A 258,446-nucleotide genomic window follows, 5' to 3' on the forward strand; every position below is an offset into this window, starting at 1 on the left:
TAAATAGTAGATAATGTGGTCAATTAGTGATTTGGGGGGAAAAAAAAACTGTGGTAATTGTGGGATATTATTTTAGCATAATTTAAAATTCAATTTGGTGGTTAACTGCATTAGAAGTAGCCTTGCAATTTTTGACGTCTACAAATTTTAGCTTTTTGCAGAGATTCTCTGTTGGAAGGTGTTTGCTCAAGTGCACCATTGTGAATCCAGACCTCACTCCTGAAACTGTTCTTGCAAGTTCAGATGGATGAGAACAGGGGTGTAATGGAAAAAACAGCAGATGAAAAGTTCGTTGCTTCCTTGGACACAGTTCAGTCTAGGTATCATTCTTATAATTATTGCCACTTTCTTAGTAGAGTAAAGAGAGAGGATGCAGAATGTCATACGTTAGTAGAAGCAGTTTTTATTTTAAATCCATGAGAACTTGAGCAAAATTCACATAACATAATTCACAACAAACTTTGAATGCTCAGTAGTATTTCATCACCTCTAGAAATAGAATTAAGGGTATCTGTAAGGTAATTTTGCTGTCCTTTTTCATCCAAGGTTTACAAACATTGCCCCAAAGAAGACAAAGTAACACCCAAAATAAACATCCTTTAAAACATTATGTACACACTTCTTCCAGTTTCTAGATCAAAGTTTGATGTAGGATGCTAAGGATCATACAACTCTTGCAGGATACTTTTCTGTGATTTGTGACAGCAGTGCCAAAAGTAGGCGAGGTTTTTCAGTAACAGACTCTATGCAACCTACTGTTCAACAGTATTGTGTATGTGCACACAGAACCAATGTGCTTATAGACCAAAGACTTAAATATATGTATTAGAAAAAAAAAAAAAAAAACAAGGGAGGAAAAAAAAAAAGGGGGAAGGAACAAACCAGGAAAAAAAAATGTAAGAGTGTCTTCTATATACAAAGGGATTGGAATGCTATGTTCAGCTGGAACTCTAAGCCAGGAAATCTTTCTGATTCCTTCCACCTATGCAAATAGCAAAATATAGATGTTTTCTGATGCCACAAAACATGTTTAAATGCTCTATTTTATACAGCCTCTATTGAAGAAAGTTGTGTTGCCACTTCTTTCTTTTGAAAAACCCGATTTGTCCTATTCTACTGGTCACTCTTGAAAACTTTTGAAACCTTTATTATCCATAGGAACCCTTCTGTGTTAGGAAAAAATGTGCTAAAAGTAAGGGCAGAAAGGCATGAATGAAAGTAGTACCTCCACTTAGTAGACAATAAAGGTAAGTAAACTGAAAAATTGTAAATCATGGAAGAACAGCTGACAGTTTTACTACCCACAGAGCATCTTTTGAAAAAGCCAGGTAACCTTGTAATTCAGCAGCTGCATAGTTTATATGTCCATGAGTATATATAAGGGAACAAGGGAGTCTTATTTAAATCTCCTTCTCCAAAAGTTGATCTGCCTCAAATTTTTCTCATCTGTCTCTTGTGCCTCTGATTTCATACAGTCATCTGCAGGGCAGGTTATGTATGTGAAAATACACTGATTGCAATAGAAAGTATCCCATCCACAGTATTCGAGGTGGTTGTTATTTAATAATTACTGTCAAGATGATACCAAAATTTTAAAACAAAACCATCCTGGGATATATTGAATTAACATTTTAATTTCTGAAATCTGACCTGCTGAGATGGTAATTGAGAATAACAGTTTAAACACACCTCTTTCATGGTGTTGATTACTACCTCCACTGGACCATTTCCCTTCTGCAAAGATGGTTACAAAAATGGCACTCTGGTGAAATATTTTGTCTTACATGGGGACAGAATGTTGCTCTGAACTGTCAACCTACACAACGTAGATAACATACAATAGTACTGCAATGTTGTTGGTAGCAGGACAGACAGCAGTTCCCCAAAATAATCCCCGTGCAAGAGGCAGGAGGTCTTTAACCCCTGTTGGTCCTCCCCAGCTGTGCTCTGTGGTGTTGATTCAGATGTACAGTCAAAGGCTACAACCCTTGAGGTGATTTATCATCGCTGGCTACGTATGCTCTTACTGTACCCCCACTGTTATATAATGCAACTTGGACTGAAACTCTTCCTTTGAGGTTCAGTTGCATCTATGATACGCTAAAGCATGTACACAGTTACCATGGTTCAGCAGACTCCCAGTGACTTATCTCCTATACACCTCGCTTTTTGGAGTCCATTCTTAGCAGCCTAGAATAAACTTAATACAGGTATGTCTGGAAAATAGTTGAGATGAGAGGTTCACATGACACATTTGTGGAAATGGGATAAGGAAGGAAGCATTGAGAACTTCACTAAACTTTGCTGCACAATCACTAAATTTTCAAGCAACAATTTTTTTACTGAAATAAAAAAATTCATACAATTTGTTCTGTCTTCAGTGGGATGGACCAAGTATTTTAGTGGTCATACTTGGCAGTGTGTTTTGATTCATTGCCTTAAACAGTGGATGTCAAAACTTTGGCTTCATCTTCCAGTCTGCAGAGAGGATGTCATGCAACTATTTCCTTTTTCATTTGAATTTGTTTGCTTCTCTGCCGAAGAGCTTTGCAAGGTGTTTTAGGAGGCCATCAAGTATTTAGAAGATAACCACACATATTCCAGAAAATTGATAGAAATTATTCACATGGCTCATGGTAAATGCGAGATCTTAAAAGGTTCTGTATATTCATACCTTTTGTAGAATTGTCATTTTAGAAATGAGGGTTTGTACTCTATAACCTATTTATCTTCAACTTCTATGCTCCCTTTTTATAGTACAGTACACGACACAGTGGTTGAGATGTTGAAGTAGAAAAATGAGGAAATTATATGTAGAGTGTATTAGTAAATAGTAAGAATTTGTCTTCTTTGCCTAGCCAGCTGAGAGTATAGTAAAATAAGATTCAGGTCTCCCTTTGTTTACTGTTTCCCATATTGGCATATTTTGTACCAAAAGAGGAATGAGGGAGAGTGGGCAGAGGTCATAAAAAACTAAAAACAATCATTGCAGAAAATGGTAGAAATATCTGATAAAACAACAAGGGTGGACGTTGGAGTCTTTTGGATCTTGATCAATATTCAGTAGTGCTAGTTCTAAAATACCAAAGTGTCCCATGCTCTTTCCTTGTTGCCATTTTGTAGTTTTTTCTATGTGTTATTTATTTAATGATTCCAGCAGAATTGGAACAGGTGTCACAGCTTCATATGCTCCTGTCTCAGCCTGTGACCATTCTGTGTGATTGCCAATGCCAAATCCTTTTTTGAAGACCCAAGTACATGCACTAAAGCTTTGCTTACAGTGAAGTGATTCTTGTCTTAAATCTGTATCATCTGCTTCAAGTGAAAATCACTTTCTGGTTCTGAATGGGACATGGTGGTGAAAGCCATTACCCTGCAGCATATGTCAATGATGATGTGTTGAACCATGTGTTGATTTAGACACCACATGGTTTACACAAAGTATTCTAGCAGGAAGCCTAATGCCTGTTTCGTTCATCTTCTCGTTACTGCAGCCTTCCATATTCACAGAGAAATATGGACTACCATTGGTTTTCTACAGTTGATGCTTTGGTATTTTTTTAATCTCTTTGCTATGACTCATTTTTGTATGTCTCCTTTTGTCTACTTCTTGTGACATTTGTGTGAGAGGAGCTATCTAATAGTTTTTACCCTTCCTGTAATGTAGACCTTATTAGGCCTAACTTCAGTGTTCTGCAAACTACAGTTGCCTTTAAACCATAAAGCAAAACCAGTTTGTATTACTTGTTTTAGCTGGTTTTCATTTGGAACAGGGACCTAATGGGAACTTTAGTAAAACAACCTTATTATTTTTTTTTCCTTTTCCTTTTAAAAAGCACTAGTGGAAGTTTGGAAAAGTGGTGTGTATGTGTAGCCTTTAAATTGTAAAGATTTCTGACTGTAGTTGCAATGAAAACACAGTGTTTAAGTGTGTCTGTACAGAATTCTCAGTCTTTGAAATTGCTTTTGATTAAAAAACTGGAGGAAATACTGTGAAATGATGTTTTAGAGCCGTGTCAATGATCACGCACGTCAGGCAGAAATAATTGTCTTACATGACCTAAAATGATCTGTGCAACAAAACACATTTTTGGCTTGTGTTGCTCTTCAACTTATTGCAGTTCTGGAGTTTAACTTCTGTACACGAGCTCTCATACCATACCGTGCATGTTGACTATCTGTTGCAAGTCAGGATGAGGCAGATGACACTATTTCACCTGTGTTTTCATGACAATCCTGTGCTTGAGCAACTCTTTCAGAAATGCAGTGATGTATAGGAACTCCACTGTCCCAGACACAGTGATGTGCTAGCTAGAAGTCCTTTCATGTATAGCTGTTTTGTAGAACTTTGGGAGTTATTTTGTGTTTTACTCAGTTGGTTTGGGTTTTTTTTAATATGGAAAATAATTATTCCTCATAAAATCTCTGGAACCAATCAGTATTGTGGGCTATTTTGATTTGGAGACACTTTCATAATAAACATAAGTATTAGAAATGTGGTGTCAATTTTCTTCTCTTTTCTATGAAATGCAAACAATGTTTTCCTTTGTTTTAGCTCAAAAGATTGTTATGCACACTGCAGACTCCAGCATTTTTAGAACGGGTTCAAGTATGTCTTTGCTGAGCTTGTCACTACAGTATTTTATGTTATTTCTTTTGTGAAATTGTAACAGTAAGTATTAGAAGGACAAGTACTCTCTATAGAAATGAAAATATTTTTATTAAAAAAGCCATTTTGCTAGGATTTCAAAAGTAAAAATTTGCATGTTTACCATTTCTATATGTCCAGCTGCATCTTCTTCAGAAGAACTGTCTTTTTTCAATCTAGGTGGTCAGAGTTGCTTAGAAATAGATGTTTATTCACATTTTTCATGCTAAACTGTCAGTCAGCAAAGGAGCAGCTACTAGTCGCTTCTGAACGTGAGGGAAGAGGGCCACTCTTGTACAGTGGCAGTCCTGAGAAAAAGCTGCAGCTCTTGATTTTGCAAAGGAAGCTGCATCTTTCAGACCTCTACCATTAAAGCAGACCAAATCCGCTTGCTTATTTATGATAGGATTCTATGCTTTTTCACTACTGTTAAAGCTGTTAAAGGGAACAGGAGTAAAGGGGTTTGCTTTTCAAAAAAAAAAAAAAATGAGGAGCTATCTATGTGTAGCAATGCACGGAGCTGGAATTGCTTCCATAGTCCCACCAAAGGGAAGCCTACAAAATACCATTTGCAGGCAGGCTCTGGTGCAACATTAAAAGATGATGTGGAAGTGCTTAGAAATGGGATGCATGAAAACGTTACAACTTCAGCATAAAATTGAGACAACAGTTCTTGTAACACAAATACCAATTCTATAGGAACCTCCACACATCAGCTGAAGTTTTGCCTCCGGAAGAGAACTACACTTGCAGATTTGCATTGTGTTTAAAGAACTAGTTAGTGTAGTTGTTAGTATGTCTCCATTATAATATATAGAGAGAATGTTGTAGTGCATTTAATATGTCATTTAAATTCTTGTTTACTGAAGAGATTAGTGAAGAGATTTAATTATGTGGAAACTTGTCCAGTTGTGTGTCTAATGTCCTTTGCTTCCTATTCCACATATACCTCTCAACTTACTTAGCACAAGGGAGAGACACTGTGTACAGAAAATGGCTCAGGATAATGTGAAAAAGAGCAAGATTTTTTTATGTACTGCCTTTAAGTCTGCAAGGGTCCTTCTGTACAAGAAGCACAGTGGTTCTCAGAAGAGGAAGACGGGAGGTCTGTGCTGCTTTAGAAGAGCTTAACAGCAGTGACATAGTCTCCTGCGGCACAAAAGGTGAGTGGAAGGAATCCAAATGTGTTACTGTGCTGGATGGGCAGATTGCCACATGACTCAGTAGCTCATCATGCCGTGATGGACGGAGGCTGGGAGCTTGTGTGGAGGGTTTCCTTCTCCACACTATTAGTCCCAGCTCTGCTAGTGTGGGTAGAGGGTTGCTGTTTCCATAATTTATGTTGGTTTTTTTGTCCTCTTTGTGCCTCTGTTCTGCAGGACGCTAGTCCTGCCCCTTGACAGTTTTTACACTGCCTACCCTTGTCAGTGGGTTACCTTAAGGGGATTTCACAGAGCAGGATGCCAATTTGTGCTCAGGTAATAGAGGAGTCCAGAATGGTTATCCTATGGTCATCATGGGCTGTTTTCCACAGAGTTCCCATGCTGCAGAATTTTAAAATGTGAACACAGTCAATATTAAAATGTATGAGATACCAAATGAACACTGGTATGAATAGGTATGAAGCTGGAATCCAGGCTGGGCAACTTGCTTATGCAGACTTGTCACCGGTGACTGCTCTCCTCCCTGGACTGTAAAATCCAGAGATCGCAGCTCTGTGAAAAGTTAATTCCAGTAATCTAAAACCTATTTGTGCAAAGCAAATGAATAAAACAGGAACTATGTATTAACTAGGCAGAATAATGGTGTGCCTAAGGTGCCTCCTGTGCAGGCCTAACTGCAGAGCTCTGCCAGTAGAAGACAACAGTGCCCACTGGAGGCCTCTCCGTCATGCAGTGGAGCAGGGAGCAAGGGTAAGGCTCACATGCCTTCCATCTTGTACCTTAGAAGTCGGCTTTATTGCTATAGGATAAAACACACTTGAGGAAAGTGTTTCATACCGATCTTCTTCAGCCCTGCATGTACAAAGCCACTGATGATTCTTGTAGAGGAGGGGTAGCTTGAATGCAGAGTTGTGTGCAACAGTGAGGTGTTTGTAAGGTTCTGACTTTCAAATTTAATTGTTTAGATGTGACACTGGGAAGTGCAATGTAAAATCAAGTATTACAATATAGTTGAGTATTGTGGTTTTTATCTGTAAGAACAGCATGACCAACTTGTAATGTTAGTGCTGTAGTTCACTAATTAGATGAAAAGATAATGTGCCTTTAAAAGCTACTAGCTGGCAACATGTACTTACGTGCCCAAATTAATATCCTTTCCTAAACATCTGAAAAACACTATTGTACCTCTGATATTTTTTAAACACTAGGGTCATCTCCCTAGAAAATAGTATGCAGCTTATTTTTACTCACTTCAAATAAAGACTGAGTCAGGCTGCCATACAACTACGTGACAGTAGCATTTATTGCCATATTTTGGAAACTTTTTGCAATCTCCCCACATGAAAAAATAATCCTGAAATTCAGAGGTGGAATGTGATCCTTCCTTAATTAAAATTGCATCAGCTCCCTCTAGCATTTACCTAAATAGCAACTTTCTGTCCTGTTTCTGCGCTTATTTTAAAGATAACCTCCCCTTTTAGCTCCCAGTAATAGTAATTTTAATTACTGTTGCTCTCCTAAGGTATCTTTGAAAGAACTGCTCCCTACCGGAAAGGCTTGCTGTTTCACAGTTGTATTTGTGTAGTTCCTCATCTGATTTTAATTTAAACTTAATTTAGCCAAAACATTTAGATGTTCCTGTATCTCATTTTTACATATGGTTTCTCACTGAACAATCTCCTAGTGAGATCAGAGCCCATAGCTATTATTTTATGGGACAATCTACTCCATATGCCAGCTCCAGAAAAGGATTTACACATTAGTAGGCTAGGCCACTTAAAATGTAGGTCCAACATTCGATCCTTCAGCAATGTTGAGGAAGTGATGGCCTGACTTGTGGTACCTGCTGAACCAGGTGGATGTAAAAAGCGGCTGGGACTGCTGTCCAGTCTAGAGGCAGCTTCTGCTTCACATTAAGTTCTTTAAATAGCTGGTCCTCTTTCATAGCGATTCCCTGCTAATTGAATCAATTTTTAAAAAATAAATTAATTTTGTCAAATAAAGAGCATGTGAACCATTGAGTTTGCTTATAGTTAAACTATGATGGTCTGTGCCACTCTTGCAACTAGTCCAAGCATCCAGCACAAACCGAGCTGTTTTGCATGGAAGAATTCTTATGTAAGAACTCATCTGTAAGATTTGATGGGTAACTACTCTAAAAGGCTAACTGTATCATTTGAAAGAGGAAAAGTGGGTTGCTAACAGTGACATCAGCTGCCGTCTGGATAGGATTAATGCACAACCAAAAGCAAGAATGGATGCAAATTGTTAACGCTTGTTCTACACCAAACAATATAGTTGAGAAATGATAGTTCAGGGAAATTTCAGCAGGAGCAGCTGAGGAAAGTGAACTGGCTTTCTCATGTAAATTGCATGAACATTGACTCTAAATTTGGTATTTTGATTCATTGTGACGCCATTAGCCGAGCACTTCGGGGTGCCTACTGCAATACTGTCCCAAGGAGACTGTCAGAATTGCAGCCTAGCCTTAGAGAAGGCTGGAGCCTAAAATGACAGGTAATTGCTGCAGAGTTGCAGTTGATAGTGTTGAGAATTGCATGTCAGAAGAGGTTTTCACTCTTTCCTTCAGAAACATGATTTTATCAGATGGCTTGTCTGCCTTTGCGCAAACTATAGGAAAATACAAGCCAATAAGTCCTGCTGATACTGACTATTGATGTTGAAAGGATACAATTACCAGTTTGCTGTGTTGTCTTTCCATTAATGGCGTTTTATCAGACATGGAGTTAGACAAGCAAGTTTATCTCATTAGGTTCATTTGGAAAGTTAAGTATTAGCTGTTTGCCTCTTTTTGTTTTTAACCTATGAGGTAAGCATGTACATGAATGTATTGTGCTTTAACTTAGGTAGCTAGTACACCACCCACAAGGTCACCCGTCTGTCACTTCCACCTACTCCTCACTTAGCCAGAAAGTTAATGTATGCAGTCTGTTCTTAAATGCCTGGATCCTTTACGGTAATTGCCATCAGTGTAAAGCAAGTGTAGCATGCTTCTAAATCAGAACAATAATGACGTATAGTTGGTGTTTGCAACAGACCTGTTTCTTTGCCAAGCCAGTTATTCCAGCTGAAGCTCTGGTGCAGAAGATACTGGATAGTGAAGAACTGAGCCCATGATCCAGTAGCCAGTGCAAAAGAATCCATTGAGCCAAGTCAGTCAAAGAGCATGTTTCCATGTAGAGAACTGTCCGTCAAACAGTCACAAAACAGGTGAGTCAATAGCAATTAGCATTGTTCAACATGCTGTGACTGCAGAGGAAGGAAATCAAATTAACACTAATTGTATCTTATTTCAATTTGTCATTTCAGTGCATGGCCACTTGAAAATATGTGTGAGGTCATATTAAAAAACAGTACACACTTGCATGATTAACCACTATTTTTAGGATTGTCTGTCAGTCTCCCTAACAAGTTTTGAACACATTGCTCAGTTAGCCCAAATTTGAATAAGAGATTGTGTTGCAGCTGTCACTGTTCTTACAGTGTACTAAAAGTCAGCAACCATGTAAAGGGGAAAACCACAAATCAGTGCTTCGCACTGGGGGAAGGGTGAGCAGCGTGCAACCGATGTCCTGCAACTCTAAGCAGCAGCCAAGCAGAGGCTTAACCAGCATAACTCAGGAGTGGCACTGGCTCACATCCATGGGGGAGGCTGTAAAGGAGAGCTGGGATGTTGCAGTGAAGAGAAATGGCACCATTTAAGGACAAAACTACACATTCTATCTGTAGGAAATCAGGCTTCATTACCTCTGCTTCTGCTGGAACAACTAGTTTATAAGCTCAAGATTCTAACATGTTCTTTGTGTATAATTGTTAGAGTGATTAGGGATAAGAAGAAGGACAAAAACAATAGTCTCACTGTCTGGCAATGAGAGCCATTCCCCCCAACCTTTCAGGCGTACAATCCTATTCAGCTGTAAAGCCTGATGTAATTGGATCGCAACTGTTGCTTTCAAAAAGGTAAGAGTATTACCATAATTATTGAGTGTGGTTTATTCATATAGTTTAAAAATTTACTGTAATCTGTCTGTGGGACTAAGTGATTTATGTGTGCATATGTTTGTTATATCAAGTTTGGCAGGGCTTTCAAAAAGTTACAAATCACTCACAAATGAGTTCACAGTGATTTTAGGGTATTATAATGACAGGACTAATTTAGACAATATGAAGGCACGGAGTAGATTCACAAAGTTTATTGACTCATTAAAGAGGACAGTAAGTAATATAACACAACTGGAATATGGCAGAAGCACAGCCTAACTTCCATGTCTGTCTTAATTTCCAAAAGTGTAGCCATTACTTGTTTGTTTACTTTTAAAATATGTCTAGCAACACCCAAGAGAGTTTGTGAAAAATACCAGCAAACTCAGTTTAACCACCTCCACTCTTGGTTGAGTAGGTGTGTAATGAAACTGTTGTTAGCCAGAAGTTCTCTTACAGTAATTCAGTTTCTTTTCAAATCAGACCTCCAGCTAGCATACAAAACCAATTGTGATTAAATGCACTTAGTACATGTGTTATTACACATATTCCAAGCAGTCCAGTGTATTTCCAATAACACCTTTTTTTTCCAGATTTTTACATTATATTACGAGATAAATTTGATGAAGTGCAGAGCACCAGTATGTCAGTCATTTTCTGTATGGTCAGCATTAGTTGATGAACCGTGCATTTCAGGCTTGACCCTTGGTAGCTACATACAGGTCAGCAGTTTGAAAGGGAAAGCAGCGTTCAGGGTTGGCCAAACTGATTTATGAAAAAAGAAAAGCCTTTACTGATTTTCAGTAAAATCTATGTCTGCCTTAAGATAAACCTGCTAATAGATGGAGCACTAGCACCAACTGGAGGAGGCTGGTTGATTGTCTGCCATAGTCCCTAAGCTGCAGATTGCTTTTGAGCTCAAGAGTTTTCCCATATGCTCTTTGGGACATTTCAGCTGTATTTGTATGCTGTCCAGTACACTAGAGTCCCAATTATTGTATCTGTTGGGTCAGTATATAATATTATCCTAGCTGTCATTATTATTATTGGATATCACTGTATTGTGCAGCTGCATAACAAATACAAAATACCAAATTGCCACAGATCCAGGTGTGTGAAATTCTATAAGCATTAAGTGCATTTGATAAAAGCACAAAGGTTTTAAGATTTTAAGACGAATCTTCAGCTAGCTTAAAGGCTGTTTTAGGGATGTCACAAGCCAATTTTACTTCATATTTTATAATAAGCAAGGAAACAAATCTATTGTGTACGCTTTCCTAGCTTTTACCCGCTTTTGGAATGGCTGGCCCTGTTTTAGAGGAACTGAGATCTGCATCTGATTTGCCTTGACAAACAAAAGCAGGTCCATTATTCAAACTCCAAAAGGAGCTGTAAAGGTTTAAATTACACACAATAAACATTTCGAACTTTACTTCTTGCTTTAGGCGTATGCATAGAACATTTACAACCAAGCACATCATCTTTTCTAGCAAATAATTCCTAGGAATGTAAATTCCGGTGCAGTAGTTGTCATATATTTTATGTTCTGTGCATAGCAATCTTGGCAAAGTAATTTTGCTAGAAGCAATAAACCAACTACTCATGCCTGGGATGAACATGAAAAGAAAATGGCAGCAAGTCTGAACATGTGTCTGTCTTTGTTACTCAGGGAGTGTTTCCATTTTTTTCTCCTGTGAAGATGGTGATCAAATCGGATATGCTACAGAGTGCATCTGAGCCTATGTACACCCTTAATGAATAAACAGCTCCATTTGAAAACATAGAAATGAGGTGGCTGCATACTGCCTTTTTTTTTGCTTCCATACAACATCTGTATAATACTTGGTTGATCATCCTGAAGTTCTTAATTTCCAGAGCAACTAAGACTTGCTTGGCTGTGCCTGGCAGGTGGAGAAGGGAAGGAGTATGCTTCAAAATTAATTCAGTCATCCTGGATACAGGGGTGCTGCCAAAGGGATAGGCTTGCTAACATGGAAGGTGAGGGCTTCTGAGCAAGAAAGGAAGAGAAAAAGAGCTACTAGCAAAGCAGGGTAGTAACAGCAGTTGTAGCTCCTGGGAGAGAAGATAGAAGTGGGAAATGCAGAGCTGGCTGAATGCATTTTTTGAAACTACTGGCCAGTCTATTGACCTACATAAAAGTGCTCACAGCATTCTTTTGGCAGTAGAAGCAGTTAATTGAAAGAAATACCTGCTATTTAAATATTCCCGTTAAGATGTTTGAAAAGGAGGCAAAATCTGCTAATGAACAACTAGACCCAATACTTGAAGGCAGTCTCCCAGCCTATACTTGTGTTTGTCCTATTGTCTGTTACAAAATTCTCAGAGTTCATGGGGTTTATGGACAGGGCAGAAATTGATTATGTATTTCATTTTAGATGTCATTATAGAAATGCCTAGTAATCTCTGCTGCCAGTCAGTTCTAAAATTGTAATATAAAAAAAATCAATAGGGCATACCAAGGAAAATTATGCATTATTTAGAAAATAGCAAATTATGCCCTAAAGGGAAGAAGAAATGGAAGGTTATGTCCTTTTTGGAGCCAACATGTGCAAACACAGGTTACTGGGTTTTGTTAAGATGCACTTCAGCTATGTCATAGAAGATTGAGTGCATGATCTGTGCTGTATCCAGCAAGTTGTACTGTTATGTTCAGACAAATCAAGTGATTTAAAGTATGGTTCACATCAGACTAGGCAATATTCTCACCTGTAGTAAGAGTATCTCATCAGCATCACCAGATTTAAACACGCCTAAATGGCCAGGTTTACGTACTAAGAGGCTGATGAAGGCATAGGAATAAAGGGGGAGCGGATGGAGGCATTTGCGTTGGTTTTTTTTGCCCAAGGATAAGATTATAGGTTGGGGCAAGAACAGTGAGTGCTGCTACAGTCACACTAGTAAATGGGAAGACCAACGTCTGCAGCAAGTGCTGGTTTGCACCAGCTCTGGTCTGTCCTATGGACTACACGGTATTAACAGGAGGAACACATTATGTGTGCATCTCCCAGTATTCCAGAGGCAATGCAGTTTCCATTTGGGGTGTGAAGCAAAGTGGTGAGGATCAAGAAATTAACTTCAAAAGTCCATGCCTGATAAAAAATTAAATGCTAATGCAGGTACATGCTGTATAAATTCAAAGAAGTTAACAGCCCACAGGAAAGATAGAGCCCTCTCTTTACAGGTCCTTTGAGACAGAGTTATTTTAAATTAAGAATTTTCACTTCACAGAAAATATTCTGAACTTTTGTTTTTATTGAAAAACAATTTGGAACATTCTCCAAAAAGATATTTTAAAGGCTTATTTTCATTATTTAGGAAGTGCTAGAATTCTAAGTACTTTTTCACAGGCTTTTCAGATTGTTGGATACTTTTACTCTTTAGACTGTATTTCATTTTTACGTACTTAAATATTTGTGTTTTGAGGGAGATCATAATTAGTTTTTGATTCAAGTGGCCTTTTATTTCACTAAACTTCCAGGACCAAATTTACTAAGGTTTCATTTGAACTGTTATATTATCAAATGAAGAGTTTCCTTTCTTATTGCAGCTGTCCTTTTAAATATTTTGTGAAGAGGAAAGAGCCTTTACAAATAAGATAGAAAAATAATAGTTTAATCAGCACTGAGTACTGTAGCAATAATAGTCATCCTGATAAGCTGCAAGATACACAGATGATTTATCTGTAACTACTGTATTTTATACTTTAATATATTATACTTCAGGCTTTGCTGTGTCTTAAGATTTCCAACGACAGTGATAAATAGTCCTTCACTGCAACATGCTTTATGTAATATAGCAAAATGACTACTCCGTTCTAAAACACACCCAATAAAACACTAAGGCTGGTAATCTTGAGTGTTACTCATTCACCACTGCAGTTCAAGTTTCAGGCCAGCTTTTCTGCCCAGCTGGCTGTTGTGGGAGCCAGGAACCTTTGGGCTAAAGCAGGGTTCTATTTCAGGTCTCTAGGATTTCTGATCAAATTAATACAAAATTCCCACTTTCTCCTGTTAAGACCTTTATTCAAGAACAGCATGCACATAAAAAGGTTTTGTTACTAACAACAGACAGAAACAGGCAGTAAAATACATAGTTTAACAGACCAAAATAAAAAGAATTATTTAGCTGTATGATACTGAGTTGTAACACTGGAGAGTACAAGACAGGGTAAAAATTAAGATAGTGATCTGTAACACAGGTAACTGAAGTAATTGCTAAGCTCCAGTGCATTATTTTGGTAGGTTTCAGGTCTATTCCAATCACATGTAAACCTGAAAGACACTTCTGTGCTTTTGCAAGAGAGACATAAATTAGAGAAATTACTTTAGTTTTAATATCTTCCTGGAGCAGCTAAACAGAGATCATTAAGCTACTTGCTACTGGATCAAAATTTACATGTCTGGAGACATTCAGTTAAGGAAAAAGTTGATTATACTGTTGTTCAAAGAATCATCCAAAATGTCTGCAGATGACAGTGGACTAAAATCCTGTTTTCATTATTTTTCTTTATTTGGAAATTAGAGTAAGACATAGATAAATACATTACTTTCACAATACAGGAAGGAAAGAAAAAAGTGCTCTACAGCTAGAAAGAGAGGTGTAAGCTAGTTTTAAGCAGACTGTTTATAAGATAAAGCAGTGAAAGCTTTTCTGATGTTGGCAACAAATGCGGAGAAATTGTTAGTTTCTCTCACTTTGAGCTGGAACTCTGCTATGCAGTCCAGAGGAGGAGTACAGGAAGTCACTAAAATGACAGAAATTTCCAAAAGATTAGACTATTTAAAAAAATCAATATTAGTTTTTCATAAGCATGAAAAAGCAATGTCGTTTATCTTCGTATGTTTTAGCTTCATCCAGCATTATTTTTGAGTAACCAATTAAATAATTTTCTTTCAGCAAAGACAAAGCCTCAAAGAGCACACAGTTTTTCTTTATTTGGAGACCTCCCACTCAGTGCAGTGCTCCTGCTTGAATTGTTACAGCAATTTCCAGTAATCCATAGCCTGCTCAAAAATTGAAATACATTCCTAAATATTTTTGTTGCTCGGCAGGCAGTCTGAAAACTGCTGTAGCCCAGCATGTGATAAAAACTTTTAACTTCAGCACAGTTTAGATTTGAATTAGTAAAACCAGAAATCTATTCAGTCCATACCTAGAGCCATAGCAGAGCAACAGTAGCACCCATCTAGAAGCTACTCAGCACGGTACACAAATTACTGCTCCTTCGTTACATAGATGAAGTAAGATCCACATTGCAAAACCAGCTTTAAGATCTGAAAGTTGTACACCCTTGCAGAAGAGAAATGCTGGATTTCAAGTTTTAATCTTTCTCCTTTGTCACATAACTGTAAGAGTTCCTCACAATAGTGGGGAACCTAGTTTTCTTCTGCCCTCTAGGTTTCTCAAAACAGGTTGAAATATGCCTGTCAGCATAAACACTCATCTAGCATAAAGGGAAGAAGCAACAAGCTACAAACTGAAGCATCTATCTGTCCCTGTATCTCTTCTCTCTCCTGCTGATACAGAGTAAGAGCAACTCCACAAATGGAGGGAAATAAAGATAAGCAGTTGTATTTTCATATAAATTAACAAGAGAAATTTAATTAAAAAAACAAACATATTACCATTGCAAGATTTTTCATTCAGAAATTGGAAGATAAAGGTTACAGCTAAACTTCTCTTTACTCCTCTCACCCTTTTTTTCAAAAAGGGGCATCAGATTCTGTCCTTTTGCTTAAGTATTTAAAATTCACATACCTTCATAATCTCCCTGTTCATTTATGGAAAGGGTAAACACATATGGCTTGTCAGGATCTTTGTGGTCAATGTGTCTGAATATAAACTGTAATTGTTCATCTAAAGCAAACACAAACAGAATTAATTAATACTATTCACCTCTGCAGGAGAGTCACAATGATGACTAAAAATAACAATATTAAGCTACAGTTTCGCTTAATATTCTTAGAATACTTATAGGTTAGGCAAACCTGGTCTCTTTGAAAGACAAGTGCATTTTAACATACCATATTTTGCCATTTGAGAGGCAAAGGTAGTACCTGCGCTGGGAAAATTTTTCAGCTGTGTAAGCTAGTATGTTCTTCACTGCACAATCCAACATTAACCACATTGTATCACTGCATATGGAAACTATAGAAAACACAAAACTTACTGTGAATTTTGCGTATCTCCAGTCCAAGCCGCTCTTCAAACAATACTTTAGACTTGCATAGTTGTTCCACTCTCTCCTTTGTGGCTTTGTTTTTAGAAGATATTACTAGAATTTTAAAAGCCACCATAAATATCAAAGTAAAGGTAAAACAGCACATAAAAATATTTAGAATAGTAGAAAAGCCCATCAGGAGCAAGTGTTGAAAACAAGAAAATTAAGAAAATCTACTTCTCATCCTTTGCTTACTTTCTTTTTTCTTTATCAACTCTTCTTTAAGCTCTTGGATGCTGTTAATCAAGTCCTTCTTTTGTTCCTCTTCTTGATTTAGGTTAGATTTTATTTCTGTAAAATGCTCTTGATTTTCTGATATGCGTTGGCTCTGCTGTTGAATCTCTGCCAGGAAGCAAGAGAATAGGAACTTATATAGTTGATTAATTAGGTCCCTGCTATTTGGTACTTATCTATATAGTTTGATATGACTCATTTGAATAAAATCTAGTGAAATGCATGCTATCTCAGCTGGAGAGAAAAGTCAGCATAAATATACTAAGAGCATAAAAGCTTGAAGTTATTAAAAACCAAGCTACTAAGTAGGAAGCAGCTCCTGTGATACTTCAATCAGATGCAATTTGTTTCTGGTGCCAGCACTATATACATATTCAAAGCATGAGGATGGTGGATCCTGTCCACAGACAAATAATTTGACAGAAAGCGAGGAATGGAAACACTGACTGATACTGGATTTGCAATTACTTTTGTCTGATATTCTGGTGCTTACCTACAAAATTCTGAGTAGTTAATCCTGAACTGATAGGCTGACTGTATTTTATTACTAATATGGAAGAGGCATAAGTAACCTGACAATATTTAGTTTACTAAGTAATTTAATTTACTTTTCCTATTCCAGTCAGCAAGATCTGGTACTGCGTTGTTTTAAATACTTAAGCACCAAAACCACTATACAAAAAACTTTTTTAGCTGATCTCTATATTTGCATCATCAATGAAGTTTTCCAACAAATTGCTTTTGACTTGCAATTTATATCCTGTAACCAAACAAATGTTTGGTTTTATCTATCTTCATTCTGTTGTTGTTATTTACCTTTTAAAATGCAAAGTTAAACATATTATTTATCTGTATTAAGTTAATTTTAGAAGTCTTACACACGATAAATGAAACACCATACTGTACCGTTGCTATACTCCTGAATTTTATCAATCATCAGGTCCCCTTCTTTCAGCTTTTTGGACCATTTCTCTGTAATGGAAAGTTATTTCAGTTATCCAAAAAAGTTTGACGATAACTTGGAAAAAGTAGTGGTAACAGAAATGTAGAGCCTTTTTACCTGAAAGCGCTTTTATGGACTCCTTGCATGAATCTCTCAGTGCTGAAGTCTGGTTGATCTGTTCAGTACCATAAATGCTTTTTAATTTTGTCCAAAACTCTTTCATTTCTCTTTCAAAGAGGATTATTTCATCTTCTGTCTTTATATTAGCCATTGTGCTGCAACAAACATGTAAGGGAATAAACACAGTGTCAAGACACACAAGACAATCGCAGCAGTTTTAACTCACAGTTACAGGATAAACCTTCAGGGCAGGTTTTATCCCTCTGGCTTGTTATTAAAACCTCCTCCCCTACGCGCTTTTTGTTGTTACTGTTACTACAACAAACAGTAACAGCGGGAGCTACGTTTCTTTTGCTACTCCGCCAGCGCTGGGTTATCTGCGCCAGGAAGAGGCCCCGCACTGCGCTCGGGACCGCCACGCTACCGACAGCTGTTTGCTGCGTCCCGGCAGCCGCCGGGGCGCTCCCACCTCTTCGCCGTCATCCCGCGGGGCTCGCAGCGGGCCGGGGCCCCCTCCCCACACTTACAACCCGGGCTGAGGGGCGGATGGGGAGCTTCCCCCCTCCTCCGCCCGGCACAGATGTTAACGGCCAGCGGCGCTCCGCAGCGCGGTGGTCCTACCGAGCCCCGGGGCAGCGGGACAGGACGAGCGGAACGCCGCGAAGCTGCTCGCACCCACCCGCTTTCAAACCGCCGGCGCCTTCCCGCCTCCCCAACGGCTACTTTCGAATTGGGCATTGCCTCTCCCCCGCCTCGCAACAAGCGCACTGCTGATTGGCTTAGCTGTCCTTCCGGCTGCGGTTAGAGCCGCAGGGTGTGCTGGGAGCTGCCGGCGCTGTTGCCACGGTAACGGTCCCCGGGGCGGGGCGGAGCCGCCATGACGGGTAAAGACGGCGGCTGCGGCCGTGCAGCCCCTCGGGGCCGGTGCTGGCGCTGCGAGGGAGAGGCAGCTGAGTCCCGGTGCTTCCCCCGGGAAGTGCCGGTTGGGATTAAGACGCTTTCTCAGGGCCCGCTGAGGGGGCAGCGGCGGGGTCGTCCGCAGCGCCGGGGAGCGTGGCCGCTGGGAAAAGCCTGGCGCGGTTTGTGCGATTTGCTGCTCCCTGCTGAATGAAACCAGGCTCGGCCTGGGGAGCGGGCTGGCTCCTTACGCTGCTCTGAAGCCAGAACATCTTTCCAAGGTCTGGTTTATTCACAGAACATACTTGGGGTAACCTAGTCGCAAGTTCTGTGGCGCTTCTGAATTGCCTTTTAATTCCCCGAGCCTGAATTCTCTCATGAGTATGGAGCTATTTACCTATCTTTATGGCAATCTGTAAGGTAGATCTTTATGATAGGAGACTGACATGGAGCGGTAATTCAGTCCTTTTTGGTATGAACAAAACCTCAGTACAGCAGCCGTGTCTGTGCCCAGTCAAACACTGCTCATGAGCCTCTGTCATTGTGACTGTTCTCTCTATGACACCACACCTGATTTTTCTCCAGTTGGCTATATTTGGTTTTGGCTCTGGATGAGCACTAGTTTGTGAACCCAGGTACCAGCCTTCAGTTTATCATGGGCACTACTTACTGATAATTTTGTTACCATAGCTAATGAATTTCTCTTAGCTTTAGTTTACTTTGGTGCTATTTAAATGATCTCAGAATAATGTAAACTTGGTAAAGTTTTGGGGATTGCTGTCCGAAACAGTTAATTACGCTTCCCTCCACACCAGACCCAAACTAAAGTCGAGCTGAGACCACCAACTATTAGTTGCATTATTCTTGTATAAACTGTTATTGCTGGTGGATAGCACTTCTACCCAACTGTATTTCTCTCTCATTTGACTCGGACACGTGTTCTCCAGATTTCACAGTTTCCTCAGCATTCATCCTAAAACTAGTTATTAGACCACTGTTTCTTATCAGCCTCAGACTTAAATGTGCTGAAGTTGGGCTGCTTCAAAGATTATTACTTAGCCACATATAAATTTGGGCATTATGGAGCCTAAACCTTGTGGCTTTTTTTAACTGGGACCATTTCTCTCTTCTTCCAAGTCAGACCTTAAACCTAACCAACTGAACGCTGCCAGTATAGAGTTTAAATGTTGCCCCTAACATTGCTAGCCTTTGGTATTTGAGCTCATAACTTTCTGAATACACACTTTTCCCAGCCCCTGCCATTTAGTAAATACAAGTTCAACTAATCTAAACAAATCCTGAATTCTAATAATCCAATCCATAATCTTTTGGTAGGTTCTTCAGTCTGGTCTCTTCTGAATCCTTTAATTAACGTGGATAATAGGTTCACTCGACCGTAGCTGGCACTAGCTTCGAAATGTTAGGTATCTTTTTTCATCAGTGAAGTTTTTCTAGGTTTCATTAGTCCTATTCCTTTGTTTTAGACTTTCAGCAGCCAAAGACTATAGCCTTGTAATTGATCTAAATATACCTTAATCGATATTTTTTTACTGATTTCTAAGTCCTTTCTTGGAGTTTTCTAGAGACACGAACTTACGGTGTAACCTGTCCTCAACCATACTTCCCCACTACAAACTCTCTCCACAATCAGCTTACCCACTGCATGTCTAAATGAAGCATGGTGATTTTAGCAGGTACTAATTTTCTGTTCAGACTGACATCTCTTACCAACCACAAACAGAAATGTGGCCTCATGACCCAAACTGGCAGAGGTCATTTGCTTCCTAAATCAGGACATCCATGCATTGTTTGTATCATTTACGTTGTTAGGCGTACAAACACACACAAATATAAACAAGTGTTAAGGTCTGTCAGTTATTGTTATATTGCAAACACAAGGTTTGTTAGTTTCCTGTATGTGCATAGCTAACTTCATATCAAGGAATAATGACAGTGTAGTAACTAGGAAAGGTTTCATTAATAAGGTGGCAAAACCAAAAGAAAGGAATTGGTTCATGTCGTGTTCATGTTCATGGACTAGTCAGTCCAGCCTTAACGAAGCCTGACCTTAACAAGAGCTGTCTGAGTCCAATGAGGAATGCTTGTGGGAATTAAATATGGAAAGAAAGAGCTTGAAAGATTCTTCTCTTCCTAAATCTAATATTAAGATGTATTTTTTTCAGTGTTCCATTTGGAAAATATTCGTATCTTAAGAAAATAGCTGTCAGTTGTTACACACAGTGTCTACCTGTGAACTTACTAAACTGCTAGTTAATCCTTGTAGCTGGTCCAGTGCCAATGAAAACACTGATGTGGAAATTAATGTTATTGTTCAATTAACTAAGCATAATGTACCAGAAAGTTAAGCCCAGTACATAGGCCTCCATTAACAGTGTTTTAGAAAATGTTTGCTTTGATGGCTTTTTCTTCCCTTGCAAACATTTGCTTAACAACATCTGATATCTGTTATGTAATATTTGCTCTGATGTATAGGTGTAAAGTAGCTGTAAACATTTTATCCTCCCTTCAGTGGATCATCAACATGATTCTTGTTTCTGCGTTATGACCAAGAATATATAAAGTTTTGGATAGTCTCTGGTTTTACATGGCCTGGAAAATAATATATGAACAGATAATATTTTAAAGGTTTTTGCTTCACACTAAGAACTCATTTGATCATGTGAAGGCCAAACCTTTGTTCTGTTAATATGAAAGCAGGGCAAAGCTTTGATTTAAAAACTTAATTGCGTACACATTCTGACCATTTTGTACAGTTTGCTAGTTTTCCGCGCAATTCCATGTACTAAAATACAGCAAATAGTTTTATTTCATATATTATCCAAAGTGACTTTGAAATACTAAGTGCATTGCAGAAGCAGTGCTTTGTGTAGAAAAGGAGGGGAAAAAAGCTTATTGAGGAAGTACTTCTCCTTTGTTAGTTTAAGCAAATTCTAAAATAGAGTATTTCAAGATATGTTTTGCCATCTTTTCTCTGCTGGTTACTAGAGCTAGGGAAGTCTTTAGTGTCTCAGACTTTCATAGGTTGCCAAATATCACAGGCAGGACAAGAGATGACTTGTGTGTCAGCTGTTGATTGCCTCTTGGATGAAGGAGGATCATGAGTGCTTCCAGGTGCAATGAGAACATCACCTGAACTGCCTCTCTCACAGAAATCTGCTTACCTGCTCCAAAACCTTCCCGCTTTCATTTTTGTAGATTTGGGGGTATTTTAACCATCTTTTATAAACATGACTCCTCTGGTATGTCTAAGATGTGGATGTAGGAGCTTCTGAAACAGTCCAAAAGAACGTAGGAGAAAATTAAAGCTTATTTATGTTTGCTATTAGCTGTTAGTCTTCATTATGTCTAAGGTGCTTATCTTTCTAGCTAAGTAGAAAGATAGCTAGCAGCATCTAGGAATCAGCAGCAAAATCTTTAAAATGAAAATTAATATCAGGAGGAAGAGGTTACTTTACTGGAATGTCGCCAAGACATACCTTCAAACATTGTGTTAACAAAGTTCCTGGAGAACCAAAGTGTGCTTGAGCAGTTCTTTCTGAAGAAGAGTTCAGCCTGAGCAGATGCAGCACTATCCCAGTGGGTAACATGAGTGGGTGTTTTTATATTTATAAATTAAAAAAACATGCAAAACGTTATTGCAATAGCCCTGCACACCCTGTGTCAGAGACACAATTTTGAATAACAATGGTGGCATTAAAGAGACACTGGAAGCTGATCTATTTTATTACTTGGTAGACTCTCATGAGGACATTAAATTGTGCCTTGGTGGAAACTTACTTGTTGCAAAATATTTTTCCTAATAAAACAACAGGTTTTTAAACTTAACCTCATTACAGTTGCTATTTCAACTAAGTACTAGAAGCAAAATGACTGTTACTCAGCCACCAACTTGACATTTACACTCATGTTTAAAGTAATTATTCTTTATAAACTAGAGTGAAAACCAGAAGAAAACCTCAGATTCTCTGCATTTTTTGCATACTAAACCCAGATATGTATTCAAGTGATTTTTATTGTTGTTGTTATTGTAAGTCCTACTTATCTTTAAAGGACGAATACTTTTGCAACAAAAAAAAAAAATAGAAGAAGAAGCAAAAGGACATTTTCTCTAGTAATTGAGAGAGATGCTTCTAAGTTCTTGGGAAAGAACTGGGAGAGGGAAAATAGTTCCATCGGCTAATTTATATGACAATTCCCTTGCTGGACACCCTGAAAAGCTATAAGCTATACAACTTAGCAAGAAACAAACCTCCCCAAATATTTGCAGCTAAAAAGCTAGGAAATATTTATTGTTGAAATATCCTGAAATTTTGGTTTTGAAATTGGGTGATACCAATTGAAGTGAATAATTCAGCTCAACGTACAGAAAAGTATTGTAGTAGTTACTCAGAAACAGTGCATAGAATTTTAAATCTCTTTTTAACTTTAAGGTTTTATACATGGCTCAATGCATCTGGTCCCATAAACATATAGGATTTAAATCTGCTTAAAAGTTTCTAAAAACAGACTATTAATAGCTAAAGTAAATGTGAGTAGCTAAAGTAAATGTGAGATTGTGTCAGGAAGAGAGGTCTTCTAAGTCCATTTAATTGTCACGCCTTATTTGTTGAATCTACTTAGTGTTTCCATGTGACTTCCCTGACCACACATCATAAAGTCCTGTTAAGCCGTTAAGTCTCTCTTCAGCAAAACCAGTTAAGTAGTTCATATCTTTGCCTCCACAGCTTGTATAGTTTAGCTCTAAGTGCCGTGGAGAAAGCAGTAAGGAAGTGCACAGTACATATGTACAGCTGCTTTTATTTTCTGATTTTAGTTGTTTCAGATGCATAGATAATTTTTAATAGAAGACATGAATATGAGATCCTGATAAAGAACTGAAGTTTTCCTCTTGCTGCTCTGATAATATCAGATGAACAGAGTTTTGATATCCATTTAGTCTCTCATGGAAAAAAGTTTCTCATGTCGCCGCCTCACAAATGAACATAATCTTTTCCAGTGCTACAGTCATTAGTGCTAATATTGATAAAGCCGATGTGCTATCTGGCAGAATCTCAGTCTCCTCTTGGTTAGATGCCCTGGACAGCCCAAATGCTTCGCTTGGGAATACTTCAGGGACACAAAATGATCTCCCAGTACCTAAAGCGGGCCTACAAGAAAGATTCTTCAGTAGGGCCTGTTGTGACAGGACGAGGGGTAGTGGTTTCAAAATAGAGGGAGGTAGATTTAGATTAAATATTAGGAAAATTTTTTTTACAATGAGGGTGGTAAACACTGGAACAGGTTGCCCAGAGAGGTGGCGGAGGCCCCATCCCTGGAAACATTCAAGGCCGTGTTGGATGAAGCTCTGAGCAACCTGATCTGGTTGGAGATGTCCCTGCTCCTTGCAGGGGGGTTGGACTATAGATGACCTTTGAAGGTCCCTTCCAGCCCAAACCATTCTATGATTCTATGATCTGTGCCCAGCCTTGCTCTGGTTTGTGAAGCAGGTCTCATTTCTGCTAGGCTGGGCAGCAAGAATGGGGCTGCAGTAAGTGAGGCTTCAGCTCCTTCTGGCAGAGGTGTGTAGAGCTTGCATCATGTAAACAATGTGCGAGAATGGCAATGCTGAATGAGATGACTCAGAGGCTCAGCTTCATTTGCATTATGGTCTGCATTAACATGGCCTCTTGCATGAAGGAAACAATTGTTTTTCAGTGCTTTGAGAATATTGCTGCTTTAAAAATGAGCCTAGAGCTCAACAGCATTGTTGGTGTATGGATGCAGATTGTATGACTGAAAATGTGTTGTACAAAGTATTAGACACAGCATGGTAGCCAAATTCTATTTCAAAATGAAATGTACAGCTTTAATGACAGTTCTGCAAAGACCAGTTATGTGTGTGTTCTTTCTGTCCTTTATACAGGCAACACTTAATGAAGGATACACATTACTAATGTCCATCCTGCAGAGAAATGAACTGTGAAAAAATTCAAGCAAACATGTTCCAACTGTTCATACAAAGGATTGCATAAGTCACGCATTGTGTTTCCACAAAACTTTCCCCACAATTTGCTGCTGCTCAGCATGTACTTCACTTAGTTTCCTCCAATTAAAATTTGCAAACAGAAAAGCTTTCCAGAGCTAACAGACTCATGTGCTTTCCTGGAGATCTGGAGCCACGTGTTCCAGGAATGGCTGGGTATGCCACGCCGATACAATATAAAGGCAACGTCAATCACCTTCTCTCACTTTTTAATAGCTCCCTTCCATGATTCTCATTCTCCATCAGTAGAAACTTAAGATTAAAGTAACTTTACTAAATTTCAACTACAGTTTAATCCATTAAGATGGATCTCCTTCATAGCAATGGCGTGCTTATCATTCAGCATTTACAGAGGGACTACAGGGCTTATCAGGATTTCCTTAACTTTATGTCACATGTTGGAGATCCCCGGAATATATTCTCAATTTATTTTCCTCTTTGGTTTCAGCTCAACCAAGTGGTTGGTACTAAAATGATATGGGTGGCAGTCATTGGTGATTGGTTCAACCTCATATTTAAATGGTAAGAAGTTGAATTTCTTTTAAAATTTGGTATTTTTAATGATGGTTACTATATGTGCCTCAAGTTTAGAAAACTTTCTGTGAATAATGTCCTAGTAGACTTTCCCCTATAATTATAAAACAGGAATTCACAATGAAGATATTTAAAATATGTTTGAAATGACATGTTGATAAGACAAGAAGAAGCTACAGAGCTATTATAGAATAGTTTTGGCAATATAACTCTTCATACTCCTTTTAAGATTATTTATTGTGCTTTGCTGATGCCTTCTTACATAAAAACCTTTTTTATTTCATTTCTGCTTCTTTTTTTTTTTTTTTTTTTGTCAGGATTTTATTTGGCCATCGCCCATACTGGTGGGTGCAAGAAACAATGATTTATCCCAATCAGTCAAGCCCATGCCTTCAACAGTTTCCTATAACCTGTGAAACTGGACCAGGTAAGAAGTGTTGGAGATTACATTGGTACATTTAATAGAGATAGTGGCTTTTTGTGGGGAGAGGATGTGACTCATGAAGATCTTACATGATATACAAATCTCAGAGCTCACGTTTAAAATAGCACCAAAACACAGGAAGAGAAAAAGGAAGACATAGAATGTGATAGGTATTTGCTGTATGACAAGAATTTGTTTACTTCATTGCGTTTAAACATAAGGGAGGGGGGATTTGCTTTAAAAATAACTCTGACCACTGTATTGGAAAGGAATTTTCACAAAACTTGTATCATAGTTTCAGAAAGAGCGATATTCCTGTTTTGTGAGGTCACTTTTAGGAACAGTTGTACTGCCAGTGACATCAGCTTGTGGGGAGAAATCTCACGTTGTTTAAGAGTGTTCCAGAAACAGAGCAGGGGGGTGTTGAGTTTGAAGGCTTGTGCACTATTGAAAGAATTATTAAAACCACAAAAACTGGTAGGTGGTTCAGTGTAAATACCAATAGTATCAGTAATCGATCATGTGATGTATCACAAGTGGAAAATTGAACCACTCTTTGGAGAACCAGACACTGGCACTGAATGTGTGTGTATGTGGGTATGTGTACAAATGTATGGAAAAAAAAACTTTCCGTGAAAAAAAAAGTACCTTTTCAATGTATTTTCACTTTTTTATATCTCATTGTCTTCTCTGTGGAACTCAAATGCAATACTGCTGAAGTTAAATGAGCTTACGCAGTCCTAATATGTGAGATAAGGTAAACTTGCTTGGAGCTAACTGACTGAATTTAGTTTCATTCATTGCACACAAAAATATAGACTGTGGAAATGAATGTGCTTTGCGCCTCATCAATGCTACTGCAAGCTTTTATATGGTTTGCAGAGCTGTATTTTGTTATATCATGTTGATATCCTGTATTATATCCCATTGGAATTTTGAACAAGAAGCTTAAGCCCTTGTATCAGGCAGGGTTTAATAATACCTGGTCTGTATGTGATCTGCAGTCTATTGCAAGTGAATTTATTTGTGACCTAACCCAAAGTATTAAGGTCCCTCAGGTCTTTTCAAGAGACTTCAGAACTAAGCCCATTCAGGACCATGTAATGCCAAGCCCTGGCTAAGGAACCAGAGTGTTTAATTTTGATTCATTGAACCAGAAGGCCTTTCTTCCTGTTACTTTTTTCCTAAAGTAAAAAGTCATTCCTATTTCTGTCCAGTGGGTACCACTGCCTTGTCGATTTCTTATTTGCACTTATAATGACTGCATTTTCTTCTACCTCCAGATTTGCCCTTGACCATTGACAGTATCTGTCACTCACCTGTTGCAGTCTGTGCAGCTGTTAAGTGCACACAGTCACTGCGTGAGATTACACGGTACTTCGCACACTTTTTAAATAGGCAATTTATATTAAAAGATTAGAGGAGCAGCCACAGATGTGAGAAGGGCATATCCAAATATTGCTAGGATAGCCTGAACCCCAAACTCTGCGTCTCAACAAAAGGGAAAGCTGAGGAAAGTTTTTATATGACTATATGGCAAGCAATCTAGGACCTGAATTTGGTTTGTACTTCTGGAGTGAACTGAACTGAAACCCTGCAGCCATCTTTTCTTTGATATTTGTAAGGTTTTAAGAGCATAAACCTTAAGCTGGACTTTATGCTGTTTCTAGTAGGTAATTTGTAGATGCACTATGAAACAGATGACATTCTCTTAGATGACAACTAAGAGAAGCTTTCCCAATGCTGATATACAAAATTACACTTTCCTTATCAGTGACATTTGTTCTGTGGTGAGGTTTAGAAGTGTACATCTGTTACAAAATTAACCAAAGAGTTGGTAGTGTGACTGCCAAAGATACTGCCAAGCAGAATAGCAAAAATGAGTGCAGGCAGCCAAAAGTCACTGTGCTTGTCCTCCCTAGACATGCCTGCTTTGCTGCTTCACTGAAATATTATTTTGCATTGCAAACCACAATATAGTGCTGGGTCATAACACATTCTTCAACCAAAATTATTTCATCTGCCAATGAAGTAACCCTGTCCCTTTTATTCCTCTTTTGTCTCAGCAGAAAGCTAAGCTGTGAAAGTCTGATGTAGACAGATTCCAGTTATCTAATTTTCTTTCCCTTCCTATTTCAATTTGTTGAATGTAAACCTGGTGAACAGGGGAAAATAAGTGACAGAGTAATTTTGGGAATCAATTCCCTTGCATCACGCCAGCATACTTTTGTTTTGGGTGATTTTCACTGTTGCAAGATCTCCCCTGTGGCTTTATATTGTTTCCAGTAAAATTAAAATTTGATTCATTAAATTCAATGAAATTACATGTATATTATTATATCTGAACTAAAAAGAAATCACGACTGATGTCTGTATGAGAGTGTGTTCCCTGTTACAGACTACTGTGGGTGCAGCAATTAGTCCATTATGTTACAGAGTCCTTTCATGTGCCAGTTACACTGATAATCTGTTTCCAAACTAGTGGACATTGTACAACACCTTAAAATTTATAAAATAAACCAAAGTAAAGCATAAAGATACATCATACTTCAGATACATTTCTAAATTTATTACAAAACTAACTAAAATGTGAATTACCTTGACTGTAATATTGTTAATGAGACACAGATCACAACGGCTAATGCCATGTTAATTGGAGAAATGGATAAAAGGTGATTTGGAAGGGCCATCTAAAAAGTTATACTGATACTTTAATTTAGTATGTTACAAAGAGCTAAATCTCTTTTGCTTCGCTTAATTATGAGGTAGCCCATTCAAAACCTCATCGAACTCAAAATCTCATCTGATCCTCATATATCACTATTTTGTACGCTGCAGCCCTAAGAGAGCCCTAGATGCTGTGTGTTTTAAATCGCAGTCCAGATCTAAGTAATGGAAAAATACTATGCTTTCCAGTCGATACCAGCTCACACCAGTATAAGATGGTTAAGCTGTTACCTACTTAATTTCAGACAAATATTCTGTATTCCATATAGATGAGTCTTCTGAAAAATTAATATTGAGAAAATGAACTTTTGAGAAGCAGTTGACATTCTTTCAGCCTTTGTTAACCATTTTCTTTCTAAATGATTATGTTCCTGAGTGACTGCCAGTAGACATTTTCTATATGACAACTTTTACAGTCGTGATTTTTAAGGTTGATCTTTCCTTTCTGTTTTCACTAGGAAGCCCATCTGGACATGCCATGGGGTCTTCCTGCGTATGGTATGTAATGGTCACAGCAGCACTTAGCTACACAGTTAGATGGAAAGACAAATCAGCAGTTACCCTCCACAGGTCAGTGTCGTTCCATTATTCTAATGCACAGAGATATTTATTTATATACAAAACCAACCCTTTATTATTATCTACTTCAGCTGAAGAAAAACAATATTAAAAGGATTTAGCCATTTATATAGGTTGGTATTTATTAACTTACAGTCATTGCATGTAACATCTCTGAATCAGCTCCTGTTAGAGGTCATGTCACATCTTCAGTGTTGGAAATTTTGAATTCTAATAATTGTCTTTACGTGTTGGATCTTTTGGTTAGTATATAAATTTACTGCTTTGCTAGTAGTCCTTCTTACCCAATTTTAAAACGAATGTGCATGATGTTGGCAAAGTTCAGTGTAACGTGTTAGCTCTGTAGGAAAGGCTTATACTTGCTTTGATGGCTGTTCTTTCCAAGGCTGACAAGGTTGTTCCCATACTATGTGAATTTTGTCATCAAATAATTGAAGTTTTGCATTTAAGTATGACTTCATGATGAGAAATATGTTTGAGGTACTAGCACTAATTTAACTTGCCATTGATGACTTTCATCACTAAAACCACAGCGGTGTCTTGGACCTGAAACTACTGAGGTCTGTTCCTGCAGCCCTCGATGTGGCTGCAAGAACAACCGGTTTTGATAATGTTTTAGTACTGACTTCTAATTTTTAATCATCTGATTCTAAACTTCTCTACTTGTAAACCTCTGCTTGGTGAAAATATGAGTCTGACACGAAGGGGCCTGATGTAAATTACTGGGAGAAATATCTTGTCTTAATTTTTAAGCATCTTCCTTTTTCCTCTTAGACTGACATGGTCATTCCTCTGGAGTATTTTTTGGATTATCCAGATCAGTGTGTGCATCTCAAGAGTATTCATAGCAACACATTTCCCCCATCAAGTGATTATTGGAGTATTTGCTGGTAATGCTGCTATTTTTCCCTTTCTTTTCAACATATATGCAAAATCCAAAAGAGTAAAAGTATGAGAAAAGGCAAGAGATTTCTAGTAAGGCTACTCAGCTTGCAGCTGTAGTGGTGCTCTCCGCTCTCTGCAAGATCAAGGATTTGATGGTAGTCTAAAGGCAAAATTTGCAAGGTAGTATGTATCTGCTGTCTTTGTAATTCACACAAGGAGCGAGCCCTTGTCCATGTGCCAGTTGATGCTGACTGCATTGTGTCCGCACTGCCACAGATTAGTGCTCCCTGGTCTGTACTGGCTGCACCTGATCTTCATCTGTGCTGCCTGTGCGGAAGGGATCGGAGAGCAGGTTGCTCCATATGTCCCTGACCTTTCCCTTCAGGAGGAAGCTATTTGGTTCACTTCAAATGGTGGCCAGGCACAAACTAGCATGTGTGCAGTGTGGACAAGCACAAGGCCAGAGACCTGAGACAAAATGGAGAAACAGGCAAATCAGCAGTGCAAACTCCCGAGGGTAATTTTAGAATCTAAAGTATGTTTTTCAGAGTTACTTAAACATGTTTGAAATATGTATTTAGGGAGTTCAGACTGTAAACAATCTCTCTAGTGTCTATCTGATTTTAAGGATGGTGACCAGAGCATTGAGTGGGAGCTGCCTGCTCCCATTCTCTTTCATGGATGCAGAGCAGCCTGGGCAGCACTGGCTAACAGCTTGAAGTCCAGCTCTCCCTTTTCACAACCAGGATAAAATGAGTAAGAAAGAAGATAAGTGTGTTCTGTGTCTTTTCCTTCAACACTCAAAGTCCGTATGGGAACTGGTATTGAATTCTGCATTGCTGGGGCCAGTCTTTTGAGTGGAGGACTCTTGTGGAAAAGGAATGTTCTAGTTTACATCTAATATTTGATAGGTTGTCATCTGGGAGATGCAGTCAGGGCTAAGGCAGGCCTCCTAGCAAAAACATGTAGTGCTTGGTGTTGAGTTCTTTTTTTCCAAATTAGCAGTTTTGAGTGGGAGAAAAGGTTTTGTAATGTACTAAAGAAGTGGTAAATTGTATGTGCGTATGTGAATATGTACATATATATCTACATAATCTTCTGTCTTCAGAAGTCAGATTCTACAGGGGCACTGTAAAAAGTGCGTCTTCAAAGTAACGAGTGTGTTATTCCCTGTAACACTGAGTTTCTAATCCGCAGGCATTCTTGTGGCAGAAGCATTTGAGCATACCCCTGCTATTCAGACAGCAAGCTTGAGGATGTACATCAAGACAAACTTGTTTCTTTTCATCTTTGCCCTTGGCTTTTATCTAGTCCTCAAGCTTCTTGATATTGACTTGCTATGGTCTGTTCCAAAGGCCAAGAAGTGGTGTGCCAACCCAGACTGGATAAACATTGACACAACTCCATTTGCGGGACTGGTGAGGAATTTAGGTGCACTTTTTGGCTTAGGTCTCGGAATTAATTCTGAAATGTTCATCACAAGCTGCAAAGGTAAAAACAGCTGTAAGTTAAATTTCCGCATATTGTGTATAGCTGCTTCTTTAACTACACTGCAGCTGTATAATTTAATTAAGATACCTACTCATACTGAGTATTTGTTCTACATTCTCTCTTTCTGTAAGAGCGCAGCTGTGCCTCTGACTGTAGTTGCCTTGGTTCCGTACTGTGTCCACTCATTAATGAGGACAACTGAAAAGAAACTTAATTAGATAAAGTTTCCAAATGGTTAGCAATGTGGGGATGGATATGAACTGTTCAAGAACCCTCCGCAAAGGCAGTTTTGCTAACTCATTTTAACCAAGGGGGATGCCACTGCATCTTTGGTATGTTCCTGGTAAGTAACCAGTACATCTGAAATCAGTACATTCAAGAATTACTTTGGCAGCTCAGAAATACAAATTGGCGATTTTATTCCTAGAAATATTGCAACCACACTGCAGTATGGTTAGAAATGACCCAATACTCTGGGTCATACTCAAGTTTTAAAGTATAATCAACTAGTTTTATTTAGCTACTTGGTTGGCTCTTAGTTCTGTCCATCTCCAGCTAGATGGTGCTTCAAGCCTTGGATGTATATAGTGATACTCAATATTTAATTTTTTTATATATAGATGTTGTGTGTTAGACTGCTAGGTAATGGTGTACAGTATCAGACCACCTTCAACTGTACAGGTGTACCCAGGCACTGTGAAAAAGGCCAGCATACAGCATAGTTATAAACAAGGCTTTAGATTTAACTTATTGAGCTTCCTGAGCAAAACAGCTTCTGATTAAGCCAGATGAGAAAAAAATAAAAGTTTATTTCAATTAAACTCTATAGAATATATTTTTGCATTACTGTGTGATTTTTGTCATAAATTGTGATTTTTGTGAAAAGCCATGAAAATGACTTTTTGGAAGTGGTCACATATATGCTGAATGATACAGATTACACCTTTGATACGCAAAATGCATAAATATGTTATGTGTTACAAATCTTTGGGTTCTGTACATCTACACAGAGCAACAAATGATGAAAGTTGTCAATAATGAGATTATCTCAGCATATCAGCTCAAGGATGTTGTTCATGCTCCTGTACTGCAAAGGTAAATTAGTCTAATTCTCTATTTCAAGAGTCACAAGCCTGTATCACTGTTCGTAGCTGTGTAAATTATGCAGCTGTAATTGTAGACTAAGTCAGTGTGAGTTCATATTCTTGTCAGTTTGGTTTACCTAAGCACACAAGTAACTATTATGTTAAATGTATGTTTGCTGTGTAAAATGGATGCTCTAAATAGACAAAGGCAGGTACTTTAGTTTTTTATTCATTATTTAGCACCTACTGTTGCATAGTCCCTTTCAGTGCACAATCTTTAACCAAGATTTTGCTGATATTGTTTCATAATACTTAGTATACAAGCAGCATAAAGCTATAATATGGGTAATGAGGGCTGTGGTGTGTGATCTGATAGCAGTAAGGCTTAGAAGATGTAAACATTTTATTGCGTCTAGATTTGCAATTAGTTCTGGGATAATTGAAATTGAACTACTCGTATTTAATTGGGGAAAACAAGGTGAATAGTTTGAGTTGGCCCTTGGGAATGAATGTCATGGAAATTACAGAAGCAAATCTGAAACAAGCATCCTTATTTAAGAGCCTTAAGACCACCTTGACTTAAAAAAAAATTATCTATTTTTAGCAGTCTGAGGAGTATTCTGCTTTATGCTTCTCCTGATATCTTCTGTAATGATCCTCTGAACACTTTTTCCTGCAGCAGCTGGCCTGAAACCAGTCTTTTCAATAATTGTGACTCCATAAGCAAAATGCCTAAGCTAATGGGACTAGAAACAAATAATGAAGAACAAAGACAGCTATGACAAAGATTTCTCCTGTGTTCAAGATGCTCTGTGGTTTGTTATTCCCTACCAGTGAGGTGACCTACAGAGGCATCTCAAAAGGCTGGAAGGTTGGTCTGCTGTCCTGCTGTTCCTTGCTCCTTCTGGCCAACAGCAGGCAATTCTTTATTTGCAGCCATCTGCGGCTCTTGCAGCAGTTTGGGCCTACTGGCAATGTTGGCTATTTTAAGCTGGGAGTTATGGGCAGACATCACATTTCTAAGCTCCTACCACATCAGGGGCTGGGCTTCCCGGTACTGACAAAGTGCTGCCTCCGTTGGAGTAGACACAACCGTTAATGTAGAATGACAACTGGCACTGCTGCAGTGTTCTAAGTACTGTACCGACGTAAGAAGAGATGGGCTCTCACTGGCTTTCCTGGAGTGTCCTATTAGTGCAGCCTGCAACTTCAGTGCTTCAGGGAAAGGGACAAAGACCAGCTTCCTGTCTGAACCACCTCTTACTCTTTCTGCAACTGTTAAAATATCAGTTAAAACCAAGAATCATGGGAAAACTGAATAGATTGTTAGTTTAATTTTACCAGTACCTTCAGAGGATAAGACACTTCCTGAGCAACTGAGTGTATAGCGTTCTGTGCAACTGCCTGAAGAATCTCCAGAGAGGGCTCCTGAAACATCAGATGGCATTAGCCTTTTCCAGAGTAGTGGAATGAACAAGTAGCAAAATATAATCTTGATATTTTGATAGAATTAGGATTGTAAATCAGGAGCCAGCCATCTAGTTGATAGAGTGAAATAGGCCTACATGTCCCTTAGTCAGGCTTTAGTGAATTTATCGCAGTTGAAAAGAATTATGGAATATGTACACATAATAATCGTAGTTTTTAATAAGACGTTGTTATTTTTTGTATGGCCTTAAATACCAATATGAATTAAATATCCTGTAGGTATGTCAATAGGTTATTGATAGTCATTCTGCCAGTAATTTCAATCCTGAGCCACCCAAACTAGTTACTGTTCTGAAACATAAAAAGGCTAAAACGATTAAAATAGAAGCCAAATAATGCAGCTTCCTTCTTCATTTTCAGTTAAGGATTAAAATACAGACTTCCTTGGGAAAATAGCATTTTAGTGTCAACTATGTGATTTCAGTAGGGTCTGTTGAAGTAATTCTAATAATGAAGTTGTGCAAAAGTTGAAATTGTCTTTTGCTGCCTGGAATTAAGGGATGTATCCTAATAAGGTTTTTCACCCTACAGCTCTATTCAAGTTTCAGCAGTTGGTCCTATTGTGTAGTTTTATAAGAAACTCCATTATGGTGTAATTTGTTATAAAGTGGGTGAACCCCTCCCACTCCCAGCTGCAGATTTTAGGACATCAGGAATGGCTTTTCCAGTTAATGCTCTGTTATTCGAAATCAAGATTTAAATGTTAAAACTAATTTAAACTTTTTGTCTCTCTCATTTGTCTCCAACATCCCAGTCACTACAGGGAAGAGTCCTGTTGTCCTGCAGACAATAACCAATAACCTATTTCAGAGAAACATGCAGTAGACCTTATAATAAACTGTTACAGATACAGGCTTCTGCCGGAAGAAGATACTTCCTGACCTTTGTCATTCCTGAATGAATTGTTGCTCTATTTATCAACTCCACTTAATACAAACAAAGACCTAATTATGGCTATTTTTTTCCACCTTTACTGAATATATTTATGATTTCTGTAAAAATACTCATCGTCTTGCCTTCTGAAAAAGAAAAGAGAACATGTTATCCATCATGATCTCAACAGAAGTGATTTAAATAACTTGTGGTGATTAACTGTAGGATTTTGCATTAATTTAACTAAAGCATTTATTCCTGTTCAAAATCTATTTGACAGCTTTGATCAGAGCAGTGAGTGTAGGGGAAATTATCCTCACCAGCTTCTGTTTGTCTTCTTGATTACTTTCCTTTTGTGGAGCTGCCTTCTTTGTGAGTACGTGGTGGTTCTGGCGAAGGGGCTCCGCTGTGTCAGGCTCGGGGCACCGATGTGTGAGGGCTGAGGCTGCACACAGTGGGAGCCCAGCCTCCCCTGGCAGCACAGCTGGGTCTATGCTGTGACAGGGTGGCGGGGTGGGGGTTCGGTACCCACAGGAAGGGTATCTGTTGTAATCCTCTGCAGACCAAACGTTAGGAGAGATTTGATCCCTTCAGATACGCAGCATCGTTCTTGGGATTGTCTTTTATTCATAGAGCTTATCTGGACCGGGGCAGTTTCTAGAACACCAAAGTGAAGGCTCCCTTGATTGCTAGTTGAGCAATGACAGGACTGTGCAGTCTGACTGCAGGCAGTGGCAATTCCCCAGCTCACCAGCAAAGAACTTTCCCATTTTCAGTCTTTCTTTCCCTTAGCAGTGCACTAAACTACTTCTTGAAAGCTTCAGCATATGCTTAGTCCCCTGCACGTGCCTGACAAGTGTGCTTGATGCAGAAAGCTACATACGTTTGGGGTACCACCGAACTTACAGTATTGTACAGCACTTTGCAGCACAGTGGGGTACCAACATACACATACCTACTGCAGAGCATTTGCTTACTGAAAAGAAACCTTTCAAATATAGAATCACAGTAATTCAGCTAATGGGAGCTCCAGTGGTAACAAGCTTATAATAAGCTCCTTTCATGGCCATCAGTTCATCATGAGTGCCCCTTTCAATGATAAGTCCTTGTGACATCACAGCAATGATGTCGGCGTTCTGGATCGTGGACAAGCGGTGGGCAATGACGATGCAGGTACGCCCTTCTCTGGCCTTATCCAGCGCTGCTTGCACAGTCTAAAGGCAACAGAAAAAGTGTCAGTGAAAATATGCAAACCAAATGGGGGCTCTGAGCTGGAGGAATCTGGTTGCTTCAGATGAATTAAGCCTGTGGTGCAACACTTGTGACTGTGAGGCTGAGTGAACAGTGATGTTACTGATGCGCTTAGCTGGGTCAGGAACGCAGTTGAAGGGACAAGCAAACATGGACAGCAGTAGAAATTAAGGCAGGCCTTTATTCAGCCAACATGCCGAATGTCAGCTCAGTGTGGATATGTTTTTATACTTCCACCCATTCCCTAATCTCTGAGTGTAATCAAGCTACACAAATTATTGCCAAAGTTCTCAGGCCTCTCATTGCTGTTTTTATTGGATATTTGAGCTCATCGTTCATATGCTTGAGTACATTTTTGCTTGGTTGGTTGGTTTTTAATGTGCAGAAACTCTATTTATAAAACAGTCCCACTGAATGCTTTGAAACCCAGGGAATCATTAGTATGCACATTTCTGGAAAGGTGTCTCATTGGCAGTGTGAGGGCCCTTGTATCCGGCTGGTTTTTATTTAAACCTGTGCTTTCTGGATCTTTCGAAAAGATCATTAAAGGTCTAAGTGCTGGACTGACAATAGCATGGCCGTTATGCAGTGGAGTACGTCGGATGTCTCCCTAGAACAGAAGGCGGTGCCGTACATTGTAAGCCATTGTATTAATGCTCCATTATTGCTCATGCCTGCACATTTACCTTTTCACTTTCTGTGTCTAAGGCAGATGTAGCTTCATCCAGTAATAAAATTTTAGGATCTCGGATGATGGCCCTCGCTATAGCAATACGTTGTTTTTGCCCACGAGACAGCTGGGATCCTTGAGCCCCAACATTAGTTTCATATTTCTGAAAAATATACAAAAAGAAGATTTTATTCAGGTGTGAGTACCCGACCTGAAGGAAAAGCAGGAGGAGAGAGGCGAGAGTGCTGATAATTGCTGCCTCCTCCTTAAAAAACCCAGCAACGCGGAAGCACTGCACGAGTGATACACACGCTTGGGGAGACCTTGCCGAGCCATGCTTTGCAGTGCACATGGCCCCAGGGCCCAGGCAGTATGGTGATGGGCCTGGAATTAAAATTTGATAGCAAGATGTTGGCTGATTTGTCTGAGGCAAAATAAATCTAGGGTGGAGACCCTAGATTTGTGAGAAGAGGATAAAGTGATTTAACAGCTTTCTGGACAAGTGTTTTGTTTGGGTGCCTAAATTGTATCCATAACTTTTCTGTTCTTCTGATTATTATTTATATTATTTCAGTGCATTTAAATACTTCTTAAGTGCAAGTAAGCAGCCAGCTTCAAATATTTTTGTCTAACGGTTATGCCCTAGTCACAATGCAAATCTCCCACAGCTGGGAACAGGATTTATATTTCCTGACTCCGTGTAACACTTTGCTGAACTGAGCTGCTTCTTTTCCGTCCATGACTTTGAAAAAAAATCTTCCCTTTTCTCCAAGTTGAGTTGTAACTGCTCGTTTCAGTTTTATAAAGATTTGCCCACTGTGTAAAAATCCAGTAGGAACTCATGCCCAAACTCTCAGGAACGTATGAGGCATGGTCATGATACCCTCGTTGCTCCTACTGTTGTAGCTGTAGATGTGAATAGAAGGTATACGTGTGTAGCAGCCTTAACTGGGCTTGGAGCAACTCCCGCTGCAACGACCAGCGAGCAGCCTAGCTGTAGTTCCACAGCCAAGGCCTCGCAAGTACTTACATCAGGCAGTGACATGACAAAATCATGCAGCTGAGCCTTCTGGGCTGCTTCTATGACTTTTTCCATCGTCGCCTCTTTGGTGTTACTGCCGTATTTAATGTTATCAGCAATGCTGCAGTCAAATAGCACAGGCTCCTGGGACACTATTCCAATTTTTGATCTAAGAAACTGTATATTTATTTTCTTGGTGTCGTGTCCATCTATTAACTAGAAGAAAATAGGAGAAAACTTGAAACATCATTATTCCAAAACAACAGCCTGCAAAACTCAAATAGCTTACAGCAAAAGTAAATTATTTAGCCATATTACTAAAATGCAAACACAACTGATTTAAAGTAATTTGAAGAATCTGCTTGTATTTGACTCCTTTGTGCATGATTTGTATTTTCTGCCTATGTCTGTGATCCAGCCAAACACTAGACCGTCTGCTTAATCCTAAGTCCAAGTGAACTATTTAATTGCTTAAGGTTAGGCATATGCTTTGTTGCCTTCCTGGCATAGTGATCACCACACTTGCTTTTTCCAAAGAAAGAGGAATCAGACTAGGTGGCTAAGTATTTACATAAGGAAAAGATATAAAAGCTTTTTAAACTATCAGTAATTTAATAACTGAAAGTGAAATACAGACAAATCAACCTGCAAAGAAGCTGTGTGTGGAAACTATATATTTAGGGGTGTTCCAGGCTCTTTGTTGCTCCATTCAGGCTTGGTTTTTGCTTGTGCTCCCACAACATACACCACACATTGTGTGTTTTATATAGGAGCTTCCGAGGTGAATGCCTATGGCCTACATAATGCACAAGGGCACACCTGAGCCTTGTGGTACTCTGATCTTGCCTGGATACATCCGAGATGATACTCGGGAATTGTCGGAACAGTCTGTATCTGTTTGAGAAGGAGCTGAAGCCCCAGGCTGCCCCAATACATGCCACCACTGCCAGGCTGTACAGCTGGACACATTGAGAAGAGTCCTTGTAGCATTGCTGAAAACAAGAGCACACAAACCACATTTCCTCTGCTTACCACACTTCCTTTCTCGGGGTCGTAGAAACGCTCCAGAAGCTGGACACTGGTGCTCTTACCACAGCCGCTACTTCCAACAAATGCCAAAGTCTGTCCAGTCTTAACAGCTACAGAGAGTCCTTTCAGGACCTGAATGTCAGGTCGAGAAGGGTATGTGAATTCACAGTTACAAAATTCAATGCTTCCCTGGAAATCATCCTGGTGAAAAAAAATGAGAAGGATGATACAGTGAGCTCAAGGTGAAAACTGAGTTATAAAGTACAAAGTAACTCTTCCACAGATTGCATCTCTTATTTAAAATATGACACTACTGCTCATGAAATTAGCCCAGGAAGAGGGACAAAAGCCATACTGGAGCAGCTGTCCCAGAGATGAAGCCATCAGTTGTAACACTATTGCTTTGCTTATACTTCCCCGGATTGCCCTGGCAGAGGCATCAATTGGAAATATGATTGCCCTACAAATGGATAATTTTTTTTTTATTTTAATACAGACACTGTGTAAGTGTAAATTTGGTGATAGTCCAAATACATTTGTGTAAAAATCTGGATTTGGTAAAAAAAAAATAAAATTAATTTAACTTCACAACATTAAAACAATATATGAATTCAGGTTCATTTTCCCAGAACTCTTAAAAAACTCTTTTACAAAACTCTGAAGGGAATTAAGATGCCTTATTTTCATGGTTTGAAGCAGGATACTTAATGTATTTCGTTCATAACAATTATTTCAAGTTTTTGTTTAATTCTGAAAAAAAAATGTTAAATAAAAAATAACTGTTTGGATTTTCAGGGTCTGACTTTTCAGTTCACTAAAAATGGAGCATTTGCATTTTGTCTGACTCAGAGATGATTTGCCCTCTGATGAATACCTCCAACATTTTGATGTGAATGGAAAAAAAGCCTCCATTATAGCTAGCGATAGCCAGGTTTCTGTGCGAACCGTAGAGCAGAAAGAAAAAGCCTGCTATTCTGTGAGTCATCCAAACCACTCCTGTTCCAATTTACCAGAGTTTTACACTGACACATTCCTAATAGCCACACTTTATGTTACTCTTCCTGTCTAGTACAGAGCTTGCTGCTTCCAAAAGAGCAAAGACAAGTAACACTCATACAATCAGCATAACCTTGCTGTAAAGCAGTGATCCTCATTGACTTATAAATCATTAGCGCAACTTCAGTGCTTATATTGAGCTGATGACATCACAAATTACTCATCTCCGCTCTTACCCATTTTTCCCCCTTTTCACTGTAAACACTGATTATGGGAAGCCGATCAACCAGTTGGAAAAAGCGTGCAGCAGATGTTTTGGCTTTGGCATAGTTTGGGGTATAGGAAGAAGCTCTTCCCAAAGCAGTTCCACTGGTCACAATGGCGGAGATCACCCTGCGGGGAAGGGGGACATGGTCATTCTGGAGAAGCCACCAGGAAACAATGCTACACCAAGACCAGTGCTTCTGGAGAGGAGCCTGCTTCTGGCTCCGGGCAGGCTCTCACCTGAACACAAAGCTGTAATGGAGTCCTTCAGTGTCAACCAGAAACCCCCCATATCTGTAAGAGACAGCGTTGGCAATGAACACTATGCTCTGGGCAAAGCCAAAGCAGAGTCCGTAAACATGTGCTTTTTTGATTGCAGCTTTATAGGGCATATCCAGGTTCTTCTCAAAATTGTTGATAAACATTTTCTCTTTCCCTATCCCAGCTACAGTCCTGATGTTAGAGAGGGCTTCACTGGAAATCTGGAGGAGGAAAAAAAAAAATGGGTAAAAGCTCCTAATATTTAGTTGGAAAAGTAAAGTGTGCTCTTTCACAAATGTGTGATTCTTTCAAGAACACGGGGCACTAATGCCACATATAAATTGATTCACATATGATAGACTGCCCCAAATATCAGCCAACCTGAAGAGAAACTGTCCTACAAGCAATTATCTACTACCATCCTCCGTAGTAATGCTCTGTCCGCTCCACTAGAGCCAAGTTACTGTAAGTACACTTAGGAAATTGGGCACATACTCTCACCTCAACTTCTGTTTCATAAATTAAATTAAAACCACGTGAATTTACTATGTTTCCTCATCTGCTTACCCTTCCTCTTTCTCTTGTTTATGTCCAAAAAGCCTGCTGAGACAGAACCTATAAATGGAGGCTGAAACCTTGATTCCTCTAACATCCGTGACACAATTTCCAGGATTTTTACCTTGTACGTAGGCTAAGAGAAAGTAAAAACTTGCCTATGTTCATAGAAAAATGCAACACAGGAAATTATGAGATAATCCCCATGGAAACCTCTCTGGAGCTTTAATTAATTGAAGGCTTTATATTGTACTTGGTTGCTAGTCAGAATTTAGGTTTCTGTCCCCAAAAAATAGCACTCCAATTTCATCTATAGAAGTAAATTGACAGTTTGTTTGATCCTAATTTCACCCCACTTATGTCGAGTAATATTATTAAGAAATTAGTTTAAAATGCTGTAGTTTGCCTGGACTTTGGTAGTAGCTTCAGAGTGTGACACTTTCTTTTGGGAAGCAATAGTCTGGTATATGGCTTAGGAATGTTTTCAACATGTAGGAAGAGAACTGAATATAAATAATTAAAAATACTCCATCCAATTTCAGGGTTTTTTTCCTGGCCAAAATTAAGAGTCAGCTCTCTTACATTATCATACAATATGAAGGAGCGGATAAGTAGGTACTGTGAATTGGATTGTTTGGACTGTTCCTTTCCATGTTTAGCATGGCTAATGAGCAGTCGCTGTGGAAGAACTCTGAGTATTTAGCATTTGGATGCAGTGCTGGCAAATAAATTAGAAAAGAACACCAGACAGAATCAGTCATTGCCAAAACTGCTGAAGCATTGAGTACCCTTTTCACCTCAGCCTCTGGGTCACTCTGTTGAATGAAAGCTGATGCCTTGACTCATAAGTGAAGTTTCTCTCCTTGTCAAGACAGTATTTTGATTTAACACATTTTGTAAATAATTAAACCATTCTGAATGGCTTTCTGGAATTGAAGATTGTTCCTAACGGCACTCAGTACTGCCTGTAAATGTATGAGTTTGATTAGTGATGCCAAAGTCAAGATAGCATTTCATGTAATGCCTTTTGTGCATTAAAAAAAAAAAAAAAAAATTCCAGGAGTCTGCATGTGTAGGTAGTCAGCATGATTTTTTTTTCCAAGTTCTGTACCTCTAGTTGTTACATGCTTCTTTATATCACACCCAGAAATGGGAATTGGGAGCTGAAGATTTGTTTCTTCAGAAGTCAGAACAGGGAGTGGCAGGCTGAGTGAGGTGCAGCAGGCAATGGGAAAGAAATAGCCAGTAGATGCAGAGCTGAACAGGGCAAAGGGCTCCAGTCCATGTGCATGCTGCACGGACTAAGGTCAAGAAGAGGCTGAAGATGGTTGGTTGAGAGCTCAGCTGGGTAGAGGGAAGGTTCAGATGGGGCAGGGTGGAAGGTGGGATGAGTAAAAGATGGTTGGTGGTCATGACTTCAATGCAGGAAGAAGGATTGGGAGGAGTAGGAACTCTGCAAGAGTCATTTTAGGATGGGCGGCATTAGCCCTGCCGAAGGAAAATCCCTGAGGCGCCGAGAGGGCCTGCAACACACGCTTTTTCTGATGCTAGACATATGGCAGCCTGAAGCTGGGGAGAAGGCTCAGGCATTACTCAGAGTGGGGTAACCTGAGGTAGTCTTCCTCATGTTGCCTGTCTTCTAAATCCCCTGTGTTTCTGATGCAGTTCAGTTTCTGCACACTTGAGCTAGGTATATTTAAAATCTATCAGGTTCTGGGCCATGTGCCAGAACTTAGTGACCCAGAACTAAAATCAATGGAGTTTGAGTGTTTCAAAGGCAGCAGACCTGCCTGCTCCAATGTGCACAGGAGTGAACTCGTGAGGAAATGACATTCCTTTCTCGGGTCCCTACATTTTCCTTGTTTGGTACATGGACTGGAAGTCTGCTTAGCCTTCATAAAGCCTCAAACTTCATAAAGCTGTTCTCAGCCTTGTGGGAACTACATAAACCTACTCTCAGCCTTGGAGGTGAGGCAGTTCGCAGGGTCTTGCAGCCAACAGAGCACGAGATGCTGCTAACCATGATAGTGGAGTCAGAGTAACAAGGAGGGCAGCTTTAACCAGGAGTCACTGAACACTGAATTCCCTTTCCCAGGAAAGGGAGTTCCTTCCTCAAGACCCATGCTGATTGGTTTAATACCCACACAGGTGTGTTTTCACCATGGAGCAAAATTTAAAGTATTATGGGAGAGTGCTATGTCTCCTGTTACAAGTTAACAGAAAAGGGGTTAATGCTTATCTGAATTTAAAAAAATAAGAGATTTATATACTACCTGGGAAATTAGAACTGATAGAGTTTTGACCCTTAAAATCCATACATAAAGTTATGCCTGTGATCTAGCAGCACACATTGGTGGAGAAGCTGGTAAGGTAGTAGAGTCCACTGAAGGAACAATTCGGCTCTCTCTAAAACTCACATACTGATCTGTGGTTCAGTGCAGAATTCTCAGATGTGGGGATTTCTAAGTGAACAAGTATCACTGCTTTCTGAGGACAGCATAATCACAGGACATCAACAAATCGGTATTTAAATAAAACCCGACAAAGGTGAAACAGGCTGCTGAGGTATCTATTCTACCAATTAAGTCCAATAGCTTTTGAAAAATCAGTCACATTTCATGCAGCAAACGCTTTTTCAGTTAGGGAGTTCGCAATGGTGTTCAGTGGTTTGACAAGCTGAAATATTACAACTTAGTTGCAAAACGCTGTCAGTTTCCTTACATTTGAATTACTGATGGTCCCAAATGCCTGATCTTTCAACTGCCCATGACTGCAAATATAAATTAGTTTTTAAATAACGTTACCCGTCCAGTAGCTTCCAGTGCTTTCTTGTCCTGAGAGGCAAATCCTGTCAGCATTTTAGCCTGCACAGCTCCAGATAAGGCCAAAAAGGGCAGGAAACACATTATAACTAAACTCAGTTTCCAGCTGAAGTAGAAAGCAATGATCATGGCCACCCCAATGTTGGTACAGGAATTTACAATCATTCCTATTTGTGAACCAGTTGCCTTTAAAGACAAGAAACAGAGATGATTGACTTGTACTCCAATAGTAACTTCAATAAATTTTCCTGTAAAACTTTAGAAAACTCTAAATTATATTAAAATATCATAAGGCACCAAGAGCTGCCAACTGCACTGGCAATTAGTCAGTTTGGATATACTGGTTCCAATTAATTGTATCAAAAAAAGAACTGCAAATGTCCAATATTCCTTTCACCCACCAAAATTTCCACTGAGAACTCAGGAAATTGTTTCTAATGATTGTGAAAAAGATAATCTAACTATTGAAATTAGTTCCCATGGTTCCCTGGGGAATCACTCGTCTGAATGCTCTGCTTAGCCCCTACCTTTATCATCTAGATTTAAATAATAAACAGAACTTTGCAATTTTACCATTAACAACAAAGTCTCAGCTGTCCTACAATCACTAAGAAACATCATTGAGAAAGAATAAATTAAAGTTGCATTTCTGCCTGTCTCTTTATTAAGGAAAAATTTTAAATATGCCTTTGACATAATCGTTATTGAATGCATTTGTCTTCTCCATATATACTTCAAGAACACTATTCTTTGTAACACACTTGATGTATTTACTCAGACGTTATTTTCTTTCCTAGCAGTAAACAGCAGCCCTAGACAGGAACTAGGATGCTATGCATTAGGAAAAAAAAAAAAAAAAACCCACATTTCATATCCTTGACCATTTTCAGCCAAATTCATTTGCAGGATGTGAAGTTGCAGCACAAAAGGCTCATAATCTACTCCTCCTCTGGCCTGCAGCAACAGGGCAAGGTGCCTCGGGCCTGGCCACGGTGGAAGGTATACCTCCCAGCTCCGCAGAGGCTGCCAAAAGGAGCAGCCATAGGGCTGCTCTTACCTGGATCTTGCAGCTCTAACGCTCCCTGCCACACTCTAGAGTCCAGTTCTCACTCCTGGTGCAGATGTGGACATTTTCAGACCCCAGACACCCACGTGCATCTTCTCGCCTTCAGCTCACTCTGCAATAACAGCTGCTGGCTAAGCTCTGTGTCATGCAGTGAAAGGTGGAGGACACTGCTGCGCAAGTAGCTCTGGTTTTGTTTCCCCTGGAGCTGTGGGTTGAATGGCTGTGCCCCACTGCTCTACATGTGCTTAGAACAAAGATGTCCCTTAGGAGGCTATGAAATGGTTCAGTCAGTGTTTTACAAGGTTTTTTATTTCAATGAAAATATGCCCTGTGTCTGTAAGGGCGTAAGAAGTTTGCAGCTGGTTTCTCTGATTCTGTAGAAATTGCTGCTGGCAGGGGTCTTGGGAACCTCTTCCCTTATTTGTCTTTTAAATTCTTAAAATCTCCATGAATAGTTTTTAAAAACTAACCTACCATCTTCAGTCAAGCTGAAACAGGACAATTTTTGTAACAAAGAAATCCATATGTTTCCTTCTTTGTTTTGAGAAAATTACTTGCATTGAAGACAAGTAAAATGGCATCTGACTCACTTCTACCAAAGCATCAGTTCAGATAGGTAACATTTATAGCTCAGCATGATTTAACCCTCACCCACTAAGAAACACAACACATGGAGTTAGCGGTGCACTTTCCCAAACAGTAAGTCACACTAAAACTGGCTGCGTGATCCCCCAGCTGCAGAACCAGCCAGTGCTGTAAACTCGTTCAAGTGGACTGTCAGTTTAAATCAAAACTGTCACTGCAAGCACAAAACCATGCTGGAAACTTGAAAACACGATTAGTGATGAGTGTCACTCAAATACTAGTCTGACATGTGTTTAAAGTAAACACTTAAGCATTGTGTCCAAAAAGCTAATTGATCTCCAGAAAAAAGAAATTAAACCTTTGCACTGGATGCTCCTTCTGGTTCCATTGATGGTGGGTATTTAATTGATTTTTGTGTTCTTCTTCTAGTAATACAGGCAGTAAATTGTGACTCTATTTGTGCTTTTAGGTAAATACAGCAATAATAGTTCCACATTTACAGTCTATAATAAATAGAAATATCTTAATTGACTGACCAAAGACTGATCTACACTGTCCCCTGTAACTAATTCCTGTGACAATGTGCTAAAATAGGCCTTCAGTGAGTGCTTACAGGGAAATGATTGTTAAGCTACCAGGTCTTACCCCTTGGACCTGGGAGGCATCTGTTGCAAGTCTTGTAGTCAAAGCACCGGGGCTGTTCTTCCGGTCATCAAACCAACCAATGTCTTGCCCTAGCATGGCCTGGAAACCAATTTTCCTTAACCGTCTTGTAAGCAGCTCACCAGATTTGGCAAAGGTGTATCCCTGGGGTGCATAAGAATAAATACAAATATTGTGCAGAGTAACATCACAAACAAAACATACCCACAGTGGACAGCTATTACCTGTAGAAACTGTGTGCAAAATGAAATAATTCCAACAAAGACAAAGAGCAGGCAGACACCATTGATCTGGATTCTTTGTTCTTCTTCATCAAGAATGGAGAAGGTCTTTGGAAAAAAAAAAAAAAAAGGTGGCATCATATTAGTAGTGTCAGTTTTGCTATGTGTGAAGTTTATTCATTACTCTATTGCCAAGTGCAGCCTAGAATCAAAGCCAGAACTCAGCTCTCCCTCACCCCTTCCAAATGCCCAATCATTTATTTTCCTTAAGGTGAGCCTGGGTACAACATAATGGTTTTTCCTCCTGTTAAACAACAAGTTTATTGTACTGCACATACTGCTATAACTCGTTGCCCATCCCTACTTATAATTAATCAGTCATCCCCCTACTCTAAACAAGATCCAGTGTGATGACCAGAGAATAGCAATGAAATAAATAGCATAGCGACAAAGCGACGGGGCAGCAGCTCCCTTACCTCCTGTGTTTTAACTTTGTACACCAGTACCTTGGCAGCAAAATAAATTCTGCAAAATCCAAACCAATAATATCAAAATGGCACCAAGCTAAGAGCTGTTCCAGTGCCATGCTGTCTTATCAGAGGCAAGGCGTATTACTTTCTCAGATTAATCTTTTTTTAAAAAAAAAAACAAACACCAGGTATGTTTTAATCTGTTGTAGTAAGAACAAAAGATATAATGGTCTGCTGGTGTTCCTGTTCTCTTAATGAAATCCACTGTGCATTCAGTAATTCATGTTGATCCTGAACTGACCAGGCTGTGAGCAGATTTCATCTATCTTTGTAACTTACTTATCTAGAAAAGATATCTACTGATCTTTGTTCATGGTTTTTTTTTGTTTTTGTTTTTGTTTTTTTTCTGTAGGAAATAATCCAGTTAAACACTTGGACTGAATGAGATACAAGGTGAACTCAGTGCACACATAAACTGTGTCCTACAAGGATTCTGGATTTTAGAGTTGCTGTGATGGTATTTTCTGTGTCATCATAGTATGCAGTATCTAGATATGAATGGGGAAATGCACTTCATAGTAGTGGCCACGCCAGATGCATAGCTAGCCTAGAACATAACCGGGGGAATAACTAACTACTCATCATTTTGAATATCTATGTTTTGTTAATGACAGTGCTGTGATACTTCTTCATATGAATAAACACCAGCAAAATCTCTGTTGAAATGAATACAAACTCTAATGAGCAAAACTAATAAACAGTATGAGTGCAAGTTTGCAGACAACACCAAGCTGAGTGGTGCGATCGACACGCCTGGGGGATAGAATGCCATCCACAGGGACCTGGACAAGCTCAAGAAGTGGACTCATGTGAACCTCATGAGGCTCAGAAAGACCAAGTGCAAGGTTCTGCACCTGGGCTGGGGCACCCTCCGATAACAATACAGGCTGGGATGAAAAACACTGCTCTCCAGAGATGCTGAGGGCTTTTTCACAGGTGATTTGCATGCTGTCTCTGCACAGGCATCCAGAAACACTGGGATGGCCCCATACGGGGGTTGAACGTAACAGTTTTTCTTTTCACACTTTGAAATTGTTCTCTCTAGTTGAATAAATAAATATCAAATACAAGACTGAGCATTGAAAAAAGAGAAAAACACTTCCCGTAGGGCACTACTGTGAGTATTTATGCTTGTTATAAATGAACTTTTGCTCATTGCTTCTGTATGGCTAGGTGGTAGGCAAGATTAAGTAGGAGTCTTCATTTCAAGAAAGTCAAAGGCAACACAGTTCCTGATTTCAGGGAGGCTGGATCCATATCCATGCTTATGAAAAGTGCTTATGAAAAGGGAGAGTGCTGTGAGCCTTTGCTTTCATATTCTATCCATGTCACTCACATTCAAAGTGGTTCCCCTGCTTACTCTTGTGCAATAAATACGTTGTGAAAGGCCTTCCCTGTTCCTGTGGCCAGGCTCTCCATTGCTCCCAAATAAAGGCTGAGAGAACTGCAATGTCTGCAAACACCTTGAGGATTTCCGGTGAAGCCAGTTATTGATCAGTCTGGGATTCCTATTGCTAGATTCCTAGCTCTAAATTCAAAGCAGCATCCTAGCTGAAGAAAAGCAATGGGCTGAAAGTACGTGTTTACACTCTCCCTAAACTGAAAGCAATAGCATTTTGTAATTCTACAGAAGGAAATATGGATAACATTTGTTGGGAAGAGATCTCTGTATTGCAAACAGAGGATTTTTTTTTTTCCCATTGCAAATCTGTCCTGTAAAATTGAATTTTCCCATTCTGCAGCTATCCTAACACGCTTGGCTATGGTTTTGACCTATGTTATTGATTTAAAAAATAACACTCATTACAGTAACATGTAGCACAGACAATAGCACCAGGTCTATAAAAAGAAAGAGGTGAGGTGTCCATGTTCAGATTATACAAGTTTCAATAGTTTTAGCATGGACTATCTTTTATCTGGGGACACAGGCTACATACCAAATAGGAGTCAGTCATCTTCCAGTTGAGTTTCACTGGAAAGGATCCATTTCTCATACTCTGAGACAGTTCCACAGTGGGAACCAATGCATAGTAAGAAGAAACTACTAAGAAATTTGTTCCAAAGGTACATTTCTGATCTGAACTGATCAGAAGACATATCCAGTATTATCCAGTTCTTCATTCACTTTTTGAGATTAATTTCTGAGAACCTTCAAGGCAGACTTTGCTAAATTTATCCTTTCATTTCATAGCTGTGGGGATTTTTCCCCTCACTTCCCCAGCATATTGGTCCCAGAGTACAAGCCCACGTGTCTGTCACAACATCACTGCAGATATTCAGGCAGCTTGGAAAGCAGATGCATACTCCATCTGCCTGACTGCCTTGGCACCAGGCAGAAATGTTTTAAATTTATGAATAATGAAACACAGATGTTGGACTTTGCTCATGTTCATTATGGCTTGGTTTTTTTTCCTGCATCCTCTCTCCTTTTATGGACTGAGACCTTCAACAGAAGCAATTCATCCTTGGCAATGCAGGCAAGATGATGTCAGCCTTAGATCCCCGCAGTGTCTAGAAAACCTCTCTCAAAAGGAATAAAAGGTTAGATTCATTGCAGAATGCACACAGCAGTGTCTCACCTGCTGTCTAGTGAAAGCCACAGTCCTTGGCATGAGGTCTAGACACTGAAAAAGTGTTTGGAGGTGGCACACCTACGGCAAAAAGGCCAAGCACATTGGCCAGGAGGCCCTAAGTGGATCAACAGGGATTGGAACGTCTTTTGCTCTGAACCTCCCTGGGCCTTAGCTAGCAAACACCAGGCTGTGAGTAAATGTGATTCAAAGTCCTGAGTAACTTCCCAGAGACAAACAATACCCCAAGAAAACCAAACCGCGTAAGGTCAATCTTTCCTTTGAGAGATTGCTAGCACTGCTATTAGGAACATTTTCTCAGCTCTTATAATCAGTAGCTCAGATGCTGGGGCATTCATTCATTCATTCATTCACTCTTTCCTGCCTGAAAGGTTTCAGACCTCCCATTTTTAGAAGAGTGTCTGCCCTTTAAGTCATATATTCTTTGCACACATGTGTACCTACCATGACCTAAACGAGTAAGTGGGAATCACGACACAAGTTTTATCATATCTCAGGTGGGTACCCAAACTGCAAAACCATAGTGGCATTCCCATTTTCTTCCCAGTGAATGTGTCATTACTCTTTATTTAATAAGAAACAGCATCAACAAAGGGGTTTTCTCTGTCCTCCTAATTCTTGAAAATTTAGGATACTTTCCTAGGCTCTATCTAGAGCAGCACTGAATTTCTTCAGGCAGCCCTTCATCTTCCACTAACCTGGCAAATGTTTCCACAAAAAGCTGGTTTACAAAAGGGGAAGCATCCTCTATTACAGCAAGTTTTTGAAGGAAAAAACAGTAATGGCTGAACTCTTTAAAAGTTTCAAGCTAGGCTGTGGACTTTGATGATAATGCATCCTTTAGTGAATGCCAAAGTTTAAAGCATATTCCTATTTCCTGCTTGTCTTCCAAACTTGTTGATGCAAGTCTACTTTTTGCTGGCAGCTATGAACCTTGTTGCAATTATTTACCTCTCCCAGGGCATTCTGCAGGGAGCAGGCAGCAAAGAGCCGCCTGAAATATATGAAAAAAAAAGTGAAGTATTTTTTGGACCTGATCCAAATCCTTCTCAAAGGCTTGGCCAAGTCTGTAGAATAAAATTCTGCAGGGAAGGACCTATGCATGTCACTCTCTCCACTGTACCTGCACGTCAGGTACATCTTGTCTCATCTGAAATAAGCTGTATGGAATTATAGAAACCCTCTCCCAACAGTTCCTGGAAAGTGACAAGAGAGATAACGAAGAACACATGATGAACGCTAATGAGTCTACCTCTTCAAAGAGCTCAAATGATAGTGTGATGACAGTGATATAAATATCTCTACTGAATAATTGTTTATAGGCAAGAAGGCTAACCCCATTTACTTGAGTGAGCTAAATACTTCAGAATTAAATACACTTCAGAGCTAAAATACACTTTAAAATGTCAGCATAACATACCCCAAGAATCTGACTGAATAACAAAGCATAGAGTGGACTGACTGCTCCATTCACAGCTGCTGCCAGAGATCCAAGCACCATGTATGGCCATTCGGTGGCATTGTATTTCAAAATTCTGGTAAATGGTACAGGCTTGACATCTTCCTCCACAATAACAGATTCCTAAAAAAAAAAAAAAAAAAAAAGAAAAAAAAAAGTTGGATTTTTGAAGCAAATGCATTCCCCCAGTGATCATCTCCCTTTAACAGTGAGATAAAATAGTTAGCATAATCTGTTAAATGGCCATCTAGTGCCCAAACAGCTGCTCTAGCTTTGGAGGGAAGGGGCAGTAATGGCTCTTGGTTGCTGTCTGGAGCTCTTTTGTAGGGCTAGGGAGTCACAAGAGCGTTACAGAAATGACTACCTTTACTGTCCCTGGAGAAAAAGAGAGAGATTCATGCCTTGTGCAGCTCCACTCATTCCAATTTAAGAGGTTAATTACAACCAGTTTAAGATTTTCTGCCACTGAAACTAAACTCAGGCTGTTTCCTTTTTGCTGCCTCCAGGTGAGGTGTGATGCAATACTCAGTGCCAAAAATTAAACTTCTTCCTCATAAGCAGCTTTTTGAGTCACTCATGGAATCTCCTTCTTAAATATTTTTTTTAAAGTATTGTGGGTGAACACACTGACCTGCATCAAATTAAAAGGTATGCTCTGTAACTCAAACAAGGGAGATCTCAGTGATAGCTGGATTCAGGCTTTATACATGCTAATTATGCCTCCTGTCTGTAAAACATCCTTAGACTATATGCTGAATTCTCATAATTATTCCCAGTAAGTGCAGAATGTTAATCATCAAATTATAACTTACCCTGTAGTTTGATTTTTGCAGAATTTTTGTAATACTCAGTGTGCTGAGCCCTGCTCAGCTCCCTCAGTTTATATGGCAGGAAGGGCCCAGACAAAACAGACACTGTGAAGACCTATCTGCTGGAAATGTGCAAGGATGAATGGGTGGAAGCACCTTGTATTTTCTCTTCCTTCTGAGCTAGTGCCAGAGTGACAGCACTAAAGCCCTCTCTTTATGCACAGAACAGGCTTAGCAATTGCAAGAACAGCAACTTCTAACTTCTGCTCTCTGCACTGGACATCCATAGCCATGCAAATTGCTGCAGGGAGCTTCATAAGCACTTTGGAAACCCACTGTTTACATTCCTACATATTCTGCATAATTTTAAGGCATGCTGTCTTTATTTTCTCTGCTAGTTGATTCCACAAGGACACTGTCAGTGAAAGGACTCTGGGTTAGGTTGCAGTGAGGATCTCTGATTACTCAAGTCTCCAGATGATTTTGAGATGAAAGTGAATTTATTCTTTCTTGAACAAGAAGCAGTGTCATTTGTATCACTGAGTGGCTACTACATTTCACAGACTGAGCTTTTTGTAGGTTAATTCAGCATTAATTCAGCATTTATGAATATGTCTTTTTCAACTTAATCTACAACATATATCAATTTACCAACAGGTCATAATACTCTGCTAGAAATTTTCTATGAATCAGTAAGCAGAACAGCCATCAAAATGCAGCCTATTTTTTACACAGAGGATAAGAACCAAAGCTGTAGTTTTGCTTAAGTAAAGGATCAATCCAAGAAAACATATCTGCCAACAACTCCTATAACGGAGGCACATATCTACAGGTTATCATTACCAAATAACATGGTTAAAAATGTAATAAAGAAACTATTGGACCTGACCTTTTTGGCTTGTCCATCATCTTCTCCATAAGAAGGCGTAAGATACATAGACTCTGTATGATCTCTTGTAATGGATAATGGAGGGTCAGGGACGACGTTAGAGAGCTGAGATCTGCTGCGCTGTCGAAGTGAAGCTCTGTAAAGAGGACAGAAATGGTCTGTTCTTCACAGCTCAGTAACACCATACTTGCTTGAAAAGCAGGTGCAGTTTTCATACCAACTAAATCGGGATTCACTGAAAGAAGTCATAGGAATCCCACAGACTTTCTTTCTTTTTCTATGCTCTCTCAACTTCTTGAGAAGAAAATATCCCACAACAGTGACAAATACTTTTCAAAATCATATTCCGCTCCCACCACTGAGACACTGTCTTATATGCACCCTGCACTGAGTATGTTAAGCAAAAGTGTAGTGTATGCTATTATACTTGCACAAGCCATTAAGACACCAAGTCAATTCACCGTTATCACTATCAAGTAATTCAGTCCAGCAAAACAGGATGCTGAAACAATCCACTTCTATCCCTGAGAAAATACAACCCTATAATGTAGGAGATGTACTCACTTGCATGTCTGACACGGGCTTGCCTGAAAGAAATAATAAATGTCTAGCTACAAGACAGTCTGGTTTGTAAAATGCTTTAACCTTCATCAAGTAGAAGCCCTAATAAAAATGTCCTTGTACATTGCATTGATTTCTCAAGTAATTGCACAGCAGGTCATTTTTCAAGTGACTGCACTGAAAGCACATTAGGTAATACAAATATATGGCTGTATGGTAGTAATATTAAAAGTGGAACATTAACACAGTAGATCAGAATTGGAGAGAAGGCACTATGGATAGAAAAGGGAGTAAAATTAAAAGTCTTGCTATTTATCCATGGGCCTTCAATCAGTAACGTATTACCCAGGCTATTTCTTTTACAAGCAAATTCTGTCTTAGTAAAATGCTTGCATCCCTTCCACCCGCTTTTACACAACATACAGAGAAGTGATTCATTACGACTGTTGAGATTTTGGAATAGTGGGACAAAGTATAGCGATTAGGAAACATACTGAGATTAACAATCATTTTTAAGACTCACCGCAAACTGGCCCGATAGCTTCCTCTGCTGAATGACTGGACTTTCTCAAGATTTGGCTCAACCACATTATTTTCTGCTGCTGTAAAATATAGTATATAGAGCTCTTCAGTTCGTGCTAAAATTGAACACAACCCAAGTCCACTGTGGCTCTGCAAAAAGTGCAGTGTCTCCAAGTCATAACTGGAATACTTTGTAGAAGGCAAGGGATGTAATACAACCTTGCTACTCAGCCTACATGCACTGCAAGTTTTACATTTGTATTTGACATGATGAAGTTAACTGAATATTAACCCAAGGACCACCTCACTTGGGATGTGACTGTTAAAGGCTGTTTCCCTATTTTGGCACTGTAATTGCTCTCTTAAGAGAATCAAATCCAAGGTATGATGTTTCACAAAAACAGAATAGATCATTCTATTAGACCTCCATTTCCAGAAGCTTTGATTCAAATTCGCCTCTAGTAAAAAAATAGGGTGCTTTCAGCATACTCTGTAATTTGCTTGCACTTCAATTGCAGCAGGACTGGACTGTCAGCACTAAATGGAGCTATAAAATGATGAGTATTGCAGGTCAGGATTAATGATTCAAGACAGATCTATATTAGGAAGGTCATTCAGTGCATATGCAGTAAAAACACTTTGGACAGAGCTACGAATGCTAAAATGCAGTCATAAAAGTGGAAGAAAAAAAAAGCAACTATCTCTCATTAAAAAATAAATCTACATTCTGTGGAATTTTATATCATTTTATAAAAGAAAACAAAACACTTACTTTCCATTGTTTTTCTATTAAGTGCAGTGTCTCCTTTGCTTTGCAAGGTCACCAACATGAAATAAACCCCTTTCCTCTTAATGAGTTCCTCGTGAGTTCCTCTCTCCACAGCCCTTCCATGTTCAAACCCAACGATGACATCGGCAGCTTTGATGGTTGACAGGCGGTGAGCTATCGAGATTGCTGTGCGGCCAAGGCGAGCCTGATAGTGAACAACAACAGCCCCATTCCCAGAACAGTAAACAGAAATGTGTGGAACCAGCGCCAGGTCATCTAAAGTTTGGTCTAATCTACAGGAGTCTTTCTAGCAGTTCCAGCTGACTGACTGAAACTCCATCCATAACCCATAGATGAGCATCTGTTTCTAAGCAAAGAGAGCTATAGATTTCTGTTAAAGTACCAATGTAAGAAAAAAAATATTTTCTGCCAATAATATGAAGGCTTTGCTTGTGCATATGAAACAGCTATTAACAAAAGCTTCTCACTGCTATGTTGCAGTTCAGCAGCACCCTCTGCAGTGTGCATTAAAAATAATTTCTGCCCTTTTAAGTCTGATATATGTTAGGCTATAGCAAACCTTATGAAGTGCTTCTTGGACAGTAGCTTCACTTTCATTATCAAGTGCTGACGTAGCCATATCCAGTAGCAGGATTTTTGGGTTTCGCACAAGAGCTCGAGCAATAGCTATCCTCTGTTTTTGACCTCCACTCATCTGGCTTCCACCCTCTCCAACATGAGTGTCAAATTGCTGTGTGAAGGAAAAAAAAGAAAATGAAACAGATAAGCATAAGGGGCTGTTAAGTTTCTGGTGAAGACATTGGTAAAATGTCTCTCAGATTTGTCCTGGGAGAAGACTTTAAAAATTATTGTATTTGAAAGACAAAATCATTGTTAGTGCACCAGATTCAAAGGAGAGCTGATGAAATAACTTCCTTCATAATGAACAACATCATTTTGCCTGTACTGGGGTTCCAACTCTAAGCCAAAAGTATGTACTGATAAAAAGGTGAAATGTTCTGGTTTGGCTCAAAACGACTGTATCAGCAAAAGCTGAAATGGAGAGGAAACACTTGCCCACTCTCCATCGGATAACTCACCAGCAAACTTCCTACAGAGCTGGACTTGTCTGCTGATGGCCTGTGACTCATGAACACCGTTTCTGTGATTCATGGACATCATACTCTGGTGGCATTTGTTTCAGGCAGAGAATTAAATAAACACATAAAGCCTAGCATCTAGAGAGCCAGTATAATTACATTGACCTTAAAGTTTTGTTTATTCCTCCATTTCCAGGAAATAAACAGGGGCCTTTACACAGTCTTTCTGTGAATAGTTTCCTGGAAGCCTGGAAATGCATAGATGGAGGATAAAAAGTACATACTGACATTAGTTAATGGTACTTGAATCCTGTCTATCAGGTTCACTGTTGTAACACGTCCCTTTAAGAAGGTACTCGGCAAAATAACATTCTAGAAAAGTAAACAGCCCAGTGCTATCAAATATGGGCTTTGTAAGGAGGATACCGTAGGACTGATCAAAGCCCCGTCATCATAAGAGAAGGAACCAGGGAACAGGGAACATCCAGCTGACTTACAGAGCTCATACAAGGAGATGAGCTTGTGAGGATCAGTACACACTGCTCAAAAACATATGCTGGCTAGTGAGAGCCTGGACTCTAAATTGCTTTTGGCCTGAGCAGAAACAGATCTCTATAGAATGAAAAATGCATATTTTACAATCATGACTATTACCATGATATTGAATGTTGTGCATATGATTCCTGAAGAACTGATTTTTCTTGTTTTGTGGAGTTTTTTTTTAACTTGGTGACATATATGTAGTAGACCTAATTAACTCTAGTCATAAGAAAGGTTGCTGCCTACTATCTATATTCATGTTCTGCCCTTCCACCTGAGCACAAGTGGCTGCATGGGAGGAGGGACAAAAGGATTCTCTATTTTTCCATCAAATTCTGCCAAACATTTTACAAGGCATAGCATACCTGTGGCAAGTCCATGATGAAATTGTAAGCATTGGCCTGTTTGGCTGCTTTGATTATGTCTTCCATGGTAGCGTCATCCCGACCATAGCGAATGTTCTCTGCGATCGTGGTAGCAAACAGCACTGGCTCTTGTTCAACAATACCAATCTGTGAGCGTAGCCACTGGATATTAAGGGAACGAATGTCATGGCCATCCAGGGTAACCTACAGAAGCCAATTCAAACATGGACAAAAAAGAGAAAAAAAACCCAAAAGGTCAGGGACATCATCCCCTCCAGTTCAGAGACAAAGAAAGACACAATGGAAAAGAGCCTGTCATGCTGTGTTTCCATGACCAGTGTAAGAAACAGCTTTCATACATAAAAGAATGCAATGCAGTGGTACACGCTAGTTCTTGGGCCTAGGACTTGTGCTCTTTGATTTAATTTCCCAATATCTTTTTGCTTGGCCCAGAAATATAACCAGGTCAAAAGTAATCATCAAAATTCTGATTATATGTTTATAATAAATTGGTTCTTTGTCTTCTATATGTGCAAATACAGGTCACTATGTATGTGATTTGTGCCAACTAGGAACACATAAATAGAATGAGACTGTTAATAAATGTAATTCACGTTCTTAGCCAATGCATTACTAAGTGGTATTTGCATATAGTAAAGCAATATTATGGGATAATGATTCAATGTTCAATAGTGTGTTTTACAGAATGGAAAATGATTTTTCACTCCTGAATTATTGTCTCTATAGGTGTGGTTTTTTACTCAGATTTAGCACAGAATTTTTATTTTCTCCTGACAGTTTTTCTCTTTCACATAATTATTTTTTGTAAGACTGTTCAGCATTCCGCTAAAATGCACAAGAGGATATTTGGCTTATTTAAAAAAAAATAAAATTAGGGTTCTTCCTTCTTACCTTGGAGAAGAAACCATATCATTCTTTCAAGTCCATAAAGCTAAAGAAACACATTCTAGACTAGTGCACTCACCATGCCATCAGTGGGGTCATAGAAACGCTGGATGAGCTGTATTGCTGTACTTTTTCCAGCTCCACTAGCTCCAACAAAAGCTGTTGTCTCCCCTGCTTTAATAACCATATTAACGTTATCCAAAATCTGGAGAGGAAAAAAAAAGAAACAAAATCTATCCATTCTAATTCTCTCACAGTCATACAACCAAGTGGGTATATTCTGTATCTTAAAATGCAGATTCAAAGTAATTTTACAAAACTCAGAAAAATGTTATGAAGAAAAAGGAAAAAGAAAGTCAAATATTTGTACATTGTTTGAAGAGTTCACAAATGCAGAGCATTGTTTTCCATGACAAGCAGGCAGATTTCGATCTTTATTCCTTTTGTTCGTCATTAAGAACTAGTCAAGTTAATACCATTGGAGACCTTGGCAATAAATGCCCTTTAAAGAACACTGTACGTGTATTAAGAATGTCTGTTAAAGCATAAATATTAAGAATGTAACATTGAAATTATGTAGAAAAATCTGACTTCATCTGCTTCTGTCTTTAGAAGCAATAACACTCATTGGCTTGTGCAATAATTGGCTTTGCCAAGGAGAATTTGTCAATTCAAACACAGTAGTAGAGAAATAATGGGGTATAGAGCCAATGCTCCTGTACCTTTACCTAGCATTTCAATGGGCCGTATGGTGCATCCCCAATGTAATGGAAGAGTTTTATAACATCTCCTTGCACCATTCAGCTTATTATTTTGTGTCCTATCCTAGCACATGTTGATACAAGTGCATAATTGATTGTAAAAGAAGCTGTATGCAAGTGAATTTGTCTGAAATTACGACGAGTTTATGTTCAGCAGCGAGGAATATGCATGGCAACAGATATGTCAGAAATGGATATGTAGTAAAATGAGTGGAATGGTAAGTAGAAGAACCCTTTAAGAGAAGAATTATTTAGTCTACTTTTAAACAGTGGGTCTAGGCTTCTGAAAAACAAACTCTACTGAAAATCTAGAAAGTGCTGTCAGAACTGGGATACTTTGATTGTTTACAGGAATTGTGTTCACTGGATGGAGGACAAATAATTACCTTTACATCTGGTCTGGAGGGATAATGGAACGTTACATTATGAAATTCAATTTCACCTCGTACTTTATCCAGCTTGTAGCCATCTTCTGACATGCAGTCAATGGTGGGTTTCTAGGATAGAATTTATTGTATTATTTATTTGCTGTTAAACAGCCAGCACTGCTGCAATAGATATACATTGCCAATACTGTACAAAGCCATGGCACTTCTCTTTGAACAGCATTTGGCTGCACTGAGTCAGCAGCAGGCTCTGCCCCAGGGCTAGCAGGCAAGAAACATGAAATTGAAGGCCAGAGTGATGGGGGAGGAGTTGTCACCAGTGGTAGTATGGGCAAGACGAATGCACCCTCTTCTCATTTTAGGCTTACTGCAGTTACCACAGTCAACCACTCAGCTAGTTTTGGCTGGAACAGAATAGTTGAGTGAGGCATTTTGGCTAAGTTAATTTAGCTAGCTCTTCAGGAATAAAATGGCACAACTTTGCTCATATAAACATTGTCCTACAGTATGGAACAATCAATTCATTGCTGAAAATCTGCATGCTTCACCACTTTGCATTTAAAACATCCATCCTTGCAGACCCAGTCCTAAGAGCTGGAATCCTGATTCGAAGTTTTCCCGTGAAGTGCTTTGTGTCTCATGTACTTTTGGCCAGGCCTTGGGTATTGTGGACTGCTAGACATCAGTAGAGAACTAAGAGAAATTTGAGGAATCCCAAAGAAATCAATTTTTCTAAAGATAGATTTTTGAAGCATGGATTACAGAGAATGAATTAAAACTATAGCAACACCAATATTTGATAACTGAAAAGTACATGATTTTTTTAATGTAGCCTAACAGATTGAAGGGAATTTTAATACAACAAATGTGTATGTTCTAAGATGTGAAGAAAAGCTAAAAGATTAGTTCCTCTTTAGGAATATATTTTTCTTAAATTCAGATACTAAGCTATGAAGAAAAGTTTCACTGATCCTGCAAATGGGAACCTCAGCATGGCTATAAGTTTATCTGTATCAAGGCAGAGCTGTACTTTTGCTGCCTAATCACAAATCTACCAATGTGGCAAGCAGATGGATTTAATTTTGTCACCCTTTCTCTAGACAGATGAAATCTCACTTTAGTTTGCTTTTTTTACCCTAAGGTTATCTGACTCAGCCTTATCTTGAATTTTGTGATTAATTCTTACTGTTGCAAGTCTTCTGTGCTTTTAAAATTTTTCTTTAAAAAATACTTCCCTTATTCATCTCTTTTCAGTTTATCCTAGAGCTTTAGCTTATGAAGTGCGTTTATAAGGCATGTGTCATTGTTATTATAAAACATTGAAGGGTTACCAAAAAGTCCATTAGCATTACCACAGCCCCTCTAGCCTTCTTTATATACCCTTATGTGCTCTGGAAAAGATATGCAGCATTTTAATGTGTTTACACAGCTTTTAGCACAATAAAGCTTGTCAATAAGCAGAGATACTACATACTGCTAAGAAATCAGCAGTATTTTGCCAGCCACTAAATTTATACGGATATAGAAAGGAATCCTCGTCAATAAATGCCAGTGGCTCTCAGACTTTCTCATACAACCTTATTTCAAATATCTATCTGTCCAGATAATATCATGATTAACATTTATGACTGCGGCAGGACCAGTGCCTGTGCTCCTATGGTCTCATTTTAACTTGAGGTAGCTCCAGGACAGGTGACAGATGCCACCTTTGCCACTAATGCCAACAGAGTCACATCTTTTGATGCCACTTGGAGGCTGGGGGCTAGATGCTAACTGCAAGTTTGGCTGCAAGGTGACTATTACTGTCTGTCTGCACACTTTCCATGGGTGACCACTGATGAGTAATTGTACATAAGAAGAAATGGGAGTAACAAACAGCAGTAGTTGAGGTAAAACTTCATTATTCAGAAACAGGGCACTTAAGAAATCTTTTCAACATCCTCTCTGAACCCGTGTGCACGCTGCTAGACCTTTCTGTTGCACAGTCAATTTTTCTTTAATTGCACTCATTTTTCTTCATTTACACAGTAGATAAAACTACTACTGCTTGAGGCTTATTTAATTATTTTTCCACTACAAAGTGACAGCGCTTAGAAATTCATTACTTACTCTATCTATTGTCTCAAAAATGTTTGCTGCAGCCCCACGACCAGTGGCAAAGGCTTCCAGACAGGGAGATGCCTGGCCAAGATTTAAAGCTCCTACTAAAACACCAAAGAAAACCTGAAGAAGTGGAAAAAGAACAAAATATGACATTACATTATTATTACAGTTCAGAGCTAGGACAGGGAAATCAAACTACAGTGGCTTAATGACTTCTTGTGCACCAGCTGAGGCACAGTGATTCACTATATGAGCATAATTAGCCCACAAGAAAGCAAATAAATGCATCTTAGAAGGGATTTTCACCATCTTTCACAACTTTGCTTCCAGGCTGAAGTAAATCAACTTATCTCATATTTGCCCAGGGCTAAAAAATGTGTGCACCCAGATATTTACTGAGGTGCCACTGAGGTATTTTTAAGCCACCTCAATTTGGCTGGGTGCCTGTGCCTTGAAAGAAGGGCTGGAACTGAACACTGGTGGCAAGTAGATTCTTTGGAGATGTCTTTTACCAGAAGCAGATGAGAGGCTACAACCATTCAAAAACAGAAAGAAGCTTAAAACACTGTATTACAACCTTTGTATATTGCAGTTCCTGTCTCATCCAATACCCATAAAACTTACTTCTGGAGCAGGTATCAGCTACAAAGAATATTTTTTCTCCATCTCACACAGAAATTAACTGTCAGGGTTGCTACCAACACTGTTGTCTACTAGCCACTACTTCAGGTGAGATTATTCCATCAGTGCAGGTGGATAGTTTCTGCAGGTAGCACATACCCAACGTGCTCACTGTTTTCAAGTCCTTTTCCAAGAACCAAAGGGAAGTGTTACTCACTAGTGACCCTTTTCTGAAAGCCCCAGGATCCCCTTTTGGTCTAAGCCGAAGATAACATGAGAGAAAATGAGCCACAGCATCCACTCTTCCTGGAAGGACCAAGAGACAATAAAGGCAGCTGGACAGAGTATCGAGTATCAGAGGACACATCACTCCAAGAATTCAGCCTTGGAGTCTGGCCTTGTGGATCAGAAGCAAGTGAAGCTGGAGCACATCAACCAAAATGCCAAAAGCATTTGTTCAGAATTTCCTAACAGCTGCTAATGCTTCATTTTCTATGAAGGGGTTTTTATTAAGGTTCTTAAGTGTAGGCAGGAACCATCTAAGGCTGAAAATGTTGGCAATTCTGGTAAAAGACAAGGGCTTCAAAGAACAGGACACTGGAACATGGTGAGCATCAAAAGATAAAGGCTTATTTACCGCTTGCATACCACACACATGCAAATGCATTAATTGTCCATTTATACAACAAGGAGAGAGCTGCATTGGATTGTAAATATGGCTTATTCATCTCAGTGCTAATATACTAAGGTGCGCTTGTCAGAATGAACATTTTTTCAGACAACTTACTCTGTTTCATTCCTCCTTAGTTTTTCAGTTACAGAGGTGGTTTGGCAGAGCGGATTATAAAGGTCTGGATAATGTCTTTGGAGATGTGTATCTCTATGCAGTATGGCAGGTGCATGGCAGTTTTTCAGGGATGGGGAAAAGCATATTTAAATGTTTTTTATCTAAAAATCCTCCCCTCCTCCCCCCGCCAGACTAGGAGTGTATGGTAGAAAACATGAAATACAAGAAAGATGACTGGAAATTGAGAGAGAAAGGGGAGCATAAGGGAGAGTTTCTCCATTGACAGCTGCAATTTTTCAGCGACAGGGTAGCTCCCCACTGTTTGCCATTTGTCATTTGGAAGCACTGAACTATAGTTATGTGCAAGGCAAGGAAATTGCACTTTGTTTTTCACAGGACTACCTTGTATCAACTACTGGTGTCAAGAGCAGTTGCAAATTATTTTTTGTGAGGGGCATCCTCCTTGAGCAGAACGACTGAATTAACAGGAAGTTTTGCACTGGATGCTGCTGGTGGTTGAGAGCTCACACGGAGTGCAACAGGAAGAGGAGGATCAGAAACAGATGTCTCATTAAAACACCCAGGACTTATCAAGGTTCAGGAGAAATTTACTCTGGGTCTGGAGTGGAGCCTGCTGTTTGTGCAGTCCTGGCTGAAAACAAATAACCAAAATATCTGTACATATTGGGTTTATTGCATTTAGGTCATCAGTGTCTAAAGCATCTACTGTGCAGCAGTGGATGCATGAGTGCCAGGCAGGTTAGTATGTTTTTATATAGACTGCAGGAGCCACAGCCATGTGTGTTTTTATCAGCATATATGTTCACAGGTTCTTTGGCATCTATAGAGCTGGGTGGGCAATTAGCAGCAGAAAAGAGTAATTCAAAGGAACAGAAACTGTGTGTGTGGGAGAGGTTAGATTTGCTAAAACTTCCTTTGGTCAGGTTTCTCTTTAACACAACAGGGTTTTTCATCACCCAGTAAGTTCTTCAGAGAAGCCAATATCCCAGAAGCCGCATGCTCACCCACAAAATGGGAAAGCTAGTTTCAGGCCTCTGCCAATTGTGTAGCAGGCTCTCAAACAAAAGCATTATTTTGATCACAGTAGGCAGCATATAAATCTTTAAAATAAACATGGATTTTTTTTTAATCTTATCCAATTGTGTCATACACTTTCATATATATCACATAGTAAGTAATGATCTTTAAAAGACATATATAGTGTTTCTTACCACTGAGCCACCAGATACCAGAACACTACAAGTATTTGTTCCAGAATTAATGTTTTAAGAAACAGTCCAGAAAAGCTGGATCAAGCTAAAATGGGTACCTGCAGAAGAGTGCCAGGTGAATACTCTTCTTCTTCAAGGACAAGTTTAGAGCCATACCAAAAAGCTAATGCATAACACAAGAAAATTATAAGCCACATGTAACCGGTGAATAATCCCATTATTATTCCTTTTCGAATTCCCCAGTGCTGAGCAAACACCAGATTCTTATCATATCTGTAGAAAGAGAGAAAAATAAGAGAGGATGAAATGAATTAGATAGAAAATTAAAAATTAGTAAAGACTAAGACAATCATAGAATCATGGAATCTTTAAGGTTGGAAAAGACCTCCAAGATCATCAAGTCCAACTATCAACCTAACACTACCATGCCTACTAAACTATGTCCTGGAGGGCCACATCTACCTGTTCTTTGAACACCTCCAGGGATGGTGACTCCACCACTTCCCTCGGCAGCCTGTTCCAATGCTTGACCACTCTTTCAGTAAAGAATTTTTTCCTAATATTCAATCTAAACCTCCCCTGCAACTTGAGGCCATTTCTTCTCATCCTATTGCTAGTTACTTGGGAGAAGAGACCAACACCCACCTCACTAAAACCTCCTTTCAGGTAGTTGTAGAGAGCAATGAAGTCTCCCCTCAGCCTTTTCTCCAGACTAAACAATACCAGTTCCCTCAGCTGCTCCTCATCAGACTTGTGCTCCAGACCCCTCACCAGCTCTGTTGGCTTTCTCTGGACGTGCTCCAGCAACTGAACATCTTTCTTGTACTGAGGGGCCCAAAACCACACACAGTATTCAAGATGCAGCCTCGCCAGTACTGAGTACAGGGGCACAATCACTTCCTTATTCCTGCTGGCCACACTGTTCCTGATCAAGCCAGGATGCTGTTGGCCTTCTTGGCCACCTGGGCATACTGCTGGCTCGTGTTCAGCTGGATTTCTACCAGCACCCGCAGGTCCCTTTCCACTGGGCAGCTTTCCAGCCACTCTTCCCCAAGCCTGTAGTGTTGCACAGGGCTGGCTGTTGTGACCGAAGTGCAGGACCCAGCACTTGGCCTTGTTGAACCTCATACAGTTCACCTCAGCCGATCAGTCCAGCCTGTCCAGCTCCCTCTGCAGAGCCTTCTTACCCTTGAGCAGTTCAGCAGTCCCACACTGTTTGGTGTCACCTACAAACTTACTGAGTGAGTACTCAACCCCCTCATCCAGATCATTGGCAAAGATATTAAACAGAACTGGCCTCAGCACTGAGCCCTGGGAACACCACTTGTGACTGCCACCAATTGGATTTAGCTTAGAGAGTTCACCACAACTCTCTCGGATCGGCCATCTAGCCAGCTTTTAATCCACCGCAGGGTACATGTGTCCAAGCCATGAGCCACTAGCTTCTCTAGGAGAATGCTGTGGGAGATGGTATCAAAGGCTTTGCTAAAGTCCAGGCAGATAACATCCACAGCCCTCCTGTCATCCACTAGGTGGGTCACCTGGTTGTAGAAGGAGATCAGGTTGGTCAAGCAGGACCTGCCCTTCATGAACCCATGCTGGCTGGGCCTGATCCCCTGGTTGTCCTGCAATGAGGCACCTTCCATGATTGGCTGTACTACAGTTAACTGAGGGTCCACAGAAGGTTGATATCTCTCACTCTGAAGTGAGAGACCACAGCTGAAACTAGCAGTGCTTCCAGATCATGAAATCTTTGTATGTTCTAACGTAATAAGCACAAGCCACACTCCCTGCAGATATCTCACCATGGGGTTTGGAGTTTCAGCAGATTGGACAGGATTTGAGAATCTGGCCAATGCCTCAGAATATGTCCTACAGCCATGTTATGTTTTCAGAGAAATTTGCAACTTAACATGATCAAATTATTATGTCTTGAGGGAACTAGTTCTCTTACTTAGCTTCAAAGTACCCAAAGTTTTCAGATGTGCTGCACAAGTGATATGTCAATGTTTAGGGGAAAACTTGACAGTATGTTCCTACAAGCGGGAATGACTTGAAGATACTACTGCTGATGTTTTATTTCACTGATGGACTGGATTATGAAACTGTTTTTTCATATGTAATGTTATTTGAAACCTACACATGCAGATAATTCTCAAAGCTAACAGATGGCCATTGTTGCAGAATTGCCATAACTCTGAAGCACATTGCAGCGTTACATTGGTACAGGAAAAATAAATTAGAGACCTTACAATCTGTCCAAACAAACCTTTCAACTTCTTTCTTCTCCCCACCAAAAGCAGCCACTGTTCTGATGGATGAGAGCACTTCATCAGCCACAGCTCCAGCTTTTGCATAAGCCTTTAATTCTCGGCCTGTTAGTTTTGCCACAGCCTGCAAAAGCATAAGAAGTGCTGGTTACACCTGAACTGTAGGTGCAGACAAGGACAGCGGTAAGCAGTGCTGGTTGTCACACTGCACCATCTGCTCTGCCTGAGATCACCTCCTCTGCTACGAGCAGGCTTTTATTAGGCACGCTGCAAACTCAAAGACTTCTGTCTTCTGGTGTTAGGGCATATACCTCTCCAGCATATGTTTTACACAACAGTTATTCCCTTGGCCAACAGCTCCACTCCAGGTAGCTAAAAAGAGCAGCTGACAGCACCTACTTTCCTTCCCTCCCTCTCTGCTGCTGACTGGGCTTAAGCAGACTGCAGACTGGGAAGAAGGGGGAGCTTAAGTGGCAAAAACAGCCCTTTAGCCACTGCAGCAGAGCCCAGCTTCAGGAAAAAGAGGTAATGGTACTGGTGGAGGAGGATAGAAACAGATATTGCCCACTACTAAGCTTTGTTTCTGGGTCTGACAGCAAACAGGTCCCTACACAGCAGCCCAATGCACACTGGATGCCAAAAGCTTTCTTAGTATCATAAGAATGCTCAAATTAATAGAAGAAAATGTAGTCATGTACAATTCTACACAAGGATACCACATTGGCTTGGGAATGGCGTATCACTAGAAATTGTATAGTGTCATTATTTGCTTTCTCTCTTCAAATACCCTGCCCCAGGCATCTATTAGCCACTTTTGGAGACAGGAAACTAGGCTAGATTGACCTTGGGTCTGTTTTCTTTACGGTAAAAAATAAAGACTTGGGCTGGAAAGGCTCATAAATAGGAAACACTTAGCAGTGAGTAGGTGAAAGCAAAGAGATGAGGACAGAGAAATAAGAATGGAAAGGGGAAAAATAACAAATATAAAGGGCAAAGAGCTCAAAGAATTTACAAATGAAGGAAAGGGACATTTTGGGGTTTATTTCATCCCCTGCCTGGATTCTGTTCTTCCCTCTTTACACTGAGTCATTATTCATGTAATCTACTTGCAGTCAGCACAAGGTGCTAAAGGAGAGCCAGAAGATGATAAATTAGTTAGGGTCACATTAGAGGCTTGATAGCAAAATGATAGCAAACTGTTCTTGACGTGGAAGAAGTGAGATAGCCAGAGGGCTGAACCCAACCAAAGAGCAGAGTCTGAGAGAATGCAGAGGAGGAGCAGGAACTGCCCAGCCCTGCTGGGTGTGGGAGAGGAGGTGAGAGGGCAGAGGATCCTGCGGTTTCCCTCTTCACTGTCCTTCCTATGCACAGTAACAGGGAGTTTGTAGGGAGTGGGTAGAGGAGTAGAACAGGAACAACTGGGAGAGGATGCAGCAGCTGCAAGGAGTAGGGACAGCTTGAGGTTAGTTTGAGCAGTTGTTTTCAACTATTTTATAGCTCCAAAAGTCAATCATCACTAAAAGTCCCTAATCTACATAGAGAAATCAAGCCCCGTGTTTAGTAACCACCTCAACCAGGTGTGTAGTGATAGTGAGAAGGTGTAAGCCAGGTTCTGATCTCAGCAACCATAATCCACAGGACCCAATAGAAGGTATGTTTACACTCCCATCTTAGAAGCAGGATATATTATCTGGGAATCAGAGCCTGCCTCCCCCCACCCTGAGTGCTGCTATGACATAATCTGCCTCCCTTGACTTTATAGGGATGTAACAGCCTACTCTTCCACCAGTCCTCCCAACCCTACAGCATGACCTTCCCTGCTCATCACACCTCAACAGGAACTTCTTACAATTCACTTACCAAGCCATAGACAGCTGCTCCAACCCCAAGCAGAGGGCTGGCTGCAATGATAACCAAGGTCAATTTCCAGCCACTGACAAATCCCAGTAGGAATCCACTCACAAAGGTGGTTAAGCGCTGGATAAAGATTGCTACTTGGTCAGCAATAGCCTCGTTAATTTTGTTAACATCACTGGAAAAAAAAAAACAAAAACAACAACAAAAACCATCAGAAGACTGGTGAGCATATCTTGTTTGTGTGGTAGGTCTTAGCTACATTTGATTTAGTTGCTTTCCCTTGGAGAGGGCCCTTCCTCACCCCTATTCTTTCCACCATCATCCCTTCAAAAACCCTGGGCTACAGTGAGAAAACCTGGTGCCTCTGCAATGGCCGAAAGTTTTTATGCATGAATACTGCAGAGAAGATACTGTACTTTCCCAGGAAAAGTCATACTGCCAGCAGACTCATTCACTAGCTGGTTCTTACTACCATGCCTCAGCTGCTTCAAAGGTGGGGGCAGAGACATCCCAGCTGGATGCAGCTATCTGATAATGGAAAAAGAATATAGCTGAGATGGCATTCCTCCCATCACAGAGCACTGAGAATGTACCATACGCCTTGCCGAGGGGGCAGGAAAAGGGAGGAGGGCTGTAACTCTCTTCTAGTTCCACCTTCCACCACCTCCTGCTTCCTCTCTCCACTCTATCTGGTAGTTCTCTAAATGAGAGGGAGAATCGGAAAACTGAGGAGGGATACTTTGTCACTGGAGGCAGTGGGAAAACATGACAGCTCTATCACATGGGGGACAGTGGTGCAGCGGTTAACATCATTTGACCTCTAGGCAGCTGCAGAGTTCATTTGTTCTCCCTTATGCATTGCCAACACAGAAAAAATGGCTTAAAGCAGAACAGTTATTACACTTCTGCCACTCTTGGCTACTACCTCACCCCTGAGATTAGAGGAACTGAGAACTCCTGCAATAAATAGGAGCAAGTGGCACTGAGTTGTGCAAAGTTATTAGCTCATTGATATATCAAGTGAAATTACAGTTCTCTATTGAAAAACTTAAGAGTGTTGAGTTGAAGCACATATTTATATTTTTTCTGGAGAATGTTCGTTGCAGTCAGCAAGCTTTTTGTAGGCACAGGACAATGTTTTTTGAAAAAAACAGGGCACAAAGTGTTTTTTATTAGACAAATACATGCTAAGTTCCTGTTCTTTGCCAGAGAAATTCGTCACAGTGACTTACACTTGGCATTTATTCTTCATAAAAAGAACACCACAGAAAGCCATAGATACTACTGGGCAGTGAGTAAAGGCAATTAAAATCCCCTACAACTACAGAAAAATCTTCCGTAGATGTGACTACTATGATGCAGGCACGACTGAGAACAGGGAGCCATCTAGAGTCAGCATATTCCCCTCACAGCTGCCTTCTGTAAACAGGAACCACTAAAAGAAGCAAGCTTTAAACTCCACTTTTCTCAGAGCTAAATGGTTACCCAGGATATGAAGGTTTCTCCATCTACCTTCAGTCCCTTCCTAAAGGTAGGTGCTTGTACCTTCTTTAGCAGACGATTAAGCAAGGCCCACTCTTCTCTTTTAAAAGCCAACAAAAGCAAAGTGTGCCCCTAATGTAATTTTGTTTTCTGGGAAGTTCAAACCCACATCTCCAGCCTCAAGGGAGTGTGCAGTGGCAGCCAAATTATGGATTACTCTGAAAGGAGTGGGCACAGGAGGAAAAGGGAAGAATAGGACAAGTTGGCAAAAAAAGCCACCACCCCAAACCTACCCCACATGTACCAACTGACAAGGCATGAAAAGGAAATAATTGTGGCTTAACAGTTCATGGCACTCAGTACGAAGACAGGGGAGATAATCAGCCTAGTCCCTGCTCCCAGGAACACAGCTGTATTTTATATTAGAAGGTGTTTGTCAAATGCCTAATTACTGGCACTCTATTGTCTTTGGAAGGAAGTGCAAAATGTTCTCTGTAGCATATGTTTTTTTCTAGATTACTTACTCAGAAATTCGGGTGTTCAGTTCTCCTACAGATGTACAGTCAAACCAGCCTATATCCATTCGCATTACTTTCCTGAAATAAGCTTTTCTGATCTTCTGTATCTGACGAGCTGCAGCCATAACCCAAAGACAGATCTGGGAAGAGCATAATGTGGCTGATAAATTGCAGTAAAAAGTCTTTCTACTCCCAACAAATGGGAAAAAGCAATTTGGCTAAAATGGGAAAGAACCATTTGGCTATTGATAAAATTGCTATTGCGGTAAAATATATTCTAGCTACACAGACATGATAGTTGGTTTATGCCTCTGATCTTTAAATAATCCAACAATTTTATAAAGCCTCCGGATCAAGCATTTGATAGGCTGAGAGGAGATGCAAATTACTTGTGCTGTTACATGAATGTCCTAAGAGCAAAAAATTTTCCATCTACAGCTGTAAGTAATATAGGGATGACTGCCATCCTACCTCAGCAAAACTCTGGGATAGTTATCAGGAAGGAGAATGACAAGTGATTTTTGTGATTATAAAAAGCTTCAAAAGCAGTGGACCCTTCAGCAAATTATGCAAGAATTGTCCAAGCCTGTGGCTCATCTCAGCCATAAGGATTAAAGCATTAGTACAGAATATGTAGGGTGTGATTCTTCTTCAACACTAGTTTTACAGTAATCTGCAATATCTCTAGAATAGAAACACGGGGCTCAGTGCAGTTGAGATGCCTACTGGGAATCTGCATGCCCTTCAGCTGTTATTTTGGGAGGGCATGCAGGTACCATAGTAACCACACTTGGAGTAAGTAGTTCTTGTGGTGTGAAAAGAGCAGCATTCATTCATCTCACTGGGTAAAACTGTCCTTGTATAAAGGCATGCATGCACAAACCTAAGGAGGCCTCAGATTGCCAGAGGTAACCTGTTTCAGCTGACAGAATGAGAACTGAAAGCATCTGCTCTGCTCAAACAGGCAGCTAAGTGGCTAAAGGGAACATCATTATTATAAACTTAATTATTTAGTAATTTAAAATTTGAAATCAAAATAGGGAACAAAGTACTGACTTGAAGGTATCCTAACACAAGTACGGCACAACCAATTCCTGCATAGTAACCTGCAAACTTGGTCATTTCTTGTTCAATGTCCAGCAGCCTGAAAAAAAAAGAGGGGGAAAGAAAAAAAGAAAGAGTTAGCAATACTATTTCTCACAGATTTCTAATCTGGTGTGTCTTCAAGTTAGAGTCACATCAGCTGGCAAGTCAGCTTGTTTTGCTAACAGGGGCATTGTTTCCCAATACTGAGCCTATGGCTAGCAGTGGCTGGTTTGCTTGCTGTGCCTGTTGCACAGGGTAGGGTTTCCTGGCAGTTTCAGGAAATGCTCTGCGTCCTGGAGCAGCCCTGCAGTCTTTGAGAAACCCCACCAGACTGCATGCTCGGAAACAGCACAGGGGAGAGGGTGTTCCAGGGAAGAGCTGCCCAACAAGTTTTCATTAGGTGTTGAATGCACTTGCTTTGTGCCATTTTACCAACTAATAACACTCAGATTTAAACAGTGCTTAAAAGAGAGAAATGAGGGCTGCTAAAGTCAATTTAAGTATTACTTTGCAACATAATCTTGCTAATCTGAAATGATCATTTCTTTTAGCTCAAGTAGGAGTATTAAATTACTCCTAATACCAGTGAAGGGCATTGAGTTGCTGCTGTTGCATTTAGATTACTTTGAAATAGGCGTTTCAGGTCGTTACCGATTATGTTTTCAGATAACTTTTTAAAAAACATTCTGCAGAGGGCAAATTTTATTCTGTTTACCCAGAATTTGGTACACTGAAATTTTAAGCCAAAAGGGAACACTATGCACCTGACCCGATCTCTTGCAAAAAACAATCACTGAAACAACTCAAGTGCCTGACACAGATATCCAGTACCACTTTTAATGCTTTAATGTATCCTGCCTGGTCTGGAACAGAGGTTTGTAGCAAATCCTATATTCTATCTGCCAGCCCTGTCTCGCAGTCCTGGCTTGGACAGCCTGGAGCAAATAATTTGGCCCCAGTCACATACATCTAGGAATGTGAATCACTTCCCATGTGCTCTCAATTAGAGAGACCTTTAGAAAAGTAAGTTTTAATTCTAATTAAATATCTAATTAAATGTCACTCTGAGACTCTTAGAATGATGCACTGAAAAATGAGCCTTAGGAAAGGTTACCAGTTCAAATATGACTTTGACAGATATCTGTATGTGAATGAATCATCTAGACTCCATTTATTACAGTTAATGGTAAGAAACAGGCCCTCTTATAGGGCAGTTCATCTGACCTGCCTTAGACATATCCCACAAGCTAAGATGAATTGCATCCTGGAAGTGGTCGTTTCTCTCCAATGACTAAAGTTTAGCTAACTTGCGTGGAAGTCAGCAGGTACCTATAGGTACCTAAGTCCTAACGAGAATGACCAGAAGTCATTATTACCTGCAGTGTCATCAGAGAAAACAGATTAGTGAACTCAGATGTAGTAGTATTTCTAGCTCAGAAACAGGACTCTAAAAAGAACTATGTCCCCTTTCTGCTTTATGGGTAGAAAATGCGAGGTTTAAAGGCTGAAGCGGATTTTCACTAGCAATACATTCTCTGACAAGCCATAATAACAAAGGAAAAGAAACAAACTTACCCACATCTTATTGTGGCGTTCTTTTCATTCTGATGAATAGTACCATTAATCCAGACTATGGTGTTATTTACACATGTCTTGCCTGGGTCTTTAAGCTCTTGCATTTCAACATCATATTCAATAAATGTGTCTGCCATTGCACCAAACACAAGCAACACAGCTGGCTGGGCTACTCCATGAACAATTGCACAGAAACTACCAACAGCCATCATTAAAATTTCCATAGATGATGAAAATCGAAACTAGAGAGACAGGAAAAAAATATGGTCTCTTCTGAGAGGCAGTCTTCATGCTGGTTGTATCCTGATAAATCACTAATCAGGTGGATCAGATACAAAATCATTCTCTTTAAATTTCAGAATTATCTTCAATACAGAAAGAAGACAAATCTCTCTCTCCAATCTAATCTAATTGCACCTGTGATTACAGCCTCATAAATTATTATGAGCTCCTTTTAGTTGACAGTGGAGTCTGACCATGTGAATGAATGTATTACTGTATAACATTAATAGCTCAATACTATTCCACATTATCATAATTCCAGAAACTAGCTAAAAGATCAAGAATAGTAATTATAATTCATAGATATAGTCTGCTTTGCAGATTTCCTGTGGGAACAGAGGGAGAGGAAAGGGAGGAAAAAGCCTTAGGGTATTATTCAGAGCCTCTGAATAGAGTTAGACAATTTCTCAAAAATCTGGGGTGCTATGGTAGAATGCCAACTAAGCATCTCAGAGCAAGTTTTCATAACTAATATTGTAAGATATGTTGGCTGAGCCAGGCAATTCTGCTTCGGCTCTTTATCTGGGAGAAATGTATAGAAATAGGACATAGTATGCAGTAAAAAAAGCATTGAGCTAAGCCCTGTTACCTTACATTTGCCATGGGCCAAGAGCATGCACACGTGCAGCTGGTAACTCAGCTAAGATACAGCAACTTAAGTTACTTTTGCCGTGATTGTGTGAAGTCTGATTCTCAGGTTGAAGTCATGCGTAAATATATAGATCTAACTGTCCATATAGAATATGAGTCTCAAGTGCTCTATATTTTGGAATAGGATTGTAAAGAGGAATCACAGCCTGCTGAAGAACCTGTCCAGGTTCTGTAGGTGCTATAATGTGTCTAAGAGAAGAAAGGGTGGGAATTTGGAGCACATATGGAAAAGAGGCATTAGGGCAGAGACAAGATAAAGGGAAAAACAAATCAGTTAACATAAAAGAGAAATAAATAAGGCTCTTTCTACAAAAAAAAAAAAAAAATCAGAAGAAAATCGTAGCACCCCCAATGTTTTGCAAACCTTGCTCATAAGAAGTCTAGGAATCTCCTTGATTTAAAAAAAAAAATAAATAAATACCCAGAAAATGCACAGATGTGAGATTTAATCTCTCAGCATATCTGATGCAAACATACTGTGTTTACCAGCTGCACTTTAGGAGTTAAACATCTGTGCAAAGCAGGCTACAGAATTCAAACCCCTCTGCTTGACAGACATAGCCCTCTGTGTGGGCAGACTGTTCTCTCCACCCAACAAAGAGCTGAGATACTTAGCCAGGCAGAGTACAAGCTACACAGATGTAACGGCACTAGCCCAGTACTACAGTCAGGGCCATATTAGTTTGGTCACATTACAGGCTAATTGCTTAGGCTACATGCCAAACAGAAGCAGTAAAACCTCTTTGCTGCATGCTGCTGTGTCAGATATCTCTCTACTACATTAATTTTAAAATTTAGATGCACCCTATGGGATTCCAAGACCCACCAAAGACTAGACATACCATATGGTATTGTGCATTCCCAATACGCATGGAGCAATCACAAGGGAGCTAAATTATCTGCCAGATATCACAGAGGAAATTTTTGGCAGAAATAAGAATGAACCAAGGTCACCTAGATCCCTGCTGTGAATCTTGACTCTTTTCCCCAAATCTACCTGTAGGTTCAATATAATGTTCTTAATAGACAATGATGACACAAATATCGATAATCAATACCAAGCTGACAAAATGACAAAGGGTTCTAGTAAATTCTCATTGACTTTAATATCAGGATTTCATGCCAAATGGTTTAATCCTTAAAAGTTCGGCTTAGTCACATCTATTCCCCCAAGGAATTGTATAGATTATTGTCATTTATTCTGCAGCACAACACACATAAAATATTTATAGCCATTGCTTTCATTACCAGCTGAAAGAAGCCAACATGAATACTGTTTTCTTTCTTTCCTGATGACCTTCAAGAACAGAAAACATAAAATTAAAAACTCATGTTTTAGTACATATTTTGTTCTATATGCAAAGATAGTACACCGAATTGAACTTAACTCACTTTTCACTTTTCTTCTCTATAAAAGGTTCTTCATGTGCATAGAAATTCCTAGTAAAAGGATAAGATTTTACATTAATTCTTTTATTCTCCAGGTTACTTCTGTGAAATTACATTTTATTTGAGGTATTTTGCCCAGAATTTTAAGAGACAAGCTGTTTCTTTCAGATTTCTTTGGAACCAGTGATTTGATCGTTCTTTTAAATTTTAGACAGGGACTAGAACGCGGGTTAGATTAAAATAATCTGAAGGTTTATGCTTTGTTTTATAAGCAGCTCCTCAAAATAGTGTTGATATAATACGGATTGTGGGTTCTTGGAGGTCAGTTAGAGAAAAACCTACTATCCAAATTGTTGGCTAGTCCTTTCTTTAAGACAGAGAAAGGTCTTGTTCCCGTTCCCTCTTATATTGCCTGTATGTTCATATGTCCATAGTAGCAGTAGAATCTCCTACCCTACCATACAGGGTTTTTCCAGTGCTCACATTACGTGTTGCTACGCTGTATGATCAGCTAACATCTAAAGGACTAGCTGTACCGTTGGGGATGGGATCCATACTATAGCAAGTAATCATCAGCTGTGTACATTCAGTGATGAATTAGTAGGGATTTTGAATTTGGATATTTTTTCAAATGAAACAAATGAATTCAAGCTATATTTTTAATTAACAGTTTTCAGAAACCAGATCCTAGAAAGCCTGTAGGAAACTTCATAAGTGTAGTAGGTAGTACCATATGTGTGTTACATGTGAAAGTCCAACAGAACCTGGGTTTCAAGATACGTGCGAGGACCGTGGTAGACCCTGAATACTGGGCTGGTGCTCTCTGAGATGGGCAACCTGACCAAGACAATTATTAAGAGGTGCTCTTGCTTCCTCATCCTAGGAGTAGTTCTTAGACTGTGTACACTGTGTCAGAAAGAGCAAGCACAAATTACAGCACCCATTAGGATGTCCAGTCTGCTACAGAGTTTTCCCAAGATCTAGAAAGAGAGAGGCTCTTAACCCCATTCAAATCTCGTATTATAGCTGAAGGTCAAGATCTCTAAGTAATTTCAGCTTTTAACTATCCAGAATTTTATGTTTGAATCTTAATATTTGAGCTCAAATAATGTGAGCTAATTCCTTTTAAAGTCTCACAGTTAAGCTTTAAGAAAAATTAATCAAGATTGATTAAAATTTCTGAAAAACTATTTTCTCAAACTAAAAGCACTGAAGAAAGACAAATTTGAATATCAAAAACATTTTCAGAATAAAGACTATATTTTTTTTTCTGCCATTATTCTATGTTTTTAAAGGTTTCTAGGATTGTTTTGGTCTACCTGTGTTAGTTGTATCAAACAAGGCTGTTCAACTCCCAGAGAACAGCTTTTCATTAAATAACATATATTCTGTAAATCTGTCAATTTGATCCGATGACATTAACTTCTTTGAATATTCCTAGAAATAACGGTTGTTCCATTTGTGTACATGACTTACTCTGATTTCTTGAAGCTGTTACCTGTTAGGGAAAATAAATGCACAGTCTAGTTAACAATTATTGTTAAAGTACATAATCTTCTGCAGACATGTGAAACAAACCCTAGAACCCCATGAGATCTGATCATCACAAGATATAATTATGCTGTAGGGGAACTCCTTAGTCCCCAGAATTGGTCTGGATTTAACTCCCTTTCAACAGATGTTGTTAAGGATATCACACAGCTTATGTTTGCAGGGGCCTCAAAGAAGTGTCATCATAAGGGCTGATGGAGAAAATATTTGCTATGCATCACATGACAATGAATAAAGAGCTAGATTGGATAATCTAAGGGCACTAGGCATAGGCACCTAGCTCATTTACAATGCACTTGGCAGCTCAGCATGAGGTTCAGAACCACGGTACGCTTTTCAAGTAGTGTCTGCTTTCCTTGTATTTAGTGACACAACATCGAGCATGCACAGGCCTGTCTCACAGAGCAAACACAGAGAAGCTTTGCATCACAATTCACAGAGGGTGCAAAGAAGTCACTGCAACCACAAATTTTGCCTCCCATCATTTTCCTACCCAACAGAAGAAGGCTTTTCTGCTATCTCCAGGGTTTTTCATTTCCCAAGGCAACAATGTTGGATGGAAATGGTCTGAATTTGAGACTGAGGGAACAGCTTATTACATCTCCTTTTGGAGGTTAATAAGATAACTTTATTTGGCTGTAGCTAACAATGACTCTATTGTTTTTATTCTGCTCTGTTTGCTACCCAGGGCTGGTAAAAGATTCTTTCAATAAGGACATATGTCTGTCCCAGGAATCCCAGACATTTTCCAGCAAGGTTTTAATTTGTAAAATTACTATTAGAAAGATTCTTTTGGTGTTAGAAAAGAGCTGGTTGTGAAGGAAAAAGAAACATCTGTTTGCAGTTTTTTAAAGTTTGGTAGCTGGTAACAGCTGTAATGATTTGAAACCATTCCTAGAAGATTCTCTAGGGTTTATCAGAAAATATAAGGTTTAATGAGAGCTTCCTTTGCAGGCTGGTAATGCAAAATGTTTTGCAAAAAAAAAAAATTAAGGAATTGGCTACTGGGAGGAAAATTGGTGGAACAAAAGAGTCTGATGAAATAGCTTTCTGAGTCATATCAATTTAGTGTGCAAAATAAGCATTCTCTGAAGGTGAAGAAACCCTAATCTATGAACTTGAAGAGGGAAACAAGTATATCAATGGTATTCAAGAGTGTGAGATACTGTGGGCCAGCTCTTGCAGGCCAGTAGTTTTTAAGCAGGAGGAGAATTTGGAATGACGTTACTTATGCTTAATTTGAAAGAAAGAAACAGATGAGTAACAGTTCACACTGCTACAATTGAAAAAAAAAATAGAAAAAGAGGACAGAACATGATTTTTATATTGAAAAGGAAAGAATTTAGGGAAGATGAAAGAATTTATTAACCCTAAAGGAAAAAGCTATAGTAAGCTTTGAATAATCAAAAAATTCTGAAAAAGGAATTAAGGCATTTTAAAAAAAAAATTTAAATCTGAAAAAAGCACAGAATTAAGGAAAAGCTGAAGAACATTGCCAAGAATTTCAGTTTTTACTGGTATTGTGAGAACACAGTAGAAGTTAAGCCTGAGGAAACCTGATACTTGATTCAAGTAATGAAAAATTCTACTAAAAAATCTCCCAACTAAAGCTGGCTCTTAACTACACCCACAGATGTGGTGTTCAAGGGTTGATCCAGAGAGGGATAATTCTTACTAATTTGTACAAAAGATGGTTATTGAAACAAACCTCACTGGAGATTACAGACCAGGAGAGATCAATCAGCAGAATGTCAGTAGGGTTTTAAAGCAATGATGTTTGCTTTGGGAAAGGTGCTCTAGTAGCTCAACAAACTGCTCACTAAATTAAGCAGAAAACACAGTGCATTTCCAAGGAAACTGAGAAAACAGGGGCAAGCTCATTTGGATAGGCCAAAAAAAAAACCTTAACTGTGAAAAGAGGAATAGCTTTGGTCCCAATACAAAGTGTTTTGCCAAAATCCCATAACAAATAAAAGCGACAAGAGCATGAGACAAACTAATAGACAAAAAACAAACCCTCAAATTAGCTAGATAAATCTAGGCAATCTGGGAGAGGTTCTAAGTAAATGGCTGGAAGAGACAAACAGTTTTCTGTCCCAGCAGTAAAAGGACATACCCCTTTACCTATTCACTCCCTTTTTTCGCCATTCCTTCCCACCTCTCCGCCAGAGAGGGCAGACTTTCAGAAAACGTTCACATTGGTTTCTTTCACAGTCATAGAGCTGAGGCTGCTGATGCTGTGTTGCAGACTTTAAAATCAGTTACAGAATCTAGCATGATAGCTTTGATTTTAACAACGCATTCAAGTTACTCGGAGAATATTTTCCTACACTGTCATCTTACCAGCCGTAACAACAGATTTGAAGTTCCTAACAAAAACAGACCTTTGAATCTGTTGAGCAGGAGATTATCAAGTCTTTGAGAATAATCTCAGCAAACTGAAAGAGATTTGATGAGGATGGTTAAAACCTAAAGAAATTACCTGGCTAACCATGAGACAGAAGGTGTGAACATAACACCTTCTGCATATGAAGCTCTTGTTCAGTTTCTAATGTCAGACCAAAAAAACCCACATGTACTGTCTTCTAATGGAACAGCTGCTTTTGTGTTTGCAGATATCAGTCAGTCTCTACAAAGATAACCACAATCAAGACTTAGGTCAGCCTCAGACTGAATACTCCAAATGCATTCAAACTCTATTGTTATGCCAACAGTCCTATGAGGCATCCTATTACAGATAAAGATTGGAAGGAAATGCAAAACCCAAACAATGAATTATACTAGATTTGAAATACAGACTTAACATAAATCAGCAACTATTAAGTTTTAAAAATAACAGCAGACATGACAGATCAAGTTATAGCTGGGACACTGTGCTGTTATAGAGCAGAGAGAGAGGCTTGAAGAGGGCTCTCATTAAAAATCAGTTGAAAGGTCTTGAAAAAGTTTGATTATTGTCTGAAATTCCATTATATACATGGTTACATGAAGGATTTTGCTGCATGCCACAAATTTTAACAAAAGGGAGATGTACGGTTCCCATGGAATGAAAGAGGCTGAGGCTGGACCACCTTAAACCTTATCTGTTGTCTAGTGCCGTAGTTGAGCCCTGATCGGGACCAGACTACGCAGTCTCTCTCTCACTGCCCCCACTCTCCAAGAGAATAGGGGGAGATGATATAAGAAAAACAGCTCGAGGTTTGAGATAAGGACAGGGAGAGATCCTTAAAGTTACTGTTACGGGCAAAACAGACTCGACTTGGGGAAAACTATTCATTTATTTCTAAAACTAGCAGAAGAATGAGACAGGGAACAAGATAACCTCCCCCCAGATGAAGTGCTACCACCTTAGCTCCCCCCCCCTCCCCCCCCCCCCCCCAAAACAAAACCAGAACATCTAGGCAGGAGAAAAAATTCACTGTAACTCAGTCCAGTATAGTTTGCTTTATTTCTTTTTGTTGTTCTTTATTTCTTTTTTTTTTTCTTGAAAAATAGTTCCAAGAGAAAGGGACAAAAGTGCGTATGCTTAGGGAATCTGGTGTTATCTGAGTGGTGGAAGCATTTTGTGAACCCTTTTTACTCTATGTGAGAAACATGTACATTGCATTGTATTGCAATTTATCTTCCATTATGTGCTACCATTTTGCTTTCTTTTGTACTTATATTTAACACCTCCCTCTTTGTCTGCTTTTCTCAAGTCTTATAAATAGAACTCAAAATGTTTAGCAGTTTCTCTTCATGTTTCTCCTTGACTCGTGCTGCATTTGGATTGGTGAAATGGAAAAGTACACATTGCAAAGGAAAAATGGAAGAAAAGAGGAAAAGCTCTGATGAGAAGGATGCAGATCTTCGCATAGCAATAGCTTATAAGAATTCTGACTAATATATGTATGAATACAGATATATGTGTTTGTTGAAAGCAGCTCTAGAAACTATGGAAGACAGAACTCCCCCATGCCCCCCCCACCCCCCAAATAAAGGCCCTTTACTTATACACCAAGGTGCTGAGTATAAAAACCTAGGTACATACGCTGAACTTGTAGGCTGTTAAGTAAAGAATGTCTGTAAGTAGGGATTGTTATATGTAGTTTTTATAGAAAAGTTGTTTTGCAGACAGCGTAGCCATAACAGTAGGTACCACATAACTCTCAACTTATTCCAGAGAATATTTGCTTTATATTCTGTAGACTAGTCGCTCTACTTAGGCCACCCACCACCTATTTTACATGCTTTATAAAATAAGCTGACTGAAGAATAAACTTCTTACATTTGCCATCCAGGTCAAAAGCATAGTTATCCTCTCCGAATCTCTTGATGCTACGCAGAACAACAGGGTTGGACATGATGATTAGTTACTTAGATCAGAAGTCCTGAAGCAAGGCGGGAGGGGAAAAAAAAAAAAAGATACTGTCAGCATACGTTTGTCTGTGAACATTCAACAATATTACGTTAAACTCCTGCTTACCTCAGTTTTGCCCTCATTACCCCAGGGCAATGCCACTGATGACAGCGCAAGTTGTAACAGAATAGATGTCCCAGACACAGTGAAATTACAGAGCAGAAAAACACCTCAGAGAAGCAAGGCCAACTCACCCCTAAGTGCAAGGCCTCTGAAAGGCTTCAGTGCCTCCTGCCTCAAGTGAGGGCTGCTCTGCAGGGCTTTACAGCCCACTGCAAACATCCCTGTATAAAATAAACTACCACTTTTGTGCAAGTGCCACCCGTAGGTTATAGACTGAGATATTAGCACAACAGATCCTGCTTCAGCTATGAGGGAGTGGCGAGCAGGAAAACTGCCCCTGCCTTGTCCCATCCTGGCTGGCAACAGCCAGCAGGACCATGACTGGGGGACAATTAGGGGGCAGCAGGGGTGACCGGGGGGAACCCCAGGGCCACACTGACATCTCCAGCATCATCACAACCAGCTGCGCTCCCACAGCTCTCGGCTGGGATAAGTCACCTGGCAGATCTGCTCCTCTGGACAGGTTTATTCCTAACTAGTCACACTGACAAGCTGAGCAGATGTCATACATGAGAAAAAATAAGAAGACAAAGTTAACGCTTTTTTGTTAAAGAAGCACTTTTGTGAGGCAAAATCTGCTGGTAGTCCTAGTTTTGGCCAGGCAGGCCTGGCATCCAGGATGGCACCTTGGGAAAAGTGCTGCAGAAGCCCTCCCCAAAACAGGCCCTTTCGTAACCAAAGTCATTTCATCCACACCTTTGTTGAATGTAATCTATCCCAAAGCATAGTTACAGTACCTTATTCCGGTCACTAAATATCAACATTTGTATGTTAATACTTTTGTGTAAACCCCTCACAAGCTCTCATTTTAAGCGTATTACAACACATTCAGATATCAAAGCCTTAACACCTTTTACCCAAATAACACAAGTCTTCTGTGTAAAAGACACATTTCCAGGCCTATTTGGGTTACACCACCTGACTTTCCAGCCAGCTGTGTTTTTATCTATTTAGCCCTCTGAAGGAACCGCTTACTTTCTGCTAATAGTACTAAGACTACAAAAATCCTTCATATTGGCAACAGCTGTGTGATTAGCCACAGCCCGCTGTTCCTTACAAGTGGGAGGAGCTGAGAAGCAGCTTGGCTCTGAAATTACCAGACAATGAAGGAAATGCACCCATTCCTAGATCCAAATGGAGCAACATAGCAGAAGCCAGTCCAGTGGATCAGGATGCATGTGTGACTTTTGATAATTTCACTTCCCATAAAGTCCCAGCTTTTAATTTTTGTTACTTTTCCCTCCAAACTGGCTTTCAAGACTGCTGACTCTCAACCAAGCCCTTCTCTTTTTTTATCCTCTTCTCCTGAACTTTATGTGTACATCTCTTGGCACATCACTGAGTCATCAGTAAGTCAGACTGGAAAGACCAAAGTCTCTTGATTAATTCTAAGCATCCAAGGCAAAGTTCGATTTTTCTTGTGTCATTTTAACTGATTTTTATTAAAGATGCCTGAATAACTCTCCAGGCAATTAGTGGTTCACTGTCCTTATTGCAAAATTATTTTTTTCCTAATGACTAATCTGATTTCTACCTGTCATAATTTAAACCCCTTACTTCTTGTGCAATCCACCAAAATAATAGTTAATTTCCACTTTGTAAGTAGGCTATATTCATTTGAATAATACTAGAAAGTCTCCCTTTTCAGATGAAGAAAGCAAATAATTCAGTTTTCCTTGGCAGAGTGTATTTCCTAAACCTCTGATAATTTCCAATGGTCTCCTCCAGATTCCAGCATATCTTTCTTGAAGTGATGAGTACATACCAGCACTACGGCACCAGTCTTAGCAACACTGAGCAAAGGAGGAGGATTATTTCACATTTCACAAATTATATTCCCGTTTATGCAACCCAATGTGACACTTGGTTTTTTTTTAACAGAAGATCACGTTGTTGATTCACATTCTGTTTGTAATCCACCAAAGCCACTCATTTTTCGCAATTTGCTACAGAGCCAGTTGCTTTCCAAACTATATTTTCACATTTGATTAATGCTGCCTGCTACTGTCCATATTTAAAAGCATCTTACATTCTTCAGTCCATTTTACCTGTTTGTTAAGGAGATTTGACTTTTAATCTTATCTGCAGTCTGACCTCCCTTTATGTCATGATTAAATTTAATAAGGGCATTCTCCATCGTTTCATCCACATCATTATCAATATTACTGGATTATACCAGAAGCAAGACAGATCTCTGCAGAACTTCATTCAGTACATCCATTCATTTGGACATTGTTTCATTGATTGCTACTCTATGGATGTAGTATTTCCTGCCTAGAAGTTTCTGATGAGCAGAGACAATTTATTCATCCAGTAGTCAGTAAATTCTGACCCCCTCACATTCTGTGACCCCCTAAACTGTTACCCAAATCCTCTCCTTAAGTAAACGTGTAAAGCCAAATCACCACTGCAACAGTAAAATGTCTGGCCAGGACTAGAATTGTCACTTACAACATAAAATCACAGGAGCTTTTAATTCATCCCCACATACAGTGAAAAAAAATTTACAATTGTAATCATAATTTTTTCCATTCTCTGAGACAGACGGCAAATAGGCTGAACAAGCTACTTCCTTTGTTAAAGTCTCTACTGTGTGCGCATTTCTAGATTCTCTTTCTGCACTTTTATATAACAAAGAAAGCATGTAACACCTGCTTCTGACCAGAAAGAAAGAAAAGCATCATATACGTATCACTGTTTCACAGGGGACCCATCTACATATCATTACATTTCACTTCAGCTGGATTTGCATCAAGCATAAGGAAGAGGATTTAACAAGGGCTTAATTTCCAGATGACATTATTCCGTTTGTATTGAAATAAACGTGACTTTCCAAAAAGAGCAAGCATATATTGCTGGCAGCTTTAAGTATCTTGAGATTATGTTTTCACTGAAGATGAGAGTGACAATTTTCCCCAAGTGGGGAAAAAAAATTCAATCACTTCTTCAGTGAAAACACAGAGGAGTTCTGCTCCCTCCTGCCTTTTGCTGTGTCTGATTGAAATAGTCTCAAATAGAAGAACTCCAAAAACTGCTTGTTCAAATCATTCTAAAGTTCCAGAAGTTTCTGAAAACAAAAACAAAAACAAACAAACAAAAAAAAACCAAACCCAAAAAAAACAACCCCAAAAACTTCTCAGCCAGCTCATTTTTGGCATTTTGTCAGTGGTCACATTCTCAAGACAATTTTTTTCTATGTCAATTCAGTTGTGAAGTTAGAGCTAGAGATCTGAAAACACAGAATTTTTGCTCCATTTACAAAGTTTGACAGTGGTAGCACAGACTGGGGAGCTGTTCACAGTGATGTGATTCTAAGGAAAATACAGCTTACATATGCAGTTGGCCTAAGGCTGGCCAGTTTTTTCACCCTAAGTATATGTTTTCAGGAAGCACCAAAAAAAACGATGAATGAATAAATTTCTAAGAAAGCCATCAGTGTGAGAAAAATAATCATGTCACAATGTTTGTATCTTTATTAAAGCTTTTCAGATTTTTGGTTCAAATGGTTAAAGCCTCATTGGCTGAATTAATAATACCCAGAAGATACCAATTGCAACCATACATTCATGTTTTCTTCTGCAAAAGTTAGTTTGCCACAATGGTAATTTTACTAGCAATTTGTCCTTAAACATGAAGCCATCATTTTCTTCTAGATCTAGTACTGACTGCTTTGCAGTGTTCAGCACACGAGTAATGGAACTGTATCAAGAAAGCTGAGCTAATAGACAAACTGCTGATTTTACACTGAAATTAGTATAATTGGAAATGTCACCTAGATTATGAAAATGTGTTCTGCTGGAGTAAAGAAGCGATGTTCCTACTGGTTCTGCTATTAAAATAAATATAAACTTTAAGGGTAGTATTTACACACACATTCCAGCAGCTTTAAAATACTTTACAACTTCACAGAAGTATAAACATATTTAAATTAAGAGATATAAGCCATTTGAACCATACTACTGAATGTCACTCCCAGTGAAAAGCTATGAAGTGGTTAAAAAAAACCCCACTGTATTTCTGCTTCAGAAAGTTAATGGATAATGTCATACTATAAATTGATGAAGGCAAAAGTAAAGCAAAGCAAAGTCACTCTCTGCCTGTCCTCTTTCAGCTACTTATTATTTGACTTTGCAATCATAACATCTATAAAAAATTTTGCAATGGAACACTAAAAATCAATCTGTCCTTTAAATGCCAGTATAGAATATCATGCTGGGAAGTCTCATTTCAGTGCTTGCTCTGACACTGTATTTTAATACTATTAAATGTATTTTGCAACTGATTTTTTTTAAGCCTGAATGCTAATGCAGTTTTAAATAATAGGAAAAGTGGAAAAAACCCCAAATGACTGATAGACTTGAATAAGGATTCTAGATACAAACACTTGCTAGAGCTAAACTTTTGGAATGATGTCACTTTTCCAATAAAATTGTGACTGTCCCACATTTTTGAAAGGAAATACATTTTTTCCTGTCTTTTCTAAAGCTCAACACATCAAATACTATCCACATTCTGTCCTGTCCGGCAGGAATCATTCATTAGCTGATTTAAACAGATTAGTATAGCAGATTAGCATGCTGTACTACAGTATTAAAATAACCTTTCTCAGGGTCTGAATGTTTAACTGCGCATCATCTGCGCATACAACATCTTGAGAAACACTGTTGCTGATATCTGCATTAAAAATTATTTAGATAATAGAAATCAGAAATAATAGAAGGCATTAGATCATCCCACCCACCCTTGTGTGTGCAAAATACAAACTAGGAGCAAAGAATACCTCAGAAACTGCACTAAAATGAAGTAGCATTTTACTCTAGACAGTTAAGTTATGGCTGCTAGAATTTTTTTATAAACAAAAGCCTTTAAGGAATTCCAAATCAGATTTAAACAAAAAATGCTAATTTTGCTAATGCTTGGAAAATGCTAACAAAGGAACATATTGTATAGAATGAAGTAACATTAGGATCTGATCCAAAGCCCTATGAAATCTTTTTCAAATCACATCTTTATTCAGATCAGAGCTTTATTAACATAAAGGAGGGAAAAGAACCCAATGAAAATTGTCCCTTAATTTTTCTTTAAAACTAGGTTCCTCAGACATTAATGATAGCATGCAGAAAGTCATTTTGCTTCAAAATAGAACTTGAATGTCTTGTTCTTCAAACAGTTACATTCAAGAAAAGAAAAAAACAAACAAACCACTAATTATGCAAAGGGAATTTAGCATTTATCTTCAATTGTTCTGAAGGAAAAATACAGATACCTTTCAGTTCCGGAAGTTTTCATCAGTTCACTCTGAAACATTAAACATGATAGATTTGTTACTCACCTGTGGCTGTGAAAAATCATCTATTATAGAACAAATTGCAAGGATCCTGTTCAATTAGTCAGTGAAACACCCAACCATTTCCCATCATGTTTTCATTATTCTAACCCATTTGTCAGAACTGAATCTTTAAATTGGGCATCGGCTATTTGCACCTGGGTCAATAACCATGCGGTCACAATGGTTACAGTTCATTGACATCTAATGGAGGGTTTAAATTTGACTAATGTAATCTCACAACATAAAGTCAGGGCACTTGGAAAGCAATTATACATGTGGAGATCATATGGTTCTCTGGGAAGAAAAAAAAGCTTACAATGAACATACAGGAAGAGATTATTATAGCATTATTTTATCAGCATTAGTACAAAATTACTTTATTAGCCTTGCAATAATTCAGTGTACACTACCACCTCTGCAGTAAACCGCAACATCAGCTGAATGATATGAAAATTGTTTCAGAGATTAAGATAAATCCAGATTTAAAACTTGTTCAAAAGCGTTTTTTTTTCCTAACCCATAGCTTGTCCCTCTCCCCATGGCTTCTAATATTTTGCCATTCTTTATTTAAAATGAAGATTTTAAAACCTGGAAGCTCCTGAGTAGTAGAGAATTTTCATTGGACATGAGCCCTCCATGGCTTTTTCAATAAGGGACATAGGTGAGGACAGTACTATGACCTCAGCCAATGTCACCAGAGTTTAGAGGGAAATGGCAAACATGGTTTAGTTCCCTTCTGAAATCACTTCTCACTACAGAGAGCCCTGGCTGATAGAAGATAGAAAGGCAACGCCTTAATCTTAGTGATTGTCAACTCTACTCAAGTTGTCTGTGCACTCAAATTTTCCATGATAAAGCCTCGTGCACGAAAGTGCATCATGATTACATGTAGCTAGCCAGAACTCCACTTTCCTTGTTTAGGATCATTATCATGTTCACAATGACAGCGTAACCAAACACAAACCTGGTGTCTTCTCCCATTTTCTTAACATAAAGAAGTCTACATCTACACAGCACAGCACAGCTTTGAGCATAACACTGTCTGAGATAATGCCACAGTGCTAATCATATTCTCCACCATGTCATAGAGCTACAGAAAAAAAAAAATAGTTACTTGCAGTGCAGGGCACAGGAGTGGAAAGGCTGGAAGAAAAATTGTATGGTGGAGCAGAACTCTGCTTTGCTTCATTCTCCCCTGACAGACTCTTCAGGAGCAACATGACCAAAGGTCATGCAATGTCTTTGCTTTTCAAGGTATTCAAGCAGAGCTCACACTTAGCATGCAAGGAAGTCCAGCATCTCCAGACAAGGCTTAACTTGCCAGAGTCAGAATATAATTTTAGCTTTACACAAATTACTTCAGTCTTTTCACGTAAAGACTTTGCTCATCTAGGAATTTGGAAACTGTGCGCAGAGTGTGTTTCACACTGCTAATGAAGTAGATTAAGGCAGTGATGAATTGGAGCTGAGACCACAGACTACCCCAACCTTTTTGAAGGGCTCTGCTCCCATCTAAACCTCCATTTCTCTCAACTCATCCTTACAAAAAGTCCTGAAGATTAATAAGTTCTGACCTGACTTTATGACGTGGGCCATAAAAATCAATCTGTGCTGAAAAATCATCTGTCTGTATAGAGCAAAGCAGAGAACATACAGCACTCAGTTTTGGTCCCGCTCTCACAGAGTCACCTTCCACTTTTACAGCTGCTAGTGGAAAAACTAGCCAAATCCACTCTATCTCCTCAAGCTCTCTTGTACTTTTGTTTCCTTCTGATGCTCTGGGAAGCAAAAACTCTTTTTTTTTTTTTTTGTTGCTAGAGTCAGCTCTTCAATGAATTAGCCACTGAACTAAAGCAATAGAGAGCAGGACTTCAGTAAATTGAGGAGACTCAGGACAGATACTCCAATCCCTTGTAGGGGACACATGCAAAATCTCTGAATTTTGGTAGGTTATAGATACTATTTAGTTAATGAAAGATGAGGAATACTGTCAGGGTAATTCCTGTCAGTCATGGTCTGAGCGGAAGGAAAACATTTTGCTTACAGCTCATGTCATTTGCACAGGAAGAAAAATAACACAATTCATTGTGCCAAACGCAGCAAAATAACTGCTTCTTCCCTCAAATTGAGTATCTGTTTATTCCAGCATATTACCACTCCAAATGAAGTTATCTTCTCTTCTCTGGATTTTTTCCAACAGTTCATAAGAACAAATGAATAAAAATGAATCCTCGTTACTGGCATACAGATAATTTCTCAGTAAGAAATGAAAGCCCATGTGCTCTTTTGGCACAGGACTCCTCGGCTCTAATCTGTAGTCTATAACCTCTTGATCTTTATTTCAGTATTGACAACTGCTCGTAGCAGCAATCAAATAAAATGCTTCCAAAGCTTCCTAAAGACAGCCAGAAATTTAGTACCAAGTGCTCACAGCTACGGAGAAGTCGGTGGCCACAGTTTCCGACCAGGTGAATAGTCTCTGTGTGCCGCTGCAGGCTGAGACTCCAGATGAGCAGCTCATTTTTGTGTTCTGCGCCCAAGTCCATATGCAAGTACAGCAGTCTGGACGCTCTTGCCTGACAGAAGGCATTGAGCAGACAGCTCTTATGCATCATTAATTTATTTTTTAACCATTCATAGCCAGATTTGTTTCTGTAGCTAGCATACAGTGGTTCCAGCACAAAGAAGCCAGACACTGTTTTTTTCACTTGAGTATAATCCCCATCTTAATTGTGCCACTTACAGTGATAGCACCTCAAAGTGTCAGAAGTGGGAGGCAGATCTCGGTATTGTAGTACATTTCTGCTTCTGCATTATGCTTTATCTTCCTGTCCTCTGATCCTTTCAAAAATAAAGGAAAACACTTTGTTCACTTCTTTATTTCTCCTGGGTTTTGAAAATACTTTTTGTTATTCTACTGCACATGCTATCATAATTTTTTCAACTAAAGAGTATGAAAGTGAAAGTAAAGTGAACTCTAAATAAAAGCGAGTTACAGTTCTCTTTTGGTACCCTGATTTAAGGTAAGAGACAGCTGAAATAAAGTAGATACAGTTTGTAGCTTAAATTATTAGGCAGATGACTTCCACATCTGTTCTTCGAGTGTCACTTTTAAAATACTATTTATTAAATTCACCTAAAAAATTATCACAGTTATAAGGGTATCTAGAGGACAAACCCAACAAAATTGAGCTGAAAGAGAACAAGCTTCTCTGCAGGACTCTGATCAGGGCAGAGACTGGAGGAGTGGGAAGCTGCAGGAAAGGTCAGTACCCACACACAGCTGGTCAGGTTGGCAAGTACCCCACATGCTGCGTCTTCATTCTTTTCTTGGCACCACAGCAGTTCTACAAATATGAGTTAGTATTCATGTTGTACAATGCAAAATGAATTTTACACTGAGCTTACTGATTTGTGATTTATGCTATTAAAACTGGAATTAAGTCTATCCCATGAAGTGTATATGTACATTATTTAATTCAATGCAGCGTGACTTTTGAGACAGTTACTGTCCTTTCCAAAGATCTTTAGCAAGTATTCTACATGGAAATCTCCTTTTTGCACCTAAGAGCAACACTTCCTCTTTTGATGTCTGGGATTTGTCAGTCTTGTTACAAGCAAAAAGCTGTTCGTTGATAAGAAGTCCGTTTCTTTTTTTTTTTTCTTTTGCAATCAAACCACATTTCTTCATACTGAAATGAGGAACAGCAGATACTTTTCTTAAGGAAAGTACCTCTGGGCACACTGGAGACGTTTCTGTGAATGTGACTTTCTCTTGTTATGGAAAATAAAAAGTTCAAGTTGGTGACTGTTGGGAGCTGATACCTCCAGGTGGGAGGCTAGCACAAAGAAACAAAGTTATTTCTTCTCTCATGGTCTAAATCATGACAAGAAACACTAAGTCATGGCATATTATTTCTTGGTCACAAAAATATGCTATACTGAAACTGCTAAATACCATCTGGAGCGGGTCCAGCAGAGAGGCTGGGAGGTAGGCAGCAAGGCACTTACCTCTAGTTACTTCCCGTGTCTCTATAGTTAGCCTGTCACCATCTGCTCTTGGAAAGTACCAGAAGCAGGACATGCACTCACTTATCCCATTGATCCCACCCAGGTCTGGCAGCCGGTAAGGATTTTCTCTCTGTTCCAAACACTAGTACAAATAAAAATAGCAGAGATAGCAACAACACTTCTAAAAAACTAAACAAAACCCCAAGCACCCTGTAAATTTTAAATGCAAACTATAACTTTTATATCAAAATTAAATGACTCAATGTGTTAAAATAAAAAAGGTCACAAATATGTAGAAAACCATTTTTACTGAAGTCTTCTGGACATGTTCTCCTGAAATTAAAAAAAAAACAAAAAACAAAAAACAAAAAAAAGGCTTCTAGTTTTTCAGGGATTGTTAGTTCTCCTGTGAGGAGGTGCTGCTCTTGTTCAATTCCTGACACAAGTGCCTGTTAAGACCTAACTCCACTGGAATTAATCATGGCAAAGTTCTTGAGAACTGCAGAGACTCCATGTTGAGTCTGTAACTGCGTGTTGCTCAAGAAGCCATTTCTCACTGCCATAGAAACTACTCCGTGATGAAAGAAATGCTTTTCTCATGCTGGTGAATTTGCTGTGACATGATCGGGCTAAAGAGCAAGTTACTGGTGGCTATCCAAACTGTGCTGGTTTTCAATTTAGTTTCTATGGAGCTTGCAAAACATCTATTCTACTTTGTGCAGCTTATATTTGGGCTTTAGGGGGTCATTTGATTTATATCTCAATTATCTGAAAAAGTTATTCCTTCTAGAGCAGGTTTGAGGTGAATACCCCTCAAATGGCTACTCTTACTGAGCTATTGATGGCATTGCTGTAGTAGATTTTATTTTAAAACCAACTTTCTGTCAATAAGTGTCAGAAAACCAAGTTTTCTTTATTTAACATTTAATCCAAAGGTTGCTGTGTGGCTCTCTTGTGAGCTGGTAGCTTCCTTGTCCCAATCTGCATGAGCTGTTAGTTTTACAGGTAAGAAATCGGTCCATTCGAGTCAGTGAAATCCTTGGCTCCTGCAGAGCAGGCAGCATCAGGCCCTAGGGATGTGAATCTTGCCCTCTGAACTTAGCAGACACCCCTAGCGCCATTTCACACAGAGCCTTTCTAGAAGCTAAATTTTTCTTTTTCCCCACCAAAATTACTCAGCCAAAAGTGATTAGGGAAACAAAGATAGTATGAAATGACCCCGCCTACTCTGATCTTTGTATTTAGAAATTACAGTTTGGCTGATTTAATTCAGTCCCTGCCAGACCACAAGCATAGCACTGTGAAGGTTAACATTTAAAGGAAAATACAAACGGAATTTGCGACAGGGCACACTAGCTGTAAATATATTATTTAAATTAGAAATGCAGGAAAAATATCAGCTGCTCAATGTATTACCTCTCACTGTATGGAGGGACAGATTCTGCTGGCATTTTCTCTCCTGGAATCAGATGCCTTGTTTACTCAAATGCCAGCAACAAAAGCCAGTGACTTCTGGAAACAAGAAAACCACAGTGTGTTCTGCTACAGCTATCAAAATCTGTCCCGCTCACAAGACTGTATGAGGCAGGTGAATATTTAGGCATACATTTTTAGAGACTAGGAGAAGACCCATGACTTCCACAAGGTCAGAATGTCCTGGGGAACTGCACCCATGGAACGTGGCTTTGGTCAGCTTGTTAGAGCTAGCACACAAACCTGCACTTCAGAACCTTGACTTGTCCCACAGGAATAATGTTAGCTTCCTGCTTTTCACCTGAGAACCAAATTTCCTTCCCCAGCGTTATGCTTCAAGCAAGGTAATTTTTCGACATCCTTTCTAGGAATCAAGAATTTAATTATGAAATACACCTAAGGGGTCAACGAGAAATCACACAGTCAAGTGCTGCTTTCTGCAGGTGAAAGACTCTCATGCCAGGCTCTAACGGAAAGCTACATATGGAGCTCACATTTGGCTTTTGTGGTTTCTCTTAAGCTCCCTCGCATACTGTGCTCTGAGAAGTTGGAGGATCCTCTGTAAGAAAGGGAACTTGTTGGAAAGATTCCCCATTTTGATGTTTTCCAAGATGCTAAGCAGGATCTGTTCAGCCTTCTGAAATTATTTTCTACAATTCAAAAGCAATTTGCTGAGAAAAAAAAAATATCAGCAGTAGAGAAATATAAATTCCTTTTATGTTTTTCTCTCCTACATTTGTGAGGCAAAGGATTCCTACCTACAATAGTAGGACTCCTGATCTGACACTGCTGGAGAAATGTTCCCCTGTGATGGGCTTTGCCTGCTGGTGGAGTGCTATCTTGTGGCCATTTCAACCACACTATAGAGCCTGTCACTTGAATGAAGCCAAACAGGACTAGACAGGCACAGCAGGCACATCTGCCGGACTTGTGCTGGAGAGGAAATCTCTGCCAGCTGCCTGTTGAATCCCCAGGTCTCCTGACTGCCCTGAGAGTGCTGAAAGTGCAGTAACAACCAACACCACAGCTCCGGCTGGTGTGGCAGAGTGGCAAAAGAAGCAAGAATTTCCAGGGTCAAGCCAAAATGAGCAGGGAGAGAAACTGGAGGGGAAAGAGCCACCCACCAAACAGAGGATGAAGGAACAACTCTGCAGCTCCTGGCAGGGAGCAGCCAGCCAGGAGTCACCAGCCACTCTGGGACTGGCTGCCATTGCCATGGTCCGCTCAATTGCACGGGGCTAGATCACTTCCGGTTCCATTCTGTCACCTTGCTTTGTTTCCCCAGTTTTAAGTTCCTTCTCATTCAGTTAGTTTCAAATAAATTCTCATAAAAAGCTTATTCATTCATTCAGCTGGTGAGGAGGGTCTTTGCCCAAGCCTCCTTGCTTCCTGCAGCATTCAGCACTGCACAGTGCTGTGAATGGGGAGGCGTGGAGAGTGGGGAAAAGGAGTTCTGCTTACATGTTTACACAATAGCACTCCGAGCTGGATCAGAAGTGCCCAGCAGACTCTGGGCCAGATAGCAAACAAACAAGGAGCCTAGCAGTCGTACGTTAGGGTCTTTTTCTGTGCAAACTGTAGAGCTTCTGTTTGCACAGTCTGTAGAATTTGAGCTTTTATTTGAAAAACATTGCTTAGTTACTCAGGCAATTGATTTGTTTCTAGTAGCAAAAAGTTGCCCATAGACTAGAAAAAATAATTGCATCCCTGAAAGTTTTCACACACAAGGATGTATCTTAAAAGTTTAAGTCATATAATTTACAATTTGCTCACGTGCAGGAGAAAAGGTGGAGGTCTGAACCAAGCCCTGTTAGATCAATGGAAAGACTCCTGCTGGTTTCAAGATGAAGCACAGATCAGTCCTTCCCAGCTGAGTAGATTGGTTCTCCCTAATGAGTCTTGACAGTCCCCCAGGCTCTGTAGATTACTATATATAGGCAGCAACACTTACACAACACAGGTAGGATAGGCAGGCATGGAGCATATACAGAAGATTAATACCAAGTAAGTCCCTAAAGTAGAGGCATCACAGCACAAGTCATTATCAACAGCAGGGAGAGGGGCCGTGCTTCTCAGCCCATGTACAGCGATCAGAAAGCACCAGCAGACACAGAATTTACGGAGAGATTTTTCCGGAAACTATCACCGTGCGGGTGTTGGTGCACAAGCTTATGAGTTTGATGGGCAGTTTCTAAGTTCTGACACTGGAAACAACTGGCGAAAGCAACTCATGAGCACCTGGAGGTATAGACTGAGCTTGCAGATGTCTCTCCAGACTGTGAGTACCAGCACAAAAACAGAACTTGTGTCTATCATTTTAGTAAGCAGTATCCATTACATGCATTTGCAAAATAGCTAAGAAAACAAATTAAGCACTTGTTTTTGAGTGCACAGACAAGAGAACATGCAGTCCCTTCCTTTCTAGAATGATTTTAACAATTGTTGCTTATCTAAGCACCTACAGGGTCTGAATAAAATGCTAACTCAGAAATGTTCTTCCCAACATCTGCAATCTTTCTCTACTCCTTTATTTTGAATTACTGGGTCAGTCACCTAAGAGTTTACAGGGTTTTATTTTCCTGGATGTTTACTGATGCTGTGGTAAAAATCTGAAGTGCAAGCCATACAAGGAAAAATACAATCACGCAGAGAAATCAGCCCCCGTTGTACCAGACTACATTAATCTCCCTGCAAAACACTGCAAAATGACCGTTTGGAGATGTATTTCTTTTAAGCTGACATATTAATGAAGATCTTAAGTTATCTGCTGACCACCAAACTGAATTATCACACTGATATTTTTACACAGTATAGGAAAAAGCACTCCTTTTCAATGAAACAAAAGTGCAAAGCCCTGCATGTGCAGGAATAGCTCACCTAAGAGTGGGAGATGTGATGTGTTTGTGCCTGCGTATTCATTCGTCACCTGAAGACCAGGGGTTTTGTAGCTGTGGCAAGATGACCAATTATTAAAGTTTGTACCTCCTGGACTCTGGAGAGCTGTTGGGTGATTTGTCAGAGCATTGTCTGATGTATCTAAACCTTTCTCTGAGTGCTACATGACTGGTGTTTCTGAAGAGCCCCAGTTCCTAAATTTCCTCTTGGCAGTTCTTCCTCAGCATGCCTGGCAGGGCACTCTAATCCACTGCAGAGCACTGATTTCTGGAGGTTTGTACTACCAGCACAGTGGCAGATGAAGGAATGCAAACCACACCCAGACCCCAAACCTCACCCCAACCTGAGGCTCTTTGGCACAACCACCAAAGCAAACTTGCTGTGGGAGTAAAACAGTTAACACCCCCCCTTCAATACCGTCTATGTGCTTCAGTCTCCTTTAGCGCAGAGAAGCAAAGGGATGCTGTATTTTGCAGTCATCTAAGGATCTTAAAAGGCTCTCAGTGTAGTCACGCTGCTTTTTTCTAAAATCAATTGCTTTTATAATGGCACTTGTCTAGCTATAAGAAGCCAAGCTCTATCCCAAGAGTTCTCAGCGGGCCAGGCAAATATCAAAGATTTAATGGAAAGTAGAATTTGCCTTTAGCTATTTACTGGCTACCTTAGTAATCAGAATTCAATATTTATGAAGATATATCAATACTCTTGAAAAATCATGCTGACATTTACTCTGGAAACACTCTTTGCCACTCCAGGCAGCTATTTCAAAATTGATATGTCCCCAGAAGACAAGTGGCTTTTTTAGGGCCCCACAATTATCAAATAAGTAATATTTTGCATATCATTGTACATTCACAGAACTACACAATTTTCTTGGAAGAAACTTTGAGACTATTTCCTTTGATTCTGACCTCAGACTCCTTCCAGCAGCAATGACATCATCTAGCAAAATAAATACTGGCAGAAGGCTCCAGCAGAGCAAAGCCTGCCATGGTGCTCAGCACCGAATGTCTGTGTCTTATTGGAGGAGCAGCACTGGTACTTGGGGAGAACTAGGCAGTTAGGGGTTACAGGCTTAGCAACACTGGCCCAAGGCTGATAGGGAAGAGGGGAACAGCGGAGGCTCCACACAGCACTGCCCTCTCAGCTGTTGCCCCTAGAGCTTCTTGCCTTATAGCGCTTCTGTACCAATTATTGCTACCTAAACACAGGGACTAACCAGAGCAGTCCCAGGCGTTTCTCTTACAAAAGCCAAGTAGGCATCCTGGCCAGACACTCCAAGACTTCTCCACAGACCCCAGTTTCAAATTTAACCTGGCTTTCCAGTAGTGCAAGCTCGCTGCCTGCTGTTTCCTCCCTACAGCACAGCCAAGGAAGGGAGGTGTGATTTACAGCTCCTGTTTCAAATTATGTCAATCTTTTCCTCAAATCTCAAATTATTTAATTTAATTTTGTATTGAGAAAACAGTGAATTGAGTCCTAAAATGATATATCCCAGCAGTAGTGTGCTGAGTATCTTGCTGAGATTTATTGGTGTGGGCTTACAAGAGCCTGCTGGTAGCAACTCCCCTCTCTCTCTGTGTCTAGCTCAGCTCCAAATCCTAAATCAGCAGTCAAAGCAAATGTCATTGCCTGGCACATCATTGCAAATGGACTGGGTATATCTGTGATCAGCTACTGCAACATCCTGTTTTCAGACTATTTTACAGCACTGAAGCCTGAATTAGCCTGAGCTCTTTCACACAGTTTTAATGGCACTTTGTCAGAGCACACTCTGTGAGTCCTCTCAGAAAATAAATGTCACCAACTCAGTGAAACATTACAAAGATGATTCCAAGGTGCACACGTTCAGGAACACGGCAATCCTTGTCAGACTTAACAGGGACATTCACAGAAAAAAAGCCAAGTATCTAAGTGACGTACCTGAACTAGAGGGCTGATTACATCAGCCGCAAAACAACAGTGAGATGGGCTGCCAAAGTAACTAGTGCAGCCCACGGACCAATCTAACCCACCAAAAATTCAGTGGGAGCCTCCCTGTAGATTACAGTGGAAGGAGAAGTAAATTCTGATCTGTATGTATTTGCTTAACGTTTTAAAATCAGAGCATTAACCTGTAGCTCAGAAGTCCATATTGATGGCCACTGAGGCACCCAGCTATGTAAAGTAAGATCATTAAGTGGCAATGAGTGTTGTCACTTGTTATAATTTATCAGCTATGTGACTGATTTACTTCTTTAATGACAGTCCAACATTCATTCACTATCAGATTCTGAGATTCCTTCCATTCCTACGTGGTGAGGTGACAGCAAAATTTAGAATCAGAATAAATCCAAATCACTCCATTAGCTCAGTAGGAACAAGAACACCAGATGGGCTCTAGCAACCAAGCCTAATACATTGAGCTTCCTTTAATATTAATGTCTTAAGGTAGCAAGGATGTTACACAAAAATTAGCCAAATGAATACTTAACTCAGCTATGAGTTAGAGAAGACAGACCCCTGCCATTTTGAGTACTTTTGGTATGTAAAAATAATCACAAATTCCTTTTTTAAAAGTATCATTTCGATCTTTGAATACAATCACATTTTAAAGGCCAGATGTCTGCACCTTTACACATGTGTAGGTAACTAGAGCCTAGGTGACTGCTTAGGACCTGTAAAAGTTTCTCTTTAACAGGATGTCTGGAAGATGCTTACCAGCCTTCCTATAAATATTGGTTTTAATGAATAATTTTGGTTTAACTCTTGCACAAACTAAAAATGAAAATAGAAAAATGGTAATCACTTATAAAGATTTTAGATGGCAAGAACTGTATTCTACATTTATCAAAAATTTTCATAATAAGCAAAATCAGAGTTAGGAAACCTTGTGTTCCCTCAGTGCTTTTTTTTTTTTTTTTTTTTTGAGGGCAACATCTCCTTGCATTTCCCCGTTTTTTATACAAACACACTTCCTATGTAATATATTCTACTGACGTCTGTATCAGTGCTAAAGCTAAACAGGCAATGAGGAAGGAGACAGAAGACCCAGGCACTGCCACAAAGTCTACCTTGCCTATGGGGCAGAGAGCAGATCACTCACCATCACACAACACAATCACACAACAAATTAGTCATCAGACCCACCAATACAGCTTGGGCTTTTCTGGTTGTTCTGCTTCCGTGCCACAGATTAGAAGAGCAGCCTGGGTGGCATCATACAGGTGGTCAAAGAGAATCGTCCTTCCCTGAGGAATTCCTCTCTCCAGGGTTAGCACAAATAATCACCAGTGTCCACAAAAAAAAACCCAGATGCTACTGTGAGAACTGACACAGTCATTTCTTTCATTCTGGAACATCCTGAAAGGACAGGGCTGACTAGAAAAATTGGTCAGCAAAGCTTGAAAACAGTGGAAATCTATTGAAAAAGAGGATAGGGAAGGTTTAGCCAAGGCACATATTATTCATGGATCCTGATCACATTGTGCCAAAGCTTCCACCCCTGCTCTCCCCTAACTCCCAGTGAGCTGGAAGAACTACAACCAGAAACAAAGCCCCTTACGGGAATTGTGTCTCAGGAAGCCGGGGGGGTTGGCTGAGCACATTTGCTTCATTGCATTTCTAGATCATTAACTTATTTGCTTGTAGCTCTCACTTTCAGACTCACTGCACATAGCAATTTTGGCTTCCATACTTTCTCTGATCATTTACTGGCTCATCAGAGACAGTCACAGAGTGAGAAACCTGAGTGGAAAGCATGTCTTCATAATAGGCTGTGACACCGGCCTTGGAAACTCACTGGCTAAATGGCTTGACAAAAGGGGATTTTCTGTCATTGCTGCATGTGCCACAGAAAAAGGAGGCCAAGAGCTACGGTCCTGCTCCTCACTCTCACTGAAGACAGTGAACCTGAACTTAGCTAACTCCACCAGCATTGCCAGGGCTGTGGTGTTTGTGACCAAAGAGACGGCTGGCAAGGGTAAGTGGCAAGGTAATTTCCCAGAAAAATAATTCAATATAACTAAATCTGGTCTAGCTAAAAGTTCTGGTGCCCTTCCATTCTCCGCAGAGGCATTTTTCATCTTACTGATAAAGTGCATTCACTCTTCAGTTCCATCATTTATCAGTTCAAAGAGATTCTCTCTGGTAATGCTTTTGCACTTCTCACTTTCACCAACAAGGTGCCTAAAACTCTAGTTGCTCAGTCTGTTAAAACTAGATCATTCCCAGGTGTGTTTTTCAGACTCTCTTTGGTGCAGTTGAAGGATCTCAGTGGGGGCAAGGTGCTAACTGATACCAGAAATAACTTTCTTGACAATAAAACCAGCCCACCCTATTAAAAATGGCTAGTGCAGGGCTTCTCCAGCCCTCCTCTAGTAAGCAGAAGAGTGTTTTTGCATGCCTGAATGAGTCCGACTTTTGCAATGCACACAACAATTGCACTGACTGTAACAGTTAAACACTTGCCATTTCAGCCAGTTTTCTTAGAGTTGTTACATAGGTAGCTCTCACTACTGCCATCATATACTTCTGAGCACTTGTCTAAAAGGAAAAGTTTTTGCTTGGACACCTGTGAGTGGAGTTAAAAAAAAAAAAAAAAGACTCAAGGATCAGTTTTGGCAAAAGGTGCTAAAAAGATCTGCATGGTAAAAATATTCAACTGTGGCAATACATGTTTCTTGGCATCGCTAGCTCAGATTAGACATTGCTAATCATACAGTGATTGATGGCAAGGACAATATAATTATCAGCACTTACCTCCTGAACAGGCCCCCGCTTCCAGCTTGGGAAAAGCCACTCGTTCTCGGTCAGGGTAACCACTGCTAACGCTGTCACCTCATTCTGAGAAACTCTTTACAAAGGCTGAGTGGCTGGACTTTCGGTCTCTCCCCTCAGGCGCAGGCTGTCCTCAGCAAACTCTTGGAAGTGTCACTATTTATCTAAAGTTCCTCAAGTAATTCATAAGGTAGTAAAGCAGTATTACCCATACATAGGCTTAAGCTAATATTTTTAGAAGCATTGACTAATTCCGCATGTCTGGTTCAGACCTTTAGACCCTAACCCAGAGAAATCAGTCTGTCCACTTTTATGTAGACTATTCAATTTTCACAAGAATGTAAGTGCATATTAGGAGCCCACATACTTGAGCAGATCTGAATAATAAAGCCCAGTATGGTGGCCTGTATCTCCAACCAAAATAGTTTTCCATTAATACTTTACTCATGCTCTTTTAGAGTCGTTGCCTCATACCTTCAGCAAATTTTGCCATGTCTACAGAGTAGATCTTACAAGCAAACTCCAGACAACTGTATTCATCTCACTGAAGTTTTTGCAGACTGTGTGCTTGGTTCCCAATGCTACATACGGAACTCTAGGGTGAGATATCGCCACGTACTGAAATAAATGGTTTTGTAACCCTCTTAGGGCTTTTTGGCTTGGTGGGCAACGGTGAAGGAACAGCACCCGTAGCACCCACTGACTGGCTGAGGATTGAAGACTTCCACTCAGTGCTAGATGTTAGTCTGCTGGGATTGATTGAAATCACGCTCAAGCTTCTGCCACTTCTGAAAAAAAGCTGAGGGAAGAGTAGTCAACCTAATTAATGTCAAAGGTCTCATAGCTTTTATAGGGGGTGGCTACAGCCTGTCCAAATGGGGCATGGAAGCTCTCTGACACCTTACAGTAAGTAGCTAAAAATCCATGCGTGAATCCAAGAACAGATTCTAGATGTGCTGAGAAAGGGTGACTGTGCGTTTGTCCCTCTCATTTTCTGTCTGGAAATCTTGCCTAAAGGGGGAAATGAAAAGAAGATGATGTTGGTCACTTGTTTGGGCTTTCAGTTTCCAGTACTGTGAACAGACCCACCAGGAAACTGCACTGGGAAAGATTTTCATATCCTGGAGAAATGGCTAGCATGCAGCTTTTGGGCATGTGAATCCACTGCGTACGTGAAAGTAAATCAACAGTATAGCCTGGTCAGACACCTAGATTTTACTGGGCAAGTTGCACTTAGTTGTACTTGCCCATTTACAACTAATTTTATTTTGCTCTAATGCCCAACAATCTCAGCTGGGTAAATCCAGGCAGCAACCATGTTACCAAAGGCACTCATAACTTCAGAAAATTAAGTTGAGCACCCTCCACTGAAGCCAGTTGTGTTGTACTGCCTTGAGAAGGCTAAGGCCTGGCCCAGCTAGTCAAGTCTTGTGAAGTCCAAGGACTAGGAAAGTTCGTTGCAAACTACTATGAAGAAAGTATATGCCCCAAAGAAATGTAATGTAGACTAATAGCTAATGTACACGTGGTCTGTGCCTTTGCACACTTTGGAACATAGCTGCCTGGGACTCTTGAGCTGCCCAGCAAGACAAAGGAATTGCATTGCAACTCAAAATTACATAGAGGGAACCACACTACCAGAAAACAGACTAACCTTTATTGCAGTAACATTTAATCACTTAACCATAACCATTTAACCATATGATGGAGAACAAAGTTCTAATCCCATTTAAAAATTTTGCTCACTGTTACTTTTTCCCAGGCACTTTAATAATCTGTTCCTGCTGGAAGCTGAAGTGATGCAACAATATCTGAAATAGTCAAAAGTTTTAATTTGACAATACCTGACGAAGATGCAGCTAGCTGGTGCATCCTTGGCACCAGCAGTCCAACATAAACCACACAAAGTCATGAATCTACCTGACACTGCTTTTTTTCCTCAGAGTTAATTGCCTGCTGTGCTTTTACAGGACAGGTACACTGCTATGAAGCTAATTTGAACATCTTGAAATTATTCTGACATTTGAAGATAAGAATCAAAGTCTCAAATATTCATTTATGTGACAGACTTTCAACTTACTTATGTTTAATGGTTATGCCATTATTGGGTGTTCAGGGATGGTTACTGGTTTTTTTTTTTTCTCTTCTAGGATAGAGATGCAGCACTTCGGAGTCAAAGTAAGCATTGTTGAGCATGGTTTCTTTAAGGCAGGAGCAGATAATTCAGATGTTATCGAGAGAGACCTCTTAAGACTTTGGAACAGTCTGACTCCTGAGATCAGGAACTCCTATGGAGAAAAATACTTTGTTGAATGTAAGTAGAAAAAGGACAGTACGGAAGCTCAGGGAGGATATTATCAATGTATATCAATACCTGAAAAGAGGCTCTAAAGACAACAGAGCCAGGCTCTTTTCAGTGGTGCCCAGGGCCAGGACCTGAGGCAATGGGCACATACTGAAACACAGGATGTTCCTGCTGAACATCAGGAAACATGTTTTTACCATGAGAGTGACTGAGCACTGGCACAGGTTGCCCAGGGAGGTTGTGGAGTCTCCATCCTTGAAAATATTCAAAACTTGTCTAGACATGGTCCTGGGCAACCTGATCTAGGTGACTCAGCTTGAGCAGGAGGGTTGGACCAGAGGTCCCTTCCAACCTCAACTAATCTGTGATTTTGTGAATGTTTGCTGGATTTCATTAACGTTCATTAAGAACCCATTGCTGACTGTTCTGGACTATGTGTATGTTAGATTAGACCTCTGCTATTAGTTCCCATATGAGATTGGCAAGATGTGATGCCATGCTACCATCCTTAGTCCCTCCATACTTAGAGGGAGAACGCCCAGGAGGGCATACCAATTAATTGCTATGGCCATATGCTAAGTTTATGGCTTACTGATATCTGAAAAGTTGTGCTGTGTCATGCTGCACTTAACATACGGAACATCAGCCTCACAATATGGGCCACAGAGGTTTCTGTTTACCAGGCTCTTGGGTGTTCTGCAGCCTTTCTGGTCTCTGCTCTGCTGTAGCTATACTGCTCTCAGCACTTGAGCCAGTAGTTTAAAGCAAGCCTAAAGCTGTAGCCAAATTTTTGAATTTAAAGAATGCTCTCACAGAGAATGTTCCATATAAATGCTTTCAGGTTTATTTTCTTCTTTACAGATATAAAAGCTCAAAGATCATCAGTGAAAAGACTGTGTCACCCTGATATTTCTAAGGTCATAAAATGCATGGAACATGCCCTGATAGCAAAGTACCCCAGGACGCAATACAGAGCTGGATGGGATGCAAAGTTCTTTTGGCTGTTTCTCTCCTATGCCCCAAGCTGTTTATCTGACATGCTGCTCTGTATGACGTTTCCAGCTTCAGCAGCTCGTGGGATATCAGGTCCTGGAGTTCTTATTAACATTTAGTATTAAACCAGTATCAGTTCTGTGAAAATAAATATTAATCCTGCCAAAAACCTACGTCCTCTTCTTTAGCAGTTACTAGACTGCTTAAATTCCTTTCAGAAGACACTTTCACCACCCCCCACCCCTCTTGCCTGGAATTTCTGAGTTTGCAGATAAGCTTGTAAATCCAGCATGTTTTTGAAGGACATTTTTTATGCTCAGAAATGATACCTCTGTAGGATCTGCATTCATAAAATATTCAGCTACAAGCTGGTTAATACTACTCACCCAATAAAACATTTCTAAATAAGAAAAATAAAACCACTAAAAGAATCAGTTTTTTAGGTAGACTTCATCAACATATAGGCTGCTAGTGAACTTGAAATAAAACAACAGCCTTTCAGAACGTATCTCTTATAGCTGTACCTTACAGAATGTACTTAGTCAGATTTACTCACCTATTTCATCCGGGGTTTGCTCATGGTCGTATTCAGGAGTTGCTAAACTTCACAAGCTTCTGAACACAAGATGTCAAATCAAATAATAACAAAGCCCAGCTATTGCAACATATTCCAAAAATTACAATTGCAGAATTTGACCACATCTAACCTCCTGACAATTCAACTGTGTAGAGATAAAACACAAGCTATTTTACAGATATGCAATTAGAAGGAAAATCAAAACTATATTGTACTCTGTTATTATCCAAACAGTGTATCCAAAATTCTGTTTTAACTCTCTTCCTAACATTAGTGTAGCTTATGAGGAAAATATTAAAAAAAAAATGCATTCACTTTTTTTTTTGTCCTCCGTGCACTTTGCAGGTTAAAAGGATGATTACTTCACTCATTACATGAAACAGGTCATTAGCATATGCTATGGCAAATTAGTTTGACTGTACAAAGAGCATGTTCAGAATGGTAAAATGCTAGTTGAGGTTACTGTGCCTCTTGTATACTATTTCTATCTGTTAAGCTGCTGTCCAGAGGCTTACAAACTGGTGTTCCTAGAATTATTAAATTTAAGGGGTAAAGGTTTTATTTGCTAAAGAGCTGCACTGGTGATTAATCATTAATGCGCAACTCAAGCTTACAAAAATACCACATGCAGGTCAGAACTCCAAATGTAAGAAAAGCAGTTTCATCACCCCATGTCTGTGTGAGAGAGGGGGCGTGTGGGTGAGAAAGGGGGCGTGTGGGTGTATGTGTTTGTGTGTGTGTTTGTATATGCGCAAGAAAGGGACAGAATGCAAAAAAAAATGTTAGTAACCTTATAGTATTACACTGAGGGTCTATTCTCTGGAAAATGGCTACAAGAATAAATTTATTTTACTTAAGTTCATGATAAATACCTGCAGAGTTCTCTCTATCTAGCCTGACAGCTGTAAGAAGAATGTACATGAAAAAAAACTTAATTTTATAATTTATCAGCCCTATAGTAGCAGATCACAGAGAGGTGCTGAAATTTCTAAAAATCAGCCGCCCTTGAAACAGAATGAGTCCAGAATTCAAGAATCTAAGCAGGGACTGTCCTCATAAGGGAAAAAGACTACAGGTCAAAAGACTACAGGATATAGTCTAAAGCATCTGTTGAACAAAGTAACCAAAATTAAATTTTACATAATCAGAAGGGTACATTGTGGTATGCTACTGAGAGGAGGACGCCCAGTTGAAGTTTAGGAATCCTTTACCATCAGGTATATTAAACAATCAAATCTATATACTAAATATTTATACAGTATCCCCATGATGGCTTTCTTCCACCAAGTTAAAATTTTTACGGTGGGGCGGGGGGAATAAATCTCTGATACATGGCTGACATATTAGCAACTTTCTCCAAAACTGGTTCCAAATCTTCCTGTTGACAAAGCCTATTCACAAAACTGATTATACTTTTTCTTGTGGTATGCAACTGGAGGCAAGTCTTGTGGAAATGTTAGCCTGCCTTCTCTCTAAAAAACATTGTGAACTCTTTCCTTAAGAGCAGCAACCTGCCTTTCAAATAAATCCACTTGTAGCCTTACAGATGGGTATGCTGTGCCCAAGATTATAAGGAATTTTCTACATTCAAGTACCCACATATGAAAGCTAATTGAACTAAGCTTTTAATCGCTTATGTCCATACTACCTTGATAGTTAGTCTCTTACAATCAACACTAAGAGTTTCCTCTTTCAAGGGTCAGTTTATTTAATGTGTGTAATGGGGCAGTTTTCACACTTGCAGTGATACCATGTCACTGGCGCTATATCAAGAACTTTAGACAGCTGTGTGAAGCAGTAAGGACTATTCTTATTTAACTTTATTTAAAGCACTGCTGTTTTCATCTCAGAGTGCACTGAAGTCTCCACAACTGAAAAAAGTACATAGAGCCTTGTCACGAATTATGAAATATGGATGTGATAAAATAATACATTTATTAGATTTATTCAGCAGCATCATTTTCCAGTTGTCTTTTCTAATCAAAGTACATTACAAAGTAATTATAAGCATTCTAATTAGAAATAGTATATATTTTGAGAACTCAGATATAAAACAATCAAATAGCAGAAGTCTCAATGATTATAACTTTAGGAGTCTAAATTATACGAGTACCTAGCCAGGAATGCAGAATAACATGTTCCTGCAGTGGTACTCAGTTTCCTCAAATGGTTCCGGTTGTGGAAACTACCTTGGCTAATTAATAGAAAAGCTAATAAGACATACAGTATATTCTGATAGAAGGTTATAGAAAGAACCTGATAATTACAAAGACTGTATTAGTAGAAATTGTTTCCCTTTCTATTAATGTCCACCTCAGGAAATAAATAGTCAATAAAATTCAATTTTCACATTAAAAAACCTGAATAGTTTCTTAAATGAACCAGTATCTTTCGTATTTTGCTGTTTGGAAATAAGCTGTTATAGAAATCTAGCTACTTCATTTAATAGTACAAATTACTTCCAGAGTCTCTAGCCAAGAAAAGAGCTATTCTATTGATGAGCAGGAGAAAAATCTCATTAAATTAAGTACTCATGGCACTAAAATCTAAATATATCAGATCTTTTTAAGAACACTATTAATTGAATGGTGCTAACTGGAACCTAGAGGAAAAGTATGTCTTAGGGATTGAGAGGAAATTATTTTATCTCAGGCAGTTAAAATATTGAAAGAACAACATTTTGCACATTCAGCATAATGATGTTGCATTGACTCTTCCATTTTTTGTTGAACACAAGATAAACAGAGACACCCATTTTTACATACAGTAGTGTGGTAAAGATACCCAGAGCATGAGTAGAAGTTTTAAAAGGTGCTGTTATGTACTCTAAAGATCCTGTAAATCAGTAATGTTCCTATATTCACCTTGTTTGGTTCTTTTTTAGTTTCAGCATTCATATAATGAATTTATTCCTAAAGATATGAGCAATTCCGTACAGATTTCTACTAGCAACATCATCGAACAAGATAATCTTTCAAAAATTTACAAATGTACAGTATATTTATAACATTACTTTCAGAGAGCTTCAGTGCAAAGATATACATATAGTACATCATGATAATCGTTCATAAAAATAGCAATTGGCATTTGTCAAAAAAAAAAGGCATAGTTTCAACATACATCTCCAGCCACTGGTTAGGAGATGTATATATTTTTATAAAGCATTTGAATGTGAACCTTACTCTTCTGTTTATAAAAAATATATGTGCAAATGGATGTGTCTAATTTTCCCTAAGCCAGTTACCTAGCTATACCACAGAGTCCTCTTTAACAAGATTGGCGGTGTCTTTAAATGTATCCTCTGTTGCTGTATAAGCTAATGGTTGGTCTCTCTTCAGAGTAATCTTGGGAGGCAGTGAAGGAGAAGGGGTAGGGACATTTTCTGTGCCCTGTTGCTGCTCCTTTTCCATCTGAAATGATAATAATAAAATCCAAGTTTAGATTCTAGTGTACAAAACACCCAAACTTAACTTTCAGAAATGTTAAATAAATATCCAAATATTTTGCTTAAGTCAATGTCATAAGTTATTTCTGCAAATCATCACCTGTAACAAAAATTAAACGCTAATTTCACTTCAGATGGTACAGTTGAGTAAATACACTACTACAAACTTACTCCACACATTGGGACTTCCATTTTAATGCTTAATATCAGGAGTAGTTCGATATGACTATATGCAGATACATGGATGTAGATAACATTGGCACTGCTACTGTTTGTAAATAGTTACATTCATTAATGTTGGGGAAATGAATCCCTGGCTTCCTGAACTCTCTCTCTCACCTTGTTCAAGCATTAGAAACCTAAAATTCTTCACAAAAGGCAGCTAGTTTTAGTCATGTGACTGTGGGACTGAGGTTCTTAAGACATTTAGGCCATCTGGAAATTTTAAACTGTAAGATGAAAAGGGCTGGAGTTACTGGCTCAAGTCAGTAGAACTCCAAACCTTCATATTTCAAGGCAGGGAAGAATTCCTCCAGCACACATACCATCACTGGCTCACTGGCACACCATCTTAAAAGAACTGTCTCATCCAACTGTATGGATGAAAAAAACAGAGCTAGTATAGAATTTTTATTGAATTTTTGTGCGGTGCTGAAGCCAGAACTGAGATGGCAGAAACAGATACTTCACTTCTAGTGCAGTACAATAGCTTCCCACTTGTGCTCAGTCCCTGAGCTGTACCAGAATACACCAGTAAGTTGAAACAAGCACCTGAGATACCCGAGCATGAGCAGGCCACAGTAGTTGGACTGGGAAAGCAGAGGTGTGGGCAATGCAGGTGTGCTGCCTGAGCTGGATGCCTGCTGAACACCTGTCACGGCCATTACAGATATATGTAAGGGTCGGTCAGAAAACCAGTATTGTCTCAACCTTGTCATCGAGGACTTCCAGGTGGACTATGGACTTGATCTGGCCTAAAAGTTAGGCTCACAACTTGACATGAGTTGCTGTGAACAGCCTGCCTGAGATGCAGTTGTTTTTTTTTTCCTCCTGGGAACAGAACGGAACTGTTATGGACAAGGCCGACTCTGGCCTAACAACAAAATGTACAACATCCTTGAAGCGGCAGACAGAGTGGCGCAGAGGTGCCACGGCTCATCCCTGTTGTCAAAACTGGCAGAGATAACCGTGCAGCTGCTATCGAGGAGGATGAATCACAACTGCTGTCTCAAAAACAACGGTGAGAAAGTGTCCTTTAACGGAACTTTGCTAATTATAATGTACAAAAAAACCACACTTCTATCCTAAGGGCCGAGAGCAGGCGGAGATCCCCGAAGTAAGGAGGAGCAAGGATTGCCACTTGGCATAAAAGGTCGACCCCTAACAACGAGACCCCCGAAGAGCTCTCCCCACCAAGGATCGACATCGATCGTGAGGACCGGCAGGACGCTGCCTGGACCTGGGACCATAGGGACACCTTGGACCCGCGGTGGTAGCTATTATCTTCTTTTTTCCCTTCCCTATCTTTACTTTTCCTTTTCACTCCCTTTCACCTATTGCACGCCGCTTTACGGGCAAAATAATTAAGTTTGTGCTGTTTGATTGAAACCAACCCCTTTGGCGTGTTCGCCGTAATTTTGCACTTCGAGATCGCATTAAAAGAACCATCACGAGTCCCGAGTGGGCCGTGACAACACCTCATTCTGCACGAGACACTAACTTTTCTCAAAACCACTTCAGTCCTACCTTGACCTGGGGTGGAATTTCTGTGCTGCTTCACTTAGCAGCAGAATCTACCCATAATCTTTATCCTATGAAAGCAAGAAGAAAAGTCCAGCAGTACATTAGCTGAAAATTAGAATTATACAATGTTAAGCAATACCTCCGCATAGATAGGGTTTTCAAAATTAGTGTTCTGTTTCATTTTTCTCTTGAAGAAACTCCACTTTGATTCCTGAAACATAAAAATTATTAGAACTTTACACATTTGTCTCACAACTCTGGAAACTGACATCACTAATCCAGGACATGGTTTAGCAGGCATGGTGGTGGTAGGTTGACAGTTGGACTTTATGATCTTGGAGGTCTCTTCCAACCTTAAGATTCTATGATTACTGTTGTTGGATTTCACTTGCACTGACTGCTAACTCAGTGATTTCAGCTGGATGTTCTTACATTACCATGTTGTAATTCTAAGCATGAAACCCAACTTTCTTTTTTGCTAGATAACCAGTTATGGTTATTACAGCTAAAGCAGTATTCACAAGGCTAGGCCAGAAGTGACTCAATTAATTCACGGAAGCATATGATTCCAGACAAAAAGGTCAAAAAGGAAAAAAATGGTCTTGAAAACAACACAAGAGAAATTACTGAGGGACATGAAACTGCAACAACAGGTTGACAGAGCTGTCATTTCGAAGGTCATCAGAGGTGCTTTTTAGTGCACAATATGTGAAGAGTCCCGTAAACAAGCCACTACCAGCTCCTTCAGATGGATTGTAAGGTATAAAAATGTATCTTCTGTGAATCACAAATAATCTAGATGAGGCAATACTTTGACCTTAATTGTTAAAATGCCCTGCAAGAACACATAGAATGAGTGTCTTAAATGTTCTTGCTAGCACTTTTAAATACGGATAAAATTACAGATAAATGTGAAAAAATTATAACAGTACAGTAAATGTCTTATTTCAATTTTCTGTACCAAAAAAACCCCTGGGTTTTCACTGCTTTAAAACTACAATGTAATTTTTCTTGGGTTTTCTTTTTGTATTTTATAAGGGAAAAAAGATTAAAACCCCACACTCTGCTGCTTCTATCAAGGTATAATTCATCAGGGGTTTACAAATAATTGTTAAAAGTCCGAAGTAAAGCCTTAGTTATAATCATTTCTGCTGGGGAGCAATGATAATTTACAGCAGTTATATTACAATTTTCAGACTACTATCTGCCCTCAAAATGAAGCACAACAAACACTGAAAGGAAACTCTCTGTTCAAATCTGTTCACTTTAAAACAACTGTGTGGGCCAGGAAGAAAACAGCATTTAATCCATATAGATCCTTACTGTGTACCCTGGGCACTTCTGTGCTTGTGCAGCTTTTCTCTTATCAAATCGTTCCTGACCAGCTCTTGTAAATCTTGTAAATATGGTCCAGTTAGTTGGACTTCATGCAGATTATGTGCCAACTCCATGGCATTATTTAAAGAGAACTGAAACTATATTGCAGCTTATATTGCAGCTTCCCTAACAATTCAATTTCCCTAATTTGAAGCACAAACCAAACAAAGCAGCCTTAGAGCATTTCTGTCCTACCTGAGGTGCGTCTGTAGTCTGAGGGGGTTCCTTTGGACTTACAGATATCACAGAGGCATACACAGGGTTTTCAAAATTTTCATTTTCCTCACTACTAGCTGCTGCTACCTGTAGGAGAAGGAAAATCAATGTTCTTGAAAGAAGAAGAGAAGGTCATACAACAAAATGAAAGATGAAAGTCAAGCCTAAGTTTCTCTTACATGTGTTGGCCGAACGACTGTAGCTGCACTGGCTGTGCTGGCTCCGCCATCTCTGGTTGCATACATTGGATTTTCAAATGTGATCGGCTGTTTCCCTGACTCCACTGCAAAGTTTTCATTCTGTGAAGGAAAAAAAACAACAAAACAACTGTAGTGCAATAAACACATCTGTATTACTAGGAATTAATTTATAGTCCAATTCTTCATCTCAGGGAACAATGCATTTTTACTTTCACGTAGGCTTAGACAAAATCTAGCATCTATTAAAACCATAATGTTAGTTTACCATCCATTATTTTACTCCCTGACTCAGCAGCCTGGACCATTGATTGTTCCAATATTACCCAGTTTCCTAGCTGGACAAAAAAACCCTCCACATTTCAATAATTGACTCAACATATTTTAGGATGAGGGGAAAAAAAATCACTCTCACAAATCACACCTTCAACAGGGAAGAGATATTAAAGGAAGCATAATCCCACAATTAATATTTCATTTTAGAGACTCCAAAATGACATATGTATTAATAAGCTCTATCTGAAATATAAAAGAATGTTATTCATTCATTTTGTCCCAGCAGGAAGATTGCTGTGGTTTTTTGAGACAAAGCTGTAATGTGCATGAAGACCACTGTGTGGATAGCAGCTACTTCACTCATATTGTGCCAAACCCTGAGCTGCAGCAGTTGAGCAAAGGTGCTGAATTAAGCATTTCTTAGCAAAATATTTAGTGTCACATAAGGATAGCCACTCAGGGCTAGCCAGCTAAGCATCAACAGGTACAAGGGTAATGAAAGCAAAACCCCACCCAGGCTCACTCGTCCTGCTCCATGTCACAGCCCCACCACAGGAATAGTGAGGAATAACATGGGAATAGTACATCAGCTAGGTCTTTAAACCAATTTCTACAAACCACTGCTTCATGTCATTAGGATTCACGCTTTGTGCTACCAGAGAATAGCTCTTTACCACACAGTGAACCCTTGTCGGCTCCTTCAAATTAGCCTAGCTTGGCTAAGAACAGCCACACTGAAAAATATGCCTCCAACACCTACTCATGAGTATGTGACATTAACATTTTAGGAGGCATATCCCACGGTTCTTTGCTACTGTCAACCAAACCCTTTGAATTCTTTTGCAGTGAACTATACAATTTTTTGTTTATACTCTGAATACATAAGGAAAACTAACTCCACTGAAGTAGAAATAGCCTGTATCCAGACCTGTTATTAGCAATGTAAAAACGACACCTGTTGGACTTCAGTATGTTAATATTAGGTCAGAAAATGGAAAGTACCATAAAGTTTTTCATGCATAAAAAAGATTTGAGGTAATATTCAAGCCTAAAGCTATTTTCCTGGTATTTTCTGAAACATACATATGGTTATTTCATTAGACAAGCTGCTTATATTCACTAGCTGTTTCATTTCATATTAATTTACTGTAAGTTAGGTCTGTAATTTATCTTTAACTTTAAAAGTTTAGGAAGTTTCCTGTGTAGACTTTGCAGCAAGTGCTTATTATTCAAACACCTGTGATCTGTTTCCTACAAGTAAAAACCTTTTGTACATTGTACTTCTTGTGGTAAACAGGGAAATATTTTTTCCACGGAAAAACTACACGGTATGGGAAACACAAGGATGTGCTGTTTCTCAGATATGCATAACAAACCATAGATGAAGTAGAGTTATACTTTATGATGTCTCCAAAATTATTGAATATTTAAACTTGCTAAAATAAGAAACTGTCCAATTTATAATTTGTTGTGCAAAGTAGCGTCTCATATGGTTAGGCCTGAGTTTTACCTCTGAAGTTTCTAACATACAGTCTGGATTTGAAAACCACACATTTTAACCTGTTCTATGGAATACAAAGGCCCTCCAAAAATTCCGTATTACAATATTTTCATTTGCCTATTCATTCCCTGTATAGTCCATGAACATGCTGAAATAGGAGAGGGGGTAATTGACTTAATTTCTACCATATAAATCTTGAGAAAAGTCACATTATTTTGAAGAACAGCCTACATTTGTCCTTGCCCTCCATTTACAAAAATCTATTTCAGGAAATTATCAATCAATCTTCACTTCTTTTTCTAGAACACATTTATCAACTCACAATCTTTTTTACATAAAAGACTTCCCTCTATCAGCTAAAAATGACAGTAAAATAATACAATTTTTAAAATTATTTCAAAAATAAATTTTACCATTTGCATTGCTCTGTCTATAGCGGAATCTCCTCCAAAGCCAGAGACTCCTATGTCCATGCTCACATCTGCTCCAGATCGGAAAGTTACCCCATTGCCATTTTCAGTAGATTTTACAAGACTGCTTAAACTAAAAAAAAATTTAAAAAAAAAAATTGAAAAAAAAAGAAAATATTATACAGAAAAGGAGCTTATAAAATAGATTCTTCTAGCTGTTCTTCTAAGCATAATTATAACTTGGAATTTTTGCTGTCTAAAAGGAAGCTAGCGAGGGCACCAGAAGTAGTATTCACAGAATCATACAACAGTTTAGGTTGGAAAAGACCTTTAAGATCATCAAGTCCAACCATTAACCTAGCATTGGCAGGTCCACCACTACACCATGTTCCTAAGCACCACATCTACACGCCTTTTAAATACCTCCAGGGATGGTGAATCCATCACTTCCCTGGGCAGCCCATTCTTGACAACCCTTTAGGTGAAGAAATTTCTCCTAATATCCGATCTAAACCTCACCAGGCCGTTTCCTGTCGTCCTATCACTTGTTACTTGGGAGAAGAGACCAACACCCTCCTCACTACAACCTCTTTTCAGGTAGTTGTAGACAGCAATGAGTTCTCCCCTCAGCCTTCTCTTCTCCAGACTAAACAATCCCAGTTCCCTCAGCCACTCCTCATTACACTTGTGCTCTAAAAACCTTCACCAGCTCCGCTGCTTTTCTTTGGACATGCCTCCAGCAACTCAATGTCTTCTTTTAGTGAGGGGCCCAAAACTGCACATAGTATTCAAGGTGTGGCCTCACCAGTGCCAAGTGCAGGGGGATGATCGCTTCCCTGCTCCTGCTGGCCACACTATTTCTGGTACAAGCCAGGATGCTGTTGGCCTTCTTGGCCACCTGGGCACACTGCTGGCTCATATTCAGCCAGCTGTTGACCAACAGCCCCAGGTCCTTTTCCACTGGGGCAGCTTTCCAGCAACTCTTCCCCAAGCCTGTAGCGGTGCATGGGGTTGCTGTGACCCAACTGCAGGACCTAGCACTAATTCCTGCATTAGTTCAACAGGTTTTTTTAACCTAAGTTAGCCCATTCAGAATGATCTCAACTATCTTCATATGTGCCCATGTAGACATCAAATGAACTCATTGAATTAAATTCCCCCAAATTTACCTACATTTTGACTACTCTTACTTCAGTGCTGATTTACAGACAAATGCGTGAATCCACTCAGTTATTCAAACTCATTAAAACCAACTTTTAAAAAATGCAGCTGAAATGGCATACAAATTTGTGGATATAACTCCAACACCACCTATACTAAAGATGTTTATGCATGCAAATCATGCAGAGATACTTACAGGATACTGTTTTCATCTAAGCAAATGTTCAATCTGCATGTGAATTTACGGTAACCACAACTGCAGATTAAATTTGCATGACAAGTATCGGAAATGGGCTTGAAAGAACAATCAGGCTCAAAATAATAGGAACAGTGACAGATAGTAGTGAGTAGCCAAATACAGGACCTTCCGCACAGAACTCTGAGCATGCAACTCGCCAAAAATATGCAAGTACCAATCCACTGCAGAGTTAACCTTTAAGTTCATTTTGTCAAATTTGCCTAACTTGAAGAAAGACAGAAGCACTGAAATAATTTCTGTGTGTCCTCACTGGAGCTGGCTTGTGCTAAAACTCTTGGCTACAGTCAGTGCATTGTGCACACGCTTTACCATCTGGTCACGTAGGCATCAACTAATTCAATTTTTTAAAATGTGTGTCTTAGCTATGTGTCTACATGGACAAATCCCATGTTAAGGGTAACAGCTAAACCATAGCTTGAGTGAACTCTCCAGGAAAGGTATGAGTGAACAGTTTAAAGAGGGATGGAGCAATGGCAACACTAAGGCATATTCATAGCAGAAACGAAAACCGTGAATCAAGCCTCACAGACAAAAAACTGACATCTCCATTTCACGTGGCCTCATAACTTATATGAGAAGTATTGTTGAATAGTAAAGTTCAAGTCAGCGCATCAAAACTTCTACTTGTTCACTATCTGACAATGCAGAAAATTTCCATTCAAGAAAGGAAGAAACGGGGAATTTCAGTGAGCAGTTTGGAGATCTCCTACAAACTCTTTGTCCTGCAGGACTTATCTGCAAAAAAAAATTTTGTCCCAATTTAACTACATCAAGTCATAAATAAATTTAATTAGTTCACTGTAAACCTCCAGTGAGGAAGCAGTTATAGCTACATCCACACTACTGTTTACACTGACTTAAAAGTTACTGCTGTGAAATTGGTACAAAGAGTATGAGAATGCAGCTTTATGCCTTTAAAAACACATAATTCGCTTAAAGCTAAAAAAATTTCAAAGCATCATATTCTGACATTGTTTTTTAAAAAATTAATCTAAAATCATTACAATATTTTCTTCATCTTCCTTTGATTCAAAACATCAAATATTTTTGGATTATATTTCACAAAACTGGTTTTCACTACAACTCTCAGGAGTGCAGGAACCTACAAAAAGCCCAACTTTCTCAGGCACTGGAAACAGAGAAGTTCACTGCACACATCACATATTATTTTTAAACAGATAAGTACAGTGTTGAAGATAAGCTCAGCCTTTCAATCTTAAGAAGATCTCTTTCCCAGAATCATCTTCCAACAAATTTTTATAAAAAGTTAAAACATATGTAAATATGGCCTTTTGTATCTTTTTGACCAGTTACCAGATATCCAGTTCTATATCTGGTAAACAGTCTTCTATACTGGTCATTATTTAAAAGCTAATTTAGAATGTAGAAGAGTTTTACAATAGTCCTTTGTTACAAAATAATGATCAGCCATGATATTGCTTTGAATCAAAAATCCACTGGAGTTGTTGCAATACTGCATTTCCCATATTCCAACAGAATACGGACACCTAGCAAACAAACTGGATTTTCAGAAATATTTAGGAACAAATATATATTTTCATTGCACAGAAATTCCAGCTATGAAAGTCTTCAAAACATACCTCGGCAGTTTGGGAAGTGCTGGTAAAAGGGAGCCTGTTCGTCTGTAGTTAAAAAAGCCTCCAACCGCTAACACTCCAATTATGATGATTAGTACGATTGTCAGCAACACTGCTACTGCTGCTATCAAAGACAGAAAAATAAGCAAACATTCAAGCAAGCATAGTTCAGTGTGAAAAAGAGCCTGGAGAATTATAAGCTTGATCCTGAACATGTATCATATTGAGGTATTATGCATTTGCTAGCTCAAAATAGCAAGTGTAATATATACTTGAAGCTTACTTGTTCCAGGAGGCACTCCCTTTGACAATCCTATTTCACAATAATTCCCAGTGTAGCCATAAGAACACCTGGAAATATAAGAAGGACAGTTGACTGAATGGCTTTTATTAATTCTAGGATCTCAGCTTTATTATTATATTCTGTAATGTTTATCTACATGCCATAAATTTTAACTCCATGCATAGTAATCATGTATTTCACTGACTGTAAATATAGTATGTCTGCTATCTTCATAGAATTAAAAGTGGAAATTAAGAAGCGCTGAGTCAGAAAACTAGTCATTGAAATCAAAAGATCTGGTTTCAGCAGAGCATTGGTGGCACCTACTGGCTGTTCCAAGCTACACTTACTGATCATTACTTCTCCATTGCAATTTTTTTGTATAGCCTTTTACTAGAATCATCAGACATTTGCCTTTCAAGTTTTGTGGTTTTTTTTTTTCCAAGCTAATGCATTTATATTGCTTATTTGCTGATATTTCTATGCATCTGTGTGTTTTTCTGTGACTGTTACAAACATGCTACTGCAGATGTATGACATTTCAAAGAGCTGAATTGTTTTATGAGCTAAATCAGCACAATCTGACCCAGGATTATCCTAAGAACATACTGACTTACTTGCATTTTGGAAGACCACTTTCATCTATATAGCACGTTCCTCCATACATGCACCTGCATGCTGGTGGCATTGTGGGAGGGGATTCAATAGCTGCAAAATTCAAAAGCCACATATGTGTTATCAAGACATCTTCAACAAAAGAAATACTACCATAAAGCATTTTATTTATCTCTGTAGAACTTGCGTATGCAAACTCACAGGCTACTACTATTCAGAAGCTTTGTTTTTAATAGCACATGTGTTTGTTGGTCTTGTATTTATTTTTCTGCCAATTTAGCTTATTTTAATTAAAAAAAAAAAACCCCGAAGTTCAAAAATTGAGACAGTACTGTATATCCTATTTGCTGTCTCTTCCTTTTCCTCAAAATAAGGACAAGCACACTTCTCTTAATTCCTGGACATTTTATGTAAATCAGTTTCAGCAAAGAATAACAAATGCAGTGTTCTCAGAGCAAGAAACAACAAGTAGCAAATGCAATCAACAGTGTTATTGATCCCCAATTTAAATATGTATTGCACACTTCCATTCACTATTACATCATATTACTGGCTCCTCTTTCTGCAGCTCACACCATGTGGCAACAGGAATGAGTATTAAGAATTACTAAGAAAAGGTAATTTAGAGGTAAGGCAGTGTAAAAAATTATGACATTTTCTCAGAGAAGATTAACGACAGAAAAGATGCCAGACAATGTTATAAAGCATCATTTATCAGAGATATGTTGCAAGGACAAGGACATCTGGCTACCACCCACATCACTGTAAGCTAAGAATGCAGACTCTCAGCTAGAGAAACAGAAATCCTACAGAGATATGCTCTTTCTTCTCAGGAAAGGCTGAGCAATTCCATTTTATTGGCTCTCCTGGAAGCACTCTGGAGGCTCTGCTGCAATGCAACAACAAAGCACTAAATTTTAGTGCTTAAAAGGCTTTCCAACATATGATAATTATCTAGAAGTTATCCCTGTTCACATTATGAGTTCTATAAGCTTTGTCTCAAGTTCCTATAGTATTCTATTATACCTATCTGCTGTGGTTTTGTTTAGTGAGGGGGGCCCTAAGGTGGTAGCTTCTGTAGGAAACTGCTAGAAGTCGCTCCCCTTTGTTCAGTGGACTCGGCCGGGCCTAGGGCAGACCTGCTGCTGGCCAAGGCCGAGCCGATTGGTAGCAGAATGCTCCGTGATAACGCCTCTGCAATAACGTATTTAAGAAGGGGAAAACACGAAAAAAAAAAAAAGAGAGAAGAGAAGATGTGAAGAAGCTGAGCAGGGGCAGAGGCGCAGAGGGGGAGCCATGGGCCTTGCAGGCCTCACCCTCTGGCCTCTCGCCAGGCAGCCGACTGGGCCCAACTTGGCCTGGCCCGGCTGCAAGAAGTGGAGAGGAGATGAGATGGATGATGTGAAGAGATCCTGAGAGGTGTCTGCCAGCCTGTTGTGAAGAACTTTTCTTGTAAGAGGCACAGCTGCAGACGCCAAGGTCAGTTCAGAAGGAGGGGGAGGAGTAATGCAGCTCCTGGCCAAGATTCCCCTGCAGCCTGTGGTGATGACCATGGTGGAGCAGGTTGTCCCCCTGCAGCCCACGGAGGTCCACAGAGGAGCAGAGATCCACTTGGAGCCCTTGAAGGACCCCACACCGGGGGAGGTGGATACCTAAAGGTGGCTGTGGCCCATGGAGGGCCCGCTGGGGCAGCCGTTCTGGAGGGACTGCACCCCGTGGAAGAGATGACCCACACCGGAGCAGTTTCACGAAGGACTGTGGCGTATGGGTGGGACCCCATGAAAGAGCAGGGGAGGAATGTGAGGAGTTCTTCCCCTGACTATGAAGCAGTGGCGTAAAACAACGCGTGATGAACTGACCGCAACCCCCATTCCCTCTTCCCGCCCTGTGCTGCTCGGGGGGGGAGGTAGTAGAGATAATGTTAAGTTCGGGAAGAGGGAGGGGTGGGGGGAGATTATCTTGTTCTCTGTCTCATTATCCTGCTGTTTGTAGAAATAAATGAATAGTTTTCCCTAAGTCGAGTCTGTTTTGCCCGTAATGGTAACTTTAAGGATTTTCTCCCTGTCCTTATCTCAAACCTTGAGCCATTTTTTCTTATATTATCTCCCCCTATTCTCTCGGAGGGTGGGGGGAGTGAGAGAGAGACTGCGTAGTCTGGTCCCAATCGGGGCTGAACTACGACATGATTGAACAATACCTTGTACAGAATTGTAAACATAATTGTAAACCATAATTTGTCAGAAATTCTCTAGTTCTGAAATCAATGAATTTGACAAAAAAAAAAATCTTTTCAAATTTCAAAACAAAAATCAGAAAGTGTGACCAATTTTGCAGCTAGATCTGGACTGGCTGGAGTTACACATGCATATCCATTTTACAAATGCAAAGAGATTAAATAAAATGCATAAGGTGACCACAAATCAGTGATGGCTGAGAATAAAAGCCAGATGTCCTGACTTAACAACATCTATTATATCATCTAGCTCATCCCTCTGTATTTCTAAATCAGTAATGCATTTGCATTCCTAAAGAAAAGCTTCCTTTGCTTTTATTTTCAGTTTCACAAATTATTCTACCTGCATCACACTCTGTGCTGCTGCCTTCTATGAATCGAGTCCCTTGAGGACAAGTGCAGGTGTACCCTCCTGGTCTCAGCAAGCAGAGGTGGCTGCAGACATCTTTACAAGGATTAGGCACTGAAAAAAAGCAATAAAGACAGTTGAAGAAGCAATGCAGCATATTCCTGAGGTAAGACAGGGCAATACACTTGATGAGATACGCTACTGACACTACACAGTCAGTAGTGTATCTCATCAATATCACACACCAAAAATCTAAACAAGCCTAGATCCATTTTTTTTTTAAATAGCTGACACCCAAATACCACATTTTATATCAAAAACTTCTCTCTGCTTTTTCTTATGCTCTTAAGGGAGAGACTGTGGCTGTTGGGAGCCAGCCTCACACCAAGAAAAAACATTTCCAAGCAACATGGAGCTTTCTGATTCTGAAAGCCAGAACACTTTTAAAGAGGAGTATGCTGGATGTTCCTGTGGACATCCTCCCCTGTGATTACTGTGGAGATGTCAGAGCTGAAATATTCCCCTTGGAGGCAGTATTAAATGGCCAGCACTTCGTATGTTACCTTGATAAATTCATATTGTGACAGCCACCTCTGTGACAACTCTATGATGGAGGGGAAGAAGAGAAAGGACAGGGTCATAACTTAGAACTAAGAGACTCTAAAGAGCAGTGTGTAGTATTCCACTGTTAATTTTACTTTGCGTATGCAGAAAATACTTGCCAGCCTCTGTTCCATTTTTAAGTTCTCAGAAGTTAATATTATCCCAGACTGATAGACATATTATCAGAAGATTACTAAGTTCTTGGAAGACATCAATATCACCTTTGATCACATAGCAAGGAAGAGCTCACCAGGATGTGGATTACCTACCTGACTGATTGTATCTGTGCTGGTGATAGATACGCACTTGAGTAAGCCATGGATTTACAGTTAGCACTTTCACTTTTTCTCCACTTCCAAATTTATCTTTCTTCCAGACTTCTCCTCGTTCTTTAGCTATCCAATATAAATGGCCTTCAAAGACATCAAGGCTGTATGGACTGCCTACTTCTCAAAGGAACCAAACAACAGACTGTCAGCAAGCAAATCTCTAGCAGAAGCAATAAAACTGCTGTTCTTCTTCAGCTTAATATATCATCTAATCCTTTCATTGTAAGACATTTGTGCTAAACATATACATTCTCATTTGCCTGACCACTTCATGCCACTGCACCTGCAGACTGCTTAATAATATAAATAAAATGCAAGAGTCCCATTTTCCACATTATCCCTTATTTGCGTCATGCAAATTACCCCCAGAGGATCTAGTTATCAGGCATCATGAGCTCTGAACCTGGTATGCCACGTATCCCTGTATAAAGACTTACTCTTTGAAAAGCTACCAAATCTAACCTCACTTGTGAAGCCCAAGTGTCTGTTAGTATACATCTTGGTTACTATTATATTAATTGCATAATAAATTCTTACCTCCATGTAAGACTACTGTTCTGTCTGTCCCATCAGGTCTCATGGATTCAATAATATTTTCTTTAGAATCACTCCAATAGATCCTATCATTGTTCAAATAATCAATAGAAAGACCTGTTGGCCAACCAAGATCTTCAGAGACCAGAGTTTGTCTTTGTTGTCCATCCATCCAGGCACATTCAATCTTTGGTTGCCTTCCCCAGTCAGTCCAATACATAAGCCTGAAAGGACAGAACCAGAATTTAATATAGTTTAGAATTTGGTCACCCTGATTATCCTTTGGAGTTTCACAAAAAAAGGTCAGTTGGAGAACATAAAGCTGTTCAGCAACCTATGTTGTGCAGATGTGATCAGGGAAATCACAGACAGTTGACTGAATAGGCTTGTTTCAAGAACAGGAGATAAATATCAAAAGAAGAATGTTTGCATCTTGTGCCCTGATTTGGAGAGAGAGTGGTTTTAATGACAGTTTCTCATTCTCAGTGGAAGAAAAAGGACTGTGAACACTGAACATCCATTGGTCACAATAAAGCTGCAGAGCCCAGGTGACTTCAGGGAGCCATGCTGCTTTACTCCAGCTGAGAGAAGCACATATCACAATACCTGGTGATCTATCACATAAAACAAGATATAGCAAGCACAGCTGTTGAATGTACCAGTGTATTTACATTGCCTTCCGCTGTGAAGGAGGCTATGTCTGTATTGCTTGGAGCTGGTAAAGAGACATTCCCATCAATTTCCCTATTTGAGTAGTAACAGAGAAATTCAGTGAGCACACAATACTGTAGAAAGGAGATTTTTATTTGACCGACCTGGTTTGTCGCCAACATAAGCCCCCATATGAAATCTAATCCTAAAATACTTTCCTATTTACACAAATTTCCTAACATTAGTAAAGGGAAATTCCAGAAAGCATTCTCTTAGTCTTTTCTGTATATTTTACCATTGCAGGGTTTTTTGGTATTGAATAGCATTGAAAATAATTCTGGGAAGTCCTGTAGTACTTACCCACGTTTTGGATTAACAGCAATAGCTGCTGGTTGATCCAGTAGAGAAAAGATAAGCCATTTTCTGTACCGTCCATCTAATTTTGCCACTTCTATGCGATTAGTCCCTGCATCAGTCCAGTAAAGATGTCTGAATTATATAAAACACAAAACATTCCAAAAGTAACTAGTTTATACTTGGAGCAGAATGAAAAAAAATATTTTTAAAAAGAAAAGCTATATCAAACTCAAACAAAATTAATATAACAAAGCTGCATTGATCACAGCTGAGCTTTTTCAGTCTGGAATATACAGACCCTAAATATAGATGAGTTTAGCAAATGTGATCTATTGGCTCACTTTTTTTCTTCTCTGACAAAGTTTCTGCAGCTGCTTCTGTTCCCTGTCAAATAATCTTCATTAAAGGGCTACTGAGAACTTTTATTGTTACTTTTAAGAACCAGAGGTGGCTAATAAACATCTTTAAAGATTCAGTTTTACAGGAGACAATGAGGCTCATTACAAATAAAAATTTATCTACCATGTAATTTATACAACACCGATCCTCCCTGGATTTTTGTCTTTGGACAGAAATGTTAATGAATAAACTGTTAGTGCAAATGCTTTTAGTCCTTACAAATGGGGCTTCCTGGAATTTTGCTTATCTTTAACATGATGGCTTTATTATTATTTTCACCTTAGATAATAAACATACTCATTATTATGCACTCACTAATCACACAGTGCCTCTGATGGACTAAATTATCCATAATTGGTTTTGGAATGTAAGAAAATACTGTAATTCATAGTTTGCAGATGAGAAGAAGGACTAAGTGTCTCAAATCATGTGTATCATTTTTTATATAAGGGGCAGACATTTAAATATGTTTTTTTAGAATACGTTTCAGCATTGTCCTGGAATCAGTGCAACACTATGTTTGAAGTGCTGAAGATGCTAGCCTCACCAGGATGCTGGTGATACATATCCTTTATCGTTGCTCTCATGACCATATAATATAGTTTTGTGCACAGAAATTCAGACACTCCCTTCTGCACTCAGAAACATTTGGATTTCCAGGTGGCCTGCAAACAGCAAAATAACCTTAAGGCTGAAGGCTAGCCCAGACCTTAATACATCTATCTCGTATTTAGAAACTGCTGGAAGGAAAAATACAATTTTCCACTTCTTTTTTTTCCATCCTGACTAGCACAATTTTTCAGGCTACTTAATCACTTCAGCCAGCCAGACTGGCTTTATCTTGCTCTAGAAATCAGAGTGACATACTGCGTGAGCAACTTCATAGGACACAACACCTAACAGAGCATACATCTCCTAACACTAACAGTCTAGATAATGAAAGCTACATATCAGGCCCCAAACTGGAATAAGTCTTTTCCCAATCTTTGCCTACTCATACAATAGCTCTTTGAACCATTAGGAAAAAAATCTCTGTTGCCACAAACACAATTCAGAGTTAAGTGGTACCTATCTCCAATCCAGATCTTAAGCACCTTCCACTCCTAATTTGATTGAGGACAGAAAAGGTAAAGTACTCATCCACTTAGCTGATAGCCACATGACAGAGGGGAAGCAGATAGGTAGGTTCCTTCTTTTATTTTTCAGCTTTCCAGAAATGTCATGCTTTACTATGGTCTTAACATTCTCCTTCTTCACTCTATTGACTGCATTACCAGGAACATCCAAAATTTGTCAACAGTGTTAGAAGACTGACTCATCTCTATAACCTCTGTTCATTCAGCTTCAAACAGAATCCTGATTACATTTCATAACGTCTATCTACAAACATCAGGATCACCTCAATGTTCTACCAAATGAACTACAGATATGCCTGTCCACCACGTCCTTTAACAGTTACATTGCAAATAAGAAATTACATCATCGACATCAGAGTCAAATTCCCAAAAGTCATGCCCAGCTTTCTTCCAGCTCTTCTCCAAGGAAGCAAAAATAATTAAAAAAAAATCATGAAATCACTGTTTAAGTTTAAAAATTGTCATGTTTTAGCCTAAAAATATCCACAGCCAACAAGAGGGAAAAAAAAACCTCTGAGACACAATTACAAAAATATAACCATTTTCTGAGAAAACACATGTATTCATCAGACTTCAGAGATGCTTCTGCTTTGGGATTAGCACGTATAGCACAGTGCTGGTAAGAAAGGAGCAAAGATAAAAGATAAATTCCATTATGGATTGGAGAGGTCCCCTTCGAACAGCAGAGAAAGCTTTTTTTCCTGGCCTTTACCTGAGTCCTTGAAGAAGAATCCATCTGACATGAAGGCCAGTATATTATCATTTACCAATGCACAACTGATCTGCCAGTTGTAGAGTAACGCAAGTTTCCTCAGCAAATATGTGACTGTAGCCAGCAACATTCATTTGGCCTACTAACCTGCTGTCTGGGCAACAGAGCTTACTATATTCTTCTGAACTACCTTGAGACTAGGTATCTTTGGAGACAGTTCATAAGGAAGAAAAAAGTGGATTTTGCACTGCCTGATCAGACTCTTGACATATTAAATGTGCGGCATTTTTCTAGCTTTTCAGTGCACTTACCTTCCAACCCAATCAACAGCTAACCCATCAGGATTAACTATGTATTTGAGATTCAAGTCAATCTCCTTCGTAGGATTGTTCCTACTGCTGTCAAATGTGGGCAGATAAGCACGTTTGATGGCTCCAAACTCAGAACCCTGTCCCCGAATGCTGAAGTACACAATACCTTCAAAAAAGATGACAAAGATAATTTTAAATGTCTAGTTATTCCATGGGTTTGGAAAATTCTAATCTTTCTGAGGCACTTACGCAAATATACCAGACCCGTTTATTTAGGAACAATGCAGAATTGTCTGTTCAATTACATTACATGGTGTTAGTGTGTAAATTTTTAAGCCATTGATCATGGGTAAGATGCACATCTAAAATCATCCTGATCTAGATTATCAAGAAACAGATATCACATTTTTCAAGAGTAAAGAGTCTTCAGTCTGAAGCCCCTGCACATGATTTTGAGAGTAATTTAGACTCTCATAACCCTAAGGAGCAAGTATGGCCCAGGACAGTGGCCCTGTGAAAACGGCAAAAGCAGGGAAGTTGATAAAGAGGGAAAGATATAAGCTAATGTAGGGATCTATTGGTCATCCCTGCTTAGTGCAAGGATGCACTAAGCCAGGTTTGGGGACTGGCAGAGGCAAAAGAAAAGGAAGGGGTTCATTTCTGGCAATCCTCTGCTACTGCATAATTCTAAAGAGCCATAATTCCACAGATGAACTCACACCAAAACAAAAACAGCTAAAAATGAAACAAAACACACCAAAACAAAAGGAAAAACCTAGATAAACTAAATTAAAGCATTAAAAGGAACCACACTGATGCCGAAGAATGAGTAGAGGGGAAGGACACATTCAACTAAGACCTGGCCAGTTAATCTAATTTGATTTTGATTTCCAGCGTAAATGAAATACCTATTCAGCAGAAAGGCATCTTTCTAAACAAACCATTGCATGGTTGAGTATAAATATTCTACACATACTCACTCAGGCCTATCCCTTCAGGGTCCCAGTCATAATCCAGAGCTTGGATGCGCTCCTGGTTATCAATATAGTCAGAGTACTGTTCTGATGAGATATTGTATCTTCGAATCCGCACATTATCCGGCAGCAGTAACAATGGAGGATTACCTGGGAAGCAATCATGAATTTTTACTTTCACGTATTTCTCATTTTAGAAGCAGCAGTCACTTTTTAGATGAAAGTTACTTCTAGTGAAAACTAAACTGGGGGTTTCTCAAGTTCTGTTTGCATAAGAAGCAGAAGGAATACAGGGCCACTTCTAAAGCTTCAGAGCTATTCAAACTCCTTGGCTTTGCAAAATTGATTAAAAACTCTGGAAATGCTTACCACTGAGGACAGCATTATCCTTTTCACCATAGATTTTGTGCAGTAGTAATAATTAAGGGATAATTCCTTAAAAATTCTTACATGTTACAGTGTTGGCATATCACCACTTCACATCTCAAAACCAGATTGTCACTATACACTACACAGGTTCAGCTCCTCCCAAAAAAGTATAAGAAATAATTTTGAAAGTATTAATAAATTGCTCCTACCTTGAGCCATGACCTGACTGAGTTCTTCTGCCTGAGAGTCTCTAAATCCTAATGTCTCAGATGAATGTTCTCCTACCCACAGGTTAATTTGGGGTTAGCCTCAATACTCTAATAACTTGACTATAAGGGAGTGTCAGTCCCACCTGGCTGATTTTGCTGGTGAGAAAATTTAATTATTCAGCCCTTTTGCTAAGGACAAAGTTCAGTTGGAAGTCACGGACTTAAATCCTAGGCCTTCTTCCAGAAAAGAAGTTCTCCTACATTAGTCACATCTTCACAGAGTCAATAAGAAATGACAAGGCATTCACCTGGGAAAGGGAAATCTCATTTACCAGTGCCTTTTCCAACTAATAATGCTCAATTTCCTATAAAATGTTCATTTGAACACAATCCTTTTCCCTCCAAGTCAAGTCCAACTATGGAAGAATAAGACAAGTGACGCTGTTCTCTAATGAACATACAATTCAGTGCAGAAATTGCACTTCCAATATCTATATGCTATTACAGGAAAAAAATGGACCTAATACCCTATAAGTGTTCTGCAAATGCCTACTGATGAGTTCTGCAGCAGACACTGGCAAAGGAAACCCTCATTTATGAGTGCTGTGAGCTTGTACTATAAAGAGGGGTGAGTTCTGGGCATACAAGGAAGTAGAACTTCAGGCACAACAAATTTCCTTATGTTATCACCTCCAATCATGTTCTTTTCTATCACTTAGCCTTGAAAACTTTGTGTGTCTAGGTGTGTCCTGAATAAAGCCTAAGAAGAAGGGTTTCAAATAACTAGATTTCTGACACAGGCACATAAAGAGGCACCCAGGAAGAAACTCAGGTGCAAATGGCCTTTTGTATTTCCAGTCTCACGCTCAATAGTAAATATTTGCTGAATTAGGCCCCTGGACCGGAAATGCAGAGAGCTGGTTTTCTTATATCATTTATCATATTACAAATAGTTTTCAGGTTTCAAAACCTCCAGCAGCACACGCATTTGATCACAGGCATTCTGTTCTGAAGTTTTTACTATTTGACTAGGCACATCACATTTCTATCAGGTATCTCTCAAAGCTGAAGTGTAAGTACTTCTCTAAAACAATACTGTTTCTGTCTTTTATATAATACTGCTGTGTTGTTGCTTTTTTCTATTTTCTTTGGCTCTTTATTATTACTATTCTATTACTATTATTTTCTGAATCAGCTCTCTACCTATTCAATGACTGTCACACACTGTAGTCACTGCACTGAAGTATGATAAAAAGCTGATGATTGACACTAAACATTGGCTAAAGTCCTTCTGTTTGTGTGCATCAGTCCATGAACACAAATAGCAATCAGTCATCAAACTGCCTTTGATTTGTTTCAGTTTAATGCAATTTTCTTCCAATGCATTATTTTGTTAAGAAAACCTAAACTTCAGGAATAGGCAACGTGAATTTCTTTCTGATGACAGCCACAAAATAAGCAGGTTTTTGTTTGCAGAAAGTTTCAGGAGAAAGGAAGGCAGGTATCTCAAACAAGATATTATTTTTAATGTTTACAGCTGGAAGCAGAGATGAGCGGTTTTATTCCTGATTATGGAATGGGTGGAACACACATATAATATTATATTACAGAATAAAGTTTGGTTTTCATTATCCCCTTTCTAAAAGAAGAGAGGACTGTATTCATTAAGTTGCTATACTCCACTTGCTCTTTACAAGTAGCAGTCAATCTTGCTATCAGTTAACATACCATTAGCTGCGCACTGTTTCCCTTGTTGATCACCCACAGACCTGAAGCCATCTGCACAGAAACATTCATAGCTTCCTTTGGAATTCTTGCAGTCCTGGGTGCATGTTCCAAAGATCTCGCACTCATTGATATCTAGTCATAAGTAGAGAAAAGATACCTAGAGCTTAATCTCTTTCTTCCACATGCTGGTTACCTTTACTGCCTGAAGTGGTAGGTTCATCCCTTCCCAACATACTCTAAAAGATCAGTGACCTAATAAGTGATCTTTAACATCAGCAGCTGTTATCTAACAGAACTCCTCATCGCTCATCTACTGTTTAAGATGTCTTAACTATAGATTGCTAAAAACTGCATTGCTCCTGCTTATCAGATTGCTTTTCAGAGATACATTTTTTTAATTGTGTATTTGTATGTTAAATTATTAAGGAAAGACAAAATATGAGGCATGACTGTAATGGGATGCAAGAGCAAAGCCTTCTTGAAACGCTGAAGCAAAGATACATAGTCCTCGGAAACAATAGCAGGATGGAAGGGAGGGGTGGCGTTGGATCATGTTTAATAAAACTACACAAATTGTCCACAAGAGTTGTGAATAAAAACCAGAAGTGTTCTCATCAGAACATACTGAAATGGTAACTGTGAAGGTACTACATTGCATGACCACAAACAATGGCCTTTGGGTAGACTCCTCACTGTATTTTATCTGCACAGAACCAGGGCAAAAATATGGCACAACAGACCTTTACTGGAGGTCTATTTTGGAGCAGAACAGAAGGAGAGTACAACCTTCAGTAAGTTTTCATTTAATAAGGGAAAAAAAAAAAACAGCTAATTTCTGTACCTCAGATTGCAAAGATGTGACAAAATCTATATACAGTAAAGCAAAACCATACACCTACAGCCATCAAAAGCTTAAAACAAGTCTGAACTGTGGAATCAGTTCTTTGTTGAATGAGGTCTGCATGTTAGAATACATGATTCAGCAGAAAAACTTTCTAGGAAGCATCTGCTAAATGTATAAAAAATCTATTAGAATGCAAAGATGGGTAGTCACATTAGAATGACGAAGTTACAGATCACCAAACACTTATCATGAGAAGATATTTAGAAGATTAAAAATACCATCACAGGAGTTTCGGTTAGTTTCACTGGCCTTGTACCCTGGTCTACAGGAACAAATAAAGCCTCCTTCATTCAGGTTGGTACAATTATGTTCACAGATATTTTCTGCACAAGTTCGCTCTGTTCCAGGATCTGGAAGAAAAAAAAAAATATAAAATGTAAATTACTCTATTATAACAAAAAAAAAAGTTATAAGGAGGATTATCTCCTTTATAAATCTACATCCCAGCGCTGATTAAATTAAGTTTAAACAGCTCAATTTCATACACATGTAGAAGCATAAATTCATTGTACACAAGCACACATACATAGATTTTCTACGTTCTCTGTAACACAGGTATTTGATGTTGGGAAGGCTACAAGTGTTACCATCTGATCTGCATTCACATCTATCCCCAAACAGTAGAACGCTGACTTGCCAGAGGCATCTGTTTTGCACTGTTTCATATCCTTTTTATACTTTCATATTTTCATCAAGTCATTGCACTAGGTTATATTGCCTAAAGACCATTGGAGTGATACGTGAAACAAAGAAACCAGCTGCTTCAATATGGACTGCACTATAGGCTTCTGAGTTATTTGCATTTTGCAAGCATGCTGGATTGTAAATCAGCAGTGCACCATTTGGCACACTTTCACTTGAAGCCATCAAAGCCTGACAAATTGAAATTACAAGTACATGATCATATTATCACTCTGCGGCTGTCTATATATTGATATAAAAAGTTAGGAATTCTATTTTTTTCCAGATTCCATGAGAATATTTTTTCTTGCCTCAAAGTTCAAGTCAGAACTTTTGCATCAAAATAGATGTTGGCAAATTTATAAGGCATAGTTTATAAAAGTTGTGAAGAGGATCCGAGAGGGCCCTGAGCCTGAGGACTGGCTGTCCTTATAGAATTCTGTGGTCGTGTCTGTAAACAGGAAGATAGAGGTACCTCAATATACTCTTGTTTTTACAGGGCTAAAGCAACCTATACCTGTTCAGAGTCTGCCCATGAATGATTCCATAGGTTGGCCAATTGCAATTATGATTGAAATATCTGTATGTTCTTGCCTCCATAATGCAACCCATTTCAAAACAAGATCAAAAACAAGATCAAACCCTTTTTTGTGATGCATAAATACTCTACGCCTAAATGGGACTGTTCAGAGTGATAATTTCAAAGGATTTTCCCCCCCAAAAAAAGAAAAAGGAAGATATTCCCATGGCTAATTGGATAATCCTAGCACATGCTAATTAAAAATCAATACTTCTTAGTATGCTCTTCAAGAAGAAACATGTATTGTTATCAGTTTCAGAAATTTTTATTTCATTAGCATTTCAATTTTGTATTCTATTGATATTATTACTTACTGCAGCCCATTTCATCAAAATGGTCTCCGCAGTCATCATAATTGTCACAGACATAATGTAGAGGAATGCAATTTCCATTACTGCACTTGAATTCTTCAGTTGTACAAGGTTTGGGGGTTGGTTCTCTGCCTACAGTCAAGAAGAGAAAAACTCCTCTGTCACAGTTTCAGCTACACAATACCAACAGACAGCATTATTCCACATTGCTAGTGAGGAAGCTGATGCAATCTGGTAAAATAACAGCTAGAGTGACTTTGGAAGTTTATAATAAACCTAAAACTACAACTGAGGCCTCCTGACTTCCAGTCACATCCCCATGAACTGAAAGAAGCCCCTCCATTTATAAAGTCAGTAGGTAAATTATTCTTGTTAATAGCTGATCGAACTTTCTTTTTAATAGCACAAATCTATTAATATACTTTAACAAATATTTAGCAAATAATATCATTAAACAACTGTCCCTGCTCCTTGCAGGGGGATTGGACTAGATGACCTTTAAAGGTCCCTTCCAACCCTAACTATTCTATGATTTTATAATCAAAAATATGATTAAACTTGATAAAATAAAAATCAACATAGTCAATGAGAACTACAAAAGATATCTGAGGGCAAAAACCTATTGAATATTAACAGAGCTTCTGCAGGATTTGGGCCTAAATATCAACACTGTTGCTACATGTATCTCAGGGCCATAAATTCAGAAGTACTCTTTTCTCTATTTTAAAAGTCCCAGCTATCCATCCCATCCTTACTTTATAATCCAGCCAAACTTTCTTCTTCTTTAAGTGGAGTTCATAATAAGTTGACAAAATTTAGCTGCTTTTCATAATAAAATACAACACAATTTTGAAAACCATGTTCTGTACTTTTCAGACAAATGTTTGCTGATTTTTGCTACCTGTATGGAGAGCTGCAAATACGTAGTACCAATAATCATAGTTTAAATTATTTCATACTGAGCTCTAGTTTTCATAATTTATGTTTAATTTTGACATTTTTATAATCCTTTGGTATTATTAAACATTAAGTACATCACAATTACTGAATTTGATGCTCAATTTTGTGTAAACATACAGTGTTCCTCTTTCTCATCACTTCCATCTCCACAGTCATCCTCCTGGTTGCACAGCTCATGACTATATATACAGCGATTGTTTTCACATCGGAAGCGGAATGGAGAGTCACAAGCAATATCCACTGAAACCACAGAGATCAAGTCAGTCACACTTTGATACTTCATATCATTGAGTCACAAATTATCCCAATCACTTAAAATACAAATGTTACCAGATAAAAAAGGTGTGGGAAATTTCTCCACAAAAGAATATTTTCTCCACATTTTGATGACGGTATGTTAGGCCACTACAAAATGTTTGTCAGAAGACTGTATCATCTTTGGCTAAGTGCATATCCTGTGACTACACGGAAGTTTCTAGCTTTGTTTATGAAGTAAACTGATTGAAAATCCAACATGCTATTTAAGTGGCTCTACATGCATGACTAACAAAAACTGTTTAAGTAGCACCTCCAACACCTCATTTTTAGAGCTAAAGTCAAGAGTCCTCAACTATATTTACAAAGATGTCCAACTATAGTGAGAGCTTTAAAAGTGCAGTACCTTTGAGAATAGACGTTATCTCAATTAATATTTAATTGTAAACTGATGCTCTTATTTTAGATAACCAACTTGAAAATGTGAAATAATGTCCTTATCTCTTTGATACGTTTCTCCCTACTTTTATAACCACATATACAAACATCTGCAAAGCAGTGAGAAACATACTGTAGGAATGCATATGAAGCAAAATTCTCAGCACTCATCCTGAATTAGGTCTGTGAGAATATCCAGTGAGAAGAAAATATTTAAAATTTATTTTCTATTCGTTATCTATATTGTAATTAGAGATTTTATTATGCATATTGTTAATTTTAATATAATTTTTCTCTCTTACAGCAAAGGTGAAGTTCTTCATCAGAGTCATCTCCACAGTCATTATCACCATCACATTTCCAGTACGGCTGGATACAGACATGGTTTTTACATTCGAACAGCATGGGCGGACAGTATGTACCATTAGGATACCGGGTTGCTGAAGAACAGAAAATTGTTATGACATTTTCATTTATAATGAAAATTTTAGGTTTTCCTGAATAATATTCAGCCCAACACGATATTATTTTTTCAATACTCTTCTTTCCATAGTAGGAGATACAATATAAGGCACTGCAAAGATTTACAGCAACAACAGACTGCAAGGACTGAGGAATTCTTAGTAGCTCTAATGTAATTAATTCAGGTTTGAATGACTAGCGAAAGAATGTAAGTTACTCTCAGAGCTTTTGAAAACAAACTGTCATTCATTTAACAAATGCTTCTTGAATTTATTACTGACAAAGCTAGTTCAGTAATAAAGGTAAATAATGTGCACCAAAACGTAAATGACTGAAAGAGTACCTAAGATATCTAATTCCAAAAGGACTCATGTTAGTATAGTAAAAAAAATTACCCAGATTCTGTAAAAGCTGTGAAAAAACCTGAACTAGAACAAAGAGAAATGAAAAATATGACTCTTCCAACCTACAGAAATAAACCACATCCTTGCCCTTACAATGGTTTCTCATACATATTTTTCTCCCTTTAAGAAACGCCAAATGTGTAATTCAGGTTCTAGAAGATTAACTGTTGCGATGTAAATCCAGGATGTGGTTACCATCAGAAAAATTAAAGGTCCTACTGTGCAGATGCCCCTTCTTATTTAAAGCACAGGTGTTAAAATTAAGTACAGGGTAAGATGTACAGAACTGCCCTGATATCAATATGAAGAGAAGGGAATTATTCTGAATACAGAAGCCTAGAATCATGTGAACTTATAAGTCAGAACCAACACTCCAATATCACCTAAGAAGTCAGGGTCAGTCAGCACAGACAGAGCACAGAGGTCGCATTTTCTTTTCTACTGTGAACAATACTTCCCGAGTAAACAGCTGAAGCTGGAGTTCCACACAAACTACAATGTACAGATGTTTTTTCACAGTAGATCAATACACACAAGGAAGACAGAAACAGAAAAGCATTTTACTTCCTTGGCTTCACTGGTACTTTAGGAAACCATATATATCTTTGAGCATTATAAAAAACAATCCCATTACAGAACATTGTCAGAATACAGTACAACTGAAACAGTGGATCTTGCAGTGTCTGTGGGATAGCAAAAAATTTTGATTCAATCACATGCATATCTTCTGCTGGACCTTGTAAACACATTAATTTCCTAGCATTAGGAATGTTTTTACAATCACGGTAAGAGACGTCAACCCATTATTATATTAAAAAAGTGATTCAAAGTATTATACTTATCCTGAATTTTTACTGAGATCACTGAGTGTTGCAGAATTCTATACCTCTAAGAAGTCATTTCACTTAAAGAGAGAGAAAAGTGCAAATCTTTCTGGAAGTGAGCTCAAGGAGCACCAATTGCAAAGCCTGAAACTCACGACAAGTTGCTTCATCAGAGAAATCAAGGCAGTCTGCATTTCCATCACATCTGAAGCGCTCTGCAACACAGTGTCCACTATCACACCGGAAATAACCTGGGTGGCAGGTCCTCAGCTCTGAAAAGATTCAAAAAATAACTACTGAAATATCTTCTTGTTCAAATCCAGATAAAGTGTTTACTTCTGAGAACAACATCCTAAAAAAGACTGCAAAATCCCAGACTATTAAAACTGTGGTGTCCTTTACTTTTGGTGGAATGACTAAAGTGATCTAGTCAACATTGCTCCATTAAAGATTCTTCCCATAAAATATCTCCCATTTTGCAGAATAATTTAACACATTAGAAACAAAACAGCGAGGTTATAAGAGGCAGCATCCAGACAATACGCACCACAGTCACGTTCATCAGAATTGTCTTCACAGTCATCATCATGATCACAGATCCACCGAGAAGGAATGCAGCGCAAATTGTCACAACGGTATTCACTTTCTGTGCATTCACGAGGACCTTCATTTAAAATGAATGTACAAATATGAAAAGTTCCCCAATACAGATTTAAACATCCACACCTGTTTCATTAAACCAGACAAAAGTAACATGGCCAGATAATGTGGTATAATCCTTAAAAATAAATGATGTTAAAACAGTATCCTCCCCAATATTCTTTAATTATGTTAAACATTCTGTGTCCCTCTTGACATAGAAAAAAGGAAATTCATTGTGGATTTTGTTTCATCACAGAATTATACAGTAATTTTTATTCCAAATCAGGAAAAAAAAATAATAAAGGAGACACTCACATTATTTAAGGAACTATATGATATTACATTTGTACACAGGGTAGAATTCCAATGTCATTTCTTAGGAGAAAACGGGAATTTGTGTTATTGCAATGACTGGATTTTTCACTGTTTTTATGTATCAAAAATATTTCTTTGTGACATCACTGTGGTATTTCAGCAAAGAAAATACAGGCTATAGAGTAAAACAATGGAATGGTCACAGTTGAGAGCTGTCTGCTCCATTCTCATAAGAAATAGAAGGATAGTTAAGTCCAAAGCTGGGCTATATCATGACAGACAAAAAAGAACTCACTGCAGTTGTGCTCATCAGAGTTATCTCCACAGTCATTATCTCCATCACACTTCCAGCGCAGTGGGATACATCGATGATTGTCACAACGGAAATCTCCAAAAGGACTGCAAGTCATCTCCTCTGCAGTGTACACAGTTCACCAACAAAACAGCACACATTAGCATAGTCTTTGCATAAGATGGAATGCACAGAAGATAATGGAAGTAGATAGTTCATGCCATGGACTGGGCCAAGTAATTGGAAATGACTAAGAAACAGCTGAAATAACTATACAGAACCGAGATGGAAACACAAAGAGATAAACTTAGTGCTGTCAAAGGAGGGCATCTTGACCTCATGGTGTATTAGACTTTGAAGTCTTTTCTGGTTCTGGTATGAGAGGTTTCAACACAAATATGAGGGTCTGGGAAAGCATCATCATACTTCCCATACTGATGGTTTCACCAGCACAGGAGGCAAGTTAAGTAAATGTAGAAAACATTGACAGTTTTAATTGTCTAAAGTTGTTCAGTTCAAGTAAAAGTATTTCCTGTCTCATCTGATTACACACTGAGCAAAATAATAAAATCTTGATCTTCAGAGCTCATAAATATGTAAGCTGCACAATGAATTTCTGCACATATAATTTTTCCTGAAGACACATAACTACCGTGGTAATTAATTGATATCAAACAAAATATGCCCAGGTACATTATTACTGAAGACTTTCAGAAAATAAAGGTGCTTGTAAATTGGAGAAACATTTTAGGTACACAGTTATATTGAAATGATAATCTTCTCCAAACATACCACAGCCTTGTTCGTCACTGTTGTCTCTGCAGTCGTCATTCCCATTGCACACTGCCCACAACGGTATGCAACGGTAGTTGGTTCTACAGCTGAACTGTGTGTGATTATCACACCGATAGGCAGGGCCCACTGAAAGAGGCAGTTGTCAAAGTTAGTTGCGTTACTCAGCCATTAAACTGTCCTCTTTGCTATTCTGCCTTTCAAAATCTGTTATGATTTATAGTTATTATTTCTACTTAATAGAGCTGTTAACTTCAATATTGTAAAGGAGAAAGCATTAAATGTATCTGATTTAACTATATTTTCCAATCTATGCTGCTTGTATACTGCATATGCTACAAATCCATGACAGGTTCAAATGACATTTAGTGTGTTTTTCCCTGAAGTATTTACAGCTGGTAACAGTAGCCCCAAACCTGGCAGCCAGAGGAGGCAGCTTGTCCTCAGATGGCAAAACTTGGTCACAAGTTCTTCCAGATGGCCAGTGACTCAAAGAGACAAGCTGAAGCACATAGTTAAACACAGGCCATACTGTGCTCTGCGTTTGTTCTCCTTGTAAACTTTTGTTTCCAAGTTATATGCCTATCACCATTTCAAGAAATGAAACTTTACTTTGTTTTTGTAAAAAGTATGACTTATGTCATGCTCCGAAGTGGAGTAAGGTAAAGAATTGGTGAGCTGGCATTCACTGCTTCCACATAGGCAATAGATCAGCATATATATCCTTTTTACAAAGCGTTGTTAGGGGCCAAGAAAAGGATGCTGCTAGCTTCAAGCAAGTCAGAGTGAGACACTGCCAGTTCTTGATAATCTGACCAGCATAAATAAGATTTCTCCCCTTCAAGAATAAGAAGGTAGCAAATTATCATATAGCCTCTATGTTTTCTAAAACTTTACTACATGATTGCAAGTAGCTTGCAAAAAAATATTCCTTTCCAATTAATTTTCAACCTCAGGAAAATTAAGTAAAGCAGTTTGCTCTGCTTTTACTGCACTACAGTGTAGGCAGCTTACTACAGTTTTGTGCTTACTGCATTCGTGGAGTGGCTCATCAGAGTTATCACCACAATCATCATCCACATCACACTTCCAGGACTGTGGGATGCAGCGGCCATTGTCACATTTAAATTGGCCTGGGGGACAGGTTCTACTGGCACAGTAAGTACTGTCTTCATCCGAGTTGTCACCACAGTCATCCTCTGTATCACACTGCCAGGCTTCTGGGATACATCGTTTATTGGCACACTGCCACTGATGAGTTTCACACTGGTGATTAGCTGAAAGAATACAAATTGGCTGTTACGATACTGAAACTTACAGGAATGGTCCGCTGTTATGTCAACTGAGCAGTTATCATGTCTACACTAAAAAAGAAAGCCAGTAAAAATTTAAAACACCACATTTACTTGCCCAGTTAAGGTACAGATTTCTAATGTCACATGGCACAGGCATCTTCAGACAAGCTCACTAAGACTTTACATTTTTCTAGGAGCAAAAGAGATATGATCATCCCCTAAAGCAGAGGGGAGTAAACCCAGCATTTGAGCATGATTGAGGCAGGGCTCCAGTCACTTCGCAGGGGAGCTAAATGACATTGTGGCTCTGGCCATTGTAACCGGTTTGTAGGATTCCTATGCACAAAGATCATCCAACATATGATATTTAAAAGCACAACAGTATTTATTGCTCTATTATAGCCTTGCATAAGCAGTTACTAGCATGAGCAGTTACAGTTCCTAGCATAAGCAGTTACCAGCTTATTGTTTTCCCTTTATGAGAGTCTTAAAACCCCAACTAAGCCGGAGACACCACCAAGCAGGAGGACGATGATCAGCAGGGTCAGAGCAGAGAAGGGAGGTAGACGCAGCACCTTCAGGGTGACCCCTGTTGTTCGTAGAGTGAGCTCTGGGTTCTTTCTCTCTCCTCCACTCTGAGCTGCCTCTATTTATCCCCTCAGCAGATTCAGTGGAAGAGTACTGGCCAGGTGTTGATGCACGCGTGGCCAGCACATGCAGCAAGGCCTGCCAAGTGCGTGCCCTGCTGGCTAACAGCGGCTCCCGGATAGCAGCAACATCCTGCTCAATAACAACCCTCCTAGTTCCCCTCTCTGAGATAACAACCCTCCTAGCTCCCCTCTCCAAGGTCACATTCTCACAGTTGTGTGCAGCTTGTAATTTCCCACAGTGGCCCTACACGGACCATCACTGAAATCCCTCACACAGCCATGCTACCAACTTAGATGTATGTACACTGCCTGATGAGCCTGTTCCTCTGACTATGAATGAACATGTCAGAAAACTTAGCAGAAGACCACACTAATAACAGCTCCACAACCTATAAATGTACAGCCTCTGTTTCTAAAGAGCAAAGCATTGGAAGCTGGTGTTAGCAGTGCAGGCAAACTGGGGTAGCTCTGAAGGTCTATGAAAACGGGAGTCAATGCTGATCTCTGCTTCCAGACTTTGTCTCACTGGACACCACCCTAATACTTTTTCACATATACTGCCAAACTGTTCAAGAGGAAACTGTATATTATGATTTCCGTACATTTTCTAGACTAAAGGATTCTATTCCCATGCATGAGACAATAAGCAGAATTATACAGACCTAAACTGACTTTTATTGTACCCGGTACATTAAAACCAGTGATATATTATGCAACTGCCACATTTTTACTTATTTAATATTCCCCTTTGCCATAATTAAATGCTTAGCTATTTGAAACTCAGGTAAAATTGACATTGCATTTAGTTCTGTCATTGTTAGAAACACTTTGCTAATGGAAGGGAATGAAACTATCAATTACACAACCACGCTGCTTTCCCCCGCACACCTCCCCTTTATGTTACTAAGTTTGCAACTGCCAGAACTACGTTATTTCCAAAAAGAGAACTAAGGATGTGCTTTTTAAAATTAGACGTATGTATGTGGAATAACATAGGCTTTTATGTAAATAACATTATTCCACAAGCATAATTAGGCTATATTTCTAAAATACTACCATCACAAACAGCCCTCCAAAACAAATCTTCCCACATGCACTGGATTTTGTGCAATGCAGACAGTAAAACAATTTTGTCCCATCACACAAAGCTCTAGAGTACAGGGAAAATTATCACACCTGGTAGACTGACCTGGGCATTAGAAAGCCTTGGATTCCTCATACTTACCATGGCTTTACTCAGAACAAAACAAAGTAGGTCCTGCTTCCAGTATTTTATACCTCAGATTGTAATTTACACCAGTCCAAATCTGTCTCAAAGGTATAGAAAATGTTTACATTTTGATATAGTACATTTTTGCTCTCCTTTACCCTGCTTTTGCACTGAGGTGAACTCCTCTAGCAGGTGCAAGGCTAGAAAAGATTGCATCTGTCTACCTCACCTTTTCATCTGTAAGAAAGGGATAATGATTCTGAAATTTATACATCGTTTACACATTTTGTACTGGCAAAACACTTAAATTTATTAGTTGTAACATACCACAAAGTACAGGATCTTCATCTGATCTATCATGGCAATCTGGCTGGGTATTGCACAAGAAATGTGGACTTGTGCAGTTCCCATCATTACACTGGAACTGACCAACAGGACAGTATCGGTGTGGACAGGTAGGGGGCTCATCAGAGCCATCTCGACAGTCCCTCTGTCCATCACATTTCCACCAGATAGGAATGCACCTACAAAGAGAAAACAGTGTTTTCTTTGTTGAGGATGTGTCCCTTCAGATATACAACCATCCTTTTACAGCACAAAAGACAGCGTTGTCTCAGCGTTTTCTCAAAACTTCCAAGACATATTGAATTTCATGTCTTCTGTTTCATGTGTCAAATGCTAACAAAACAAACCAAAATACTGTCACCAGAAACAGATCATATTGGTAGTCCTCTAGAAGGAAGTTCACAGCAAACTAGTACAGATTTAATTTTTATGTATATTTGTGGCAACCATCTCTCATGCTTTTTAAAATCAATCTTCAATTGGATTTTTCATGAGGTAACATTTTAATAATTCACCTGAACTTTAGCACAAGAATTTCACTAGGGATTATCATTGTATTACTGCTTCAAAATGCCACCCAATAAGCACCCCTGCCTCACAGGCTCCAGAGTGATACAATATCAGCACAATCGCTCTTATCACACCATTCCTTTCCCTCCACTATTATTGTCAGAAGAAGGGTCAGAAATGTGCCCCCACATCAGCTAAATGGCTTTCCTGGGCCAATGGCAGACAGTATATATTTAGCAGAAACAGCTACATTGTAAAAGATGTACAAAAAAAAAAAAGAGAGAGTTCCAGGTTTGTGAATTCAACTGAAAATAGTTTCTGGAGGTACATGTTTCTCACAACTCAAACTTTGCTACATTAGCAATGTCATATAATAGGAAGAAAAGAAAAAAAGTACTCTCTAAACAATGAGTGTAGAAGTATTTTCCAAAATGGAAGCCTGTCTGGTCCTGGCTTTGTATTTGCAAGCACACAACAAACTCATAGTGAGAGCAGAAGGAATCCCTAATTTTATGCCCGTTCGAAGATACTAAACTGTGAAATATATCCTTAAAAAGACACTGAAAAAAAAGATGGTGAGCAGTGGACTTACCTCTCAGTGTCTGCACAGAGAAACTGGGTGCTAGAGCACATTGGAAGGCAGTGGGCTGTATTGCCAAACTGTACTATCATGAAGTTATCGGGACATTCACAGGAATAACCCTGACCACCAGCTTTTATTAGACAAAGGTGGGAACAACCACCATTGTTGATGCCACAAGGATTATTAACTGGTAAAACAGAAGAATAAATATTAACATACTTTGCAAATCCAAGGTCTCAATCTACAATAGACTCCTCTAAAACTATATTGAAAGCTTAAATGTAATAAGTTGAAAAACAAAACCTAGATAAGTAGGTACTTAGTGAGAGAAATATGTATGATTTCATGTACAGGATATACATGGCTATTAAGCCGTGACATTTTAGGAACTGATTTTAAATTACGCATTTCCAGGCATTGCTATTCAAAGAAAAGGCAATTTATAAATGTAAAGTAGAGGCCTACATTTACTCTGTACATTTTATTCCTCTTGGCAAAGGCAAAAGCTGAGTGGACTCAAGACCCTTTTCAATTACCGTCTCTGGATAACCGCTGACCCTCTAAATGCAAATCTAATTCTGTTTTCTCACCAAATGGCTGTCTGTATGGATGGTAAACATGGATGTCAAATGGTCTGTGTGTAGTGTTCACAAGAACAGTCCTGTCTGATCCATCATACTTATTTCCCTTTTCAACAGTTCTTGTGTTCCAGTCAGTCCAATATATTGTGTCTTCAAAAATCGTTATTGCAAACGGATGAGGTAAAGTCCCATCATATACTGTGTGACGATGATGTCCATCCAGGTCAGAGTATCTACACAAAGAAAAATATGTGCAAAACATTCAGATAAATGCTAAAACATCTACACATCTTTATTATGTGTGCTTATGGTACTTTGTTATTGGTGACCAGGATCGTGCAACGTGGAATTGCAGCTTCTTTAGTCCCTAATGATAGAGCATTGTCCTCAGTTAATTCATTTTAAGATATGCAGGAAAGTAAACTAGGTTATTTTAGGCAAATAAATGGAATAGAGGAACGTCACTGAAATATACAGTCTTCCCACAGAAGCATATCAGCTAGTCCAATGAAATTTTGCACATTTACTGCCTTATAGCAAGTTATTTTTGTCACCCAGGAGACTAGCTTGCTTGGATCATTTGGACTGGTAATAATGGTACACTTAAGACAATGACAGGCCTCCTATATTCCTAAATTTTACACATTTTTCCCATTTAGAGCCTCCTCTGATGAGGTATCTTCAATAAGATTTCACGGTTTTACTGTCATCTTGCTACAGGGGGAAATTATTATATACAAGAGAGAAAAAGAAAGATAGCAAAATATACACATAGTTAATACACAAAAAGACATTAATATTTCAAAAAGACATTTTTAAGACTTCAGCATAGAAAAGGCTGCCAGAAGAATGAATGTAAAGAAGAATAGAAGTAAATATAAATTTAAATGTACATGTAAATATGAATACAAATATAAATAGAAAGGATTGATTTTAAAGTATTTCAATGCCCTGACAAGAACCAGAATGCTAGTTATTCATTTTTACTTAAGTAGAAATTTTCTAACACTAGAAGCAATTAATAGTTTTTTCTTGATTAAAAAAAAAACCCCATATGCTAGCAGAAAATTCCATGTCATACCTACAGACAAATGTTCAGACATATTCTAACGATTTGTATACCAATGAGTACATAACTAGTTAGTAACAGCCCAAATCTTATCCATAGGTAGAGACAAGAGAATCAGAAAAAAAAATACTGATCTTATACTCAGTTTCGCTTTGGTTCAGGTTGTATACCCAGAGAAGCTGCATATTTGAGTACAGACTGTGAATCTTTTCACTATAATTTTTGGATCACTTCCAGTGGGACCTAGGATGCAAACGCAGAAACTAGACTACTGTCTCATCTAGTGATTTGTATCGCCTACTACTCCAGACTTTCTGACTCTGGTTTCCTAAAGAGTCAGTAAGTAGAAATATGTACGGTGCTTACAGTATCTATAAATGTCACCACTGCAACCTGACATGAGCAATTATTCAGTTGTTTTATTATTTTTGTGTACGTACTCAATGTAATTTAGATGGGCATCTGCCCAATAGAGCTTGTCGTTCGTGTAATCTATGGTGAGTCCATTGGGCCACTCTAACTTTGTAGAGATAATCACCATCTTCTCCTTGCCATCCATGCCTGCTCGTCCTATATAGGCTCGATCTGCCCAGTCTGTCCAGTAAACCTGTCTGTTCAAATAAATACTTATAGTTAGGATTGTAGTAAAGATACACTGAAGCAAATATTAGAAGCCATACCTCAAATACAGTCTTTCCTGCAACAGAACTAAAGCACAGATTGAGGAAGATAAGAAAAAGGTAAATCTATTTGTTACTTTAACTGCTACAGCAGACAATTGTGTGATCACAATTGTCTTTAACGAATGCAACTGGCAGCCCCACTGTCTGCCAAGGCACATCTATCAACCTTTTTAGCCATGCAATCAAAACTTTCTTGTCCACATGGAACCAAATTCCACTTTCAATAATATCTGACAGCCCTGCATATATATCTACAAACAGCAAGCTACTATTTTTCCTAAGCTGCAACTAAGATCAAGCCAAGCAAATCTATGTGCAGGCAGACAAAATTAATTTCAGATTTTCAAAGACAGTGCAAGACTATTTGCAAAAGAAAGGAAAAGCACTCTTGAAATGTCATACCCATATTTTGGATGAACAACAATTGCTCTGGGGTACTGAAAGCAGAAAGTGTTGTTGGCATCCACACACCGATCCAGCAGTTTTTTCCGGAATCTTCCATCAAGTTCAGAGACATAGAGACAATCTTTGTAGGCATCCACCCAGTACAATTTTCTGAAATGATTTGGAGTTAATTTATTGACTCTTATTTACCTTTTTTGTTTGTTTATTTTGCTTCATAGCATCTTAAATTTCACTTTTTTTTTTTCCCCTAGAAGCAATATATCCACTGTAAAGGAAGAACACACATACTAGACCAACAGCTCTTCTACACCATGCTCCAGACTGGCCTCCACAGTCATTGCTCCGAAATTCAAGCTTGCAGTTGCTCAGTTGAGTAATAATATGCCACTTGCCTATAAATTCCTAACCCCCACTTCTCTTCCCTTCCTCTCCTACCAACAATGGCCAGCAAAGAGGAGCAGGAAAACAGACATGCAGTGGAATGGATTGTGACCAGGGCTGTAAAGTATTGGAGACAATCACCATCTGTTTCATGCTGCCACCTCCACCCTCATCAAACAGGTAGAACAGTTGCCAAGTTCTCCAGAAAATTCCTAAGTAGTTTGATGGTCTAATTTAAGCTTTGCCTAGAATGTTCTAACACTTCTATTACTTTGCCCAGGAATTATACATCGCTGTCATCAAAGAAATCATGCAAGCTGAAGTGATGATTTTTAAAAGTCTGCAACAAAACAAAGCATTTAGCTAGAACTGCAGTAGGCTACTTTGAAATTGTCTGCATAGCTGGTCAGCTCCAGCACCTACAGGGTCATTCCAGAAATAGCCTGACAGACACAGTCTCTGTCTACACCACCCTGAGCAGTACCATTCCCACCAAGGAGGAGGAGAAGGTAGTCCTCCCCAACCTGCAGCTCGTCGTGTCCTCCAGTTCTCTCCCTGTACTGAAAGCAAGCAGAAAACCTCATCTACCATGTATTGTCCTTCAGCCCTTCTGAAACACCTAAACAAAAACTGACTGAAGACATAACTAATGGTAGTTTAAATAATTCAGCAACTCTATTAGTAATGGAGCAGGATGACCACTTTGGCTGAAACTGGGTTCTTCACTCATCTCTCAATAAATCACAAAGTGTTTGGGACTGCTGGCAACATTAATTATCATTAGGTTTAGAGACAAAGTGCTTCAAAAAGAAAAACTATTATATTGACATATTCATATAAACACTCTCGTGTAAGTTCCAAATGTGACTTTTTGAACCATTCTCATTATTTCACAGAGTTTGATCCATGATATTTAAAATTTTCATCCTGATAGTACCACACTCAGGAAACAAAACCTGATGAAACACAACCAAGAACACTGTCAGAGAGGGCACCACATAAGGACAGAGTTTCTGTGGGGGTAAATCAGACTACGTTTTGACACACAGCAAGCAATTTTAAAATTATCATAATGCAAAGCACTTTCCAATTACCTCACCCTTTTACTGCCCTCCTTAAAGCAAATGATGCGGGTTACATTGTTGAGAGTCAGTTATTTCAAGAGCAAAAGAAACATGCGCTTCGCATTGGTACAGGAGCTAAATTTCATTAATGTTTATTATTACTTACTTCATTGGAATCTAGTTACCTGTTGTAACATATGTTTATGCATAGAGTGAAGCCTGTATCCCAACTCCAACAACTGCTAGCAAAGGAATAAAGAGCCCAAGCTCAGAATCGCTACCACATAGCTGCATGTAACATCCCATCTGCCTGCTTGTCTAGTCTGTTCATTAACAGTTTCCCAAGAAGTTTTTCCCAAGGGTCATATGCACTACTTTATTATTGATGAGAGAACTGACATAACCTCAGTATACTACATATGAGAGCAATTAAATAAAAGTTTTATGTAATGTATTAGAGGCTGATAAACAACTCCAGAGCAGTTGTGTAAAACAATCCACAATCCAAAACTATTTCAGCACTCATCGGGAATTACATATGAAGTGGGAGAAAAACTCTAATGTAAACTCCCTCACGCATAATTTCCTTAGTAGCCCAGAAAGACAGAAAACATATTTTCTTACCTGCCAACCCAGTCAACAGCGATACCTTCCCCGTTGGGCACATCATCACTTATCACTGCCTCCTTATTTGTTCCATTTAGGAACATTCGTTCAATGACTTTCCTCCCCACATCAATCCAGTACAACCTCTTTTCCACCCTGTCAAAGTCCAGTGCCACCACATTTCTCAGTCCTTGTAAAATGAGAGAGTAAGACTGGCCATCTGCTGTGAGATTTCTCAGATAGTAACGATTGCTAAAAATAAGGTATGGGGAGATATTACTATTTTGCCGGCAACTTTTTCCGTCAGGCTCCCGGATATAGCCTGGGGCACACTTACAGATGTAGGAGCCAGCTGTGTTCTCACAAATCTGGCTACATACTGATGGAGTTTCATTGCACTCATCAATATCATCACAAGTCCGTTTATCAGACATAAGTTTGTATCCGGGATGACAAGAACAGTGGAAGCTTGTCTGTGTGTCTGTACAGTCATGATCACATCCGCTGATTGAAGGGTCACTGCATTCATTTATACCTGGGGAAGGAAAGGAGTTCTATTCAAGGAACCGGCTAGCAGAGAAAATAGTGTAGTCATTTTCCAATGTACTCTCTCTGTCTGTCTCTCCCTGCTACCCCCTGAAAACGCTGAATATAAATCTGGGCTGCTGTAATAAAGGAGCAAGGAAAATAATCTAATCTAATATAAAATTTTTCTGGCACCTTTGAGGTCTGTCGCCAAACACACCGAGTGCAAAATACACTCTTATGAATGGTGTATTCTGGAAATGTAAGGGCAATATGTAACAATGTATAAACTATATTTACTTTGTATAATTATCTTATTTTCATGGTTTGTTAAAACAATATATAATAAGTATGATTTAATTAAAACAAAAAAATTAGATATATACATTTCTTATAATGCTTCTGAGAGACAGACATGGAATAGATAGGATTGTAATTAAAAGCAATTGTGTTCAGAGTTCATTTTTTTTAAAGCCGTCTAAGAATTTTAAATTAGATAACACAGTACAAATAAATCCACACATACCACATCCTTTTTCATCACTATTATCTAAGCAATCATCCAATCGATTGCAGACTTTAACCATTTCAATGCAGTTTCCATTGTCACACTTAAAATTATGGGGAGAGCAGGTCGCTTCTGGCGTACTACAGAGATGTTCCAGCTCATCAGATTCATCACCACAGTCGTTATCCCCATCACAGATGTAGGCCTTGGAAATGCAGCGCCCATTCTGACAAGTAAACTGGTGCTGTTGACATGGTTCATAGATGCATCCCCTTTCATCACTGCTGTCACCACAGTCATTCCGCCTGTCGCATCTGAAGAACAAACACTTTTTTCAAATATAAGAAGGCAATCACTACCTCCAGGGCAGATGAACAGATACACTCTCCTGATTTCCAAAGAAGGTGAGATATTATTGGCTCCAATGGAAGAGACTTTCAGAAATCAAGGTCATATTATCTACAGTCTGATCCTGTGAGTCCTGCTTGTATTCCCTGTATGCATTACCAGCTGAACAGAATCACCCCAGGAGAGGTCACTAGACACAATAAAAAAGGATTAAATGCTAATGATGAGCACTGGCGATATTAACACAGAAAATTCCAGAGCATTTTCAATTTAAAATTAATGCATGAATGCAGAGCAGATAAATAGTTTCATTACAATATCCAATTCTACTTAACAACTAAATAGTGTGAAAAAAAGGTTGAATTAGCTCCTTCATTTTAAACAAATTTTAATAATTTCTGCAGCGGCTTAGGTAGTTACAAACCTATATGTGTTTCGGATGCACAAGCCATTGCTACAAGTAAACTCATTTTCTGTGCAAGATCTTCGTGTGCAGTTCTGCTGCTCATCAAGTGCGTCGCTGCAGTCAGCATCACCATCACAGATCCATGCCCGAGGAATGCACCTCCTGAGTGGGGGTCGATTGTTGGTGCATGTGAACTCTGCTGCTGTGCAGTTGCGGTTTGCTGAAAGAAAAGCACGTTCACTGACACACCAAGTTATATACTCCGTGTCCATAACACCCTCCCTCGCTGCACACAGACAGCCTGGATATCCACCTGTAATCCACAATACAACCACGCTCTGCTGCACATGCAGAGATAGATACCACTGCACCCTCTCATATACCAAACTCACAGGCATTCCCACTGAGCATTGCTCTTCCTGGAGGCTCACTGGAAGCCAAGCACTTTAGGATTCCTTAGGCAATGCTGGCATGTGCAGAACTCTGGACATTGTTGGATTCTCACTATAAACTTTTCACACATCTGGCCAGATTTCTCAGAGCTGAACAGGTATTAGGCCTAGGCTCTCTATGCCCTGATTTCTTCAAGGTATTCTGTGCTCCAGGGAGCAAACAGAGGGAGCACCATTGCAGTGAAAAAAAGGGCAAGGACTGCAAGTGTATCCAGCTGCTGCTAAAAGAATCAAGAAGCAGGACCAGGCTTGGTGAAACACCTTTTCTTTGTTCACCCTCTAAACAGCTACATTTATTTTGCTTACTAATTTTAAAGAAATTACGCCAAAACTACATGGTTATTCATATGCACAAGATGTAGTACATGGTGACTAGGAGTATCTCCACTGAAGCTGCTATTGCTCCACAGATCATACAAACAACCCAGGTTAATTATATCTCCATTTGAACTCAACAATTCAAAGGAAAGTACTCAAAAAAATTAGAACATTATTTTATTTAACCAGTAAAATATTCAATTTTAATTCAATATAATGAAAATGAAGGTACAAGAAGAGTGTGCCTCATGCTTAATGTGCACCTTTATGGATAGAAAAATTGGCAGAGGCTTGGAGTTTGGGGTCAGTTTTTTGTTTTCTAAAACACACCTGCAGGACAAACAAACAAAGTGCGGTATCTGTTTGCATTAAACACCTACCACAATTATGTCTTTGATCCTCATCACTCATATCCCCGCAGTCATTATCACCATCACAGATCCAAGTTGCTGGGATACATCTGCCATCATCACATCTGAACTGGTCACTTGAACAAGACCGCACTTGGGGCACTTAAAAATGAACACAATCATGCTGCTTGTTAAACTAACCTGCACTGCCATGAAAATCTACTGAGGAGGATAGTTTAGGGACAATCTTACTATAGAGAAAAATAAAACAGAAGCTTAAGTGTAACATAGTCAAGGTACAAGTTGCCAGACATTTTCTTAAGCTAAAGGTGCAAATCCAGCAATGTCCTGTCTTTTTTTTCCCCAAATGCAATATTGCATGCACACTTCCTGTACAGCCTGACATCTGCTTTTACACCCCAAACAATATCAAAATACTTGCTACTTTTCATCACTTGATTCACCGTCATCACAGTCTCATACATTAAGAGTAATCATATTAAAAGCAACCAATTGTGGCAATTAAAAGCCTTCATATTCCATACACAGCTTTAAGTATTTAAGACTTGAATTACTCAGTGACTCAGATTATTTAGAGTCAGTGAATAAACCTCAGAAGATACTTATTTTCTACCTAGTCTGCATTCAAGCTGCTGCCTACCAGAGAAACTACTGATTTCCCATAACCCATCATGTTGTATCTTCTGAGTGTAAACTTACCACAAGAGGCAGGTTCATCAGAGCCATCAGCACAGTCTATTCCTTGATCACAGTACCAATGAGCAGGAATACAACGTCCCGATGTACAACGAAACTCACTATTTGTGCAAGTCAGTGAGACTGGAAGAAAAAACCTATGTATGACTTCTTTCTTTCTGTTACCTTTCCAACTTGTTTTAAGTTGCTTTTGAGTCCATGTTATGCAAAAATATTACAGATCCCAAAAAAGAAAGAGAAAAAATTATGCTAGGAAGGATGTCTTTTCACAGCCTATCCGCAAAGAGTTCGTTGTACAAACTAGCTCGACCTTTGTATGCAAAAAAAATGGGCTTTATTCTCTCCTTGGGTATACATATCAGCTAATAAGTAGAGAGAATTTGCCCTGGAAATAAGATTGCATGCAGCAACTCTAAGTATGTTCTACATTTATACTTGAGATTTGTGCACAAGAAAATGACCGCAGTCCAGTATATTCATTTCTCCACTGCCCAAACAAGGTGTTAGCAGACTCCATGCTTTACAAAGAATCAAATGTGCAGTAAGGAAGTAATATCTCATGGTAGATAATGCTTTCCTTGTTCTCCCACTGATTTTTCTTCACTTGCAGGTAGGAATCTTTTCTTAATGGTAGTGATGAACAAACTGTAACACTGAATATTTCCAGCTAAGCACACTGCAAATATTCCTTCTGCACTTTGGCCGAGTCCCTTGATCCCGGCATGTATAGTGGGTTCGATAATTTCTTCAGCAGTTACAGATACTTTCCTGTACCTTCTGATGGTTTCAAGTTACCAAAAAAGACCCAGTTCAGCCTTTTAGCTTGCTCTTCCATCTCTTTAATGATGGAAATCAAAGGCAATTAACACATTGCTCATTAATGTCTTGGGGCTTCTTTCATCTCCCATTCTCCCTTTCTCTCTCTCTTTCTTGCCCTTCACCACTTCCCAATTTAAGTAATTCAGCCGTGCTGCTGGGACATAAACAGCAGAAGGGACAAAGCACACCTTTCACGAACAGCACAAGACTCACTATGTCTGTATATGCAGCCACATATTTTTGACACATAAGGGTCCATAGATAAAAGCAGCCACATTCTGGCTAGAAAATTTGAACCCATATTTTTGAAAAATTGTGGCATAGTTAATTCAAGGCAGGTAACTTTAGGAAAACTAGTGAAAACAAAACTAATTCATTCAGGTAATACTAGAAATAAATCATTATCTGAAAATATCCATTATGTTTTATAAACTGATGTAAAAGATTTTGTATGGGAAAAGTACTACCTAACTACTACCTAAAAAAAATGTCTGTACTAGCAAAGATAAGCTGGTTTGTAATTAAGGCTGATCAAAAAGTAGACACCTTTATACACTAACTGGAAGCTACAATGAACAATGAATCATATACCAAGGCAAACATAACTACATAAAAGAGTTAGAAGAAATTACATTTGAGACTGTATATAATTTCATTGTATTAGAAGGAAAAATATTCTAATGTTAAAGTTGCAGAAAAAGCCAACTCTCTATAATACTTAAATGCCAATTACCTTGTAAAAGTATGAAGGATATAGATCAGAATAAACAAAAGGAATGATTCCTCAAATGCTGTACAAGAATGGTCAAAAAATTATTATCTTTTTTATTAGATAAAAGCATGATTTAGATGATTGAGAGCTAATAATACAATGCATATACCTTATAATTCTTCAGTATTACAAGAGTAGATGTTTTGAGAACAGTTGGAGTTATGTCAAAGATAAAGAGCAGCAGAATAAATTACTGAAGTACAAGAAAAGTAACCAAGGTTGTATTAACTTACCACAGTGAGTAGGGCTCTCATCACTCATATCTCCACAGTCATTATCACCATCACACAAATACGTTCGAGGAATGCAAATATTTGTGCTTTGACATTTTGTAAAACCAGACTGGCAAGTGCGTTCCGCTTTAAGGAGGGATGAAAAAAAAGCAGAAGTTCTTTAGAGCTTTTTCCCATACCATTACTCTGTACTTCATTGAAAGATACATAATATTGTTAAAATGAGCCTCATGTCACTCACTTGCTAAAGGGCACTCATACTGCTCATGCTATATGGAAACAATTGCTTTTATTGACAAAAATCCTGACAAAAACCTGGTCAAAGAAACACATGCCAATACTTGAGGGTGAGGGAATGTAAACTGACATGTATTCACACTGTAATGCCTGCATTTGCAACCAGCTGGTATATGAATCATCACACCAACTACAAATTACTAATAGACCAGGAATGTCAAATATTCAAATTTCACTGAGAATAAAAAAAATTGTCACAAATAATATTTTTTTTAAATCAGTGTGCATACAAAAATGTCTAAAAAAATTTCTCTAAATACATTTTTGTCAATTTCTTTAACTCCAGATATACATTTTCCACTGAAGAATGTAATCTTAGTGCAAAGATACAATTTGTTTGATTAACTGCAATAGTAGTCAATATTGAAGTGATCACAGTTTACACCTTAAGGAAAACAAAAATAACTGATAACTTTTTGAAAGCTATAAGCATATAATTTTAAACAGGATAAATATAAACTGTGTCTGTATGAGTCACAATATACACTCTTGATGATTAAATCTAGTATAATTAATATAGCATGACACCAAGTAAACTCCAGGCTAACCCTGCAAAAATGTGTTCCACATCCAGTTCATCTGAAACAATCTTTTTGAAGTCCATGAGATTACTCACAAGACCTACCACTACCCAATAGTTATTATGTAATATCTTAGGGTACTGCAGAATATCTTTTAACAATTCTGTTTGTTTCAAATAACACAAAGCAGAATCTATAATAAAAATAAAGAAATCTTATCTCGTCTTTGCTGATTTTGTTATAATTCTTCACACACACACACACATTTGCCTCTTCTTTGGTCTAAAGAGTCAGACTCAAATAGGCACTAGGTAATTAGGATAAACTTACGGCAATTTCTCTCATCTGATGTGCCGTTATCGTAACAGTTGTTTACTCCATTGCAGACGTACTGAAGAGATATACACCTTCCATTGTTGCAAGTAAATTCTGTGTGGGAGTCACAAGTTCGGAACAAGCATCCAGCCTCATCGCTGTTATCTCCACAGTCATTGTAGTGATCACAGCGGTAATGATAGGGTACACATCGCCCATTACCACAGGTAAAAGCTGTGGGCTGACAAGTATGGAAAGCTGCAGGAAATAAAAAAAAAACCATAAAATAAAAAAGAATATACAAGATAAAACATAATCTAAGTTCTCTTACAAAGTAACAAGTAAAATCACAATATTTTTACCTGCCAGGGCAAACACAGCTGCAAAACGGACTGCATGAAAAGTAAAATACATATTTGAATTAAACAAAGTAGAAATTGGCTATACATGATAAAAATTCAATACTATTTTGCTTTTGGATTCTAGAGCAAATCAGTAGCCATTCAGACTTCAAGTCTGTGAGCAAGCAAGGAACTGCTTCCAAATTATGGCCATAAGATCATGACCATAAAGCCATTAAAGTGACAGAGAGCACAGTACAAGCAAGAAAGAGCACGCATCATTTTCTCATGCATATTTTAAATGCTTACCACACACACTTTCCAGCTCATCACTGCCATCACCGCAATCATTGTCATTGTCGCATTTCCATCGCTCAGAGATACACCGCCCATTAAGGCATGTGAAGAAACCAGTATCACACCTGGTACCATTATCCGCAATACAGTGCTTGTTATTATTGGCTAAATACCAGCGACCTTCAGAGGGGCACTGACATTCTGCACCAATTGGACCTAAAGTTATGTTTGACAGTTAAAAAAAAAATTAAAAAGGAGTCAAAAAAATGAAACAAATACAACATTGATGCTTTAGGTAGGGTTCTATGAAACTGTTCACAACTATAACACTGGAAAAGGCAACAAAATTCTCACGAGTCCTATAAGATCTATCTGCTTATATAGAAATATGGTGACCTAGACAGATTTTTAACTCACTTAAGTTTGCTTACGCAAACACATTAAAACCCACAAGAGTTATTTCAGAGTTCTCTAGAGAAACTGAGATCAGAACTTGGAGTATGTTAATATTTGCTTGTCGTCCAAATAGTTTTTGGGTGGCAGCAAGATGGCATCTCATGCTTTCAAATATCAGAGCTACACCAGCTAAGGCTCTATCCCTCAAAATCAAAACAGGGTTTTCAAAACCCCTTGCACTAGACTAACTACTTTTCTCAAAATCAATTAGAAGTTTGAGTTGTTTTCAGGCAAGATAGATTTTTAAAGACATTAAAGATGCTACACATGAAAGCAGGCACTGAACGAGTTTTTCAAAGTCAAGGATCATAACTTCAAAAAATCCACAGCACAGGAAACATCTCCGTAACAGGTATGCTCTTTGGTGTATACTGCCATTCTGGTTTCCTGGCCATCTGGACTGGTGACCTGTTGGAGCACTTCATCTCTCTCCTTACACATACACGCACAAGGAGAGACACAAGACGGGTTACATTTGTCACTCAGGTCTCACCTTAGTATGCAGCTGATGATACAGAGTATGTTTCTGGAGTCCATGACTCAAAAGGACACCTGCCCCACAGAAATACATTTGTGCTATCTTCTTAGTAATTGTCAACATTTAAAATGAGGCAGTAGAAACATTTACTTTGGAAATAAATCATTAGGGAAAGACTTCATAATATCATGCGATAAAGAAATAGCAACCATAAAGATTTTTTAAAATATGTAGTAGGAAACAGTACAAAACATATCAGTATGTATTCATAAGGTAACTATAGGCTGCAGAGCTCACTTCAAGTCTCATCCCTGAGCAAAAAAGTAGTTAAAACCTCAGAAAACAATGGGTTAGTTTAAATTAGAGAAATACATTATTTTTATTTGTGAGGATCTCAGACGCAACTGTCAGGCATGTTTGGCAAAACACCATGACCTTAAATGGCAATAATTTTGATTGCATTTATAAAGAAAATAAATATTAAGTATTTAGGAACACTAAAAGATATTTCAGCTGTCCCCGTGGGACTAAAACTGTTATACTATGAACTCTAATACAGGCAACACTAAGAGCTTACAGTCGTCAAGCATAACGTCAAGAGCTTACAGTCGTCAAGCATACCTGGTGCACAGATGTGACTGCAGCCGCCATTGAACTGGTTGCAAGGGTTGGTACACTGCTGCTGCTTACTTTTTGCCCAGACATGAATATCCATCGGTCTTTGTGGAAGATTCGTGATCATTACAATCTGATCTGAACCATCATACTTATTGGCCCGGTAAATGCTTCGTGTGTTCCAGTCTGTCCAATAGATGTGCTGATCAAACAGTGTCATTGCAAACGGATGCAGAGCAGTGCTAACAATCACCTCACGGTTTGTACCAGTGAGAGTGCATCGCTCAATCTTCTGCCTAAAATAACAAAAAAAAAAATTAGATCTTGAAAGAAAGAATTCTTTTAATTTATGTATAAAGCCATGTCCTAATTAGTCCAGCAAGTATAATCCACCATTTCAGTAATGTGCACCAATATATAGGGTGCTGTTATGAGTTAAAAATCTCAATTTTTCCAATTTATGGCTTCAATAGTGAAGCAGACTAGCACCTCTGTAATACTGACACAATAATGTACTGGAAGTAATTGGGCTGAATATTTAAGTGTTTAAACAACTACGCTACTGAGAGCTAAAATGAATGCATAACTTCATGAGAGAATACGCTTTTGGAACGGGTATGATGTTGATGACTTCTTGTACCAGGAGAAAACCAACAGCCCCATGAAATGGGACATGTTTTCATTTCAGTTTTATCTCCTGCAAATCCAGATTTACACGATCAGGAAATACAAGCAAATTCATGAGACTACAAATATGTATTTTCTACTATTTCTCACACAATAACAACAGGAGGGAAAAACAGTTCTAATACATAACAACCAGCACATATATAACATCTAATAGTTACAGACATATAGTGTATGATTAACATTTCTTCCTAATTGATCTTCCAGTTTTGATTCTACCTTTAGGAACAATGTTTGCAATGATAAACAAATTTCCAACAAACAAGACTTCAAGGAGTCCCAGAAAATCAGGGTTCTACACCAAGTTTTGTGATAGACATGTTCTGCTGTATGTGAACCATTCTTTACTGGCACAGACACCACTGCTGACTCACAACCACCTTGTCCCTGCTTCTCCCCTTCAGCCCTTCCCACCCTTAATGACCAGTTCAGCAAAAGTCAGTGAGGAAGCAGGAGAAGACTTGCTGATGCCAGGAGACTCCATATGTGCTATTCATGCAAGGACATTGTTTCTAAGCATTGTTTATAAAACAATGATAAATTTTAGAGGTTTCTTTTACCACACAGATGGCCATCTGAGATAGGCAGACCATACAAGAATAAAGCATGAGAGAAGAGAAAACGGAGGATGTTCAAAAGTTATTTGCAATTAAGATGACAAGAGGAGGATTAAGAAGTAATAGAAGGGGTTATTCAGAGGAAGAAGAGCTTGATAGAAAAACATCAAGATATAAGTAAGTGCTGAAAATGAGATAAGGTACTGTCAGCAAGTTAAAGATAGAACAAGCATGAGCATGGGTAAAGGCTGTTCCTTGCCTCCAGCTCCCACCATCTGATCAGTCACACTGTAATGTTCACATGACAAGGCTGTCAGCCACTTACTGACAGAAAGAACACACTTTGGGTTGCCTGCTCCAAGTATGGCACCATTCAACTGCACTGCTCTTAATACTCATCTCTAAAGAGCAGATAGAAGTAGGACAGTGTGTATGCTTATGTATAAAGGCATAATGCCTAAGAAGCAGAGTGGTGTTTATACAATGTCAATGGAACAAGTGGTGTTTATGCAATGTCAATGGAACAGAAGAATTCTCTGAGAGGCTGTGGCATCTTGCACACGCAAGCTTCTGAAAAGGAACAATAAGAAACCCAGAATGGCTCTATAGAGGGTGAGGCTAAGGAAGCTGTGGGACTAAAGACATCATATCTGGTTATTTTCTTGCTGCTAGCAGCTTCTGTGCTTGTTCATCAATGCGTGACCAATTTCTCTTGCCTGTGAAGTCAGAAGGGCCAAATGTTGTTGTTGAAGATTCCAAGCAAAAGCTCCACCCTTCAGTTCAAGCCACCCAAAGAGTTCTCACAAACACAGAAATGTTTCAACAAATTAGCATTAGCAAGAAAGTAAGAAAATCACTTGAACTTATTTTATCTAACCTCAAAGCAACTGTATGTTTAAGTCGCAACTAGAGACAAAATTTAATTATTTCCAATTGTATTTAAGGCATTTACTAGACTACTGGTACAAATGCCATAAAGCAGTAGACTAAATCTACACTGTGGCATAACAAAACTTCTTATTGCACAGTAGTTCCACATCAAAATCAAGACTTGACATTGCATTGCTATTAAGTAACTCTTAACATTCTATTATACAAAGTACAAAATTCCATTGAAACGCTGAAAAACAGTTTAAAAATGAAGAAAAATATTAGATCTATTAAAAAAATAACCAAATGTAAAATAAGTGTGCTACCAATACATACAGATTTGCATCAGCCCAGTATAGCTGCTGTTCTTCATAGTCCAGGGTAAGCCCATTTGGCCATACTAAATTAGTGCTCACAATAGGTGTTCTGAAGTTTCCTCCAAGTGTAGCTCGTTCTATCTTTGCATTTGAACTCCAGTCAGTCCAGTACATATATCTGTCAATAACATGATTACAAGGTTATATTTTCAGCAAATAAAGCTCACAAAGCTCTTAGCTGCTCCAGGTTATTTCCACCCTGGTGTCCCTCACTGAAGTGTGCAGTGCAAAACTAGTGGAAGAGAACTTTTTCCTCTATTTTTTCTCACACTGACAAGGGAATCTTCTAGCAGGGATCACTGAGGTCCAGTCGAGTGAACTTCAGAAAAGTTTTTCCAGCTCCTATGAGGATCCAGTAAAGTCAATTAACCTCTTTCTTATCCTTCTTAATTTGAAATACAGCATAATTAGTAATGAAATTAGAAATATTGTATAATACAGTAATACTCACAACCTCTCAGGGAATGTTTTTGATACTGGAACAAGAACCCTTCTGAGGCACTCAGGAAATACAACAGAAGAAGGGAAAGATCATGTAAGACTCTAAATAGAGAAATCTCTCGACAGTGCTGCCTGATTATCATGATATGATATTATCGAAGAAATCTTGGCTTCAACAAATGCCATGAAGGATGGTTAGTTGCTCAACAAACACCTGCTTTGAACATTGTTCTCGTTTGCCCCCAGTACCCAGCTCCTGCCTTCACTCATGCACTACACATTCCTAAATGTTCTAAAAATCAGAAGATCAGCTTAGAAAACATAAACCTAAAGAGTCAGATCTAGCATGGTTATGCGCAGCTGGAACTTAGGACACAGAACAGGAAGTACCTGGCAATCTTTGTCAAAATCTAAATTGTAGTTTCACCTGCAGTCAAAATAAAGTGCAACACATACCCTCTGCAGGGATCTAATACGATGGCTCTTGGTCGTGGAACCCGGGCAATCACCGTGCGGTTAGATCCATCCACAGCCATCGAGCTGATAGTCTGATTGAGGTAGTCACTGTAGTAAACTCTGTTGTTGACCCAGTCAAAGGCTATGCCATCTGGAGTCCCCAGGTCTTAGACACATGCAAGCAAACACAAGCAAGTTCAGTACCATTTCCTGAGATATTGCAATACTCTTTGCCTATTATAATGTGGCAACACCAAAGATCTCTGAAATATTGCAATACTCTTTGCCTATTATAATGTGGCAACACCAAAGATCTCTGAAATGCCATTGGTATCAATGGAAATTTGTCCATTTAAAAGCCTGAAAAACTAATAGTTAGGACTCAGGCAGTCCTGTGTATGCAGTAGGGTTACAAAGACCTTTTCCTCATATAGACCTAAGGTCTGGTTGCTATTCTCCAAGTAGCAGTAATCATTCCTCACTCCATAATATTAATTTACTATGTATTATTTTAATTTATTACATACAATTTTATGTATTTCCATTTCATTGTGATCAAGATGAAATAAGGAGCTCAGAAGATGAAAAAACTGAGAAGAGTCAAAAGAAGCATTTCATCAGATATCTTAACCAAACAGTCTACCTCAACCATTAGCATCAACATACCTGCTGACCTAGTGCTAGGTGCTGCAGTCCATTTTTTTCAATATCCAATTACCTTGTATCACATTTCAGTGCACTTACCAGATGCAACTACTGTTGGAGAGACAATTCCTGAATAAATACTGACATAGCTGATTCTTCCTGTCCCTGAAGGATAACTTTGCGTAAAATATATTCGGTTGTTTATGCTGTCAAAATCCAGGGCCACTGCAGTTCTTAAAACATTCACTGTGCGGAAGGGAGGACTGTGATTTTCAGGATCCAGGTGGATACTTCTGAGGGCATTCTCAAGAGCAAAAATCAGGTAATCATCAGTTGAAATGGAACATCTCTTGCCATCGCTGCCTAGTGTTCCAAAGGCACAACCACATTTGGGTGTCTGCATGTCAGGTAAGGCAAAACACAGATGAGAACAGCCTCCATTGTTGTCCAAACAAGGATTGTTGTTGATGTCAAGGGGTGAACGTGACTGGAAATTAGTGTTGTAAATGGTAACATCCCTTAGCCAATTAATGTTGTCTCGTATTACTGTTGGCTGATCAGTATTTCCTGGCTCCTTGCTGGCTTGGAAGACTTTTTTCAGGTTCCGATCCACCCAGATCATGGAATTTCCAAAGACAGTGATACCATATGGAGTTGGATAGCGACTGCCGTAACGCACAATTTCAACATCACCACCATCAGGCTGAATTCTTGCAATCATATCTAAGGAATCATCCACCCAGTAAATGTAGCCATTGCTGTGATCTATGGCCAGGCCACGAGGTGTGACAATGCCCTCAGACACAAGAACTGTTCTGTTGGTGCAGTCAAGAAATGCACGTTCAATCTTCGGATTTTGCCCATAATCTGCCCAGAACAGATATCTGTTTTTTGGGTCGACTACTATGTGCCTTGGCATATCTACGGTAGTTTTAAGCAGAACACGGCGATAAGTTGTGTTTAAACGCAAAACTTCTATAAAAGTCTCTGTTAGAAATGCATTTGTAAAATAAAGATTTCCTGTATTTAAACAAGGAAAAAGAAAAAAAAAAAAGGGAGAAAAACAAATCAGAAAGTTAATATATAGCCTCAGCACCTGAGAAACATGAGCTGACAAAATCTAAACCATAAAATGAATATCCGTAAACATGGAAGCATAAGGTACTTGCCTACACTTTGAGGAATTACAAAGACGACACCCAAACTGGCAATAGTCAATTAATTTCTAAATCCTAATTGACTGCCATGGGGAAAATCAGTGGTATAAGATCAAAACTGCTTTATCTAAAGTTGTTCTTTTTTTTTTTTTTCTTAATCTAAGCCTTGCCCTTCCATACACTTATCCCTTTACCTTTTACAACCACAACTATGAAATCCATGTTATGACACAGCACTGTATACAGTAACCAAATTAAGTGTATACAGCAGATGATTATTCTAAAAAACTTGTCCCAACAAGCCTATCAACAGAACTTCTGCATACCATGTATATATTATGTATATGTATAAAATAAAGGTATTAACAGCAATGGTCAGCTACTTAGAGTTGATGAATATTTTGTGAAGAGTTAATATATGAATTAATTTCTAATATGTTTAAATAGGAACAGGAAGTGCAAGTGGGGAAATTAAAGTTCAAAGACAAAGTATTTTTTATGCTTTCTGTACTTTTCATTATAATTTATAGGATTTGTACACAGCAGTCTGAGGGTAGAATAAGGGTTCTTCTTTCTTATTAATAATGTCATCAGAACTTTTGTGCTCTTCTCTGGTACCTTTTTTTCACTATGATAGTATAGAAGTACACTGGAAAACAGCTACTTATGAATGCACAGACAAGAAGAGAGATCTAAGGCAAATATTAAAGAAAAGGTTCTATATATCTGCTCTGAAAAACTTTCATTTTTACATATATATATATAAACACAAGAGCCATTAATTACTTCCTCTTGTTTTAAAATCAGTCCATAGACACACAAGTGAGAATCATAGGACTTCAATTCAAAATAGTTCCATTAGGATCTGTTTATGCTAGTCAATAAATGTTACAATGTTCTGTAAAGAACAACAATCTCCTCAATTCAGCTATGCTTACCTGCTACCCAGTCAATTGCAATGCCACGAATCCCATTTCGTCCTATTCCATTTGTAACAACATTTCTAAAATAAGAACCATCAGGTTTAATTTTACGTATTGCATTCTGAGAAGAAATTGTGCTACTGAAGTCACACCAGTAAATGAAACCAGAAGGCATATGAACATCCACATGAAGTGCATTTCGTCCTGAAATATTTTGAAAAGCAATGATTAATTGTATTTGACAGAAACTAACTTACTTAAAACATGTGCCATGCCAGCAAGAAATGCCATAATATTAGGCATTAGAAGATTTTTTCCTACTATAATATTCACATACCTCTTCCTGCCAGTGGTACCATGGCTTCAGAGTGATCAGATGTCTCTAAACTAAATCCTTTAATTGCAGAAAGCATAGAAACAATTACAAATGAGCTGTATGGGGAACAGGTTCTGTTATCAGGATTTAGCTGAAAGCCAGTAGCACAGGCACAGGAGAATAATCCACCAGGTATGGGCAGGCAAAGCTGCTGGCAAACTCCAATATTATTACTGCAGCCATTTGAGGAACCAGCAGAATCTGCGAAAGGTACACGTGGCAAGACATAAAAATCTGAACTGTATCATCACAAACTCACACAGATACATAACCAAATTCATACACTTGCATAGTGTTAACAACCATCTGACAAAAATAAAGTTCTTAATCACTGTACATTTTAGCACATAAGCATTAGCAATGGATTTTCTGGTTTCTTGTCATCTAAGAACAATGGGGCCAAGAATCAGATAAAATAAATACATAAATTTGAAGCCCAGGTAACAAAATCTGTTATTTAGTCAATATTACACTGATAATATTTTAGCAAAACTACATGTGCCAATAGATACCTTAACTGGATGGTGGAACATCTCTTTACCAAAACCAGCTAAAATGCTTCTTTCACTTTTCCTGAAAACCTAATCCCTAATCAAACCATTTCCTTTGAAAGAGCAGGCGCTCTGCCTCTTAGGGAAGTTTGAATTTTCACAAGTTGGATATCCTGAAATACCTCTTTAGAAAATACTCACTGTCTCTGTAATACACACGTAGGCACTTCAGTCTTGGGATATTATCTCTCAGTACAACTTTGTTTGCTCCAGTGGACTTGTCAACTCGTTCAATAACTTCATAATCTCGATCAGTATAGTACAGAAAGGTGTCATACACAGCAATTCCCCATGGATGAGAAAGATGAACCACCAAAGTCACACGATTTGTACCATCCACATTGCCTTTCTCAATCTAAGATAACAGTTTGAAGCTTAATATTACATTTCTTATAACAAAAGTTCAGTGTTACAATACAAAATAACATGCAATGTATGCTACTAAAAACTTCATGCATAAGATGTCCCTGTTTCTTGCAGGAGGGTTGGACTAGACAACCTTTGAAGGTCCCTTCCAATTCTAACCATTCTATGAATCTATGATTCTAAGATCTTTATGTATAAGGTAGGAAGGAAAGGGTCAGCAGGATGTCAATAACGACTTCTGGGTTTTCATTCAAATTTGTCATATATTTTTAATGGTAATTAGTAACAACAGTTATTCAGATTTTGGTTGGTCCTGCAACTCCCAGTTACATGACCAAACTAAAGTAACTGAATTACTCATGTGAACCACAGAGGCAGAGATAGATGAACAGGTAAAAAAGCAATTATTAAGAAAATATCTCCTACCACTCCTGTGCTTGTGACAGCCCAGTACAACTTTTGTTCCTTAATGTCAATGGTAATGAACTCTACATGGTCAAGGTTGCCACTGAAGAGAGTTTGTATGCCTGATCCATCCATGTTTGCACTGGCAATCTTTGCTGGGACTCCACTGTCAGTTCCCTGGTCTGTCCAGTACAGCTTCCTGTAACACATATTATCACATCTGTTAGTAAAGCTGATAACAGAGATCAATGGACCAGAGTCACTTGAGCATAAGCTTAAATCCTTCCCCTTAATCAGCCAAATACTTCAGCACATACTGTACAGAGATCACTTTGAACCAGGTCACAATGAAAAAGATATCTTGTTTGAAAAAAAGAGAAAAATGCTTGCTCTCTTGAAAAAGAGAAATGCCTTGAAAAAAAGAGAAATGCCTGTTAAATAATTTTTAGAAATCCATAACCTCCCCTGTATCATCCCAAATGCCGTCACCAGGTAAACTCAGGGCTATAACAAGAAAGTAGGAGAATAATAATTCCGTTTCACAGATGGCTGCAAGGTTTCAGCAGTGAGTTTGGTTCCAATTTGAAATTAAAATTACAAGTTCAAAAAATCTATACGAGACAGAATTCCATTATCTGGCTCTGGGGGATGTGTGCACCGCTCTGCCCTTAGTTGCTGAAGAAAACCTAGGGCACATTGAAGCCAAACTCCTAACTAGGGACAAAAAGTGAGGCATCAATTCATCTGAAAGCCTGTCAAGTCACCAGCAGTACTGTTGCATTACTAATATGGTCCTAGTGAACACTGATTTTGAAGAAAAAAAAAAAGCATCATATTGCAATTTTGAGTACTCTGTTAGAAAAAAAGGAGCAAATTACAGCTCTTTTTGGGAAGAAGCAGGAAAATCATACTTAGTGCTGTGCTTTTTAACATGTGACATTCTTCCCATGTAGTATGTCTTTCTACTATAGATAGGCCTCAAGACAGACATCACAAGATATTATAAAGACTTTAGAGTTCTCTTTACTCCCCTCTTTATCCATTTTTCAGAGATTTTTTTTCACAATCATAATATTCTGAGATATTTTTTAATTAAAAAATTTTACCAAGTAAGTATATGGTATATTAAGGAGAATTAATACCTATGCAACAATTTATGAAGCCATGCAATTTTCTTCTAGGGCTTAAAAAGAGTAAATAAATTCTGCACAAATATGTAAAAAACAAAACCATGTCAAATCCAGGATGGAAGCTGAAGACCCTAAAAATTAAGAAAAATGTGGAGGATATACTTATGTGCAAAGACAACAGTGATTTTGGTAATTTACCCTCTTGCTGGATCAACTGTCAAACCAATCGGTGTGCCAACTCCCAGAGAGGTGCCATCATTGGTAATCAGTGTTTTCCTGTACATAATGTCACCGTGCAGCTTCAGGACCTATGCAAACATTGAACTCATCAAAGCATGTAACATAGAACTTATGATAGATTCTTGAATTAAAGGAAAGAAGCCTAACTCCACAGGGAGTTGAAATTGCAGAAGACACTCTCAAATACTAAGAAGAAAAAGTGCATTGTTTGGTACTCTATCTCCCTTTTCTACCAGGCACCCCTTAGAACGAGCTGCTTGCAGCTTAGAACCTGCCTATGTTAGCAAGTAAGTATCCTAGGTATGAAAAAAGAGTTGAACAGGTTGATGAAATGCTGATTTAGAAAGTATTCCATTTTATTTGTTTAAATCAGCTACCTTTTAATGTAATAGTATGTATTTAAATTTTGGGACAAGAATATTAATGATTTGCCTTATTCACAGTCATTACTGTATTACATATCGCTTATCCTCTATTTCCCTACACTAAATGGCAATTTTATCCTTCACATACCATCAGACTGCTAGTCTCCAGAAAGCTACATGAAATGATATCAAAGCTTTTGGGAGTGGATCTTACTGTATTTGATGGCAACATTCCTTTACTATCAGAGGCACTGCATTGGGATCATTGATTTGAAGTGAGAATAGTAACAATAATAGTAACTAGTGATCAGAGAGGTTGTGTCAAACACTAGAAGCCTAATGACTTGAAGGGAGAGAAAAAAAAAAAAAAATCTATGCACAAATAAATTTCCCAGAATATATTGCTTTCAGTCTTTTTGACTAGGGTCAAATGTAGGTTTATCTCTTCAATTTTGTAAAGTATTTTTCTACAGACTCTTTGCATTTTAAAATAAATCTAATTTCAGTTTTTCATTTTAAAAAGTACCACTAATTTCAACCTGTACCCATGGCAGTGATAAATCTAGGCTCTTACTTTCCAATTGTCCCTCTTTAATTAATTACCTCAATTGCCTGTGTCCCTGGGTTACTGTAATACAGGTTTGCAGATATCCAGTCCAATGCCAGACCAATAGGAGCACCAATAACAGCTGCTGGAGCAAAAATTGTCCTATTGGTTCCATCTGACCTCACTCTGTGAATTTCACCCTTGGAAAAAATATTTTTAAAGTGAAAAAATGTCAAGAGCAGAAAACACTGTTCTGTTCCAACTACATAAGCACTTACTTTATATTAGCAAAATTAAAACCAAGTAGAGAGAAATGTGTTTGTATATGCTCAATGCATAAACATGGTAAAAATATTATTGTAAATCATAATTATTCAGCGTGAAGAGGCATCACCATTCACCAACCAAAGTCTGATTAACAGAAATAGAATTACTACATTTTATAAGGCTGAACTGTATATATTTTAGTTATATACAGTCACACTTCTATAATTTGTATTTAATTATCCAAAGATTGTCACCGGGATACTTCAAGTTAACCATCCTGAATATACCTGAAATCTAGTAAAGGAAAATACTGTTCTCTGCATGCATAAATATTTAAGAACCAATTTTTTAATAAGCCGTAATAGCAAGAATCAAGACTAAGATTATCCTTGCAGGTTTCTTCCTAAGGGTAACCCTTGAAATGATAACTTACAACTTGCAGATTCTATGGCATTAGCTACAGTGTGCAATGCTAAAGCATGATATAAATAAGCACTAAACAGAGAGACAAGCCAAACAATGGTCTGAACTGGTTACTATAGCTGCCTTCCTGAGCTGTCTTCAGGTTGTGTCAGTTTTACAGGAGTTCTGCAGAAGTTCTGTGCATTATTGGGTGACAACGCAATCGTGAGTGGTGTGGTATGTGATTGCTGCATGCATATTCTTAATTGCTTGGTTACCATGATATCAGTATACTGTCTAAATATCTCAGTGTAGAATTGAAAATGGTGCTTCAGAAAGGAATCAACATATCAGATGTCAAAAATCCGAACAAGAACTCCAGGACAAAACTCCGGGCCAAATGCACTGCTGGCTTAAATAAGTACAATTTCTGAGACACCAGTAGAGTGCTGCTTGCAGAATCCTAACAATGTAGCGTTATTTGCAAATTAACCCATCCTTGAATCCCTAGGCCTACAGAAAAAAAAAAGTACGAAAGTAGGATAATTTTTGGTACTGTATAAACCCTACTTTGAGAGCCTGATGGACACTGAATATTTGCAACAGAGTCTACTATGATAGGCACTTTGAAGACAGGAATTCTCCTGTCTATTATTGACATTTATGATTAATAAACTATGGGACATAACAGCTGAAGACAAAAATACTTGGGAAGTGTTTTTCAAGTAGAATGGGGAGGACACTGATATTTATCTCTGTTCCCTGAGTTTGCTTCAGACAGAGTGAACAAGTTGATGGATGTTCACTTGAGCTCTCACTACAGCTTCAACTCTTGCCAACATAGGAAGTGAAATTGCAGCTAAAAATCATGCAAGTGTAGACAAATCCCAGGAAAACCCAAACACATCATGGGTGGAGGCAAAACAGGGTGTTCAGAAAGAGGTCTTGCAGTAATGGACAAGCACTGCAATTAAGAAAGCAGGCAAATATGCTTCTGTCATTAGAAACTAGCGAAATAACTTTTTTTCAGAGAGTGAGCCATGACTGACACAGCTATCTAGCTCTGTTTGGGAGCAATAGCAGCCTGAGACCTGAAGGTCAGGGGCACAGCCCATAGTCACACATACGTCAGGCTGGAGCTCAAGATCTAACTAAAATACAGCACTCACCCGCACTCAGCCTGCAGAGGCACCTGGCATTTCACTTGCCAGCTGTGTTAATGGATGCATCAGCCCATGACCTCCTACACAACTGTTCAACCTCTTGTACATGTCAGCTGTATTTGCTAGCTGAGATATGTCAAGAACATTTTTTCAGAATGCACAGAGGATCAAATAGATTCCTGAGTATTTATCTAGTTTCTTGGGCAAAGGTTTGCTTAAATAGGTCTACTTAAATACTTAATGGGAACTAAACATTCTAATTTTTAAGGAATAAACAATTAAATAAATTATAATTCCTTTATGAGTGAAACAGAAAAAGCTTTAAAATGAGTGTTTTATAAACTTATTTTTACTTCAAATCTGCAAAACGTAAGGGAAATGGGTTGGGAAAAAAAAAACTTAGGTCTTGTCTGGATGAAAGGTAACTACCTAGTGTGAATTATTTCTGCAAAACACAACTATGGAAATCTCCTTGTCTACCATTATACTTCTCCAGGATCTAAGTACTGCTTCTCTTGAAAAAAATAACCAACTGCTTTTAAGTTTCCAAGAGTGAACATATATACTGCTGAATCTGCAGTTTCCTACCACATCCATCTTCCAGACCTTCACAGATTACTTTTTTTATAAGTGTCCATCTTGCAAAAAAGGGGATTTTTTTTTTTGTGGCAAATTAGCCTTAGGGAATACATATTGTTTCTGAGTTCACCAAGGACAACATTAGTCAAACAACTATAATCAGCTATTAAAAATTAGTTCAAACTATTTTTTAGATCTATAAGCCTCATATGTGCTACCTGGAAACTTTTGTGACACTGTGATTTTCTTCTATTTAAAGAAAAAGATGCCCCTCTACTATATTTTATGAGATGATTAGATTAGATGCATGTATTTTCATTCTAATCTTCAGTGCCACTGTGTCCAATATACTGTTCCCGTGGAGAAGTGTTCTGGCTGTGTTTGCAGGATTAGACCCTAACTCAATAAAGAGGAGGAAGAGTGGACTATAGCAAAGGTGGGCTGAGAGTGTGGTTCTGTCAATGATTTCTGATATTTCCTGTTCATGTCTCTGGCTGAGCCAGAAATAGCATTAAATAAATATTTCAGCTGAAAAAGATGAAAACTAATTTAAAAAATAGATTAAGCTGCTTTATCTTATTGGGACACACAGACACGCACAAAACCCCTCCCAAATAAAAAAAAAAACCTCAATTTCTTTGAATTATATTTATCAAAATTATTATCTGCAATGCTAATATATTTCAGTCCAAAACATTATTTTAAAATAAAAATTTTAGTGCACATTTTGAACACAAGTACTAGCTTACCGGATTTTCAACCCAATATATCATCTGTTCGGAGTCATCAAAGTCAACATCAACACCATTTTGAACTCCTGCTATTGGAACCATAGCATCATTGGTCTTCTCCTCAGGGTTCAGAGAAATTCCATAAATTATATTATCTCTTACAGCAATAAGGAAAGGTTGTTCAACTGTGAAAACACATAATTCAGCGTTGTTTCTGATCAAGAATATGGCATTATGATATGCTTCCCCTCTCCCACCCAAAAGTTCTGATGCTGAGAATGGTTGAATGTTAGCAGTGATGTTTTCAACCATTTACCTATAAGTTTGCCCTCTCACTAGGAACAGTTACTGTAATTGTTCTAACATTTAATGTTTCAGCACTGTGCAGTCAGAACGCGTGTGCATGCAAATTCTGAGGAGGAGAAAGTAAATGAGGCAGGATCGCTCACTGCTGGCCAAGGGAAGAAGTACACTCACACAGCTGCTCTGAGCTGCAAAACTCTGAGAATGGGAACCAGCAGGACCAAAGCTCTGAGGACCTTCCAGGACATGCCTGAGATGGGTTCTAACGCCTGCTGAGCAGGTCTCACAAGCAAGGTACAGTGTCACAGTAGCAATTGCTGATCTTTATTATTAAATATAATTGCAATATTGTGTTTTCTAGTTTTATCTCTAAGGGAATAGACATACTTTGTATGTATTACCTATTACTTTTATGTAAACTTGCGCCCATATGCTTAAATTTTATTAACAAAGAGCATCTAGTCAGGTGATCTGAGAAAACCATTGGAGGGCTGTAGAGTGTGAGTCAGCAACTTCATTTCCGATCTGCCAGCGAGTAGGGGAAGAGAATCTCCTGAACACCAGTTCACCTCTTCCTTATGCTTTTGCCCTTGGAAAACAAATTCTAGCCTCTTCCCTTCATAGGCACAAGCTACCACTTGATAGGGAACTGGCTGCTGCTGCATAAAAGGCAGCAGTAACCCATTTCCTCTTCTATAATAGATCAAAGACTTTTTTTGTTTTTGTTTTTTTTTGTTTTGATTTTCTTCACTGGCTGCTTAATACATTTATATAAATTTTGCAGTGAAAATTTTCACATGAAAAACCACAAACCACAGACAGCACCATTGCACGTCTCAAAAATTATTCTCCATACTTCTCTCTGACAGCTGGAACTATTGGTCAAATTTTACATAAGTTTAGGTATCATTTTTCTTAGCACAAATATCACATTTTGGCAAATAACTGCCTGAAGACCTATAGCTATCTTTGCCTGTGGAATCCTTGGACTTCTTCCATTTTTTTTTCCTAAGTATGTGGCATGCCAGTGCTCTTCTATAAAAAGTTTGCAAGGAACAGGTAAATTCATATGAAGTTGTTCCACTTCATACAAGACCCTGGAGTCATTATTCCTTTTCTAATTGTACACAGTACAACACTACTGAATCCCGATGAAATACAGATATGTGAATTCTCTAAGCTAGACTGTTTGTACTTGAGAGGTTTGATAGTCTCATTTAAACCAATTATATTCTACAGAATTTTTTTTGCTGATTGCTTCCTTTAAGTTTAACACCTATGCAAATCTATGCAATCTGATTATTCCTCATTTGTGTAATGGACAATAGAGCAAATTTGCTGAGCTATATAGATCTAAAATCTATGTAGCTTCATCAAACAGACATTAATATAACTTCTGCAATTCTTACACTTAATAAATGTTTACATGACATTATAATCCATATTTTTATATTAAATATGCACATTTACCCTATTAATACAAGATTTTAATATATACATATTCATTGTTTTGTTTCCAAGCCAGCATGCTACATTACCATCTTTAATATCAACCTGAAATGCAGTTTAAAGCAAAATAAGCACAAAGGCAATCTTATAATATCAGTATTCTTCATCTTAGGTAAAGCTAGAAATGACGCAATCCTAGAATCAGTGCCTTTCCCTCAACATGAAGTTCACACTATTTAACACACAAACTAAGTAAGCGGAGACCATCAATATCATTGCTTCGTAGAGATCCTGGGCAATGAAATGCATGCAGCTTTGTTTAATCTTCTTCTGAAGGTTTGTGCTTTTTTTCAGTTTTAACTGATACTAAACTCCTTCTAGATGTATTCCAACAGCAAAACATTCAATATGTTCAGAAATTTTAAAATGTGGCTTCTTTAAAGAAGTGCTTAAAAGAAAACTGAGTTCATCCATTTTCCCCAAAGGAAGCATCTGAATATCTGACCGAGTTCTTCCCAGAACTTGGCTCCAAACCTTTAGGCCAAGTACATTCTATGCTTTCTAAATCAAATCTGCCTGGAACGGCCCCAAACTTTGATTTTATGAGCAGTAGCCCACCGATCTGAAGTATGCTTTTTGCCTGACAGAGGGATGGGTTTGACAGTGTCAGGTCTTTTTTTTTTTTTCCCATGCCTTATTATTACCTCTCATGCAGTTCCTGTTATCAGGAGAAAGTATCCATCCTGAAGGACAAGCACAGGAATAAAAAAGTGGTCCAGATGAAGAAAGCAAGCAGAGGTGGCTACAGGGGGACGATGCACAAGAATTGATAGCTGAAAAGAAAAAAATAAAATATAAGCAACTGTAACAATATGAATGACTGGAAAAGTTTAGTTATTTCAAAGAACCACAAGCAATACAATACACTTGTAACAGGATATAATTTTTCAAGTAAAACCAGTACCATTATCACGGTGGTCTTCTCAATTTTTTTGCATCAGACAATATCTTTCAAACTCCTTTTCAAACTTTACTTAACTGCACCAGAAGGGCTGCAGGATTTTCAGTCTTTGATCATCATAACCCATCTAGATGGGAGGATTCAAATCACTTACTGAAGCTTCTTGGAGAAAACTAAAGAGATAAAACAGTTGCCTATATCTCATTCAAAAGTTGTGAGAGTTCAATGCATAATTTCTTGGATCACTTTTAAACTGGCAGTGTAACTTGTAGAATATAAAAAGGACAGTGAAGAAGGTGTCTCCTGACTGCTATTATTACTATACACTCAAATTCAACCACTTAATTCACTTCCACAAACTTGCTGTTAAAGAGGATTTTTCAGGATGAGCCATCTTTGTAAGAAAATAAAAATTAGATTCTGAGTATATCCTTAGCAATTGTACCAGGTCCTATTCCAAGAAGCCTGGAAGTTCCAGTAAATGACACAATTGTTCTTAATATAAAAACTAACAAGAACTGAAAACAAAATAATAAGATGACAAGAAAACAATGGCATAAACTCAGAGATTCAAGCTGTAAGAAAATTATTCATCTCATCAGTATAACAAATCTTAACTCTAGTTAGTTTGAGATCTAATAATTTACAAAAAAAAAAAAGGAGAGTGGATGACAGTTTCAGTACTACATCTGGAATTTCAATCAGCAAATAATTATTTCTTGATTTGTAAGCATGAGTATGTTTGCTATTTTGCAAGTGCTTTATTCCCCCGTTCTCTGTTTGGCCACATAAAGTACAATAGAACAATTCTAAATGAAAAATCGTTAAATGTACTAATTTAATACAACAAAAAAATAAACCATTTTCTCCATCAGTGTTACAAAGTTTTTTAAACCTTGGGTTGCAAAAGAAAACCTCTTAAACTAGAACTATGATGTATAAATTAATGGTACCCTCTGATGACTGAACAATGTGCAGCAAGAGTGCTAAGTGGCTTAAGCTCTGAACATGACTGAGGAAGGTTTTCTTCCAAAACAAATACAGCACTGAAATTATTAGCGCCTTACTCAGATGCAAGCTTCTGCCCTCCCTGGTATGAAAGTTTTGAGGAAAAAAAAAAAAAAAAGTAAGTCATTGTAATCTTTATTAATCAAAACCACTCCATACACAAGAAATGTAGCAGAAACAATGAAAGACAATATTCATGTCAATATATTTCCCCTTCTTGAAGTCACAACATGAAATGACAAAAAGTCTGATTTGGAAGATAACTCTACCTAATAGAAAGAAAAGAAAAAAAAATATTTTTTTCTTGTTTACAGTCTTTCAGCTGCAAAAGATCACCTGCATATGATCTCAGAGAGAATCTTGAAAATAATGAAGGGGTTTATTCATTATTATTTCGTTAAGTAAAACAATGCAAAAGTGCTTTTAGAGAAGGACGATGACAGCAATCTTGTCTAAAAGCATGATATTATAAACATACAAGGAACTGAGTCTAGTATGTCAAAGAGACAAATTTTAAAAATTAAAATGCTTCCCAAAAATGCTCCAATTTTCTTACAAAAATATTCAAGACAAAGTGCAAGAATAATGGTACTACGTAATAATACATAATAATACGTAATACGAATAATACGTACTACTTCCCTATTATTCTTTTTAGCTATTCATCAAGCTTACATGCTGACTAGGTTACTTTCTCTAACCACTAGGTTGGACAGGCTGGCTCAGCAGGTTGGACAGGCTGAAATGACCTTCAGTTGCAAGTCAATAGTACGAATTATTTGCTTGTTTTAATCCAGCCCATTTGCTGACAAGACTGATTCCAGAAGTGACTATGCATGACATGACTGCATGGCTTCTTTTTGTAATTACCAAAGTTGTTCTGCTGAACTTACCGTTAGGTTGCTTTACAGGATGGACTGCCACAAGCCCCAAAGGCTGGTGAATGTTATAAATCATAACTGTCTGGTTTCCTCCATGCCATTTATTGGCCCGAATTACTCGATTAGTATAGCGGTCACTCCAGTACACAAAATCTTCAAAGACAGTTAAAGCATGTGGATGCTGCAGTATCTAAAAGGCAAGGATGTTTGCCAATTTAGTTCTGGATATTTGTAAAGCTCGCAGCAGCTTTACAGCAGAGTAACAGCAGAGTTCAGTATAATTTAAAAAATAAGGAAAAAAGCAGCCGTGTCTTAAAAGATATTTCTCAGCAAAAGAATATGAAATATCATCTACTGCTTGAAAAGGAGACATTAATTATGGAGGAAATATTTTTTTTAAATTAAAATGCTACATAGACCCTGGGAGATTTGCCTACAGCAAACTCACTGCCTAGTAGCAGCAGTGTCAGATGTCATCTTTAGACTTCATGCATGCAGACCGAACAAATGAGAATGATCTAAAGCACTATGTCAGCTCCAGGTTCTGTTGAAGATCTCCTGAGAGACTGTGAATAGGATATGCAATTCTTCATTATCCAGCTGTAGCAAGCAGGTAAAATACTCCATATCCCCTTCACCCAAGTATTTTGACAAAAAATGCATCCGAGTCTATGACAGTGCAAATACATTTTTAAGTACTATCAGCAAGGATACGGGAAAACAATGGCTTCTCATTAAGGTCTTACCAAATCGCTTGCAACCACCTGTCGTCTGTTGTTTCCATTGTAATCACAAAAATCAATATAATCAAGATAAGCATCAGCAAAATAGAGAAGTTTATTTGGGTAATCAATGGAGAGTCCATTGGGCCAGTAGATTTTATTGTTAATAATCACTGTTCGCATTTTGCCATCCATGCTGGCTTTTTCAATTCGAGGGTTTTGGCCCCAGTCAGTCCAGAACATTACATGAGCACTGAAAAAAGTAACTTATGGTTACCAATCTGAAAAAAAAACTAGCTGCCTACTGAGAAACATTACACAAAGACTCATTAGACAAAATCCAGAAACAACCTTTTTAAGAAAAGTACTACACAATGATACTGAAATTATTCATTTCAGCAATATGCTTACTTATTACCATAATTTCTGTTGTAAAAATTCTTTTAATACTTCTACTGCTATTTTCATTTGTCAATAATAGCAGCATATAGAAGCTACAGTTATCAATGGTTTTCAACATTGATTATAACCTGATTCTCCAGTTGCTAAATAATCATTTGATAGGGGTTTGTACTTCTACATGCATGTGTTGATAATGTTAACTGCTGGAACTGAACAGCACCAGGCAGCTGGCAGTAAACAGAGTTTAAGGCATTGAAGAGCTCAAAAAACAGGAAAAGTTTGTACATAAACAGTTCAAATAGTAACATTCCATTTGCTCTATGCCACTTGCTATCTGAAATGGGAAAGTGCTATTGTGGTAACATTAATACGGTACAGATAATAATTACTTTAGACTTGGGGCTATGAAGGAACCTGTTCCTTGCCAGGTAGGCACATCACATTAAATTACATCTAAGTTTGTGGTATACCACCAACTGGTAACGATATGTCAGAATTTTGAATTAATAGTTCTTAACTAGGAAGCAAATGTAGGAAAATCTGGTTTACAGGAAAAAAAAACCATTTAGTCACAGTGAAACAGAGCAACAGATTCCAAATAATTACCATATGACTTTAAATATTAAATCAGCTCTGCAAACATACTATTTTTAAAAATTGTCTTAAGTTCTCTCTTCTACTTGTCATTTAAAATTACAATACAATTTGGGCATATCTCAAATCTAAATATTGTTACATCATAAAATATGCATCTTTTAAAAAAAAAAATTAAAAAAAAAATCTTACTCAATTCTGGGATCTAACACTAGTCCCCTTGGGTTTGTTATATTTTCACTAATCAGCACAGTCCTGTGGTTTCCATCCATTTTAGAGACTTCAATTGTTTCCAGAACAAAGTCTGTCCAGTAAAGGTTGCGACCTACCCAATCTACCGCTATACTTTCAGTCACGGTGACACCACTGTCAAACACCTGTTTAATAATAAAATATTTTTTTTAAAGGAGAGAAAGAGAAAGAGAGATAACAAGCTAGTTGATATTACATTTTTACCCTTTCCATTTCTACAGATATGGAAAATGGGGAACTACATCTCCAACATTTTCAAGGTCTCTTATGCAGGATGAGTCACAATGTACAGATTCAAAGCACTGACAAAGCACATACTGAAACACTCCTACTAACTTCAGTGGGTCTACTAAAGAAGTTAGCATCTACTAACAGAAAAATCAACTTAGAGACTGATGTTAACAAAGGGCTTCCTGAAAGCATTCAGTTTTCTTTTTCAAAAAGCTACATGAAATGTTGACTTAATATCTACAAAATCGTTTCACTTTTTCTATGTATCTTTCTTCTTACTATGTTGGGATAGTAAGTTCCACTCTTCCATTTTGTTAACTGGAGATACAGTGTCTTCATTTTCTCTCCGCAACAAAGAGACAAGAATAACTCTGAAACTTACTATTTTTCGGTCAGTCCCATTTTGATAAGCACTCCAAATTTTATCCTGCGTTGTATCAGACCAAAAAATACGATCTGTGACTGAATCAAAATCAATAGCCACAATATTCCTCCCATCCCGAACCAGAGAATAAATACTGTGTGACTGAGAGGTGATGTTATCCACAACGATTTGGTTACGACTTGCCACCAGTAAAAGAAGATTCCCAGACTCTACCAAAGGAAAAGAAGTTAAAATAAACCAATAAGCTATTCAACAGTAATTCTGTAAGAAAAAGAAACACTGAGTAATTTGACATGGCTTTATAGCATCAAAGCTATTGTACCTAGTTACACATATTGAAAAGACAAATTCAAATCAATTATCAGGCCAAGATATTTTGTCGTATCTAGTCTGTCCATCCTGACTTTTGAATCTACTTTGGCTTTCCTCCACCCTTTTTCCATCATTTACTCTTTCTACTAGACTCCTCTTCCAGTCTTGTATCTGGGCTTTGAGTCCTCTTCCCCATTGTCCAACTAGTTTGTTGCTGACATCCAGCCCTCATTCCTCCACAAGCCACTCTCAGCTCCCAGTCCCAATTCAAACCTCAAAGTTCTTTGCACCACCAGTTATACTCTATGCAGCCTAGCTCTGCCTCCTTTTTAGCCAGCCTGCTCTTTTTTAAATCCCCTTTAGACTGTATGGGAATCAGGAGGAGAATAAACAGATTACAGGGAAGCCATAGGCTGCTATGGTTGGATTGCTGTGCAGCAGCTTACACTGATAAACTACTGAAAAACAACCAAAGAGCAGCAACCATAAAGACAGCAAATGATGAGAAATCCCCTATTACCAAGGGCCAGACTTATTTGCAGGTAAATTGCAAGAGCCTTCCACAACCTGAGTATATCCCTAAACCAGGAAACCTGTGGTGACAAATTCCACTGCGTATATGGCTCCTCTGTACTGTCAGTGTACTATGGAAGAGACATAAAATAACGGACAGCTAGGCTGTGCCAGTGTTGTTTACTCTTTAGAAATGAGCAAAGTATGGCGTAGGCACTACGTAAGTCTTGTGAAAGGCCGGGATTTAAACACTCTGTGAGCACTGAACTTTATAAAGAGCAAAAATTGCTCACAGGTGCCCAAAATTGCTTGTCTCCAGAATATTATTTTTGACCATTCCAGGATTAAAAACTACAGTGTTAATTTAAATATGTTATTTCAAGAAAATAATAGTTTCCAGTTAACCCCTCACCTGACAGTTTTAATACTCAGAGTCACCTGCCATGAACAACTTTAAGTGGCTGTTTACATCAGCTCTTTTAAAAGAGAACAATAAGAAAATGGCAAAGCTGGACATTTTCCAGACACTAGTAATTCTTTAGGATAACATCAATGTTCCTCACCTGCTGCTTTACAAGTCTTCCCATTGGTTTCTAGAACGTATCCTTCATCACAGTAACACCTAAAAGACCCTCTCTCATTGTAACAATGCTGACTACAAAAGCCTGGAGGGTCACATTCATTAATATCGTCACAGGTCTTGGAGTCATTTGCAAGCTGGTATCCAACAGGACAAGTACACTGAGCTCCAAAGGGTCCTTGAATACATTCATGAGTGCAGCCGGCGTTATTGTCAGAGCAGCTCTCCTGATCTGAAATTGGGTTGGTGAAGAAAACAAGCAAATAGTTAACAAAAGCATCTTATGCAATTGCATCACTGCTGCTAAAACATGACTGCAAAATCATCAGTTATACAATGTGAGACTGAACTGAGGCCCTTATGGAAAATATAACACACATGATGCACATAAAGGAGATAACAGCATAGTATGTACTACTGAGTCCTATTAAATGAATGCTAAACAAAAGGGTGTCTAAGAATTTATAATAAATTTTCAAAAGTAGCTAGAAATATACAAAATTTTACTGTACCACTCCAAACCTAAAATTGTATTAATAAACAATAATTTAAAATAATTTATAATCATACCTGGCTGGGGTTCATCTGAGAATGTGTATTGATTAAAGAGAAGGAAGGAAAGAAAGAAAGAAAAAGGTTATGCTTAAATCAATTCATAATCAACATAAATACAAATTCTGGCTACAAGTGAACTTTTAGATTTTTTTTTCATGATTTTTGAAGTTAGAAATTTAAAAGAAAATATTAAGGACTGAATCACATTTCATCTGAACTTAAAGCGTGCCATGCTTCAGTGAGTGTGTTTAGGAACACAAAGCCCATTCCTCTGTTATAAAAACCTATATTGAAGTCAGTGAAAGTTACATTTGAATTCAGAGCACAAGATTGGACATAGCTAATGAATTTACCAGTCATCACCATAGACTCCTTTCACTGCAAGCAAGCTCCACTTAGTAATTTGAACTCTAATTCCAGCACGCGTACAATTTACACTAGAAATGTTGCTGCACTAAAGACAGCATACTGAACACTCCATTTCCTTCTGAAGCCATAGCACATAGCAGGCTACAGTAGATGCTTGAACAGTAACTTACTGCACAATGGGGATTCGTCAGCTCCATTAGGACAATCGGCAGAATCATCACATACTTTGCTCAGATTCACACAGATACTGTGACCTGGACATTGCCACTGCCAGCTAGGGCAGCGGAAGGGCTGAGTAGGACAATCTCTCTCATCGCTCATATCCCTGCAGTCATTATCACCATCACAGATCCATGCTCGATAGACACAGTTGCCATTATCACAGCGGAAAAGAGATGGAGGACAGGTCCTGGCAGGACATCTATGATGTTCATCTGAGCCATCTGCACAGTCAAGATGGCCATCACATTCCCAGTTAGCAGGAACACAATTGCCATCTGATTGACATTGGAATTCATTCTGGTGGCACATCCCTGGTGGTCTTGTAGCTAAAAAAAGTGACATTCAAGAGTTCAGAAGCTGTTTCAATTTTAGATAGAAAAGCAAAATCACTATGTTCAGTTCACCTCTTGCTTAAGTAGTTACAGTACTATTAAGAACTGTGTTGCTTTTAGATCAGGACATAGAATGACAGTCAATCTACATGACATTTCAGAATTTGACTAATTTAATACCTACTTATAATATGGTGAACAAGGCAATTCAACAATTGTTAGATTTTGAGCAAGCACATGTTAATATCTTTGTATATTGATATCTACATACATGCCCAAACCAATATGAAGTTACTTGCTGATACAAATTTGCACTGCCCTCCATTGCAACATTTTAACTAACTCAAATGTAAAAAATTATTCAAGGAAAAGTTTCAATCTGACTGTCATGGATACAAGTTTTTCAGTTTTCTAGATGAATAGACTTCTTAATTTTACTTTTAACCCTCAGACTGAGGTGCCAAGAAAAACAAAATGTTAGTGCCAAAAGGAATGCAAACTCTCATCTTTGCCAGACAAATTGAAGCTTGAACCTACTGTGTTTGAAATTTCTGCTCACAAAAATGATTTATAGCCAAGTTTCCCTAAAAAGAATTTTGAGGTTTTAAGGGCAGTAGTGCCAATTATTTGATATAAGAGATAAAGGAAATCTTCAAAGCATCACCTAATAACTGAAGCCTTTCTTTTAGCATCAATGTACTTACGGCAATCAGTCTCATCTGAGTGATCATTACAGTCAAAAACACCATCACACTGGTAGTAAGTGCTGATACACTGGTCTCCACTTAGACATTTAAACTCTGTGGCACTGCAGTTATATACTATAAAACAAAAAAGTATTGATGTTATTTATTTATTTTACAGAGCTGGACTGCACTAGATTTTTCTAGAGGTGCCCAAGACAGATATGATATCAGAAGTCCAAGTTCCACTGAAGACCATGATTTCCTTGGGACACAGAAAATGCAGTGACCTTGGAATCCACAGAAAACTTAGAGGAAACAGATTTCAGCCCTCTGCCACCAGCCTAGAGATCAAAGAGCTTACTAAAATACTAAAACAAGCATCACAAACAGGGTTAATTTATGGATAGGTTTATTACGCATTCTGCTATTTTGCAGCTGGTAATAGGAGGTCACCAAAGACTCCTCAGGGGGTAAGAGTGAGGAAACAATAAAGAGGCATTCAAACAACAAAGTTACACTTACTGCAGTCATGCTCATCAGCTCCATCTATACAGTCTTTGTCTCCATCGCACACATAGAATGGGTCAATACAGCGATGGTCCGGACACTGAAATTGCCTGGGTTCACAAGTACCTGTGAAAGCTATTAAGAATGACAATAAACACAGATGTGTTTCTTTTCTCTCTTCTGAAATCAGCATAATACTGAGCTAGCATAAAGACACTTTCACTGACTTGCAGCCCGTAATGCAGCAACTAGTAATCACACAAATTACAGGCACTGATACATTAGTATCAGGTAATTATTTTTTCGTATGTAGGCTTATACTCATGCAAAACACAGAAGATTCCACTCAGTGGTAAATAACACTAAAAAAACTATATGGAGAAACTACTGTCTTACTTCACTGCAAAACAATTACAGATACTTCTGGGAAAAACTTCCGGACTAGATTAGCTGACTACACTGTTAGTCATTACTGAGATCACTCATTAAATAAGTGCTTAGAACACCTAAGCTTTAGCTGCTTTTTGCTGTAAATTACAGTGGATAACATTATGCAGTACCATTATAACTATCACAGTTGCCTCCTTTTATTTTTTTAAATTATTTTTCTGCATTCTGTTTGGCAGTGGTAGTCCAATTTAGATGAGTTTTCCACATCTTATAGACTGCAAAATATTAGTCTAACTTAGATATTAGTTCTTTCTTCCTAATTTCATTTCAACTTCATATCAACAGACAAATCTATGTAGACATACACAGTTGTTTAAAAAACAGACAGTTGTGATTGATACTCACTGCAGTTTTTTTCATCTGACCCATCACCACAGTCATTATCAGTATCACATAGCCAGATCCTAGGAATACACCTGCTGTTATCACAGGTGAACAGGTTTACAGGGCATGAAGTGGGTCCTTGTGTAGGACAATGCAATTCATCGCTGCCATCAAAACAGTCATGATGTTTATCACAACGCCAGCGACCTGGAATGCACTGTCCACTGGCACAGGTAAAAGCTGATGAAGCACAAGTATTGTCTAAATAAAAAAACAAAAAAGGAGGACACTTTTTATAAAGATTTCCAAAACTTGCCTTCTCTGCCAGAATATTCAGTACATTTAGTACACTTACAGAATGTCTAAAATATGCATCAAATTCTAAAACACACATTGCTTAAAACAGAAATAGCTGTCATGCCAGCGTGCTGCAGAACTGAACAGAGTACTTACAAGCTTTTCTAAACCGCAAGAATCAATAAAAAAAAACCTAACTTGTTAATCAAAACAATCTAAAGAACAAGAAAAATAGCCATTTGCTTTATACTTTCCCTTTCCCCAAAAGACATTCTAGTTGTTCTAAAATAGCCCACTAATAAGAAATAAAGTTTATACCTTAGTTATACTACTTAGTCCTAAGCATTAAGGAGCACATTTTATTAATATGTCCTATTTTCTATTTTGTGATTAAAAAGAAAGAATTAATTCTGAAGAAAGAGGCACCAAATATGTTGTCAAAGCCAAGAATTCTTCAATATCTTATCAACTATAATTATCCCACTATTCTCTCAATTTACCGGATCAACAAAATATTTTGTGTGAGACACTTTACAGTAAAACTAAGAAATGAATCAATGTCCTTTTAATCCACCTCATGGTAAAAATCAAGATATAACAGTTCAGAAGTGCCTAAATATAATGAAAAATGTAAAATTTCTATTCAGATGTTGAAATAAAAGGTGCTGCTCTAATCTTAGAGGAGGCTTAGACAATGCATATAGTTTGGCTATTCTTCCTGTGGCGCTGTTTTTTAAATGTCTTCATTTTTACTACGGTGGTTTGTCCCTCCCCATGCGTCAAAATAAGACAAGCAAGTGATATTCCAGTACCTTCCAAGATTTACAAAAAAACTAAGTATGAAGACAACTTTTTCCTGTAGAAGATTAATTTTTGTTACTTTTGTAAATTGAATTTTGAGAACTAGTGAGATATGAATATTTTCACACATTCTTTAGTGTTGAATCCCATATTCCCATGAGTTATCTGAATAATTTCCAAAGTAACTAATCTCCCAGGTAGATTTCAAGATTTATCCACAGATGCAACCCTAAAAAATTGGAGTGTATTCCAACAAAATCAGACTGACCCATCAAACTTTCTGAACTGCAAACAACAAATACTAACTGTAAGTTACGGGGATTACTTACTTAAAGAACCACAGTTCTGTTCATCACTGTTATCATGGCAATCATCAACGCCATCACACTGATAGTACCGAGGCACACATCTTCCATTACCACAGGAAAATGAGTAGGAGCCACACTGTAGAGTCGGTGGCTCATTGGATGGATCTTCAACACATGTCAGCTGATTTGAAGCCAGCTTCATGCCATAAGGACAACCACAAACTCTCTGAAAATTTGGTACAGGGAAGCAGAAATGGCTGCAGTCTCCATTGGGATTTGTTCCTCTATTACAGTAGTTGGAGCCTCAAAAAGCGATAGAGAAGATTAATATATACACTACTGATAACAGCTTGGGAAGTATTAAAAGTGCATAGTAACTGTAGAATTTTTTACCAAAAAAAGATGCTGTAGCAAACCCTAGTTTTGCATACACTGCAAAACGGTCAAGGTCACTGACAGTAACAGTAGCAGTAAGTCATAATACTAAGTCCCACATTCCATATACTCTTCATTGACACAAATGTTTATGGAAAGCAAGAACATAATATTAAATTTCATCCAATTTTCTGCTAATTTTCAGCAACTGTCTGGAAACAAGTATACTACCACAAATGAGGACCTTTGTTTGAGCAAGGCTGGGAGACCTGATCCATCTTTGGACACCAAACAGATGGTGAGCCTTAGCACGTGGTTTGGTCATATGTTTGGTAATTTCAGTGAGTGTTTTACTAAATTAACTACATTAGGAAATCCTTGCTCTAGATCATAGAATTGCATAGAATTCAGCAGTGAAAAGAAGAAAAAATTAGACACTTATGCTTAATGATTACATTAAGAACAGCAGTTTGATTAACAAATGTTTACCCAATTCCTCAAAATAATAGTTCAATTTAACTAAAACTTCTATCAGAAAAAGATAAATACAAGGTTGTAATTGGTGATACAATTTCACAAAATACAATGGAATCACAATTTAATTTTACAAGGTTATTAAATAAAGTAACAGAAGTCGTGGAGGAAAACTGCAGTCACAAAACAGTGAAATATATGTGTGATTGCAGGTGCCTGTGCTGCCTCCTCCGCATGTCAGTTACGATTCAGTAGTCATTTCTAAAATTGAGAGTGGAAACTCGCCGCCCTGATATTCTGTTTCTTATTCCCTATTTCATGTCTTTCATTTATACAACAAAAGAGCTCACCTATTTGGGAATGAGCATCATATGCTTTAACATGCATGATGTTACTAATGCCCCTCCTAATAATAGTCATTTCTCCTCCATCAGACTTCCTCACTCGAACTATTCCACCAAGTCTCCAGTCAGTGAAATAGGCATAGCCTGTTTTGAAAGACATTTAACATAGAAAAATTACAGAGCAATATGACATAAATATCAAGCATCATGAGAAAAAAAACTGTGAGGCTTTTTGTGTAAATTGAATAACTTTTCATAACTGTTTCATGAAAAAGACAAAAAGACTTTTACTACTAATGCAGTCAAAATGAATGTGTCAGTCACAGGCAGACATAAGTTAGAAAAACAAGCAAATTTCACTTAAATTGAGATACAACAGAATGAACTGACGTTTCAAATTCCAAGGCAATTTTAAAAGTCATTGATTAAGACAACTTTCCAGAAAATTTTAGAATATTTTTGAAGATATTTTTAGAGAAAATCAAAAGGGGTCAGATGCTGACATCTTTCTTGACACACAACATAAATCCAGTGATAAACTCTACATACAATTAATAAAATCTTGAAATTGCTGATCATCTCTAGGGAGGTGATTTACCTTGTCTGTCCAGCACGAGTAGCCCACCTTGGAATGTTCCACTAAAAGAGTTACCTGATCTGCCTCAAATGATTTAAACACAAATATACATAAAACAGCCCTAAAAACAAGCAAGAAGTACTAAATATATATTTTTAATATAAACTTTCAACAGTGCTTTTTATAGGAAAAGCAGTATTACAAAGGCCATGTCATTTTATCTCACAGATGATCATATGGAAAAGAAAAATCTGTGATGATAACAGATAAAATTTTTCAATGCCAGACTTACCTCCAAAAATAGTAAGGCCAAAGGGGTGAGTCATCTGAGTAATACGTTCAAGAGTCCGTCTGTCCAGCCCATCAAAGGTGCTGTGCTCAATTTTATCAAAAAAGGCATCCACCCAGTACAGCCTTAGAGAACTAGAAATAATGAAAATGTCATACTTCTTCAAATGACATTATGTCCATTAGGAAGCACTAACATTTTCTCAAATAATAATCTTAAAGCTGACAAGAGCTCTTGGGGTGCGTGGGGAGGGATTCTGAGAAAATGTTACATTTTACAGGCTTTCTTTTATCAACATGCAGGAATAAAAGAAAGCAAGCTGATGCTTTTAAAGAGAATTATTTTGAGTGCTCCTTTCATGCGGAATTTGTATCACCTTGCCCTTCCCTCTGGGTGCTGAATCTTAGGCCACAATAAAACAAACAAAATAAAGACAAGAGAACTGAAGAGAGATGGTATTTTGGAAAAGAACAGAAATCCAAACAGAAATCCAGAATGAGATGTAAATCTAACCTCACCAGTTCTGCTTAAACCGTAAATTTGTTCGTATAGTTTCAAGTGAGAATCAAAGTTAAATTTACCCAATAACAGGATGAACCACTATTGATCGAGGATTATTTAAATTTCAACAAATTGAAAAATAAGGTCTTCAATACAAAAGTGGCAGTGCACACAATCAGACATAACTCCTTTACTTTTAATCCCTAACTGTTCAAAGGAAGAAACACATCTGCTCAAAAAGCTTCTCTGTCTTCAATGTTGTCTTACCTCCAGTCAATGGCCAGGCCATTAGGCCAGCCTAGTGTTGTATTCACAATTGGCAAAGCATGGGATCCATCACTCCAAGCCCTCATGATTTTTGCAGGACGGAACCAATCTGTCCAGAATATATACCTGAAAGGACGTATGTCAGAAGACACATAACAATGATATAACATAATTAAACAGAGAAAACATTGGAACAGTATTAACATTCTTCTTTGTACCACACCTTCAAATACCTTTATAAAAAAAAATATGATTTTATGTTGACCCTCTCCCTTTCCTCAATTGGTAATGCTACTAAGAATGAATATTTATCTTCTGTACAACAACTTCCAAAATCTTCAGAAGTGGTTTGTCCCTTTAGACATAAAAATTCATAACTTTCTTAAAATTGTTAAGGATTTACGTATGGACAGGGAGGGAAAAGCAAGAAACAATGCAGCTTCCAAGTAATACAAGAAAGCAAAGAATTTTCTCCTGATCCTTTTGACTTATGCCTACAGTCAAAGAGTTGAAGCTAGTGTTAAAAAACTTTACAAAGCAGCAAACAAAAAAGGTTGGGATACCCAAGGATCCAAGTTCAACACTATTCTTAGGAGATTACTTCCAAAATAGCATATTTGGTTACTAAAGATGAAAAATCAATATCCAAAAATTAAGACATTCCATAGTATGGCAGTAGGAAGTTGAACTATGCTGTGAAAGAACTACACTATGTTGTTTTGGCTTAGCTAAATAACACAGAGTATTGAATTTGAAGTTAAGCATTTCCATTAAAAAGAAGCAGGGCTTCATTTTATGCACACAGAATCACATATTGTAAGGTCTGTATCAAATACAGACAATAGTATCTCATATGTTTCAAATAAAGAACTTCAGACAAAAAAAAAATAAAGGAACCAAGGTTATCATTCTGGGAACTGAAAGTATATTAAAAATAATTTACAAAACTTTATCTTTCAACTATGAGAAATAGCTGTCTAATCCGAGTGATACAAAGAAACAAAGTTATTCTCTCTGTTTATCAACACACTGGAATAAAAGAAAGCAAGCTGATGCTTTTAAAGAGAATTATTTTGAGTGCTCCTTTCATGCGGAATTTGTATCACCTTGCCCTTCCCTCTGGGTGCTGAATCTTAGGCCACAATAAAACAAACAAAATAAAGACAAGAGAACTGAAGAGAGATGGTATTTTGGAAAAGAACAGAAATCCAAACAGAAATCCAGAATGAGATGTAAATCTAACCTCACCAGTTCTGCTTAAACCGTAAATTTGTTCGTATAGTTTCAAGTGAGAATCAAAGCTAAATTTACCCAATAACAGGATGAACCACTATTGATCGAGGATTATTTAAATTCTGAACAATAGCTCTCCTAGATTTATCTGCCAGCCTCATCACGCTAATGCTCCTGTATCGAGGGTCTGTCCAGTATAGATTCTTTGAGATCCAGTCAAAGGCCAAATCTTCAACACTTTCCACTCTATTAGCCGTCAGGATTTCTCTTCCTAAAATTTATAACACACATAATGATTGTAAATGTTCAGGAACAGAGGAAATAACATGAATGCAGTATTCTGTTCACAACTAGTGGTTTCCCTTGGTAAAAATGCTGCCTTTGTGCTACTTTATATAAAGACCAATAACCAAGGGAAGGGAGGGTGCCCTTTGCTCCAGGCAAAGGACGAGTATGTCCAGGAGCATGAACGCAACACAGAAGAAATAAAGAGTAGCCAAAGACAAGAGAAAAATCTGTCAGTAAGTTTACAATGAGAGTTTTATGAATGAAGGTCAGTAAGGTCAGGGCGGTAAGGACATCTTGCTCAACAGCCACACCTTACCTGCTCTTTGCATAGTAATGGTCAGCTGCAGTCTACCATTACTTCTGAGCAAGCTCAGAAGACTATATGCTGACTTATATTTGATCATTATTATAAACTGGAGAGAAATATTCTTCATGCTACCACAAATAGGACTTCCAAAAATCTCACAACCATAATGTTCTTTTTCTGTATTACTGTATCATAACAAACATCTTGCTCTCCAGATAAGGAAATTTAAAAGAGAAATTCAGTTTCATACTACTGAAAGGCATACTTGTCTGCATAAACAGACTGGTGATGACAAATACTAGTTGTGAGAAGCGCTACAAATAGTTCATTCCCAAACACATTTAGCAAGTTTGTTAAAGAAAAGGAGACTTCAAAGCTTAATATGAGTTGAACAAATGTTTTTGACAAATATTTTCCAGATTACTGCGGTAACACTAAGATTCATCTGTATATCTCACAATGTGACTTTTTGTGCTTCTTTATACATATTCTACTCTCCTTACCACAATTAGTCTACAATTCATAAGAATGATTCTCACCTGAACCATTGGTTTTCTGTTTATAGATCATGTCTTTACTTGTGTCTGAAAAAAAAATGGTGTCATCCTGAGCACAGAAGTCAATTCCAACAAAGTATGAAGGGCTCCCTGTTACAGGTATGATCACATCTTCCTGAGTAGAGAGATTGAATGGGATCCCCCGCACTGCCAGCTGAGATGAAAACAGCAGGAATTGCTGCACAGCTGCAAAAGAAAAGATCAGGCAGTCTTTACTTATTCACAAGGTGAGACAATTGAGCATTAATTAACTGTAAAGCTTTATTTTCCTTTGATAACTAATAGCCTGGAAATAGAAAAAAAAAAAAAAAAAAGATAAAATATTAATTCAAATATACACAGATTGAAAAACTGAAGAAGAAAAATAAAACCCAACCCAGAATATTAGGTGATGTGATCAGGTATTCCTCTTGATTGTTACTGTGGTCCCAACACCCCTTTACAGAAAACATTATCCCTATGGAAGCAGACACCATCTTCTGTGCTCACCTCTTTACAATCAGCTATAAAAAAAAAAAAAAAAAAAACAACTCACAGGCTTTGTGGAGCCACCATATAACCAGACCATATCTGAGCTAGCCAGATAAATGCATGGTCAAATAGAAACACTATAGACAATATATCTGGCTTAATTTGCCAATAGATACACATGGTAAATCTCCCATCAGTGACAATTCTGACTCAAACAGGAAGCAACAGATTGCTGATGGAAGCCCACAGCTCCAAAACTGAATCTCTTATTCTTGCCATAAGCGTTCAAAGAGAGAAGACCAACCTAATCTGCACATTACAGCATAAGAAAGCAGACTTACATGTTCAAAATAAAGCAAAATCTGCACATTAGCAAGCATCCATGCTTGATTTCAGGATTAAGAACTTAATCATACAGCTGTCTACACATATTCCATATCTAACTCTCTTAAAATGCTCATAAAAGGTGGAGATTTTAAGTTGTGGCTTTAAATGAACATCAGCAGAAATTATTACATTTAAAGCTGTCAACAAGAGCTGTCATGGAAAAACATTAAGTCCTTGGCACAGCACCCACAAAGCTATTGACGAGAGGAAGGATGTTCTAGAAATAACTCCAGAGCTAATGGAATAGTGCTATTTCGAACAATCACAAGGCTTTCTCTTACCAACACAATGTCGTCCATCAACATGTAGATCAAAGCCCAGTATACATCTACAGCGATAACCTAGTCCATCATTATCTGTTTTGTGGCTGAGAACACAGATCTGTTCACATCCCCCGTTGTTACTTCCACAAGGATTTCTTACTGGAAAATAAGACAGATAGGACTATAATTTCATCTAGTAACCTAATGGCATCATCATCTTGATTTTTCAGGATTTTTTTCAACATCCACAATAAATCACATGGAGTTGGTGGGAATTACATCACATGGAAATCATAAAACACCTGTTCTACCCTGGAATGCAGAAAAATCACATCAGACCTAACCAGCATTCAAGTTATTCAGCTCTGCACAGAGACACTCAGAACACAGCATTGAGACCATAATCTGGGCTATAGCTTTCTGCGTATAGATCTACTTCAGAATTATATCTCACAGAATTCATTCACATTGGTAGCATTTTGCAACCACATCCTCATTGCAGTGTTGAGGAAAAAAGGTCCCAAACACCAATATTGCTCATAAGCATAAGTTTGACTCTTCCGAATATCAATACATTTAATAAGCTCTCCCGGTCTTAAACGTTGCATTTGACAGTTCATTAGCTGCAGGAACCAGATGAAACCACTGTGTGATAAAAGCCAGTCCAGTTTTACAATACTAATTTATGTACTGTAATTATTAGTTCTTTACAGCAAAATAACCATAATTTTTACCAACTTTCGGTAAGATAGTTCCTAAACCTCCCTTAATAGTCTACTTTCTGTCTTACCATAAGGCTGCCTGGCAGCATGGTAAACTGTCACTCCGTAAGGTCTCAGTGAAGACTGGTAGATCACTTGAGGGTTAGATTCTGAAAACTTGTTAGCTTTCACCACTGCCATTTTGGTCCAATCAGTGAAATAAACATTGTGTTCAAATAAAGTGATTCCATATGGATGAGGAATCAGTGAGCCTCCATGTGCTATTGTTCTCCTGTTACAAAGATGGTTTTAAAATTATTTACAAAATATTATCTAGGAAACAACTTTATTAACAGAAGAAAGGATACAGGATTATTAATTCATTCACTGGCTTTTGCTTCTACACGAAAGCTGCCAAAGTACAAATGAGAAAGACCAAATGAACTGAAGAGATGAAGATAAACATACAGGATACATAAACATAAAAGATACAGCAATGAAAATAGAGCAATCAAAAGTGTTAGCAATTTCCAGAAAAAAAAAATGAGTAAAGACAATGACACAAAAATGTAGGAAAAGAATCATAATTACTGAGAGAAAATTAGATAAAATGGCCAAATAGAGGAAATCAAAGACATCTGTGGCAATTTGAAATATACAAGAAATCTTGAATATAAAAAAATTCATGGCTTTGGCTTGAACTAATCACCCATGCAAAAGCAAAGAAAACCAAATGCTAATAAATTATATGCAACATATTGTGACAATATTTTTCTGGATAAATATTCGGAGATAAAGAGAGACATTTAAGTCCTCACATACTACATAACAATAACATTACAATATGGAGTCCTGAAGAAAGGTCTACAAAATCAGATTAATTCTACAGCTCTACTTTAACAGTTTCCTGGGTGATTTCAGTTCACACTCTAGGCCTGCAAGACGTGACACAAGTGGACAGGAAGCTGTATTTTAACATTCTTTGCAGACTATGCCACTGCCTCTTGCCCACTTTTACAACATCTACAAGATTTTCGGTGCTGCTGTGAACGGTAAGTTTTTATATCCAAAAACCAGAGATTTTACTAAACACATTCTTGTCTTACTAAACTCTGATAAAGGAGCAAAGATACCAGGGTTATTTTTATAATTTTTTAAGTGAAATACTAAATAGAGGAATAAACCTGTCAAATGAGCAGAGGACTGTTGTTCAAGTCAATATGTAGGAGGTATGATAAAGGGGACAATTTTTCTCTTATGCTTGAGTAACAGAGACTAATCACAGATGCAGAGATAAGCAGGCTTCTAAACACTATACTACAAGACACAGCCCCATAAAAACTCAAGAACTCCTTTTTAGCTGTGATACAGTTACCCCAGCATCACAATAGGGTGAGTGATGACTTAATTTCTGACAGGCAAGATTTATAAAATATAAGAAGAGCACTTAATACCCATTACATAGCGTGGTGCTTTGGAGTGGAATATTGCAAATAAATTCATTCATGAAAAAGATGCAAAGAAATTATGATGGAAGACAATGTATGTAATTCATAAATAATAAAAAGCAAATGTTATAAAAATGTGTACTGTAGTAGTGGACTATGAAAAGGTATATTATAAAAGAAGTACAACAGATATTCAAGGTAGAAAAAGGACAAAGAATGATGGAGCAATTCAGGGTTATCTAGAAGTAGCATGACACCATAGATATCAAGGTGCATCACATTCATTACGTTGTAATTTTGATGCTTTGTGTATCTCATTTTGTTAGACAAATCTTTCTTTGAACTAGATACAAAATAATGAGTGTATCTGTAACCTCCAAGGAATAACATTTCTCCTACCTTTGAAGCCCATCGTAAGTTACAGTCTCAATGTAATCAAACCGGCTGTCAACCCAGTAAAGCCTCTTTGATACAATATCCAGAGTTATTCCAGCAGGCCAGCCTAATTTTGTTTTTATCAAATCCTGACGGTTTGTGCCATCCATGAAGGCCCTTTCCACTTTAGGATCACCAGACAGACTATCCCAGTCCGAGAAAAACAAATAACTATAAAGGGAATAAAAACCAAACAACAAAGAAGTCCCATGTTTCCTTGAGATTTTACAAAAAAAAAAATTACATTTTAAATGGTATTTAAAACCAGCATCCTTTCAGAACAGAGCTCGATTCTCAGCTGGCATACTAAGAAAACACACTTTATACCTCCTTCCCAAGAAGTAATTTGGATTTTCTTTTATAGAATGAATTTAGAAAGAAACAGTTTCACCCGAAAGACCTCAGAAATATCGAGTTTCCTTAATAAAACACAGACTCAGGTGTACTCCCAGAAATAAAACAGTGACAAATAGATGCATCATGAAAGCAGCATCCATCACTACAAGTTGCATGAAATTCCTCTTCCTGTTCTCTGAGGAACCAAGTTTTCATGGCTCACATACATTTTTGAAGCCTGTTGCATTGAGAGCCACTAGCTTTCCTGGCTTCACTCCCCCACTTCAGATAGTAGGAGGTCTGTGGATGCTATCACAACAGAAATCTCTCAGGATAACTTCTATTCTTTTGTAGGGCAATTCCACAGTTCCCCTGTTTGCAGAGCTGCTCGTGCACATAGAACTCCAGCCATAAAACAGATTCCACACATTGGGAATAAAAGCAGTGCACAACCCTCTCGTAACAATTTCAGATGTAGAAGAGATTAGAATAGAATGCAAGCGTTTAAAACATTTTATATCTGATTCTAAAATGACCACCCTAGCTGTTCTTAGTTCTCCTCCTTTTGCATGGGAATAAAGGAATTTCTGACATCTTTTAACATTACATGACACGTATCACTTACCCAACAGTTGGATCAAGTGCTATTCCTCTAGGATTTCCAAGATTTTCGGCAATAAGAGTCACACGGTTTGTTCCATCCAAGTTAACCATATCTATTCTGTTCACACTGGTCTCAACCACGTATAGTTTATTGTTAACCCAGTCCACTGCTAGATTTTCAGGTGTGTCAACTGAAACATTTAAAACTTCTTGGAAATCAGAGCCATCAATATTAATAGAAAAAACCTGAAAGAAATACAAATATTGTCAGTGTCCACATCATGTTTTGTTAATCACAAGACATATGGCACTTCTCCTTTGTCATCACAGTATAGATCCACAATTGGCCACTACACACAACCAAGTTACCCACTAAGCTATGCCTTAGCTTGGGTTTTTTTGCAAAAGTTTGGAAAACAATGCAAAAACCACAGGAATACTTCTTTCAACTAGCATTTCTGCAAAATAGACAAGGTAACAGACTAAAACAGCCTTGTGCTTTAGCAAACATGACAAATTGCTTGATTAAAAAAAAAAAAGCCAAACAAAAACAAATGAGGAAAGTGTACCTTGCTTGCTTTCCTGGAATCTAGCAAAACCCAGTATTTTCATTAAGTGAAAACAGATGAACTATGCTTTAGCAAAGCTCTCATCAGCAACCAGAAACAAGAGAGGGAGCTCTTACTGCATCAACCACTAAGGGGAAATTGCAAAGTGAAGAAAGAAAGGGAAAGTCCTCCATCCTGACAGAAAGAAGAAGGGCCAGCATTGCTTCTGGTTTCCTTTAAGGCTAATATTAACAGCATGATGCTCAAGAAGAAATAGTGCTGTTTTCTTAGAAGCAAGTTCAGAACTAGATGAAGCAAACAGGATAAACACAATAATTTTATATATACAGTAATCACATGATTATAACACTGGGTAATAAGAACAGCTAGGAATCATTATCGTTTTTTTAAACAGTAACATGAGGTTTGGAATGTATTTGAATGAAAAAAAAAAAAGATTACCACAAGTAAATATATGCAAGAAAATAGTTGTATAATTTTCTTCTGTACCTTCAGGTCCAGGTAACAATAATCAAGCAAACTAATTAACTGTCTGCTGTGTTCTTTGGAAACCTTGTTGATGGAAGAGCTTATGGGCATTAGGTTATCAGGCAGTACACTAAATGAGATAAAGATGACACAGAACACAACCCACAATTTCTGATTTAGTTTACATCTTAATCTTAGAGGGGAAAAAAAAATAAAATAAAAAGGACAACCAAACCAAATCCCCTAATAATACTTTTCCTTTAAGACACCGGGTGGAAACATGCATCATACAGGAAAATTCTTGATGTCATTGTTTTCATCTGGGTATTCTAGCTAGGACTTAATTAGATTAATTAATCCTAAATTAATTAATTAGGATTTTACTATACTGGGGCAGCTAAAAAGGCAGTCCTGGCCATCTGGGGTGTGCAGTGATAAAATCCGTATTATCTTTTGTTTATACCTTTTACAGAGATAGCATAGATTTCCTGTCTCATGAAAGTTCAGATTAGACCCTGACTTAATTCAACCACTGTCAATGCAATTGCAATAATGGGAGCCCACTGCGGTAAAAAAAAAGTGAGAATTGTGAACAAGTCAAAAATTGTGCATACAAATCCTGTCCTACTTGACAGCCATGCAGCGTGCTTTCCAACAGAACCAACAAGGCACCGCAGTAGAAACTAGAGTTTAGAGTTTATGTGTAGGTTCAGAACAACGACAGTGACACCAAATTGACCCATACATGGTGTCAGCAGGAGACAGGCCATGGATTCTCCTTCACTCTGCATGACAATCAACATGGGGATAAAGATCGTGGAGTTTCAGCGTTTGACCTAGGACTTTTCTTTGTTTCATTAAGTTATACACAGAGAAAAAGAACAAGGGTGGAGTCCAACTTTCACAAGGCTCCCCAGGCTGCTTTTTACAATTACTCTGTTCTACTGTATCTTGAAGCTAAAATATTTCCTCTTCAAAAAAAAAAGCAACAAAATATTGGCTCATTACACAAAATACTGTCAATATTTGTTATCCTAGCTCAATTACACTGCCATTTGAAGTATATGAAGAAATGTGATTTTTATCATCTTGGAAGGCACAGAGCTTTTACATTTTAAATGATCGTGTTTCAAAAAATTACCAAGAAAAATTTGTTGAGTTTTGAAAGAATGTCTACTATTTCTCTTAATTAGTTTTTTGGACTCCATCTCGAGTAAAATTAAAAGTTGCTCAAGATATTCCCATATAATAGGATTCTTTGTTTAATATGTCCCATGTAATAGTATAGCTTGAAAAATGCAGTCATTAACATAAAACATTTCAAGGAGCTTTTTTGTTAGAAAACAAAAATACAGCCAGCTTCTGCTCTCAAAAATGAAAGCCTATCAACACATTCTGCCTCTTGCAGTTCTCTACTTCCACATACACAAAAATAAATTATTCTTGAAATTTCTACCCACCTTATCTTGCACTGTATCGGTCCAAAAGATTCTGTGCAGGTAAAAGTGAAAGTCCACTCCAACTGCAACCCCACGATTCTGTGACTGCACCAAAGTACGAAAATTTCTTCCGTGAAGATCTCCAACCAGTAAATCACGGCCATTGGAAAAAATAATTGATGCAACACCAGCTGAAAGCAGGGTTGGCAAATATATGATTACTCTGCAGGCAAGCTATTTTGCAAAGGGCCATTGAAATATACACATACTCGCTCACACACATGGGACACAAAGGTTTAAATAGGTGCTCAGACTACAATCTGTGTAAATGTTTCTATGTGAGTACTAACTTGCTTTGATTTGCCTTTGGTTTCTAGACTTGGAGCAAACCAGGCAGGAATATGTATTTAAAGCCCTACCAGATAAAACTTTTACAAAACCTCGGGGCATGTAAACTCCAAAAGACTATTTCTACTCTTCTGCTTCCTTGCTTTAGCTCGCTTAATCGAAGTATAAGATTAAGAGAGCTAAAGATAAGATTCTTCTGCCCCATGAGATTCAGATATTCCTTGATTCTAGCAGGCAGGCCATGTTTCATATCCTTTTATGTACTGCTTTATCCTATCCACCTTCATCTTTCTTTCATCTCATCAGAAAATTTTTGCTGTATCTTACAACAGAGGAGACACTCCAGCAAATCTTTGAAGGAATGCTTACTTTCAAAGTAGATGCCCATTGAAAGGCTTGGTGTAAGTCTGACAAGAATATATTTAAGTCTAAATCCTATTCACCCTACACATAAAATTCTCCTCAATTAAAGCAGAAATGAATCCAGGAAAACTGATTTAGAGCAGGTACGAAATTCCCCCATTAATAAGATAGAAAATCAACACTTCACAAACAACTCAGTGGCCCAAAAGTCACACTAATTTGAATGGAAAGCTTCTCGTGAAAGATACAAAATTTTTCTGGAAACAGAACAATCTTTCCCAATGGTGGCATCTGCATGTCTTAATACAGTCAAGCATATTTCATTAGCTCAAGAATTTCCCTGTCTTTGAGGACATACTTAGAAAATTGTGAGATTATGACTGCTCTGCAGATCTGGCTGAAGAAAGAAGGGAGGGGGAGGGAAGTGGGAAGTTCATGCTTTTCTAAGAAGCCAGACTGATAGTCAGCTATGCCAAGCAGGGACTCCCACTCCCACTGCGTTCCTGCAGGCAAGAACACCTGCCTCACACAAAAGCCTGTTAGGCTATTACATCTCCACAGAGAAGGGCCTCCCAGGGCCTGCTTTCAGAACAGAGCAGGAACTGAACAACCAGAAGCAACCTACTTTTGATGGAGAACCACGCTCTATGTGAGGCAAGCATTCTTGGAGAGTTTAGATTCTGGGACACTAGAAGCCAGGACCATGGTTTCTCTCAAAGGCAAGTGTTTGAGCTCACCATTCAGCAAAATCATCTTCTTGCATGTCATAGTCCTTCTAGAAAAAGTGAGTTTTCCTGATTTCTTGATCCCACTGATGTCCACAGAGAGCAAGTCAGTAAACTATCTCCCATAGGAGCAATATTTTGTCTAATAAGGAGGGCTCTGGCAACAACCTCCCAACTCTACGGAAGTCAGGAATACTGAGAAAGCACTGGAGCCCAGAAGACATTTTTTTGAGGAGAAGCAGCCCTGATGACACAGTCAGCTCCACCAGCCTGCAGACACAGAGTCTCTTGATATTTATTTGCTGATGTTCTGAATGCTGTCCTGACCCTAATTCCTTAAGGCTAGACTTAAGTTAAAAATCATACAACTTTATGGCATAGCCATGCAAACGGCCCCATTTTACCTAGCCCTATTAGTCCAACAACAGCAAGCAACTTGCACTGCTGCACGCTAACCTGAAGTGTTGGCCCGACAATGCCGATGATGCTCTAGGAAATAACCTTCCACACAGTGGCACCGGTGATGTCCCACACGATCTTCACACAGCTGGTCACAGACACCCCACATTTTGCAGTCATCAAAATCTGTCAAGTGAATCAGGGATATTTATAAACAATACTCTGTATAAAAGGGATATCATTGTATTTGGGAAGCTGCAAGTTTGTCCTCTCTGCTTGCTTTATATCTGTTTGCAAAATTGCAGCATGGCAAAACAGGTTTTGTATGATTTACCACAAATATTTCAATTTTATATTTCTAGATAACAAAACAATGGATGTTTGCTGCTCAGGGATCTGCCTGCATCCTGCCCCACCAAAAAAACCAAACACCACACCTGCCAGGAAAAGAGGAAAAAAGCCAATGGAAGGTATTTCATTGCCTACTTTCTACAATACAGAATATGTCTATGCAGTATTCTTCCTGTACACTTTGCATGCACACATTCAGCTGGATTTAAGCCCAGTCTGAAGGAGAGCCCTACCTTTATGTTAGTGTTGTGCTCAAGCTAATAAACCCTGGTAAAAGGCAGCGTTTATTAGCTCAGGCTTGGTATCATGCTAACAGGTCTGATTTCCAATTAAAAGCTGGCTGTGCACCAGAATCAGCCAGCAAAAAGTACAAAGAAGTTCACTTTAGCATGCAAAATACCATCTAGGTAGAGTCTGCAGCTAGGACAACCCAGGAAGTTCTCACAGATGTGCTCTACAAGCAATTCCCAGGGTTGCTCCAAAATCTTACTTCTAAAATGTGAAATATTTAACCAGTAATCCTTTAAAAACAAGGACTTTTAAAATCCTGATTTTCTTAAAAAAACAAACAGATCTGAACATTGTCTGGTGTGTCATCCTATCTGTGGTTATTTAAAGCTCCGGAGATTTCTGACACTGCTTAACACATGGTTGAAAAGTATGACCTCCTTCACTTGAAAACTTGAGTAGAATCAGTACATTATACTGCTGGAAACTAGTAATTCTACTGTTAAGCCAAAAAAAGGAGAAAATGAGGTCTCAAATTCCTACTGGAAATGAGATCTCAAGTTCCTACTGTAACTTCTGGTTTAAAACATTTGTTAACACATAAATGAAAATAAAGAATTTCCTAGATAGTACATTTTGGTACTGAAAAAAATGTTGTTCTGAGTAGCCTTCCAGCTTCTGTATGTGTTAAAAACATCCAGTATATAGTGAGTCAGAAGCAAACAAAGACAAGACAAATTGAAAAAATTATGGTTTCAAAAAGTAATACACTTCGCTAACACTACGGTTTCATTCTTCTGGCCTTAAACCAGTTACACTGATTTAAACTAACATCTGGAATTACAGGCTACTGACTGTGAGCCATTCCGTCATTACAAGTCTTGCTCCCGCTACAAATATATGCCTAGATCTCGGCAAACCAAAATGCATTGACTCAGATTTACAAGCCAGAATCAGATAGCTAGGTTTACAGGGCAGTCAAAGAACAACAGAAGACTCACTGAGACAGCACCAGGTTTGAGACTCCATCCTCCATGTATTTCCCACATATGAGTGAAAGAACAGAGTTAATTTTGTGCTTGGAGTCAGTGCATGGATTCCTCCTCTCAATTAAGCAATCATGCTGAAATTGCAGCTCATACAGCCCTAGGCCACCCAGGATTCTCAAAGTTACAAAAATCTCATTAGAGACTGAGTACCTGGAACACTTTTAATAGCACAATACTTTTAATAGCTTGGGTTGAAATCCCATAACAGATATTTACCCAGTTTATTTTATTAGGCAATGCTAAACTTAATTATTCTGAAGTTACTCTATTTCCAGTTTTCAAGAGAAACCACTTGTACTACCAAAGGTTTGGGCTACCAAGTAACAGCAGCTACAGAATAGAAATGAAACACCAAAATACCTCACTTACCTTTACATTCTTGCAAATACTCTTTATTTTCATGTAAATAATGGATATACTGAAAATGTCATAGGAGATACAGCCATTTCATAGCTCAAAAACAAAGCACTTTTTATTTTAAAGAACAATGCTCTACTGTCTTCATATACAGCCACTTTCAAAAAGCACCAAACACTTCATTATCATTAACTGTTGTTCCAGGCATACAACACCACTCATCCCTGGAGCATAAACAAACTTTCCTTATCTAACCATTAAAAGACTTGTAAAATATTTGATAATAAAACAGCCATCCAACAGTAAATAGTTTTAAATATAATCATGCTCTCACTATGTCTTTAATGGTCTTATTGAAAGACATCTTCATGATATCTCCCTGGTTTGTTTCTGTGTCACCATGCTGTCATTGTACTACTCAGATTTTTATTCTTCTGATGAGTCTTGAGATTTTCTATTTGCTAGTACATCCACCTATTTGGAACTCACTCACCTTCCTGGAATCCAAACTTTCCTAATGAGCTACGAGAAGGTACTAGGTATCTGTAATCACTGTACTTCACTTACCAACACAAGTACGACTGTCATTGCTACTTATTGTATATCCTGCAGGGCAATAACACATCCCTCCTGACGGAGAAGAATGACAGCGATACTGGCAACTCAGAGCAGCGCACTGTGATATGTCTAAAGAGGAAATAAAATAGTTCAGAAATACGATTATACATATCACCAGTAAAACAGCTTTTTGCCTTACTAACAGTGACAAAACTATAGTCTTTTCTATTACGAGTCTACAATTTCAGGAACAGCTTCTTAAAACAAATCTGCACAAGAAATTATGTCTAAAGTTCCATGAAATCACATATGCTTATATACAGGCAGGCAAGGAAATGGAAGACAGAAGATAATCGACTGTTTATAATAGGTTTTCAGAACAGAGTTAAAGGATAAGCATCAATCTTATATGAATCACCACTAGTAAGTGAAATGTGTAAAGCTGCAAAGAGGAAGCCATCTTCAACGCATCCTACCTTTCTCTGGTTCCACAAGACCTACTTGTGAACAACATATCCTTGAGCTCCATCTATTGGCACGTAACCTCATTATTTACTCTTTTATGCATAAAAAACCCTACTCCATTGCATTATGAAGAAGTATATTACTCCAATATATTAGAATACATTGGTTGGGTTGTGTCCATGGAGAAACTCTTCTTTATCCTTTTCTTCTCTCTCTCTTTCTTCTTTTTTTCCTTTGCCACTCCTCCCTTTCATTGTATTACTACCTAATAAACAATTCAGTGACAGGTGATCAAATTACAATTGTAAAGTACTTTGACTTTCACCTGCTTTCTTCTCATCTTCCTTTTCTTGAATTTCTTCTGTTAAATGCCTTGACTTACAACCCACTTTAGTGGTAACATCTGATGGTACTACTAAACCACTCAGCAAAGCAAGGCGCTTTTGTTATAATAAGGTTTAATCTCCTATTATTTTTCCTTCCCTCTTATTCCAAAAGGCATGATTTTATTAATAGGAATTTCCCTCTTCCTAAAAATTAAAAATGTAAAATACCCTAGTCCTCATTCTCAGAGGTAATCAATGTTCATAAGAGCTAAATTAATAGGAATTATGCATGCTTATTGCCTCCAACAGAGAAAACCCAGTATACCACTAACTGGAGAACCAGACTTCCCAAGTAAAAAAGATATTTTTGAAACCTCTAATCTAAGTGACTTAGCCAAGGCTCAGGATACACTAATTCAGTCCTGCGTTCTGATCACTACACAACATTCCTTCTTACTTATAAAAAGGGAAAACACAAAAGGCATATAGCACACCTTTCCCTGCCTTCCTGAACACATTCTAGGATATGGAGAGCGAGTAAAAAACCTTATTTGTGAAACTTCATGTACAGATTTACTAAAGGAATGTGTTGTTCGCAGCACATATGCCTCTTTCAGACCGTGCAGTCAAAACAGTGCCAACCAAAATAGGGAGCTTCCAAAATTTCATCATTGTTTAGGAGACAAAAGGTGAATGTAAAAAGGTATCAATGCTGATGTTTCTGCTATTCTGTGTATAATTTAGATTCTAATACTTACTGCAATGTCTGCCTGCAGTAATGTTTGTTTCATCTTCTCCTGCAGGGCAGTCTGCAGCCCCATCACACACCTTCCCAATTGGAATGCAATGTCCTGACCCGGGGCAGAGCCACTCTCCTGGGTAACATTCCTGGTGACCAGTTTCTATGTAAAAGAAAAACAAAAATAATTGAGGACTATGTTTCAATAACACTTAGAATTTCTTCCCTAACAGCTTTCCAAAGCACCTCTATCCTTCATCGTCCAGTTTCTGGTTCTTGCACACAGTTGGGAAAGACAATACAAGAAACGTCATCTATACTTCCTTGTCACGCTTCCTTTTACCTTCCAAGTACAATGCAAACAATACTTGTGCAGACACATGAATCCTTTTAGTTTTCTGAGTTGTTAGAAACAGCAAAACCATTGAGCTTTAGACTAACTGGTGCACCAGAAATGGAACTGTAGTTTTGTGGTTTCAAAACATGCAAAAGTTGTATGGATAAAGAAAATAATGCTCATCATAGAAAAGGCCAATGAAAATTTCTGTTTCTCGCATGACAAATCTTGGCAGGAATCAAGCTATTTTCATTTTCAACCAATTCATTTTGACTATTAGGAGTCTCATGTCTCTTAATAGATGACCTGAAAAATCTCCACAGGAAAAAAACCAAAAGATGTAAGAGAAGATGTAAAAGAAAGAAATATGTTGCTGTATGTTAAACTTTGTTTGCATCATACATAGTAACACAGTGATAACTCTCAACAACAATAAAAAATATTGTGTAAGTAAAAAAAAACATGTGAAGATGGAATTACAAGGTTTTCATAGAACTAAAATGGATTCAGAACATCTCAATTGGTCAAAGTTTCATAGAAGTAGCTTAGGGAGGTCTTCCTCTGAAATGTCATAATCAGAAGTTAGCATTAGTACATACCACATCCTCTCTCATCTTCATTATCTTCACAATCATCATCTCCATCACATATCCAGCTCTGATGAATGCAGCGGCCACTTGGGCAAGTGAAGAAGTTGCCTCTGCAAGTTGCGTAAGCTAAGGAAAGAAACATGACAAAAATCAAACTACTCTAAGTGACTAAAAGTTTAGAAATAGTAATATTGTCTCATAGAACAGACATTTATAATCTCTCCTGAAGAACTAAGCCAGCTCAATATCTTGCATATATTGTATATATTGTAAATGTTGCTGGTTTGCTCTGATTTTAGGCATGGATTTTATTTTCAATTATTCTGGTTCTTTACAGAACTGAAAGAGAAGGCTAAATTTCTCAATTAATTGTGCAACTAGATGCAGAGCACCTTATTAACAAGGATCCGGAGGGTGGACATGACAAGGAGATGATACTCAAGACAAAAGGAGGTGAGAAACAGAGTTTAAAAAACAATGAGCGTTTATGTCAAAGCCCTCCATACTTGGGAAGCATTCCCTGCTAAGAGTTCAGAAACATTTGTGGGTCTTCCATAGGACAAGCATTGCCAAAGACATAAAAGAGAAACATTCGGTGGGTGGAACCATACTATTCTGAGGTCCTTGGTAGAATAGAGCTACTAAATGGCAAAATGTGGCCTTCTTGCAATGCAGAATATAAAAGTAACTTTAGATCCTATAATCACCTTTTTAAATATATAGATCACACAAGTGATAACTCTACAGTCCTGATTCTGGCTGGAGATGTAATACTTAGGGATACCCTGATCATGACGAAAAGAATGAGCTAGAAATTTCCAGAAATTGAACAGTCAATTAAAGACCTTATGTGAACATCTAACGGACAACTATCTGTACAGTTATCTGTCTGTAAAGCTGTACATTATAGTCACTGGGAACAATTTCATTCCATCTATCAGAAAACAAAAATGTGAAAAACAGCCAAACAATTTTGACAAAAAACAATATCATGTTCTATCTAACTGAGATTTCAGAGAGAAGGAGTTACCTTCAGGTCATGCTGAAATGAAAAAAAAATTACAACAAGAAGTGAAACTGTACATGTTAAGAAGCAAACTGTCACTGAATCCAGCAAATTCAAATAGTAATCACACACCCAGGCACTTCGTAGTCTAAGTCTATCAAAGTAGCACTGCAATTTTCATCTTTCCATACAAAAAAGTCCTTGTAGAACAGTGGCTAGCTTTTGATGGCTGTATAGCCAAGCAGTGTACTTCCTGCTATCTGCTTGAACCAATTCTTAGTAAAACAGTTAAAGAAAGTAGAAAAATCCTATGATTCTACGAAAAAAAAATCCCGAAAAGATCATACTGCAAGAGTTTTCATCACTCCTATCTCCACAGTCATCATCATGGTCACAGACAAAGGCTCGTGGGATGCATTCTCCATTAGCACACTGAAACTGCGCACTGGTACATCCATGTGCTGAAAGAGATTTTAGCACAGAAAGACATACAGAAAATTTGTGAGAAAACAACAATCTTTAACTTTAAAAGAGGGTCTATAAAGCATATTTGTTTGAGATCACTCTTCATGTGATACTTACTGCAATTAGCTTCATCAGAAGAATCTCTGCAATCAACTTTGCCATCACATCGCTGGCTTGCATTAAGACACGCTCCATTTGCACATGATAACTGCTCACATCTTGCGTAGTCTACAATAAGAAATCCTTCAGTATTAGCATGAATGTTAGACTACAGAGTACAAGTCATATATATCCAGTGTCAACAGAATATCTTGATTTATAGGAAAACAAAAAAAGGAATAAAACATTTCCCATACTAGTACTGATAAACAATCCATTTATCCAGTATACTGCCTTCTCCAACAGATATTTAAGAATTACCTCTAGATAGATGCTACAAAACCTTGCAAAAAACAAGGCAAAAACTAGATGCCCTCCCACACCCCAAAAAGATTTGCAATCCAAACAGTTTACAATATGATAGAAAACAATGCAACATGAAAGGGGAGCAAGCAGTGAACATTTATTTTATTTACTTGTACCTCAGTTTTACACTTTATTGACCTTAAGAAAAGTGCTTAGGTAGAAAAGGAGTTCCTGAAACTTACAGTTCATAGGTCCTCTTAGAATGTCATGAGTTTTCACACTCAGAGACTTCAGGTTTTTATGGTTTTGTTCTAATTAAGTCAAAGATGTTAAATGTCCAAGTCCATGATCAACTTTAGGACCTCTGGTTTTTATTACTTGTTTTCCCCTTTCCAAAACAAAAAAAAAGATTCTGCAGAATGAATGATTTTTCAGTTTCTGGCTGTTATACTGACGTAGATGACCTACAGGCCAGCGCAATTGTTGTTTCGAACAACTTAAAACCAATTATGAAAATAATTATACGTACAAGAAGTCAGTGAATTCAGGGGAACTATCCAACAGATTCAGCATGTCCACGTGCTAGAGTTGAGTAGGAGAATATGAGCTTATAGCTCATTGCCATGTAGACAAAAGTTACTTATTTCAGGCAAATGGCAAGTACAAAAGCAAATAATTGCTATTTTTAGAAGTGAGATGTATTGAACCTTTGCCTTTATATAGAAATACAGGCAGATAAATGAACTCAAGAAACAGAACAACCAAATTTCATTTTGCATCTTTTAGATTTTCAGTTTGAATTCTTACACCATTTTACTTCTATATGAGTTAATAAAGCAGATAGATACAGCAGGTTCTCACTTAGGCACATTTTCGTTCATACTCCTGGAATTTAAAACATGGATTATAAAAGTACTCAAGCAGAACAGAAAAGCTGCAATTTTTCCTGGCAGTGGCAAACGGGTTTGCTTTGCTTCTGCTGTGCTATATATGATCACATTCCCACTAAACTTTCATCACCTGTGGAACAGGCTTACATGATTCTAACTGTTAAGTTCTTAATATGAGAGCACACACAGCTGTGCTGACGTCCACTGTAAGTCTAGCCAGACTATCGCCCTGATTGATTCATTTACATTTCCTTCATTTTCACTGCACTTAATAGAAGTCTGCAATGGGCAGGTAGGAACAGTTATGTGTCTAATCAGAGAACTGCAGTTACAGATTTCCAAGGTTCCAGCTAGTGTTCCTGTCTGTGGCCTTCTGGTGCAGGTTCTCAGACGTTCCATTACAAAAGCCTGCACTGACAATGCCAACACACGCCCTAAACGTGATTAGTGTCCTTTATCGCGACTTCTCAATCAGACAAACTCTCTTCTAACACAGACATCTCATAGAATCATAGAATCATAGAAAGGTTAGGGTTGGAAGGGACCTTCAAAGGTCATCTAGTCTAACCCCCCTGCAAGGAGCAGGGACATCCCTGACTAGATCAGGTTGCTCAGAACCTCAACCAACCTGGCCTTGAACGTTTCCAGGGATGGGGCCTCCACCACCTTTCTGGGCAACCTGTTCCAGTGTTCTATAACTCGCATCGTAAAAAAATTTTTCCTAATTTCCAATCTAAATCTACCCCCCTCTATTTTAAAACCATTACCTCTCGTCCTATCACAACAGGCCCTATTAAACAGCCTTTCCCCATCTTTCTTGTAGGCCCCCTGAGGTACTGGAAGACTGCTATCAGGTCTCCCCAGAGCCTACTCTTCTCCAGGCTGAACAGCCCCAACTCTCTCAGCCTGTCCTCATAAGAGAGGTGCTCCAGCCCTTTTATCATCTTTGTGGCCCTCCTCTGGACCTTCTCCAACTGGTCCATGTCCTTCTTGTGTTGGGGGCTCCAGAACTGGACACAGTACTCCAGGTGGGGTCTCACCAGGGCAGAGTAGAGGGGGAGAATCACCTCCCTCGACCTGCTGGCCACGCTTCTCTTGATGCAGCCCAGGATGCGGTTGGCCTTCTGGGCCGCAAGGGCGCATTGCCTGCTCATGTTAAGCTTCTCATCCACCAGCACTCCCAAGTCCTTCTCCTCAGGGCTGCTCTCAATCCATTCCCCGCCCAGCCTGTATTTGTGCCTGGGATTGCCATGACCCAGGTGCAGGACCTTGCACTTGGCCTGGTTGAACTTCATGAGGTTGGCACGGGCCCACCTCTCCAGCCTGTCAAGGTCCCTCTGGATGGCATCCCTCCCTTCCAGTGTGTCGACGGCACCACACAACTTGGTGTCGTCGGCGAACTTGCTGAGGGTGCACTCTATCCCACTGTCCATGTTGCCGACAAAGATGTTGAACAGGGCCGGGCCCAGCACGGACCCCTGAGGGACGCCACTCGTGACCGGTCTCCACATGGACATTGAGCTGTTGATCACCACTCTCTGAGTGCAGCCATCCAGCCAACTCCTTATCCACCGAGTGGTTCGTCCATCAAACCCATGTCTCTCTAGTTTAGAGAGAAGGATGTCGTGCGCACAGTGTCAAAAGCTTTGCACAAGTCCAGGTAGATGATGTCAGTTGCTCGTCCCTTGTCCACCGATGCCGTCACCCCGTCATAGAAGGCCACCAAATTGGTCAAGCACGATCTGCCCTTGGGGAAGCCATGAAGCCATCTCATCCACTTCTTGCTTGAGTTAGGCTTATGAATAACACATAAAGCTTTGGAAAAAACATGCATTCCAAAGTCTTAACTCTGCCCACAAAAAGAACAAATTTGGGGCCATGTTTTATGCTCACTGTGGAATCAATGGTTCTTCCCTGACTGGAAGCAGAGAAGCCATCACAGGAAGCAACCATCAGGAATTCTATGGCATAGCAGGAAATAGCTATGGCAGTACAATCCTGTAAGCATTATGGGGCATATATAAGAAAAAGAACAACACGGGCATTTGTTTTGTAACTGCACTGAAGTGGGAAAGCTTTTAAGGGGATATAAGACAGTTTTGTAATTTTCCTCATCTTTTTTCATATCCCACAGAAATACCTCCAGTCATGTTCCAAACTGTTTCTGATGGACTCAATGTCAAACAAATAAGGCAGTTGAACCCATTGCTTTGCACTGCCTGTTTCTTCAATAACGCCCAGGCAAACTAAGGATCTAATCAGTAATAAGATTTTTTCAAGCCCATATCAAACCCTCTTAGAAGACTGGAGTATTTGTCAAAGTTTTCTCTCCTGCAGCAAGCCTGGAGAAGTCCTCAGCCTGGAAAAATTATTACAACACATAATCTAGGGTATAAATGCAAATCATTATAAAAATACCAAGCAGGGCAATAAGTAAAGATGTTTTGGAGATACTTCAAATTACACATTCTGACTACATCGGCAGTTTACTAGAATGTGAGCAAATACTTCTTTTCCTTACTTTCTTTTCAAATCTGTTTGGTGTACAGATTCTTTATTTTACTTGTAGTTGCAGAAGCAAGAATATTATTTGAAAAGTCAGGTGGAGATGAATTTAACTTTTAAACTCTGTACAGGTAATTTCATTCCCAATCCCCTGTGAGTGACCTGGAACTATGTAAAAAACAAAGGAAGGGTTCTCTTCCAAGGACTCGGACATGATGGTTTTTTCTAGGTCAGTGACAGATGGATTAGAAAGAGCTAAAAAGGATAAGGTTCCGAGTTAAAAGGACAACAAGGTAGGTAGTTTGCATTTAAGGAGGTCCGAGAATACAGCTATACAGAAGAAAGTGAAAAGACACAGTAAGAGACTGAACATGCAACTAGGAAAGAAGACTGAAGGGACATAAAAATACAAGCACTTTTCTTTCACTTTGCTTTTAATTGTGAAGACCCTCCAACATGAACATTGTTTCATTTATCTTTTCTTCCCAAGAACCTTTGGCTAATTACAGAAAACTGAAAAGATCTTTTCCTAGCAATCACAGCTCCTAGAAGATAGATAGAAGAGCTTTGTGAAAACGGGGGGAAATCCAGCTACATTAATTCCAGAAAGGGAATTCTTCTTCCTCTTCCCCTCCTCTCAGGCATCTCTTCTTCTTAGCCAACATATTTGGCTAAGGAAACCTATCTCCTAGCGGTGTGGCAGCACTTCAGTTGCAAAATAGAAGCAACTGGCAAATGTCAGAGCAAATGACAGATGAGGGACCTTGCTCCTTGTAATCCATCAACTTTTGGAGCAAGAGTTGCAAACACATTTAAATGGCATGTTTCAATGTGCACACGTGGAACATGCTTGAAAGGTATGTCACAGGAATTGCTAAACCTACATTATTTTGCTCTCTACCTAACACTTTTGTTCTGCAAGCTGGAAATAAATCAATACAAAAACAGTAACAGGAAACAGTTGCAAGTGGTATTTGATTCAGCAGACACTAATTTCTGTCTCACAGTCAGGAAATATAACCTTCTGTAACCCTAACCCATGTTACAAGAAAGACAAAGAAAAAAAAGTGGGGCAATTTCCTGCTTCCAAGTATCATTCTTTTACAACAGCAACATTTCAAAACATATTACAAAATAAAATTAATTAAAAGCCTTTGACTCACTGTCATGAGTCACCACTTTACAGTGGGCAAATCACTACCCAGACAGCTCACAGGCTATCAGAGACACCAGGAGGACTTATCCCAAGCCCAAGTGTCTTATGAACTACATGATATCAGCTAGTGTTCATAGCAGAGATGATCTGAGAGCTGGCAGACTGACCAGACACCCCTTCCTGTTCTTAATTCCTGATTTTGATCTCTGCCACTCTTGTCTTTGGCTGCCTTCCTTACCTTGCTCCAGTTCTGCTACTTCCCTGGCCCAAACTCTCCCTGGTGGAGATAACTTCCTTCAGCCTGAGCTTCTGCCTTTCCTGTAGCTGTTACGTGTAATTTGTCCAATATCAAGAACATCAGCCTCTGACCACGGCCCTTTTCCTCCTGCTTAGACTACATCCCTTAGGATCTCTTCAATTCTTGATCTTTGTTCACTTTCACCTTCGTCTCTGTTAATTCATCCCACTTCCTTACCACAACAGCTACTTAGCATAGGAAACAAGGCAGGAATTAACAGGTTAGGCAGGTGACCCACGGCAGCAACTCAACATCCAAATTAGAACTAAAAATCCAGAGTTTCTGGGCCTGCACTCAGCTCATTGGCCTCGAACCACACATCTTTAAATTACTTCCCCTTTCTCCCTCACGGCCTCAGCACAGTGCTCAGCTGCCAGAGCTGTAATCACGAAGGTTATTCTGTCAGCCACAGCAAAGCAAAACGGACATGGCTGGGACTTTTTTTTCAGCTACAAAGCCGAGGCAGGAGAGAGAATTCTACCTTCAATTGAAATAAATAAAGTATGTACCTGTGGTGGTTTAGCTGCCAAAATCAGGACAGTAACACAGAAAAATAACACCAGTATTGGCTGCTTGCTCCCAAAAAGTGTATGCTACCCCAAATAGTCTGTCATTTCATTCTACATTTCTAAAGGTTTAAAATTAAAGTATTTCCTAGCTGCTGACTATTAAGAAAACTGGAAAACTAACCTGATATATATATTTAAATAAAATTTTAAACCCACAATTTTATGGAATTAAAAGAGCTTCAATGCACTAATTGCATGACCTGTAGCTGAAACATTGTTCTGATGTTTATCTTAGCCTCTGCATGGGTAGTTTTCCCTTGCTGTTAATCCCATTAGCAGTAAAATGGACTAAGGCTTTGAATTCCTTTGTTCAATTTTTTTTACGTTTAATTGCTGAGTTACTTCATATTGGTGACATTTTGCATTTGACTAGTTTCTTAAATAATGTAACTTATTCAGCAACATAACTTTATCTTCTTTACAATCTAAATCTGCTTCCAGAGAGATCAGTGAGTGCAAGGCATAAGTAAATGGATATGGTAAGTTTACATTTTGTATGCTCCATGAAATAACAGAATCAATTCTAAGTAGCTTTTTCTTTCATTGCTCATGGATTTTTCTTTTTTATTTACGAAACCTTTTAATGTAAATTAAATAAGGGGGGAAAAAAAAGCCAAAGGAAAAGGCCAAAATAGTTATATTCCTCTTATATTTCTTTATATCAAATAATGTGGAAAATGAAATGTATGAAACAGTGAGAAAAATTAATATAAAAAGCAAGAATTAGAATCTGCCTCAAACCAGTAAAATCTAACACACTAATGTCTACTGTATAGTTAATCATAAAATCACCAAATTACTAATTTTATCTTACAGCTTCTGTTTAAAGTTCCTGGCCTTGCAAAAACAGAGACGCAATAAAATTAACCTGCCTTTCTGGAAGGGTCTTGTGATTACGTTCTTCTTGATTCTCTTGTCTTCAGCACCAACATATTTCTTTAAACTAGTCCAACACTCCTACATTCAATGTTCTAAGTCACAGTCATTCTTCTGTCTTAGAGGGACTGTCAACACATATTCTAATAAACTAGAGTGGAGGCTGTTGAATGATATGAGGCAGTCCCTCTCCCTGGGGCTAAATATGCTGCCTTCCCAGCAGTCATGGGGTCTACTGGCTGATGCAGCTATGCCTGCATTTCCCACACAGCAGCAAGGCGCTACTGCTAAGGTGCCTAGAAGCCCCTTTCCAAACGGCCTTTTTAATTTACTTAGTTGAGAATATTAAACATGAAATAAAATGCGCACTTCAATTTTCAAACATCATGGCAGCTTCTAGTCTGAAGAAAGAATTGTGAGTATTGTCTTTAGGACTCCACTCCCAGTTTGCCACAGACTTAGTGCATTATAACGATCACGCCATTTCATCTGGCTATTCCATATCGTATTCAATGACTACTCACTGACTTCTCAGGGGTGCTGAGCAGTTCCTCTTTTTAAATTCACAGATAATGCATTTTTTTAAACAAATAACTTTGCTTTGGGATTTTTTTAATGTGTCATAGATTTGCTAAATTAAGCTACCAATCTCTTTTTTTCCCCTCTAAACTTTAAGAGAAAAAATGCCAAGCTACAGCAGATACTCTTCCAGTAATGATATGGGGTACTTTGGATCTTGGCTTTTAGCCATTTGTGTTGGTGACTTCAGAATTGGCTGTGGGTCTACCACATGGAAAAGCGCCAAGCTGGCTGTTTCAGCAGCTTTTATTCTAGAGTAATATATAGTTCTAAATCACCTTTCATTATGCAAAGTGTACATTTCAGCCACTTGTGAGTCAGGGATAAAACACACTAGCTGTTCTCTGACCATGCAATATGCTTGTTTTCTTTTGCGTAGCATGTGCACATGCCCTTTTCCCCTCTAAGCACAGCCATTAACAACATTTCATTTCTTGCTTCTTTATCCATTCCTTAGCATCCTAGCCTCCTCCCTCACCACTGGCCCTGGGTCTGGTTCTGAGCAAAGTTTACAGTTACGTCTTTTTCCCAAAGGCACACTAAGTTCTAACAGCTGAAATAGCAGCTCATATGTTACATGTCACTCATGACAAGTGTAAAGCTTTTCCTTAATACCAACAATGAACAGACATGCTGTTACACACTGTTGCGTAGGTGTTACACAAAAACACCTCTGAAAAAATGTAGCCTCTATTCTATGGCCAGCTGTCCTTTCCATCAGTATTCAACCTAGGCCAGGATCTAGGGAAGTTGTCACCAGACGGTCAGGCAGCCTCAATTCTGGGGAAGCTAGACTGAAAAAAACTACTTGTCCATCTGCATTTTGTTGGCAGAATATAAACAGCTTATCTGAATACAACATGACTCAATACTGCTTCATCTCCACAGGAAACTGCAGTCTAGAATACAAATGCTTTTGAAAGGGTCAAAGTCCCTCAAATAAATGATTTGGGGTCAAATTCTGCTTTTCCATGCAGGTTATAGTTACCATTGATTTCACACGAAGTATGCAAAAAGAATACGAAAAAAATTGGTGAAGTTAACTCTGTTTCCCAAGGCTTTAAGCCATTTAAACACGGCTGTTTTTTCCAATGCAATATTAATTATCTTTCAGACAATTACAAACAAGAAACCCTGATCCTATGGTAGCAGTTTGCATTTGAGTTCTGCAATACGGATCTGTATCAGAACATCAGCTCTAATACAGAAAAGAATCTGAAATGAAACTCTCATAACAAGCAGCATATTGTGGTCATCCTGTCCATCAACAAGCCCTTTAATCTTACAAATTTATTAAAATGCCACCGAGAGACGAGATGAAACCAGATCTAGTGCTAAGAGTTAAGACTCACGGCAGACTCTTTCATCCGTTCCATCAGTGCAGTCCTTTACTCGATCGCACCAGTACGCACTTGGGATACACTGTCCATTTGAACACGTGAACTGCTGACTTGAGCATGTCCTTCCCGCTGCAGGAAACAGGCACTCCATCAGTCTTTTCCATCAACCAAGAGTTTTAGGCAGAAGAATATTTTCCCTCTCCCTCCATACTTTCTTAACTACTCCATCCTTCTCAAAAATATTAGCATAAGACTTTCTCCCCCTGTACCTCTGTATACTCAGGGAGATTAAAGAACACTTGACAAGCACATGGCAGATAACATAGCTCTATGAGGCCTTCTGTAGGCTGCAAGGTCACTGCTTTTCTCCATTGAAGGCATTGACCACTAGGTTAAAAATTACCTCTCTAGAATTGTTCTGTCTGAAAGATTAAATTACCAGTGCACACTGTTTCAAAGTTTTCTCTATTATTTCATTTACTGAGTAAATGAAATAATAGAGTATCTGTCAGTAACTGTAAGTTATTTCATCAGCTGGAACGCTACAATGTAAACACAGCAGAGCTGTAGGTAAGGCACTGCTTTCTAATACAGCCAGGGCCTCAACAATCAGGCATATTTTACATTCATAGCTAATAGAGGATCAAGAATGATTATGTCTCTTCTCACGACAGCTGTGTCAGTGAAAAGCAACCACATGAAACTGTGCAATTCCACTGTGATTCCACTACAGCTAAATTACACTCTCTGTTCTTAAGCAAATTCATTCAGTCTGTGAAATAGAGCTGAAGGGTGAAATTACTGCTAACTTTTCCTCCCTTCTGTCATTTGCACATTTGTTTCTTTCAAACTCATGCTATAAATCAGCACCATCCCAGTCTATACACTGGCATCTTGTTCTGCTGCTTTACAGGAGCTCTCCATTCCTTCTTCTGTCAGCAACGTTTCCAAAGTAAGATCAGCTAGTGGGATACTGATATCACATGGAAAAACAAGAACAAGACAGTAGAGTAAAACAAATTGTTTTCATTCTGCATGTACGACTCCCAGAGCTGTCAGCCATTTTTCTCACAAAAAAAAAAATGTTAATGTTTCAAGAAGGAAAAGCTCCTCCACTATTTCCAAACACAAAAAGTCCATTTAGAAGAATAAGGACAAATACCAGGAGACGGCTCAAAAACAGCAGCAGCACAGTGCCACTGTGTAGTTACTAACATTCATGATTAACCAGTAGATGGAGAACAATCAACTGGTTACAGTGACCCACTTCAAAAGTCAACTCAGAGCTGTTGCTCATTTTGTATTTTGTATCTATAGATTCTTTAGTTAAAACATAAGCAGCAGTTATGCCGATACCTTCCCAGAGGAAGAGGGGAGCAAAAGGCAGTTAACCTTAGTTTCATTTTTTCCATCCTCAGTGGGAATAAATATCAAGATACAAACACACAAACCAAGACTATGAGCAAAACCCTTCCAACACTTAAACCTGTGAATCTCCCCAGAATCAAAGGGGTTATTGAGCAGCTTCAGAGCTGTTCAGTTTAAAGAATTTATCAAAAAATTATACATAGAATCAAAAGGAAAATAAATTAATCTTATCCTCATCACTTAAAGTAACTTCTAATACTAGAAGTAGCAGGAAATTGGTTCTTTAGAACAGTACAACACTACTTCCTGTCTTATGCAACAATGCAGAGAATGTAATTTGGTGCAATAACCATTTCAGTTCACTGTTCATCACTTTGGAACCTACTTAACTGTATGTAGCCCTTAAACTGCTTAGCGACAAAATTAAAAAATCAGAGTAACACATTTTATTATTATCAGTGTTTATCTTGCTATCAATACTGAACAGAGAAGGAGCCTATGGCGATGGCAGTTAGGCTGTTAAATTATTTCTTTGCTCTAAAATATACAGAGAACATTAAACATTTAAGTTTAAAACAGTAATTCAAACATGATTAATACACCGTTCAGCATATTAAAGTGTAATACTAATAGGAATTATATACTAAGTTTGAGCTGTCCAAATGATAATGAAAGACTAAACTTTCACCCCATACCAGCACATTCGGTATTCCTCCTATCTGAATGCGAGAAAGAACGTCTGTGGTCATTTTAAATAATAATGCCTTTAAATAGCATCACCAAAGATGGTACAAGAACCTTTTAGCAATATTTACGTCAACTGATTGATAATTCCTCCTTATTTATATATATATATAAATTTCAAAATTTTCTAGAAAGAAATTAACCTTTTAAAAAATAATTCTGAGATGCCAGTGTGAGTTTCATTATGCAATTAATGAAGTAGCTATTTCTGTGACTAAGACAATGTTTGGACATCTGAGCATTATGTATATTTGGAACTACTAGATTTTGTATCAACTATAAAACTAATATGCACTGTATATTTTCATCTTTTTTTTTTCTTTTTAATTAATTGAAACATCAGTAATTTTCAGATTTCAAGACCTGAAGATGTCTTTTTGGACATATTTTCTGTACTTTACCTGTTTCCAATCTCAGATTATTTCCTTTCTAGAAACTACATTAACAAGACTCTTCTGGTAAAAGCTGTACTTACAGCAGTCTTGTTTCTGTATGTTCTCAACATGCTGCTATGTGAATTACCTTATTGCACAAAGCTGGTATAACATCAGAACTTAAATACTTACGACATTGTTGATGCTCATCTGAGCCATCTTCACAGTCCTCCTCATCATCACAAACCCATGACTGTGGGATGCATTCGCCATCAGTCTGACACTGAAACTGATTTCCCTCACAGGTAGGTTGTGCTAGTGTAAGCAAGGAAAAAAAAATGTCATTTCACAGACATCTGGGAAAGTACTTTCAAAGAAAACAATTAAAGAAGGGAAAAGAAGACTTAAGGTTCAAGTGTCAATTGACTGTAACTTCCAATAAACACATAAAGTGTTTGACAAACCAAAGAAAAGGGACAGAGCAGAGACGGGAAAGTGGGCCAGTAGAAGGATGCTCAAGGCAAAATTTAGTTTAGTTAACTCCCGTGTACAAATCTTCAGTTTTGTATCCTCCCCTGGAGAGACAGGTGCCTCTAGAAGGCAGGTTCACAGCAAAAGCTTAAGGCTCTGAACTGCCCTCTGGCAGAGCCTTTTTTTTTTTTTCCAACTTATATATGGACTCATGCTAGCCTCCCTAGTCTCACAGGGATCTCGCGGGTTCAGTCGCTCTCACTTCACCTCAAGTGTTCTTTCCCTGGTATGAAAAAGGTCTTTCAAAACAAGCTCACGGCTCTTCTTAGTGAATTTGTGAGGCAAAAATGAGGGTCAGGTCAGAACAATCTGCATGTTGTTGTCCCAGCTTCACTCTGTACTTTTCAAATAGCCAAACAACAGGGAGCCATTACAGAGAAAGATCAAAATAAATGTTTGGAACTGTGTTACAGCGTGCTCCATCCCTAGTTAGTACTCCTGGGAAGAATCACTAGCACAACACAGTCCAGTAGACAGGACTCTGGTCTTAAAGATCTTTTTTCTCAGAATCATGTTTTTGCTGTACTGCGAAGTCTACTAGAAACACGTTGTGCTCATGGGATGATATGAAAGCACAATTATCAATGTAAACAAAGTATCACGGGAGAAAATTAAATCACTTTGTAGATTTAGAGTTGAGAACTACAAAATTGCATTAGAGGTAAAGGAATGAGAGGGATATAATTGATCACAGACTACAGACAGTGCACTTCATGCACACTTTTTTCAATTCCTGTTTTAAGAATCCAAGAATAATCTCGTAATAGAATTTTAACCTTAGGCCAGTTTTAAACTGTTTAAAACTATCTTCCTAGACATGCGCCTCACTATCTATAACATATTAACATATTGTTTTTAAAAGTATAACTAAATGAAAAAACCTGAAAAGTTTCATTTTCATCTGCCTAACTCATCATGTGTATGAAAATGAGAACAACTTAACTTCACGTTTATAACTGTGACAAAGGTAGTAGGTGTTAGGGCTTGGTTTTGTTTTTGTTTTGTTTTTTAACTTTCACAAAGTCAGTGTGAATTTTACCCACTCCTTGTTCAAAGCCCAGCCACTTCTTTCTAGCTGCAGTTCAGAACTAAGCTAACATAGCAAGCTATAGGACAACATCACTTTATTTTACCAGTTTAAGGCATTCTTCATCCAAAACTGCACTGGTTTTTGGAGCTAACTAAAGTGCTAAGCCACAAATCAGTCTGCCAAGCTGTGTGAATGATCTCAAATTGTTATATTGGTCCAGCATCTAAGAAACAATCCAGTGTGAAAAGAACAATATAAATTAGTCTTTTTCACTCCCCATCAGCTGAGGGGCCAAAACTGGCCTAACCTATAGGATGGCTGATAACTGCACCAGCCCACAAGAACCAAGAAGGTAAAATGCAGGCAAGTTCCTGAAAACACACGGTGGAGAGAATTTCTTCATTTTCACAGCTTTTTAACGTTCAGCCTGAGAGAATGTTTGTGCATGGATATTATGCTGTCCCTGAGCTGCTGGCACTGAGAATAATACAATCAACTCTAGACAACTAACCAAGACTCTACTTAAAGTGCAGTAGATACAGCTTATTGTCTAGAGCCTAAAAGATCCAAAGATTTGGAGCTCAAGTGATGCCAGTAGTAGTTGTATGTACACCCAATATTCAGGATTACTGCAATAAAAGAATAAAAAAACATTTCTACATCTACTTAGAACCTAGCCCACTTAGCACTACTTGACACAGATTTTTAAGAGAAGGCTAAGTTGTATTACTTAATTTTCTGACTACCAAAGCAAATGGATTCAAGAAATATGACTCTTAAGTAGCTTCTGCAGTCATCTCAAGACAACTAGGAGTTTTCTCCCTCTCTAATATTCATTCTTGTACCACAGGTACAGTTGAGCACATTGGGATCTCAGTACTTCTTACATTACAAAAAAGTTGCTCTATAGTTGTTTCACTTACGACAACCAGCTTCATCTGTATCATCTGAGCAGTCTCTAGCCCCGTCACACCTCCAGTCTGCAGGAATACAGCGACCATTTCCACAGCGAAACTGCCCACGCTCACATCCTGTGGTAAAGCAGAGTAACAAACAGGGTAGCAGTACCAGTACATAAAAAGAGTGGAGTGCATTCCTGTCAAACAACTGCAATCTATCCACCACCTTACAACACTGAGAGAAAATATGATAATACAAAAATATAAATAAGTATGTGTATGCATATATATATATATATATATATATATATATATATATATAAACATTGGGCCAAAGCAAAATTGTTTAGATCTGTACACATTCAGTCAATTAAAAAGAAAATAACCAGCTCTAAATCTTACAGGACATTTCCCAACTAAACCGCTAGAAAATTCCTGTGATTTTAACATATTCATATATTATCCAAACAAGGGGGGGAAAAAAAGAAAAAAAAAAAAGAAAGAAAAAAAGGAAAAATAACCCAAGCAAGTCTCAGAGGAGCACCTTCACTTCAGAAACCTATTTATCAGGAATGAATCAATTTTAAATTCTCAAGCAGTATAGACTTAAATAAAAGTAGGGCATCATTTTCCACATTATTTCTAAGGGCTAAACATGCTAAACATTAGTCCTCCCTAGAGTCTCTGAGGATTTAAAATAATAATCCCCTTTGCTGATGTGGAAATCTTGTTTCAGCAGTGATCTTCTTGAAACTATAAAAAGACCTCAGCTTGTTTTTGTTTTTTTTTTAATAATGCCCTGATATTTAAAATCTTTCATCTGAAGTACAGGAAACCATGTCTTCAGTAAACATTTGAATAGTAAATAATTTTCAAAGAAATTAAGCTTTCAGACATTTATGGCTGATCAAAAGCTATCCTGCTGTCATTCCCTCCTGCCTGACCTACTAAGCATTAAGACCGATAAAGCGGCATTCGTTCCCAGGTGTAAATGCAGCTGGATCAGGCCTTTATTAGAATCAACTAATGAAATCTCCAGTCCCATAGGAAAGAGAAAATGCACTGTTTATGGCCTTTCATTGTGACTACAGACTCATAAAAAGGGAGTGAACAGTTTTATAGGTCCCCAAAACAATGAGCTATAACATAATTAGGTTCAACAGAGCTCTGTTTCATGTTAATCTGTTGTCAGCACCTCAGAGAAGGGAACATTGAAAAAATCTGAGGTAGTAGCAAAGCCCAACTCTGAAGAAAAAAAAAAATCCTGTTTCCTGATTTAATTAATAGCCAGATGATAAAATTACATTTTTCAATTATTCCGAGTGATTTGTCCAGAGAAGATAACCTCAGTAGACATAAAGCACAACCACCTACTTTAAATTCATGATGACATAAATAACACAGTACCCTAACTTTAATGTAAAACCAGGCATATCAACACAGTCACATAAACACAGTTAAGTGATGTATTCCTAAGGCATATAGGCAAGCTACTTTATGCAAGGAATGTTCAAATCTGATTGTCTGGTAGTGACATCCTGATTTATAATGTATCCTGCAAATGGTCAAAAATTTCACTTGGATAAATGGTGGTACGGAGTGGTACAGGAGTATGTTCACCCAAATACCTTCTGTAGACTAATGCAGGATGGTGGTTGGTGGTGCAGGTCTGGGGTTGGTGGTGCAGGTCTCTTATCAACTACCTTTAAAACACAACAACCTCCCTTGCAAAAATGCCCTGAAGGAATGTACAAGTTCACTCTGGAATCCCAGGCCCTCTCAATGAATTCTGCCCTACAAAGCAAAGTTTCTACAGGAGATTAGCAGTTAAAGCTCTAATAAACACAACACATAAACCACCATTTATCAATTGGAATTACTATGCAAACCAAATACTAAATCTGCTTGTATATTCGGTATATTATTGCTATTCAAAACCACTGGAGTATTCATAGCTACTTACTTAAATAGATGTTACAATGTAGAACTAAATCTGCATAATCAGAATCACATAATTAGAATTTCTAATGAAACAGACACTTATAAAGAAGCAATATGAGCAATTTGTGTATTATTTTAAATAGTAACTAGCCAAAAAAAAATTTAAGGCACTATGTACAACACTGCTAATTTATTTCGCCTGTCTTAAGTTACTATAGTTAAGCATACTCTTATAGTGATAAAAATGAAAAGATAACACTGATAAACTTTTTAGAAGCATTATAAACATAGCAGTCTTTGTACAGTATGAGAAATGGTAACTGAATGTTTACAGAAAATCTGCAAATCATGCAGTTCTCTTACACTCTGTAATACTTTGCAAAATTACGGTTTAAGTTGCTCACACCTGCATACAGTAAGCGCTGTATCAATGTCCATTTATACAATTCTTCAGCAGACCTGTTATAATTCACTTAATTATGGCATTAGGCTTTTCAAATGTTATCTTCCATGCTCACTTATAACTGAAGGCAAAGAGCTCTGAAACACCTATAAAAATATTAAAGACTGATACTTCACTTATCACTGATTTATATTATCTCTAGAATAAAGAAAAACACATAGCAGATAATGATGTTAATTCATTAAAAAGACAATCTTTGAAAATAATTAATACAGAAGAAGTCAAAGTGATCTGCAGTATGAAGGGCACTTCGCACCAAGGTTCTAAAAAGCTTGCATTTCAACTGCGAAGAACAATTCTAACTTTGATAAACGAGAAACTGATCGGGGAAAAATGCATGATTACAAAATTATTGCTATGAATATCCAGGAGAAATATTCAGAATGAAAGAAAAATAACCATATCAGCAATAACCAGGTTACTATAGACAACTACAAAGACCATTTGCTCAAAACTGAACCGCACATATCCTGCTGAAACCAAGTACTGGAAACTTCTAAGATTTGAAGAACTGTCATTTAGTTAGTATGAATTTGTGATTTAGTTACAATTAACTTAGTTACACACTTCAAACAGTATTAATTTCAGTATTAATTTAAGAAAAAATATTGCAGCCATTACTCACACTGCCTAGCAATCATCTGCAGAGGAAGCATATGGAGTCCACAACGACTATTTCCATTGCTGCTATGCAATGTCAGCCACAGCACCTGGGTTTCAGCAAGGGCGGGGACTGTCAGAAGACAAGGGCCATCCACTTGTTTATTGCCATTATTTGAAGCCTAGATTCACTGAGGATTAGTCATTTGTAATTTCATGGAAGGTTTTGCATTCAATAAGAGATTTTATTTTTTTTTTAATGGCAAGGCAGCTCATGAACCAGTCAGACATTGCCAAAAATTAATACTAATGAGCTAATTTCCATAGAAATTCTGATTGACAGATACCGATAAAACCAGACACCTCTTTCAAGCAAACAGAATCCTCTTAGCAGGATTCCTGGAGGAAATAACCACCAAGTTTAAAAACAAGCACTAAAACAATTAGTCTTCACTGTCATGCTTAAAATTTGCCAATAGAAAGGAATCTAGGTGACTTCTGAAAGTTCAAAATTCAGAAACGACTGAATTTTTGGTGTTGCTCTACTTTTACTACAATTCAGTTTTAGACTTCTGACTGTGATTAAAGCACAACTGAAAAATGCATGGCAGACCTTATGAATCACACCAGAACATACATAGAGAAGAATCTCTGGGCGTTAACAAAAATTATTTTGGAAGATAAGATCTGTTTCAAGCGCTCAATATTCAGGAAAACATCAAGGAAAAAACAAAAATATGATATCATCTTTAATATAAATCAGTTTAGTACTGAAAAATGCAAACCAAAGATCAGAAGCATCGCTAGAAAAATACAGCCCAAAGCACTATTTCTAAACTTCTTGCTACACTTACTGTCTTTGGGCTTTATGCTAACTTTGTCACTAGACCTTACATGGTTCTCTGTGTCTGGGAATTTCTTATAACAGACTCCTAAGTGGATGTTTCATATTCACAGCGTGCTCAGGTAAAAACAAGAAGGCTAATATTACTGGCTCTGGGTAAGCTACTTGCACAAAGATTATGCCAGGTAGTAATTTTCCACTGGAATAAAGCAATATAATAGTGATTTTGTCAGAGCAAAGATTGAACAAAACACTAACCAAATGAACTATCTTTTTTTGTTGTTTTTAATTTATTATTAACAATAAATTTATCTCTTGCCAAAGGAAATAATGCAATACAAGCACTACTCAACACAATTACCTTATGTTCTGCAAGACAAGTTTTGCCCAACAAGTCTTGCCAGCATAGGAATGAAGTATCCTAAGCTAAACCATTGTGAAAGACAAACCCCACTGCCACCAGAGGATGGTAGTCAACCTTCACACCACTACTGAATGTTACTCAATGTCACATTAAGTCATAGGGAACTCCAGCAGCAGGGAGAGAGGTTAATAGCTTCAGGCGTTTCGCAGCACAATGGTTTAACCCATGGGGCTACAGTCTTCAATAGGAAGGCAGTCCATTACACCCTCTCTCTCAGCCCCCTCTGTGCTTCATTTGCCCCAATATGTTTGTGTAGAAACGTCCAGATTGAGAATTAAAGTTTAAATTCAATCCTCTTGTATTAAAACCAGAATTTTATGTTCAGCTTATAATGGAAACCAATACTGCCTTACTCTCCTCCACTCTGCATTACTTTACAGTCCTTTCAGTTTCCCTCTGAACTGTCCCAGTCTTTTCTAATTCTTTTCATACATTTTCTACCTACCCATTCAACCTTAAAGTCCCTCATACTTTTAACTTTTACTCCAAATGTTTTGAATTACTTTTATCATCCACAGATTAAGGACACCATGGCTGCCTATTCTGACTATGCACAATAGGCCAAAACTCCTCATCCGTTTTTCTTCCTCCTGCTCACAATACCTTTGAGAAGCGCTAACACCTCTTTAACAGTTAAACTTGAATGAAAGATTTAAAGTAATGAAGAAAGCATTAAGCCCTGGGTAGATTGTACCACACTCAAACTGTCCACACAAAAAAAGAAACTTACACTGCTGCAATTACTTTACACTTCGGGAATCATCTCTCACAATAGATTTTTTTGTATTTAAAAGAGGAACGTTCTTCAAGACAATATTTTTTCAACTGAACAAGTCCTTCTTTAATATATCTGCAGTTTTTCAACAAATAAGTGCAAGTGAACTGCACATTACAAGCCTCTTCCACATAAATTTTACAAAAAGAAAATTAAATAACAAGCTCTTTTTTGTCCTTTTCTGTCTTCCAACAAAGGGTACTCTCTGTTCCCCTTTGGCCCCCCAACAGAACAACCCCCTCCAGTGGCCTTGCAGGTACAAGAACCCTGGAGAAACACCTTCCATATGCTTTGATGTCAGATTTTTGCCTAGCTTAATTACATGTCAAACAGCCTGCGGTCTTGGAATGCTCAGGGAGGGGAAGCTGAACCTCTGGAAATTCCATCTCTGTTCCCCCACACTAATGAAGAAAGAAGTAAAATCCATAGTTCAGGAAAAACCTTTGCTTATTGTAAAATACCCTGTGATTCAGAAAAGTAGTATTCTGCTAGCAATTATAACAGGCAAATGAACATAGATTATTTAAAATATAATGAAAATATTTAAAAGATAAAAGACCAGTCATAAAATTATGCTAAATTTCATATACCTTGAGACAATGTTTAACTTTCAGTCTTTCTACAGTCTCTACTATATTCAATACAAACTATTTAGATTTTAAAAGCACAGCATTTAAAGGCATTACAGAAAGCAATACAAGATTCATTTTCAGTCTTCAAGGCATTGCAATTCAGAACATCTTTTGTATCTATATGGCTCTAAACTTGATTAAATTAGAGAAATTATTTTAACTGACAATATCAACAAAAAGACAGTACAAATGTGAGTCTGCACACACTTTACATGACTGCAAGATGTCTGTATACAGATTAATAGCTGGACAGGGATAGTCAAGGGACAATCTGAAGCAGAAGAGCTGCAGTGCCAGAAACACTTACAACGATAACGGGGAAATACAGGATTTCTATTACTGAATTACCATCCAATCACATACTATAACTAGATTTGATCACTGTTAAACACACCAGAGTTAGAGATGGAGTCTGTGGCTAGGAATCCTTCCAACACCAATTGCTAGAAGGTTGGAGGCCCCTCCATAGGAAGGGTCAAGGTGTATATGTCTTGCTTCCTGTGCTGTGTAATAAATACACCAGCAATCTGAGTGTGCCTGTCATGTACTGTGGCTTCCTGGAGTGCTACTGGAGAAAGCGTAGAGTATTATTAGTAAAATAGCATCTACAGACTCGGTAATTGATCGAGGACTCTTTGTGCCTTGCACTGTACAAGCACTTTACAAAAAGAAGGGTCATATCCTAGACAGTTTGCAGCATAAAGAAGACAGGGCACTTGAACTCACCTGGGTGCCCCCATGTTAACAAGCAAAGGCCAAATGGTGCTGTTCTTCCTTTCACCAATGCATATTCATACTCCACGGTTTCTCCAGTAGAAAAAAATCAAGAGCAAAAGTGAAAATTTTATCTTTCAGTATGGACTTAGAAATACCATGTTTCACTGCAGCAACAGCAGATTTGTATGGTTTCACTTTCAAAACTTGCTAAGTAGGTTTTTTTTAAAAAAAAAAAAAAAAAAAAGAAGAAGTCTGGAGACAGCAAAATCTACATTATATCCTGTACTTTCTGTCTACACACTCTTGCACATACAGACATTTGTCAACTAAGACCATTGTTAACACTAAAGCATCAAATTTCATTTTAATAATGCTCACATGCAAGATCTTTTTCTAAAATCCTTAAAATTAGTGTATTCTTTGTTAAACTATTTGTTTTCAGTTAATACAGTTATAAAAGGACTATAGATTCATTTCTGCTAATGCCTCAACATAAATCCAAGAATTAAAGAAATTCAGGATTTTAATCTACTGAAACCAAGCAGGAAAGCTTTCCTGCAAAGAAAAAAGAGTTCAGGTCTCCTGCAGACATCAAGTTCAAAGGAATGACACTGTAAATGCCTCCTAGCAACGTTAAAGATATTCATAATCCTCATCCTCTCTACCTTATTTAGCTTTATTAATTGAAAAAGCGATGAATGCAAACAGCCTGATAAAAATAGAAATGCTTCATAAATTCATTTTTAACAAATCTTTTTTTTTTTCAAGTAAAAGTCTGGACTAATAAAGACAACAAGCTCCTAATTTTCCGGTAAACCACATATGGACCTCTTAGAAAAAACTCTCCATTTTAATTAAAAAAAAAAAAAAAAAAAGTCTTTATTTCTTTCTCTGGTATTCAGAACAAAATAACTATGGTTTTCACATTATCACTTTAAAAACAGTCATTCTGGAAAAAAAAACAAAACAAACAAAAAAAAAAAGATATACAATATTTTAAAATTATTGACACTGATTCTAAATGTAAAAAAAAAAATCTTCTTAAATTTAAAATCATGAAAGTTTATTTACCATACATGTTCACAAACAGCACATATTGATAGTATGTATCTTTACCATCATACAGTACTATAAGCAAATTAATAAAAATTAAGTTTCTTTATAATCTTGCTTCAACTCATACACTTTTTAAAAAGCAACAAACAAAATCTTACTATCTTCTTAGTCCTATAACAAGACAGCAATAAGAAATAATTCTTTTAAGCAAGGGCTGATTCTAATAGACAGGAGACAATACTCCTTTCTACTGATAAAGTAAATATTACTTATATTGAACAGATCAGGCTCCTTCTGTTTGTCATTGTCAAATTTCTTGTACTTCAGTAATAACGGAGAATCAGTCATTAGCTTTTATTGGATGCTTTCTTTAACTCCAACTGTACATAAAGTATCTTTCAAGGTCAGACTAATTAAAAATATTTATATGCCTTTCTTAGAGAATTTAGTGAAGCTATTATCTGTATGGCTGAATTCAAGAGAATCAGTATTTGCAGTACTGAAAGATTAGCCTTCACAATATAAAAACGTATTTCAGACACATTAAATGTAAAGAACACGTTCTGCACTAAACTGGATAACCTCAACCAGTTGTCTTGACATTAGGTGTCTTAATCCGATAAATCAATTGTGATTGTCTTAGCTGGGTAAGTGAAGCAAGCACTGTGGATCTCTAGGGAAGCATACACTTCTGAGCCCTCCTAAATCTCAGAAGCTTCTTTTTCATGAATGGCACATTAAATATGCAAAAAATCTGTTCTAATTGACCAAATGACATAAAGAGGAAGAAGAACAAGCAAACATAGTAGAAATAAAGACACCCCCAGTTACTCACAGAAGGAAGCATCCCAAGCATTTTCATAAGAATGAACCTTGCTAATGGCCCCAAGGCTGCTGTAGAATAACAACTGGGTAACAGACTGAGCGGGGAATATGACTAAACAGAAAATCTTCAAGACTAGGAAGTATTTACAACTACACAGTGTGTGGAAAATTTTAAAAGTGCTTAAACAGCTTAGAATATGTACAGTACATACCACTGAGAAAGTCTGATAGATGCTGTAGCAGATGATAAAACCTTCTCAGGCAGGTATTCTCATTTTAAGACTTGTACTGTTTTTAAAATAAATTTTCCAACCAATGTGCTGTTTGTTCTCAAAATTAGACCCCATGCTGAGATGGTGAGCTGCAATCAATTCAGTCATGCTCTCCTGAAAGCTGATGAGTCATTGTAGCACTAGGATTGGAAGGCTCTTACTGAGGCTGATTCCACTTTGAGAGAGTGAAATTGTGTAATTTTTTAATATTTATATACAATTTATATTGTATGTATTATTGCTAGATTGAAAACTGCTATGCAACATATAATACTTTGCTAAATCATAAACCTTACTGGAATACTATATCACAAGTTATCAAATGAAAAATGAAACTTGTTGTGCAAAAAATAAACGACTTCTCCTTACAGATAATAGCCATGGTAAGCACAGAGAGTGAAAGCTATTTCTCTCTTCCCACCACAGAACCAGCATCTATAACAAAATTCTTTACTACTTGTGTAGCACCACCATAACTAGTGGAACTCTCAGATAAAAAAAAGGCAATTCAAGCTGTGTCCCAAAGCTTCACAGGGTACGAGTTACCAGTTTACACTTCAAAAATAGTGACATTTGCTTGTTAAAAACTAAACATGTGAGATCATTTTCAGAACTATCATTTTCAGAAAAACTGAGGTTATATACTACAGGTATCTAGTGTGCCTAGCCAGACATTCTAATTCTACTTACTACTGCCCATTACATTAGGAAGTACATATCTCTTTGGGTGCATTGACACTCATCACGTTTCTCCCTTATTCAGTACCGACTCAATTTCAGCTACCAGCTAACACCTATGGCTGGTCACTCCTCATCAAGCTTCTTGAAATGGAAATTCCATGTGCTAAGGCAGTCCTGAGGAAAGGAAGGATCATCTGAACTGCAACAATATTGTCCAATGTGCTCACACAAAACGCAATTTTATCTTAATAGACCTGAAAATGAACAATAAAAATTAAATCATCCTTTGGCTATTTCATTTTTAAACATGGGGTTTTTTAATAGTTTTCAGTTTAAAAAAATAATAAAACTATTTCACCCAAATAGCAATACTAATGAGTTTGTCAAATTAAAAAGATAAAGTCTCTGAATTCATCAGAAGAGGATAAATTCAATAAATACCATCTCCCACTGAAACATTACCCTTCCTGTCAGCCCCAATGGAGGCATTTTACTTAGATCTCCCCTAACCAACCAAACTCTACAACTGTCAGATTTACTCACCCATTTGTTTTTTTAAGGATGCTTAATTCTGCTACTACTTCCCTTCATTGGTGGCTGCTAGCCATATTATTTTAAGTAATCCTTTAAATTACATTAGCTAGCTACTCTAAGCAGCATTCCAGGCAGAGGTGAACAGCAGGGAAGAAGGGTCTCCTGCTCCAGCTTGTGTAGCTGGGTAAGACCAACACTTGCTGCATCCTGGGAATCATAAGAGCATAAGAGCATGTACTTATTTCCAGAAGAAAGCGCACAAAACCATAGGAAAGGCACATGTCTCCCAAGTTTCACAACAGTAGCACACAACATATAAATAACAGTGCTCACAGAACTGCAGGTATTTGCCTACAGATTTGCAAGCTTCAAGTCATAATGCGTTCCTAATAGCCATAGTTTCCATCAGTCTTTCAAAATGACTGCTAGGAAGATTGCAACCACACCTTGTATATTGCTGGCTAAAGAGTCTGTATCTCTATGTGGAATGTTTAATGACCAAGATTTTCCCTTAACAGGGTGGTAATTTGGGTCTCTCTCTCTATTACCTTATGAAATTTTTTGGGATTTAAGTTTCTGAGAATTCTTGACCTCCATTGGAAAAAGTTAAATAGGCCAACAAGTTAAAAAGTATTGCACATCTAAAAAAAATGTTTAAAAAACAGTCAATTGCTAAAGCATCTTTCATTTAGCAAACCAAACAAAAAACAGGTAGGACTGGTTTCTGTTACCTAATAGGGATAAAGTCTTAAAGTCTTAGTATGGAGAAAGTACTTCGTCAAGGTTGGAGCTTTTACCTGACTCTTAATTTAAATTTTGCTACTCATTATTTTATTGAATTTAACTATTTGTCTTTTGGTTGTTGTTTTTTTTTTTTTCCTCAAACAAATCCAAGAGATATCCAAATTTCTAAAGAATTTCAAGTTCAGCTTTAAAGTTTTACTATTTTTTGTATTTTCACTGTAAAATAAGTATTTGATGGTGCATTCTGTAGCAGGCTTAATAAAGTTAAAAACTACAAAACTAATAAAAGTTAACAATAACAGCATTTTTGCATTTCCACTGTTAAATCATCACTTTCTTCAACTGCCTACAGTTAGAACACAAATTCCATTACAGAACATCACTTGCAAGTGCCAAAGGAGCCCAGTTGCTGTTGTTGCCCTCTACTGAAGCAGAGCTCCCAGTGAAGCAGATGGCCAGGCCACAACTGAGCTATGTCTGAGGCTCTATTCAGATTTCCTGTTGGTTCAGCCAACAAAAATTTGTCAAGGCTCAGATTAACAACGGAGGTAGATGCAGTTTAATTATTCCACTAAATACCTTTCACATACCGCGGAGGTAACAAAAGGAATTTTAGTACTTTGCTACATTTACAAAATACTATGAACAAAAATTCATTTTCAGTGAGGCTTTAAAGTGCATTTTGTGGCTGATTTCACACAAAAAAGTCAACACTGCAAAGCTAATAATAACAGCTCCTATATTCTATGATTCTATGATTCATATGGAAGACACCACAAACTTTGTCACTCATTTCAGACACAAACTGTGGCTCATTTGTTTCACTTGAAATGGTTTAAAAACCTATTACATCTCATAGTTGTAAAAGTTATTTTTATTAGCACAGCTAGAAGGCCAACAAAAACTGCAGCAGCATTCCATGTGCTTGGTTATCATCCAACTCATTTATTGCATTGCAAGTTGAGAACAGCCCTACGATCCTGCTCAAAAGTGAACACGTGAGCAGTCCCATTCAAGTTGAGCCATCTGTTTACACCAGACAACTTTACAAAAGGGCTTCCCACAGTGCTAACCCTGGTTCACTATAGCCCTGATGGGACCACTCTCGTAACTAGCATGCTAGCTAAGCATTTCCTATATATTCTTCGCAGTAGCATTAAGCAGTGGTTGCATGGCCAGCTGAGCCAATCCACTGACTTACTATAGGAAAAAGGAGTGTCTCTTCTCTCCCTCTTTCCAGCTCCCCTCCTTCTCCTACTTGATGCTAAGGTTCAACTTACTCTTCCAGACCTTTCTGCATGCTGCTCTAAATCACTAAACCACCAGGAAACCACCTAATTCCCTAGGCCTGGTTTAGTTTTCTTCCAGGATTGTAAGCGAAAGCAGCTCACAGAGAGGCCCAATGAGCAGCGGTGCTAGGACAAAGCAAGCAGCAAGAACTCAAGGCTGGCAGCAACATGGGAATGGGACACTGGAGGAGAGAGGGAAGGAGAGTGGGGCCTCCTGCTTCCAGCAGCAGTGGGGCTGTTCAGTTGGCTCATCACTTCTCCTGAAACGGTAACCTTAGATGACAAGGTATGTCCCATTGGTGTTGAATGATGTGAACTTTACATGGTAAATTTCCTTCTTCCAGGCAAACCTGGGGAGGATTATTGATCCATGTGTGTATTCCAGTTCCTCAGGCCCTACACGTCCTCAAACTAAACTCAACTCTGTAGTATATTTATCTCAGCTGATAATATGGACAGTGGTGTCTGAGGATAAAATCCATACCTAGATTCTAAATATATCAGTGAATATATCGGTTCCTGGGCCTTTTTTTTTTTTTAAGAGATGCCACAGAACACAACTAAAACCCCCATCCTTCTTGCTCCACAAAAGCATGAGCCTGCAATCTTCATCAAAAGGAGTCCCTATTGGAACAGGCCCCCATTCTTCAACTCAGCTCAGCAGGGTGTAGTATCATGACCTGCTTGTGCAAGAAAATAATTGGGCAGACACACTGCTGCTGTAAACAGTGCCCTTTTGCTGAAGATCTGGCTTCTTGATTGTAAAACAAAGGCAAATTATTAATGTTAAAAGCATCAAATAGAATAGCTCATAGAACAATTTAAGTCAACTCTTATATGTCATTTCATTAATCCAAAACAAAACTTGTAACAATGATCCTTAGATCTCTAATCCACTTTAAGCACTGCAAAACAAAGGAAACATTAAAAGCCTTGAAACCAACAGTAAAAGCTTACGGAATCTGCTAAAGGCTATCCATTCCATTAAACATTTCTATCCTTACTCTTAAGTTTCTTAAACTTCTAAAAGTGTGCTGAGTTAAAGAAGCAAAAAGCAGTTAATAAAATGAACATTATGATAAGAAAGTGGACTTAAAAATGGATCTCAAACAATAATAAGCTATTAAAAGAGATGTTTACTCTTCACTGAATCCCATTTTCTATCTCTTAGATCAGTACAACTTAGGGATAATTTTTTTGAAAAGAATGAAGTTGGACTGGGTTGACTTAGAAGAATCCTTGTTATTCCTTCATCTAGAAACAGCTCAAGGTATCTTTAAGAATGAAGTATAATTATCAAATTATATAAAGAAGCACTTTAGTTTTAAATAATTTGAAAAAAAAAAAAACAGTTCTGTCCTTTATTTTCTACTTTGACTGTAAGCTATTAGAAAGAAGCTGACAAATCATCTGTTTATCATTGCTGATTAGCCACAGTAGAATAAAGACATCAACTTCTTAAATAGATGTTGACCTGTAGATGATTAATTAGAAGGCACCTTTAATGTTTTTCAACAATGACGACTTCTAGAAAGCATGATATCCTTTGAAGCATCCACAGTGCTATGTGATCCCAGCACTTTTTAAGCAGAGCTCTAAAAGAGGAGAAAAAATTACAACTCCTGCTCAAAAAAATGATTCTACAATGTGATTCAAAGGTACATATTTCTCTACCTGAAGAGTTTTCACAAGCTCTCAAATCTAAAAATAAGTATTGTAGGAAGAGTGAATGGTATTTGATCCAATATTGATAAAGGTAAAATGAACTACCTCCACAATGTGCCGGTTTACTGCTCAATTACAAATAAGAGTATTCAGTTTTTTTTAAAAAAAAAAAAAAAGAAAAAGGAAAAAAAAACACCTCAACAGAAGAACCTCTAGGTTTGGTGCTAAATAATGAGAAGTTAAAAAGAAAACCACCATTGGGCTTTGATCTGGCAATAATCTAACAGGGCAAGAAGGCATATGGAGAGGGAAAGGCTCCAAACAGTGTGATTGATTTCATGTCAATCCAGGAAGCCCAAAAGAAAGAAAATTAAAAGGCTTTAATGAAATTGCATTCTACCTTTCCCCCAAATGAATCTTTGCTCATTTCCTGCAAAACACATGGAAAGTAAATCTGGATTAAAGTAGGATTTCATTGCTCAAATTTCCAGTCAGCTCAATACACGAAAGAAGGTTTTGGTTTGTCTTACAGAGAAATAGAAGCATCGCATGCACCGCACATTTATCTTAGTTGAAATCTCCTTAGATGCTCTGTCTCTATTTGTCTTGACTTCTGTAGCTTAATTATTTACTGTAATTCTAGCATTTGGCATAGAACCTAAATCTAACCAGGTGTCATCCAATTACTGCTTTCAATTTTTAACTAAAATTCTGGGGTTTGTCCCATTCTTCACTTTAGCTGATTACTTTGCAAATTCCTGATATGCTTTGCTGAACAGAATATAGAAAGAGAGTAATTTATTAAGAAAATTCAAGAGATGTACTAAAAGAGGGTTACTCATTAAAAAGAACCATGCCAAAAAAAAAAAAAAAAAAAAAAGACTGTCACTGCACAGAAATATCACTTATTAGTTCATGTGAGAAGATTATAAAGTGTTTCACTGACAGGTACTTCTAAATTGTCAGCCCTGAGGAAAAAAAAATAGTTTAGAGCCAGGCAGATGGACATGTAGTGAGATTTTTGATCTTGATTTTGTGTGAGTACATCTCCAAGAGAAACCAAGAAAATTATACTAGTGCAGGATCATGAACACTGCAGCCCATAGGTCACGCACAATACCTACTAAATTGTACATCAGGATTGCATTGGCATATTCATTTTCTTTGCCATCCTTTCTCCCTTCTCATTACTTCCAAATACTCAATCCCAAAGGAAAGTCTCACTCAAAGTCTTCAAACACTGGGTTTTGGCAGGAGCGTAATCTTACAGACAGGCTTCTCTGTCATTTAAACATGCACAGTGCTGTACAAGGGAGTATGAATACTGACTCTGGCCTGATGCCTACAGCAATGTCACAAGACATCATCCTACAGACAGATTAAATAGATTTGAGTGAAGGCAAGGTCTAAAAAACACTGAATTATTAATTTGGGGATTGAACTATTTTACAATGCTTGATGGAAAACTGTGTTTCTCCATGCCATTCCGGAAAGAGCTGCTGTAGCTCTTCTCTACTTGGTCTTAATGTACTAATTTGTTGCTAGCCTTACTCCATGCAAATGTTCACTGTGGTTTCTGAGATAGGATATCACACCATACAGATACATTCTTAGAATAGCCTTCATTCTCAGACTAATAGAGACCCTATATGGTAATGAGTTTTAGCCATATTGGCCTGGGATGCATTTAAGCTGATGATTTATCATTGCACAGATTTAGGATGCAAATCAAATTTGATGCACTAACTTCTGTGTTACAGCAAAGTCTCGGCACAAATCATGTTTGCCAAGATGCATACAGAATAGGTAATAGGTTTTCCTAAAAATAAAAAATAAAAAAATTAAAAGTCTTCTGATCTTGAGATCAATAACAGAAACCTTTAAAAAGTCAGTAAATTATGAATTAATGAAAAGAGAAGAAAAAAGTAAGTATTAGAATTCAACCTAGCTGTGATCTTCTGGCCGCTTAACTCAATACAGAATCCAAAAATTTAAAAAATTAGCATACATATGTAGAGAGAAAGACCATTAATTGAGATATTGAATTTCTAGCTGCATTTCCCAGAATTCAGAAGTTTAGAGGGATATTATGATCATCAGCAAGGAAAATATACAGCCTGGCCAAGCAATCATTGATCTTATATGATTCACAGCAGTGTGAATCTCTCATCTTTGATTCCATACAGGAAGCTTACTAAAGAAATAAAAAGATCCTCAGAAGTACCCACCAGAAAGACGGGGGAGGCAAACAACAATTTAAACATTGGAAACTACACAATACAGTGAAATTCTGGCTTTTACATAGAGATTTGGTACTTCACCACAGATTGCAGCAAAGCCAGAACTTGAGTGTAAGTACATAGAAGTCTGAAAAAAAGAGGATACTGGCATTGTTTTGTAACTTGCACTAATTTAACAGAATTGGTGACAGGAATCAGTACCAATGCATAAAAATTAATACTAATTCATATTATTTTAATACTAATACATTTATTCCATAATTTCTGGAATATTTACATGATCTCTGTTGAAGATAGGTCATCAGGACCTAAGGGACATCAAAAAGCAATGAAGGAAAATTAAGTGATCTGAAATATACAAATTACAGAAATATTAACTGTTGTTGGTTTAAATAGAATGTTCTTAATACTTTGTAACTAGAAAGAAGGGTTCTTTTTTATAAAGAAAAGCAGATTTATATGAATGATTTATATGTGATTTTATATATACACAAATTATTTTATAAAGAAACTAAGCTAACAGTTCCTCTGGTGCTGAACCATTAAGAACAGAAAAAAATTCAAACACTCTCAGGTACTAAATCCTCATCAAAAAAAAGTACAGCAGGCCTTCCATGTTAGATAAGGTCAGCCCAGTAACAGATACTACGTGGAATATTGCATGAGTCTGTGGATCTGGTAGACTTTGCAGTAACATTAAAGAACTCATTGTTCAAATGCGAAATTGCCCTAGTGATCTCATTTGCCCCCTGCAAAACTGCTGAGAGTACAGCGTGTATCTAGTGGCTCTAATTTATGAGTGTGAAGCATTTTGATATTCCTTAAAACAAACAATAGTCCCGGGATGCTCCTTCTTGACGCTACCTTCTCTTAGGTAGTTTTTTTTAGATTCCCAGGTGCATTTTTTTCTGATAACAGTTACCCCACAGCCAACAAGGCTTATAGAGTAAAGGTTGCAGAACGAGGCCCTGTACTACTGGCAATTACAAGAGGCAGTATTTTTATTCAGTTTATAAGTGGTATGTTTAACTCCAATAAATCCAAAATTAGATAAATCAAGGAAGAATCACAATACTATCATTTGAGCAAGTGCTCAGGTGAAACTAATTCTAGAAACACCCAGCTTATACTGGGAATACTCAAGTATTGCCAACAAAAACCTTCAAGAACATTGTGGAAGCACCTTTGAGAATACTGAGTATTAGGCAAGATGATTTTCACCATTTTCCTTCTAAGCCCTGGAATCGTTTTCATGATTCTCTTAATGTTTGTTTTTCTTTAAACGAGTCTGACATGATCTCAACATTCAAGGAGCTGGCACTTAAGGATACCAAATATTTCACAATATTAATCACAGTGTGGCCAAGATTGCTATCCAGAGATTTTACTAGTATCAGCTACCTGTTACTAAAACCATACTGTTTCATTTGCACAGTTATTCTTCTTGGGGGAGGGGAGGCAACAGACACAACACCATCAAAGTAAAACACTTGTGTACTTCCACTGCCTATGGATGCTGGTTCAAAGCTTCCTGCTGCTTATCTTGTCATGTCATTTACTAGGCACGTTCTGAACAGTCAAAAGTGGCTGTAAAGCAAAGAAATAAACTTTAGATCAGCACTGTAGCTTCCATTCTATCCAATGTAAAATAATAGTGCATAGGATTAGCTCTGCCCAGTGTGACCTCCTTGGCTAGAGCTTTTGCAGGTCTCCCGCTGCACATTAGCTATCTCCTGTTTCCCTGCTAGTGAGTGGGTGCTGCTAGCAGCAGTTGCTGTATAATTACTTACTTGATTCTGTCTAAGGAGCTTAAACTAAGAGTTGAGCAAAGAAAGCAGATTAACAATTTGAACGCACACGTCATACACAGACACAGACAGAACCAGCGGGACTGCAGGGTCAAAACTCGGGGCCGAGGAAATGCACTTCAGCCACTCTTGCTCCAGCAGGACAGGCTTCATTTTCAGCGTGGGGCAATTAACTGTGCGAGGAGGGGGAGCCAGGAAGAGTTGCACTCCAGGCACAGGCTGCGGAGAGGACTGAGAGCCGGCCGCTCCATCCCCAGCAGGCAGATTAGCAGCCGAGGAGCGGCGGGGCCGCCCCGCTCTGCCCGTCACATGCTCCCAGGTGTCGCCTAGCAACGGCAAAGCCCGGAGAAAAAGTTCTCCCTCTCTCAACTTCCAATCTGCCTCCGAGACCGACTGAGGGGAGCTTATTGTGCTCCAGACTAAGCATCTGTTTCTTTCCTATAGCCTTCTGTAAATGACTGCAGATACCACACGTACGCGAGCCTGTCCACGCACCACCCCCCGCCCCGCACAGGCACAACCTGTCTGCGGGCAAGTGCCGCAGCCTGTGCGCTTCTCGGCAAAAACAACCCCAGGTACCACTTCAGCGGTCACCGAACCTGCTCTTGGAATGCAGCTGAACTCTGCCCTGCAAAACCACCCGCACTTCAGTTAGCAAGAAGGGCACAAAGATCGCAAGGAAAAAATGCAAAAACTCTGGGCCGATTTTTTTTTTTTTTTTTTTACCTTATCCATAGTCAGTAAGCAGTACCTGCTATAGGAAAAGCTGCCCACTTGCATCTCTGTTAAATTGTGAGTTTAGACCGTGGAGTTGCAAAGTCTGAGCTGTCCCTCCAAATTCAGCAACATTTGTGCGTTGCTGTCTTGTACAACCAGAAAAAAAAAAGGTTTGTACAAACGAGAAAAACAATCAGAAAAAACATCCTGAGATAATTTAAAACCAAGATGAAGTGACGCTAAAGAGCCGGTGGTATTTGTAGTGTTTTTGAAGGCGCTACTTCCTTTTCCACAACAGAAATCAACTCCATCAAATGGCTCCTGGAAAGAGCCAACTGTGTCCCGTAGCTATCAGAACAAACTCATTGAATCAGCTCCCGTTAACCCTCTACTTTCAGGCACTTGGGTCTTTTTCTCCTAGAAGTCCCCAGGACAGGGACGTGCTCCTTGCGGTGCAAGTCCCATTCTGGAGAGGCTGGAGCATAGCGCTTACCTTGGCAACTGCCCTGCATTATGCATGCAGTGAATAATATGAGCAGTTTGCAAGCAGTTGCTGCTCTTCCATCCATCCGATGGTGAGGTCCCATCTGGGCTGGGATGCTCCAGCTCCCTCAGAAGCTGGCTCCTCGACTCCGGGGTGCTGATCTGCACAGCAGCAGCACAAGGAGCCTGGTGTCTTTTTCTTATCCCGCTAGTTGCAGAAGAAAGGCGTGTTCGCCTGTTGAGACATCGCGTTTTCTATAAACTCCCACCCTCCAGACATTGCATAAAGCTCTTTATACCCGGCGGCCCCGGAACTAGCATGAGGGAATCAGGCACCACTCCAGGCCCTTCAGCCACAGGCTGCCTCTGCCCCTCCTTCCGCACTTTGCAGGATAGGCAAGATGCTTCCAAGCCCCTGCACTTACAGACTTTGTATCAGAGTCCACTGCTGCTACACTGGTATTTTGAGCAGATATGGGGAATTTCAGATTGCAAGTGAAGTATGTCTCAGCTTTTCGTGTCCCAAAGGCATGCTCCAGACAAGAAAAGTATTTTTGACAATTTTGAAAAATGTCGCAACATCTACTTACCAATGCAGGGGATAAAGCTTAGAACTTTTTATTATTCCTCACAGAAATATTGCTAAAGGAAAACTGCAGGGATGAAACTTAATTCTGCACTTTCTTAGCAGATAAAATCAGTTTGGTAAATTGCTTTGGCCTTTAAGATACCAGCTGGAGACACCTTACTCTGGTTCTAACTCTCCAAGAGTGCGCAGCACACGTGAAATGTCTGCTGTGTTTTACTGCTGCCATTTCAGGAATCGTATACTTACTAAGAAGGGTAGAACAGCATAGGATCATGGACCCTAATACTTCAGGTTGGAATGCAGTCTTGGGAAAAGGGCAAACATTTTGGAGGCTTTGCTTGCAGAATCAGAAGCATCATACATAAACTGTGTGGAGTTAAATAATTATTTTGGTTTTTACTACTCAGAAATAGTCTTCCAGGTAGAAAATTCAATTATGCCAAGCTGTTCCTTTCTTTGTATTTGTATTTGTATTTGTATGTGTTCACACATACACATGCATGTGAAAATTCAGGTAGAAAATTCAATTATGCCAAGCTGTTCCTTTCTTTGTATTTGTATTTGTATTTGTATGTGTTCACACATACACATGCATGTGAACAATGACTACTGTGCATACATACCGTGGGAGAATGATGGGTCTATTTGTCTTGCAAGAGGCTTTGTCAGATTAATTTTAATGACACTACCTTTATAAATCCCATATATTGTTTATGTTAGCTTCATGCCATGTTCATTTTACTGCAATGGGTGTTTGCAAATGCTGCAACAGAACTTAAGTGATATTTCAAAGCATTAACTAATCTTCTTTTTGCCATGGACTGCAATTTCAATTAACGGGTAGAGGTGCCTGCATTATTTTTGCAAAAGTTGCAGAGGAACATATTGTTGCTTATTAGCAGATTGTGATTTTTCTCCAGGTCCTGTAGGACGCTAATCCCCCTAAATCTTTCTGTAAAGGGTTTCTATCTATCAAGATAGGAAGCGGGGTGGGGGGGTAAGGGGGCGTTGGGGGAAGAAAGAAGGGGGAGAAGATATGGAGCGTAGGCTTTTGCAAGGTTGTGATTTATGCAGGTTCAGGGCTGTTTGGTGTAGTGGTACGACACAGCACCGGGGTCAAGCCACAAGAAACACTGGGGGCAGATCAGAATATTCAATTAGCTTCCTGGCACCTCTGAATCACAAAGAGAGGATAAGATCTCTCCATCACAAGATCCAGAGCTGCCGGGGGAGGCGGGGGGACCTGCCCTCTTCAAATCTTTCTCCTCCCTCCCACCCTCTCTCCTTTCACTGTAGGAGAACAGTGCTTGAAACATTCCTTTCTGCACGGAAGGACTTTTCCTATTGTTGTTTTCTTTGTGTTTCAGTGTTGCCAACTTACTGGAATTCTTGTCGTGGTTTCACAGCAAGGCTCAGGCTGACCAAACGGAACCAGCTGCGTTTGTGTATGGGGCCGCCGCTGCTTTAATCCCCCAACAACGCCGATGGGGAGGGAAGGAAGGGATCCTCAGAGGGGAGCAAGCAGATCCGCTCAGTACAGATGGGTGCCTGAAAAGCCAACACACAGATTGACCGTACTTAATTAGAAGGGGAATTGTTTAAAGCAGTTCGCACCAGAGCAACACGCAGTGGGCAAACAGCTCTCGGGAGCTGCAACCCCAGATTAGGAGCTATGTGCACTCTTCTGTCACTGTATATTTGGGGTGACTTGGATAGAAACTTTGGGAGGCACCTACCTATGTTTCACTCCTACACAGCTGGCAGACAGAAAGTGTGCTCCTGTCCTATTCACCGTTACCATTTCTACAGATCTATACTTCCCGGGGTGATGGGCAAGAGGGATTCTCAAACAGGAATGGTGGAGACATTGATAGTGAGGAGAAGCCCCTGCTGAGACAGTTGGTCAGCCTTCCCCACTCATTATTCTTCACACTCAGAAGACAAAATTTGCATTCAGAGACAAATGAACTCATCAGCCCAGCAGCTTCACTGGTGAAGAATGACAGTCACTAAGAAGCCAGCATAGGCCAGAAAATGCTGTTCTCCATTTACTTAATCTGAAATTTTCTCCTCTCACTTTAACATGGCACCGCATCATCCAGCCAAAGGAACCCTGTCCTGCTGGACACCATCAAATGGGACTTCAGTGAGATTAGAGCTGCAAGATCAGATTCAAACACCTTAAGGCTTTCCCATAACTACATCCAAAATTGCCCATGCCAGTGTAACACACCTCTCCCTCTCAGCTTCCTGTCAACTAAAATGTCAGCTGATCATTTTCTGACTGAACTAGATCTAGGGATTTTTAATTTATTATTTCAGGTTTAAGAAGATGCAGACTACATCTGTTAGAAGATTAGATGGAGAGAACATAAGCAATGCAGTTGTTCACCGAACTCTGCTTTTAATTCACAATACAGTTCGGGATGTGTTTGCTTGTCTGGTTTTTGCTGTAAGCAAGCAATCAGAAAAGCCGTTAAAGGTGTAATTTAGAAGGAACAACCACGTTGTTTATACATTAAAGATGCACCCTAACCACAGAAGTTAAAAATTAAAAGGCTTGATTTTTGACCAGAGTTCAGTTCTCATTTAGTGTCCAAACTCATCCAATTCTTAACAGACAGATAGAAACACGAGGGCTGATGTATCACTAAGTAAAGACACAAAGTTGATGGCTAATATAAAAAAAAAAAAAAAAGGATATATTTACTAAAAGAAAAGCTGGTTCAGATCTGCACCTGTAAATTTGTCTCTTCTGAACTTCTCAGGGCTAGGAGAGTTTACAGAGGCTGAGGATCTGCTCAGTGTGTTATCCAGTAAAGCTGTAATTGCCATTGGCATTCGGTAATCTTGTGGTCAGTCTGTCCTTGGATAAACCCAGGTTTTTCCACATAGAAAACATTTTACATTACAAGCTGTGTTTCCAATTTCACATTTAAGTTTCATCATTAAATCCTATGCCTTTATCATGACAAGGTTTTTTGTTATTTTTGTTCAATCATACTAAAGCAAGGCTACCTGTAGCCATGTTCATTTTGTGTGAGAACACTAGTAATGACAAGTCATACAAATCTAAAGACTCTGTCTCTCTGCCTGAGTAATAATATAATCATCCAACAGCAGGAGTTCATTCTTCAGATTTCATCCACCTTTGCTGTTTGACAATTTAAAGTGTCCCATTTATTTAACTAAACCTCTGTTTTACAACAAGCAACAACATTTGTGTGTGTTAGAGGCTTCCTTTCTTAACAGACTATTAATGGCAGGAGGGTCTCTTTAAAGGTGCTATTCTTGAGGCATTTCCTTCACCTCAGGCCCAACTCAGTTTGCACCAAAGTCATTAGACTTCAGGGAGAGCAGACAGTTATTTTCATGAGGGTCCACAGTAGCAATGTGTATTTGGACTTCACCACTTAAGCTTTCCAAGCATATGTAGTGTGAGCACAAGTTTCCATAAATAGGAGGGTCACATTTTAGGTGATTGGGCTGTATCTTGTATAGAGAACCAGTATGGATTTCAACTCTACAACATATGGAAGAAAAAAGCAGAAAACAGCCCGAGTTCACCAAGTTTCTGATATAAGCCACACCACATTTTACAGTATCTAAAACAATGGCAGTTATTTGCCAGGGAGGTATTTTTCCCAAGGATTTAAAGAACAAACAAAACCCACCTAATAGCAAACTAAGAAAGAGGGCCTTAGTTGACATGGTTCCCAAACATCTAATGCATATTCATAACTAGAGCACAGATTTCCAGAAGACTGGATCAAAGGTGGATCCTCATCCCACATGAAATGTGAGAAACATTAAACTGAGGAGCTGTGAGTCAGGCCAGAACAGAAATTATAGTCAGGATTGCACAATGCAGCTGGCACTGCAGCTAGAAGTTTCCTCAAGGTCTCCTGGTTAGCAACACATTCCAACTTCTCTCTCTCAACCTGGAATTCTATCACTTTGCCCTGGAACAAGAAGCAGTGCATGGAACCATGCGCTTTTTTGGTAACTGCCACTGAACAAGTAAGACTAGCAAAGAGACAGTCACTGAATGAGCTTCCAAACCACCCCTGTGTATTTCACCTGCAGAATCGGGCCTGTGATGGAGTATAACAATAACAGTATGGAGATGAGAGAGTTTAGTTACCTGGAAGGCAGAAGGCAGCAGAGAATGACTGAACAGCTTTCAGTTGTCTGCCTCCACCCCTTGGCTGGCACTCTCTAGTCCAGCCGGCAAGTCCCTGTGCCCTATCTTGGACATACAGTCACAAAGTAAGGGCAGGTATGCTTTACACCCCAGCTGTATCTCTAGCTACCAAAGTTCTTGGTACTTGCCTTACTGCGAGCAGAGTTCCTTGGCACTTTTTCTGTCTCTGAGGAACAGAGGTCCTCATTTTTGCTCCAGTTCACTGGCCCTTCAGTGCCTACTCTGCCCTGCAAGGAAGTAACAGATGGAATTTGTACTTGAAAAGGAATGGGAGGTAAAGAGGCATTTTCCTTATGTTCTACAAACTTTTTAGGGTATTCACAAGGGAAATAGGATAGGCTGCAATAACTCTGAACACCCTTTACAAGAGCAGATTGAGCTATGCTCAGAAAAAGCAAGACTGGAGTCCTTGTCTTCTCGATGTTTTTCCAGCCACACTTCACTCTACCAACCAAGCCCAGGCAGCATTGCAAAACCACAGAAGTGCGCATCCCAAGAGTGCTCATAGGGTGGAAAACAATTACTCTGAATATCTACCCTGGGTTTCACTGCAGTCACATATAAAACAAAAACAATAAATAAATGTGGGAAATGCTAATGTTTCTAAGTGTTCTATATGATAATATTAACTTTCATGGTTATGCATCTCAACACAGTATTCCATAAAGGAGAGAAACACACAGCATTTCTTTCAAAATAAGAGCCAATGTCACTTCACTTCTGAAGCCAGTAACTCAGGAACAGTTTAATTACACAAGGATCTGCTGTTTTTCATAGGATGCTAACTCATTTAATATACCAGCAGACTGCTCTTGGGTAATCGATGAGCATAAAATAGTGAAGGAAAGGCCCTGCCTCATTTATTGCAGAAATGTAATAGCAAATGAAACAACAAAGAAGGAAAGAAAGATTACCACATTAGGGAACACTGCTCTAGCTCTGCCTAGGACACAGCCTTTTTTTATATGATAGGAAGTCACTTAAAACTTTTGAAGCATTCATTATTTTCTGATTTGAGACACCTGGGCCTGTTTAGCAAAACCTGAAGTGCTCAATGCTGTAACTGGAGTTCATGGGAGCTGTGCTTTATAGGTGTAATACCAAGTACTATGACACTCTGAGCCCTTGATATCTTAATTAAGGCAACAAGAAAAAAAAAAACGCATAAACCCAAAACCAAAGATATTTTAACCACAATTCTTCTGTGCATCAATTGCCTATGCATAAAACTAGATTAACCTCTCAGGCACTTTTCAGATGAGAACTAGAAAAAATCTGAGAGGAAATTAGTAAACTGCTTCTCAGTGAAACATAAGTAGTATAAAAGACAGCAGAAGAGAACAGTTTATCATACATCCCAGCTACTCTTACAAACAAATACAGATGTGATTCTATAAGAAATAACACAGAGTGAACCTAGTATGAGGCAAGATTATGTTCCTTTTACTGTTCCTTTATTCAAGCTAGAATGTCCTACAAATTTATCTTCCTCTTACTTCTCACAGAATTAGTTTAAAAACTTAATTACCAAACAAGCAACAGTATCTCCCATGTGTCATAGGTTAAATTATCTATTTTCGTTGGTATATATCCCTGCTAATAGCAGATCTGAGGACTCTTCAGCATAACCACCTTTGTAAGTGGGACTCTTACATACTAAGAACTGTTATGTCTCATTCCTCCAACAGCCAGGATGAAATGCTTGAGAGATCACAAAAGCAGTCCATCAAAAGTACCTGAGAAAAGACAAATAATAAGCCTTCAGATCAGTAGTATTAATTAGAATTTCAGGCCAAACCCAGAGTAATAACAGTAAGCAAATGAGAACACAGTTTAACAGTACAGGGGTTGCAGGTGGCGGATTCTCACAGATTTGGTATGTATTTCAGAGCATCAGCAGTTAACCACTACCTACTTAATAGAAAATCTGAAAATAAGGTCTTACTCCACGAATGTTGTGAACAAGCCTTTGTGTTTATTGAAAAAAGAGGACTATAGGTCTATGAAACAGTCTTTCTGAGAATGAAGTTACTCAGTCTATGAGTATAGCTACCCTGCAACACCTTGTGCATGCCAACCACTGATTTGTATACTAAGATATTTATAGTATAAATATATTTTGTTATATTAAATTAAATGGAAAAATGTGAAGAAAACAGTAGCTCAAGTTAAGCCACATTTTAGCAATTCTTAACTGATTGCTAAGGAACAATACCCAAAATACTTGCTTTGAAAATAGTACCTGATTCAACCAACCTGCAAAACTACTTTGACAAGAAGAGACCAAACTCATGAATGCATGAGGTCAAAAGGATTACAATAATTAAAAAAAAAAAAAACCTCCTCTCTCCTCCTTGGGGGACTCGTTCACAGGAATGAGATATAGGACAGTTGAGTGAGCACAGACTTTGGTAAGCAGGGTAACTGGCTTGAGAAGTCCACCCTTCCCCCTTTATCCATCTTCCCTCGGGCCTGCAGAATTGCAGTTTTGCAATTCAGCCTTCCTTTTGTCCCCTCAGTTGCACAGGTCCTCAAGAGAGTACTGACTGCTGTGCCTGCCTTGCAGCACAGTCCCACAAACACAGGATAGAGCTGCAAACGGCAGTAGGGAGCACAACACCCTTAAACCAACTTTACTGCTCATACCAACATCTCATCAGATTCCACTTTACAAGCCAGGGGAAATATGATAGCATGTCTAGAGAAGCTAGACCCACCTGAGCTTCCATCAGGAGAGCACACAATGTTATTTTTAAGAGCCACTAAACAAAATAGAGAATTGTGAGGTGGAAGTTTGCCATCAAAAAAACCAACTTAATTGTGTGTTTTGCATTTTGCAAGATATGTAACTGAATTCTTCCTTCCTCTCAGCACTCATTCTTGCATACAGAAGTTATTGTTGTATAATCCAGTTCCAAAATTTAAGATTTTTCCTGATCAGGATACTTCTAAAGACCTCAGCACAGTAAAGGGTACCTCCTGCTGTTTTACTGTTTTGAATACAGAGAGAACAACATTATTGAGATGAGATCTTAAATTAAAATGAACAGCAAAGTTACTTTTCTGGTGCTTATCTTAAGAAATTTCAGATACATAACACTTGAGTTTCTAGTGCAGCTGCACTGCACCATAAGCTGAAGGGCATATTCAAAAACTAGAACATATTCTTTACTCATTTTGCCTACATTTCCACTGGAATAGTAGTTTGTGAGTTTGAAAAAATGTATAAGAACAGAGCTACGCAACATACTCATTGTAATTACTGATGTCTTAGAAGGTTTTGGGGGGATTGTTTATTTCTTTCTTTTCCTCTTTAAGGAAAACAATTGGGCTTAAGCAACATTGTAAGTCAGAGCCACAACCTATTACAAGTAAATAGGAAGTTACATATCACATTCCCCTAGATATTAAAACTCCTTTTGTTCCTTAAGAATGGCTGTTTAATGTTTAGCCTTTCTGGAAAAACTGGAGCTATGTCACTTTGTGTCAGGCACTTTAAGAGACACTAATGAAAATGCCCTAGGTCCTTATAATCCTTTGTGGCTGATTAGGTACAGTAGAAGAAGTTGTTTCATTAATTTGAAGGCCATGAGCTTGAACTCTCATATTGACCTGAAAGTAATGTTTTATTCATATGGTAGTGTTGCAGTCAAAACTCCAGAAATAATTAAGAGGACAAGCCTCAAACCTTGGACCTTTGAATTATGAAGCTGGATACCCAGTTAATTATTGCACAATGGAAAAAGAGGAGTGAGGACTCAGCAGATATTACTATTGCCGTCTACCTGTGAAAAGCTGATGGGTGATCAAGTACATACCAATAAGTATATCTTCAGTTCCTGAAATGTTCAGATGATTTCCACAGATCACAGTTAAAAAGCTTTCTTCTGGATTAAAAAAAAATAATTCAGCATCAGGTTAAATTCCAGCTTCATTAGACTAACAAAGGAAAACTTCAAAGTTCCGTAGTTTCAGCTAAGATTCACCAGCAGTCAGAGGCCAACTCCCCATAGCCATTATTCAAATGAAACACAAGATGCCTGGATCTACTGCAGGAAGAAAATAAGGTATTTTTCAAGAAAATATGACAAAACCCCATGCCTGACTTTAGATATCTAGTTGTCCTAGACACAAGCAGGAACTCATTGTAGTCAACAGTTAGTTTTTCCAGTTAACCTTTCAGACAATCAGCCCTCTGACTTTTTATCAGCTTTTGTTTCTGAGTGGTCTTCAAATCTTGTTACGCTTTGATCATAATAAAGTGATACAACATGAAAAGCAAAGGCACGTATACAGGAATAGTGAAATTTTCATTTTAAAAGCTGTTATCATCCAACAGGCAGATTATGATAGTAAGAAATACTGAAGTAATGACTAATGAATAGAAACTCCGCTAATCAACGTTTACCTTTTCCAGCAAAAGTAGATACAGAAGTAGATATGTCTCTCTTTATATCCAGCAAAGAGACCTAGTGAAAATACAAGACAAATATTTACATCATTCATAATCAACATAGGCATCCCACACTATCCTTGTAATATGATTTAGTCATATCTATTCCTTTATGCACTTCATTGACAATAATCACTGTTGATTCCATCTTGCTTAGACTTTGACATGTCTCATGAATGTAGTAATACATTAGCTTTAGATGAGTTTTTTCGTATTTTAAATCAATTTGGGTAAGACAGCTTCAATAAAACTTGCAGAACACATTCAAAATACATGAAACTTCTCATGTTTTATTATCATCCAGCTTTTCCAAATGTCTTAAGACTACAACTGTTTCAAATACTGAAGCACTGATTACAATCAGCAGAGATTCAAATTATATCTGTTATTGCCAGCACTCTACATTTCTGCACCAAGGTATTTTTGATGAAAGAGAACATTAAAGCCAAATCTTGCTCTTAGACCTACAGCACCAAGAACCATTTACTGTTCTCTTAATGAACATCGTGCTTTTCCCTTAATTTCTGTTGCTGTACCCTCACTTAACCCAGTATGGATCACACATTCTTCTAAATTGCCATTTCCTTTTCCTTCCTTCCCAATATAATTCTTGTCTTCCTAATATCTCCTCGCAGGCATTAATCTGCTTCTTTAAATACAAGAAACAGCAAACAGGGCTACAAACAAAAAGAATGTAATCAAAATGTGCAGTAGTTCTTACTACTCTTCTTATAGCACAACACAACTACTTCTTATGTAAACTGACATGTTGATCAAGTTGCAGTACAAGATACGAGGTCAGATTCACAACTAGGAAGTTGCTGGTTTGAACTAACTTACCAGTATAAAAACCTCGTACAAACTGAATATGGTTTAGGGTCACCAGAGCAGATTCTACTCCAGACCACAACTAAGAGTGCATACCAGAAAGAGATTAAGCTACAACACTACAGCCTCTATATTTGCCTTGTTCTCAGTGATCTCTGGACAACTATGTATGAGATGGAGCAGTTTGTTGACTACTTACTATGCCCGTGATGTTTAAATCCCCATAAACCAGGATTAGGAAAGGACAAAAGGTACTTTAAAGCCACCTGTCATCATCTCACACTCATCCTGAGTTAAACACAGTGAAAGACTAGGGATTTGTGGGCAGTTTTCCATTTTAGTTTGACCTTTAGGTTTTAACAGTATAATAAGCAGGTTAAATTAGAAGAAAGCTGTTCAAAATATCATTCTCTCAGGGATTCAGTTAAGGGTTAAAATAAAAGAATAAGAGTTTTCCCATATTCTAGAATACCAAAGAGAACCATTATTTTTAAGGTTAAAAAACCTGCCACAACTGACCAATTTCCACAGGGACACAATTGCACTCCATGCCCTCTGTCATACACTTGCAGGAGATGTCTTTTTTTTTTTTTCCCATAGCAAAAGGTACTCTTCTATGGATCACAGTCTCAAAATCATACTAAAGAATCTATCATCCCTGCTCATGATGCACTGTTTCTAAATATAGACAACATGAGGTAATTTCAAGTAATGCTTTTCATATCTTGGTATCTAGGAGCCTAATCATATTTTTACACTGTTCCATCCAATTAACTCTTCATCCTAATTGAACCTTTGAGTGCCACTATCAAATAAGCATGTGAAATTATTCTCATATTGGTTTATTACTAAAGCCTGAATAATAACTGCACTGGACACCAGTATTTCCAGTATTTTTAAGTACTCTAGATATTAATATATACTTTGATTTTTATGTATGGACGTGCATGAATTCTGAATACAAAATTTAAATGCTATCTCCTGCTCTGGAAAACACAATAATATATTAACTGATGCTTGCAACCCGCTTACACAGATTTATGATAAAACCATTCTGCTGTTATAGCAATTGCTAGCTAGCTAAGTTCCATCTATTGCTTTCAAAATTTCAAAAGCCAGTACTATATTTTAAAGAATTATTAGCAGTGTCTAAAAAACACATAATAGTTGTAGGTTTAGAAAACTCAGTCCACTTACTAAGATTTAATTCTGGTATCAAATCACTACTAGAAAACTAGCCTCCAAGATACAATATATTGGGATGATTTACAGGGTCTATAGGAGTCAGACACCCTTCTTCCCTTTCTTCCTTTTGCTACTTCTCTTTCATGGCATTCCCCTACTCAGCTGTTGGGCAGGGCACAATCATAAGCAGCCCTTACTGTGTGCGTTATGGCTACAGACAACCCAGGAACACAGCTATACTTCATGCAGTTTAATTGAAAATCACTGTGTTTGATCTGTTTTGTATTTGGGAAGAACAAGAGTAAACAAATGTGATGTTGACTCAGTGTACGAGTTCAATTATACCAGTAAGCTTTACAGAGAAGAGCATAGAACTAATCCAGTGTTATTTTACATGATTTGGGGAGAGGAGCAAGGAAGAAGAGAAAAATGTGGGTGCATCTTCCAGTGTCTCCATCACAGCCCATTCTCCGAGATGTGCTCAGTCTGCATGTGCACAGAGACTCTGATGTCGGATTCCAAAACAGAAGCTTTGCCCTTGATTTACACACAGGAATACTGCATTTGCTACATGTTTTATATATTCCTGGCACACTTGCTTGCTGAGGTACAAAATGGGTTGACAGTAGGCTGTATTGAGCCTTCTGTACAAAACAGTTCAGTATTTTTAGGGACTTCATCACACACTATTGCTCTTGTAGCACCTATGTAATTCATTGCTCAGTTTAGAATCCAGTTACAGAAGGCTGAGGCCAAAAATAAATGCAAATCACTATAAACAATTTGAATAGACTAGGTATTGGTTTGGTGGTTATACCCTATAAAATAATAAAATATTCCCTTTTCATTTTAATGTCATTTGGATCTTTATGCCTGCATTCCCCTATCTGCCAAACAAAGCAGAGATCTTTGCTACTGTCACTTGTTTCTTTAAGATAAAAAAATACATTGGTGAGGAGGATCAGAGGTAAAGTTTTGTGGGCAACAGGAGCATTTACATTTTCAGACTACTTAAGTTTGCAGCTCTAATAGTTTGTTCAATTTAGTTTTGGCTTATTTAAACTATCTGGCAGAATCCTCTATCTTGGTTTGCAGTTCTTTTAGTATTTAGTTTGCACAATTTTCCACAGAAAATGAATGAAAAAAAAAAAAGAGTCAACAGAATCTTTTCTATCAAGCCAATTGCAACATCAAAAAAAAAAAATAGTTCCGTTTCACATGCACATTTGCAGAAACAAGCCCTATTTTCCTTGAATTTAGATCTGTGATGGGACATGCTAGAAGTAGACTCAAATTCTACATCTAGAGTCTGCTCCTTTTCTCAGCAAATTTCTTCAGGTGAAAAAGTGTGAGATGGCTGGAAAGAAGCCTGGTCCTTTTAATCTTATCTAAGCACTCCTGAAAGGAGTTACAGCTGAAGATAAGGGATGTTGAGTCACATGCCTTTTCTGCCTTAGAGTTCTTATCATGTACGGGGAATGATCCCATTTCTACAACACCAATTTTAAGCTACTGCAATTCTAGCATCTTTACAAGAGATGTTCCTGATATGCACAAATATGCAGAGAACCAGGTATAGTCATAACATTTAACTGTGACAGTAAAATTAGGGCTACCATCTACTGGCACTGCAATGCCAAGTTAAAAAAAAAAAAAAAAAAAAAAAAGTCATATTTGGCCTTTGAAGTGGTCTTTACTTCAGCTGCCCCTGGCTAAAAGGGTTTAAGGGGAGGAGGAAAAATTTTTCCTGATATCTGAGGTGACATTTAACAGACCTGGGAAACAGACATGGACTGCAAGGGTCTACTCAGGAAGGCAATGGCATGAATGACTTCTGAAAGCAAATAAAATAGTAATGCATTCAGTACACTTAACGTCTCGTTCTTTGACAAAGGACTTCTTCCTTCTTGACTTTATCTTCCTCTTGATAGTAACCATTACCAACAGGGCTGAGATGGACCAAATACCTGACATAGTGAAGACTACAGGAGAGAAACAAAATACTCAAAGAATCTTACATCAAATTCCTTGTAAACTCTGCAAATTCCTCCTGCTTGCATTTGGCAGAGTAACTGTCCTAACTATGCCACAGCATGCTTTATAATAAGCAATTATCATAACAAGGAGCAACCACTTCTAGTTCAGGCAACTTCACTTTTTTTTTTTTGTTTGTTTTATTACTATTATTCTAACATCCTTCCACTAGAACTTCATCTATTTAGAGTGGGGTAAGAAGTTCTATTCCAGACCAGAGTTCTCAAGAGGTTCTCAAGCCAAGGAGGCAAGAAGGTCTAAGATCCACTGCTTTGCACTAAACTACAAGCAAAGGCACCGCAGGCACCACTGTTTCCTTCACTCTAACCTTACTGCATGATCCACCTTCTCCCAGTTCCCAGTTACAGCTTAGAAGTATCATTCTAGAACTCAGCAGCCTCTACAGGCATGTGGTAGTTGGTAGTTGTCATTATGCAGTTTGTGGAAGTTAAATTTGAACCATATTTTAAGCTGTTCTGTCCCAGAGTGCCCCCAGAATCTCTAATCTCTACAAACCAATGGGAAGCAATTAAAAGATGCTGCACAAAAAAAAAGCCACTCATCTGTAAGATATGTATCTACAGCTGACATTTCCACATAAAAAACTGCCTAGTTAGAACATAAAAACTGCAACGAAGATGCTTCAGGATCCTGCTCACAGAAGGTACTTCAACGTTCTAATATACAGGTAGCATGTTTTCAAAGTTATCTCAGTTCAACATACAGTCTCAAGAATACAAGAAATCCAGCACTAAAAAGTTTCTTTAACTGTGAGGAACACTCCCTCCCAGTAACATCAGCTTTGTCAGTACTACTTACTGCCTCACTCTTGAAAAGCAGTTTCATCAGAAAAAAAAAAACCAAAAAAAAAAACTTTCTGCAAATATAAGCAATAAACGCAGGTAATTAAAAGAAGCAGAGGAAGGAGCAGGCTGTTAGGCTATCTTTGGATCTCCAAAAAGACAAGAAAGATGAGCTTGTAATTTGCCCCTTTTGGAAAGCTTCTGAAATTTATTTTGCTTAACTAGTATTACATTTTTACACATTCCCTTGAATTTGATTATACTTTTCTGAAAGTCTTCATACTTTGAGACAATTCAAAACAGAATTAATTTTAACCATGAAAACATTACAGAATATTTTGAATCAGCATTTTCATTTCAGCTGAATCACTAATAGTCTGAGCCCCATTCACAGATGGAACTTCGCAAAACTCATTTACTACTATTTGATGTTCCCCAAGTAATTTTTTTTATTTCCCTGTCAGGTGCATATATAGACAACATAAGGAATTGTAATATTGTATATGCAATATCCAAAGCTCAATTAAGAATACCTTTGGGAAGTGAGTGTAGAAATGCTATCTTTAAAAAATGACTTTATTTTCTGCAGTGCAGAACAACTGAAGGTTTTCAAGTGGTTTTCAGAACAGAAGGCTGAAGGTCTGTCACATGAGATTAACTCTAAAAAGGACTAAGTTCTTATATAAAGGAAAAGTGCATGCAAAGGGCAGCAAATATACTAAGCAAGCTAGGTTAACTAACAAAGCCTGTATTTCAGTCATTCCAGCTGGCAATGCGTCTCCACCCTTTTTCTCTACTCAAAGACAGCTCTGGTAGCCTACACTCCATTACAGGCCACTGCTTGCTCAGCAGTTATGTATGACAGCATTCCACAGGTCAGGGAGGAGGAAAGACCAGCTGTTCCCATCTACATCTTTCTGAACCACAGGTAAAGCACAATGCCCAAACAGACCATTCAACAGAAAAAAAACAGAACTATAAAACCACCGCATTACATGTTTTGGTCTCTTTTTGAAGCAAAATGGCTATAGTCATAGCACTATTACTCCTACATGACAGACCAATTTCCTGAAGTTAAAAAAAAAAAAAAAAGTTAGTCGTACCACTGATAGTAATAGCCTTGCTCTGTCAGTCATCTCAAAGCACATCTCTGCAGTCAGCAAGGCCCACAAAACGTTCATACTTGACTCAAGACTGACACCCAGTGGCCATAACTTTTAACTGGTTTGTTTTTTTTTTACTATGCCAATCTGATTTTTCAGAACTGAGATTCCACGGTGAGATTCTACTCCAGGCCTTCTCTTCTGAAAATCACTTGAAAAGCTTCAGTTGCTCTATAGCATACATCATACAAAACCAAATCAGCTGAAATATAGGAAACTAACTTGTTTCCTTAAGAGCCTCTAAGAAGTCAGATATTTTGTAGCACTATGCACATAAATTTAACAAGTTTAGAATACCATAGGCTTTAAAAAACGTAGAGAATCTAGTCCCATCTCTCTACTTATTATGGTTAATAGCTGATAATACCAGAAGGAGAGGAGAAAGATGTTTTGATATTAAAGCACTGTGGTAGGTTAACTACTGCAGAAATTGACATCTATTTTCTGTACTTCCACATAATCCTTTTTACAAGGATTACAAAGTGTAAGCATGGTATTAGATTCAAGCATTAGTGATTAATTAGTGACTGATTTCACTTGATGCAGTATTAATATACAGGTTCTAGCTACTGAAATTCAATCTAACACCATGGGAACTATTTCTTTGTGGAAGTAGAATATAGGACACATGTAAAACAATCACCATACATGGAAAAAAAAATAGTTTACTTTCTATATCTCTGTCCTGGTTTCAGCAGGGATGGAGTTAATTTTCTTCTCAGTAGCCGGTGTGTTTTGGATTTTGTGTGTGAAGAATGTTGATAAAAACATTCTGATGATACGAGTTGTTGTTAATGAGACCAAGGACACTGTCTGGCTTTCCAAGTCTCGTTAAGGTCGCGTTAACGTGCAGATGCGGGAAGCTGGGCGAAAGACAGACAGAATAATTGATCCAAACTGGCCAAAGAGAGTATTCCATGCCATAAACGTCATGCTCAGTATATAAGTGGGGGTTGCCCATGGGAGGGGGCATCATTTTCAGTTATTCCCTTTCTTGTCGGGTATCCGTTTGGGCACCCTTGGCATTCTTTTCTTCTCTCTTGCTTGCTGGCATCATTCCCTCTACCTTGCTAGCTTGCTCTCCCCGCTTTTTTGCTTGCTGCTCGGTGTTGTTCCTGTGATCACTGCTCAGGACGGGCTGCGTCGGTCATTCGGACATCGGGTGTTGAGAAATTGTACATTGTTCATTTTGTATATTTTGTATATATTAATATCCTTATATCCTGTTAGCTTTGTAGTTTTTAGTATTTTTAGTAAACTGTTTTTATCTCAACCCACGAGTTTTCCTTTCTTCCCAATTTCTCTCCCCTGTCCCACTAGGTAGGGGGAGGGTGAATAAGAAACTGTGTGGTGATCCGGGCTAAACCACCACAATCTCTCGCTTCATTTGTTTTAAAATCAATACCATAACAGGCAAGTCTATTTTGATTGGGTAAGTATTATTAAATCTAACCGATAGATAGGTAATTCATGTACTTGTTTGTGAGATACCTCAAAATAAAAAGGCTTATTTTATTCTCTCTCTAAGACATCAGCTGTTATGATTTTGTCCATGGACAGTGCTTTGAGAGATGTAACTACATATACTTAAGGTTCCAGCTTATCCAAAGATGGCACAGCGGAGTTCTGCAGTACTAGCAACAAGTGCCTTCTTTATCCTATGCCAAATCTTTGGTAAATGCCTAGCAGCACAACCCTTCAATCTGGTCAACAAAATATGGCCATATTTTGGTTTATTTCACTAACACTGTCAGCAGTTTAGCATTCAGAATGCATTCAAGCCCTAAGGCAGCACAAACCAGACTAACAAAATGAGGTTTTCCATTAAAAGGTGGGAGGAAGCATCAATCCAGCAAAGTCATGTTTTATCTGGTAAAACACAACTTTGCTGGGTTGATTTTATAATTTTACCTGCTAAAACACCCAACAGTCATTTCCTTCAGAGGCCCTAGGTTTTGCATTATAACCAGTGAAATCTTCAGTATCCTGAAAAGTCTGAGACAAAAGTCTCTGAATTTTCAGTCTGAGCTACCCTTAGTCTTCCTCAGACAGTATATCTATTTCAAGAATAGGAATAATATCTTGAAATTATTTGTAATCCTATTTGGAGGAGATTATGCAAATTAAATCCTCTCTTAAAATAATTTTAGATGGAATATGAATGCTGCACATGATGCCAATTATGAAGAGTCTCTTGCTTGATCTGAAGTATTTCAGCTTCCCATTTGAATAGTAATAGGAGAAAATAGCAAAGGCACAAACAGGCTACCAGGAGAATTTTCTTTATACCACAAGACACATCATAGTATTCTGAGCCTATAGTATTAGGGTACATGGTTTGCAGTGCAGAATCCAGAAAAAAAAATATTGCTGAAAAGACACCCAGTTCAGCAATAGCACAGGATAGTTCTGCAGTAGCATCTTAGGCATTCAAACAGTATCTGCAGGCAGGTCAATCAGATCATCTCCTTAAACACAAACCACTTTGAAACAAGTTATTCAGAGTACCAGTAGTTTTTGTCAGAAGTTTTTTCTATTGCTCCTTACAACACGTAGACTAAAACTTAGCTCATTGATTTATAAAATGCTAGCAGTCATAGAAGACTGGAGTCTACAATTTAGCGTCCATATAATCTATATCTGCTGCAAAATGCTACATTCACTTTTACTCTATGTAAACTTAGTTAGAAGCTTGCTCCTAGTACTAGTAAAGATGCAAAGATTCTTTTTGTGTAGCAGCTGTTCTTTCCTGCATTGGGTCCATGTCTGTAGCCAGCACGGACTGATAGCCTACAGGAGAGATTTTATGAGCCAGAAGCTCATATACCTGGAAAAGTGCATGTGGCAATTAGAGTATCTAAAGTTATACTAACCTTCAGACTTCGTGGTATCTTGTATTTTTAATAACGAAAAAAGTGGTACAGACAAAACTTGTTCAAGTTGTACTTGCATAGATTATTTAACATTTGACTTAAGTACTTGTAAAGCCATGCCATCCCATTTTAAATGTCACTTAAACTAACATTTATATGTTTTTATGTCACATTAAAGAAAGAAGATACATCAGGTTACTGTAAGAAAGAGCCTTACCCATTCTTTTCTTCTCTGCCATATGGAGCCTGTAAGACCACAACTAGCCTGAAACATTTCTTTGAATTCAGGAGCTTCAGCATGGATAGCTGCAAACCTGACTAATATAAATGTAAAACGTTCTTACTGAAACAAAAATATTGTTGAAACAAATAATCATTAATAGCTTAGTTTCAATAGCAATCCTCAGTTAGAAATAAAGGTCTACTCAGATTTATGCTGGGCAAGATACAAAGGATTACAGCATAATTATAGAGAATTATTAATGTCCTTCAATAAGCCTGTTCTAAAGCAATCAGTTCTTTTCTTCACTACAAAAATCCTTGTTATACTAGCACCCAATGTGTTACACTGCTTTTGTTAGCATTTAAGCATTCAAAAACACAGCCTCCTTCCCCCAGCATACTGTATTCCTTCACTCCTGCAGGGGATTTTATGGCTCTATCAGATGCTTATGCAATTTAGTAAGCCAACTCTGCAGGAGGAATCAAGGCTCTACGGCAGAACACCACTAGTCATTTTGTCTCTCGCACTACTTATTATCTCCACTCTGGGGAAAACATTCCTCTCAGGTTAAACAGATTTCTGCCTCCCAAACTCAGGAGGCCTTTACAGCAGCTGCTGAGAAGAGCCAAACTGCTTGCCCTCAGAAGAGCTGCGTGCATGCAGAGGTGCTGCAGCAGTTTGAGCTCTATGTATCAGCTTAGCGGCAACAATCAATCAGGCTTTGCTTTTAAAAATGTTTAGTTTCCTCTCGGGCAGCGCCGCAGAGGCCGAGTGACCAACCACAGCTGCTGACCGACCCGTGCCGCCCGACTCGTCCGCAGCCGGCGGGAAAGCCCGCCAAACGGCCCGAGAGGTGCGGACACTACGCCTCCCGGCATGCACTGCTTCCGCGCCGCTGGGGCTGCTGCCTGTACAGGAAGCTCATGCCCACTCTCGCCGCGGCGGTAAAGCTGCGTAGGGCCAGACCTGAACTCGGATCCATCTACTCGCTTCTCTAGCGAGGTCTAATGGAGTTTAGCTCTTACCAGGTTTCATTTTATCTCCACATATCTTAACCTACCGTCTTAGCCACCTTTTGGAATGCTTCTGTTACTAGTAAGTCCTGCAACAGTCAGATACAAACCCCAGTACTGAGAGTAGAGACATTTTTAAAGGCTAATCAGCAAGATACAGCTGGCTTGGTTTTCCAAATACTTAAGAATAGTCAGGATTAAGCTCTGCCCACTGCTGTCAGTAGTATCTGTGCAATACCATTCAATAATAATTGCATTTCATTAAGTTCTTAACTCACCAAGCCATAATACAGACTTGCAGCTAACGTGTACCTACACGTAAAAACACATCTTTGGAGTGTGCTGTAGGCACACCTAAAGGCAAAAGCTGTTTGAACACCATATAAAATGGATTAACAGCTCAGAATTCCTCCTAACGTCCCTCTGCAGAAGCAACTACACTGTTTACATTCTACAAGTTTTCATTTACAAACATGTCTTTAAACATACCTTTTTTAGAACCTCTAAATGAGGTAGTGTTACGCCATTTTATGACAGTGAAGACCTAAGCCCCGCTCCAGTAGCATGGCTTTCAGCCACAAGCAAACACTGCATACTAGGGCTGAAGTTTCACCCAGGGTTCACCGAGGGTTTTGTGAAGTGCTACAGACACCCACCAGTGCTCGGATGCCTACTGGTTTGCACCAAGCCATAAATAAATGGCACCAGCTCCATCAGGAGCAGCAGTGGCCAGCTGCACCCCGGGGCAGGGGGCACAGGGGCTCCGCAATGGGACAGCAGAGCAGGGCCTCTCAGCCAGAGCCTGTCCCACTGCTCCCAACAAGGCATCTGGCAGGCTGGGGGCAGCCCCAGCCCAGGGTACCAGGCACCTCTGTGGCAATAGGATGGGATGGGACATTAGCCACAGGTCAGGCCCAGCTCAACACATCCAGGCAAGGCTGTGACACACCCAGCAGCACTAGGACCAGGACTGATGGCCTCAGGCTGAGCTGAAATAGACCTTCCAGACCCATAGGTGGGGGGGGGGAATCAGGTGAGGCTGGTCAGGACCAGTACCGCATTAAAGGCTCTCAGAGCTAATTTACTAGCACAATTACTGCTACAAGCTCAGAGTCTAGCATGTACTTTTATAAACACTTCCAAAAATCCATAGGTCAAAAAATGCAAATTCCAACATTTACGCAAGTTTAGAGTTACACCGGTAACAATGGTTGTAAGATAAATGTTTGTCTTTTTGTATCACTATGATCACATCTCTGAAAGACAAAATCTATTCCCAATACTAAAAAGATTACAACTTTACAAACATATGGAACTTGACTTTTTCTACCAAAACCCTATAATTTTCATTTGCAAAATACTATGTACTACATACAACAACACACTCTAACTTCCTAAATATATTTCCAGCAGAGTAATTCCTTTTCCAATTATCAGACAATATCTTCTTTAAATGTGCTAGGTGAGACTAAAGCACCTACTTTTTACTGCAATTCCATCAAAATAGATGAGCTTCCTTTCTTGAAAAATGTAATTACTGTATTTAAAAAGGACTAGTGTAAAAGAGTTTTGTATTGGTAATTACAGTTAACATGCTGTTGAGAATCAGGGAAGTGGAAAAAAATAGTTGTGCAAAGTAATACAATACGAAGTAACTGAGATGCAACAGCAAATTCAAAATTCTTGTCTAAGTACATTTTCCCTGGCACCAAAGTAGCAAATAAAATCTTTGAAGATTTGGTTTAGTTTTCATTTTAAGAGTATTCTTGATCTAGATAAATGGTCAATATTATCAAATGTTCAGTCAAACATTTAGTATCTTTAAAATGTTTCTGTACTGCTTTATTTATATGCTTTCATTCCCTTGTTAGGCTCAATGCTACAAATACTTTTGAAAATAACTGTTGCTCATGTATAGATGTGTTTACTTACTTAGGCTGTAAGGTGGAAAATATCTCTTAGTGAGGGAACCTAAAAATGAAAGGATATCTATTAGAATAAAAGTAGAAATAAGCATATATCTTCAAAACAAAACAAAAGCTAATATATTGATATTACACACAGGCAGATTACAAGTATTGACTTACCACCAAAATGCTCCGAGTGAGTTTTTGGCTGTATTGTATAGAGATAAAATGGGACAGTACTGAAGACAGCCTCCTCAATTTTTTGCCTCGTTGGAGTTTCAGTTTTTTTGCTGCACCTCCTGGAAAATGTTGCAGAAGACAAATATTAAAAAAGGAGGAAATGGAGAGGCAGGTTCATACCAGCTGCAAAAGAGAAGGCCATATTTACCTCTCCGGTCTCAAAGAATCATTAAAAGCTGTTGGGAGCTACACAAAGAGTAGCTCTTTGCCATCAAAGACCTTGCTTACATCATTTTCCGTGACAGTGAGTTTAGATGAAAACACAATAAGGCTGATTTGCTTTGATCAGCTCTTTCAGACTACATGCTCAAGAATTGTACCAAAAAGCAAAGATAAAAACTTGGCCTAACTGGAATCAATAGTTCTGCCACTACCATACCTCCACGTATGCCAAGATTTCATCATAGATTTTTATAAGACATCATTTTCATATAGAACAATCAGGTTTTGTTACAGAACATAGATCCACATTAACTTTTTTTTTTAAAACCACAGCCACAACAGTTGGCAAATAGAAGTCAGTTTGTCAAGACTTACTGTGCTGAGCTGACTTTCAGCCTGAATCCTGAGCCGTCAAATCCACTAAAACACATTTTGCAGTCAAAAGGTAAAATACAGGTTTCTATGTTATCCTTCTTCAGAAACAATCTTCAGTGAAGTTAAGTTTTGATTTTTTAAATTTTCTTGTTCACTTACTTTAAGTATTTGAACTTCTGAATTGTTTTTCCTAAAATTCACACATGATACAACTTACATGACTGTGAACCACATTCTTTATGACACTGTTGTTTAATATCAGGATTCAAATTATTGTAAACAGTGTCCTTTCATTATTTTACAATTTTGAGTCAGGTAGGCTTTTTTCTTCTGGGCGCTTTGGTCATGTACTGACATGTATAGTATAATGAAATAAATAGTCTTGAAATACCATTACAGCATGATGCAGTCAGGTTAAATGGTCAAGACTATCTTGAGGCCATGAAACACTAGAAGAAGATTGTGTGAAATGTGCGTATTTTTAACAGTTCACAGCAGACAAGATATGTGCATTATTCACATTGAGGTGGCAAAAAAATAGAAACACATTTCAGAAGTCAAGCTCTGAAACACATTTCACATGTCAAGCTCTTTGCAACAAAAAAAAATCACCATCAGAGTAGAGGAAAATCGCAAGCATGTTCTCTCTGCTTTATGCTGCTCCTAAAAACTGGCCTCCCTGGTGGTTGAGTATTCCTTTAGCATACAGAAATATTCGGATGGTACTTTGCCAGCTGTGCCAGCTCATGACTACTCCATGTCCAGTCCTGTCGCAGGCTTGTTGGATAAGTTGAAGAAGGACTAGTCAGGGCTCTGTCATGTTCTAGTGACATGGTATCATGCTAGAAGACATTAGTTAATCCAGCTTAACAGAAATTACTCAAAGTTTCTCAGTAAGGTACTGAATTTTGCTAACCAGTGGATGCAGTGGTCCTAGTTGAGCTGTAAGAGAGGTACCCACAGACAGACGGGAGGGACAGACGAAGAAGACAGCACCAGAAGTTTGGAAGAGTCAGGCTTGCTGCTACTTCTCCCCGTTAGAAAGTGATAGTGAGGGCTGTTGCTGACACAAGAGGTTATGCTACCCCACAGCAACTGGCATCTCTAAGCCCCAGTTCTTCATTCAGTGTCCCTTTGAAATGGCCTTGCAACCTCATGTAGCTCTGAAGCTGTCACCACCTATGCAATGGTAACAGCAGTGACAAAGGGGTGTAACATCACTTTGGTTTCCCTTCTTCATAGTGCTTAAACACATTCACTTACAGAAAGACTGTATCTTTCTTCATGATATCTCTCCTCATAGTTCTAAAACGACAAGGAAATTTTTTAATTGAGTACAGCCTATGTAGCTGTGGTTTTAAATAGCTCTCATATACCTCTTTATTCTTTGAAAAAAAATGTTAGGTCTCATTTCTCAGATTGAAATACTGAGCTTAGACAGCTAAGAACTCTTGGATTTCAAATAGTGATGGAAAAAATCCAAAGATCTGGATATGCAGCAATATTTGTGACCTCAGCTTCAGTTCATGCAATTGTAACACAGCCTTAATATTCATTTCAATCTTTGAGTCCCACAAAGATTACCAATCTTAATGCCAACTAGTTTTGAAAGCGTATATGAGCTGGGGTAGCGCGGCTCAGTTGTAGTGTCATCTCCCAGAGATGTCAAAGACACTTAAATATGTTTAAATAATAGGTGAATAGAAATATAATTAATTGAGTGCTGAAGCATCCAATATCTAGATGCCTTAATAAAATATAAATTTTTTATTTATCAAAAAATTGATTTCTAGTAGTAAATTTATAACATTTAAATGACAGCATAAATGTTCCTAATCATAGCTTTTAAGACACTTATTCTATTTAAAGAAGACATACAGTGTAATGCCATTAAAATGTTAAATAAGCACTTGGTAAAGTTTGTAGCAAACGAGGCAAGAAAGCTCGCTGTTAATTTTTATTTTTAAGATTTATCTTACATGCATCAATGCATACATATTTTACATTGTTATCATTTAGGTTTTGATAAATTGTCACCGTAAGATTTGTGCAGGTATTGAGAACATCACAACTTCAGAAGACTGCAAGTCTAGAAGTGTACTGTATGGTATGTCACACACCTGGAATTCTGGACAGAGTAATACCATGCATCCCACGCAAAGAGCTATAAAAATGTGGAGGCCTCACTAAGCTTTTAAAGTTACACCTGGCAAAAAAAAAAAAAAAAAAAAAAGAAAGAAAAAATTGTCCTGAGGGTAAACATCACTCATTAATAAAAGGAAATATCCTGGAGCCAAGAACTTGCTACTAAACATACATGCAGAATAGTTACTTAATTAAGAAATCATTTGCCAGCTGTGTTTTGAGGTAGGAATTAGCAGTGAGAATGAAAGAATGACAATGTTTTGCTGATGGGAGGCACACAATCCAAATCATAGTTAACATGCTTTTTCTTGCTAGGATTAGATTTTTTTCTCAGTAAGATTTAGGGGCTATATGAGATTTATTATATGTTTCAGTTAAACACCATATTATTTATATTTCCTAAAGGGCAAAAAATCGCCTTTTCATTCCTTGCCTTAATCAAAATCTAAATATGTCAGTGTAAGCATGGAAAAATAAAAGTGGCTGAAGAGAAATAAACATCAGCTCTTTCCAACCTTGAAAGAAGATTCTTTCTTTGCTGTAACTGTAGCATTAATAGCTGTATCTGAGCTAGTTTTACCTTCAGTAAGGATGAGCAGCCACACAAAACGTAGAGTTGCACTTCAGCCATCCTAGTTCACCAGTGTAGCGCTAATTACTGGTAAAGATGGAAAATATAAAACAGAGTTAGAACCACAGCTAATGGCTTCAGCATCCAGCTGCATTGTCCTACCACTCCCTCCCATCTATTTAATTTGGAGACAAAGCTGCATCCTTTTGCTACAATTCTCTCAGCCTCCTTGGCTATGACTGAAATAAGTGGGCTGAGCTGGTGGATATTTAAGATGGAAAGGAGGACAGCAGTTAGCATTGGGTCCTCTTTATGTGCATGTAGGTGGAAAATGATGGATCCAAAGAAAAAAAAAATAGCTATTTCTGTGGGAAAGAGCTACTTGTTTAATATGTTAGTTTGTAATGCCAAAGCTTTCTGAGGATATTTGAAGAATTAGGTGACAAGCTGCAATCACTGGTAAAAGAGATAGCCTTCAGGATCCATAGCCACCTAGCTTAGGTTTTGAGGGCATCATACCATGTGCTGGTCTTTGTTCCCTATCTATTACGGTCTTTGAAAGGACAGACGTGACAGACAAACCTGGAGAAACTGTATAGCTTTTGGATTGGTCTGTCTTTTTAGATCTCCTTATGCTGGGCAATCTCACCAGCAACTGAAATTTCAGTTGGCCCAGTCCATGGGACAGTAAGTATCTTTCTACTACAGCAGAAACAGGGATCTCTCATTATGAGGAGATTCATTTAGATCTGAAAGGGATCCTACAGACATGCACCACTATGATGATGTTGAAAGTCTGATGCCCAGTACCAAAAGCTGCCTTGACAAAGTGTGACAGATGTGCAGAAGTATGGGGGTGAAAGGTGTGTGGGAGTGATGGGAGGAGAGAGTAAACACAACCGGGCTGGTGTGTAGGGAAGTGTATTGGGGTGAGAACAGTCCTTTTCCATACATGTGCAAGTATGGATGAGGATTTGTGTGTGGAAATGGCTGTGGGGGACTAAAGCTAGGATGCATGTGCATAGCCTTGGGAGGAGGACTGGGCGGGTGCTGAGAGGGGGGAGGCCAGGATTGCTGTTCTTCCCCTTTCTCCTCGCCTCTGTCTGCTGGCCTCTCCTGACACCTGACACCAGTTTTTATATGAGCTTGCAGCCCAACTTCTCTCTCCTTTCCTCACAGAGCATCCAGCACGGGGAGGACAACACAGCTCACGGTGAGCCCAGGGCAGCATCCTGCATTGCTGAGGAGCCTTTTGTTTAGGAGCATCAAGGTAAGGATTTCCTGTCCTCTCTGTGTCTGTGGGCAGCAGAATTCCTGCCCTAAACTAGCAGCAGCTGAGAAACCCTGCAGACATGGCTGTGTTAGGGACTTCTGTGAGATGCTCAGTCCCGGCAGGTTCATTCTTTGCTACGTGTTGTGCCTACCTGAGGGGAGCTTGCAGGGAGATGACCACGAAACTGAAGTGGGGTAGGACTGACTTGTCAGTCCCTGAACAGCCTGTGAGCTCTGGGTATGCCTGTGAGCCCAGTCACTGCGGAAGGAAAAAGTCCTGTCAATAGGTAACTGTCGCACCTGGGCTCAGCACTCTGGGCCCACATGTCCCCAGGATTGCACAGCAGGTACATTTGTGCCTGGACAGCACCCTCAGGCCATGACTGTTCCTCTGTAGGACTGCTGACGACAGAGTGGCTGTGATAGCAAGAAGAAGTATGGATGACCCTCAGTTCTTAAGTAAAGAGAACAGGGAAAAATCTGCCTCTGTACCTCCTTCTTTCCATGCCAGCTCTGGAAAAAGCAGGTTTAAAAATAAACCACTCTGGTGAATTACACTTGGGATTCACACTGCACCCACATAGGTACAGCTAA

General features: G+C 38.5%; 4 protein-coding genes across 7 annotated transcripts; 1 reads left to right on the forward strand and 3 right to left on the reverse strand.

Annotated features, from left to right (window-relative positions):
• Positions 1-13,873: 13,873 nt before the first annotated feature.
• SPC25 (SPC25 component of NDC80 kinetochore complex) lies at positions 13,874-18,049 on the reverse strand. The gene is made up of 7 exons (XM_086751172.1): positions 17,973-18,049; positions 17,349-17,506; positions 17,195-17,260; positions 16,250-16,396; positions 16,004-16,108; positions 15,592-15,690; positions 13,874-14,578 (listed from the first exon to the last, which is right to left on the reverse strand). Exons 2-7 carry the CDS (start codon positions 17,500-17,502, stop codon positions 14,445-14,447), a joined length of 705 nt encoding a protein of 234 aa, XP_086607298.1. The 5' UTR covers positions 17,503-17,506; positions 17,973-18,049; the 3' UTR covers positions 13,874-14,444.
• Positions 18,050-18,286: 237 nt separating this feature from the next.
• G6PC2 (glucose-6-phosphatase catalytic subunit 2) lies at positions 18,287-33,439 on the forward strand. Of its 2 annotated transcripts, XM_086750550.1 has the most exons (6): positions 18,287-18,529; positions 24,740-24,813; positions 25,143-25,252; positions 28,435-28,546; positions 29,330-29,445; positions 30,638-33,439. In XM_086750550.1, exons 2-6 carry the CDS (start codon positions 24,764-24,766, stop codon positions 31,147-31,149), a joined length of 900 nt encoding a protein of 299 aa, XP_086606676.1. In that variant the 5' UTR covers positions 18,287-18,529; positions 24,740-24,763; the 3' UTR covers positions 31,150-33,439. The 2 variants fall into 2 exon arrangements, with proteins under 2 accessions (XP_086606676.1, XP_010128976.1); XM_010130674.2 differs by lacking the exon at positions 18,287-18,529 and having other exon boundaries at positions 24,596-24,813.
• A 1,172-nt stretch (positions 33,440-34,611) lies between these two features.
• Positions 34,612-85,277, reverse strand: ABCB11 (ATP binding cassette subfamily B member 11). The gene is made up of 29 exons (XM_086750552.1): positions 85,228-85,277; positions 79,641-79,743; positions 75,299-75,320; positions 73,826-73,873; positions 73,682-73,730; positions 71,501-71,742; positions 69,896-69,983; positions 68,846-68,979; positions 66,843-67,014; positions 64,982-65,106; positions 62,811-62,985; positions 60,079-60,192; positions 57,970-58,080; positions 56,902-57,027; positions 55,917-56,120; positions 54,492-54,662; positions 53,915-54,116; positions 53,144-53,222; positions 52,060-52,195; positions 50,323-50,484; positions 45,785-45,889; positions 45,543-45,704; positions 43,229-43,432; positions 39,849-40,090; positions 39,581-39,737; positions 38,352-38,549; positions 37,329-37,535; positions 36,315-36,461; positions 34,612-35,591 (listed from the first exon to the last, which is right to left on the reverse strand). Exons 2-29 carry the CDS (start codon positions 79,714-79,716, stop codon positions 35,391-35,393), a joined length of 4,059 nt encoding a protein of 1,352 aa, XP_086606678.1. The 5' UTR covers positions 79,717-79,743; positions 85,228-85,277; the 3' UTR covers positions 34,612-35,390.
• Positions 85,278-104,039: 18,762 nt separating this feature from the next.
• LRP2 (LDL receptor related protein 2) lies at positions 104,040-231,916 on the reverse strand. Of its 3 annotated transcripts, XM_086750575.1 has the most exons (80): positions 231,823-231,916; positions 213,127-213,234; positions 210,835-210,957; positions 208,169-208,285; positions 199,656-199,766; positions 199,421-199,534; positions 198,077-198,193; positions 197,160-197,303; positions 195,620-195,739; positions 193,125-193,253; positions 191,254-191,423; positions 188,779-189,002; positions 187,782-187,988; positions 186,024-186,226; positions 185,252-185,392; positions 184,095-184,298; positions 183,039-183,231; positions 181,728-181,853; positions 180,963-181,093; positions 180,100-180,237; positions 178,922-179,203; positions 177,516-177,755; positions 176,736-176,855; positions 176,232-176,348; positions 175,144-175,521; positions 174,620-174,634; positions 174,033-174,281; positions 172,642-172,853; positions 171,969-172,153; positions 170,805-171,033; positions 170,071-170,248; positions 167,913-168,041; positions 165,475-165,641; positions 162,371-162,514; positions 161,361-161,470; positions 160,054-160,231; positions 159,403-159,616; positions 158,672-158,911; positions 158,350-158,538; positions 156,354-157,274; positions 155,610-155,775; positions 154,672-154,830; positions 152,228-152,517; positions 150,685-150,888; positions 150,050-150,292; positions 148,902-149,027; positions 147,081-147,200; positions 146,391-146,522; positions 145,259-145,460; positions 144,505-144,800; positions 143,472-143,988; positions 141,400-141,552; positions 140,755-140,925; positions 139,255-139,478; positions 138,674-138,851; positions 137,554-137,750; positions 135,103-135,348; positions 134,072-134,200; positions 133,283-133,402; positions 132,578-132,694; positions 132,186-132,302; positions 130,643-130,780; positions 129,765-129,887; positions 128,691-128,819; positions 127,334-127,465; positions 126,212-126,343; positions 123,912-124,055; positions 122,932-123,097; positions 120,377-120,505; positions 119,369-119,589; positions 118,772-118,951; positions 117,894-118,013; positions 115,320-115,410; positions 114,703-114,770; positions 114,423-114,543; positions 111,405-111,534; positions 109,197-109,316; positions 108,997-109,104; positions 107,564-107,635; positions 104,040-105,646 (listed from the first exon to the last, which is right to left on the reverse strand). In XM_086750575.1, exons 1-80 carry the CDS (start codon positions 231,914-231,916, stop codon positions 105,485-105,487), a joined length of 14,004 nt encoding a protein of 4,667 aa, XP_086606701.1. In that variant the 3' UTR covers positions 104,040-105,484. The 3 variants fall into 3 exon arrangements, with proteins under 3 accessions (XP_086606701.1, XP_086606700.1, XP_086606698.1); XM_086750574.1 differs by lacking the exon at positions 174,620-174,634 and having other exon boundaries at positions 118,772-118,948; XM_086750572.1 differs by lacking the exon at positions 174,620-174,634.
• Between the last annotated feature and the right edge of the window lie 26,530 nt (positions 231,917-258,446).

This window comes from Chlamydotis macqueenii, chromosome 6, assembly GCF_036417535.1.
Source record: "Chlamydotis macqueenii isolate bChlMac1 chromosome 6, bChlMac1.mat, whole genome shotgun sequence".
Taxonomy (NCBI): Eukaryota; Metazoa; Chordata; class Aves; order Otidiformes; family Otididae; genus Chlamydotis; species Chlamydotis macqueenii.

Excerpts from the sequence above, each read along its gene's own strand:
- LRP2 (XM_086750575.1), bottom strand. The coding sequence starts at position 231,916 with ATGGGACCTCACCATCGGATGGATGGAAGAGCAGCAACTGCTTGCAAA. Across the intron at positions 144,801-145,258 it reads TGCATCCGAAACACATATAG|ATGCGACAGGCGGAATGACT; the intron begins GTTTGTAACTAC and ends TTTGTTCTTCAG. Across the intron at positions 143,989-144,504 it reads TAGTGATGAAAAAGGATGTG|GTATAAATGAATGCAGTGAC; the intron begins GTATGTGTGGAT and ends TTCCTTCCCCAG.
- SPC25 (XM_086751172.1), bottom strand. The coding sequence starts at position 17,502 with ATGGCTAATATAAAGACAGAAGATGAAATAATCCTCTTTGAAAGAGAA. Across the intron at positions 15,691-16,003 it reads GGAGATACGCAAAATTCACA|ATGAACAATTACAGTTTATA; the intron begins GTAAGTTTTGTG and ends TGTTTGCTTTAG. Across the intron at positions 14,579-15,591 it reads TGAACAGGGAGATTATGAAG|TGACTTCCTGTACTCCTCCT; the intron begins GTATGTGAATTT and ends CTGTCATTTTAG.
- G6PC2 (XM_010130674.2), top strand. The coding sequence starts at position 24,596 with ATGGATCTCCTTCATAGCAATGGCGTGCTTATCATTCAGCATTTACAG. Across the intron at positions 28,547-29,329 it reads TCAGCAGTTACCCTCCACAG|ACTGACATGGTCATTCCTCT; the intron begins GTCAGTGTCGTT and ends TTTTCCTCTTAG. Across the intron at positions 29,446-30,637 it reads GATTATTGGAGTATTTGCTG|GCATTCTTGTGGCAGAAGCA; the intron begins GTAATGCTGCTA and ends TCTAATCCGCAG.
- ABCB11 (XM_086750552.1), bottom strand. The coding sequence starts at position 79,716 with ATGTCCAACCCTGTTGTTCTGCGTAGCATCAAGAGATTCGGAGAGGAT. Across the intron at positions 57,028-57,969 it reads CCTCCAGACCAGATGTAAAG|ATTTTGGATAACGTTAATAT; the intron begins GTAATTATTTGT and ends TTTCCTCTCCAG. Across the intron at positions 45,890-50,322 it reads TATTCAGTCAGATTCTTGGG|ACCTTCTCCATTCTTGATGA; the intron begins GTATGTTATGCT and ends TTTTTTCCAAAG.